General features: G+C 41.1%; 3 protein-coding genes and 1 long non-coding RNA gene across 33 annotated transcripts; 3 read left to right on the plus strand and 1 right to left on the minus strand.

Moving 5' to 3' along the window:
* Positions 1-5,325: 5,325 nt before the first annotated feature.
* FREM1 (FRAS1 related extracellular matrix 1) lies at positions 5,326-107,342 on the plus strand. 20 transcript variants are annotated; one of them, XM_042850512.2, is made up of 38 exons: positions 5,337-5,833; positions 7,601-7,639; positions 22,992-23,498; positions 28,290-28,384; positions 30,327-30,628; positions 31,125-31,321; positions 32,803-33,126; positions 35,251-35,359; positions 36,981-37,112; positions 40,405-40,749; positions 41,377-41,519; positions 43,118-43,314; positions 44,909-45,020; positions 48,397-48,564; positions 48,864-49,072; positions 49,616-49,709; positions 52,767-53,019; positions 54,717-54,914; positions 56,266-56,451; positions 59,138-59,334; positions 60,573-60,798; positions 62,969-63,113; positions 66,023-66,164; positions 67,583-67,778; positions 68,441-68,705; positions 74,641-75,055; positions 76,269-76,470; positions 77,313-77,457; positions 82,817-82,946; positions 84,755-84,827; positions 89,297-89,446; positions 91,416-91,675; positions 92,649-92,696; positions 92,968-93,147; positions 93,745-93,873; positions 97,464-97,579; positions 105,466-105,551; positions 106,643-107,342. In XM_042850512.2, exons 3-38 carry the CDS (start codon positions 23,268-23,270, stop codon positions 106,840-106,842), a joined length of 6,600 nt encoding a protein of 2,199 aa, XP_042706446.2. In that variant the 5' UTR covers positions 5,337-5,833; positions 7,601-7,639; positions 22,992-23,267; the 3' UTR covers positions 106,843-107,342. The 20 variants fall into 20 exon arrangements, 17 of the variants coding, with proteins under 17 accessions (XP_042706454.2, XP_042706455.2, XP_042706450.2 ...); XM_042850511.2 differs by lacking the exon at positions 7,601-7,639; XM_024106159.3 differs by lacking the exon at positions 7,601-7,639 and having other exon boundaries at positions 5,338-5,833; positions 91,416-91,654.
* A 4,427-nt stretch (positions 107,343-111,769) lies between these two features.
* On the plus strand, positions 111,770-121,448 carry CER1 (cerberus 1, DAN family BMP antagonist). Its single transcript, XM_005295167.4, has 2 exons — positions 111,770-117,751; positions 118,935-121,448. Exons 1-2 carry the CDS (start codon positions 117,233-117,235, stop codon positions 119,226-119,228), a joined length of 813 nt encoding a protein of 270 aa, XP_005295224.2. The 5' UTR covers positions 111,770-117,232; the 3' UTR covers positions 119,229-121,448.
* A 7,751-nt stretch (positions 121,449-129,199) lies between these two features.
* ZDHHC21 (zinc finger DHHC-type palmitoyltransferase 21) lies at positions 129,200-204,489 on the plus strand. 11 transcript variants are annotated; one of them, XM_065549545.1, is made up of 9 exons: positions 129,276-129,335; positions 133,386-133,443; positions 134,063-134,264; positions 137,054-137,152; positions 140,534-140,645; positions 143,083-143,221; positions 170,582-170,698; positions 191,815-191,858; positions 192,366-192,634. In XM_065549545.1, the coding sequence occupies exons 3-9, from the start codon at positions 134,111-134,113 to the stop codon at positions 192,496-192,498; spliced, it is 798 nt and encodes a 265-aa protein (XP_065405617.1). In that variant the 5' UTR covers positions 129,276-129,335; positions 133,386-133,443; positions 134,063-134,110; the 3' UTR covers positions 192,499-192,634. The 11 variants fall into 11 exon arrangements, with proteins under 11 accessions (XP_065405618.1, XP_065405617.1, XP_005295228.1 ...); XM_005295170.5 differs by lacking the exon at positions 129,276-129,335 and adding an exon at positions 129,356-129,393; XM_065549547.1 differs by lacking the exon at positions 129,276-129,335 and adding an exon at positions 171,019-171,048 and having other exon boundaries at positions 134,147-134,264; positions 192,366-192,436.
* LOC122173734 (uncharacterized) lies at positions 176,986-206,639 on the minus strand. Its single transcript, XR_006174463.2, has 2 exons — positions 206,497-206,639; positions 176,986-177,638 (listed from the first exon to the last, which is right to left on the minus strand). It is a non-coding gene; the product is annotated as an uncharacterized LOC122173734 (long non-coding RNA).
* Positions 206,640-288,358: the final 81,719 nt, after the last annotated feature.

The raw sequence follows: 288,358 nt of genomic DNA on the forward strand, positions 1-288,358 counted from the left end.
TTTTTTTAGAAAATACCTTGTTTAATGAAAATACCTTTCTTTTGTTTACTGTAAAAGAAGGCAAAAAACATCTTGCTTCAGTTTCCCCACTTTAGTTCAACTTCAGTTCTTTTGCAAAATAACTATTTTAAAGAACAAAGCTTCTTATTCAGTAAACATAACTAAATTTTGTATTTCTCATGGGATTTGGGATTTTGAGATCCAATAACACTTCACTCTCCTGTGGCTGAGGATCTTAAAGCACTTTGCAAATATAGGGCCCCACTTTGGCAATCAAGCACATGAATAGCTTTGAAAACTATTGTATCTGTAAAGTTACCACCTGATTTGGAGAATAGGGACCTTAGTGGGTCAAATTCTGTCCTTAATTATATTGGTGTAAATTCATTGAAGCCAATGAGATTGTAAAAGTGTGATGAGGGTAGAATATTGCTCCAATGAATTAAGTTTTTTAGCACACCTGGGTGGCGGGTAAACATCATTGTCCCTATTTGATAGGGAAACTGAGATGCAGAGAGGTTTCTGACTTATACAAACTTCTGTGCAAGTTTTTTGTGCAAGACCTGGCACTAGTACCCAGAACTCCTGACTCCAATACTGTGCTTAACTTGAAGACCATCCTTCCTCCTTTGCTTTGCTCTGTGTTAGGAGCATCAGGTATTACCTATTAAAAACAAAGTTCCCATTGAAATCAAAGGAGTTATGCCTGCACAGATTTTGGCCCAAATGCTCTACACAGCAATACTTCCTCTGCTGGTTTGAAACTTGCATTGGGGGTTAAAAATCAGTTTGCTAACATTGATAATTAGCTGTTATCAGTAGCTGTATCACAGGTAACTTCCTTCATTCCCTAAAGAATAAACGCATGCCTTTCTATCACTCTAATGGAAATGCACCCTTGTTAAAACTCACTTTAGGTCACAGTTACATGCTTGTCTTGTTTCAGACAACACAGCAAAGTCATGGCTCATGAATTAAGAGGTCAATTGTTTGTCACTGAAGCTGAAAATATCTCCTGAAGGTTAGGCACCTGAGAGATCCTTTAAAATGTTGTCAGATTTCTATGACAGTAGTCCTTTGAAAAGAATGTTTTTTGATACTTATCAAGGAAGAAACTTAGCAGTTGCTTTGATCACCACCGATTGGAACTCATTAGCTTGGAAACCTTTACCACTGTACTTGAATGCAAGTGGCACATACCAGTGATACTTTTTTTGTTGCTTCAGAAGAAGTTAAACTCTTCTATTATGCAGCGTAAAACTCAACAGCTCTAACACACATCGCTCCAGAGGTTCTGTGGTTATGATTCTCCAGGGCACAAGAGTTAGAATTGGGTTAGTTATTAAGTGATTATCCCCATTTTACAACTGGGGAACTGAATCACAGAGAGATTCAGTGATTTGGCCAAGGTGTCACAGGGCATGTCTGCACTGCAAAAAAAAAAAAAAAAAAAAAAAAAAAAAAAAAATCCGCACCTTTGAGCCACATAGTTATACTGAGCTAATACCCCCATCCCAGAGCCTGCACCCAGCACCCAAACTCCATCCCAGAGCCTGCACCTCCACCCCCTGCCCCAGCCCGGAGCCTGCACCCAGCACCCAAACTCCATCCCAGAGCCTGCATCCCAGATCCCTCCCCCACCCAAACTCCCTCACAGAGCCTGCATCCCTCCTGCATCCCAATCCCCTGCTCCAGCCTAGATACCTGCACCCCAGACCTCCTCCCCCCACCCAAACTCCCTCCCAGAGCCTTAGGCAGGTGGGGTGTGGAGTTTGGGTGTGTGGAGTTTGCGGGGGGCGGATTCTGGGCACCACCAAAATTTCTACAAATCTGCCACCCAGGGCCGGTGCTACCATTAAGGCAGACTAGGTGGTTGCCTAGGGTGCCAAGATTTGGGGGCACTAAAAAGCAGTGCCCCCAATTTTTTTTACAGCGTTCCTACGGCCCCTCCCCAAGCGTGCGGTCGCCGCCCCACTTCTCCTGCCTCCCAGGCTTGCAGCGCCAATCAGCTGTTTGGCGCCACAAGCCCGGGAGGGGAGGAGAATTAGAGCGGGGGCAGCATGCTCAGGGAGGAGGCGGAGCACAGGTGAGCTGGGGTGGGGAGCTGCCACACGGCTCCCCGGGCCGGGGGGGTGGGAAGTTGCCACAGGGGTGCCTCAGGGCAGGGGGGAGCTGCCACAGGGCTCCCAATCCCAGCTCATCTTTGCTATGCCCCCTCCCCGAGCACGCCGTCACTGCTCCACTTCTCCCGCCTCCCAGGCTTGTGGCGCCAATCAGCTGTTTGGTGCCGCAAGCCTCGGAGGGGAGGAGAATTAGAGCAGGGGCGGTGTGCTTGAGGAGGAGGCGGAGCAGAGGTGAGCTGGGGTGGGGAGCTGCTGCGGGAGGGGGTGCCTCAGGGCGGGGGGAGCTGCCGCGGGGGGGTGTCTCAGGGTGGGGGGGAGCTGCCGCGGGGGGGTGTCTCAGGGTGGAGGGGGGAGCTGCCGTGGGGGGGGCACCTGGGGGGGGGGCAGGGAGCTGCCGCAGGGCTGGGGGGGGAGGCGCAAGGTTGAAGTTTCGCCTAGGGTGCAAAACTTCCTTGCACCGGCCCTGCTGCCACCCCTGCCCACGTGGGAGACAGGACACAGTGCTTCAGTGAAGCTGCTCCTGTTTCTGGTACTATGATGCAGTAGCACATTCTTGCCTTGTTTCATCATTAAGGGGACCTGTTCTCTTTTACATTAACTCTCATCAAAGTCCTGTCAGGTTTCAGAAATGCCTGGGCCTAATGTTGCAGGGTGCTGTGTGACTTCATGGAAGTCTATCAGAACTGAAGGCACTCAGCAACTTGCTGGATCAGGCACTGTGCCAGCATGCCCACCTTCTTCAGCTCCCTACTTAGTTTGATCCTGCATCTCTGAAGTCCCTAGGAGTTTTGCACTTGGCTTCAATGGGAGCTGGATCAGTCTCTTAGTCTGCATGGTTGAAGTTCATTGCTGAAGGGATGGAGAAAGTGTGGGTTAGGACAGATCTAATTTAGCTGCAGATCATCTAGTCTTCTCCCACTTCCCACTCACCCTGTGGGCAATGCATAGTCTTAACATACACTTGTAGTGATGGCCACAGACCAGCTTTGATGCCACTTTCAGCCAAGGGAGAGGATCTTTTCTTCTCTGCATCTCTGCAGAACTTGCTGCACACAGCCCAGCTTCTCGGGTTGTGTGGATTTTGTCATTAAAGAACAGCATCTCTCCTTTAATAGAATGTGAAAATTAGTGTATTGTTTGACACTTCACCTTACAATTGCTTAGGCTATTGTTTAACACTTGGAATTGAAACTCAGACACAGAACGGTAATTTTTTTTCTTTATTGTGCATCAGGTGCATTTTTTTCTTTTACAAATAAAAGTTGGGGATGAAAACAACTGATCATTATTGTTATCATCCTGCTTAAAGAAAGAGTCTGGAAAACATGCTGACTGTTCACATTCACACCAGCATTCTAAGCCATGTTGTAGCTAATTATTAATGAGAAAGATACATTGTATATAAGTAGCAGAGTAGTTCTTCCTTCATGTAAACTGATACAGCCCATTCCCTTTACGATTTAGGCAAATATTGAAATGAAAATGGTCTGTGTATATACATGTATATCTACAGGATGTGCATTCCCCCCCCCCCCCAATGTTCTGGCATTTGTAAATAAAAGGGATTCAAAACCTTACAGACTACAGTAAGGTGCAAGACCCCAAATTCACATCTGGGTGCACACAGGAAATCTACATTGACTTGAAAGGGATTGCCTCCACTTATGCTAGAAGTGATTTTGGCCAGAGATGATAATGTTACTCCTTAAAACCATACTTGTTAGGAAACTTGCACTTTTGGTCAGCATACCTGTATCGCAGTTCTGCAGATACTAACCAGACCACAGACATGGGCATTGTGCAAAGCAGAGAGACCATCCATCACCATGAATTAGAAGTAAAATATTAGTGAGCAGACATGTTCAACAGCTGAAGCAAATTAACTGAAACCATTTATGTGACTCATAAGAGAAAGATATTCATTCCAAATTTTACTGCAAAGTGATAAAATCTGAAGGTTTTTACCATTCTGAAAACCAGGGCATTTCCCCACTAGGACACAAGAGTGAAGTCTGAAGTTTAAAAACTTGTTGCCTAGTATTTTTCCTAAAACAATTTTTGCTCAAATTGTTTATCATATTACAATCCACTTGGCAGGGCTTTTTTTGGTCCCTTTTAATTTTTAACACTGTTTTCTTCATCTGCCTCTGGGTTGTGCCTCTTGAGCAACAAGAACATCTGCAGAAGCTTTTCTCTCACAATAGTTTTAGGGTTTTTAATGTTTAGAATATGTTGATCACTTTTGTTTGTGTGTATTTAATGTGCTTCTTACATGGGGGCTAAATTAAGCATGAAGTAAATGGGGGGCAAATACATGGTAGTTAGAGGGGTTACAGCAGAGATGAATTTGACCCTCAGCTTGTTTACTGTGAATCCTGGAGCCATAAGTCTTCTGTTTATCCAAAGCCTGGGTGTAGCAGAGGCAATGCAAGCTTCCCATATTGGGCTCTTCTGATGGGTTTCAGTTCTGGTTTAGAGGAACACCCTGCACTGTGAACTGAGAGAGTATTTCAGTCTCCATGCTCTTTTATGGCTGGCCTCTCTGCTGAGGCTGACAACACAGTGTCAGTTAATGCTAACTGTGAGGGTGGTGGCTCTGTAACGTGGACCCTTATCCACTGGAAACAGGAGTTAGACCACTAAACTCATTTGTCGTGGGGCACCAAAAAGCCATCACATGGCAGGAACTTTTAGTCCTTTCTGACTTGGATGGGATTCTAACTGTAAGCCTAGAGACGAAAGGCTAAGGGAACATCGATCCCAGTCCCTTTAGGCACTAAGTGCCTCAACACCTTGCCAGATTTGGCCCAGTGAATCCTCCTTCCATTTCCTGTAGTTTCAGATGCGGGAGGGGGAAGAGAGAATCTGAACTCATTACTGATCTTTATTTTATTGTAATTTGGAAGAATATTTGCAACAAACGTTTTAATTTTAATATTTGGACTAAAATATGAATTTCACTCTCAGCCAGTTGAAATATTTCAACTGGTGGAAAGAATCTATTTTGTCAGTAATCTAAACACATTACAATAATAATGTATTTGATTTTAATTTTACTAGCCATGCTGACATGAGCTCAAGAACTTCCTGGTTATCCTTTTATGGAGGCTATGTTCTAATCTGTATTTGAATAAAGACCTTTTCTTTTTCTTTAGTGGAGAAGGGGTTAGGGTGGAGAGATTTCTACCACAGCCATTTGCGATCAAGCTTTAGCACATAACTGATAGTGGAAAAACAAAATAGTCTAACAGAACCGGAGGTGGGGGGAGGGAAATGAACAGCCAGGAGCTCAGTTTTTCGTTCCAGCAGACTCAACTAGCAGAAGGGAAAGATCTGGGGCTCATTGCCAGAGAAACATTTCTTAGTGTAAACATTCGAAGGCATCTTTAGAATGCCCTTATCATAGGAAGCCCCGGAGCTTTTGTACTCTGGAAGTTTTCAAGTCAGCAGCAGCTTGGCAAGCAACTATGGCAAAGAGACTTTTTAATGTGGATTTTTAGTACAAAGAAAACTAAAACCAAGCTGACCAGAAAGACTGGAATTTCAGCTCTCTCTCTCTCTCTCTCTCTCTCTCTCTCGCCCCCTCATAGGATTTCTCTCTCTCTCTTTCTGCAAGCCCTTTAAATCAGATTACTGGGTCAGTGACTTTCATTATCCCTCTTATACCAGTATCCTCTTGTCTTCAAGCTCCTGACGGAATATTGCTACCTGTAAGTACCGTCTCTGTGTCCTCCCTCTCCTATTGAATATATTGTTGTATGAATTGAATGCTGTAGCGTTTATGCTTGTAGTATTAGTTAGTGCCTTTACTGAACATTGCAACAAGGCATACAGACAATATTTACAGTATTCAGGATGAAAGATTCATTCTAATTTAAGATGGAAAAGAGGCATTAAGTTTACCACTACCTTTAAAGATTAGAAGTGAAAGATTCCAAGTGAATCATATTATCTTAAAATGCATTTTTTTTACTAATTGATATGTATTTCTAAACTGTCTTTATTCCACCACCAGTACACTAATAAAGCTTTATAATTTTATATTTTGTTACTTCCCTCTTAAAACTCAAGGGTTTGAATGTGTTGTTTAGCAAGGCTTCTTTGAATTTTCTTTTAAGTGAAGCACAGTAAAAGAGAGAGATGTGGTACCAAAACCTGAACATGCTTTTAATGTTAATAGAATTCAAAGTAAAGCCCTTCAGATAGATATATTTGCTTTAGCTGGGAGATTCTGGGTTTTTAAAGCGTATTTTAAGGATATACAGTATTTTATTTTGCAGTAGAAATCTGAGTTAAGTTTTTTAACATTTTTTTTGTTTGTATTCATATAGCTGTCTTCTCTTGACCTGAATTCTACAGACATTGATTTGTAATATTTTAAGGAAGTGCTTTGCTCTGCTCTTTCTTTGCATTGATACAGAACTAATCTCCAACATTCAACTTTCTGGTTGTGTCTTGTTCACCTTCATTCCGTGTTGTGTTGAGATGCATTAATAAGCCAAGCTGCTGCTGATAATTACACAGTACATCCTGAAAGGAGTATTCAGAAAACGTTTTGGTATTTATGATCTGGGGAAGTCTATTAACTGAGCCAATTAACTGATTCAGTGCTGCATAATTTGCTAGGTGCAATGAGCAAAATGCATCTCCAGTGCTACCATGGACCTAATATGTCCATATGAAGCACTGGCACTTGACCATGCTCTACTGCTGCTGCAGCTGTGCTTAAGTAGTGAAAGAGCTTATGGTCTGAACTCACTTGTCCTCTTTCTTCTCTCTCTCATTCTAACAGTGTCCACTAACGTCCATTGTAGTTAAGGCTCTGTCAGCATTTCCATTATGATCCTTCCCTAACATTTTTAAGGGTTTATGATGGGGATGTTTTCACCCAGTACTCAAACATAGAATAAAAGCCTCTGCTCTAAAGTCTTCTTGTGATCTTAAGTAAAACCCTGTTTAGAAGTTAATTGAGTGCTCTGGGATTTAATACCAACTATATGAAGAAGTTGGTGGGTGCATGATCGCCACATGAAGACTGTAAAGCGGTTTAATTGCTTCCCTCCCCTGCCTATGTAAAAATAGCAACCCCTCTCTTAAGGATAAAATGTAATGCAAGTAGCCTAGAAACCAATTACTTTCTTGTATGGGGTGAATTTCTGCCAGAATAAGGGAGATATTCTTGATGTTTAGGGAACTTTCCCAGAAAATGAATTCCCCACACTGTTATCCCCATTAGCTGACTATAGTGTATGGAATGACTGTATGCTGATGATATACAGCATTGCGGAGACTTGGTTTGGATTTTAATCCTATATCTGAGGCCTTTCAGCTTTGAGACTTTTTTTCTACTGTGGGGATTTCTGTTCTATGCAAAAATAGGCAAATAATGCAGCAAAAAGTATCCATGGATATTAATTTATTTTTAAATGAATACGCCTCAGTTGTGTTCATTAATATGTTGTATTCACTTTCTGCAGCAATTCAAGCGATCCAGTTTAATAGTCCACATGTTCACGGTAAGTGAATTTCAGCGTTTACACCAGATGTGAGCTCATCCAGTGCCGGGAAAAGAAACATTTGATCTGACCAATCACATCTAAGCAATACATTTAAAATAGTCATTTAAAGTAGTCATGACCAAGTGGTCATTATTAGTTGAATAGTGAATAAACTAGAAGTGGTGCTCTGCTTGTGGATATCCCATGAGCAGAAAGAGAAGTTAAATTGTTCACTCAGAATTATTCACTCAGCTCTATTTACCATGATCAGTGATTCTGCAATAGCCTAATTTGCACAAGGATAACCTTCTCTCCTATATATAGTTGTCTGTGGAACCAGTTATTGTAGGTAGGTGGTCTGTGCAGAACTGGATGGCAGCAGCTCCTTCACAATTTGTAACATGAGATCCTCTGAACGATTCATCTGCCTTTTATGCACCTAGGTGAAAAACCTGACTAGGCATAATGAAATGTTTTATTTTGTCTATAGCTGCCATTATTGTGATGCCTGCAGCAGCGTTTCAAACGGCTCTGAAAGCTGGCTGTGAAAATAAACTGCAGCTGTGTTCCATATGATTTTCATATAAAAGTATTCTCCAGCTGCCTAGAGCCATCTTGTGAATACATGAAGTTGGCATAGTGGAGATGCCCTATGCAAACATCTTGAACAGTGAAGAAATTTATTTATATATATAAAAGATAGATACATTGCTAACGAATGATGCATTACACTTTTTTGTTACCAAATTACCACATTTACCAGCCTGGAATAATTCTGATGGGCCCTTCCAAAAAAGATCAGCTTTAGAACACTTGAGTGTTAACAGTAGTGAGTATCCTGTAAAGGGAGGCAGTGTCGTCTAGTGGTTTGAGCAGGAAGTGAGCAAACCTGGGCTTTATTCCTGACTTTCCTACTGACTTACCGTGTGACCTTCAAGCAAGTAACTGCTCTGTGCTTCATTTTCTCCCACCCATGGAGTAGGAATAACAACACTTTAAGTTTCTTTGCAAGCAATCTGAGGTTCTCAAATGAAAGATGCTGTATACATGCATAGTATTGTTGTTAATAATTGCACATTCTGATTGACCTACAGAGGTGAATGCATTATTTTAAACAATTATTTAGTCTCTTCTACCAGAATTACTTGCTTGAAGATCACACAGTAAGCACATAGCATGATTGTAAAAACCCAGAGTGCCCAATATCCCTCCCTTTTCATAAGAATTGCCAGCTTTACACAAAAGGAAGTGAGGGATCACACATGCTCCAGGATTTCATAGTCCTTTAGCATGTTGAAAGGCAGTTCCAGAGTGTCACTTAGTTCTAAAACAGGGATACCAGCAAGACCAGTGGAGGGGCTACTTGCTTTTGTCACCAAAAGTGAGGCATGGCCCACTCCCTGGTGAGGGGACCCAGAATAAGGCAAAATGAAGTCCCTACCCCATTTTCCCCCAGGTTACTCTTTCACCTCTTAGAAGAGGACCTATAATTACATACACGATATAGCTGGGGAGAGAGTAGTTAGGGGGAGTTTTTAACTGATTTTCAAACTTTCCAAAAAGTTTGGTGGGTGATTGGGAAATGGGCAAAGATTTGGAAAGATTCCTATTTCTCCCAAACTGATTTGCCCATCCCTACAAATAACCTTCCACAATAACATTATGCTCCCATTTGAGGGCAGAGGAATTCAGTCAGTGTATAATTCCACACAGATTAAAAAAGATGAAGGGAGAATAATGTGGAAAGTAATATTTTACCGGTGACACCAATCAAATTATCCCAGAAGCTGGAATATATAGTTTCCTTCAGACAGCTGTCAAGAAGATAAAGCTATATATTTGTATATGGTATTCACATTAAGGGCCCCCCGATTCATAATGAATATATGTACCATGGGGGTATGACTGTTCAGAGAATGTTGCTTTCTATATGTGTAATGATTCTGAAAAACCAGCCAGGGAACCTGAATAAGAAAAGAGACCCAGTAAAATGGATTCATCTTTACATTCCCAGCTTCTTGTGAGTAAGCTGTTTCTCTGGGGTTAAATGAAATGAAGACAGAAACCTCCCAGTTACCTTTTGGTGGAAAATATTTACAGTATCTGTGCAATGCAATCCAGCAGTTAGAAATTAACTGTAGGGAGTCAAATGCATTAAAACACAAGAGCAGATTTTAATTGTTGGTCTCTACAATTATCTTTGGGATAATTCTCTTTTTAACAATGCAACTTCTATGTCTAAGTTTTAAAACTCTCTAACAGTATGAACAAATAAATTTGGCACTTTAAAGAGAAACAATGCACTAAAAGGAGCTGTGTGGAAGACAAAGTTGTTAGTCTCAGTCAGAAACTATGACCTACTTAATCACAATGCCCTTTTAACAATGCACTGTTGACTGTACGGGATGCTGTGTGTTTTTTTTTTTAAGAGGACTGGGTTGTTTAGATAAGTTTAAAGTATCTGTTCCTGATTTAGAGAACATTTGTTTCTTTCTATGTCTATCTTTTACAAAGTTCCAGGAGCTCTATTTGATGATGAAGGAATGGAGCACTGCTCTCTTAGGAAGAGTCCCATCCAGTCCTTGGAATCTCTCATTGTTGAAGTGGTAGAAATAAAAGGACTTTCAGGGCTTGTCTACACAGGGAAAAGCCCAGAATAGCTTATTGCTTAGTGGAATACTTATTGCTAAATAGCTATTCCATGTTAGATCCCTGTCTGGATGCTCTTATTCTGCCCTTGGTGTGCTTTGAGAGGTTTTGGTAAATCCACTTCTGAAGCAGACTAAGCACTTTTAGTGCAGAATGAAAGTGTCCATACACTTGTGGAATAGCTATTGAGCTTTAAATTCACACATTTGCTATTTTGCAAAGCCTTCCCCGTGAATTCCCCATTTAGACCAGTCATTAGGCTTCAACAAGGGACATTGAGGTACCTACTGGAAAATACAGCCTTTCTTTCAATTTCTGTGATCCCTTCCTCTTTCCTTTCACTATTTCCCCCATGTCCTCCTTTTCTATCTCTCTTTCCCCTCCCCTCTCCATGCTGCATTCTGTTCTTCAGTTTTTTATATACTCTCCAGTATTGACAATGCTTCTTTCTTGGTAGAGCTGTCACCCCAGGCCCAGCAGGTTGTGGGTTTGAGTTCAACAATGGGATTTAAGCTCGTGTGCTTATTACTGACATTACAGTGCAATAATACAAGGCTCAGCTATCCTTCAAATATGATATGTCCCCATTGCTATCTGGTGTCTGCCCTGGTAGAACTTTAAAGATCCTATGATGCTATGTATAACTTTAGTGTTCAGGCTAACGTTCCTTCTCTTGAACAGTCTAATGTCTTAGGCTTGTGTGAACTATTGCTGACTACACAACAGTTGTGGTATTATGTTGAGAACAATCAAGTCTGAAAATTAGTGACTTGAGAATTAATGCTGTCTGACGATTTCCCAATAAAAAATAAACTCAGGATACATTTTTAAACACTCCACAGTGGAGACCCTTGAAAAAGTTCCCGTTGCTTTAGAAAAGCAATTATTATTTGTAGTTGGATGTCCTCAGTCACTGCTAGGATTGGGGAATTCCACAAACAATGAAGCAACCATATCTGTGTTTATCCTAGGGGAAATGGCAAGTTTTTAAGGGCAGCCGCTGTACATCTAACTTCTTTAAACACATGAAGAGTGTGAGAGACTTTAATTGAAATGGGTTTGCCTCCCACTAGGACTACACATTATAAAACAAACAAATCCAAGTAAGTACAGTAGAGTATAATTGGCAACATGCCTTGGGAGAGGCCCAGAACCGAGCTATTACGGAAAGCAAATTCAGTTTCATCCTCAAATAGTGTAGCTTTGCCTGGGTGATGCATAATTTTTTTCAGGAGACATTTTCATGGTGGTATGTCAGGGTATGATATTCAGTAAATTGAATAATTCAACAAACATAAAACAAGTAAAGTGTGGATGAAACAGGGAATCATTGGCATTTTTGGTGTTGCCTGTCTGTTGTCATAACTCAGCCTTGTACTGATAAGCTGTAGTGCAAAAAGGGCAGGTCCTTTCCAACTCTAGGTTCTGTGGTCTAAGTCAGAGTGGCAGTGGAGGGATATACAAGGAAGACCTGGATATATTGGATACAGTTTTCTGTCTTAGGGCTGTTTTCCCTGATTGAGAAAGAAGATTGCTGTGAAATAATAATTAAAGCCTCATGCACTGAAATACTTATTGTCCTTTGATTGTTAGCTATGTCAAGTAACATGCAGGAGTTACATACACAGATAAGGGCTATTTGAAAAGGGGGAAAAAAGAGGGGGATTGTTCTCTAGCATCACAAAATGCAGTGAAAAAACTATGCTAAGTATCTGGTTTCTGTATGGCCTCTAATCTGTGTTTTGTGGTGAATGGGACTAGAACATTAAACAACAACTGGCCAGAACAGAGCTTGTGTTAATTGCATGGTCTAAGGTGACAGCTACATAATTTAGAAGCTGAGTCCCTGCCTTTGCCCCTGGCTAAGTTTTAACTAGTGTAATAATCTTTTTCTTTCCTAAAGGAATTTTAGGACTTATTTTGTTTTTTAAATTTCTTTGTTTTTTCCAATATGTTTTTTTCTACTACACATTAATCTTTCTTAATATTGTTCATTACAAATAAACCAAACCTACTTTCACCCTCTACCCACTCTCCCTCTCCCTTTAAAAAATACGATTGCTAAGTGAAAACTCCCAGGCACCCAGAGATTTTGTCACACACACTGCAGATCTTATGGCCTGATCCAACTCCCACTGATTTCAGTCCTCGGCAATTAAAGTTCTTTTGTAGGGTATTTTGTACTGTAATTGGGAGCCATTGGGCCTATTTCTGATGTTATTTATGGTGGGTTTTATACTGGTATAAATCCACGGAAGTCAGTGGAGTTAGTCCTGATTTACATCAGATTAACTGTGATTAGAATCAGACCCATAGAATGCACAAAGTTTTCTGTACCATTCACAAGGCCTAAATAAGTAAGATCATGCAGGAATATTTCCTACAGATTCTTTTAAATTGCATATTGGTTATTTAAAGACTGTCTTAAATCCACAATCAAACAGCAGGATTTAAGGCATTTTTGGGCCAAATTCTTCCCTCAGAACAGGTGCTCAGCTCCTGTAGTCTTCAGTGAGAGTTGCACAGGTGTATCTGAGGGAAAGATTGAGCCTTATTAAGTTTCCATAACATACAAGTTTGGAAGGATACTATGATATTTCAGATATGCTTTTGTAGTGACTAGAATGTATATTTCTAGCAAAGCAACACCTGGTAGCATTTAAGAATGGCACAAATTTTTAGGAGCAGACTGTTTCAAAATAATGTTTGGGCTCCTGTTGATTTGAGACAAGGCATCCAGCTTTTATGATGATTTTATGCACTGATTGCTCAAATGACTTGCAGTAATAATTCCCAGATTTAAAATTGGCCTTATTCTGAACAGAGAACATCAAGCTCAAGGCTCTCACTTTGATATCTTTCATTTTCATGCTTTTGTATAATGAAAAAGGATTCCTTATGTCCTTTCATTTTGCAGCCACGGTGTAAGTGTCTGAAAAACCCAAGGTTACTGCTCTTAAAGACTCAAAGAGACAGCATTGTAATGTACAAAAGGGTGACAAGGAACATCTGGAGTGTATGTGTGCACTGATATAAAAGCAGTGCCTCTGTAACTCACACACCCTTCTGGGTGTGGTGTTGTGTCCCATCTAGTGGCACCGAGACCACTTAGAGAGAGAGAGATAAAATGAGTCTGCTCTACAGCCTTAGCTAACAGCCAGTTTGCTTTTAGTTCATGTGGTAGAGGCTCATGCATTAAGCTTCCCAGGTTCAATCCCACCCACCAACAACTGGGGTCTATCCGTGTTACACCTGCAGGTACAATTGGTTAAAAGAAGCCCATAACAGGCAGTGACAACATCATCCAGCATTTCAAAGAGAAGAAGCCTCCTATCCCATACTCCTCCACACACTCTGCCCCTCACCCTCCCATAAAAAAGCCAAGTTCTTCACTCATATTTTCCAGGGGTAATGGGCTAAAACTGCCTAATTCTGATTAGCCCTCTTCCTACACATGCACACTCCTTACTATTTGACACAGGGCAACTAATTCTGCATGAGAGCACATAAAAATGGTCATACTGGGTCAGACCAAAGGTCCATCTAGCCCAGTATCCTGTCATCTGACAGTGGCCAATGCCTGCTTCAGAGGGAAGGAACAGAACAGATAATCAGCAAGTGATCCATGCCCTGTTGTCCATTCCCAGCTTCTGGCAAATTTACCTGTGCCATTGCCCTGACTTTATGGAACAGTGTCCAGGAGCACAGAAAATAGATCAGCTCACTCTTAGTCAGAGTCAAGAAGTACACGTAAGTATGATGTGGGTGAAAGCAGCATTATGACCCAGACTCTGGAAATGCGTCTTATCTGGAGAGAGAGTTGGGCTTTTCTCTTTTGCAGGCACACAGGCAGCACATAAAGTAAACAATAATGTTTCCAAACAATATCCGTTTTTAAATAATTCTCATAGTGCAATCACACTGCCCAGGCTCTGATTCCATTATCTTGCAAGCTAAATAGTGTTGGGTTCTGTTAATATTTCCGGGGACACATCTATCAGTTCATCCCTGTATCTGATTGTATCTTGTCTGTGGATTAAAAGAAAAGTTTTCAGTGTGAACCAATGACCTGTTTGGTGTTAGGGAGCGCTGAGCTACCGGAGATGCCATCAGTTGGGTCAGATGTAAACCTGAGGGCCTGACCCCTTGCAGTCATTGACAAAGTGCTACAGGATAGTTAATGTTCTAGTCACACCCAAATATCAGTAATCATGTTCTTCCTCCCTAAACCCTCTGTGTCTTAAGAAATTGGCAGCTTATCTGTAACTGGGCAAAGGTTCAGAAGGTGAGAAGCAGTCCCAGTTCTATAGTAGCTGTGCCTCATTCGTTCTGCATTGGCTTGCATAGATGAAACATTCTGTCTTTTGGCAGTCGAGGCACAGCTTTAAATGTTGCAGCGTGGCAGCACTTGCGAATGGACAAAGTGCAGTAGGAAAGGCCATGCTAGAGCTGGCATTATCGCTTCAACTCCCTCTGCAGACTTCTGTCTTCAGCCTAGAAGTTTCTCCTCAAGACTGAAGCCAGGGAATTATCTCATTGCATTCCTTGACCTACCCCTCCCACTGCCAATGTCCTCTAGCAAGGAGAGAATATGGCAATAGGGAAGATTCCTAATAGTCTTCACTATAGGTACGTTTAATTGCTATTTAGAGGCTGGGATGAGGTGTCATTCTAAGGATACCAGGATTACAGCTGATATACTCTAATAATTGGCACGGCAAGATACATGCCAAACTTCAACAACAGGTGTCCAGACTAAATTGTTAGTAATATCCATTACCCATCTGTGTAGGGTAATTTAATGCCTAATCCTGCAGCCCCTTACTCAGGTGAGTTATCCCATTAAGGGTTTGAATGACTGGGCTCCTGGGCTGTAATTTCTTAGCTGTGGAGACTTTGTCACCTTTTATTTTTCCATAAAGCACCATGTACTGTAGAAACCATTCAGATTAGTAAATACATTGAAATCCAAAAAGATGTCCAGATGGATTAAGTAGCTGCTTAAATAAACTGCAAGTAAGTACATTTGGAGGTTTTTTTCCTTCAGAACAAGTTACAAATATACTGTATTTTCTGGCGTATAAGACTACTTTTTAACCCAGGAAAATCTTCTCAAAAGTCGGGGGTCGTCTTATACGCCGGGTGTCGTCTTATAGGGCGGGTGCTGAAACTTCCGAGCCGGACTGGAGAATCTGCGGTCGCCGCATATGGTGGGGGGAGCTCAAAAATGGCCGCGGCCACATCCCCGCCCGATGACGAGGTGAGGGGGCGCCTCACCGGGAAGGTGTAAGTGAAGGGCGGAGCAAGCTGCAGGCGTCCGGGACGCCCGGGGTATGGAAAAAAGAGATAGAGCGGCGCTGTGCCCAGAAAAACACGCCTCTTTCACCCGTCTGGCCCGCCCTTGTATCCTATTACCGTACCTCCTTCTCTGCCTCTCAGATCTCGCTCCTGAGGACTGCAGTGAAGCGGCGCAGGTGCGCATGTGCGAGATCTGAGAGGCAGAGAAGGAGGTAATAGGATACAAGGGCGGGCCAGACGGGTGAAAGAGGCGTGTTTGCGCTACCACTCTGATAGTCTTGGAGACAGGGAGGGCTGGGCAGGCAGGGAGAGCTGACCAATCCAAGCAGGCTTTGTATACAACAACCAGCCAATCGCCGGTAAGGTACATCGCTTGCCGTGATTGGCTGGTTGTTGTATACTGGGTACCACATACAGTACAGCACCAGTATCTGTACCTGTTCATACAGTATAGCACCAGTACATACAGTACAGTATACAAATGTCCAACAGTCAAAACCCCATCATGGCTCCACCAGCAAGAAGAAAGAAATATGAAGCCAGTTTCAAACTTAAAGTTGTAAACTTTGCCATGGAACATAATAACTGCGCTGCTGCAAGACAATATGGAGTAACAGAAAAGATGGTTCGGGACTGGAAAGCAAATGAAAAAGCATTAAAGAGTATGCCAAGGGGTAAGTGTGCATTAAGAAGAGGCACTCCACATTGGCCAGAACTCGAAAAACATGTAGCAGACATGGTGAATGAGCATCGCCAAAACGGTTATGTAGTGACACGAAATAAAATACATTTGTTTGCACTTCAGTGGGCCAAATCTAACCCAGATCACAGCAACAGATTTAAGGCCACTGTATCCTGGTGTACTAGATTCATGGGAAGGCATAATATGGTACTGAGGCAAAAGATGAAAATTGCCCCAAAATTACCTGCAGATCTTGATAGCAAAGTAAATAGTTTCCATCGATACGTAATACAACAGCGCACTAAACATGGCTATGCGTTAAGTAGTATTGGAAATATGGATGAAACTCCAATGAATTTTGATATGGTTGGAAATAAAACTGTCCATCAAAAAGGTGAAAAAACAATTTTAATTAAAACAACAGGACATGAGAAGTCCAGTTTTACAGTGGTACTAGGATGCACAGCTGATGGCGCCAAACTGAGACCAATGATTATTTTTAAAAGAAAAACAATGCCGAAATTCAAGTTCCCTGTTGGTTGTTTTGTACATGTGAATGAAAAAGGCTGGATGGATGAAGAAGGGGTAAAGCTATGGCTTGATAATGTATGGAGCAGGCGACCAGGTGGACTTATTCAAAAATGTAGTCTACTGGTGTGGGATATGTTCAGGGCTCATTTAACTCCCAGCACCAAGCAAATGCTTGCAAGACTAAACACAGATGCGGCAGTTATTCCTGCAGGATTGACATCGTTGGTACAGCCACTGGATGTGTGCCTAAACAAGCCATTTAAAGATCGCATTCAAGAACAGTGGAATGAATGGATGGTTAGCGGCGAAAAGTCATTCACAAAAGGAGGAAACATGCGTGCTCCACAGTTGGATGTTTTGTGCAAGTTTGTCATAAAAGCCTGGAATGATATTGATGCAGAAACAGTAATCAAGTCTTTCAAGAAGTGTGGCATATCAAATTCATTAGATGGTATGGAGGACGACTACTTGTGGCAAGATGAAGAGGAAGCCGAAGCTGAGACCACACCATCTGATATGGAATTCGATCCATACGATGACTGCCTTACAAATGTATCACAGGATGTCATTGATGTACTTATGATATCAGATGACGAACAGGAGGATTTTGAAGGCTTTTAAAGGGAAACTGTCACGCCAGCAAAACCTGTAAAAATACCGTAGCTTGCAGTTATGATGGGCGTTGCTAACTCGCCAGGGACTTGCCCGGCACTTGCTCTCTCTCTCTTGTTTGTTATCTTCCTCCTATCATCATCAGTTCCAGTTTGGTTGACAGCTTAGAAAACAAACAGCATGGCAGCTCCCATGGGTTTATTGTCTTATCCTTCCTTTCAGCTTTAGAGTGAATTAGGAAAAGTTTAATCCACTTGCACTGTTTTATGTTTACATGTTTGATGACAAACAGCCTTATGTTTATAAGTGACAGTTTTCCTGCTAAGTACCTGCATGTCATAAGCATTTGAATTAAAATTACCATATTGAAATCAAATCTGATGTTTTTTTAATTTTTTTTTTGGTGTGCGTTGGAAGAGGGGTAGTCTTATACGGCGAGTATATCCCAAACTCTATATTTTAACTGGAAAAGTTGGGGGTCGTCTTATACGCCCAGTCGTCTTATACGCCGGAAAATACGGTACATAGTTATGAACAGAGAGAATATATTTCTATTCATGTCCTGAATAATTGCACTTATGATGGTGATTTATTTTTGTGCTGGGTTGCCCTTGTTTGTATGTGTTAGGAAATGCTGATTTGGAAACACCAGGTGTAGGAACTCAGGAAGTGAAACACACCATCTACAATGCTAGCTGGCTACCCATGATTAAATAAAATGTTATATGGATTTTTTTCTTGAAGGGAAAAGAAAATTTATTTTACAACATATAAACAGATCAGAACTTGAGTGTGAATCAAAGGACTTTGCCCCACTTTCCATCCTATAATTCAAGACATCCCAGAGCTTTCAAAGGAAATGTTTGTTTCAGCTGCCATCTAGGTGGGTGGTAGGAGGAGTTGCATCTACCTGCCTCTGCTATGGGTGAAACTACAAGGAAGCTAGTAATGTAGACTATTGCATCCATAGTTTTAACAGAGTAACTTGCTCATTCACTATGATCATTCATAAATCTTCACTGCATATATTTCAGGTTGGATTTTACATTCTGTAAATCAGGTGAGCCAGAATACATTACTGCAATGTGCTTTTGGTTTTGGTCTTTCTCAGGGTTAAGTATTAGTTCACATTTGTAAAATCTGTTGTTTCCAAAGTTTTGAAGATATTTTTCATGAAACTGTTAATCCTCTAATGATGTAACATGAGAAGAAAACCCTTCTAAGAAAAGGAAGACACTTGATTGACTTGCACTTATTGGGACATTAGGATAGAAAAAAGGGAGTCATATGCCAAGTAATTTTCAGTGCCAGTATATAAAAGCTTGACCTAGTCACACTTAATATACAGCACAATTGAAATGCAGACAATTTAAAAATTCTTTGCAACAACATAAATCAATTTGTTCTCTAATCAGCTCAGCAAATTACTTGCCTTCTTGGAGTCAAAATCCAGACCAAGTGTGAGTGAGTACAATTCTAGCAAAGCCAGTGGAGCTGTACTTACACTTGGTCTGAATTTGATGTGGTAGTGATTTCTTATAACACCTTTTTTAATCCAAAAAGATGCCAACATACTTTATAAATGAAGGCTGTAACAAATCTTTGCCAACTAAATTTTCACAATTATCATATGTTGGATACCACAGTCTCTTGGAACTTCACATCAATACTGGGCGTAGGATCATAGTAGGATCCTCCTACTATGAAAGCACAGAACTCCACCTCTTGAACTAAAGAAGTAGTTCCATGAATTGCTAGCTATATAGGGCCTATGACACACAGCTGAGCAGTCTGATTCCATCCAATTAAGGATAGTACACATTAACTAATTACTGACAATGTACCTACTGCGCCACTGATTGGACTCGGCAGGCAAATACTGTAGAGCACACTGGATGCAACGTTTGAAGTACAGTAGGAGGAGGAGGCTCATCAGCTCATTAGCTGTTATCATGGTTCTCACTATTATGTGGTGAAATGGCGCTGAACCATATTGTAGTGATGGGACACAGCAGAGAAGAAATATATTTGGAATCTGTTTCTGTCCTCAGGCAGGTCCACAGCCAGTCACATGTTTGTATACAAGCTTACCTTTGTATGGGTTATGGAGGTGGGTAGGGGCATAACCTTGGTGCTTCCTACCCACATTCTTATTCAGACTTGACCAGGTTGGAGAATGTGTGGAGTTGGAATACAAAATGGGGAAGGGGTAGAAGGACCTGATGCTATATTTATCGCGTAGAGCAGAGGTTCCCAAAGTGGGCGATACCGCCCCCTGGGGGGCGCTGGAACGATCCAGGGGGGCAGTAGTAGCCTCGGGTGCAATTGGGGGGCGTTGAATAAAAATAAGGGGGCGGTGGAAGCATAAAGAAGAGAATATACGAAAATTTTGAAAACCGTTCGTACATGTTTCATCTGTTGTGTAACATAGAGTTAAAGTTGTACTGATTACTTTATTTTCCAAATAAATTCACAAATTATAACCGATCAGGTGTCAAGTCCGCCAACAGCTCTTAACAAGCAAGTGTTGGCAGGCGAGCGTGTCACGCATTGTCGGGAAGTCCAGCATGCATCGGCAGGAATATGTGCGTGTAATGACTTGTTTACAATATGATACTATAAATAGGCGACATGTATGAAATCTAATTTAGATTGTTTCTGAGTTGTGTAAAAAGCAGTTAACAATAGTGCAATAAGTATTTTAAATTTTTTATTCATATTCAATACCTTCGATCTTTACGGATTACGGATCACATACAAAGCAAATTGTATTATTGTTGTTTCAATAAAACAGCAATTTACACGTGAGTATTTTTATAAATTTTCTTACATATCTACCGTACGTTTCTGTGTCTCTAGTGCTTACTAATAATGAAATTGTAGCAGGCTTGTGTCGGTACAGTACTATTTGAAGTGTACAGTCAATATATTTGTCATATTTTTTATTACAATATTAACAAAAACGGGAATGAAATCGTAAAAAAACTGTTAACTATTAACATTTATTTATATCTATCGAATCATCTGTGTTAATTGGTAAATAAGGCGTGTGTTAATAAGGAACAATTATTTAAATAAGGGCAAACTAAATTAAAACTATTAACTGATTTTTAATTGCATATTGATTATTTTTTAAATTAATTATTTCTTGATAAATTTAGTTTGATATTTGACAATTTAATATCAAATACATATATCTAATGCTGAGCAAAGAACAAAACCCAGTTTATTAGTTTCATTAGTATTTTAGTTTGGTTGTCTTTTGCCATCTTACGCAAAAACCACTGTATACCTGATGTTGTGGGCGATATTCTAATAACACATCTTTCTTTACTATATTGTAGGACGTAGGTAGAAATATAGATACATAAAAGAATGCAAATTTGTCACTGCATCTTTCTGTTTGTTCGCTTAAAGAAGGTAGATTTCCAGGGGGGCGCTGAGTAATTTTTTTCTGAAAAGGGGGGCGCTGAGTAATTTTTTTTCTGAAAAGGGGGCGGTAGGCCAAATAAGTTTGGGAACCTCTGGCGTAGAGGATTTTAAGGCACTTCAAAAGATAGATGGGAGTTCGTATAAAATCTGTTTCCTATTGTTCATCAGTCTGTTCTCCAAGAGAGTAGAAGTGGCTGCTGGTGATGTGACTGGTATATTTTGTCCAGGGATTTAGTGGGGGGTGACTGTTAATTTATTTGTTAGTTTTCAAGCTGGACAGCTTCCCTAAAAAGCAGATCTCATACCTGACAGAGAGTTTCGAGGAGAGGTGAAGTGAATAAGCAGGTTGTTAGCCAAGAGTGAAAGCTTAAGTTCATGGTTGGCACTTTTAACTTCTTCAGTAAATGAAGATGATCAAAGGGCAATGGGTAGGGACTCAGTGACCAATGCATACAATTATAGGACTAATGAAAAACTTTGACTGTCCCTCTTGCAAGTTTAAAGTTTAAACTCTGTTTAGTTTAAAGTTCTTAGCCAGTTCTGTCATAGTTGGATTTTGCTGAAATAGTCTGACCCATGCATATAATTTAAGACCCAAACTGAAAGCTTCTAGGGTTGCAAATATATATTAAAACAAACAAACAAAACCCCACCACCCTATGTCTTCTCTGAGTTGAGGTTTAGAGGGCCCGATTACTTAATCATGTGTCTGATATTAAGAATGTGAGTAGTTCCATTGAGGTCGCAAATGCTTAAAGCTAGGCACATGCTTAAGTGCCTTGCTGAATTGAGGCCAAAGTGAGCGGTTCAGTCTTGTGGTATTGTAGGAAGTAAATAATGTTTAACAATTTCCTACAACTATTGTTGGCTGCTCAATAAAATATAAAGCCAGACTGATCAGTATTGTGGGGAGCAGTTGGGCCAGTCTACTGGGAAACACTTTAGCAAGGACTTAACTGTTGACATTAAGGAAGGACGTGAGGCAATGAGAGGTCCGCAGTTCTGGATTTTTATCGTTTTGGTGGCAGTACAATTTTCATTACTTTGGACATTCTGTATAAATAAGGGGTGAGAGTATTAGAAAATTTCTTATAGAAACTTAAGGAATCTCTGTCAGAACCTGTAGCTTTACCATCATGGAGATGTTTAAGAGCTTATCTGATTTAATTAAAATACTGTCATTCTCTAAACTTTGTGAAACATCTTTGATTAGTTTGGGAAATTTTAACTTCTGCTTTCAGGTGTTAAGGAGATGAGGGTCAACTAAGCACCTAATTAGATAGATGTACTTTTTTTTCCTAAAAAGAGTACGGCTGCTCTTTAAAAAGGTCTTTCATTTATAAATGTGTCATTCAAAGAACCACAGGCAAAATAAACTTACTGGTACTCAGTTTATCCACCTCAGAAGGATGAAGATTAACTCTAACTAAGACATTTAAGAGACATCAAGTAATTTTTATTTCCTATTGTTTGTTTTCACTGATATATTTGAAAATAATTATTTTTCCCTACAGATATTTCCCTTTTCCATTGATAGTTTGACAGTGTCAACCCCTTCTCAGTTTTGACAGGAGCAGCAACAACAATTTTAATGTTGTAATGCAACATCATGCCCTGTACTTATGTTCATGCTCCAGTTAACCTGCTATGACAGAGCCAGTGGAGGGAGAATAAAGCGTTGGGTCTTGGTAGGGTCTATTAAATTGGAGGCTAGCAATTTTTTTTCAACATATCATTGCAATGCAGTAGTAGATTTAACAAACAGACTGCTGCTCCCCCCTTCATTCAGATGTATTGAATCTGGAGAACTATTTCTATCTCCATTTGGAACTTACTTAGCTATTGTCTTGATACACCAGTCAGACTGGAATCCAGTTCAGTCTCTCATAGCTATGTTGGCGCCGCAGTGCTAACAGTAGTAAAGAGTAGTTGTATATATGATTCTATACATACTTCAGATTTTGTGTGTATGTATGTTCACTTCAAGTCAGCGGGAACAACTCGGAATTCATATAAGGAGCAGATTTGTTGAGTGAATTGGTGCCATTTTTAAATAGTCCATTTTTTTACATGAACTGAAGTTGTGGGACTGATGAAAAATCTCTTTGCCTGTCTTTTCAATAGATGCTCACTGCTTCATGCCATTTTTCCCTCTATCTTTTGCAGGATTAGCAGACATTTAAAGCACTCTGAAAGCACATCCATCATTTTGGTCACGATTGATCAACGAGTTTTATTAAAGTCCAAGAACACTTTGAAAGCCGCCCTTGTCCAAATTTCAATCACAAGGGCACATCTTAATAGAAAACATAGAGTACGTTATTGCCTGCGACTAAAGTTGTTTCCCTTGATTATATGGTGAAACTCTGCTGGAGAACGAAGAGAAGACCTCTTTTGTTTAGGACTTTTACTAGTTGAAGGGAACTGGATTTCCCTAATAATATGAAGCCTTTTGAGAATAGCTGTCTGTTTCCACTGCTCGCTGTTATCCTGAGATGCGTCTGCTCCTCCTTTATCAGTGTCAACCTTGGGGTGAAAGTGATGAAGGGCCAGTCTGTCTTCCTGTCAGAAGATGACCTGCAGTTTTCCATCCCCAGAGAGAAAGATGCTTGCAAAGTGGAAGTTGTGATTAATGAGCCAATAACACAGAGGGTTGGGAAACTAACTCCACAGGTATGTGGGATCAGAATTTTACTGCACTGTTGTCTTTGGTAGTGTATGTATGCATGTGTGTCTTAAAGGACGTGAAATACTTTTATTGTAAGGAACAGTCATCTGAAAGGGTGGGATAGTAATTAACAGGCATAGTAATACACTGCCTTTGTGAGTGAGATTTAATTTTTTATTAAAAATAGCTGGTTGGATGAGAATTATATCCCTAGTGCTGAAAACATTTTGTTCATGAATACAGTAACACCTGCACATGAAGGTGGAGGTGACCAGTATCTGGTTTCCACTGTGATGAACTAAATCAGCAGCTCTTTCAAAACTTTCTGTTAGGAGCCAGTGTATAGTCTACCAGCTGCTTGTTTGTGTTTAGTGAGGGTAACCAGTGTCCTTAGGGCAATGCATAGAAGGCTAAAACTCTTTACATTTTAGTCACGCAGTCACTACATTGGGAGCAATTAAAAGGTAATCATCACATACATTAAGCACATTGCATATAGTGTTATTTGTTCTGCTTCTCAACGACCAGATTACTAACAGATGGGAAATATATAAAAGGATTTTGTTTTCTCTTTAAATATCTAATATGTAGCAACATCAAAGTGTACTTCATGTACACCTTTCATCTAATCTTTCTGGTAAATTCCATCATCTGAGTTTATTAGAAAGAAGCTATTGGTAGTAATAAGCCTGGACAAACTGGCACTGATAAAAGATGAATAGACGCAAAACAAACCATAATCAAACCTTATTTCCCCCCAAGATTTGAAAAGGTAGGGTTAACTTTAATATATGCAGTCTAATATATGTATAATCTTCTCCTTGCTTTCTCGTTTTGCAAGCAGAAGTATCAAACTACCCAGAGTAAATCTCTTTCTTGAAGTATCTGTGGGCTGGATAACAATTTTTTCACACCAGAGTTGCTCATCTAAACTGACTTGAGAGTTACATTTTGCCTCCAAGAGCCTGTGCATGTGCAGACTGTAAGGGCAAAGGAAGAAGGCTGGAGTAGTGGTGCTGGGGTATTACTCCTGTACGTGCTGTTTCCACTACAGCTTCTTTGTGCCACTCGGGTGACTCTAAGGAGTTGTAGAACTGGTTTAACTGCTCAGGGAGGATTCCCCCAGTGCGGGAAAATCCCTGTGTGGTTCAGAGACCCTGAATTAGCTTCTACATGCCCCTCCTTTTGGACCCTCTGATGCTGGGGGCATGTGTAGGAGAAAAGAGGGGAGTGGCCAGGACTTCTCTATGCCCTAGTGAATCCCCCAGGGCTGAAGTGGCTCCTTGAGAAACAGGCAGCTGAGCTGCATTCCTACCCTGAGCTGTGCCAAGCACTAGATTGGAACCGCGTCTCCAGGAGCACTGGGAATGTGGATTCACCACAACCTTACTTCTTGGACACCTGGAAAACAGAGCCAGAAGCTGTCTTCTCACCCTCACCTCTTCCTCTTCCTTCAGTGGCCAGGGCCCTCTCATAAGACCTTCTGTTATAGGGAGGTGGCAGGGGCCCCTGTTCTACCTTGTTGTACTTGGAGGAGGCAACAACCAAAGCAAGGAGCCTTCCTCTCCAATCCCCCAGCATCCAGAGGAGCTGGGAGGGCACCCTCTTGAACTGGTGAAGGTGGCCCTCCTTATCAACAAGCAGCAGGGTGGCACTCTGGGGTAGTAGCAGCACCACCAACAGGGCCTCCTGGGTCTAGTCTAGTGTGAAGGGGCCTGCTCTTCTTTGCTGTTTGGAGCCACATCGCTTAATCCTTGACTCTAGTCTCTGCTGCTCTTCCTTTTGCTGGAGGCTGTCTGAAGACTCAGGCAGATGTCACTGCAACACTTCCACTCAGCTCATGTTTTCAATCTATTATTTGCAACTATTAGGGCTAGAAACTTTTAAAATCTAATCACATGACTTTGGAAGGCAGAGTCCTAGGCACTGGCCTAAAGTGTTAACCTAACCTGAGTAAAGATATTAAGCTAGCCCATGGTTGGCGCTGAGCATCCTCTGTCAACCAGGAAATGCTGCAGTCAGAAACTGTCTCTAGTCTGATATGGTTTATTGTCATTTAAGTGAATAATGTGCTAGGAATGTTTGACAATTTAATTATAAATTGTAATTGAAAAGCAGTTGAAGTGGAAAAAATAAAGCTAGACAGTAATTAGGAAAAGATTTAGCTCTCCTTTGTTTTACTTAGGAAATTTATAGACAATTACAGTTGCCTGTTTGTATAAAAGGAAAACATATTAGGAAACATAAAACAGATGTTTCTTTTAACAAAGCAGATTGTGTCTTTATTTTATAATCACTATCTATCAATGGTAGGAGGCTTGTGTAGAAAGGTCCTTCATTTTTTTTTAAATCTCCCTTGTTATCAGTTAAGAACAAGAACTAATGATGTCTTGTAAAAATGTTTATTCATAAGCTAAACCTTATCCTCTGGTGGATCACACAGCCTAAAACCAAAGATGCATGATGAAAACTGCGTTCTCAGACTCTGAGGCCAGATGCTCAACCTGTGTTGATCAGTGTAATGCCATGGATTTTGAAGGAGCTACATTGATTTACATCAGCTGAGAAGCTGACCCTTAACGTACAACATTGAACTGTGGAGAGCTAGCATGCAGGAAGGGTTTTTTAAAATTATACACTGTGCATATTTGTTGTTTAGGCAAATGGTCCTAACTTCAGCTGAGTATTCTTTCTTAACATCATGATTTGAGAACTTCAATTAACACTTTCTAGTTTACTAATTAAAATAATATTTAAATATCATTCCACTCTATAATAGAGAACATGTATTTCACAACACTTTGATTAATGTTAGTATGTTAACCAAAGTCATCACTAAAAAGGAAAGAGAAAGGCAGGTTAAGGCTGATAAAGTTGTTCACTGTTAGGTTACGTACTGAAAAATCACAAGGCACACTTTTAGGAGTTGCTTAGTTTTTCTTAGACATAGAAGAGAGATTCAAAAGAATAAGAGATTCAAACAGTAGCGTAGCCAGCACATTTCGCACAGGCTGCTTCCACAGAAGTAAAAGATAGAACATTTGTTGCAACAATGAATCTGGTTTGATTATTTCCAGGATACTGTAGCTAGTTAAGTTTATCTTAACCCAGCTGTATCTTCTTGGAGAACAAACTAACCCTAAAATATTATTCTCCGCTGTGCACTTATCTATGAAAATTGAAGTCAGGGGATATATTTGAAGACCCCAGAAACAAATGACAGTTACCATCTGGTTTCAAGTCAATAAGAACAACATGCAACAGAAATTCACATTATATTTTTAAACATTGACAAGCTGTTGCAATGTAAATACTTTCATAATATAAAAGAAATGTAAATTCTAGTTTTGTGGAATTTACTGAAAGAAACAAAAGGCAGTATTTTCATCCAGCATTAGTTAATGACTGTCCTATTACCAAAGGGTTGACCTATTGCTGAATGCTGAAGAGCTGCTGCTTTTGATTATGGAAGGCCCAATACTTTTAGGGGAAAGTTGCCTCCTGTGATAGATACACTGATGACATGCATCTTTGTCTTCACATCAGGCATTAATTCAGCAAAGCATTTGAGTATGTGTGCGAATCCATCATTATTCTGCAAACCACTCAAGCAAGTCCCGTCAATGGAATTTAAGTGCGTGCTGCTCTGACTGAAACTAACATGTAGTTATTCTTTTTAAAATTGTAGAATACCAGTCGCCCCTTGGTGCCCAGTATTTCTCTGCTTCTTTTGCTAACTCTGTACTACAGTTCAGGGCAACTGCACCTGCATTTCCTCTAGTAGTCCAGCCAGGGTACCCGCTCTCAGGCTTCCGGCTCCCCAGCCATTGCCTTTCTGGGTGGAGTCATGTGTCTCTCCTTTCTGACTGGCGTATTTCCAGGCTGCACAGTTCCCTGCCTTCAGTGTGTAGTTCCCAGCACAGACAGGTTGCCCAAGGACACCTGCTTGTTTTTCCTTCAGAAATGGTTAACAGATGTAATTGCTACAGTTATAAAGAACCACACATTACTTCCTATGCAAGCCTACTTCATTCTTAAGCTAATATATACAAAAAACATTCCGATAACATATTTGTTGACATTACTAAAAAATTACAGAGAAAACATATTAAAAATAATAAATGAGCCAAAATGCATGCTAATGAGCTTAGCAGAATTAACCCCAACCCTTACATGGATTCTGGCAGGAGCAGTCCTCCAACCTTCCACCCAAGGGGAGTTCTTGGGATTAGCAGTTCATCATAGTTTCAGCTCAAATGCATTATGCTCACAACATGTTTAACTCACACTTTATATGGTTTGGGGGTCTTTGAGAACAGGTAGCTCCTACACAATGAGTATCTTTGAAAGGTTGGCTATGAAGGGGAGAATTTGCATTCCCCTCACCCAAAGATATTTCCTAGGAAATCCACTTCACACTTATTGTTCCAAAAAAAAGACCCTGGATGTTCCTAATACCTTCCAGAGATTGCATTAATCTTGTCTTCCTGATAAAGTTCCATACATCTCATAATGGTGCATAAACCTTTGCATTTCTAATACAATGACCTGCAAAGATGGTCAACTTAATTCAGTGAAGTTTAATTTTTATTCAGTGAAGTTGGTTCAGGATGTGGATAGTCTGTCACACACTGAACAACAAAAGTCTGACTTCTGTTTTGTAGAAACAAAATATGGATTAAAAAGTGCGCTTTGTTCTAAGAACACTTCTCTGACAATCAGAGAACAGAAGAAGGAAATGCTGGAACCTGACATTCTTGACAGCATTTACTTATCTATTCTTTCCATCCCAATAGGTATTTGACTGTCATTTCCTTCCGAATGAAATCAAGTATACTCATAATGGCTGTCCAATTTTAGATGAAGACATGGTCATGCTTAGGCTGTACAGGTAAGCAGCACTGAAGCATTATGTATTATTATCACCAGTAAAAACAACTGTTTTTCATGAAGAAAAAGCAGTCAATTTTTCAGGCAAATAAAAATTCTTCCATTCATATCTGCAGTAACTACTTATGTACACTGGAAGGCATCATTAACCAATAACCCATGCTGTGATCTATTTATAGTATTATCTGTCAAAATATATATGAGAAACACTCTGATAACATATTTGTTGACATTACTAAACATTGGTTTATTTGTATACTACAGAAACTGACGGATTCTTCCTGTTACTGTTAATACTGACAACAGCACTTACAAAGTGCATCACATTCTCAAAGTGCTGCACAGACATTAAGGGTCAGATTCTGTTACCTTTACTCCCACTGAGCAGTGCTTTCCTCCACAAGTAATCCCTTTGACGTCAATGGGATTTCTTGTGGAGTAAGATACTATTCAACGTAAGCGAGGAAATGACAATCAGGCCATAAATAATTCTCATGATCCCTCTTTAGATATCATTTTCCTGGATGGGAAATAAAAACATATTGTCTTGAAAGTTTATGCCCACTGGATTCTGCTGTATCAGGGCCTGAAATAATCTCTGGTATAAATTAGAGCAGCCCCTTTGTGATATGATGGTAATTGGGGCAACATAAGTTTTTAATATATTTATCCTCACAACATCACTATGAGATAGCACAATACTATTAACCCCATTTGACAAATGGAGAACTGAGGCAGAGAGGCTAAGTGACTTTCCAAAGGTCACACAGGAAGTCTGCAGCACAACAGAACTTTCCAAGACCCTAGTCCCCTAATCATTGGACAATCCTTCTTGTCCATGCACCAAAGGAATGGCATATAGGAGTTGGAGTGGATTAAAGTGCCAAGAATGGGGGGATACAATGTTTCCCTTGATGGAATCTGTAGTATGTTAGGGTTCAATATAGGCATCTTAGAGGAAGACAGATCAATGAGATGATGATACAGGGTTTCTAATTGATCTCATTAGCATGTAGAGAGGAGGTACAGGAAGGCACAGCCAGATGGCAAGAGCTACAAAGAAGATTTGTGGATCAGCAATAGCAAGGATATGTGAAGAAACAGAGCAGAAGCCACTATTGGAAGAGGAGGAAACTGGAATAGTGGTGTAGGAGTGGGGAAGAGAGAGAGAAATCAGGTTCATGAGATAAGTAGAACAAGTTCGTGGGGAATTTTGAACTGGATCCTGAAATGAATAGGGAGTCAGTGGAGTCTCTCAGTGAGGGTAATGTGATCACATTTTTTATACATGTGAAAAAGTAGGCTGCAATATTCTTCACCTTCTGGAGTCTGGAGATCTAAGATTTGGAGATGCCTCAGAGAAGGGAGTCAAAATAATCAAGGTGAGAAGGCACTTATAAGTTTCAGCTGTGGTAAATCTGAAGAAGTGGCATACCCTGGCAATGTCATGGAGATGGCATGTAAGTAGGTAACCTGTGTTTTCTAGCATAGTGCACATACAATGGATAGGGTGCAAACTCACTCATGTATTTCTAACAACACCTTTATAGCTCACCTACATGACAGCAGCCATAAAATTCCCTGAGCTTGGTTGTTCCCACTGTTGTTTCCTGAGACACCTTTGTCCTGGCCCTAAATTCAAGATGCCTTATAAGACAATCAAATCCTTTATTATCCTGGATTCAAACAAATAAGAACAACCTGGTTTGGGATGAGTCCATGGAAATAACTCTGCACCTCCAAGCCAGAGCCCTCAATACCACGGTGAATCAAGAGAAAAGCCCTGCATCTCTATCAGGGTCATAAAACTTGACCACCTAGTTATGTGGTGACAAGGAGATGTGCAGAAATGGGGAATTTCAGAGTTGAGGATAATGCTGAGTTCACAGGCAAAGGAGGGAAGTTGGAATGGCATATTACTAATTATTTTTTATCCTCGACAGATTTACAGAAACTGAAACATTCACAGAAATGTTCATCCTTCAAGTGCAATTACTTGAGCCAGATTGTAATATCATCAAAATGAGCACCAATGTGCTGGAGGTCCCTGAGTTTTATGGCCTGTCTAGGGAGATTGACAAGAATGTGCTCACTTTTGACTATGACAAGAAGACAAACCTGGAGTGCTCCATCAAACTGGCTTCTTTAGAAACTCTTCTACCAGCCCATGGTCAACTTGTCATTGGAGAACCTCAGCAAGAAGAGCCTCGTGGAGATCAACCTCATAGCTTCTTCCCTAGATCCAGTATGATATGCTTTAATTGTTTGTATTAACAACATTTGCAAAGAGAGTGGACAGAATACCTGCCACAATAGTTTCCTTCATATGCATTGCTAAGATCTGTTACTTAAAATGGATGTGGTGATGCAATAAGAATCCGAGAGAGCAGGAGGATATTAGGGATAAAATGGAAGTTAAGGGTGCTCAGTCCTCCAGGATTGGCTATGTCTTTGAAGATCTACCATAAAGCTTCTAGGCTTTGGGCATAGTATTGTTGGATTAATATCTGAGCCAGAATGAAAGACTAATGTGACCAGAAACACAACAAAGAAAGTGAAGTTGGAGCTGGAAAATGTCAGTCAACCCAACACAATTGTTATTTGGGGGGGGGGGGGGAGGGAAGGAGTCCTATGCTATATCACATTGCCCTTTTACGGCACTTTTAGCTGAGCGTTCCTGTACTGTTTATCAAGTTTATTGTTTAAACAAATATTTTACTACAGCTTCTATTGGATTATAGAGCACAGAACAAGCCAAAGGTGCAGGAGTGGGCTCTGTGATCCAGAACTGAAGATGATTCAGAACACCAAAATGAGCTGTGAGGAATTTTTACTGATGGGAATTAGATATCAGCATCTTGACCCTCCTTCACCCAACATTGATTATATTCCTATCAGGCTGGACCTCACAGACAGCAGAAGCAAAACGCTGCACAAGGTAGAGTTTTATACAGCTGTGTAGTTTCTGGTATTCTGTCGTGTTCATGATTTTATTTGTGTGAGTAGACAACAGGCCAAATTAATGGCTGCCATAATTCCACTGAAGTAAATGGAGTTACACTGGGGACAAATGCTGCCCAATAACTTGAGTACTCAGAGAAGCAATTACTAGGTATAAAAAAAGGGGGGGAGGAGTGGGATGGTGAGGAATAGGAAAAATCATTATCAGTAACTGAATTACTTTGCGTAATAACCTCATAGTGAGAGCCTGTATAGTGGTTAAAGTACAGGACTCAAGGTCAGGGCTTCTATTCTTAGGCCTGCTACTAATGTGACCTTCCTGACCAAATCACTTCAGACCAGCTTTTCAAAAGTAGACAGTAATGTTGGAAGCCCAGCTTAAGATACTGGAGAACTGATCTGCAGAGGCACTGAGACCCACAACTTCAGCTGAAGTCAATAGGAGCTGCAGATGCTCAGCACCTGTGAAAATCAGGCCCTTGGAATCTCAGGTTGAGCATCCAAAAACAGAATCACCCCAAATTAGAATTTGTCTTTAACATATTTGTGAGTCAGTTTCCCCATTTGTACACTGCAGATAACACCACTTACCTACATCACAGTAGGGCAGTGAGCATTAATGAATGTCAGCATAACCACTTTGAGATGCTGTCACGAATCTGTCCTGGGCAGAGCACCCCTTTCCGGAGCTAGATGGGGAGCACAGGCAAGTGGCTGTAACTGCCCACACCCCTGCAGGAGTTGTGGGGCATGTCAGTCTAGAGGGGCCAGTGCTCAACCCTCCAGCCAAGGCCTTCTGGCTGGTTCTTTCCCTCTCAGGATCGCAGGTGAAACAAACAAAACCATCCACAGTCAGCAAACAAAGTTAAATAAAAGCAGAAAGGAAAAGCAAGAAACCCATAGGCAGCTTCATTGAGGATATTGACCTCTCTCACTTCAGAGGGCCTTGGAAATATCGCAGTCTGCCCCAGAGTCCACTGAGTCTCCAGTATAAGTCTCAGTCTCTTCCCACTTCTTATCCCAGGGGGTCTGTGTCCTCCTTTCTGCAAGAGCAGAGGCACTATTGGCTGGCAGACCTCTCTCTGGGAACAGGGGAGCTCAACAGCTTGTTACCTTCCCAAGGTTCCCACCATCTGAGTGGAGTTTTCTTCCTTTTAACTCCTCCTCCAATCCTGGCATGATTTGCAGCTTTAGGGAGTGGGGCCAAAGCAGCTCCTTAATAGTTCGTAGGTTCTCCATGTGGGGGTCATGATTATCCTGCCCTTCCCATAAAATGGCAGGGGGAACCCAACAGAAAACAGGTTGAAAACCAGTGGGTTAGTTCTTTAGGACTCAGATCAACAAAGTAAATGAACATGTGCTTAATCTTACGCATACAGTATGCTTAAATACCATTGGAGTACTCATATAAAATCTTACTTGACCTATATTCTGCCCTGACTCTTTTTCCTTTCATAGACAGAGCATGCATGGCTCCCTGTCCAAATCAAAGGTGCCATTCCCAACCAAATCCCCAGAGCTGCCTTCATGGCTATGTTCATCCTGGAGGTGGATCAGTTTATTTTGAGCCCCATGACAACAACAACGGTGGATGCTGAAGACAGTGAAACACCCAAATCCCTGCTAGTGTTCAACATTACCAAGCCACCCCCACAAGGCTACATCACTCATCTGTTAGACCATACCAAGCCTATCACCTCCTTCACCTGGAAAGATCTCAGTGAGATGCTTATCGCATATCAGCCTCCAAACAACAGCCATACAGAGAGGAGGAATTATGAGGTAACAATGGGACATACAGAGCCTCTTCTTTTCCCCCCACTCTAGCATTCAGTAAGTTGTAAATAGATGTGTTCATTTGTAATAGGTATCTATGAGCAAAAGGAATCTTTCTATTGATATGAAACATCTCTCACTAAAATGTGAGGTGTATTTTAATGACATTTTTCTTTGAAGTCTGCTGCTATTACCGCTGGGACTCCCATGAAAGAGAATCCTGTGACCCTGGCGAGCTACCATAGACCCCCTAAAATGTCCCCTCAGTCTACTGGAGAGCTCAACCTTGCCTGACCAAAATGTTTCACTTAAGGGATCTTATCTCTCTACATCCCTGCCCATCATTTGTTGAGCACTGACTTCCTTTCACACATTTTCATACATTCTTACCTCTGGTGCTACAAGAGTCACATTCTCTGTATCTACTGAGGTCACTATTTACTGCAAATCACCTCTGCAACCTAGCGGCAAATTCTTTGTATAATATACAGACAGTAGGCTTGATTCCAATCTCATTGACGTATTTTACATCTGGTAACTCCACTGACTTCATTGGAGTTACTCAAGTTTCTTGCTGGTGTGAGTGAGTTCAGAATCAAGCCCTATGTATATTTTATTATTTCTTTTGAATTTTAAATGGTACTGTCTGCTGAGTATACTACCCAGCTGTACTTCATTATGAGGTCTAGCACTAATTCTGACATATCAGTTTACCACAAATCAGGTGTTCTTTTGCTGTACACTACTTATTTAGGCCAGGTCTACACTACACATTTACATCGGTATAACTACATTGCTCGATGTAAAAAATCCACACCCCTGAGCAACCCAGTTGTACTGACCTAACCCCCAGCGTAGACAGTGCTCTGTCTACGGGAGGGCTTCTGTTGACTCAGCTACCGCCTCTCGCTGTGGTCAATTAACTGTGCCCATGCGAGAAGCTCTTTCGTCGGTGTAGTAGCGTCTTCACTGAAGTGCTACAGAGGTTCAACTGCGCTGCTGCAGCTTTTTAAATGTTGACCTGCCCTCAATCTATTGACATCAGAAACGCCAAGTTGTGAGACTAAGATTACAGAAATATTTTACATCCTAAAGAAATGAATTGCACATCTTTTCCAGCATTGCCCATAACAGTGTTTAGCTGTCAGGTCTGTGCCACTGGGTTTTACTTATTTTTGTATGAAGTCTTCCTTGATATTTTATTCTTGATATAAATATTTTGTGGTGTTAACTGTTACAGCATTTAATAATAGTACACTGTGGGAAGGAGACAGAAGAGGTGAGAAATTATGTATTTTCAAAAGCAGTTTGATGAGAGAAAGAGTCCAGGGAGAGATCCAGGTACATAGTTGCAGGTGGCAGGAGATGCGGAAAGGGGCTCATTTTAACAGTGGCGAGATATATGAAGAGACAGGAAGTCAGAGGCAAGGCAAATGGATGAAGAAGAAATAGACAGGGAAAGAGAGTGACAAGGTCTATGCAGTAAAATATTGTGGTACCTGATCCCAGTAGATTGACAGGGAATGTCTATTTTAGTTCAACGGGGTCATGGGACCCTCACAGGAATTCAAGCAGTAATAGCAGCTGTCTGAGGAAACTGTAAGTAAAAATCTGCCTGATGGGCTCACCTTCAAGAATCCCTGGGAAGTGTTTGTTTTTAAAAACTTATTTTTTGTACAACTTGTACTTAATTTTCCTCACATTTTTATTTACCATATTGCATCTGATAGACTTAAAAAGCAGAAGCTGAGCAAGGAAATGTACCCCAAAGCTTTTTATTGTTGCAAACCCTCTGTGTGAGTATAGTCCGCCCTAGTGCAAATTAAAATGTGTATCTTTCCTGTTCATTTATATAAATTTATAACCATATTTAATCTTATTTTCCCTACATTACCTGTAAAGATCACAACACAGAAAAACAGAGCTATAAGGTGGTACAGAAAACTAGGGGTTCAAATAACATACTGAACTACTTTAGATTTGTTCCTTTGGTTGTCATATTATCCAAATCCCTTGAAGTTTAGAGTGCCTAATATTTCAGTTATCTGCATGCTGCATATACTTTGTCACACATAGACAAAGATATTTCAACCTGTTTTTTCAACAAAGGTATGTCTTTTCATATAACAGGTGGAGTTAGAGGTTCATGACTTCTACTTTGAAAGGAGTTCACCAATCACTGTGCATATCTCCATCAGAACAACAGATACAAATGCTCCTCGGGTTTCATGGAATACAGGTGAGATTGAATTTCACTGAGTGAGTTCTGCTGCAAAATGTATGTTGATGCAGAGATGCGTTGAAGGTACACCTCTACCCCGATATAACACGACCCAATATAACACGAATTCGGATATAATGCGGTAAAGCAGTGCTCCGGGGAGGGCGGGGCTGCGCACTCCAGCGGATCAAAGCAAGTTCGATATAACGTGGTTTCACCTATAACACGGTAAGATTTTTTGGCTCCCGAGGATAGCATTATATCGAGGTAAAGGTGTACAAAGTTCAGGTTTGGATCCACAGTCTGCCCAGCTCAAAGTTCAGGGTGTGTGTGTGTGTGTGTTTCTCCTTCTCTATTTTGGTGTGACCCAGTCATAGAAGCTAGAACAAATGTCAGAATAAAAATGTAGAGTAACAGAAGCAGGAAATGGGGGTATGAGAAAATCAAGATATTCTGAATCTTAATTAAATACAGTGATTACATTTTACTTTCTGCCACTTTTAAAAAAAATACATTCCTTCCTATTTTGTTTCCCATATAATTCCCTTTGTTCCTTGTATATTAATCTGCACAACCTATGCTCTTCTCCTGTTCAGAGGTCAATCCTAAAGAAGTTACAGACTTGTTGTAGGAATCACTTGGGAAAATGCTATGATCTTTGTTATGCAGTAGGTCAAACTAGATGATCATAATGGCTAGGAGATACTTTGATGTTATTTACTGAGAGGCTGTTGTGAGGAACGATCTATGTCTTAAATCAGGTCAATGGATTCTGTTGGAGAGGGAGTTAAAAGTGGTGTCAGAGAGCTGTGTGGCTTTTCTAGCCTTATCTGCTGTTTTGACAATATTAATGTATTATTTTATGTTAATATTTATAAATATTCATTAGTCACAAAAACCTATGGGTACATTTATACTACTATTAAGAACATAATCTGAATACACATCATGGACCAACTTCACGTCAGTGCTATTCCTTTGAAATCAAGCAGTGAGTTTGATCTCTGAGATAGACCCCATCAGTAGCCAACCTATCTCTAACACCTGAAGATGACCATAGAAGCAGTGTTGTCACAATGGAAGGGAATATTGAGAAGAACACTCCTCAGCCTTCCCTTAGAGAAAAGTGCCCACAAATCTAACCCAACCTGAAATGTATGCTTAGGTAACAAGCTGGGCCATGCACTGTGCCTTGAAGGTCAACCAACTTTGGGCTCTAGTGCATTGACAAAGGAAGTGAATACCAGAACCAAAGGCATTCCACTAACTCCAGCCTCCCATCTCCTGGACATTCAAGTCTATGAGCTCTCAATAGGAACACCTTAGCTGATTTACTGTCAGGAAAGTATATAAGCAGGAAGTTGGTCTGTTAGATAGCTGGGAACCAAACTGTTTTATTCCTCTGTAATAGAGATCTGAGGGGCATTGACTAAAGTAAAAGTGCCTGGAATGAAAGCTGATAGTAGGGCTTTAGGTTATTTTTGAAATGCCTATTTGAAGGCAATTATGTTGATGGAATTTAATTTGTTCCTTCTCCTGACCATTTGCACAAAGCACTACAATAGATACACTTGATAGCATTGAATCTCATCCAGTTATAAACACACGCTTTGCTGAACCTATTCTCTGTTCTTTGTAGGCCTTGATCTCCTGGAAGGGCAGTCCCGACCAATCACATGGCAACAGTTTCAAATAGTGGACAATGACAACATCAGGGGTGTTCGCTTGGTCACAATTGATGGCTTACAGCATGGACGGCTCACTGTAAGAGGTAAATTGCCATTTCCTCTTTAGGGATTGGAAACAAATTGTGCATTCCACCTTTAGTGGATCGAATACAATAAAGATAGTTAGGTCCCTGGCTCTCATTGAAATCATTGCGAGTTAGATGCCTAAATACCACTGAAGTCTATGGAGTTACACCAGTGTAAAACCAATATCTCTGGGAGGGCACTAAGGTCCAATATGTCTTTTTCCTCGTCTATGCTGTTTGTAGAGAAGAGCAAAACTGGAGGTGTTTTTATTTTTGCAGAACTCCCTATACATTAGCCATGGTTTTGGTTTTGCTAGTTTGGATCCAAATCCCATATGGTTTGAGCCCCCAGGTGGAAAAGATTGATGGAAAGGTCCAATCTTTACTCTTTTTTTTTTTTTTTTTAAATAAACATTTGTTTAAGTTTATTTCCTTTGCTGACTGTGTGTGTGTGTGTGTGTAGATGGTTAACTGATAGGCACAAAGATCTTAATGACTGATTTAAAATATTTTGAAACTATGTTCTATACAGGATTTCAGTTAACATTAAGATGACCAGCATTTGACCAGAGGGAGCAAAAACTAGAACTGCTCTGCATGGATTTATTCCTTCCTTATTTATCAGAAGCACCCTTGATGATGTCTTTAGTTACATTAATACTATTTTAGGAGCAGTTTTGTTACTTTACTGTTTGTTACCTAATAGTTTTGCTCCCTCTGCTGTCTGGCTACTTCTACTGCTGTTGAATAATAATAATGTAGAGGGAAGTATTAAGACTGGGTATTTTTAAAAAAATCCTCTAAAAAGAGGTGAATTTAAGGAAATAAACTATATCTCAATAAACTATTCACTCAATTTGAGTAAATGTGACCTAGCTCAAATGTAATTATTTTCCTTTGCCACTACTGTGTTAAAGATGTGGCTAAAGAATAGTGGAGCTTGCTAACTGAGGAAAGCTTCTAAGTAAATATAGGTATTATTTAGAATCTGGAGCTTATTCTCCAGCAGATTATAGAAGTTTTTATAAATAGATCAAATTTTGGACCTAAGCGCCTTTACAATATTGCAGTAAATCAAGTCCAAGCTTGACTTTTCGGGGTGATAATCTTTCATGTAGTGAATGTTATTGCATACCATTACAATATTCTTAAGCATCCCTTATATCAGTAAGTGCAGAGGAATAGTTTTATTACTTTGAAAATGTAGGGCTTAATTCTCTATTCCATTAACACCATTTTTACATTAGTGTAGCTCCATAGATGAGTATAATCAGAGCGAGGTTCCAGAGTGTTAATGTAGTTTCTTTGTAGCAAAAAGAAACATTATCAATATAAAAATCATACCCTTAAAAATCCTTTCTTCTTTTATTAATAGCTTTGATTATAAAACTGAAAGAATTTTAAAGATCTAAGTGATTTTTCTCTATTTATGCTACGTTGCTATTTATGATACTTTTTACATTTTACTCGGCTTGACAATGAAATGAGACTGCCCTGTTTCATTTTCATTGTGATCGTCAGTTTTAGTTTCTGGTTTTTATGCACTAGCACAATGCTGTTGTGTTTGCGAAAATGTTTAAGTAAAAGAAATCCATCCTGTGGTTGCAATAAAAGAAAAACCATTCAACTTTTAAAAATGTTATTGAATTTTCAGATATGGAAAAATATAAATGAGATCTAAACACTTATGTGCAAGACAATAAAGTTAATATTAAAAAAGGAAAATAAAAAAAACTATCTGAAAGGATATATGTCCTGTTTTCCAACAAGATGCTGTCTGGAGTCTTCCATCATATGTGTAGTTGTGTATTGTTGTCATTTTACAAATAATTACTTCACACAATTTCCTGTAATATATAAATTCAGGGCTGGGCTGTGGATTTACCATTAGCCATGAGTAAGGCAAGTCAGTTGTACTGCCCCAGCAGTTAAACAGAGAATTGGGACTCAGAATCACAATCTGGTCCATGGTTCCCTCCTCCTTTGGGGGGAGCTGTTCTGATTCAGCCCTTTACCCGGAGCAGATTACATCTCCCTGTATACCGGAGATGCACCAGCTGGCATGTTGGGAGGTAGGGTCAATGCTCTTCCCATACTCCAGTCCTTTCCCTCCCACTCCCCACACACCTGTGCAGCCAGATGTATCTGGCTCACAAAAGTTGCTCTCCCAGCAATGCTAGTAACTCCATTCCATGGGCACACAGGGCAATCCACAATCTTGCCCTCAATAAACTTTTCAACAATATATCTTTTTTTTGTTGTCTTGTACAAGTCGATTAGATATCCAAACCTAGAGTTTAGCATTCCAGTTAAGCATAACTAGTTTGATAGAGATTACTAATAAAGGCAATGCCCACTGAAATCAATGGAAAGACTCCTGTTAACCTCAGTGGGCATTGAATTAGGCTCAACATTTCTACCAACTATTTAGTATGCCATTTTGTATTATTTGGCAATACTAAGTGCCAAATCGTAGGGCCTGTTTATGGACCAAAGAAGGCTTCTGAAGCCTGGGAACTGGTATGGTCCTATGGCATGGCAGCTGGGATAACTGTTGAGAGAGAGGCTCCACAGAGGAACTTTGCTCCTGTTGTGCAGTAAAGCAGTGTTGTATGTAGCTCTCTCTGTGCCACCACACAAGGAGTTTTTTGTGGGGCATTGTGTGTGTGTAACCATTCGATCGACAACTATCGTAGAAACCCTCCTCCAGTAGGGAATTTCAGGGTCTGGAAATACTATTGCAGCTGGGGATGGCTGTGCTGGTGCGCCGTAGCCTTGAAGTGGGAGAGTATTCCGCCCCTGTGCCCCTGAAGAAATCCCCTGCTCTAGAGTCAGAATTTGACCCTCAAGGCATTTTACCTAAATGAACAGTTGTGTGTGAGCATATAGTGCTGAGTACAATGGAAGTTCTATCCCTGTCTGGGACCTCTAGGTACAAATAAATAATAATAATTAATAATGGATGTTACTTCTTGCTTACAATGAAATATTGATCTGTAATCAGAAAGCATATACTCTTTGGGCTTAAAATAAATTGTGACTGATGCTTTAAGAAACAGTGGTAGATAGCAAACACTGATGTCTTCAAATGATCTATATGACAGCATTGATATTCTGGGGAGTTGTGTTTGCTACCACAGTTGTGTAACCGTTAGCAAAGTACATAGCTTAGTAACTATGCTGGACCATGTTAATACTTTCTGTTTTGAATGAGTTTTTCTAACTCAGACATGTATTTCCCCCCTTAATAAAATTCATACTGAGGCTGAATTACACATCTTTGAACTGTCTTCTTTCATTCTTTTGACAGGAGGGAAAGGATTCATGTTCACGGTCTCTGACCTGAGGGCTGGGGTTGTTCGCTACCACCATGATGACAGTGACTCTACAAAAGATTTTGTGGTATTTAGGATCTTTGATGGCCACCACAGTATTCGCCATAAGTTTCCAATCAATATCCTGCCTAAAGATGACAGCCCCCCTTTCCTGATCAGCAATGTTGTAATTGAACTGTATGAAGGGCAGACCGTTCTGATCCAGGGCTCCATGCTTCAAGCGTCTGACATGGACTCCAGTGATGACTACATACTCTTTAATGTTACCAAACCACCACAGGCTGGAGAAATCATGAAGAAACCAGGGCCGAACCTTATAGGTAATCTAAGAAAACCACAGTAAGATGAACGTTCTTTTGCGGGGGCCAAACTGTGCTCGTGGTTACCTTGGTGTAAATCCTTTGAGTTGAATGGAGTTATTCTGGATTTACTTTGGTGTAACCGAGAGCAGAATTTAACCCAGAGTCATCTCAATCGAAGAATATTTTTCTGTTGTACTTTCTTGGCTAGAGGAATTTGGGTGGTCAAGAGACTTCCTTGCTGCAATGATTCCTACCAAGCTGAAAATTAGAGGATGGCACTGATGGTGCTAAATTGAGAGTGGGGGATGGGGGTTCTTTTATTCCATACCTGGACACAGAATCCCTTTGCTAGATTTGTTAGATAGTTTTTATTTGTATAAATTCACCTTTTTTCCTCATCACTGGGCTTCAGAGCCATCACTGGGAATGCTCTTACTTCATATTGAACAATTATGAAGTTTTATCACAGTTTCTGATATAAAGATGGAGTTTTTAATCTCTTTCAGTGGATGCACTGGAGAAAGAAGAGAAACTATATAACAGGTCTCTTCTTCTTTATGAGGATCAAGATGATCAAATTTACCAGTGATTAAAATTATAAACAGTTCTATGAAATGTGCTTTCTTTTATTCTTTGATTCAACAGGGTATCCTGTCACTGGCTTCCTTCAGAGAGATCTGTTTAATGGACTAATTTACTACCGTCACTTAGGAGGAGAAATATTTGAGGATTCCCTTGAGTTTGTCCTGTGTGATAGCCATGACCCTCCCAATCTCTCAGAGCCACAGGTATTATGTTTGAGGATTTCTTGCAATGTGTCAGGGGTGGCTCTAGCTTTCTTGCCGCCCCAAGCACGGCAGTCAGGCAGCTTTCGGTGGCTTGCCTGTGGAAGGGCCGCTGGTCCTGCGGCTTCGGCATACCCGCCACTGAATTGCCGCCGAATCCGTGGGACCGGCAGACCTCCCGCAGGCATGCTGCTGAAGGCTGCCTGACTGCTGCCCTCGCAGGGACCGGCAGGGCGCCCCCCCACGGCTTGCTGCCCAAGGCACGCGCTTGGAGTGCTGGTGCCTGGAGCCGCCGCTGCAGAGTGTGGTGTAAATGTCTGGACACCAGCATACCTTCCTACATTGGATTGTTGAAAATCTTGTGATTTTTCCCTTTCTAACTGCCAGTCCTAAAAGCACAGCCTAGGATGTGAAAACCAAGCTGCGTCCTTTTCTGTGTGCACATTATTGCCAAATTCTCCAGACCAAATTCTCCCCTCGTTTATAACTCAGCAACCCTATTTTCTTTAATTTTTGTCTGACAGGAGAATATTGTCAGATCTCAAAGGCATTAATGGAGATTGTATCAGGTGTTAAAATGAAAGGCCAAATTCATTCTAAGGGCTAGATCCTCAGCTAGTACTAACTGGCAGTAGCCACTTCAAAGTCAATAGATTTGCACCTATTTATACCACCTGAGGATTGAGCTGACTGAATTTAATATTTCCTTGACTTCAGAGGCACACTGCCAAGATTTGTGAATTTAAAATGTGCCCTCCTGTATATTTCTGTTATATATTATACATTAGTCCATCAGTTATTTTTCTGTGTGGATGTTTCAAAAAATAGGTACAGTGCCCTCCTGTCCTTAAGTAATATTTGACCACCTGTGCTTATGCACAACCCTACAGTAACAAAACCGTGAAACTGTAAGTAGAGCTGGTCAGAATTTTTTCTCAAAATGTGCTTTTGATGGAAAATGTTGCTTTTATCTAAATTGAAACATTTTGAAAAATATGACCATTTTGAATTCTTGCAGAGAAGTTATTTGTTTCAAAACAAAAAAATCATTTTGGAATTCCATTTCCGATTTCCAAATTTCATTTCAGAATTTTAAAATGTTAGGATTTTTTAAAAAGTTTTTTATTTCTATATTATTTTAATTATTTTTACATTATTTCATGACAATGTAATAGTTTAAAAGTAAAATAAAAATAACAGAATATATAAAATCATTAAGGGCAGCTGCTACTTACTACTGGTTGAAATATCTTGTCTTCTGTTTCTGGTTTGCAGGAAATTTCAAAAATATTTGTTTTAGTTCCAAATGAGAATGAAAAGAACTTTTGAAATGTCAAACTTTCCCACGAAACAGAGATTCAGAGTTTTAACCAGGTCCTCAAACAAATAATAAGGAAGAATAACCAATATTACAATTGTATGAATGATGGAGGAAAAATTAAATGAAAAAATGTGCTTCCATTTTAAAAGATTTGTTCAAATATTTTAAATATGAACTAAATTAACTCTGGTGGTTTCCTATAAGCATGATTCTAAGAGCATTTAGTGTGTTTCCAACATTCTTCCAACCCTATGATATTTTTCTGTATTCTTTACTCTAGCTGGTGATAGTGCATATTATTCCTGTGGATGATCAGCTTCCAAAAGAAGCTTCTGGGGTTACCCGTCACCTCGCTGTTGAGGAAACTAAGATAGCTCATCTAACTAAGAAACATCTCCATTTCATAGACATGGAAGCACAAGAGAGAGAGCTCATCTACACAGTAACCACCTCCCCATTTTTCTCTTTTACTCATGGGTATGTGAGAGTGAATGTACACTCCTCATCACAAGAGATGGGTAGGCACCAAGTGGCAGGGGAAGTGTTGGTGGCAAAGTAAGGCTGTTGCCTGGGTGCACACACTAGGTTCCCAATCCTGCATGCATGGGCCTACCTATGTGGATCTAGTTGCAGGACCAGGATGTAGTGTGTTAATAATCATGTGGGTCAAAGCCTAAAGCAACAGGACGTGAGGGGCAACATCAAGTGGTTAAAAGAGAGAGGCAGAGAACAGACAGACCCAGATGTTTTTTCCTTTTGTTTGACTTCACCTTGTATTTCACTGTGGCCTATTGGATGGTTGGTGGCCCATTTGGTGAGTTCAGCACCAGTACCCTCTCCAATTTACCAAGAGGAAAGAGTTTTGCTTACTACCACTGTGTAGCTCAGGGGATCAACACTTTTCTGTTTTGGGCCAGACCAGCAAAGAGTCAATCTGTAACTCAGTGGTATGGTTATCTGTCAGGTGGGTACATGGTTAATAGCCTTGAACAAGCCTGTGGGCTAATCAGAAGAACTGCAGCTGAAGCCTATAGTGGGCAGGAGAGAGCTCAGAAGCCAGGTGTTGAGGATAACAGGAGGGAGATGGGCCTTTTAATATGTGTGTATGATATGAAGTTGATATACTCAAGACTGAAAAAAGTGGGTCCAGACTATTCCGTAAGGTGTGAATAAGATCTTTCTAATAACTATAAGAATGTGAAGAGCTTAGGTCATCTTAATAAAACTGTAGCTTTGGAGTGGATCAAGTATTTTTAAAGGCTTTGCAAAGAAAATGGCGGAAATTGTTTACACGAGGTTAAACAGAATAGCCTGTAGGGATCAGGCTGAAGCTCCCAAAGCAAATAAATGGTCTCTTTGGAGGGGCTTTTTTGTGTGTATATAAAAATTAAAATAAGAGATTTGTAATTTTGATGCACTTTGGTTGGCAAAGTCCCAGTATTAGAAAATTCTGTTTCAATGTTTTCAATGTTATCAATTATTTTTGCTGTGTGATTTGTCTTCAATACACGGGACAAGTTATTTTGAAAAAATAAATGGGTTGCCTTTGCCTTTTGTTTTGCCAAAAGATTGGTCCTTAGGAGGTGGAAAAGTTATTGTGTCTCACTTTTAAAAGCTTAGAAAGTTGAGTTGTCAGAAATTGGTTCACACGAGCCTCTTATTTATAAGATTAATGAAAAATTTAAAGAATTTGATGTAATATAGAATTTCTTTTATCTAAAGAAAAATGAAAATATCAAGTGATAGGTATGTGAAGGGCCAGATTCTCAGCCAGTGTAAATCATCAAAGTGCCTGAAATGTGTGGGGACACTTTGGTGTGGAAGTCCAGGACTTTGTTCATAGTAAAGTAGTTGTTACTTTTTGGTGGCCGGTTCATGGCTCATGATTCCTTTGTTCAGTTTTCTGTCACAGTTTGAAATCCATAATAAAGACATTTATGATAATGAAAAAAGAAAAGTAAATAAATTTTATTTCTATGCAGCTAGTGGTTGGTTGGTAGTGTTGAAGCACAAGATTGAATTGTAAGATTTTTTTTCTCCTATATTAGAAGTTTTTCTAATCAGCGCATAGTGTGTGTGTGTCTTTGTACAGCCCCTCCGATGCTGGGAAGTTGTTTATGGTGGACAGCATCCCCAAGCTAGTCAAGGATCCTTCTGTTCCAGCACTGAGATCATTCACTCAGGTTTGTTACTAAGTGATACCATACTGGAACCATACCCTTTTTAAGAACTGGCTCCAGTGGTGCTGTCATTTTTCCTCAAGTCACTTCCTTTCAGGTTTTCATGAGGCTTAGAAGTGGAAACCAACCCTAGCCAGTACTATCACTATCTCAGTTTAACAAACTCAAAATTCAGCTAACTCCATTCATATTTTTAAAGAAGTGTCTACCATGATTGCATTCCTCGCATAAGTAGACATAGCTCCTATTGAGACCAAAAGGAGTTGCACTTGCTCGTGTTGGAGACAAATTCAGCTCTAAGTATTTGACCTGAGTTGGGTATAATGTCAGGATAAGAGATGGGTTCAACCTGGACATGGTTTGGGTTTTGCAAAGCCCCATCAGTCTGATTTCTTATCGCCACTAAGATTCTTTCACATTGGCTGAACTCCGTTGGAGTAGTTCTGTGTATCCACATTTTTGTTTTAATTTTAAATAATTTAATAGAATCATAGGACTGGAAGGGACCTCAAGAGGTCATCTAGTCCAGTCCCCTGAACTCATGGCAGGACTAAGTATTATCTAGACCATCTGTGACAGGTGTTTGTCTAACCTGCTCTTAAAAATCTCCAATGATGGAGATTCCATAACCTCCTTAAGCAATTTATTCCAGTGCTTAACCACCATGACAGTTAGGAAGTTTTTCCTAATGTCCAACCTAAACCTCCCTTGCTGCAATTTAAGCCCATTGCTTCTTGTCCCATCCTTAGAGGTTAAGAAGGATTTTGTCTTGGAAACTTCTGGCCAGAAATCCCTTTTGGGAAAAGAGGAACATATATAGTCAGTTTTAATATTTTTAATGCTTTTCACTTTGTATTTTATAGATTACATAAAGACTTCTTATATTAATATATATTCAAGATTTGGGATATATAGTTTTTCTCATTTACCATATCTTATTTGTCCTTAGACACTTCCATGGTCTTCTGAATTTACAGAATCATAGCAATTGTGCATGCAGATGGAGACCTCTGTTCTTCTTTGAGTGCTTGTTCGTGTCGATTCCATTCTGGGGTGTGTGTGCGCCCATGTGCACAATTGTCGGAGACTTTTGCCTTAGCGGTATCCGTAGGGTCGGCTGCTGCGCCCCCTTGAGTGCTGCGCTCATGCGTCAGCACAACCCACATTGTCTTCTCAGTTCCTTCTTACCGCCCATGACAGTTGGTCGGAATGCCTTGTCTTCCATTGCAAGAGTGTAAGCGATTCTTTCAGACCCATTGTAGGTAGTTGTTAGGGACTTAGTTTGACCAGTAAATTAAGTGTTAGATAATAGTTTTAGTAGTTAAGAGTCCAGGCTGGGACTTTGCTGCAGAACGGGGCATGTCCCGTTCCCCAAGCTTTAAGCCATGTTCATGATGTACCCGGCCAATGCACATTAGTGACCCCCCATGATTAACTGTTTGAAGTGTCTGGTGGAATCACACAGAAAAGACAAGTGAAGGATCTGCAAAAACTTTCACCCTTGAACTCAAAAGGAGTGGGATATCCACTTGAGAACATAAGAACGGCCATACTGGGTCAGACCAAAGGTCCATCTAGCCTAGTATCCTGTCTTCCGACAGTGGCCAATGCCAGGTGACCCAGAAGGAATGAACAGAACAGGTAATCATCAAGTGATCCATCCCCTGTCGCCCATTCCCAGCTTCTGGCAAACAGATGCTAGGGACACCATCCCTGCCCATCCTGACTAATAGCCATTGATGGACCTATCCTCCATGAACTTACCTAGTTCTTTTTTGACCCCGTTATAGTCTGCACCTTCACAACGTCCTCTGGCAAGGAGTTCCACAGGTTGACTGTGTGATGTGTGAAAAAAATACTTCCTTTTGTTTGTTTTCAACCTGTTGCCTATTAATTTCATTTGGTGACCCCTAGTTCTTGTGTCATAGCTCAGTGGTTTGAGCATTGGCCTGCTAAACCCAGGGTTGTTAGTTCAATCCTTGAGGGGGTCATTTAGCGAACTGGGGTAAAAATCTGTCTGGGGATTGGTCCTGCTTTGAGTAGGGGGTTGGACTAGATGACCTCCTGAGGTCCCTTCCAACCCTGATATTCTATGAGAATAATTTTTCTCCCTCCTCCTCTTAACAACCTTTTATGTACTTGAAAACTGTTATCATGTCCCCACTCAATCTTCTCTTTTCCAGACTAAAAAAACCCAATTTTTAAAATCTTCCCTCACAGGTCATGTTTTCTAGACCTTTAATAATTTTTGTTGCTCTTCTCGTGGACAAATTGGAGAAAGTCCAATCTTTCCTGAAAAGTGGTGCCCAGAACTGGACACAATACTCCAATTGAGGCCTAATCAGCGCGGAGAGGAGAGGAAGAGTTATTTCTTGTGCTTTGCTTACAACACTCCTGCTAATATATCCCAGAATGATGTTTGCTTTTTTTGCAACAGTGTTACACTGTTGACTCATATTTAGCTTGTGGTCCACTATGACCCCCAGATTTCTTTCTGCAGTACTCCTTCCAAGGCAGTCATTTCTAGTTTTGTATGTGTGAAACTGATTGTTCCTTCCTAAGTGGAGTACTTTGCATTTGTCCTTATTGAATTTCATCCTATTTACTTCAGACCATTTCTCCAGTTTGTCCAGATCATTTTGAATTATAATCCAATCCTCCAAAGCACTTGCAACCCCTCCCAGCTTGGTCTCAGCCACAATTATCATCCATGTTGCAGTTTTTTATTATGCTGTAGTTCAATAAATCCCATTCTTATTAACATCTGTAAACTGCCTGGCCATTACAATTTACTGTATGGTTAATGTTGCAAAGCAGTTTTCCTTATAGCCTTTTAATTGGAGTCCTGAACCACTCAGTCAGGTTCATAAGATCAGTTTCTGGACGAGAGACTTTGCTGATAGTTTTAGTCTACTTTAGTATCTTGTTGTGATTTGGGTAAACAAAGGATGTGCAAATAATAAATATTGCTAATGACAAATTCAGAGATCTCTGGAATTCAGAGATGTACAGATACTGTAGTGAATGTAGTATTAAAAGCTACGCTTTGATAACTGTGATTATTTAAAAGTCATTATATAAAAAAGGTTTTGGGGATGGCATACCTCATCCAGGCTGAGGCCCCCATCTTCTGTTTCCAGTTGTAAATTGTACCTCCACAAATCTGGGTCTTTGCATTTCTATCTAGCTAATTCATAGTTAGAGGTGCAGATACTCAGATTTGTGCCAGTAGTTGAAATGTGGGTGCAGACATTCAGATGGGAATTTTGTGGGCACAGATCATATCCAAAGCAAAGGTCATCTTTCTGAAAACGTACCTTCAGATTTTAAATGACAGTTTCCCTTTTTTCTTTCTTTCTTTTTTCCTCACATTTTGCAGCATGCTGTGAACTACATGAAAGTTGCCTATATGCCCCCTATCCAGGACATTGGGCCTGAACCTCAGCATGTCCAGTTTATTTTTTCAGTCAGCAATCAGCATGGAGGCACTTTGTATAGGATCTGCTTTAATATTACAGTTCTTCCAGTGGACAATCAAGCTCCAGAGGTACATCTGTGTGTGTGTGGGAGGGAGGGAGGAAGTGAATCTCTGAATATTAATATGGTTTTACTAGACAGATAGAATACTGCTGTAATGATCCATCTGTTATTGATTGGTGGCTGGGGGCAATATTTGCTCTATGTGTTGTGGTAAGTTCCTTACGTCCTCCCAGCATATGACAGATGAGTTATGACTTTGGTGTTTTGATATTTATTGTGTTGCATCTTTTAAACCCAAATGCTCTTTCTAGTTCAAATTTAAAGGTGCAGAGGGAAATGGTAATTCATCTCTCCCCCTCTGTTCAGGTATTTACAAATAACTTGAAAGTGGAAGAAGGGGGACTGTGCACCATTACAGGGAGCCATATTCTGATGTCAGATGTGGACACAAAACAGGAGAACCTCCACATCTACCTTCAGAGGCTGCCGCTGCATGGAATGGTAGAACTGGATGGATTTCCCATGAACAAAGGTGACAGGTTCACCTGCCAGGACTTGCACATGTTAAAAGTCAGGTGAGAAAAGGTCCTGCTTTTAGTTTTGTTACTATTAGTTCTCACCATCAAACTGGTGTTAAATTCCAAGAGCCTCAGTTTGTGTGAGTTGGCAAAGTCTGACCCCAATGGAGCTCAACAAACGTACACTAGCTGAGCCTCTGGCCTATAATGTTCTCTGCAGATTCTTAAGTTTGCATTAAAAATAATATTATAGCCTCACCACATGATGAATGAGCAGCCACATCTGAGCAGGCCGTAAAACTGAGTCAGGAAACCATGTTGTATTGTGGTGCAGGGCCGCCCAGAGGGGGGGAGGGGTAAGTGGGGTAATTTGCCCCGGGTCCCGCAGGGGCCCCCAACAGAATATAGTATTCTATAGTATTGCAACTTTTTTTTTATGGAAGGGGCCCCTGAAATTGCTTTGCCCCAGGCCTCCTGAATCCTCTGGGTGGCCCTGTTGTGGTGGGTAGTTGGGTAGTATTGTCCTGCAGTGCTTGCTGTTCTTCTTGATGCAGAGACACGTTGTCCATGTGAAATTAGTGCAGAACTTAATTCCCACAGGTATCAGCATGATGGCTCTGAGACTCTGCATGATGACATCCTCTTTGCAGCCACAGATGGCATTAATTCTTTAGAGTTTGTCCTACAGGTCAAGGTCAGTGTGTTGCTCCCTGCTTGTACTCATGAGGGCATTCATCCGCATAGAAAATGATAAAGTATCAGTTTTGAAGCCCTCAGAACTCCTCAGAAATTGGAAGGAGTTGGGCTTTTTGCTGTTCGCTTTGGAGCTTATGTGACAATATTGGTTAGAGAGCAAATTTGGCAGGTACAAGTGATGAGGTACAAGTGATGAGACATCTGCACCTGCTCCTGCTTAGCCACTATTGTCAGGAATGAAGCCCCAGAATTAAACATGGAGCGTGTGTCAGATCAGTGAAAGAGAGAGTTTTCTTTCTGAAGATATAAATTCCACACTTAGAGGGACACCGCAAAGTGATATCCTTTATATTTTTAAAAACAAACTTTACTTCCATATCTGTGCTCCTAATAACTCCACAGAATGCTTGGCTTGGCTTGGCTTGGCTTGCAAAAGCTGCAATGAAGTGTTTAAACCAATATGTTTTCATTGGAATTAAAGAAAAATCACAAAATCTTTTGACCATTAGGTTTTGTAAATGTTTGTTTCTACAAAACCTAAATTTGAGGCTGGACTTGATCTGACAGAGTCCCTCTGAGATCTTTGTACTTTGTATTTGTAAAGATAAAGGACGTATCATCACACAACCTCCTCCAGAGCACCCCCTCGTGGCCAGAGATGGCTCTGCAGCGCCCTACTTCAGTTTCCCCCTTCAAAGAGCTTCTTTAAAAAATTCCACACAAGCTTTTTTGTTCAATAATGCCCTTCCTACCAGGGTCCAATTTATTGGCATAAGACACAATTCCAAAACTCTGTCCTGGGGCTTCTTAATTTCCCTGGGTTTGCTCTCTGGAGCTCTTCCCAGCCTTGACAGGCCATTCTCAGCCCTATGTGGCTGGATACTTTTTCTACTTCCATGGAATCCGCTGTCCCTGGCCTTCAGCCTGCTCACTCAAGCTCTTCTGCAGTCTTTGCCACAGCTTCCTCTGAACATTCCCCCCTCTGTCTGCAGCTTCCCGCTGCTTTTATTGGGGAATCACCTGATCCCTGCTCAGGTGTGCCATCTTAGTAAGAAAGGTTGGCTGGCCCCAAGCCTCTAGCCCTTAACGGGGCAAGCCACCCTGTTACAGGGCAAAAATATGCAGAAGTGCCTGGAGTGCTGAAGCCATGTGTATTTACGTGCTAGTTAATATTAAAGCACAGTTGCTAGAGAAGAACTAGAATCAGTCCGAGCAATTCCCTAAAGCCAGAGTTGCCAAACATTTTCATAGGATGGGCCACCTCTTAGTAGAGAGATCATCTAGTAAACCCTCGCCCCTCCAAATCATGCTCCAGTTTGTGATCGCACAGTGTCCCACTAGCAATAGGGAATCGCACGTGTGAGATTTTGCAGTGTTGCTGTCCCAATTGCTCAAAAATCATGAGTCAGGGCCCCCGAGAATCATGAGAATGGCTTTAAAATCATGAGATTTTTAAAAAATACATATAGGGCTCTTTTTATTTACTGTCAATGTTTTTTCTCTGAGGTCACATTTTCAAGCTTTTCTTTACAATCATCAGGGTTAGAAACTCACTTTTTAAATGAAAGCTAACGTGTGATTACATGACTCCAGGAAATGGGACTTTAAGAAAACATCCAATATTGTGAGATGAGAATCCTGAGAATTGGAAACAGACTTGTCCATGTGTCTGTGCACGAGGAATTGCCACATGTAGAAGTTGTCTCCCATTACACACACACACACACACACCCACCCACCCACCCACCCACCCATCTGCATGCACAGTTTCTCTGGCTGGACCTGAATCAAGGCATCTGCACTAAGTGATCATTTCAACAATCCTAACCGGTTATGGAGACTCCATAATTAAATTTAGTGATGATGATAATACTTCTGTATTGCATTTCATCAGAGAATCACAAAGCATTTTCCATTCATTTAATACCACACAATATCCCTTTGAGGTAGATAACTACTATACCAATTTTATGGGTGGGGAAACTGATACACAGAGAAGTGAAGTGGCTTGCCCAGGACATGGATGCAGTGAGTTGTAGCCCAGCCGACAGTGTTCCGGTTGCCAGTATCTGGTGCTAACCATCAGGGCCGGCTCCAGCATTTCTGCCGCCCCAAGCAAAAAAAAAAAAGCCGCGATTGGCAGTGGCAATTGAAAAAAAAAAAAAAAAAGCCGCGATCGGCGGTGGCAGTTCAGCGGCAGATCCTTCGCTCCTAGAGGGAGTGAGGGACCTGACGCCCCCCAATTGCCGCAGGTGCCGCCCCTCTTCCTTGGCCGCCCCAAGCACCTGCTTGTTAAGCTGGTGCCTGGAGCTGGCCCTGCTAACCATTAGACCGTAGTAGGTGTAGTTTGGATTTGTTCTCTTTTTTTCCTCTTTCTTTTTGTGTAATCCATTAAAGAGCATCATCTGAGTTTCATATTGTTTTTGTTATACAACTTGAAGGCTTATAAAACCCCAGAATGTTAGTTGGCAAAGGCATAATTTTCCTTCCCCTGTGGTAAACTCCCAACTATATAAAATTGAAAAGCCAAATTCACCACTGGTGTACACTGATGCATTTCCACTGAAATCAATGGAGTTGCACTGGCTTAGACAAGCAGTGAACTTGGCCCAAAATTCCAGGCCTATACTCCTTGATTTCCACCCCGCCACAAGTTATCAGGATGTGTCTTTTATGTCCAGTGGTCCCTATCCGTGCCCTATCAAAGATGCACTGCCGCATGCATTTGTTTTCTGATGGGTTATGAATGGCACTGCTGCTTCATATAAAAATGTATTCATGGGGCTGACTGAACCCTGCTGCGTTTCCTTAGTCCTTAGTCAGACAAAATTCCCATTGACTTCAGTCTGACTCTTGTGACTTCATTGTGAGATCCTCTTAAATGAGAGACTCAGGATTTAATTTAATTCATTCCATTTTTTGGCCTATTTTCTATATCTGCAAGTCTAATCATTCACTTTGGTTGAGCATGACCCATGTTTCCTCCCAGTGAACTGTGCTTGCAAGGACAAGGGTTGTGTACTTTAGGTGAAACTGTATGTGTTTTTCTGTTTAGGTGCTACCTGTAAATGATGAGCCACCTATCATGAAAGATGGCCTCATTCCCCTAATACAATGTCCAGAGGGTGAGGAAGTGGTCATCACCTCAGAGTACATTTATGCCACCGATGCAGACAGCGATGACATGAAACTGACTTTTATGTTGGCTCGACAGCCCTATTATGGGGTTGTGAGGAAAGCTGGTATCGTTGTGGATCGCTTCTCCCAAGCGGACGTTGTCTCTGGAGTAGTGACCTACAAGCATACTAGTAAGTGAGACTAGAAGAGCACTAGATTGGAGGTGTAGCCAGATAGCTCTGGGATCTTGTGTAAATCCAGATAACTCTGGCAGCTCATCACTAGGAGATGCTGAACGCCTGCATCTACACTACTGCATATAAATAACCACATGCAAACACAGCTGTGAAACGTAGTTGTGGCCCAAATGTGTCGTGTAACACTTTCTAATTGCCTGTTGGGATGGGAAGCTATCTCATAGCCAGTTTACAGAATCATGGTTATACCTGTAGAACCATGATTCTACCTGTAAATACATTTACTATGCTTGATACCTAGACTAAAATATGGTTCCTGAACATGGTAAAAAAAAAAAAAAGTCTTAACATTTTTTTGCAACTGTGAGCATGTTTCACACCTATGTTTGGATAAATTAGATTATTTTTATACTCCAGAGAGTGATATAGAGATTCAGTAGAACAACACCAGTGATTTGGGGGAGTCCTCAACAGACACATGTGTTCTGGAAAGTTTACAGTCCTTTTGCACTAGAAGGTAAATTATGTTGTGGTTTGACAGAAAACCATAATTTTAGCAAGGGGTTCTTTTTGTTTTGTTTTTAAAATTAAATCAGCTTTTCTAGAAACTTCATAGATGGTTTGGATTAATTTGATTACATTTTGTGCTCCAGGCATTTGCATGTCAAAAGAGCACCGGTGATTGCACATGCAAATCAAAGCCAGTTACAGTTCCCTGAGAGTTTGACCATTAGAATACTCTTCAAGGATTTTCCCTGGATAATAAGTGTTTTCCTTCTATATGTGTGTGAACACTATTGTTCCAACTCTTGTTTCAGAATCTCCAGTTCTGCGCATGCTTAGCTCATAATTTTGTTCTAGAATTGAGAATAGACTTGACTTTTTCACTGTGATTTCTATCTGTTGTTAAAGGAGCAGCTGTAATTTGAGCATGTAGGGAAGCAGTTGAATATGGTCATTCTTGATATATTTATTTGTTAACATCATAGAGGAATTAAATGACTCTACACCCCGAGAGGTTATTCAGGCAAAATTGAGGTTACTTTGGAGGTGGCATAATAGCATTTATTATTATAGGATTTAGTTGTCCATTTATCAGTAAACCACCATGTTTGGAAGTGTCAGTTTTTTGGGGGATATGCAGCACATATGGATCTGAATATTTCTAAGTCTATAAAAACATCCTGGCACGATGTTGTTGTATCTTCTTCATACGTCCTTCTGTCAATTCTGTCCAGGACATGGATGTATTTCCATCCTCCATAGGAAGATTGTCAGTGTTTTAGGAATTATGGGCCTGTTCTCCATTGATACATAGGGGATTTGCGACAAGTAACTCCTTTCCTTGACAAAGAGGGTTTTGAGCATTAATCGGTCATGTATGAAATAGACCCCTGGAGGCAAAAGATACAAAGTAGATTATTTATAGTAAATAGCATTGATTAAGATACCATTTCTTCATCTTGCTCTTTCAACAGAGAAGGGCTGTATTTAGACTCAGCTTCTATCTCTGAAAAACAGAGAACCAAGCAGTTTCAGCTCTTTCATTTGAATTTTGTTGTTTTTTAGCCTGTCTTTATGTCACAATTTACCCTCAGAATATTGTGGATGGTCCATAATTGATACAAGTCACTGCTTCATTGAGTTTTGGTTTCTTATTGTAGAACATCATCTGTAGCATGTTTTTCCAGGTGGGGAGATTGGCCTGACTCCTTGTTTTGACACCCTAACCTTGGTTATCTCTGATGGTGAAGCTGGCATGGATGTGAATGACTGCTGTTATGATGGACTTCTTCCTCCTCCAGTACCACTTCATGATTCCTTTCCAGTATATGACCTTAACATCAGTGTATTTCCAGTGGACAACCAGCCACCATCCATTGCAATTGGTGAAAAGCTTCCTCTTTATTTCTAGTCTATTATCTTATATCCTGAATAACCTGGTGTTGGCTAGAGGCTAGATTCTCAATATTTGCTAGCACCAAAAACTGACCAGACAGGAAGATAAACATGCAAAACTTTTAGATCATATCGACCAATTTTTCACACAGGCAGCCTTCTTTTCTGCAGGCACAGTTTGCACCTAGAATTCAATTTCAAGTGCAAATCTGAGTAACTGCCCCTAGCTGTTTGACTCAGTGTGCAGATCAGGTAGTTAAAGATTCAAGTACTCAGATCTGCCCCCACTTTTCATCCTTGCAAGTGCCTGCAGAAAATTAGGCGGAACCTCAGCCCTTTGAAAATGTACTCTATATGCTTCTGTGTAATAAACAGATAGAATAATAGAAATGGTCCTGAACTAAAAACCCAGATCCAAACAGCTCTGAACTTCACAAGAATTCAGAACTGAACTTGGATCCAGATTAGATAACTGTCAGGGTTACACAAAACAAAAATATAGCCATAAATATCTCTCTACTTTATCCTATTACTTCTTAGCATGCATTTTACAAACTGGCCTTTTCCATACGAAGGGAGAGGGGTAATATTTATAGTACTTCCACTTTATGCTGTTAATTAATGAAGACAAAGATAAGTTGCATTGTACACTTAATTCATTTAATACATGTAGAGCCAGATTTTCAATTGTTCTTGCAAGGTTCAAAAAACAAATAGTAAAGAAAATAAGTCATCTTGTAGTTGATAGCCTAAATTTAATCTGTCAACAGATTCCATTGACTTTGATGGGCTTCGGATCAGGCCCATAGTGCCTGTCATAAAGATACACTTTCTATGGATGTATCTTTTCTTTTATAATGTTATTTTATAATGCCATTTACTGTAGGCATTGGGTATATGTTCTGTATTGCAAAAGAACATTTAAACATATGTATGGGTAGCTTTGTAATTTGCAGCCTATCACCCGAGCAATGTTCTGGAAATGAAGTATTGTCCCAGCAGGGAAATTAAACACCGATGCATGAAAAATTGTTCATTATGAGCAATTCGTAACAGCTCTCAGGCAATTAATGCTCTGACAAACAGAGGTAACAACTGATCTTGAGCAGCACATAAACCATACTTAATGGCTTATCAGTAAAATTGTTTTGTGATTTTCTCCCCCTGCCCCCACCCACCTGCTTACGTGATGAGAAAGTGGAGTTGATACCATGATTAGAAAACATTTGTACCAGCCTGTTTGTAGTGCAGTTTCCCATCAGCTATTGTGCCAATTTCTTTAGTAAAATATCCCAGTAAGTTGAGTTAAATAATACTCATCATCATATCATTTGTGTCTAGGTGCCATGTTTGTTGTGGATGAGGGTTTCTCAGCTGTCGTTACCGCTAACAATTTGTTTGCTACTGACCCCGACACCGCAGCAGATGACTTAGAGTTTGTTTTGGTTTCTCCTCCCCAGTTTGGTTACATTGAAAATATACTACCTTCCCCTGGGTTTGAGAAGAGCAACATTGGTATAAGTATAGGTATGTGTAGACACAATGGCAAGAACACCAATACTGTACATGTTACATACATAGCTAATGGACTGCCAGGCAGTGGGCTGATGTGTAGTCACGGCAGGTGCATGCTTTAATTTAGTCTTTATTGGGAAGGTAGGTGTACATAAATAAGGAGCACTGAGGCTGTGTGTAGGGGATTCAAAGAGAGAATGTAACCCTGTGAACATGAAGAATTGGCACTCAGATAAATTAAGCATATTTAAGATTTACACATTTGAGCTGCAGTCTGTGTTAGAAATGACAATATATTAACCTATTTTCTCTACTCTGCCACTTCACATTTCTTCTGAACTCCCTCCTTCCCCACACACACTTCTGTTTTTCATTAGTAAAGTACTATAGGCAAGATTTTTAAAAACGGATGCCCCAAGATACACTCTAAGCCTACATTTTCAAAAATGACTAGTGATTTTGGTTGCCTCGATTTTTTTTTTTTTTTGGGTGTCCATCTTCAGACACTTTAAAGGAGCCTAATTTTCAGAGCACGAGTGTGGTGCATTTTCTGAAAGTCAGGGCTCTTACTGGTGTTTCAGATTGGGCACCCCCAAATTACTAGTCACTCTTGAAAATGTAGATAGGTAGGATTTTCACAAGGATATAAGTGACTGAGTGGCACAAGTCCCAATGACTTCCAGTGGTTTTTGTGCTCCTCAGTCATTTAGGTACTTCAGAAAATCCCACCCAAAGTCCCTATTTAGGCAAACCTTTTCCTATCTACTTACTTGCGTTTACTCATTTAGGGCTAGATTGTGCAAACCACACATCTTCCATAGTGAGGGGTGGTGTAGAGCTGCAGTATCCCAGAAGGAGTACCATGTGAGGCATTTGGTCTCAAGAAGATAGAGTGCTTCTTGGAGCTCCCCAATGTACGGGGGGGCTGGAGGGGTGAAGCCTGTGCCCTGCTACATCATTTCACAGGATGCAATATACTCCCCCCATGGATGTGTCTATACAGCCCGCAACAGCAAACCTCCCAGTTTGGGCCAACAGACTTGGGCCAATGTGGCTCATGCTAGTGCTCTAAAAATAGCTGTGTAGACAGTGCGTTGAAGTTGCAGCTTGGTTGCTGAAGCCTATGGAGGGGGGTGGGCTTCAGAGCCACAACTTCAAAGCGTTGTCTAGATCAATGGTTCTCAACCAGGGGTACGGGTACCCGTGGGGGTACACTGAGATCTTCCAGGGGGTTCATCAACTCATCTAGATGTTTACCTAGTTTTACAACAGGCTACATAAAATACCCTAGCGCAGTCAGTACAAACTAAAATGTCATCCATGACTTGTTTATACTGCTCGATATACTCTACACTGAAATGTAGTACAATATTTATAGTCTAATTGATTTATAATATGGTAAAAAAGAGAAAGTAAGCAATTTTTCAGTAATAGTGTGCGGTGACACTTGTATTTTTATGTGCGATTTTGTAAGCAAGTAATTTTCAAGTGAGGAGAAACTTGGGGGGATGCAAGACAAATCAGACTCCTGAAAGGGGTACAGTAGTCTGGAAAGGTAGAGATCCACTGTTGACCCAAGCTGGGAGGCTCGCTTTCATGGGCTATGTAGACATACCTTGTGTGGCTAGCTAGCAGAGCTGGCTTGTGATTGGCAGGAATGCAGCCATGGCTCTTCCTTTCCCCTTCCCCCTCCCCATATTCCCTTTGGGCACTAATGTATCCCAGACAAATAAAGAAGCAACAGTTCCTGTGCTACCTTGAGCATCAGCTCACCCCTTATACATGCTGCACAAGGAGTGGGAGGAGAGGCTTTTTATTTCTGTCACTCCACTACACTCTCATATAAGGGCCAGGCAGACTTTGGCTCTAAATGAAAAAGAAATCTACACAAGAGTTAAGAAACTGTGATGTAGATCTGTTCCTGCCTTGTCCAATTTACCTAAGCCACTTCCCACATTGGACTGATCATAAGCAGATTTGATTGGTTGGGAGGGCAACTCTTGGCTTACATCTACAACTGCAGTGTAAGAAGCAGCATGACGCTGTTCACAGTGATGTGAGATTACCTCTGTTGGGAAAAGTCTGCATTTCTTTTTACTCTAAATCTCCTGAGCTATGTTGGATTTGAAAGAAATGGAACATGACCGGTCAAATTCATTCCTGGTGTAACTTCACCTTGAGATCGGAGAATTAACATTTCTCCAGGATGGAAGATGTGCTCTTCAGGCTTGGTCTACATTTAAAAGTTAGGTCAACATAGCTACGTCAGTCAAGGGTGTGAAAAAACCCACTCCTGTCTGACATAAATATGTTGACCTAACCCCCCAGTGTAGACACAGCTATGTCAATAGAAGAATGCTTCCATCAACATATACCTAACTTAATTTGGGGAACTGGTGTTCCCATACTGATAAAAAAATCTTTCCTGTGTCTCCACTATGGAATTATGCTGGTGTAGCTACACAAATGTAATTATGCCAGTATAGTCTCCATAGTGTAGACACAAACTTGGTGTGTTTTATTTAGGGCCCATATTCCCTTGCTTCCTCAGTTTAAGAATGCTTAAAGATATGTAAAACCCAAATGATTTGTACCTGGAATGAGCATGGATTTACAAGTGTTTAATGGGTTACAGTGTTTGTTAAAAGGGAATCAGAATAAATGTTCTGTTAATTTGTCATCTTTTTGAATTCTCTAGCTTCATTTCAGCTGAAACACCTGAAAGCCTTGCATATAAATTATGTGCAGTCCAGGCACGTGAGGACAGAACCAACTTCAGACCAGTTTATGATTTATGTCACTGATGGGAAGCATCATTCAGTGGAGACCCCATTTTATGTCCTGATCAACCCAACAAATGATGAAGTCCCAGAATTCATAGCAAGGAACATAACTGTAAGGAAGGATACTACAAAATACTAGATATCTAATGACTTTCTATGCCAGAAAATATATAGCCAATGGCTCCTTTTTAATATACATATTAGTATCTTTCTGGAACCTATTCCCCTTCTTTTGGTCTGCTGTGTGAAATTCAGCCCTGTGCAGGGAAACACAAGGCCTATTCAACACATAAGTCTCATATCAGCCCTTAAAATAAGGTGTTAATGTTGCACGGGCCTTGTGCTGGTGCTCTGCACAAGAGTGAATTTCACCAATTACCAACTTTAGTAGTATTTTAAATACTTACCTGAGCAGACTTGATTTACTGTAATGTCTATGTATATTTATCTCATCTCTTGTATGTACATATTTGTGTATATACACACATAGATGTAGCTCCAATATATTTCATGACCCCAAAACTCAGCATGCCCAGAGCTAAAAGCCACTTCACTGATGATTTGTATGATTCTCAGTTTCCTTTACAATACTCTGGTACAAGAAATTGTCATGGTAAAAAAAGAACTTTCCTGCAGACCAAAAAAAAAAAAAGGGGGGGGGGGCGGGGAGGAGGGAGGGAAAGATAATATTACCTTGGAAACATAGGATGAAATCCCAGCCCCAGTTGCCATTGACTTCAATAGCGTCAGGATTTCACCTGTCATCAGTCCCACAGAATTGATGTGCAATTGGGGTATATGCGATGTTTCGCAATATTAAATTTTTTCAAACTGTGTGGATCTGCCATGTAGCCGCCTCTTGATGTATGTAAGAGTGGTTATGGTCAGAAGCATGACCATGTAAAAATGGCATCTTCTTATTCATTCCTGGCCAGATTCTCAGCTTGGCCCCAGGAGAGAGAGGAGAATCAGGGAGCTGGTTTCTTGTGTTTTGTTGATCTATAAGGGGCAATTCCTGCAAATACTTACTGCTGAGCATAAAAACATTTACTACTGTGAATAGTCCCATTGACTTCAATAAGGCTGCCATAGTAGTAAGCATTGTGCTGGTAAGTAAGTAAGAGCTCAAAGAATCAGACTTTTAAACAATAAAAGAATCTTTGCTAAGGAGGTGGAGGGTTGTTTTTTCCTTTTGGTTTCAGAGGCACCTCTGATGATTTGTGGGAGGGACCTGGCTGCTCTCTGCGAGGGAAGAGGATTCCATTTCTTAAAGAAAGAAAGAAAGAAAGAAACTACTCTTTCTACAGAAAAATCATGGTTATTGTTGCTTTGTTTTGTTTTGCTGCTCAGGTGCAGGAGGGCCAAATGAAAGAACTGGATCCCTCTGTAATCAACGTTATTGATCTGGATGTACCTCAAGATCGTTTGATGTTTACCATTGTCCAGCAACCACAGCATGGATTCCTCATTAATGGAGTTTATGGCAATGATGTTATGAATTACAAAAGATTCATTAACAGTCACCACAATCATGAACGTCCTGTGCATGACTTTTCCATGGAGCTTCTTAAGAATGGTAAATGCAGCATTTCTTTTGCATCAGTCCTTTTGTTCCTTTAAAAATTCATACCAGACTAAGTGACCTTGTAAGAAACATTCATTACTTATTCACCTGGCCTAGCTATAGTTTCATAGGAAAATTTAAGAATAGCAAATTAAATCTGAGTGGCATTTTCTGAGTTCAACATATTTAATCCCTTGGGAATCCCTCAAGAAGTTCATCCTTAGAAGCCTACACCTCAAGTTTCCTGTAAGGACAATAATACAGTTTTCTAACCCTTAGTGGAGATCATCTGCTTTGGAAAATGAGAGATCCAAATATGTGCTAGCTGGTATGTTTTAATTAACACTTTTTAATGCCACTTAGTATCTACGCTAGGTCATTTTTAAGAACGGTATGTAGTCATGGTAGAAAATTGCTCTATATGGTAGAGGTAGGAGATGGGGCTCTATTGTTAACCATGACCAGCTAATTGAAACCTGTTTGTTGACTCTGATATTCTGGAGAACAATGAAGTAATTAACATGATTTCAATACATTTACACTTATGTAACTCAGATCAGAATTTGGGCCTCAGAGCACTGAGGACAAATATATTCTCCCTCTGTTTTTATAAGGTCACCCATCACCACTGTATCTGATCTTCTTCCACAAAAAGTAGACACAAAAATATCAGGTACTCATCCTACATTCCTCAGTCTTTCCTAGTCATTCATATTTACCCCATCTCAGTTGTGTGACCCCTCTTCTTTCTCTTTCTACTACAGACCTTACCACTTCAGTACCCTTCCACTAAAGTTCCACTGCAAAGAACTGCAGTATGACCTCTCTATCCTCCTTTGTCTAGCCACCTGCTGGCCACCCTAGCCTGTGCCGTTCTGGTGGATAACCTGGGAACCAGCTTTGGGACAGTTATTCAGATGTGGACTAGCAAATGTCAAGGTCCTAGGCCTGTTCCCCTTGTACATTCATTCAAACACTTGACTTAAACAACCAGTTCTTGAGTATTAGCCACTGAGGAATGGACAGCTGTGCATGGGTTAAATCATGGACCTACATGTGAAATGGATATGGTATAGGGAAAAACAGCTCATTCAATTAAGTGAAAATAAATCTGGATTTAACAAGTAACTTTATGGAGTCGTGTTTTGTTTGGATTTTTAAATGCACTAGATAAATTTTGCTAATTTAAATCCTTGCAATCCTTTTGACAATGTGTAAATGAGACTGAAATACAAAAAATGACAAAAATTATAGGTCTCCTTTTTCTCTAAGAAAATATGAGGACATTTTATTATTTTTAAAACAATGTTTTTACATCAGTGTAAAAAAAAACGTTATGGAAGTTGGACATATTGCAGTGATAATGACATAAATATGTTTACTCTATCCATTATGCTTATTTCTTCATTGTTCTAATTAGAGAGGAAATAGCCCAAATCATTTACTTTTTTAAATTACTTCTCCAAAGTTTGAGGATTCACATGTGGGGTTTGATTATAATTCATTTGCATTATGGTGGCACCTAGAGGTGCTACTGAGATCAAGTCCCCATTGTGCTAGGCACTGTACAAACATGACAGTCCCTGTCCTATAGAACATACAGTCTAAGTGGACAAGACAGATAAAGAGTAGCAGAAAGGAAGTATATTATTGTGTTTTTTCAGATTGGGAACTGAGGTACAGAGAGATTAAATAAATTGCCCAAGGTCACACAGAAAGTCTGTGTCATAGCCAGGAACTGAAGCCAGATCTCCTGAATCCCCCATCCACTGTCTCTACCAGAACACCAGTCTTTCTCCCTAAAGATCCTTCCTCCCTACGGATCAGTTAAGACAAAGAGGAGTGATATCTGACCATCTTATCCCCCAGTCAAGTAGAAATTTTAAATTGGGGTGGATGGATGGAAAATTTTTACCTTTTCAGAACGAAGATAGTTTGGAAAGGAGTTTCATTCTTTTAACAGGTCATGCTGCTCTTTTCGAGTTGCTGGTGTACTGATGGATTAATGAACAGCTGCTGCTTACATGGCTTGTCCTCTGCTAGCTGAAACAAACTGGCTGTGACCAGAAGACATGGTGGGTTGGGGAGAGGGGGAGGATGATGGAGGCAGAGGGACATGTCGTGAAAGAGATTTTGAAGGAGACAGATTTTATTTTCTCTTTTTTTTTCTCCCTCTCCCCAGGAATGAGGCTAGTGTACATGCATGATGACTCTGAAAACCTCATTGATGGTTTTACACTCCAGCTGTCAGATGGGAAACATAAAGTCCTCAGAACCATTCTGGTAAAGGTCATCCCAGTTAATGACGAGAAGCCAATGCTGAGCAAGTAAGCCACATGTTCCTATTCCAAATTGTGGGATGTGTTCAACAGTGATCAAAACAGCAAAATAGTGATTAATAGGGCTATTCTGCCATAAATAGCCATAGACTAATGCCAACAGAGATGTTCCTGCATATGCCACCATAGGACTGTTTAACAAGAGCATTCCCAATAAAGATCACCGTTGATAACAAAATGCCTAAATCACAAAGTTTCTTTTCATGTTGCTTTTTATTTAATAATAAACGGCTGTTGTGATCTATATTTAGGAACATATTCATTTTGTCTGTTAGAGCTTAGTTAAAATATTATTTAAAAGGAACCCTGATCTTTGTACTCCCTCTGCTGGCCAATACATACAGTGGGATTTACTTTAGCTATCCAGCTATCTCTTTCTCCTGGACATTGGTGACATGTGGCTATAGTATATATCAGCTAACACTGTGAAAATAGCATAGGATTTGGGGATTGAGAAAGAACCCATTCCCCATCATCTGAGATCACCCCATGCCACTAAAAGGCTCTATAGAGTTACGGAGTAAGCTCTGAACATTCATAGTAGATTTTGTTTCTTAAAAATATTCTCTTTCAATCATAATTCATCTTCCAGTCAAGAGATGAGTTAACTTCCTCCCCTTTCATCAAAGCTGTGATTTACAAATTAATTAAACTCAGGATGATGCTATATGGAGGCACACACGACTGATGTTTCACTCTGACTTCTGATCTTTTAGAAGTAACTACTGCAGTTGCATTTAAAGCTAATATGATCTGTTTTTAATTTGACTAGGAGAGTGAGGGAAACTTTCCACTGACATGATTTATTAGGCAGCAGGTTTAAAACAAACAAAAGGAAGTATTTTTTTTCACACAATGCACAGTCAACCTGTGGAACTCGTTGCCAGGGGATGTTGTGAAGGCCAAGACTATAACAGGGTTCAAAAAAAGAACTAGATAAGTTCATGGAGGATAGGTCCATCAATAGCTAGTAGCCAGGATGGGCAGGGATGGTGCCTTTAGCCTCTGTTTGCCAGAAGCTGGGAATGGGCGACAGGGGATGGATCACTTGATGATTACCTGTTCTGTTCATTCCCTCTGGGACACCTGCCATGGGACATTGTCGGAAGACAGGCTACTGGGCTAGATGGACCTTTGGTCTGACCCAGTATGGCCATTCTTATGTTCTTATGATCCCTCTGTGAAAAGTTTCATCCTTTAACTACTGATGGTTATTGGAAACAATATTTCTTAAATTGCTAGAACTCCTTGCTAAACGCAGAGGCATAGATTTTAAGAATGTATATCTTCATCAACCCAGACAAAAATAAGGAATACAAAAGTTAATTTTACAATTACATGATCGCAAAGAGATATATAGTATACATGAGCAAGAGTAGTGATCATAGCTCAGAATGCAGGGTACAGTTTACATATTAATAAAATGAAATGATGTAATCAAAATTATTGATCAAATATACCTTGATATTTTTCTTGTTTGGATAAAGTTCAGTAGATCATTCCCCACTCTTTCTCTTTGGGGTGAGGTATGGAGGTGACTGCAGATAAGTGTATTTCACCTTCTGTGCCCAGAAGAACCCAGAAACTGTGTTGCTGCCTTGACAGGCAGTGATTATATCTTATAATTAGTCATCCCCAGTGGGGAATCTTGCTCACCCTTTGATTTGGGATCACCTTTCCTCCCCACTTTAGCCCCTTCTCCAATAGCCTGCACATGCCATGCAGTTGGAAAAGTAAGCAGACTTGAAAAGAACTGACAGGGTGTTCCTGATCTAGCCGTTGATGTTTCTGAATCACTATGAGTACTGCACATTCACCTTTGCACCTTCTTTCATTTAGCCCTGCTGTGTGGAACACCTTCCCCGAATGTAAAGCCACTACATTTCCCCTTGCCCCCCAAAGCCCCTCTTCAAGACCATCTACTCTGATACCAGAAAGAATTAGCCAACTAATTCTGACTAGGTAGATGAAGAGTTAGTCAGATGACATTTAGTATTTTTTTAATGTACCTATAGTAGCTCTGTTTTTTTTTTTTAACCCATCTTCTAATCCCTTTGTATGTTGCTTGTCTTCTTAGATTGTAGGCTCTTTGGGGCATAGACTTTGTTTTACCTTATCGCTGGTTGGTGCCTAGTACATAGTTAATGTTACTGGTATACAAGTAATAAATAATAACAATAGTAAAAGTATGTGACGAGAGAGCTGCTAAGAGGCAGGTACTAGCTGAAGGGAGGGAAACAGAGAGAGAGAGAGAGAGAGAGAGACTGAGAATTAGGCTGGAGTAAGTCTCTGGAGGAATTTAAAACCATTTTGGGACTTCCATCCTACCTGACTCTGTATTTTCTTGTGCAATGGCAGCCACGGACACCAATGAGCAAAAAGCTGTAAGCAAAACCTTACAGTGATTTGATCCTGGAGGGCTAATGGAAAGTTTGAGGAGGGAAGCATAGGCAACCAGCAGAATGGGCCTCTGTTCCTCGTGAAAGCTCTTTTTCAGGGCTCAGCCAGCCAATGATTGAACAGCCAATGAATTAAGACCCCTAAAGGGCCAATGGTGCACCTATTGGTATGGCCTGTAATAGCATCATGGCCACCTTGTTCATATTGCCCCTCTAAGGCAACCTAATGTCTATGGAGGGGGGCAGAGAGAATTGATTCCTGTTGTGAGATCCAAAGTTGCTTCAGATCTGTTTCGTTGATATTGTTTTTCACTGTTGTTATGAGAAATCAGTCTTCTCTACTTGCTGTTTTGCAGATTTATGTGTCCTCCTTTAGTCATTTTGCAGTTATTATTCCTGTCAGTTTCTGGATAATCCATTTCCTGGCAGTAGTATCACTTGTTGGAAAGGTTACTTTTCTGTTTTCACATCAGTGCATGAGGTTTTTCTTTTTTTCAGGAAGGATGAGATAGAGGTGAACATGGGTGAAACCCGAATAATTTCTAGTGCTGTTCTGTCAGCCGAAGATAAAGACACCTCCAGGGAGAGAATTTACTATTTATTTGAAAGAATTCCAGAAAATGGGCAGCTTCAGCTCAAGGTTAGTCTTTGTACTTTAACAAAAAGCAAGCAAGCAAACAACTCTCTCTTGTTAGAACAAAAAGAAGCAGATTCTCCTTTTATCCTGAATGTCTTTCATGTTTTGGAATACACTGCTCTGGTGAACTGACTTGTGTAGCTGAACCATGCAAAATACTAAATCAGAGGTTTTGATACTAGAGGTGGGAGTCTCGGATGGGGTGAAGGGGAAGTTAAAATCATGGCAGGATCTTCCTGGGATGATGGTGGAGATCCTAGAGGGGAAGAATCCCAATGGGAGGAAGAGGAGAGAGAAGAGCTAGACCAATGGGGGGAAAGATCAACCCCAGGGACAGAGGATGGGGAGATATTTTAGGGACCAGGAAGAGAGTGGAAGGAGACCCCACAGATGAGACACTCCCCAGTGGTGCAGGAAAGAACCTATCAGTGAGAGAGGAAGAAAGTAACGAGGGAGAAAGAGGAAAGGGAAGGTCAGAAAATAAGTGTTAATGAGAGAGAAAGAGAGACTGAAAAAATAGTACTAGAAACAGGAGGGAAGAAAAGTATTGACCGAAGATGAGCAATCAGAACAATAAGCAAGGCAGACATACTAACCTTTTCTTTGTTATTTGTTATGTAGAAAATTGGCTATTGTATTCCAGGTAGCATGATTCTGTGAAACAAGTGGGGCTTGGTTCTGAATGACGGTGTTGGAAATGGGAGCCTAGTGCCCCATATATCAGGGAAGAAAATAAGTTGCTAGGTAGATTCTGGCTTCTCCTAATATTGTATATAGGTTTGTGTGTGTGTGTCTAACAAGAAATAGATGAGTGTTGTCAGAAGCCCATGGGTCTGGTGTGTTGGGCTTATTGGTATTTTAACATTATTTTCTCCAGCAGCAGCATATTACACTGGGACACAGCTCCTGCTCAATACCACATATTCAGATTTTGGTTGATCTAGCATATTTGTTGTTAAAGACCTTGAAATCTTCTGCAAAGCAGGATATTGCACCTGACATTTCAAATTTTTCCAGGGAAGGACCCCTTGGCTCCCTAATTCTCCCTGCCTCCCTCTAACTCCCCATAGGCTCCTCACTTATGCCTGGCTGACTTTGGGCCTGAGCAGAACTAGGAGTAATGGCATGAAATGAAAAATGTAGGCTGAATATGAGGAAACACTTCCTAGCAGTGAGCTCCGTTAGGTTCTTAGCATCTGCTTTTTCCAGCTCTTCTGGCTGCTTGGCTACAAAGCTCCTACCAACTACTGTCCCTGAAACCTCCTATTAGGAAGGAGGTCCAAAGTGTGAAAGGGGAATATAGGTAGGCTATCATCAGCAAGGGTGTAAATAACTGAGCAATATCTACCAATTGAGCAAAATTAACTTGGGAAAACTTATGGAATACTGTCAGGTTGCTGACAGATTTTTATTCTTTCTAGGTAGGTAGGGACTGGGTGATGCTCCAAACTGAAATGAAGTGCACCCAGGAGGAAATAGATATGAACCTTGTGAGATATGTGCATACAGGAGCTATGGGGTCCAGGAACCAAGACAGCTTCACATTTCATCTGTGGGATGGGGACAACAAATCCCCAGCAATGGACTTCTATATAACTATCAAGGATATGGAAAAAGGTAAAGATCTGGGTAATTTTGCATTCTTCCATGACTAATTCTTATACCAGGACAATCTGAAAAAAATTAAATTGCCATTTATGATCCACTCTTTGACCTTAACCCTTTAATGGGCAAGGTCCAATTATCTTCAGTGGGGCTCCAAGCCTGCAGTAGCATCTGCCTGCATGGAACTCATTGTGGGATTGGGTCTTTTAAAATTATTTTTGAAGAAGGCTTCCTAAGATTCCAAAAGGTTGTACACTCAGTTAATACTTTATCCTTCACCTCATAGGACCTCAAAGTGTTTTATAAATGTAGACTATACTGGGCTGACAATATCTTGGTAAAGTGGGTATTATACTCATTTTGTACATGGGTAAACCAAGGCACAGAAAAATGGTAAGCAATTTCTCCAAAGCAAGTAATAAGAACAGCAAAGTTGGGAGGATGGTATGGTTCAGGGCTCCTGACTCCCAATTTAGTGCTATAACCATGAGGCCTTACTTCCATCATTGGATTTGTGTTACCTTTATTGTAGATTTATTCTTGACGAATGTGACACTGCACAATCACTATTTAAAACCATGAATTCATCTACCTACGCTAGGTGGAAACAATAGGTAAGACAGAAATACAAATGTCAATATGACACTTTTAACTGGGTATCATGTATCTTGCAGGGGACATTGCTGTTTTCGTGAGGCCACTTACTGTATCTAAGGGGGACAGAGGTTTCTTGACAACTGATGTTCTCCTTGCAATTGATGGAACTGAGAAACCAGAAGAGCTCCTCTATGTGATAACCTCGCCACCTCAGTATGGACAGATAGAGTATGTCAGCTATCCTGGAGTCCCTATTACAAGTTTCAGCCAAATGGATGTAGCAGGTCAAGCAGTCTGCTATGTTCACAATAGCAAGGCAGCTGCTCCCCGAGATCTGTTCAGGTAAGTTCTGAAGAATTCCTTCTTGCTTGTTACTTTGACTAATAACAAAACTGATGGAAAGGTGGTAGTGATGGTGCTGGTAGTAAATAGCCAATGTTTATATGACAAGAGGTATTACCTCTATCTTGGATTTAGCCTGACTGACACTATGTGATCACTACTCATCCTTTAAAACCATGAAATAAGAGCCTGGGCTATATTCATCTGCCTATAATGGTTCAACTATTGTTATAAGATGCAAATATACATGGCTGATAACAACTAAGTCAGGAGAGTGGGCCTCAGTAACATCCCTTGTGGAATTTCACCTTAAACTATAACGTTTTCCTTGTTAATTGTACCACTGGTGTTAGGAGGAGACAGAGCTGGGATGCACATTTCTTGTAATACCTGAAGTCTTTCAGAACCAGGTGTTTTTTCAACTATACGTTCCTTATATTCCCCCCTGAAAAGATAGATTAATTATTTAATTTCTCTTTCAATTTTCCACACCACACTCCATCTGAAGCAGTACAATCTGTTATCACTCCTAAGGGCAAAGATCCCCAGGACTGCAGGTGATGCAGACTGTATCCCTTTTACATTGAGGTATTGAGATCTTTGCTAATTTCCAAAGTGCTGCAGTGTGGATTGGAAATCCATCCTTACTATACCCAGACCAGATGTTAATGCTAGGCAGCCGCTGAAAGCACATGCATGCTGTTCGGTGTCATACAGTTTGCTAAGACCCATGGAATTCCCAGGTCTTCCTATTTCACTTGGAACAGAAAAGTCTTTTGGCTGTGTTGAGTGGAAGTTTTATTTAAAGGGTAAATCTTTAGCAAAGCACCTACACTAAATGGCTGACTTGATTGCTGGGGAACTGTGTGGGGTAAAAGAATCTCCTCTGATACATCCCACATTGTCTCCCCTGTAGAGGACACATGGTAGTAGGTGTTGTGGAGTGTCAAAGATACAAGAATCTGAATTAAAGTGGAGCCTCCATCTCTGGCAATCCCATCTCCTTTCCCCCTATCGCCCTCACGGGCAAACTGGTAACTGCCAGGAAGAGGTATCCCCCACCCCTCCCACCCAGCCTCTGCAATCCTCTCCCCTCTCTATGTGTAGCAGATTTGCCTCAGAGAAGGCAGGTGCTATAAAAATCCCTAAAATAGAAAGTTTAGAGCATCATATTCCTTACATTCATCTCCCTCAACTAAAGTTTTCTAATGATTCATATTTTCTGAAGGTTGCATGCTGAACCATGTTTTCTATAAGGTTTCCTGTTGGTTCCCCCATTCTTTTGTTTATTCTAGATGGGAACCGTTAGCTCGGGCTATCCATCAGCTGTTTATCTATGGCTTTAAGATAGGTGGTTCAGTCCATAAGAGCTCTCTGCCTGAGTTATTAACATATCTTGATTATCTCTCTGGTTACAAAACCAACTTTAATAAATATACTAATAAGGTAGACAAATTACCTACTCTGGCACAGTTCTCTTTTCTGAGTAGTCATAAACTCATTTAAATACCTTGGTGCCTGCTTAATATATCAATTTGAAGCCTCATGTCAGTGTAATGTCCCTCCTGAATTTTTGCCAAAATTAAGGATGATTTGCTTCCATGGACCAATGTAATAACATCCCAGGTGGGTAGGATCAAACTTATCAAAATGTAAATTTGCCATTGCCAGTCTTCTGTATTCCAACACCTGCCTATTGGTACTTATTGGTACACCACCCCAAAATCTCTCAGGACTTATATCAAACATTTAGCTGATTTACACAGCAACAGCATATATCATTTATTCCTTCCTAGTACTCTTGTCTCCCTAAGAAACAAGGAGGCCTCACTCTGCCTAATGTGCAATTCTGTGCCTCTCTTATAAAATTCCTCAGTTGCCCAGATCTTCAGCTGGTAGCATAACGCCACTGATTTCAGTAGAGCTACAGTTGAGGATCTAGCTCATTACTATATTATTTTTTAGGACGGCAGCTCTAATTGTGTCACTTTTAGCATAAAGTGCTCAATCTCCTGGCACCACACCCAATTTCTTTCATACTAGAGTCAGTGCTCCCACCAAATCCTTGTCCACACTGAGAATTTGGGTTCAGATTTCTTGATCTAGACTTAGATAGTTCTTTCATGCCTCTTGCTACAGCCATTCTTTGGAGCAGATTGAGTGACTGTGTCATGCAGTTTAACCATTTAACTAACTTCTGCCTTAACCTTCTTGTTGTCAACAGTGTTATATGGTGGAAGAGCAGTGTACGTGACCATCAGTAGTATATTCCCTGATACATATAGACTGTGCCCTGCCCTTTTGTGTTGTGTGCTTCTTATTTCAACACAGTAGACTTTTTAAATCTTCAGTAAGTGACATTAATTCTACCACAGGCTTTTTGTATTCTATAGTGATTCTTTCACACACTGATGAGCATTAATCTATTCTAGTTCCACAAGACAAGGAAATAAATAAGTACAACAGAATTTGCACACAAAAGTTTGTCACCTTCAGAGCCAGCTTGGCAGTCTAGTGACAATCAAATGCACTGTCACATGGAGAATCTGGGTTGGTCCTGAACCAGCCTCACAAGCCAGCAGAGATTGGTACTCTCTGAAGGCAAAGTGTCTGGACGAACAGAGTTCTGGGTGGTGGTCATAATTTACCTCAATGGGCCATAGAAAAGAAGGGTGCAACTAGAGGGAGGTTCACTATTGCACACAGCCTTTTGGGGATGGGGGTGTTAGGCTGATTAAAATGCAGATAATGTTCTGCAAGAAATAGTGATAAGCTTTGAGTAGAGCTGGCTGAGAATTGTCCATCAAAATGTTTGGATTTTTTTGTTTTTGTTTTTTACAGAAAATGGGATTTCCGCAATATCCAAATTTTCCACAGGAAATTTTCAATTTTGCCAACATTTGTTGATTTTCCTTTGGGGAAAATCAAATTAAGTATTTCACTTTGGGTTACACAAATCAAAATATTGTAGTTTGTTGAACCAAACAGAAACATTTAGTTTTGGGTCAGTTCTATATTAATTTACCTGAGCTGTCACGATGCCTCATGGGAGTTGTAGTTTAGATGCTTTCATGTCCCCATTCTCCTGTATGGGCTAGTGCTCCCAGGTTGGGCTACATCACCCATGATTCATCATTCCCTTGTATGGCTAAACTGCTATAATGCCTTGTAGGACTTTTATGATTGCAGTATATCCTGGGTGATGTAGTCTAGCCAGGAAGCCTTGCCCAAAGAAGAGAATGAGGCCATGAGGCAACCAAACTACAAGTCCTATGTGGCTCTGTGGCAGACACAATTCAACATTGGACCAAGCTGAAATGAAATGTTTAGACATTTCTGAGTGAAAATTATCTGAACTTTTCATTCTCCAAAAAAAAATTGATGTTTTGACCCTTTGTCCCAATTTGAAACAAAAGCAAACATTGAAATATTTGAATTTCGTATGAGGTGGAAATTCTGATTTTCAATCAGCTCTTGCTGTGAGAGCTGTTTTTATGATTGCCTATTTCCATAACAGAGAATACCAGTTACTGAGAATTTGTTAACTTCCTTGGCTTTGTGAAGCTTTGTGATAGTCATGAAGCGGTATGGTTAAGGTGTAGAACACAAACTTGCACAATTTAAGTTAGACCGGTGCAAACCTCTGTGTGGACCCACTTATTTCAGTTTGAGTGGCTTTTCAGTTTAGCTCAAATCTGTTCTTAATTAACTTGAGCTGAACTGAAATAGATCCAGTTTAAACTAAAACAAGTTTTCTGTCTGGACCAGTGGAGAAGAACCAAATTAGAATGATTGGTTTAATAGAAGTAAGATTGTGGTTTTTTTAATAAATATATGTCAGTTTGAATCACTGTAATTTATGTTCCTTTCTGTTATTCTGGCAAAGAATTTGGTTGTGTATAGGGATATAAATACTGCAGTAGATTTTTTTTTTTAAACAAGGAATGGTAACATTAATTATATGGAGTTGGGGGAGGGTGGGGGGGTTAAATGATCAGATTTTTACCTTCCGCTAAAGTAATTTCTTCAGTAATAAATTTCCCTGTATTGTTTGGTGCTTCTGGCCTGGAAGAAAGATTTGGCAATGCTTGTTTGGACAGATGACTTCAAATGATTAGCAACCTGACATCAGATGCTGGCAGCAGGATGCTAAAAGAACATGCTAATGTCCTCCATTTTGACACGCTGGCTCGATTTTGTAATGAGCTGGCTCTATTTATGATTCCATTTTTATCTTTTAAATGCCATGACAGATGGCAGGTTCTGCAGCCAACTCTATTGCCATGGAACTTCAGAAAGCATAAAACCTTGGTAATGGTGAAATCAAACCATGCGACATGTCCTCCTAACTAAACCTGAGAGTTGTTCCCCAAATTTCATCAGAGTGATGAGAATGTTGGCTGCTTTTCATTCCTAGGGGGAAAACAGAGCAGCAGTAAACCTGAAATAAACAAAAAACTGAAGTGTAGAAATAGGAAAGTGTCGCAATAACTACTTCTTGGACCCAGCCTGCTTCATTATCTGCCAGATCAAGTTCTATCTGCATTGTAATTTTCAGCCTTATTTATATATCTAAGATGGTCACAGAACCTGTCCAGTGTCCTGGACTCAGGATTCTGGACTAATTTTTCATACACATGAACTGTTCTTCCTAAATCTTTTTGATTAAATATTGGTTTCAGAGATTTCCCAGGATACCTTCCAGGGAGACCCCCAAAAGGTGGCTGTGTCAATTTGCACCCCTCAGCTGTACTTTTCCTGTCTCTATAAGGCCAAAAAATGGTCTTGCATGACCATGAAAACTGTTTTGTACTTATCATTTGGTATTATTATTCCAGCGGTATATCAGATCCAGCTAAATTAGCAATAGTACATCCCCTTTACCATTGGCACAGTAACTTCAGGTCAGTACAGACAGCTGCCTCTATGTTCCCTGCTGGGAATTCTGCCCTCAGTAAACATACTTCTAACTCCTATATAGTCTCTGGCCTGCCTATATTCGTTCCCATCTGTCTGATGGCATAGTGCCTGCTTACAAGTTGGTCAGCCCCTAATCGTCGGGCATTGGCATAGGCAGTGAAGGGTTTTAGTTGGACAGCCTGTATAACACTGCAAGCCATTTCCATGACCTATGAAGATCACTTCTAAACAAGGTAAACCACAGCAATCCTAGTTCTGAGCTTTTGGTTCTTTTAATACTTCTCTGAGTTCAGTTTACACGCCTCTCAACCGCCAGATCAAGGCGAAACAAATTATCAAAATGTTGACTATTCCTTATTTGGTTTATGTAAAATGGCAGTCCAGTAATGAGAGGAAAAAGTGGCTAGCTGGGAATGCACCTGTAGTTATGTCTGAAATATCAGTTGTACTTTCCCATGTTAATTTACACTTGTGAGCATGATAATGGATGCACACAATGTGCAGTATATTTTGGGAGGTGCGGTGGGAGTAAGGGAAATATATCACCACAGAGAACAGCTCTTTGCAAATCAAATATTTCCACTTAGGTAGATAGTGTAGTCTTTAGTGCACATTGCCATCCTCTGGGATTTGAACTCTGGGTAAGAGCCATACCACTAGGCTATCTAGCACTCTGAGGGTTAAGCTGTCTAACTGAGGGGAAGGTCTTTGCCAGTAAGGTAATGACAAAAATAACTGAATGAAAACTTTGGCAAGTGAGAACCCTTCATCAGCATTGTGTGTAGTTCATGCACAGAAAAACTGCAGGGTAGACATACCCTAAGTTGTATAACTATCCCCCGTTTGGTCCGGGTTTGAGTCAAAAGAAAAGCAGGATACTGTCAGAGATCTAGTTTTTGATGTGTGTTTCAGAATCACCGTGAGGCAAATCCTTTAGTAAAGGTGTTATCATTTCATTTCAGTAGATGGTGAATCAAGAACACATGCTGAAGGCTGCCTTGCCTCTCTTTGCCAGATTTATCATCAGCAATGGACTGAAGACTAAACACGGAACGTTCGAGATCACGTTGGAGACAGTGGACCAAGCTTTGCCCATAGTGTCTAGGAACAAGGGGCTAAGATTAGTGGAAGGCACTATGGCACTCCTTTCTCCTGATGTCCTGCAGCTTTCAGATGCAGACACTTCCTCAAAGAACCTTACTTTCCTCTTGGCACAGCTCCCTCAATATGGCCATCTGTGCTACCGAGGGACTGTGCTGCTGCAGCACAATTTCACTCAGCAAGATGTGGACAACATGGACATGGCATATAGACATGGAGGAGGGGCTTCCCAGATTGACAGATTTACATTTGTTGCAACAGATAGGACTAATGAAGGCTTCATCGTAGATGGGAAGGTGCAAATGGAGCCTGTGGCATTCACCATTCAGGTAAGTATGGCCAACACCCTGTTTTAAAAAGTTGAATAGAACAATAAGGTTAATTAATAGGTATAAAAATACTGGCTCCAATGGGCATAGTGCTAGTGCTTGCTTGCTGCTCAGTTTCAGGGACTCAGCAATTTAGGATTGATCTGGTAGGGATGGGCTAATAGGATAATTAACCAATGGAGCTTCAGTAATACCCTGTGGCAATAGTTCAAAAATGGATTAGACATAAGAATAAGAAAAAATGCAATCTTTGTTACACTAGTTGAGATGAATGTTGTAAGAGTTTCCAATCTTCAAGTGTTAAGGCCCCAAAGTTAACCCCAGCTGTGGTGAGGATGAAATCCCACATTTCCCCCAAAGGTATATTGCACAGTAAGCTGCACTTGGTGTGGCGGGGTGGTGTTAGGACTACTGAAGCATCTGTCATGGGCCACATCCAGGAGAAAATAGTCAACTTGATACTTGTAACTGTTCTGTGACAAAGGTATGTTTTACAGCTCTTACCAGAATCTATTCAAACTTCAGCCCTGCCCTAGAACGGAACCAGAACCTTTTATTAAATTCTGCTCCATTAGGGAGTCCTCTGTTCTCACCAATCTCAGTGCTTAGCTCCCTTTGCTCGCAAGCTGGATTTCCCTCCTTCCCTGGCCATGAATTCTGAATCCCTATCAGTTGCCTCCCATTAGCCTGACCCAGTTCCTCCTTTCCATAGTGTGATCTTTCCTTTGGTCTCTGATTTCCCCCACCTTTAAAGGTTCTCACAGTGTCAGCATTAGGCCCAGATGCCTCTGCTTTAAGTTCTTATATAATCTGGCATTTTTAGCATCAAGTGACCCAGACTGCATTGTATAGCAAACCATGAGAAATGTCAAAGTACAGATTTAGCAAAGAGGCCTCATAATTCCTATTCACAAGAAAGATAGAAGATGGATGGGGATAAGGAAAATAGTTTCATGGGAAGATCATGGGATGCAGGAGCCACAGGTTTGATGACAGGAATGCAAGTCATATGGTTAGGAATGGAGATGCAAAGGTAGCTCAGGTTGGGGAGGATATATTGACCAGGTCAGTGGGTGACATTACCAAAGCCTTGAGTCAGATTTCCTATGGTACCTATATACTCAACTTTTTTTTTTTTTTTTTTTTTTGAGTGCAGGGAAAGGTCTGATTCTGTGAAACAAATGTACATTTGTTATTTCTAACCTTGATTCAGGTGGACCATTTGGACAAAACTGCACCAAAAATTGTTCACCTCCATTGTTCTTCAGATGTGGAGCTCCTGAAAAATGGCAATTATGGGATTTACATTACTGCCAGGTCCTTGAAGGCATATGACCCCGATACAGAAGAGGACCAAGTCATTTTTAAGATTTTACGAGGTCCTCGTTATGGCTACCTGGAAAATATAACAACAGGTAACGTGTTCTCTAACCTCTTCATACAATGATCTAAAACATCTTGGGACACACTGAGGCAGATTTCAAACCCTGTGACCCTATCAAAATTTAGGCCCGCTCAGCTGTGGTAGAACAAACTGAATTCTGATTCTAGAGTTCTTTGGGAGACTGGAATATGATGAGACAGTTCCAATACCAGTACCCAAATACAAGTCAGTGATGAATTCTTAAACACCTTGGTAGCATATTTTGTAGCTACAATTCAAGAACTTCTTTTTGAAAATGAAGCTTGAAACATCAGTGTAGAAAGGGACAAAGCCCCAATGTATCACAGACGTGTTATAAGCTTAATGGCAGGTAAAACAATGATAAATAGTGAACAAAGGAAGCTAATCTGTACCCAGGTCATTTGATGTGATGTCACCTGGGAACTGGATAATTGCCGGGAGAAGGGGATAGTAAACACTGCAGTGGCACTATGCAGAGGAAAGGGTAGATTTCTGGAAGATCTATGTACTATGTTGCAGAATTATAAGAGTTAACAAAGAAAAAGTTCTTTAATAATCAATTCAAACCATCAGAGGGGTAGCCATCTTACTCTGAATCTGTAAAAAGCAACAGGGGGTTCTGTGGCACCTTTAAGACTAACAGAAGTATTGGAGCATAAGCTTTCGTGGATGAATGCCCACTTCATTGCGTCTGATGAAGTGGGCATTCACCCACGAAAGCTTATGCTCCAATACTTCTGTTAGTCTTAAAGGTGCCATAGGACCCTCTGTTGCTAATTCAAACCATGTGACTTTTGCTAACTCTTGTTTAACTGGATTTTGATTTATCTTAATGTTTCCCCTCTTTCCCAGGTGGATTTATCCAGAAAGGATTCAGCCAAAAGGATTTAAATGGCAAAATCATACTTTATGTCATCAATCCATCCTGGGAGGTGAATTCAGACAGCTTAGAGTTTCAAGTCACAGATCCCACCGGAAACTCTGCTGCCCCGCAAACGTAACTTAAATTTTCTATTCTAAGCGATTCAATACATTGTGCATGACTTTCTGCCTTAAGTCAAATCAGCCATTGGTGGTTTTGATGCTGAGGAAAAAAAATGTGTATACAGTGTCACAGGTTCATATTGCAGCATTTTTTCAGGAAACTCTGAGAAAAAGAGTAAAGAGATATTCCTTATGAATGACTGTAAAAGAACAGGAGTACTTGTGGCATCTTAGAGATTAATTTGATTTGAGCATAAGCTTTCATGGGCTACAGCCCACTTCATCGGATGCATAAAATGGAGCATATAGTATGTTCCATTCTTTTGTGGATACAGACTAACACGGCTGCTACTCTGAAACCTGTAAAAGAATGTGGAAGCTGTTGTCATGGGATAAGAGGGAAGGTTCTTTCATGGATAAGTTGTCATGGGATAAGAGGGAAGGTCCTTTCATGGATCAAGAACTGGTTAAAAGACAAGGAACAAAGGGTAGGAATAAATGGTAAATTCTCAGAATGGAGAGGATTAACAAGTGGTGTCCCCCAAGGGTCAGTCCTAGGACCAATCCTATTCAACTTATTCATAAATGATCTGGAGAAAGGGGTAAAAAGTAAGGTGGCAGAGTTTGCAGATGATACTAAACTGCTCAAGACAGTTAAGACCAAAGCAGACTGTGAAGAACTTCAAAAAGATCTCCCAAAACTAAGTGATTGGGCAACAAAATGGCAAATGAAATTTAATGTGGATAAATGTAAAGTAATGCACATTGGAAGAAATAACCCTGTAGCAGGGTGGACACCTGCTCCTGTCTGGAAGGGCCTGAGATAGCCCAGGGAGCAAGCAGCTACTGGGCTGATTAGGGGAAGTGACTGCAGCTGGGGCCATGCCCCAAACGGACTCAGCTGGCCTGTATAAAGAGGCTGGGAGCCAGGAGCTCAAGAGTCTCTCTCTGTGTTCAGGGAGAGAAGGGCCTGGCTGCAGGGAGCTAGATACAGGGTACCTGTAGTGGAGCAGGGCTGGGGAAAGGCTGAGGAGCTGGGGAGCTCCAGCCTGGAAAGCCCCAGGCTGTGGCCTAGTATTAGGCCAAGGGATACTGGGGGTTGCAGAGGGCAGCCCACGACTAGACTGGGGCAGCAGATCCAAACCCCCCCTTGCCAGTGATGAGTGGCCTATACTGCAGTCTGCCCCAGGGAGCAGAGACTAGTTGGTGACTGGCAGTGGCCTAGTGCTGAGGCAAGGTGGGGATAGTGGGTGGGAGTTCCCCAGGGAGGGGAGACCCAGATCTGTGGGGTACTGCCAGGGGGCAGCATCCCAGTAATAGGGGCACCGGGTCCTGGGAGGGACACGGGGGCCAGAAGAGGACAGGTGGATCACCGGCCTGCAGAGGGCGCTCGAGAGGCTGGTGAGCTAATTCCCTGGACGACCAGCAGTAGGCGCCCCAGGACGACCAGCAGTAGGCGCCCCAGGGGTGAGTCCGGACTTTCTACAAACCCCAACTATACATATAATGCGGTGGGGGCTAATTTAGCGACAACGAATCAGGAAAAAGATCTTGGAGTCATCATGGATAGTTCTCTGAAGACGTCCACGCAGTGTGCAGCGGCGGTCAAAAAAGCAAACAGGATGTTAGGAATCAGTAAAAAGGGGATAGAAAATAAGACGGAGAGTATCTTATTGCCCTTGTATAAATCCATGGTATGCCCACATCTTGAATACTGCGTACAGATGTGGTCTCCTCATCTAAAAAAAGATATACTGGCATTAGAAAAGGTTCAGAGAAGCGCAACTAAAATGATTAGGGGTTTGGAATGGGTCCCATATGAGGAGAGATTAAAGAGGCTAGGACTTTTCAGCTTGGGAAAAGAGGAGACTAAGGGGGGATATGATAGAGGTATCATGAGTGTTGTAGAGAAAGTAAATAAGGAAAAGTTATTTACTTGTTCCCATGATACAAGAACTAGGGGCCACCAAATGAAATTAATGGGCAGCAGGTTTAAAACAAATAAAAGGAAGTTCTTCTTCACACAGCGCACAGTCAACTTGTGGAACTCCTTGCCTGAGGAAGTTGTAAAGGCTAGGACTATAACAGGGTTTAAAAGAGAACTGGATAAATTCATGGAGGTTAAGTCCGTTATTGGATATTAGCCAGGATGGGTAAGGAATGGTTTCCCTAGCCTCTGTTTGTCAGAGGGTGGAGATGGATGGCAGGAGAGATATCACTTGATCATTGCCTGTTGGGTTCACTCCCTCTGGGGTACCTGGCATTGGTCACTGTCAGTAGACAGGATACTGGGCTAGATGGACCTTTGGTCTGACCCAGTATGGCCATTCTTATGTCCTTTTAGATTGAAGAAATACAAAGGAACAGTTTTCAGTTAAATGCCACATTTCTCACAGTACATGACCATGCACGCACACATTCTCATTCTCCCTTTTACATTGTCCTTTCAGAGAGGTATAAAGGGACCTTAATGTAAATGAAAATGAGGCCCATAAACTTAGAGTTCAAATACTGCCTTGGACCAGGTTGTCAGCTTCACATACATGCTCTTGCAGCTGGAGGTCACTCTAAGCCTGTGTGAGAGCAATGGCCTTTCCAAAGCAACAAATAGAAAACATTAAGTAATAAAAACTCTATGGGCTATATTTTTCCTGGGTAGATTGAGGGGAGAAAATGCAGGGACTCTCTTCTTCCCAACATTTTAACAGGCACCCACTGAAGTTTCACCTTAGCCTGTGATAAACCCCATGAATCCGGGGTGTGTGTGTATTAGTTGATATGATACTGGGGAATCAGTTCATTTATTTCCCTCATTTCAACTAAAATGTTCTCTGATAACAATAAGTAATGAAGGAGACAGCATCACTTTGGAAGTAAATTAAGCTAACCCAAATCAAGACCACTTTAATTCTGAATGAGAATGTCCATACAGGGGTTTAATGCAATTTAACTTATTTAGTTTACATTCACACCTCTAGTTAATTCAGCAAATAAGCAAAATTCTATGTGGTTAGAACTGTTTCTATTTTATTTCTGAAAATTCAACTGAGTGTTCAGCCAACTTGTTTAATTTGAAGTGAGCAAGAAAGATGACCAGGGCTATCCTACATGTGCTACAGTTGGTGTCTACAAACCAGATCCCGTGGAATTAAAAAAGAAGGGAAAAGAGAGACGGTTGATTTCACAAGAACTATCTGACCACTGCTTCACCATGGAGTAGTGAGAAAAGGCATCAATAGTTGGGGTTGAAGCTAATGCAGTACCAGACTATGTCAATAGATGTCTCTGTACTCAACCTCATATGAATATGGCTAACCTAGGCACTTTGTTATAGCACTACATTCTCAAAGATGAATAATCATTGTAAACATTTTTTCACTAGGTATATAAAGGCCACTTACCCACCATTTTGATGCAGCCAACTCTAGGGTGGAACCTGGGAATTATTGTACATCAGTACCAATGCAACACATCTTTTTAGGAAGGAAGCTGAAGAATAACAGCTTCTCACATTGAAAATTCGGGGGAGATTTTAGAGAGGTAGAAAGTACAGTAATTAACTGGACTGGAGTTTGGCCAGGATACCAAAGTGTTAGTTTTTTAATGAAAAACTCCAAATTTAACATTGCATTCAAATGGTGGAGTTGGGTTTATTTGAATGTGTAATACAATGATAGCACACTCAAAAAACTGTGGTGACTTGAAAGTGCATATCATTTCAATAAAAGCACAAACATTTATTTGAATGATGCTGAATTACTACAGGATCAGACTTTGAACAGTTCCTGAAATGTGGATAGACTGAGGGTGACTCTTCTTATTTCTAGTGCTATACAGTGTGCTTTACAGTACGTGAAAAATTAAAGGTCCCTGCCATGTGACTCTTAGCATGTAACTTAGACCTTCTCTACATTGAAGGAGTTTCCTGGCATAGCTGCAGAGCAATATCTGTTCTTCTATATCTAGTCTGGTATAATTTAGCTATTCCAAAATAACTCCCCTGTCTAGGCACTGAGTTCTGAAATAAAAGTAATTTTATTCTGGATTAATTAGGTGAATAAAATCATCTTTATTTTGGAACTGAGTGTTCTCCTGGGGGAGTTATTCCAGAATAGCTATATTGGAATAGTATTTATGCTATGGCTATGCCAGTCAGTTTCCTCGTGTAGATAAGCCCTGAGACAAGAACGATACTCGGGAAATCACATCAGATGCAGTAAGGTGTAAAGACATTGCCAAAGAGGAGCTCAGTGCAGGAATGATGGATGATTGACATCGGGGTTTCAAAGCACTCACCTATGCATTCTCGGGGTTCCAGTGCTCCATGGAAATATGCAAAGGCCTCATTGCTCTTATTTAAGGCATACATTTATAATATCAATTTTTATCCGTTAAGCCTCTGATGTGAAACCATTTCCAACAGCCCCCACACTAACATTACTCTTGGTATACAGACAGTCCATACATTACAGACTTTACAAATTAGTTCAGAAGGGGTTTGTTTTCCCATTAGTGCCCAAGGCTCTCTGTGTGTGTGTGTGTGTGTGTGTGTGTGTGTGTAACATCCAATAGCACTAGAGATGGTCATCATACCCCAAAAGTTTGGAAGCTTTCAAGATAATGATTCATAAGTGGCATAGCTGAGGCATTCTCTCATTTCATCTCTGACTCTCCACTTACACCCTTCTTTAAGCTCAACCCTTCGAGAGGGCTCGTCCCATGTTTTTCTCCACAACCATTCCCAGCTTGTGACTTTACAATAAGTCCAGCCCAATTCCCTCCTAAGTGATTCTATGGGGTGTTTTAGACAAGATTTGAATTCAGCAATTTGTGGGGGCTGGTTTGAAAGGCAGCCAGAGTTGCCTGTGGGAGGAGTGGCATGTTGAGGGGGTATGGGGGCTAGATCCAGGCAGAGCTGTAAGAAGGAAGAGGTGATGATACAGGGAGAATACTGGAGAGTCACAGTAAAATAAAATTAAATGGAGGGAAGAAACAATTGCCTTATTTGAAATCAAGCAGGAGAGAGAGTCTGGCTTAGCCAAACAGATCTTAGGATCAGATCTTGGTCCCACTGAAGTTCATGACGAAACTTATACTGACTTCAGTGGCCCTGGTTCAGTGGGTAGGTGAAGACTCAGTTGGAATTCTTAATTTATTTAATTTATTTAACTGTTTTTCCTATCTCTAATTAACACAATCTCACAAACAAACCCATTGATTTGAAAACAGAAACTCTGTGTGTGTATTCACTGAATCAACAATCAAGAGAGAAATGTCACCTGTACCAAAGCCATAGTCAGCAGTCAGCAGGAGGGATCCCTGTGGACTGCAAAAGAGTTTTTTACACAGATTTTCTTTCCTCCCCCCTACAGTCTGGAACTGAGGTGGTCTCAAATTGAAATACAACAGGCTGAGTACGTGGTGTGTGAGAATGTGGGAATGTTGCCTTTGAAAATCACCAGATTGGGGCACTCCATGGACTCTGCCTTTATTGCAGTGAAGGTAAGGTTAAACAATAAAGTTCGGAAGTGGAATAATGATCTGAGGCAGTTGCTTTCCTTCTTATAAAACATGAGCTGTTTGATTGGGTTGGTAAGCAAGTAATCATGCGCTATATCAGCAAAAAGGCCATATGGTTCAAGCTGTGTTTGTCAAGACCCTGTTCTTGCTAGTACAGTGTTAATACAGTTTCTCTGGCTAGCATAGCATGTTTTTGTTCAGCAGCTTATAACACAGCTAGATCAGGAGTTGTAGACTGATGGCAGTAAATAGCTCTAACTGAAAACATAGAGTTTGATCCCATCCTCACTGAGGTCAGTGGAAATTTTGCCATTGATTTCAGTGGGGGCAAGATTGGATCCAAAATGTATCTCAGGCTGTTTTCCCCTTTATCATGCATAGGATTGTTTACACCAGTGGTTCTCAACCTATTTATCATTGTCGGCTGCACATGCAGCCCTCAAAGTGTTACCTGGGCCGCAGGTTGAGAACTAGTGTCCCACACCCACACCCTGTGCTCATCACCGCACACCCCTATGCTCATGGGCTGCAGCTGTGTGCTAATCGGGCCGCATGCGGCCTGCGGATTGAGAACTGCTGGTTTACATTCTAAGGGTCATATTCTGGTTGGTACTGAGCATATGGCAGTTGTAGGCCAGATAAATCAAGCCCAGAAGTAAGAATACGGGATGGAAATTGGCCTCCCAAATTCTGCCTCCTCTGAAAAGTCATGGAGAGCCATTATTCCCCATGCTTCTGCATGTATATGTACATGCCCACCCTGACTAGGCAATGGTGCCCATGGATAGCCCTGCACACAAACTATTTCTACTGTCAGTAGAAATGGGAGCACAAGGCCCCGATGTGAAGGGCTGGATGCTGGCACACAGTAATGCTGATGTTGTAGTGTAACAATGCACTGTTTGGGTATATCCACACCTTAGACTGTGCTCCTCCCCGTATTTTTGCCACACACCCCCTACCTCCACATGAACAACTCTCAAGCTTGTGCATATTTGCACTTTGCAACCCATGCTTGCTTGTAGAGCCGGGGGTGTGGTTTAAAGCCGAAGCAGTGTTTTAGCTTGGGCTGGAACCCACCAACTTTGCAGTAGGATACCAGCCATGGTAAGATCTCTCAACATCTGATAATCCTCAAATGCCCTTCCCACAATTCCCCCAAGGGACAGACAAATTCTCCTGCAATTGACCAGGAAAGAATCCCAGAGCATATCCGTGCACAGAACTATGGGATATGCTCCCAGACACACACAGGTGAGTGCAGAAACAGTGAGGACACAGTAATGCAGGAAGATTGTGAGGATGCTTTTACTCTGGCTAGCCTAACCCCAGTTCCAATCACGCAGGCCAACTGTCCAGTGTACACTTTCAGAGAGCTATTCTATCTGTCTCCAGGTGCCACCTATAGCTATGGCCCCAGATTTTGCTGAATAAAAATGCTAAATGATGCTATTTATGTAGTGATTTGAGAAGTGAAAGGACAAGATGCACAATAAGCTTTTATAATATGACTTTTAACCCAAAGGCGAGGTTGGAATTGGTTTTTTTCCCCTCCTGTTTAAACTGGCAAGATTTATTTTTCTTCCCATTTCTTTTCTCACTCAAGTGTCACAGTGTATTGTACAATACTGTGTGTGCTTTTGAGATCTTATAAATAGAGTATAGTGATGAATATCCACAGAAGGTTGCAGCATTCATTAGAATGCATTGGTCTGGTTAAATAGACTAAAAAGATTTGGAAAGATCGAGCTTCTCCATTGTATGGTATTTTCTGTTTAATTTCTTCTTAGGTTAATGAAGTGACTGCTACATTGGGAAAGGATTTTACTGTGACGCCCTCTAAGCTCATTCAGTTTGATCCAGGTACGTGGTGGCATATCAGTTTTAATTTTACACTGAATTAATTAATTGTGAAAGGTACCATATTGGAGAGCAAAGTCTTTTAACGCAACGGTTCTCAACCTTTTTCTTTCTGAGGCTCCCTCAACAAGCTATCAAAACTCCACAGCCCACCTGTGCCACAACTGTTTTTCTGCATACAAAAGCCTGGGCCAGCCTTAGGAGATAGCAAGCAGGGCAGTTGCCCAGGGCCCCACGCCACAGGGAGCACCATAAAGCTAAGTTTCTCAGGCTTTGGCTTCAGCCCTGAGTGGCGGGCTTCGGGGCCCAGGGCTCAGCCCCAGGCGGTGGGGCTTCAGCTTTCTGCCCTGGGGCTTCAGCTTTCTGCCCTGGGCTCCTGCAAGTCTAATGTCAGCCATTTGGCGGACCCCCTGAAATAGGGTTACCATCTTTTAATTTTTAAAAAGGAGGACACTCCATGGGGCCCCGGTCCCACCCCAACTCTGCCCCTTTCCCGCCCCCAGCCTCGCCCCAACTGTGCCCCCTCCCCTGAACGCTCCGCCCCCTGCTTCTCCCCCTCCCCTGCTTCCCGCGAATCAAATGTTCGCGGGAAGCCTGAAACAGGGAGGCAGCAGGTAAGCTGGGGCTGGGGCGGGGTGCAGCGCGGCCCAGTCCGGCCCCCCTGGCCGAGCGGCTCCCTCCGGCGGCCGGCCGGCCCAGGCCAAGAGGCTCTGGCCCCCGCGTCTCCCGCCCGGCTTGGCTCGGGCCCTGGGGAGCACTGCCGGCCCCGGCCCGGCCCCGCACCGCCAGCCCCAGCGGCCCCGGCGGAGCACCGCCGAGCCCTCCCTCCTTATTTTCCCGGACATGTCCGGTTTTTGGGGATTTCCCCCCGGACGGGGATTTGAAGCCCCAAAAGCCAGACATGTCCGGGAAAATCCAGACGTATGGTAACCCTACCCTGAAACCTGCTCGCAGCCCCCCAGGGGGTCCCGGACCCCTGGTTGAGACCCACTGTTTTAACTTATCAATTGAAAAGGTAAAGCAGGGTCTTTGCCAGTGCAATCTTCCCCACCCTAAATGCAAACCACTCAATGGACTGATCAGTCTCCATCTCCTATCATTTCTCTGCTGAGAGCACCAACAAATGTGGCAATTACTGCCAAGCATAATGGAAGCTTTGTTGAGGGCTTTCATATTTTTATCATTTGTGTCTGAATACTAAATTGTGTGGAGGGACTCCCTACAATTGCTTCTAATGTAGCTCACAGAAGAGAACTTCAAATGGCAGACACAATATTTATTTTCTGAAGTGAGATGATGTAGTTTTCACTGTGCTCTTTTTAAAAGATAGATGCTTATCTGCTATCCTTTGCAGAAGTACAGGATGGTAGTTTAATGAATAACAGAAATGGAAGAAGTGCTGCAGAACAATATGACTACTATCATCTACACATTTTTGACTTGCCATTTGAATTTTGTGATGCACTTCACACAGCTTCCCTACCGCACTTTCCTACCGAGATGATAAATGTCCTGAACTTTTACCACGACTGAAAATTAACTTCTCACCGTAGTTCCAAACACAAAGTGCATCTTCTTGACTGTATCAAGCTGCTCATGTAGCTGGGGAGACTATGTAGATTTGCAAAAAGAACAGGAGTACTTGTGGCACTTTAGAGACTAACAAATTTATTTCAGCATAAGTTTTCGTGGGCTACAGCTCACTTCTTCAGATGTTTCATATGGTACTGCATTACTGCTGAGAAAACACTGTATAAAACTATATGCAGTGATTTATTTCCCATAAAAGTATAGTTAATAACAAATTAAGATTTCAGATAAGGCTAACCCAAAATCCCAGATATGAACATGTCTGAAGTTTGAGTCCAGATCCAGATTTGAATTTTGCAGCTTGAGGCCCATCTCTAGTTAAGCCAGTATCTGAGCTAACAGTACACTAGTAAATGTAATGGAGTCCTACATAGTAGAATGGAAATGTGGCCCACAGAGTTCAGACTGCAGCTTGAAATGCCCATGGAGATTATGCCAGTGGTGCCAGGAGTAAGAATTCAATTACAAAACATCACCATAATTATAAAAGAAATTAGAAATATCATCTGTGGCAATCTCAAACAAACAGCACTTGTTTCATGGGGAAAATAGTCTAAGCACTTATCTGCATCTGGAAAAACAGAAGATAAGGGGGAGGTGATAAGCAAATTCCAACCCAACCATGTGGAGTCTGCAGTGGGGAATCTCTCAGTTGGAATCTCAGCTTTTGTTGTGAAAAAAGGCAATGCAAGCAGTGTTTTGGCTACAGAAATGCCATAGGACTGCAGTCTTTGCCTGGCTATCACATAGGAAAATTTGTGACAGTTAAAAGACTAATCAACAAATTCAAAATAGCTGGAAATGTTTCAGCTTTGGCATAATGGGGAAGCACAAGTAACTTCTGGTCTTTTTTAGAGACAGATTAGGGAGAGTCGATGGCCATAAAGCAATAAACACAATAGATGGGAGAATTAGTTCATTTTCCTAGCACACCTCTGAAATCACTGATTCTTCCCAATGGCTGACGGGAGTATTCAGCACAGAGAGGCAGGAAGAGACAGATGGAATAGTAGAAACAGAGTAGGAGCAGATTAAAAATTGTATTAAGGACACTCCCTCTGTGGCAGTTTTGGCAGAAGAGTGGATGTCTTATACTTTGGATAACAGAGCAGAACCAAAGACCTTGTCGTTAGACTTTTTTATTTTAAATTAAAAGATGCAATACGGAATGTTGAGACTGGTGTAAAACAACAAACAAGCACCCTAAATGCTTTGGGTCCTAACTACCTAGGAGGCCACCTCTCCTTCACCAAATGCCTAAAATAAGCCGATACACTCAAGCTACCATTCTTTAGATTAAAACATCTAGAGGTTGTGGGCAGAGCATTTTCAATGCAGGGCGCTTAACTGGGATATGCTTCCCTCCATTGTCCAGCTACTCTGGAAAGCAGATGCTCTGAACTTGGTGCAGGGAAATGTACATTGATTCACCCTGAGGGAGGGTAGGCCACTTTACTGTTGTTGTCCTTCCCTGGGGTTCCTACCAGAGGTTGAGGCTCCTTTAGATTGAGTGGTATTCCATAAGAGGTCTGCAGGTGGAGGCAGGCTATGGGATATGCTGATTTAGCATATCCCACCCCTCTTTTCCAGCCAGCACCCCTCACGTGTACTGCATGAACTCCCTACACATGCTTTCCATGCTGGCTTATTCCCCTTCCCACTGGTAGATTGTCCCCCTTGAAGGTCCTTTGTCTAGGTTTACACTGGCAGGAGCCCCAAATCTGTTGATGTTCAGGGTATTGTGTACAGTCATTTATTTTCTCAGGTTTCGTCTTGAGAGGATGCTGGTGTTTGGGTTTATTTTTAATTTGTGGGGAGAGGTCTAATTACTTAACACTGGTGAACTAATTTGATGTGTATTTTAAAAACACATGCTCAGAGACCACTGTGATGGACTCATTAAATTAAAGTAATAAATTACAAATGAAAGTTAATGGTGGCATATGAGCCAATCCAAAGTCAATGGGAGTCTTTACATTGATTTCAGTGTGCATTGGATAGATAAAGAGCCCATAATCTCAGATTGGAGATGCAACTGAAAGGTAACTAGGAAATGGAGACGAAAACAAATGGGAGGCCAACAGAGGCAGCATAAAAATCAATATTGTATATATGTATCTTACTCCATGCATACGGAACATCCGTCTTAACTTTGTGAGTCAGTTAATAGTACTAATCCAAGAGGTTTATATAACAATAATGCCCATTCTGGGATCTGGGTCTGACCAATTGAAAGGCAACTTTTCAGAATGGAATTGTTTAAAAGAAGACCTTTGCAGTCACCTCATATATATATATATGACACACTGCCTTTTAACATATGATTATTTATTCGTCTTTCAACTAATAACCAGAATAACCCTTTACGTTAGAACTAGAATCTGTTCTCATTTCCACTGATGTAAATCTGAAATAATTCAATTAAAGCCAGCGAATTAATCTAAATTTGTAACGGAGAACAGAATCTGGCTTTTGAAGTATAGTACTAAAAGTCAGTGTAATTTTTGATTGGTTATGCAAATATTTTAAATAATTGTAGCATCTCTAGAATTAAGATTCTAAGATAAAAAGAATGCATCACATTTCTCTTTAAAATTGCAACTGAACCCCTAAATCTATGTATTGTAGCCATCATTTCCCAAGTCTAAGGCAGCTTTTTATTACAGTGTATGCACATGAACTGAATCATCATTGTCCAGGAACAAATTTGGTCTCTTAGTGTTATTTGGGAGAACAGCAGGAGTCCAGTCAGTTGGTATGAGCACAATAGCATACACAAGCTATTCTATTCTAGCTGTAGACATGTTAATTAATATTTTTTTTGACACCCAGATTGATTGAAATAGCAATTAAAGAGTAATTAAAATGTTTACTTCTGGTAGGAATGTCAACCAAGACGTGGAATATAGCAATTACCTATGACGGATTAGAGGAAGATGATGAGGTCTTTGAAGTAGTTCTGAACTCCCCTGTGAATGCAATTCTTGGCACCAGGACAAAAGCTGTAGTGAAAATTCTGGACTCAAAAGGAGGTATTCTCTTTTGATCATCATCTTTAAAATCTGGAGCAATCTTGGCTGAGTAGCTACTTACTTTCAACAACACTTACCTTCAAATCAAAATGCTTAATTTAAAAAAGAAAAGAAAACAGGATTGACAGTTGCAGATCCGTTTATTCTCTCACATAACTGTATTCTTCCTCTTAGAAAACACAGCATGAAGAAAGCAACAAGTACAAAAGAAAAAAAACCTTTGCTAAGAACAAGCGTGTTAGATTTCAGCATTCATCATTATTTTCAAAGGAATTTACTTAGAAGGTCCATTAAAATATTTTTCTGGTGATTGTATAACAGTTGTTGCACTCCTTTGGGAAAGATGTCAGAAAAAAATCTAACAACTGAACCCAGCTCTTAAAATAAATTCTGTAGTATCCTACTGGTTTGAGCAGTTGTTCTACAATACTGTAGTATTTTTCAGTGATGGAGTGTGGAGTGTTTTAATGTGGAAACAGCTGAGGAAAATACAAATAATGATCTAGACAGCTAAATTCTTTGAAGATTGAAGAATATTCTTCTCTCTAGCTACCTAGCAGAATAGCATTACTGTCAATTATGAAAATGAATTTGGGTTAGTTTTGCAAAGGTCATTTTTAAAGGTTCAGGGTCTGATTTTCTGTTTAGTAACTAGGGTGACCAGACGTCCCGATATTAGGGGCTTTGTCTTGTATAGGCAATTATGCCCTCTCCTTCCCCCGCCCCCCCCCAAAATAAGCACCCCAATTTTTCACACTTGCTATCTGGTCACTCTATTGGTAACATTGATGTAAACCCAAATTACTCAACTGAAGTCAGAAATTTATCAGTGTAAAACTGGTTTGAGAGGAAAATAAGACAATGTCAAAGCATGAAAAAGAAGGCACCTATGACTGACTGCTTGCTACCCAAATGACTGATAAGGAAGGCACCTGGGACCAACTGGCTGCTGCTGATTCATTGATAGGAAAGATACCGGGGCTTTATAAGACAGAGAAGAATGGACATGAGAGGGAGAGATCTTTGTGTGAGAAATAATCAAACAGCTGGGGATTGCAGCTGGAGACAGAGAAGAGTAACTGGGGAGCTGTTTGAGGTGTGCTGAGCTCCTGACAGGACTCCTGAGGGAAGCAGTTGGGGAAGCCTTCTGAAGGTGTGGCCTGAGGATCCACAGAGCACAGGTCCAAGAAGAGGAGCTCAGTAATTCAGAGGACTCCAAAGGGAAAAATAATAATAAGCAGCTAGGGAGGCTGACGAGTGTGTTACCTGGGGAAGTTGAAGAGGAGAGGGATTGTGAAAGGGAATAGATAGGCCTCATAAAGAAGGGGTGGTGCCCAGTGGAACACCTGAGAGACTATATTTGGAGGTTCAAAATAGATAAACATTCAGGAAAGCAGAGTTTGTACCTCTATGTGAGACTGGGCCAAAAGAGACTGAGCATATGGTAGGGGCATTGGTGTGTGTGATGGCCTTGTTGGACTTATTGATTATCTCCTGGGTGAAGGGAAACTGAGGCCAGCTGCTGCAGAACCATGTGAGGGTCAGAAGAGGGTGCTACAGCACATGTGTGCTCATTTACAGGGCAGCAAATTTTTGTTTGGGATGAGAGAAAATCATTAGGGCATAAATATTACCAAAATTGTTCATTATACCTGAAAATCTATGGACCAAATGTGTACCTTCAACAGGTACCTCTTAGTGCATTTGATTTTCAGGGAGTTGATTTTATTTACTTGTGCTAAAGTATTTATACTTTTACGACTCACAGAAAATACTATACATGAATGCTCTTTTCCTCTACGTAAACAAATGGGAGAAATGAGGACTAGTGAATAAATAGCAAATCGGCAACATCAGATGAAAAATCATCCAACTTTTAATGACAAGCTGTTTCAGTGCCCTAGTCAATGTGACCAGCTATCTGCTCATGTAAAATGAACTGACCATCTGCCATCTTGTATGCTTTCAGGTCAATGCAGCTCTTTCCATTCCTCTGCCCAAAACAAGCACAACTTATGGGGGACAGGCGCGTTGCTTCCAGTTTCCTCAGGCTCCTCATCGCCCTCCAATCCTGGCACTGTTCACTTGGAAGAAATCCCGCTGTCCTCTTCCAAAGAGATGATGGTGCAGAGAGGGGATGTGTTACAGGAATTCAACTTGCTGAATCTGTCAAGGATGAGGCTTAGAGCTGTCAGAAATGGCAAAATAGTAAGGCAGAACTATTGTATGGTGATGGGATGATAATATATATGTTTTTAAAGTAGTGATCTTACCTGAATTTACTGTAACTAGAAAAATATCTGTGCATTCAGTGGATCAGACTTAAGAGCTTTTTAAGAATATACTGTATCTTCTGAAAGCCTTGACACTGAGCATCTGTCTATTTGAGAAAGACAGGCGGAGTTGAGGAAGGAAATGTGTATCAAACAACAAACCAAAATAAGATTCTGATGGGGGTAGATTCTCAGCTGGGGCAAATCAGCAGAGCTCTATTGAAATTAATGGAACTAGGTCAATTTATAGGAGTTAAGAGCTGATCCTGAAGGTACTAGAAAATAAACAAGGAAATAAAATTTACCTAAATTGGAAAAAACAGTGGAGACACCTCATTAGGCAGATTTCATGTACACTGATTTGATTGGGACACGACTGTGATCTTTAACTGGTTATGTAAACAGATCTTGAGCACACCTTTGTGTGTCAGGCCTGGTCTACTCGTAAAATTTAGGTCGACACAGCTATGGCACTTGGGGGTGTGAAAAATCCGCACCCCTAAGCACTGTAGCTGTGCCATTGTAGCTCACAGTGTAGACACAGCTTGGTGGATGGAAGAATGTTTCCATTGACCTAGCTAATGTTTCTCAGGGAGATGGAGTTCTACAGTGACAGAAAAACCTTTCCCATTGCTGTAGGCTGCCTACACTATGGGGTTATGCCGGCATAGCTACAGTGCCATAACTATGCTATTGTAGTTCCTGTAATGTAGGACGTGGCCTCAGTTTTAATTGCCTACTTTCAGATGTCGTCCGCCTCCATTGTAGGAGGAAAAAATTAAAACCAAGAATAAAATCTGTAGTGTTTGCTAACCTAGATTATTCACCACCAGCCACCGCAATGAGACTTTCATGAAAAGCTTCAGATAGCTACCTGTTTCTATATTGTGTAGATACACCAAACTCATTTCACTGTCTGGCCTTTTCAGGTTTATCCTTCATCTGTGTTAAGAAATGGAACCAATGTGGCTTTTAAAGTAAGAATAATATGGTGTGGCTTCTTCTATGATTCTTTCCTTATTATGTCTTGTCTTAGCTGCATGTATAACAACTTTAATAATTTGATGTAGTTAATACTGACTGCACTTTCTCATTCTCTTTGTCTTTTTCTTTGGGGGTCTCCTCCCCTTGATTGACAATAACTTGTGTTTCAAAATTCCTTTCCATTTTTGTGAGGAAAATTTTGAAGTTGCTTATGAATGATAATCCTCTTTTTTTCTTTTTCTTTTGGTTACTTTAAAAATCAAGTATCATGGATTGGTCTCTCTCAGAGTAGAGGATGACACCTCATCAGCTAATGCAAACAAGGCTAACAAGTCAATAATTAACCAAGGGCGGACAAAGATAAATGTGATCTCCTCCAGGAAGACGGAAGTCCCACAAGCTGATAAGGCAGAGTTGATGTCTGAATCACACTCTAACCAACAGGTATGAAAACCTTTTGTTCCATATGAGTTTTCACCATCGATTTTTAACTTAAGTTGTTATCTAAGATGATTTAATACCTCTGAGATCTCCAGTCCAACCCCACCCCCACTTCTAATATTTACTCTTCTAGTTCTTTAGACTAATTTAGCCAATACATGGATAAATTAACAACTCAACCCATTTAGTATTTGCATGTCACCATAGGCACCGACTCTATGGGTGCTCTGGGGCTGGAGCACCCACAGAAAAAAAATAGCAGTCCTGTGGATCAGCGCCTCCCGCCCTCCTGCGGCTCTGCTGATCAGCTCCTCCCTCTCCCTCCCAGTGCCTCCTGCCTGCCGTGGATCAGCTGTTCAGCAGCGTGCAGGCGGTGCTGCAGGCAGGAAGAGGTGGGGCAGGAAGAGGCAGGGGTGAGGGTTTGGAGGAAGGGGTGGAGTGGGAGTGGGGTCTGGGGAAGAGCAGGGGTCGAGCACCCCCCCAGAATCTGAGTAAGTCAGCACCTATGCATGTCACAATCTCTTGAAGTAAAAACTGACCATTTATTCTGTTCCATAAAACCATTTTGCTTCAATATGCAAATGTTATTCCCTTTTTCAGGACCTGGTCCTCTCCTTTCCAAAGAGCTGCACACCTGATTTAGAGGGGCTCTTGCATTTTGAAGAAAGTACCCAAAACTTATTTCAGTGTGATGGAATTTCATGGAAGTTATGGACTTCAAAAAGCAAGGTAACTATCGCCTGCCCTTTGTGTGCATTTAATTTTAAGCTTCTCCAATGTTAAATTGTATAGTCCTTTCCACAACGGATTTTAGTTTATTGTAATAGAGATTTTGTGTTTTGGTTGATACATTCAGGCTACATTTTGGATGAGTAAAAGGGAACATTTCTTTGTAATACGTTTTTAAGTAAAAGCACTTCAAGAAGGCTTAACAAAAACCTGTCAAAATACTGTTTCTTGTCATGATGTTCTTAAACATCTTCAGGTGCAGTCTCATCAGTGTTGCTTCATCATTAAGCCTCAGGAACGTGTGACTATCAGATGCATGCAACCCCAACAGACACACTTTTAGACATGCTGGTATGAAATGAATATCTGAGATGAAGCGTAGGGGCCTGATTCACTGGTATGTTAGGGATGCTTTGCTCTGCTCTGGTGGGGCAAAGCAGTCCTACACCTGGCTACCAGGGCTTCCCCTACATAGGAGGATCTTTGAGTGGTGTGTCATTGCAATAGTGGCTTCCCATGCCATCCTCTTCCTGCCTACTAGTGGATGCAGTTTGGCTAGGGATCCATGCACCCAGCTGATCTCCAGCTGACATTGGCAGCCAGCATACAGTAGCCAGGTTGCTCTAAATTATATTGCAGACCAGTCTGGCATTCTGATGCCCTAGGTTCAGTGAAGCATTAACATGGCTTAGGGCTTGTGTAGATGAACAGTTAGCATGCAGCAAGCTGGAATGTAAAACTACAGTGCACTAGGGAGTTGTGCACTAACTGGCTGCATGGCCCCTGCTACCATGCACTAAGATTCCCGTAGTGTGCTTTGACCTACTTCCATTTCAAAGCAGAGTAGGTCGATGTGCACTACAAAACTCCCAGTGCATAGTAGCAGAGTCCACATGGACATTAAGGGCTTGTCTACACTGGCAAGTTTCTGCACAGTAAAGCAGCTTTTTGCGCTCAAACTACAGACGTGTACACACTGCCAAACCACTTTGTGCGCAGAAACTCCTCAGTTGCAGCGCTGCAAAAAACCGACCTCGACGAGAGTCGTAAGGCTATTTGCGCAGAGGCTCCAGCGCTCTATTGCCGGTGTAGACACTTGATTGCTTTCTGCGCTGTAATTGGCCTCTGGGGCTGTCCCATAACGCCTCAAGTGGCTGCTCTACTCATTGTTTTTAACTCGGCTGCCCTGGAGACATGCGCCCCTCCCCTTTCAAAGTTCCCTTTCTGACAGCCATTGCGTGCTGTGCAGATCTGCTCTGGGACACAAAGCTGATCTGCTCTGGAACACATTAATGTGGAATGCTCATGCTATTGAACACAGAGGCAGGGGTGTGTGTGTGTGTGTTTGTGTGTTCCCTCTCCCCCCTCCACTTCAGCTGAAAAGCAGCTGGCAGTGTAGAATGATGCCCATGGAACAATGGGATTGGGAAACCTGCATCATGTGACACTGTGCCTGTCCCATGAGGCATTGCAAACCCTTCCCAAAGCACCCTGCAGCCAGTGGGATAGCTACCACAGTGCACTGCTCTCTTTGCCATTGCAAGCGCTGCTAATGGGGATGCACTCCACCGTCACAAGGAGCACAGTGTGGACACACAACAGCGGTTTAATTCCAGCGTTTTAATAAAAGTGGTATAACTTGTGGCGCAGAAACTTGCCAGTGTGGACACACCCTTAGTGTGCAACATGCTAGTGTGCTGTAGCCGGGGCCGTCCTCCCTAAGGGGGGGGGGTGCGAGGCCCAGGGCAGAAGTGACGAATCCATCACTTCCGTGACTGACCACTTCGGGCAGGGGAGGGGAGGCGGGGCCTCCCCAAACAGCCAAGCATGGCCCCACGCACACTCCACGCCCAGGGCCCCACTTCGGTAGTGCCGCTGGGCTCCAGGGGGCTGGGGCCATGCTGCCCGCCTTCCCGAGACTGGGGAGGCTGAAGCAGCACCACTGTACACTCTCCCTCCCAGCGCTCTGGGACTGGGGAGGCTGTAGCGGCGCCGCCGCATGCTCTCCCTTCTGGCGGTGCGCTCTCCCTCGGGTGGAAGGGGCGGTTCACGCGCTGTCCATGCACACCGGCCAATCGTGCTAGCCCGCGTCGGGGGGCCCCCCAAAGCACGGGGCCCAGAGCGGTAGCCCTGATTTGCCGGACCCTAGGGACGGCTCTGGCTGTAGCATTACACCCTAGTGTGCTACGTACTAACTGTTCATCTAGACAAACCCTTAACGCCATCTTTGTACACATCTCCTTAGATGTACACTGAGCACTTCTCAGACACACCAAAGACTCAGGACCTAAATCTCTGAGGAAACTGGATGGCCCCAATGGTCACTCTTCACTGGCCTGTGTGAAATGGCAACTAATTCTATCTTGTATCGGTCATACAGTCTGAATTAGATTGTAAACTCTTTGGGACAAGGAGTGTTTCTTAATCTCTTTGGGTACGTCTACACTGCAATTAAACACCTGCGTCTGGTCTGTGCCAGCTGAGTCGGGCTCACAGGGCTTGGGCTATGGGGATGTTTAATGACCGTGTAGATGTTCGGGCTCAGGCTGGAGCCTGAGCTCGGTGACCCTGCAACTATAGGACTCATCCAAAATATAGCCTGAATGTATCAAGCAAACACAAAACCTCTATTACAAAAAACTGAAATCCCTTGCGGGAAGGACTGTGTAGTCCTGTGGGCATGGGTCAGCTGCTGGTGCTCAATTGCAGTGTAGGCAGACCCTAATGTACAGTGCCTAGCACAGTGGAGCTCCTGGCTGCTGCTCTAATACATACATAATCAGAGAAGAATAACAAGATTTATTGGCGGCATGGAAAGTATGCCTTACAGTAAGAGACTTAAGGGGCTCGACCTATTCAGCATATTGAAGGGAAGTTTGGGAGCCTACTTGCTCATGGGCTGCAAACACCATACAGGGAATCAATATCAGAGGGCTCTTTAATTTAGCAGACAAAGACATAAAGTCAAGTGGCTGGAAGTTGAAGTTAGACAATTTCAAACTGTGAATAAGGTCTAAATTTTATTAGTGAGGGTAATTAACCACTGGAACAGCTTACCAAGGGCTGTGGTGGATTCTTAGTCGCTTGAAGTCTTTAAATCAACATTGAATGTCTGTCGAAAATATACATGCAAGTTCAACCACAAGTTTTTGGGCTTCATACAGGAATTACTGGGTGAGATACTATGGCCTGTTGTGCAGGAGGTCAGCCCTGATGCACCGCAGACACCCTGAGCCCTGGCACACTGCAGAAGCCTCATGCCCCCCGGGGCTGAAGCTCCAAGCCCTAGCGCATCCCAGAACACTAAATGGGGAGGCCTGGGGAGCTCTGGGAAACATTCTGTGAGAATTTAAGCCCTAAATTTAGTGTAACTGCTTTGATCTTGTGCATGCCTACTCCACTAGATGAATGTTGCACGCAATCTATCTTTTGAAGTTACTGATGTTGAATTTAAAAAATGCCTTCAGTTTTATTAATATAAACAAATGTTTGTGTTTGTTTTGATCCTGAAGAGGCATGTTAAAGCAGTGCTTTAGAAGGCTGATGCTATTAACAAGTCACTCTGAGCATGAGCAAGCTTTTTATTTCAGGATGTTAGCATGAAAAAATGCCCATCTGGATGGAGCCATCATGGAGGCAGCTGCTATTTCCTGATCACAGACCAGAAAGTCACTTGGAATACAGCTGCTCGGGCTTGCCGGGAACAGTAAGTCTTTTTCAGATTAATCATTTTATGTGGTAATTGGGTGTTGCTCCTGCACTGAGCTGCTTCCTGTGCTCAGTTGATTCTGTTAACCCCCATTCCATTGATGCTGCAAAGCTGTGGGTTCTGGCTCAGAATAAAAGCCCAAGAAAGGTTAATCTCAAAATGTTTGTGTTGGATGCTTACCCCCCACCCCTTCTTCATGATTTCCATTCCTGCAATGCCTTGTTTGCAGGGGTGACGCTTCCCCCCACAGCATCACTGAATGGGGAGCTGAAGAGAATGAAGACTCAATTTCTCACATATTTCTCTCTCCAGCTTGTGACCCACCACTTTCCTGCGTACAGCTGTTACAATTTTATTGTGTCTCACAATATTTGGTGTGGGGTTTTTTTTGTTTGTTTGCTTTTTTTTGCTTAAAGCACTCGTTCTTGGAGTCATGTGAAGACATGGAAATTTTGGCTTGCATTTAAACACAACATTTCTAACCCTCCAACTTGCCGAGAAAAGTTTGATCCTATAAAGTTCTCATTCTTCAAGACTAGAAGGCAAATAAAGAGAACCCAATATTAAATGGCTTAAAAGGCATGAAATTTCTAAACAATCTTGTGATTTTTTTTTCTTTTTTGGGGCGTGGGGGGCTGACTCGTGATTTTTGAAAGGTTGGGGTTGGCAATGCTTACAGCAAAGACTCAGCATAACTCTGGAGAGGCGAGTTTGTTCATTCTCTACCATACAGTGGAATCTGGGAGAGCAGTGATGTTCTGATTAACTTTATAGTGCTGGAGCCTAGCAAAGCATATGCATGGTAGGTGCATTTCTTCCTTCTTTTCTATTCTCTTCAGCAACTGTGTCTGCATCTTTCTATCCTGTAAGCATCACAGCATGCTTAGACAGGGTGAAACCACATTTTTCACCCTTACTTGAAGGGGGCCTTAACTCAGTTAAACATCTAAAAATTGTATTTCTGGGCACAGCCAGAGACTTAAGTTACTTATGCATCCAAGGGACATTAATTGGGCTCACAATTTTGTGAGTAAAAAAAACAGAGGTCAACTGAAACAGGAGAGGAGAAGAGGGAGTAAAGGAAGGGGCCAGGGAGTTAGGGAAGTAGACAGGTGTAGGGTCATTCCCCAAGAGCCCAAGTTGGGGGTTCTCCAGGATCCATTTCTGTCCATAGCAGTCCTCTGAGTGCTGATTCCAACTTGGATAAGAAACTTTGGGGCATGGATAATGGTGGCAGAATTGTGCAGTCAGTTGTGGCGAGGTGAAAATACAAGACAGCAGAGCTGACATGGGATGGAGCGGGGCAGAGGGCTACAACTGGCTGACCAGAAGGGGGAGGTATGGAGAATGACTGGAGTGAGGGATGGTTAGGACCAGGCTCACCCCAGGAGAGGTGGCTGGGGAGGAACCAGGTTAGGGGTTGGTTGTGTCCCAGGTGAGGGTACATCCCTGGTGTTGGGACCCCTGTTCCATGGTCCCTGGTCTGGGCTGTCCTCGGAAAGGCAGGGAGCAGGCATAGAGACCTCCCAGCACAAGGTCCAGCACAGCGGGAAGAGTATGGGGACAGAACTTGGGAAGCAGTGCCTGCCTCTAGGGACTTATTTCTCCTGGAGCCCCTGACAGACTCTGCAGCTGAGCAGAACAGAGGCCAGAACTTGTCTCTGTGCCCAACTCCTTCTGCTCCTTTCCCCACACTTGGGTCTGAGGCTGTGCAAGTATTGCTGCTCCTAGGACTGCTGCACTGGGGCGTAATGGCAGCAGCCAGAGGGTTCCAGAAGAACTCTTCTTAGGGCTCTTAAGGAATGACCCACCCCACTCCCGTCTGCTTCTCCAGCTCCGTGGCCCCTTCCTTTACTCCCTCTCTTCTATGCTCTGCTCCCATCCTGCTTCATTCATATTACTGGAGCTACCTCCTTCATGCTCAGGGTCTAACTAATTGGCATATTGGGGGTCGGAAAGGAATTTTCCCATGGGTCAGATTGACAGATAACCTGTGGAGTTTTCGCCTTCTTCTGCAGCATGGGGTATGGGTCACTTGCAGGTTTAAACTCGTGTAAATGGTGGATTCTCTGTAACTTGAAGTCTTTAAATCATGATTTGAGGACTTCAATAACCCAGCCAGAGGTTATGGCTCTATTACAGGACTGGGCGGGTGAGGTTCTGTAGCCTGCAACGTGCAGGAGGTCAGACTAGATGATGATGGTCCCTTCTGAACTTAAAGTCCTATGAGCCTATATCCCTTGATATGGGCAATGGCCTCTGAGCTTGCTTCCCAATTCTGAGATTTTTGGGGGGTGAAGGGGTGGGAAGAGGAGGGTCTATGGCCCTCACTTGAATTTAGCAGGGTGGATATTGCAGCACGGGCAGTGGCTTGGGCTAGCCGCCTGAGACATAGCCCACCTGACCTCCTGGGTCTGCACTTGGGTGGCTAGCCCAAGGCATTGCCCATGCCGCAGCATCCACGCAGCTATTTTAGCATGCTAGCTCAAGCTGAGCTAGCGTAAGTCAGTTTACCTCCACTGCAAATCACACCCTCCAGATGCAATGTAGATCTACCCTGAGGCTTTGAAAATACCTAGGCAGAGCTGCCAGAGCATAGCTTTCTCAAGTGCCAGTGCAAAGCTCCATCCTAGATTTCAGGTGGTAGAGCAATGCTCCAGACCACTCTGGCAGCCCTGCTGGAGAATTACAAATTGTGGAGAGCGGTAGACTGCATAAGAATTGAAAGCGGATTGGGCCTAGCCCATACTCATCTGGGCCCTGCAACTATTCTGTAATATAAAGGTTACAACAGAGAGGAGCCAGAGGTGAGAAGAGGTTAACGGGGACTGGATTGAAACGTGTTTTGAGCAAAGAGGGCAGCAGGAGGAGCATGGAGAATAAAGTACTTCTTAATTGATTCCAGTCCTTCATGACAGTTTGAGTCTGCTCTGGATAATTGGCAAAGGTTAGGTCTTGGTTCTTATACCATCCAGACCAATTCACCTATCCTTACTAAAATGTCACCTAGTGTGGCCAACTTTGGTGATTTTTATCATGAGTCTCGTGGTGTTCTTAAAGTTCCAGCTCCTGGACCCTAGTGATTACATCAGTCTCAGCTTCCATTTTTAAAAAGCAAGTTGCTAGACCCCCTGGCTGTAGAGAAAAGCTGGAAAAGTGCAACCCAAGTGCACCCTAAAGGTTCAGAAACCAGAAGGCAAAGAAAATAAACCTCATTTTTGTTAATTTCATGATTTCAATAGATCTGGTTGGTGACCTTTTGAAAGCTTGAGGTTGATAATGCAGCGTACTTCCTCTCTACCTGCAAGTGAAGGGGGGAGGAAGGGGAGAGGGTGTAGATCCTGTCCAACCCTATTGCTGCCATGCTGGGAAGGCCAGAAAGAGCTTTGCTCCCTCTCCTGAGCTCTGCTGTTTGAGGCAGTTTTCCCCTGGTTGTATTTATATTGGCAACAACATGCTCTCGCATTCATTATGACTTTGTTTTGCCTGGTGAGTAATGTGAGCCATATAATGACCCTTTTCCTGTCCTCCTCCAGACAACATCCCGAACAAAGCTGTCAGGCCAGCAGATCCTGATTATCTTCTCTCTGAAATCCCTTTAACATTCAACTGGCTGGGAGGGAACCCTCCCTAAACTATATTAGTCAGACCTCTGTTCTCTGGGAAGTCCACCTTGTGTGTGTGAGTAGCTGCAGGGACTCCTTTCCTGCTGGAAAGTTGTGTGTAATATGAAAATTTAAGGAGGTTAAGTGATGGTATGGAACACCAAGAGGAAGAGTCCAAGTATATCCGCTAACTATCATGCAAACAAATCTCTCTTGATGAGCCGTGATAATTTAATTAAAGCTGGATACTTCAGTTTGAGGAGGCTTTATCATGTTAAATGAGCGCTCCTCCCCCCTCTACTGCAAATGGCTTACAGATGTGCAGGTCCCAGTCTCAGAAGATGTTTCATTCATTTTGAAGTGCTGATTGGAAGATAAGTTAATAAATGGTTTTATTTTTCTATTCTCTTATTTCTGTTACTGGAACAGATCAGCCGTTTCATTCCCAAAGTAATGCATGCATAGCTCCTCATTATTTTACTGGTGATGTTTGATCTGTAATGTGTTTACAGATGAAACAGCCAGTTTCAGAACACTATAAAACATCATTACACTACCAGGTTTTCATCTGGGAGAACTACTCTGTGGATTATTTACTCCCCCCCCCCCCAATTTTATAAGAAACAGTGTTGATGGATATACAATTTTTTTTTTAAAGTTAAGCTACAATCTTGCTGGCTCAATGGCAGTAAGACTCCAACTAAGGTTAATTCCCTTTAAAGAAAAAAAATGTACCCTGTATATTCTACCCCAGTGGTTTTCAACCTGTGGTCTGCAGACCCCTGGGGTCCACAGACTATGTCTAAGATTTCCAAAGAGGTCTGCACCTCCATTCAAAAATTGTGTGTCTCCAAATGAAAAAAGGTTGAAAACCAAACTTGGATAGATAAATACACCTTGCAGAGTCCCTGGAAGAGCAACACACTCAGGCCTTGTGTAAGCACAGAAGTTGTACAGAAGTTTAACTATACTGATATACACCTCTACCCCGATATAACGCTGTCCTCGGGAGCCAAAAAGTCTTACCGCGTTATAGGTGAAACCGCATTATATCGAACTTGCTTTGATCCGCCGGAGTGTGCAGCCCCGCCACCCTGGAGCACTGCTTTACCGCATTATATCCAAATTCGTGTTATATCAGGTCGCGTTATGTTGTGTCAGAGGTGTAGTTAAAGGGTTAATATGGGTGCAGTTAGACTGGCAAAAATGTGCCAGTATCCACACTAGCAGTTGTACTGGTATAACTATAATGATAAAGAAAATCACACCCCTAACAAATGTAGTTTTTATACTGGTACAAAAACAGTATGTCGATCACACCTCAGGATGGGGAGTTAGTTGCTGAATTAATGACCCTTTCTGAAAACATCCTTGCACCAGATACCATCCATTTGTAACTGGAGACAGTGCAAACAAATTAATAGCAGCAGTCTCAGCTGAAAATACTGGGCCACATTTGGATTCCACTTAGGAGCCATAAATACAGATCCTAAGGCATAATATGGTCCATTAATACTTTTACAGTGCGTAGGATTGTCCATATCTTCATTCTGACAGGACTGACCATTAGGGAGTAATGAACCTGAAGACATTCAGATTTGGGGCTTAGCTACAAAGTGACAGGGTTCATGTTTCAGCATTGGGTTTTGACATAAACATGACACTCGCCCATTAGAATCTGCACTCTGGATGGCATATGAACCTATTTGTTCAGCCCCTCAATAGCGACAAGTCATGAAATTTCATAATAAAATGCTTCCCTTGAAACAGAATCGTTCTGTGTCATGTTGGTGTGATATAAAAACAGCTAATTGCCCCGCCAAACTTGCATCATTTCTGCCACACTAATTGCATGGTATTGTTCTCAGTCAGACAATGTAGACATGACAAGGCATGGGTTACTGAAGAATGTTTAACACACAACAAAGAGGGTTGCTCAGTGGAAAGGAAACCTTCCATTTGAGTAACAGAAGGTTTTCAACACTTGTCAAAGAACTGTTTATGAATCTGATTCTCTCGGCTCAATTCTCCCCTGCCTCCAAGCTCCTGTTGGCATGAGGGGAGGAGAGCTCCTTTACAGTACTCTGATTCTGCACTCGCCCAGACCCAACAGTAGTTAGAGCAGCCTAGGATGCTGTTCCAGTTTATGCCCTGGGGGACACTGCATCAGTTGAGGAGCAGTGTAGCAGAGCTCTGCTTGCATGGGAGCCCCCTCCTTCCTCCCTCCACTAGGGAGCTCTGCTCCATAAGGGGAATTTTATGGGGGCCATGCAGTTTGCACTGCCTGAGTGACACAAAGGGTCTGGATTATACAGGAAAATCAGGGCCTCTCTTCCATTGACCTGAAATCTATTTGCACCCTCCATGCATTAGCGTTTAAATAAAACTTACTAACAGCCAGAGCTCATAACTCAGATTGTAGCTCTTCAGGGCAGGGACCATCTTTTTGCTGTGTTTGTATAGCACCTAACACATTTGGGTCCTGGTCTGTGACTGGGGTTCCTATGTGCTACCATAATACAAAAAATTAAAAACAGATCTAAGGCTATGTCTGGGAGCTGCTCAATGGCTTTGACACTCCTTTGATCTTGGGCCAGCTGTGTGTCTGGCTGTGTGAACTAGTATTGGTGCTAATGGCCCCAAATGAGATATGACAGCCTGGGCTAGCCAGCAGTATGGAGTTGCCCCAACCATTACTCCTCTGCTGGCCATAGGGTAGGTGATGCAGAGTCTGTTGCAGCTGCTCTGCGCCACTCAAGGATCCCCCTATGCTATAGGGATCCTTCCTGTACCTGGTTAAACTGGCTATTGGGCAGTTTTAGTTTGGTACAGAGCTGCCCTAATGCACGAGAGAAAGGATCTAAACTCTCTCCTTTATGCTGAATGCCTTGCATATTGCCGTGACCACCCTCGGAAGGCACCATTTAGCTGAAATGTTTGCTTAGTTGGGATTGATTGCGCTGAGGTGATGGATGCTTTTGAATGCATGGAATAGATTTTAAAGCACACAGAAAAAAATGTAAATGGAAATATTTGGCACCACAATGAGTGTTGTGTGTATTTTAAATAAAGTAGTATGTCCTCTTCAGTAGAGACTTTTTAATTAGGGTTTAGTTAGATTTACATTTAGCTCCATAAATACTATTACATTGTCATTTCCTGCCTGTCTGGAGCCCAGCCTAGGTTAATGCTATTATCATACATGCACTTTCAGAACTGTTCTCATTTTCTTACAGTGTGTCTAGAGTCCTGACTACATGTAATGATTAGAAATGTCATTTCATACAAGCATGATTTTTAAATCAATATTTGCAAGGGACCTCTCTTGAGATTAGATTTTATTATAGCCACACCAGTGCTTTCTTCTGGCTGCAATCAGGTGTTTCTATTATTTGGATTGAAATCAGAGGTTGATCTCATTGCTATGATCACTAGGGTGTATATCACAGGTTTGTAGCACTTGGTGAAGCAACTTTCTAGTGCCAGTGATTTAGTTTTACTGAATTTTCATGAACCAATCAAAGGATTATACTGCTGTTAAATTAAATGATTTGATTCCAAGGTTTAGAACATATGTAAGCAGAGACCCAGCTCAACTGCTGATTGAATTAAGTGGAAGACACTGTAAATCAAACAAGTCTTAAAAATTTCTGCTAGGACTTTATTAAAGACATTTAAGCCTCATCTACACGACAGTTTCAACTGTGTCAGGAATCTATCTGTTTATACTCCAGTTGTCCCCTGATCCAGTTATAACACAGTTCCATTTTGAAGTGTAAATGAGGTTTTTGCCTTTATTTATCCAAGGCTTTAGCATAGTTCCAGGGGCATGGTTAAAAGAGAGTTTGCACTACAAAATGGATAATGTGACCAGATTCCTCAACCTGGTTGTGTTTGTAGGGTAGATGGACCTTAGCTTACTGTTACAAAACTCTTGTTTGCAAAACAATCCACCTACCAAAAAAACTGCATGTACTTTTAAGTCCATGTTAAAAAATTTCTTGTGAAAGTATTAACATTGGGTTTAAAATATCACATATGAGTATATAATATCTATTACCTTTAAGTAATTGATTAGTGACTACACAGTCTGTCCAGATGGACATGAGTTTTAAAAATAAACCCGTGTAAAGGGTATTCTTTGAGCCAAACATCAGTTTTCATGTGAAATTGTAATATGTGTCTTTATGGTAGAATAAACACTCATAGAAAAGTCAATTGGAAAGATGTCTCACCATGGATAATTCTGATTATTCCATCCTCTCTTTTTGAACCTAGATACCTTGGAAGTCTAGCAAGTGTGGTCACGAAACAACATATGCAGTGGCTGTGGGACTTCAGTGGAAGGAAACCCTTTTGGATAGGCAAGTATACAAAATGTTAAATATGATTGTCTCCCAGAGACACTAGTGTCTATGAGCTTTACTTTGGAACATAGGAACACAGACCAACTGTCCATCTGGTCCATTGTCCTTTTTCCTTAAATTGCTTTTATTGAATACTTAGAGAAATGTATAAAAGGAAAGTTCCAGTTCTGCAAATCTGTAACATAGAGAGGTATTTCATCTTAATTTCTCACCCGGCCCCTCACCCCCGCCGGATGATCAGTTTTACACTAGTACAACTCCATTGACCTCAGTGGTATAAAACTGTTGTAATGGAGCGGAGAATCAGGCTCAACAAATTTAGTGAGTTCATATATTTCCATCTGGGGCCTTGTCTAGACTAGGAAAATAGGATATGTCTGAATATCTTAGATAATACTATTTTAAACACTATTTATGTGTTTGGGGTGAACCAACTAACGCTTTAAAGGTGGTAAGCTGTGCCTGCACTAGGTGAAAAGACATGTTTAAAATTGTTAGCCAACATGTTTTCAGACATGAACTATTTTCTTAGTCTAGACAAGGCCTGTATGAATGTTAAAAGGCTGACAGGAATTTGTTTTCACAAGAGGGCTGGGATAAAGTTTGAAGCTGCATTCTTGACTAGAATATGCTTATTAGGGAAATTAAGATAAATATCACAAGAAAAACTTGGACATAAAGTCTAGAGAAATGGAGAGATTTTGGGGTGGGTGACAGTAAGGGAAAGGATGCTGTCTCCTTGTTCACATGATGCTAGTTGCCTTACCAGAAGTCACACTGTATTTTACTTGCAGTCCTGGTGTGCTCTCTTCAGGGCTGTCCCTAGGGGGGGTGCAGGTCCTGGTGTGGAACTGATGGATTTGTCTCTTCTGGGACCGACCGCGCTGGCCAATCGCACTGGCCCGCGGGGCCCCCCAAAGCTCCCGATTTGCCCTACCCAAGGGATGGCTCTGGCTCTCTTCCTTCAAAACAGTCTTCTGTGTACTTCTCACTAGAGAAATAGAAGAATAGGCTTTCTTTTGTAGCAGAAGGCTTCAGACAGCAGGTGAACTGCATATCACTGACTTGATCTTTTTGATTCATATTAGGCTTTAATGACCAAGTTAATCCTGGCCATTGGGAGTGGCATGGAGGAGAACCTGTCACCTTCACAAACTGGAGAAGAAGTCCATCTCGCCTTTCAAAGCAAGGAAAGAATTGTGTTTTGGTGCAGAGGCGAGGGAAATGGCAAGCAAAAGACTGTAGGAAGGGTAATAGGCACAACTATATCTGCTCAAGAAAGCTGTAAACAAAACTGACACTCATACCCATCTGGCCTTTCTTGTGCACAGAATATTTAACTTATATTTGCAGTATTCTGAGGGTATAAGTGTAGAAAAGAAACTTTATTATCATCAGGGTTTATTTTTATACTCCTGCGTTGGTATATTAGAGTCAAATCGAGTGAATGTGGTAGCACAGTGCTAAGCATAGCAAGGAAGGGGTGGGCAAATAGGTTCTCATTAGAGAAAGACTCAGTATAGATCCAGAATTCAAGCACCACCAAGTTTCAGAATGTTTGGTTCTTGGTTTAGGATCTGTCATTTGTTCTAATGAGATGCCCAAATTTTGTTACACCGAAGACTAAAGCCTTAGGTCTTACACCTAATTGCCATGTAAATTTATTCATTTATTTTTAAACAAAAATAAACGAACACAACAGTCAACTTGCAAGTTCCATGACTGGTGAATGTAAATTGTCTGTTGTTTGAATTCAGCAGCAATAAATCCTACAGATTTACAGTTCTATTAGCTTTGTTTTCACTTGCAGTTATAGGGAGAGAAGTGGTGGGGGGAGGGGTAATGGGCTCATCTGCAGAGTGAGCTCTGTTGCTGATATTGGGTTGCTGTTAGGGATGTGAGTGCTTCTATCATTGCTGTCCTAGCATGGTACCTGATCCAGAACTCACTGGAGTCCATGGGAAGAATCTCAGTGGGAGTTGGATCAGGCCCACAGTGCAGGAGCACCATGGGGAAGGAAGTCTGCTTTTGTCTTCTCCTCACCTTGCCCACCTGCACAATAATAAATAAATAAATAAATAAATGGTACATTTTCAGAATGGAGAGGGGTAACTAGCGGTGTTCCCAAGGGTCAGTCCTAGGACCAATCTTATTCAACTTACTCATAAATGATCTGGCGAAAGGGGTAAACAGTGAGGTGGCAAAGTTTGCAGATGATACTAAACTGCTCAAGACAGTTAAGACTAAAGCAGACTGTGAAGAACTTCAAAAAGATCTCCCAAAACTAAGTGATTGGGCAACAAAATGGCAAATGAAATTTAATGTGGATAAATGTAAAGTAATGCACATTGGAAAAAATAACCCCAACTATACATACAATATGATGGGGACTAATTTAGCTACAACTGATCAGGAAAGAAATCTTGGAGCCATTGTGGATAGTTCTCTGAAGATGTCCACGCAGTGTGCAGCAGCGGTCAAAAAAGCAAACAGGATGTTAGGAATCATTCAAAAAGGGATAGAGAATAAGACGGAGAATATCTGATTGCCCTTATATAAATCCATGGTATGCCCACATCTTGAATACTGCATACAAATGTGGTCTCCTCATCTCAAAAAAGATATACTGGCAACAGAAAAGGTTCAGAGAAGGGCAACTAAATTGATTAGGAGTTTAGAACTGGTCCCATATGAGGAGAGTTTAAAGAGGCTAGGGCTTTTCAGCTTGGAAAAGAGGAGACTAAGGGGGGGGATATGATAGAGGTATATAAAATAATGAGTGGTGTGGAGAAAGTGAGTAAGGAAAAGTTATTTACTTGTTGCCATAATATAAGAACTAGGGGCCACCAAATGAAATTAATGGGCAGCAGGTTTAAAACAAATAAAAGGAAGTTCTTCTTCACACAGCGCACAGTCAACCTGTGGAACTCCTTGCCTGAGGAAGTTGTGAAGGCTAGGACTATAACAGGGTTTAAAAAAGAACTAGATAAATTCATGGAGGTTAAGTCTATTAATGGCTATTAGCCAGGATGGGTAAGGAATGGTGTCCCTAGCCTCTGTTTGTCAGAGGGTGGAGATGGATGGCAGGAGAGAGATCACTTGATCATTACCTGTTAGGTTCACTCCCTCTGGGGCACCTGGCATTGGTCACTGTTGGTAGACAGGATACTGGGCTGGATGGACCTTTGGTCTGACCCAGTATGGCCGTTCTTATGTCAGCCACAATCCAACCCCAAAGACTTTAGATCCTAATTGGATCTGCCCACTAGGACCCAATTGCAAGTACAATCCTTAGGGATTTGACGCGTTTTTTAAAATTTAAGTTTATTTCTGAGAGAGTTTTTAAAAACTCAGAATTTAATTGGAACAAAAACTAGAAAAATAACTTCTTAATGTAGTGTACTGGATACACTACAGAGTTGCTGTGTCTAATGAGTCTCTCAGGGTAACCTTTTTGCCTCGATACCTAACCAAATGACATCAGAGGTGAGCAATACTGCAGTACAATGAGGGTGTAAGTCACTCAACTGTGAAAGGCCTACACAACCTTCTGCATCATTTAAGCTCCCCAGTGTGACTGTGTGGAGGGAAGGGGAATGGATGGAGTGACCTCACAGAGGGCATCAGCACCCCCAGAACTCTGCAGAGGGGTCTCTGTGCCAGTTTGGAATAGGCCAACATGGATGGGGCTGTTGGGGCCAGGCCAAAGCAGGCCATGCATGACCAAATCTAATCACCTATTGCCACCTTGGGAGAACAGAGGGATAGCAATACAGATGGCAGTAACTGTGCAGAAGACTGTGCAGCAGCCTTGCTTCCTTTTCTGTGGTTTTGTACGTGTTCTTATCTGTAAATTCCATCACCCACCCCACTTAGTTCCCTCTGCTAATCTTGAGGCTTTGTGTTGGGAGAGTTGGATTTCAGCATAACTGTACAGGCAAAATCCCCAGTGATCTCAAAGGGAGTTGTGCTTGAGTATGAGCAGGGAAGGATTTAGCCCTATGTGTGTGTCACTCTCATTTAAACCAGCCTTAAAGTAATTGAAGAGGATTTAAGATAGTTCCATCAACAAAAATGCAAACTGCATATGCTTAATAGCCTCGCTAGATTCTTTTTTCTATACAATAATACAGCTAAAAATCTTATTTCCAAGGTATTGTGAATGTTTAGATATAAGAACCATTTAAATCAGGGGTTGGCAGCCTTTGGCAAGCGAGCCGATTTTTGATGGCACATGACGGCGGGCTGAGCCCGCCCCCGCTCTGGGGTTCCCACTGCTGGCCCTTTGCCAGCTGAGGTCCCGCCGCCGGTCCCACTCAGGGCCCGCTGCTGGCCTGGGTGAAGGAACCCCAGGCTGACAGCGAGCTGAGACCCCAGCTAGCAGGAGCCAGCGGCCGAAACCCCAGAGCAGGGGCGGGCTGAGCCGCTCAGCCTGCCGCCGCTCTGGGGTTTCCTGCTGCTGGCCCCTTGCCAGCCGGGGTCCCACTGCCGGCCCCACTCAGCGCCCGCTGCTGGCCTGGGTGAAGGAACCCCAGGCTGGCAGCGGGCTGAGACCCTGGCTGGCAGGAGCCGGCGGCCGGAACCCCAGAGCAGCGGCGGGCTGAGCTGCTCAGTCGCTGCTCTGGGGTTCTGGCTGCTGGCCCCTTGCCAGCCTGGGTCCCCTCCGCAGCCCCACTCACCTTGCTTCCAGTTAGAGTTCCAGCACAGGCCCCCTACCAGACAGGGTCCAGGCCTCTGGCCCTGCTCAGCCCTACCAGCAGCCAGCTCCACTCACCTCAGCTGCCAATCTGGGGTTCCAGCCACTGACCTGCTGCCAGCCGGTTAACAACTGATCACTCAGAAGCCTGTGTGCAGCTTAAAGTATCCAAATACGTGCCAGACATTGGAAAACTCAGCAAGGAAAAGCAAGGGCAAGGATCTCACTAAACTGATAAGATCTGCATTTTAATTTAATTTTAAATAAAGCTTCTGAAACATTTTGAAAACCTTGTTTACTTTATATATAACAGTAGTTTGGTTATATAATATATAGACTTATAGAGAGACCTTCTAAAAAATGTTAAAATGTATTACTGGCACGCAATAAATGAAGACTCAGCACTCCACTTCTGAAAGGTTGCCGACCCCTGATTTAAATAATTTCATAATATCTGAATTCTCTTTGATCTTTCCTTAAATTCAAGGATAGAATTTGAACAGCTTTTGTATTTCTGGCAAGGATACTGAGGTTCAAAGAATGTAATGAATCCAAACCAGGTCAATGAGAGCACTGGATGGCTCAAGGGATTGTTAGTTAGAGGGATATAATATGCTTCCATGTAAGTCATTGGTTTGAATACATTTCCATGTCAGTAGTGACAGAAAGTCGCCATCTCAGGGATGTTCAATGAACTATGGGCCTGATCCAAAGCCCACTGAAGTCACCGAAATTGTTTTCATTGACCTCAGTGCCTTGTGGATTTGACTCTGTTAAAGATTATGGTGGGTGGGGTTGTTCAGGTATCAGAGGACAAACTTTGCTATCAGAAGTTCTGAGAGTCCAACAGAAAGCTCAAAAACTGAATGGGCATGGAGAATGAACTTATACATTCACTTACTGATGTAGTCCCTCCAGGCTGCACTTATTCTGTGAATAAAAAGAGGACTTAATTCACCAGGACTATCCACCCAGCACCTTTCACAAATATAAAAAATGTGCAAAAAAGTTCAGTGAAAAAAAATATAATGTATTCCTCAAGCAAGAGCCTATTTTTTTTGAATTTGTGTTAATAAATGTATAATTAACATTATACAGATCAAATTTGCCTTTTTTTAAACTAATTTGGAAACAGAAATCCAGAAGAGAATGTTCCAGTTCCCTCTAGTGGGCACTACAACTGAGGAGTTTATTTACATTTTGATTTGCATTCATTCTTTCTAAATACTAGAGAGAATTATGTGTATAGTCCTATCAACACTGTGGTTCTACCTTATTTAAATCACTAGACTGGTGCTAATCTAATATTTGTACCAAAAATAGCATGTTACATGCATTATATTTACTGTTATACCTAAATATGTGCTGTATACTAATAAAAATAAATCCTATGTGATAGCTGTGGACTTGTCTCTTAAATACCCAAGTATTTAAAAGCTTTCTTCCTGTGACAGAGACTGTGGTGATGAGCATATTAAAAACGTGTTTATAAGTAGTAAGCACAATACATCTGTTGTATACTGTATACAGCTACTGAAATCTGTTTTCCTTTAATGTTTCTACCTCTTTTGGGTGCATACATTGGGTTGTTATTGTAGAATCACTCATGAATATTTGGCTGCGTCTGTTTTTTAAGCAGACGAGCACTAGAATATTCTATTTTAGGAAATAAATCCAAAGAAGGACACAGGCGTTGCCAACAGATATAAGAAAGAGAAAAGTGAGATAAAGGCATGCTTTCAGTTTTAAAAATCACAATTAAAAACTGATTTATAGATTCATAGATGTTTAAGGCCAGAAGGGCCCAGTGATCATCTAGTCTAGCTGCCTGCATAATGCAGGCCACAGAAACTCACCCAGGCATTCCTACATCAAGCCCAGAACTGAGCTATTAGCATATCTTTAAAAAGCAAAACATTGTCTTGACTTGAAGATTGCAAGTGATGGCGAATCCACCACGTCCCTCGGTAAGTTGTTCCAATGATTAATTATTATTAATGCTGTTACCAATAACACAATATACCTTTTGCTATAAATAAACCTATAGATATAAGAAGTCTTACCATCATCTTCTTACAGAGGCTTAGATTGTGCTGGAAATATCTTCCAGGTGTCTTTTCAGACTGTTTAGAGAATTTCCACTGCTCTCTCTCATCTTTCATGTATTTCAGGAAGAAGGGGGATTCTTTCAAGATTCTAATGTCTCTCAGATATTCCAGATATCTTGATTTTCCCTCTTCATTTCCACCTCACAGCAAGCCAGAGCAATCAACCAACCATGTAGTGTGGTTTCCAGCTCCATACTGGGTTTGGGATGAGTTAGATTCTCAGTTAAATGATACATGGATTCTGCCTCCATGTATTACTCAGGAGATGCTATCATATGTATGTGGAAATCCCCTAGAGTCTAACAAGCTGGGATGCTTAGAACTAGCCATGCATCTCATTGATCCTTATTGCATCAGCAATCCCAAGATGTCCATGTTGATCTTCACTCTGCTCCCTTTATTAATATCAAGCAGAAAATATAAGTAATACTTCTGTTGCTAAAAACATCGGGTGAATTCTGTACAACCCAAGCTTACTGAGGCGTTCAGAGCAATTACCTCTTTCTACCACACCAGTTGCTTCTCAAAAGCAACTTGTTCCAACAAGTCATGTATATTTGCATGCTGCACAGGACTAAAATAGGTGCAATACCAAGGTTATGCTACTTTTTACTATTTTCATTCTTTACCTCAGAAATGTTTAATCACAAAATTGACCTAATACGTTTTATTTGATAAAAATATTGATTCCAAACATCTTCAAACTTCTTTCCTAATTATTTTTGTTGTCCCTGCCCCCTTCTCTCCCTCTTTCATTTTTTAGGATTCTCTACTTAAAAATTGTGTTCTGTATTTGGGCTTCTTATTTCATTCTCAAATGAATATTTCTGTGTAGATTTTCCCATGTTATTGGGGTTTTTTACTGTATGGTAAGGCTAAAGGACCAACACATTTAACACTGCAATTTTATTGTACGTAGAGGGCAACCTTTTCAAACTTAGGCATCTAAATTTTGGCATCAGCTTGGAATGCTGGTTTTATTCCTGTTGGGATGAGCATACAGAGAAAAACATTATAAAGATGTGGATGAAATTCTGCTATACAAATTAGCAAAAAAAATTTAAGAACCTCACTGCAATGGAAATAGGTGATGTATATACATTTTAAGATGTAAAAGCCATCATATTTTTTGTCTTGTTATATCACTCACAAGCCTATTAGGTTAGTTATTGTAACTGTGCTATGAAAGGAATGTATGTGACTCTTTCTGCCTTTTTAAAAACTCAATAAACTTAAGAAAAAGAGTTTTCTTTGGAATGTATAATAATTGGGGAATGTACTGTAAAGTAGTAATTAATTAATTCTGAGGTCTTTAAATGGGTTCTTTAAAAGTTTTCTCTGGATAGAAGTTTAAAGGGTTGTTCATAATTTATACTATAATGACCCTATTTAGCTCAACAGAAGGAAAATAATTCCACCATTGCCTAAGAACTATATTTAGGTATCAATTGACAATTAAACTAATTACTCAGTTTATGTCCATGATGACTGAACAATCTAAAGCAAATGAATAATGATACTTAGCATTTACATTCACTTGTCATCTGTAGATCTCTGTGCTTTAAAAGATTAGAAAGCATTAATGGTGACTAGTTCAAGTGAAAGCGGTGTACTCAAAAATAAAATGCTACTATGGGGTGAAAGTCTGTTCGAATTTGAGCACGGTATTGAGCCCACAAAATTTAACATCTAAAATGGAGCAAAAATACTCCTTACCCAAATACTGAAGCAGAACAAATATAGTTGTGTATATATATTGCTACACTGCATTTTGTAGGAATGTGACAGTTGCTTTACTGGGTTATGATGACAGTCTCCCTAGTCCAGTATCCATTGCAGATAGTTATTTTTTGTCTCAAGAAGTGGATTTGTAAATATTTTGTATTATTACCAAAGATTCTATTCAGAGTTTGCTGGGGAAAGTTATCTTGCCTTATGCAGGGAGGATCTGGAGGAAATAAGGGCTGAGTATAGACCCCTGCATTGTATTTGCAGAGAGGCAGCATGATCCAATGGCTGGGGCACTGGCCTGGAACTCAGGTAACCTGGGTGTTTTCCCCAGCTTTGCCCCTAACCTCTAGGTGCTACTGAACTATAAATAATTGTAATAATAAAACGGCATAATGCACAGCATGTATGCAATACTTTGCTTTTGCTCATGTGTATGTTCTTTGCTGACAGTCTTTCTGTTGACTTCAAGGGGAGCTGGATCAGGGCACACACAAGCAAGCGCGCTCTCTCTCTCTCTCTTTCTCTCTCTCTCTCTCTCACTCTCCTACAAACTTGCATGTGAGTGTCTTTAGGCAATGGGACTATGCATTTGCATAGAATTGTGTTTTCAAGATCATGGCGAAAGTTTGAAATTTTAAATCTGTTTTAGGGCTATTCCAGCTTAAACAAAGCAAGTGGAAAATAGCTTTGCTGGTGAAAACTCCTTTTTGTCTCCTGTTTCAATACCTGGTGTGTTGGCCAAGATACAAATAAATCTGTCTAGTTATCAGTCCAGTCCTGTAGCTAAATGAATAATCTTAAAATATAATTGACTTTTTTAATGTCAGAAAATGTGTTAAATAATTTATAATGGTTATTATTTAACTTGCACTAGATAAGAGAAATTTTAGTACATTATATTGGTTAAAGTTATTAGACACTAAAAATAGGAAATTAGATTTAAGACCTTGCGTTTAGGGTATTCCTTTACTGAACAGTTAACTTAAGTTTTCTACACTTGAGTTACCCGTCTTGAGTTAGCCCAGCTCAAGTGAGAGTGGCTGCACTGTGATTTAGCACGTGAACTGCCATGGCCACACTGGCACGTCACTCATTCGTGTGTGGCACTAAGACTTCTGGAGGCATATCTTATGGTGGTCTGTGGTTTAAGCTGAAGCCTAAATACCCTGATGGACTGGCCAACTCAAGTTGGAATCACCACCATGCTTGAGTTACAGGTTTTTGTGTGTGATGGGACGCAAGTTTAGGGCAACACTTGAATTATAATTCAGGTTAACCTTATGGTGAAGATAAGGTCTAAATCTCAAATATCTTTGCACTAGTGGTGTTGTAATGCACATGCATAGCAACAATAAATGCTGCAAGTCGGTGTCTCACAAGAACTTTGCAGGGCAATAGGTTTAGTCCAATTAGAGGGCAATAAACTAAGCCCTCTGAGGTGAAAGACAAATAATGACATTCATTTATCATAGATCAACTAGGTCTTTAACACTAATCTTCAGATTGGCAGCACCTTGATTTAAGCCAGTCTAACAGCTTATTGATATTCAAGTGGAATCAAGGATGTGTAGTCACTAAATACTAGTACTAAAATGGCAAGTATTGGTATTCATCTTCAAAAAATAATAGGTGTTATAGTTTGAGGAGAGTTTTCTGTTATATTGATCTAACCTGGGATCTATAGGTGCACAATTTAAACTAAAACCTGCATGGTTCTAATCTCTCTCATGCCTTTTGGCAACTCTTTTATGCAAGCTTCAAAAGTGAGAAAAAAATTGTCCTTGACAGATATTTCCAACATACCTATAGATTGGCAACATCTTGATTAAGAAAGCTGTTAGCACAATTTATTATTTATGTAACACCATGAAGCTAACAGCAGTGGTTTCTTAAACTGGGGCTATCTGAATATTGTTTATAATCCAATCTAATGTATAAATTGTTAGAGGCAAAACAGTTTTCAGATGGAACAGTTAAAAGGCATATATGACATAAGCCTAGAACAGCATTCTTGGGAGTTGGTGGTACCACACTTTCTGCTTTATTAATCAAACATTATCCAGATTTATATGGCTTAATTGTCAATGGGAGTTTTGCCAGATTTTGGACTATGTGCTGAAGGACTAGGCTCTACGGGAATTGCATGTCACATCTTTGAACAGCTATTCTGAATGTGGAGGTGTGAATGTGTATGAACAGATATATTGTATCATATTGCTATTTAATGAATTAATTGTTAATACAGTTTTGTTAAAAGTGTGTCCATTTTATTCATGTACAAACACGTTATTTTTCCCTTACACAAGAGAGACAGGGTGATATGGTGGAAAATTCACAAGATGTAGTTCTCACCCAAGCCAGTGATTCACTATTTGAGCTTCAACAAGTCTCTGAGGGCCAAATTTTCAGAAGTGTGCACTAAATTCAGGTGCCTCCATTTTTGGTTGCCCAGCTTGAGATACGTGGGGCCTGATTTTCCATAGATTCTGAGAAGCTAAAATCTAATTCAAGTCAAAAAATTAAGTCCTAGATAGGGTACCTTAATATCAAAGGCACCCAAAATTAATTGATAGATCTGAAAACGTGAAGCATGTAAATTAGGGATCTCTTTTGAAAATGTGGGCCGGTATCTCTATGTAAGTCTACAAATCTATCTTCATGTTTTGAAATTGTTTTATTGCCCTTGCTTTCTCTGATGTTTCATCACAATAGGACATCCCTTTTTGATTCTGCTGTGATGGTGGGTGGGGGTATGTGAAAAAATATAAAGGACATGTTGAATGAGCTAATAAACATTCAGGAACTTTTCCACATTTCCAGACTACAGCTAAACAACTTATCCAAACATTTTTTCCCAACTAATCACCCCCCCCGGGGAACTAGGTTTAGATAGGAACTTCTAATACACGCATCCAGGAGTAAAAGATGGGTTGAATTAACAGAAATTCCCTTATCATAATTATAATCTACAGTAAATGAGTTTAACTGGTTACCCTGGGTCCTCCCCTTTGTAGCCCCTGCCCCCACAGCATCCACAGAATGACTTCAGTTCCTTTATAAAGCTAGCAGACTACATGCCGCTTCCTTCTCTCACCTGAAACTGCAGGACATTTAAATTAAAAGTCCACACAAGTAAGATTAGTATGTTTCTGCTGCTGCTTCATCTGCTCGTGATCTCAGGTCTTGGAGCAACAGGACAAGGTGGAAAGCTGCAAAGGAACAAGAGGAGAATTCAGCACCTTTCCTATCAAGATAAAGATTTGCTTGAAAGAGAGGGCCCTACTAAGTTGCTGGTGCAAGATCCCATGGACTATGAAGAAATCCTAGAAGAACCGAGTTTATTTGTAGCAGCCACAGAGAGCCGGAAGCAGGGAGAAAAAAAATCATCCAGATTTATCCTTCCATATGTAGAGCTTGATGTGCACCGAGATCTGGGAAGCTGGACTGCACCTAAAGAGACCTCCCATTCTGAAAGCATGAGACGCTTCCTACCTTCACACTCAGTCAACAAGAAGGAAGCTGAGCCCCCCTACAGGAAAGATGCTAAAAAATTCTGGGACCATTTCATGTTTAAAAAAAATTCAGCTTCTGAGGAGGTTGTTCTGCCAATCAAGACCAACGATATGTACCAGGAGACCTGCAGGACGCTGCCTTTTTCTCAGGTAAGAACAGGTCTCAGGCAAGAGACCCAATAGCAGTATTTGCTCCCATCATTCTGACTTCACAAACTTCACTCTCTTGTGTCATCTGTAATCCCTGACTAAGGAAATACAGGTCAATTCCACTTGCTAGCAGCAAGACCACTTCATAGACATCCAATAGTACTGAAAAAAACTTTTGCTTAGTTCAACGAGTCACATTGTTGAGCACAGGTCTGGGAACCAATGTAATCAATATACAATGAGCAGGAGGGGTTATTTTTTATCTGTAATCAAACACAAACCATATGTCCTGATTTAGCTTGAATAGCAGGAAGAAGTGAGGTTTTTACTCACGAAAGCTTATGCCCAAATAAATCTGTTAGTCTTTAAGGTGCCACCAGACTCCTTGTTGTTTTTGTAGATACAGACTAACACGGCTACCCCCTGATACTAGGAAGAATAGTAAGTTTATTTATACAATCAGTCTCAGTGCAGTTATTCAGGGGTTTGTTTGTGGTTTTATGGCTAAACTCAAATTCTTGACCTGCTCTACAAAAATGAGGAGTAAAGCCTTGTCTATACTAGAAGATTGTACCACTTTAACTATACTGTTATTGTTAAAGCATTAACCTCTCTCTTCTGTGGACAAAGTTACGCCAGTATAAAAGTGCTTATATCAGGTTAGTTGATTCAAGTCTGGGATGCGGAATAGCTATCCTGGTATAAGGCATCTTTATATTGATATAATTGCATCCACACTAGGGCTTATAACTATGTTGGTTAAAAAAAATCTCTAGTCAAAGAAGTTATAACTTCCAGCATAGACCAGTGCTTAATATTACAGACGTGATTCAAACTTGGTCGTGATTTTTCAAACATAAAGGCCCTTTGAACCAAATATGATACACATAAATGTCAAGTTATATATTATAGTAACACTGTCCAAGTAAGTGGGAAACTCACTAGGTAACTAATTCTTTTGCTACTTAAAATAATTTGTAAATGGTGTGACTACTACAGTAACTAACAGTAAGAGAAGAAACTTATATATTAGTTGTATAAGCCCAATCTTCCATTATTTTTGTGTCTACATCTTCCAGCAAAGTCCATGGGAGTTTTGAATGTGCAAAGAAAGGAGGATAGGGCCAACAAGTGTTTACAATGCCAATGCTATGTAGTAACTGCAACCTGTTCGCTGTTTCAGAGTATTGTGCATGAGAACTGTGAAAAGGTGGTGGTGCAGAACAACTTGTGCTTTGGGAAGTGTAGTTCCTTTCACGTCCCTGGCCCAGAAGATCGTCTTTACACCTTTTGTTCCCACTGCTTGCCTACCAAGTTCACCATGAAACGCTTGGAGCTGAACTGCACCAGGTCTGTCACCGTCGTTAAGGTGGTCATGATTGTGGAGGATTGCAAGTGTGAGATTCAGAAGATTAAAGATTCTGATATAGGACCCCTACATTCAGACTTGCATTCAAATGTATATGAGCACAATTAACCTGCTCAAAAGTACCTTTAAGCCCCATAATCATTAGCATCCGTGTGAAGATGTAGATTATCTCTTTACATCATGTATAACGTTACCTGAAATGTATAAGATGTTTCTCTGTGTGAAAGAGAGGGAGGGGGGAGCATGGTGTGGAAGTCTAATCTCTTCAAAATGTCTCCTCCTTGCTACACTGGGTCAGTTCCATTGGTGTCAGCGAAGTTGAGATCCCGAGCATATACGAGCCAAAAGCTGTCACCACTGTTTTAAACACCATGTTGATTAGACCTGCTCAGAGCCAGACTTTTCTCTGCAAAAAGAGGTGTGTTTTTTACATTGAGATAGCTAACTCAATGTAATAGTGGAGTAACAGCATAGGTAGTTATTACTGTTGTGTAGCTAGTCAAGGTCAACCCTCACATGGCTGCATTGCGGTAAAACTACAGTGCCTTGTCTCCACTAGCATTTTACACTGACATGGTGATCTTGAGTTAGCTATCTCAATGTAAAACCACATATTTTCTTTTTTTGCACTGAAGACAAAGCCGAAGTCTAAGCAACAATGCAACTTAAAGTTAGAGCTAGTCTAATTATTTTAATTGATGCGTTTTTGTTTTTGTTTTTTCATTGAAGAGGGACTTTTCAACCTAAACAAAAAATATTGCTCAAGAATTTCATTTTGGTCAAAATTGTCTGGTTTTTTGATGAACAAAAGTTTCCCTTAAAGAACAACTGGCATTTTCTGAGCAACTTTATTTAAAATGCTCGCAGCAATTGGTGACCTCATCTATAACATGTATTCCCAGTATTGCTAACACTGGTGGAGGTGAGCCACCATTAGCAATGGTGGGAAATCTTTGAGAAATATCCATAGCATAAACAGGGTTGAAGGTGACATGTAATTCCATTGACTTCTAAGGAGTCAATCCTGATTTACACCAGTGTAAGAAGAGAATCAGGTCCTATATATTATTACTATTACATGAGAAGAAAGAATCTTTGTGTAACAAATACTACCAACAATAGAGTATTTTAAAATATTAAAAAGTATAAAGCAGTTGCCTAGCTGCCGACATGTTTGCACTGGAGGACTTTCTGGTGATGCTGAAGACAGCTCAATAACTGGGTGGGAGTGAGATAGATTAAATACTCATTTAGAGATTGGTTTTGCTGCCCTCATTCATGTTCAGTAGTACCTTGAAATGGGACAGTCAACAGAGTAAGGTATGATTCAGGTGAATAAGGCTACCAGAATCAACTTTAAATGATCAAAGATGTTTCTTAAAATTGAGTTACAGTACTGTGCAAAATAGACGCTAATGTGACAAGGAGGAATGGAATGTTGCTGTGTGTACTTTATAGTCATCTCTATGGGGGTAATTTACAGGATCTTTCCCTGCAATGTGATTATTTGAATATGTTCACTTGCTATATGAATAAGTGGAAGGGATACCCCACTCAATGAAAGGTGACTTACAAAATGTTATGAATTTGCAGGAGCAAAATACAATATTTATGAAAGTTGGGATTAATTGTTCTGCTATTTTTGCAAAGTAAATGAATCTGACATTTATAACCAACTTTTTTGTAAAATAACTTGAATAAAATAACTGTGACTCATTCTGTAAAGCATTTAGGGTCTGATTCTGATCTCACACTGATATCAATCAGAAGTAATGCTATTGAAGTCAGTGGAATGACGCCAATGTAAAACTGTAGTGAGCCAAAATCAGGCCCTTAATAAAAACCTTGTAAGTAGGAGGCATACGCCTGAATAATTTTTATTCCCTATGTGTCTCTGTGTTAGCCATCCTTGCTGTTACTGCTGGGAATGTTCCTTACATTTCTAGAGCTAACTGACCAACAAGAGAGGTGGCTAGTTTGGGCTTTGTGGATAGTCAGTTATCCTGCAGTGATGGAAAGCTGTTATTCCACCAGGATGGGAGAATTGGTACCTTGGACTACTGGACTTGATAGCTCTGGGGAAAATCATCTGCAACAGACGTAATGAACTCCAGTAATTTGAAAATACTTTGACTATATCTTCTGAGTATTATGTTCAATAAAAGGACATTGCCACAGGACCCAATAATCTTTACATGTGATATGGATATTGACTAATTGTGTTTGATAACTTTCTCCTACTCTTACTGAAATGTTTTGCACTCCAGCTGTGTATTCTTGTTTTGCTGAAAATCAATGAAATGGTCAATCATTAAAGAAGCAAACAAATAATGAGGTGGTAGCTGTCTTGGGATAGGCACCAGTGCTGTTCTGTAGGAACCACGAGATTGAAGCCTTGTCTATAAGGGAGAAGGTTTTTTGGTATAACCTAAGGTGTCAATTTAAACTGATAGTTACACAGGTATAACCCCCTATGGACACAGTTACTCTGATATGAATTACTTTTTAAATTTTCATTTATGTTGCTTGTGAAGGGGTTCAAGCAAAACCAAAAAGCCACTCTTACACCACTGTCTGTCCCAGGGACTATAGCAGTATACTATGCCTGTAAAACTAGTAAAACTATCCCATGTAGACCAGACCTGATTCTAGTCCTGGCTCACTCAGCACCCATGGCTCTTAGCCCAACTTCTGGCTTCTCTTCTCCTTCCTGCTGCTTCTTGCAACCCTGGCTCACCAGCCAGCCAGCCGTTCCTCTAGCTGCTTTCCAGAACCCTAGATTTCATCCAATTTCCAACCCTTCCTGACTCCCTTGGGAGCACCAGGCAGTCTGTTCCTGTATTATTCCTAGACCCTCTGATCAGACCCCCTGCTGCTGCCTTGCCAACAGCTCACTTTTGGATGATGGGAGCTGGAAATCAGAAGTAATTCAGCCAATCACCACTCTGTACTAGTGAGTTTATTTGCACACATACTGCACTGCCATTGTAAATCTTATCTTTAAAAAAAATAAATAACATATCCTTGGACTACAGCTCTTATGAATACATGTTTACTAAAAATTGTGTTTGAATGACCTCTCAATTGCTGATCCTGGATCTGAATAGTAGCAATAGTTTGTGCATAATACATTCAGCCATATAATTAGTGTGTCATTATCCTCCTGTATATATGAATCTGCTTTTAAAGAGGCAGCTTACCTAGATCATAATTTAAAAAAAAGTGTCTACCAGATGCAAATCTTTCCTCCCTCTCCTTTTGCACCAGTGACTCTAATGTATAAATGGTGTCAGGCCAACCATGAATGGACCAATTATATGGTATAGTTCTAACTAGCAATATATAGAGTGATCAAGGTTCATGATCTCTGTTTAAAAAGCATTGTTCCTAATAACATTTTATTTTACACTTTACATCTGAGTTTTATACTGGTGACCAACTTTGTCAAGGCGTAAGCTGGGAGAGTGAGCCAGCAATCTGCCATTAAGTCTCTCACCACAAGTGTTTTCTCCAGTGCTTCATTTGGCACAGGTTATAACAAAAGGAAGAAATGTTTTTTCGATAACATGAAATAGTACTGGGTATATAGGCTTTGTCTCCTCAGAAGACTCCCCTCTGCTTCCCAGGTAGCTGTATTTTATGGTTTCCCATGTTCTCTCTGAGTGCCCGACTATGCCTTCTATCCCCAGCCCTGTTTTTTCATTACTCCACACACTGTATACATGTGGGAGACCTAAGCAAAGAGTAAATTCCCAGTTTTTTGGTGATCAGGGAACACTTCTGCACCCCTTTAACTTGCCTTGCAACATTGTAGCTGTGCAACTCTCATTAGTGTTCATTTTAAAAGTTCAGGGGAAAAAGTTATTCCCTCAAAATAAACAAAACATCAGTGTTCCCAACCTTCTCCCCCACTGTCAGGCAAAATTATGAGAAAACAGAGAATGTCATCAAGCCATTGTTACAGTGTCGTTAACTCTCACAATGTTATTGTGAATCTGACAGTAATTAGTATTTTCTCTTAAAGCCCCAGCTCCTGGAGTCTTGTGGATATATGAGAATCTCAGCTTTCATTTTTTTTTAAAAAGTGTCTAGCCCTCCTGGATAAAGAAAAATCAAGAAGATGTGACTCCAGTGTACCTTAAAGGCTCAAAAACAAGAAGGAAAATAAAAAGAACCCCAATTTTTTTCTCCAACTTATGATTTTGTGTGGCCCGACTCATGATATTTTAATGTAACTTTTGGGTTAGCAATACTGAGGATGTGCACTGTACTTGTTGGGCCATAGAGTGAAGTGCCTACATCCCAATCTTGCAAGTCCTCTGTGTGCAAAAGTACCATTGAAGTCAAAGGGAGTTCAGCATGTGGAGAGTTTTCAGGATTGGGTCCTTGGTGTGAATTTGCACCACTTAAAAGTAGGTGCAAAGAGATAATGACAGCTGTAGTAACTGCTAATTAGATTAGTGCTATAGTTTTTTGGGTGAATGTTTAATTAACCCAGCAGAGGTCAGTTGCATGTAATTAGCACTATATTCTGCAATATCAAGAATGTGTTAATTGGATCAGATTTCAGAGTCTTTAAAAATTCTATATTAAGAGCAAGTTATGCCCAGATGCTAACGGGACTTTGCTCTATGAAAGAGGACAAGTGTACATGGTCATAAAGAGCCCTTAGCAACTTCCATTGAGTCATATTTGAAATTTGTAAATATTTCAGAAGTTCTCCATTCTATTTTAATTTGTGACCATTTGAACTGTGGACAACATACCTAAAAATAAATAAATGAGTGGAGGGTCTGGTTATTTTAATTGCCTTTAGGAAAACACTATCTTATATAGAGACTATTTTCTTAGTTGAGAATTTAATAATCAAATGCATTAACAACAGTGTTATGTCAAACACTAGCCCATAATCCTCTTTTCTCACAAAATTATATTGATACCTAAATTCTGCCTTGCCTACTACAAAGCTAATGAAATCCGATGTTGCATGCAGTATTTTGTGCTGGCTTTGTATTTGCTCTTATTTAGGTTCTTTTAACAATGCATTGTCATGATAACAAACCATCTACTGATGCAGAACCATTGTAACATCAGCTAACACCAATACCTTTCCAACCTGGCTGCTCGGAGGAAGAGCGGCAGCTGCAGGATGAGAGGCAGCATAATGAAAGAGAAAGGATAGCAGACGGTCACATTTGAATACAAGATCATTTTCTCCAGGGTGGTGGTTACTGTATGTGTTCTGGTTGGACCAAAATTGACTTCAATTTAACAAAAGTCTCCAGCAGCATTCCTTGCAATAACAGCTCAGGGCACCACCTGAGTTTGAAGCTCAATTGTGCTAGGTGCTATACATACATAGAAAGAGAGAAACCCTGCTGCAAAGTTCTTACATTTTGTCATTAGCTTGGATTGTAACAGGTAAAGACAAAATATGAACTAGCACACTGTTCAAACTTACCCCATTCTCCTAGGTGAAAGTGTTTGGGTTTAATAGGCTCATCTGTACTTAGTTAGAGCCCAACTAGCAATATCTCCCTGAATTGCCTTTGAACCCTGCTGGAAATTAACCACCCAAACTCCAGGCTTTCCACTGGCCTGGCATAGCCCTCCTTCTCCAGATTCCAAAGGTCAGCAGGCTTTCATATTTTCTCCATCAGGCAGCCAAAGTTCTGTACATTCCATCCCAGGGGTATTTCCTCTCGTCTTCCCCATAACCCCTAGCTCCTGGGTCAGAGAGAGGGAGAATTCTACGGGCTCCTTTCTTTTCTTCACCTTCAACGTCTCCACTGTTAAAATAAAATCATCATCCATATCTCAATGTATGACATCGTGACATCACATGCCATGGTGACCAACAGGTCTTCATGCCCATGAAAATGTCAAGCCCCATTTCTAGCATCTGATGTCACAAATGAAAGCCTCCTTGGTGCATCAAGAATGTGAATTCAGAACATGGCACTTTGTGTCATGAGGAATTTGGCTACCAGTCTAATCATAGACCATCAGGGTTGGAAGGGTCCTCAGGAGATCATCTAGTCCAACCCCCTGCTCAAAGCAGGACCAATCCCCAGACAGATTTTTGCCCCAGATCCCTAAATGGCCCCCTCAAGGATTGAACTCACAACCCTGGGTTTAGCAGGCCAATCCTCAAACCACTGAGCTATATGTTAACAAAGTTTGCAAAGCAACCAGGAAAGGGGCTGGTAACACAGAATTTCAATCAGAATTTAGCAGAATCCAGGAAGAGGAGGATGGTGCTTAAATGCAGCAGATTTCCCTGTCCTTGCGAAGGGAGTGATTTCGGTGCACAGAGTCCATTCTGCACAAGGATCATTGGGGTATGACTGGGCCTAGATTTAATATTGGAATCTATCCTCATGAAGCAGAGGACTTGTAGGCAGTAAGAATCATGGGAGTCATAATGCAATCCTCTCTCTTGCATATGACCTCCATAAGAGAGCATCAGCTGCCACTGCACATGGCATAATTTTAGCATGCTGATTTAATATTTACAGAGTGCCAATAAAAATTTTATGATGACAGCTGGTGGCTCCTGTGGTAATTTATAAATAACAACAGCAACACCACAACACAGACATTAGGGAACTCCAAGAAGGGTTCTGCACTACTGTGCAATATTCTGAAACTACAGAAATGAGCTGTTTCTGCTTTGCAGGTTTTTCCATAATCATTGCAAAATACATTACTGATGAACTAATCCATGCTGGTCTGCTGCACAGTTCCAAACGGGCAGGGAAAGATGTGTGCAACAAAGCCAATATTACTTTAAGGTACAGCTCCACTTTAGAGACTATGTAAAAAGGGGGTTCCATATCTATTTATTGTTTCTCAATGACATACACAGCATATCTGTTTAGTTTTCAGGTAAAAACATCGGGAGTGGGATAGAGGGTGTGTTTCTAACTCTGATCCCTGAAAATTCAATTCGGAAATGGAAAATTAGGCTGGGTTCTTTCTGGTTCATGCATCGCCAGCCAAAGATTCTGCAACTAGAATTTAGTTACAGTTCTGCTGATGAGCAAGCCAGAATACACTACAGCTCACTCTCCCAAAGAGCTGTGTTTGTTCTGCAGGACTAAAATGAACAAATCTTAGTAAAAACTTATTTTAGTAAATAAAATTAGCAGAGCTGATGGAAGAGAAAGCAGAACTATTGAGTAAGAAGGGGGCATTTTACATAGTCATTTTCAGACTAGAACAATACTCCAGTGTTTGCTCAGGAAAAGGGAAAATCTTTTTGCCATTATCTCGTATGTATTTTCCCTAACTTCAGCCAGCCTTTTTTTCCCCAGCAGAGAGAATGTCTCCATTTGTCTTGCATTTTTATTCCCCAAATCCTCTTTCTCCTTTTCTGTCCTTGGGTCGTTATGCAGCTGTCATGAACTCTCCGCCATGTCTGTTGTACATGGAAGTGCCTTACATATTGGCCTTTTGCCATGAGGCTATTTTTCATAGCCAGCTTTGTAGGCTCTTTCACACATGTGCCCATCCTCTATTCACCCCCGTGTTGTACCGTAAATCAGATCCTTTTCAGTATTGCCTGGTTTTACAGAAATGTACAGGCTGCTGGTTAATGTTTCCACTGTCATTGAAATAGGCTGCATTGGGTCACCATATAACCCCTAATCCCAGCTAAGAACATACATGCTTACATCAGAGCAACATTGACTTGGTACATTAGAAAATATCCTGAACAATATGACCGACAATCTTGAGCAAATTAGGATGAGTGGTCACCTTATCTTGCAATAAAGTCTTGATGAAAGCTTGAAATCCTTCTGAATTCTAATTCATCTTTACTTCTCAGATATTCTCTTTTTGGCATATACATGACAACAACTATGATCAGGTTTAAAGAGGTATGTGTCCTCAATGTTTAGTGTTGTTAAAGAAGAGCTTCCTGTAAAAGAGATGGTCATTCTATTATTCTTCAGGCTGCCCATTCATCTATTTTTATGTGGGATCTGTGCTTTAGGGCAAGAATAAGACCAATTTAGATTGGGAATCCTGCCACTCAAACAGATGGGGATGACTCTAGATAGCCAAAAGATCATGCATGTGCATCAGCTATGGGTGTTCAAGGCATGATTCCCAGATGGGAATGCTGAAACTGCTGTCCATTACGAGCTGCCTGTGGCAATTAGCCATCACTAATCCATCTCTGGACAGAATTAACTTTTAAAAATAAAAATTTCCTCTCCCAGTCTCATAAGGGAATCCTTTGTTCAATTCATTAAGCCCAATATGCTGGCCAGAGATATAGATTGAGGCACTGAGTTTATCCATGGTGGCGCCATCTCACTGTAAAATCACAGAGAGTGACTTTGTGGAGGCAAAGGGAGAGATACAGACTTAGCTTATTTTTTAATTTGGGAATGTATACACATTTCAAGGTACTACTGACGTTTAATGTGGGGGGAGGATCAATTTAAGATTTAAATCAGTATTAGGGAAATAGCATTTCAGCAAAATCTGGACAAAAGAGGTCTCTTCAGGTTCTTCTATTTCCCTCTTTGCCCCATTTTTTGTGAGTAAAGCCCATTCTAAAGTCATCAGAAAAGTGACAATATAAAAATGTCTTACTTTGCTTGTCTTATTAAAAAAATCATGTTTGTGTGCCTGTTTGCACTCCAGAACCAAGATAACTGTTGAAGAGCAAGTTAAGTTCTATTCTTTCTTATGCACCATAAAGGAAATTGTCAGCTATTGGAATCACAGAATCATTATTCCAGGTTTCATAGTAGCAGCCGTGTTAGTCTGTATCCGCAAAAAGAACAGGAGTACTTGTGGCACCTTAGAGACTAAGGATGCTATAAGCATCGGAAGAAGTGGGCTGTAGCCCACGAAAGCTTATGCTCTAATAAATTTGTTAGTCTCTAAGGTGCCACAAGTACTCCTGTTCTTTTTGCAGAATCATTATTACTGCTGCTGATGTAAGACGCCAATACAACACACAGCACATATCTTGCACGCTGCATTTGAATGAGTTAGACCCTGTTCCTCCACTGATTGCCCTGTGGACCCCTGTGCCAGCCCAGACCAGAGGCTTGCTGTCTTCAACTGGGGTCTGCACTAGAGTCAACTGTAAGCTCAGGGTCTTAAACTGTATGTTTTTGGGGAAAGAACCATGTCTCGCTATTTGTTTGCAACATGAATGTATGCTTAGTGTATTACATCATCAACAACAAGCTTATTTTCCACATCAAGAATGCTGGTAGTTGGAATATTAATCTTTAAACCTGTAACCTGAGCAAACTTAATATGGAAGCCAGAGAGAAGATGAATATAGAATCACCAGTGTGAATTGGTATGTGTTATTAATTCAAATGTTGGTTAAAACTTTTTTCTGTTCTACCTTAAGTAGCAGATCTTATTTATCAATCATATCTGTAATGTGTCTATCATGACAATTAAAAAAGATATTCTTTGTTGTCCATGAATAAACACATTTCTCCACTCCTCCCACAAGAGGAATGCGATGAATACAAGCAGAGGTATTCAAGAGAGAAAGAGGACATTTCTTTCATGTGGGAGTGCATGTACAGCAAGCCTGAAGTAAGACTATTCCTGCTCCTCATGATTTTAAAGGTCTCACATTCTTAAAGCCTCAACTCCTGGAGTCAAGTGATTACATGAAAACCTCAGCTTTCATTTCAAATGGGTTAGTTTATAGTCCTCACATTTGCAGAGAAAAGATTTAAACTGCCACCTGAACATACCCAAGTGGCTCAAAAGACAGAAAGCAAATTAAAAAGAAACCCAACTTTATTATTTGTCTGAATCTTGTGATTTTTTTTAAGCCAGTCTCATTATTTTGGGGAGGCCTTTGGAATGCTCGGGGTTGGCAACGCTGGGAGTGGAAAGTCTGACTCTGATATTTATCACAGGGGTTTGCCGCAAATATCACGCCACTCTTGTGCCCTGCTCCAGCTGCCACGCCCGGGTCTGCTGCAGCTGAGGCCAGCGAAGGGCGGGCGGCCGAAGGGAACGCGCGCGGGGCGGGGCGGGGCGGGGCGGGAGTAGAACGCACTCAGCAGAGAGCACGGTACGCGCCCGCCCTCGGTGCGGTTGGCCACTGCGCTGAGCGTGTCCCTACTCCGCCAACCGCCATCCGTGCGCGCATGCGTAGAACCCTGCGGAAGCGGAAGGTGGTGGAAGCCGGCGGAGAGATAGTCTGCGGCCGGCGGTTAGGTGAGCGCGAGAGCGGTCGGAGTGTCTTCTGCTGGGGCGGATCAGCGCCCCCGTATCGGTCAGTTCTGCCTCGGGCGAGGAGGGGGCGCTGTGGGGATCCCTGGAGGATTCTGCGAGTGGGGGGGCAAAGTGGGGCTGGTGGGGGGAGCGTGTGAGTGGGGGAAGTAAAATGGATCCCCCCCCCAAACCAAGATTACCATCAAATTACTAAACAGTTAGAGGTTATTGGACTCATGGGCAATAAGTAACATGGCTTTCTAAAACATAAACGTTGCCAGACACTCTTGACTGGTTTCTTTAAAATAAAATTGCAAATAAGGCATCTTTTAAAAAGTGGAAGTCAGAGCTTAGTGAGGTAGATAGAAAGGAGCATAAACACTGCCAAAGTAAGTGTAAAAATGTAATAAGAAAAGCCAAAATGGAGTTTGAAGAACAGCTAGCCAAAAACTCAAAAGGTAATAACAAAAAAGTACATCAGACGCAGGAAGCCTGCGAAACAACCAGTGGGGCCCCTGGACGATCGAGTTACAAAAGGAGCACTTAAAGTCATTGCGGAGAAACTAAATTAATTCTTTGCTTCAGTCTTCACGGCTGAGGATGTTGGGGAGATTCCCAAACCTGAGCCGTCCATTGTAGGTGACAAATCTGAGGAATTGTCACACATTGAACTGTCACTAGAGGAGGTTTTGGAATTAATTGATAAACTTAACAGTAACAGGTCACCGGGACCAGATGGCATTTACCCAAGAGTTTTGAAAGAACTTAAATGTGAAACTGCGGAACTATTAACTATGGTTTGTAACCTGTCCTTCAAATCAGCTTCTGGAAGATATCTAATGTAATGCCAATATTTAAAAAGGACTCTAGAGGTGATCCTGGCAATTACAGACCAGTAAGTCTAACGTCAGTACTGGGCAAATTAGTTGAAACAATAGTAAAGAATAAAATTGTCAGACGCATAGAAGAACATAAATTGTTGGGCAAAAGTCAACATAGGATTTCCCTTTACAGATACCATCTTACTAATCTATTAGAGTTCTTTGAAGGGGTCAACAAACCTGTGGACAAGGGGGATCCAGTGAACATGGTGTACTTAGATTTCCAGAAAGCCATTGACAAGATCCCAGAAAGCCATTGACAAGGCTCTTATGTAAATTAAGTTGTCATGGGATAAGAGGGAAGATCCTTTCATGAACTGAGAACTGGTTAAAAGTCAGGGAACAAAGGGTCGGAATAAATGGTAAATTTTCAGAATGGAGAGGGGTAACTAGTGATGTTCCCCAAGGGTGAGTCCTAGGACCAATCTTATTCCACTTATTCATAAATGATTTGGAGAAAGGGGTAAACAGTGAGGTGGCAAAGTTTGCAGATGTTACTAAACTGCTCAAGATAGTTAAGACCAAAGCAGACTGTGAAGAACTTCAAAAAGATCTCACAAAACTAAATGATTGGGCAACAAAATGGCAAATGAAATTTAATGTGGATAAATGTAAAGAAAAGCACATTGGAAAAAATAACCCTAACTATACATACAATAATGATGGGGGCTAATTTAGCTACAACTAATCAGGAAATATATCTTGAAGTCATGGTGGATAGTGAAGATGTTCGCGCAGTATGCAGCGGCAGTCAAAAAAGCAAACAGGATGTTAGGAATCATTCAAAAAGGGATAGCGAATAAGACTGAGAATATCTTATTGCCCTTCTATAAATCCGTGGTATGCCCACATCTTGAATACTGCATACAAATGTGGTCTCCTCATCTCAAAAAAAGATATACTGGCATTAGAAATGGTTCAGAGAAGGGCAACTAAAATGATTAGGGGTTTGGAACGGGTCCCATATGAGGAGAGATTAAAGAGGCTAGGACTCTTCAGCTTGGAAAAGGTGGGATATGATAGAGGTATATAAAATCATGAGTGGTGTGGAGAAAGTGAATAAGGAAAAGTTATTTACTTGTTGCCATAATATAAGTACTAGGGGCTACCAAATGAAATTAATGGGCAGCAGGTTTAAAACAAATAAAAGGAAGTTCTTCTTCACACAGCACAGTCAACCTGTGGAACTCCTTGCTTGAGGAGGTTGTGAAGGCTAGGACTATAACAGGGTTTAAAAGAGAACTAGATAAATTCATGGAGGTTAAGTCCATTAATGGCTACTAGCCAGGATGGGAAAGGAATGGTGTCCCTAGCCTCTGTTTGTCAGAGGGTGGAAATGGATGGTAGGAGAAAGATCACTTGATCATTACCTGTTAGGTTCACTCCCTCTGGGACACCTGGCATTGGTCACTGTTGGTAGATAGGGTACTGGTCTGGATGGACCTTTGGTCTGACCCAGTATGGCCATTCTTATGTTCCATCTTATTTAAAAATTTAATTCCAAGTGCCTTGAATGGGAATACTGTTGTGGATTGAAAACTGCTAGAAACAATAAACAAACGGTTATGATGAATGGCAGCACGTAGAATAGGGATGGGAATATGTCAAGTGGCTTTTTTCAGTCTGGCCTTGATTAATGATCTGGAAAAAGAAGAAAAGACGTTAATGAAATTTATGAATAATGCTAAATTGAGGAGTTGTGAATGCCAGCAAGGACAAGACAAACAATGGAAAAGAACCTAGATGTAGAGGTATTGAAGACATGGGTGGAAAACAACAAAATGAGACTGAAGATGGAAAAAATGCAAATCAGTAGATATGGAGGGTAATCTGAAACACACTTGCTTGGAGCTGGAAAACCTATTTTATATAAATAAAAATAATAAATAATAAATCTGAAGAACTAATGATGATGGACAGCAAATTGGACATGAGTGTAGTGTAATGTGACAGCAATGAAGTCTGTTGCAATATTAAGCTGTTTATGCAATGGCATCCTCTCAGTGAATATAGCGGTAGTAAACTTTCTCTATATAGTTCTGATGCAACCACATATATGTTTTCAGTACTGGATCGTATTCAAGGAAAAGAAAAAAGAATGAACATGAGTTTATAAAAGATTAACATTTTAAATATGTGTAGCTTGTCTGAGAGACCTAAAAGGGTAAAAATACTGAAATACCTTGCTAGACACTGAGGGGGGATAGAAATTGAGGAAATCTGTGAAAAACATCATGACAGTGAAATGAATTGGGCTCTGGAGTGCTTGAAGCCCCGTCACTTGGGACGTTAAAATTAGATTACAAAAAAACACTCAAAAACAGGTGTTAGGTAAACATTTCTGCTTTAGTAATGAGATGGAAAAAGAGATCATCCAATCCACTTTGGATTTCTACAGTTCTGATATGTATAAAATAACTGGCTTACAAATGTCATTGAAACTCTTATCTCCCATCTCCCCATAAACTACAATATAACCTCATCTCTTCACCCTGCCAAAAAGAGAAGCTTGAATAAAAGGATGGCTTTTAGGGCATTATGTAAATCAGAAGATTGGGATTTTGCCCAACTGACATGGGGAGTGAGTTCTAGGATGAGGGAGTCTCTCTCTCTTAGGTCTGGTCTACACTACCGGGGTGTGTGTGTGTGTGTGAATTGATCTAAGTTACGCAACTTCAGTTACGTACTTAGATATACTTACCATGCGCTTCTCGTTGAGGTGAAGTACCGGAGTTGACACTAGAGCGATCGGTGGTTGATTTATTCGTCTATATTAGACACAATAAATTGACCCCTGCTAGATCGATTGCTGCCCATCGATCCGGCTGGTAGTGTAGACAAACCCTTAGATTTCAGGAGCTTTGCAGCAGAGGGAGGGAGGAAGTGAGAGGAAGGGAAGGCACTCTTGTCCTCCTCTCAATAGCTCCTTCACCTCCAAAAAAAATAAAAACCTGCAATCACTGTTCTGGCAAGTGACCTGCGGGATGATTTCACAAGGGTTGTGATTGTGTTGTAAATCATTAATATGATGGGAATTAGGGTGAGCAAAGGGGCTAGGAGATCACATTGTGACTGACCTATTTGCCTTATAAATAAATAATTTTTGGCATGATGCTGTGACCCCTTTTAGCGGGAAAAATATTTATGAAAGTGCAATTTCTTCCACTTTCAGCATTTGAAAAAGAGGATACATGATCAGTGAAGAGCTTCAACAGCAGATTGCTACAGAAGTATGTGAGGATTTAATTTTCAAATAGATTGAATATAAATAATCTTTCAAAAATTTGGGTGGCATAGTAGGATGGAATGAGACATAAGTAGGTAAAGAGAACCTTGTGTGCTATTTGTGATAGCCCCACATCCATCTAGTTGGCTTAGTTTTAAAAGAGAGAGAGAAAAAAATCAACGTTCTTTTTTTATGTTAACCAACCCCTATGCTGTCTCTGCTGAGTTTTCCTAAAATCATTGGTTGGCTGATTATCTTTGTAAATGCATCTATTTTCACTTGCATTTGAAGTCCTCTTCAGGTTTTATATCTTTTGTCTCTTCACTCATCTTTATGGTAAAAGTTAAGTAATAGACAATGAGATGTTTACAGTGAAAAAGAAACCATAAGTGTATATCCCGTGGTAGTGCATGAACTCTGTGCATGAGGCTTCGAAACATTTAGAAACTTGCACCTGGTTTCCAAATCTGTGCACATGAACCAAATAACAGTTACGCTACTGGAAGTACAGGGAACATTTTACCAGTATTTATTAACTTTCTAATAACCAGCGATGAAGCTTTCATGTTACTACTTCAACTTACTGGGCGGGGGGGTTGTTTTTGTTTTTCTTTTTTTTTTAGGATCATTGTTTTTTCCCTACGTGGCAAGCTGCCTTCAGATAATGTACAATGGGACTACAAATTCATTTTGTGATTGACCCGCAGGGGTGGTGCTGCATGGGCATGATTATCTTCGTCTGGCTTTACAACACACTCTTTATTCCCCAAATTATCCTCTTTCCTCACTATGAAGAGGGACATACTTCAGCTGCAGCGATATTGTGTAAGTTGCATTGAGCCCAATCTCTCTCTCCTAGCTAGTTTAAAAACAAAACAAAAAAAAGGTACCTGTGGGCAATAGAACCTACTCTGACCTATGTAGTATCAAGTTCCAGAATTCCAGGGAAGAAGGAGAACAAGCCAAAAAAAAATTGGTCTTAATGCTGATTCTAAAAAATCCAACTTCCTCCTTATTTTTGAAATACAATAAATCTGAAATAGCTTATTTTGGTATTACTTTAGATTAAAGCCCTAACTACAGACAGGGACATGCTAACTGTAATTGGGCTTTGACACACGCATTTGACACAGTTCAGTATGTCCATATATCTGCATTTTTTCCCAACACAGCATGTCTGAATCCTGTGGCCAGTCTGTACCTACTAATCTGCATGAGTGTATATCAGTATCAGGAAAAGCTGAGCAGGTATACAATATATCCCATATTCGCATCAGCAGCTGATGCTGGGACAGGGGATTGTGGGTGTATTTGGGTATATTTTCACTGCAGTTAAGATTTCTACACTTGAGCTACTCCTCTCAAGTTAGCCTTGCGCTGGTGAGAGCAGCTACACTTTGAAATAACATTCAAGCTGCTGCATACACAGTGGTACAGCACTCACTCCTGTGTGGTACTTAAGACTTCAGGGGCACATCTAGGGTTGCCAACCCTCCAGGATTGATCTGGAGTCTCCCAGAATCGGCATTGATCTCCCGGTGACTATTGAAAGCAGTCCAAGAGATTTTAATAGGATATTTTAAGAAAATGACATTGTCGTGTGTGTGTGGGGTGGGGGGTGGGGGGAGAGTCTGGAATAGCTTCAGTCAGAGTTGGCAACCCTAGGCACATCCCATAGTTCTTTGCAGTGCAGTAAGCTGAGCTATTCTATGAATTATTTCCCAGTGAATTGTAGGAGAATTTCCCTGTCCCATCTGGGGACATGGTGGAATTGTGGGAAGACATTGGAGGACTAGCAGCAGTCAGGTGGAGCTAGCCTGTGTCAACACTGCAGAGTGGTCATATTAGCAGTTAATGAGTTGTGCTAACTCAGGCTGGCTATATGAGGAGAATGGCACTGGGAGGAGGAGCCAGGGATGGGGAAGAGATGGGACTTGGACAGTGACAGGTTAGAGGGGAGGGGGCAGAAGAGGTCAAGCTTTGAGGGGAGAGGGGTATAGGAAGAAAAGTCTGTGTCCACTAAAGCACACTCCCCTCAAAAGACTGGAATGAAACCCGGGATTCCAGAATTTCACCGTTCCTCTGAAATCAGTACATATCTGTGGAAACCCACTGGCAAAGTGATTCATCCCCCTCTAATGCAGGCCCACGGAGAGAATGACAACCTACTTCTGCTCTCAGTTGCTCCAGTGCCAGACCTCTGCAAGGTGGAGATAAAGGCTCAAACCCTGCCGATGAGCCATATGATGTCAATATGATGGCACACGAGGAGATTTTTTTTTTTCAATTGTTTTAAAAACCTAGGAAATCACACACAACTATTTTAAAAGCATTAAGGTTGCAAAGCCAAGTACTGAAAAGCAACTCAGAATTAAGGTTGTCTATGCAACCTTGATTCAGTCCCCTGTGTGTATGAATTATAATATAACTTTTTAAGTATATGATCATATATGATTGTTTCCACTCCTGCCTCATTGAATGCCCATGATGGGTTGTGTAAGGAGGCTGTGGGCTGTAGGAACCTGGCTTCATTTGATGCAGAAATTGGAAGGTGTGTAGTGAATGAAGCAGGGGACTGCAGGAAGTGAAAAGATGGTCTCGTGGTTTAAGGCAGTAGAATGCTGCCCTGGATAACTGGATTATATCCCTCTTTCTGTCACAGAATTCCTGTGTGATGCTAGGTGAGTCACTAAATGTGTGTTCCTTTTTTTTTTTTGGTGCCTGGCTTGAGGCCCTGGAATCTGATTTGCAGAAGTGCTGAACACTCACAGCTGCAACTGAAGTAATGGAAGTTGTGCTTTATAATGCTATATAATGCTAAGTACTGTACTCTGAAAAATCAGGTCCTAGGTGTCTCAGTTTGGACACCCAAAATTAGTGGATACTTTTGACTTTAATTTCTCTCTATCTCAGTCCCCCATCTGCAAAATGGGTATAATACCACTTTATCTCACCAGTGTCGTGAAAATAAATTAATGTTTGTGATGCACTTCTATGCCATAATGATGAGCACCATTAGAAAAACTGATGAGGAAGCTAATAATTCTGGCTTTGGAGCAGTGTTTGAATAGCGTGCAGTAAATGAGACATGCGCCCGCATATTGAACAAGAAGGAGAAAACAAAATATTGCTACTCATTCAGTGAGCACTGTTCATTTTGTGTGTTGAATGAGGCAGCAGTCCTGTGGAAAAAATTGTATGCAATCATGTAATTAAAGGCTATCATAATGCATATGTACAAAGAGCCCAATTAGATGTGCATAGGCAACCTTAATTGTGGTATTTCCTAACTTTTGTGTGTTTGACTTTACAATCTTAATATGTTCTTTTAAGGTTATTTTTTATGTGTAATATATGTATGAAATATTTATATGCATAAATGGAATGCTGGTTTACATGTGTTAATTAAGCTAGTTTAAATCAGATTTACTTTTCAAATATGCCAATTATTGCAGCTTCTTTTTTTCTGCAATTTTCTGTTGTCTTGCCTCATTCCTATAAGTAATCTTTTGCTGTGCTGAAACTGATTAAAATGTGACACATTAAGGCATGCAGTCTTTGGCCAAAGATACACTTGATGTAATATTCTGAATACTTATATATTTATTTTTCAGGCTACTACTTAGTCTCATTGTTTTGTATAGTTTCGTTATTGAGAGCCTCCATAGCTGATCCAGGAAAACTACCTGAAAGGCCAAAGATACCACTCACAGGTACTATATTGCAAGATGTTTCTAAATAATACAATGTTGGTTGCTTAGCATAATCTCTAATATTAGTTTTAATAGCTGTTGGAAGCTTACTACCCTTGTTTGCAACCACTCCCTTGAAAACCAAACCGGGTTTGGTAAATCTAGTGTAGGTGCTGTTGTGATAGAGGTGAGCAAGGTCCTACGCTGTGTTGCAAGGGCATGTGATCGAGATGGCCAGTGTGCTGGATATCATTGACTGCTCTGAATAGTTAAGATTCCTGAACAGTACCAAAGTAGCTGTCTGTGCTACTCCATCAATCTGCATAGCCCATTTGCAGGAAGGGATACTACTCCTTGGTGATGTAGGCCTTAGTGGATCACTACGGGAGATTTTTGGACATCAATATCAACTAGTTTGGAAAAATGCATGTGACGATTTAAAAAAAAACGTAACTCTTTTTTTCCCCCCAGAGGCCAAAGTGGAGCTCTTCTCTCTAGTAATATGACACTAACGGTGTTGTGGCATTAATGTTGGTGGAATATATGGCCCCACAGAGCTAAAGGTGTTAACTTGACCCTGAAACTGTCCAACATTAAGCAGGTTTAACCCCGGTTTGGTATACAGAGACCTTTGTCTGTTTAGTACTATGGCAAACTCACCATTAAAAATGCTTTAAAAATTTTTATTAAAGAAAAAGAAGGACAAACAGTTAAAGCATTTGAAATGTGAAGTATTAAGTAAGGCTGTCATTTTAACAAAATTTCTGATTCCATTTGACTTTGGCTGTGGAGAGATTTTAGAAGGAAAAACCCCTTTTTTTGTCAATCTCTTAAATGGTACTAAAGACGTTAATAAGGTCCTTTTGGGAGAAAAGAAAAGAAGTTAGTTGAGATGGGCTAGAGCTGCTGTTGCTGAAGTCTGATCCCGTTTCCTAGAAAACAAAACAAGACAAATACACAAAAGGGGAGAGATAAAAAGAGCAAAGAGGGAGCTTCAGTCTCTGGTGTTGACTCTCACTTGCAACCTCACTGCTGAAGAAACACAGGCATGGCACATGGTTTTATCAGCAACTCTGAGATCTAGCAAACTTGTTCTACCATTGGTCTGTTTAGGGCATTGCTTTCAGCTCCCTCTTTCTGGTCACAGGCTTGCAAAATATACAGTCTTGGCTGGCTAAGCCAGACTCTTATTAGACAGAAATTAAAATAAGAGAGATAGGAAAGAGAAGAAACAAAATGGGGAAGGAAAAGGACACATTGGGGGAGGCAGGGTGGCAAAGTCTCACATCCCAGGTGGTATTCCAGATTTAATTGGAGGTGGTGATGTCATCTGGATCCCTCTCTAAAGACCTAGTCAGATTAGGACATATTTTAGGATTAGGTAGAAATTTCTGGGGTCCCAGAAGATGATGGAGACGGCAGGCAATGATGGTGAAGCTTGCTCGTTCCCTTTCTCTGCCTCAGGGTACTGTTGCTCATGCTCCTGGATCTGCTGTTCCTGACTGGTAGGGGCTGCCACTTCTTCTCCGGGTTTGGGTTCTCCTGGTTGTCAGAGGTCTTGTCATTGTCTTGTCTCCAAGAGCTCTGCTGCTGTCTAGTTCCATGTTTAGCTTGTTGGTGGGATCTTTGCTAAATATCACATCCAGTTTCTCGTGGAATGGATAAGTAGTCTATCTGGCACTGGACTTGCAGGTTCCTATCTTTGGTGTCCTGGTATGTTCGCTTTGAGTCTTAGCATTTCTGCTGGCATTGGGCTTCCAACCTCTAAATGCCATGCTTCCCAATTGAGCCTGTACCATCATCACCACCCCTTTCCTTAGTGAGAGGAAGGCATAGTTGTTCTTAGCCCAGGCAGCATGCTGAGACATTGCAGTCATTTCCATCAACTGAGAGGCTGGTTCATTCTCCATGCCTCATTCATTTAGTGAGCTCTGCGGATACTGCTGACAAGTGGGCAATTAGAGACAATTGTGATCATGTTTTTGCATCTAGTCCCATTAGTGACAGGACTGACACCAAAAAATCATATTTAAGCTTCACTTCAGCACTGTGGTATTGTGCAGGTTGATATGGTGAGATACATTTTTTGCTTAGTGTAACTTATATTTGAAAACTAGCTTCGGGTGTTTCTGAGCCTCCTGTTAACAGTAGCTGTCTTATTAAAGAGTGACACCTTGGTGACACTGGCTTTATGGGAACAGATTGTAAATCAGTTTCCATCTGGCATTATTACTAGTTTAGTGATCTTGGGTATTGGGCTTCTGTACTACCAGTGTGCAAATGTCATTTTTCTGCAAAATGGGAAAGCTGGGAGCTGCCAGCAGGAGGCTCAAGAAGTGTCAAATTGAATTTTAAAATTTGTTCCATACATCATTTATTATAGTGAAAAGCATTTCCTCATGTAAACTTTCAGAATGCATTGCAATGAAAACTGGTGTTGCTTTCCTTTTATAAGTTTTGATTTTTCTCAGATTAAAAATAAAAAAGATGATGGCACTTGTTACAAATAGGAATCCTAGCACCTTTACTGCACTCCTTTAAAAAAAAAAAAAAGTAAAATACATTTTAAATGATTGATAGCACTAAGGTCTCAGTGTGTTTTCATCCTAGAAACAATGTGATCTTCACCAGCTTTCTGAGGCCTAAATTTTCAGAAGTGTCCACTGGTTTTAGATACCCAACTTGAGGCAAATGATATCTGTATTTTCAGAAATGCCTAGCAATGTTAGCTCATGTTAACTTCAGCTGGAGTTGTGGGAGCTCAGTACCTCTGAAAAGCAGTCCCTAGGTATCTCAAGTTTAGCTCCCAAACTTAGTGGACACCGTCTCTGTCCTCCGGGTCCCCCATCTATAAAATTCCTCCTTGTTGGATGTTATGATGTTTGTTTAATGTTGAAAGCACTTTGAGATCCTGAGGTGGAAGTCCTTTCAGAAATCTATTTTGTATTTTATTATTTTACTGGTCAATTCTTTTGGATTGAGCTGGGGATGGCAGTGGGATTTGATACCCTGGCTGAGCTTTAGAGCTAACACTGTTGGTGACGTGTGCTAGAAAAAAAGCAATCCAAGTGGAACAGAATAGTTTTAGAAACACAAAAATTCTTTATTTCCCAGTTCCTACCTTGTTCCTAGCCAAGAGTTTCATGTTGTATTGGTGACTCTTAAAAATAGTAGGGAGAGATGGGGATTAGGAGTAAAAATCAGCCCACAGTGGTAGAGGTATGCCAACCATCCTAGAGCAGTTGAGAGAAGAGTCGGGGAGAGGTTCTTACATGCTGATTTCTGTAGGAAGAATATCTTTTTTCAAGAAGCTCAAGCATGTGTAACTGGTGAGATCTGAAAACTAGTGGCACTTCAGCAGACATTCATTTTTATTTAACCTGGTTTCAATTTTCTCTCTAGAACGAGAATTTTGGGAACTATGTAATAAATGTAATATGATGAGACCAAAGCGATCCCATCACTGCAGTCGCTGTGGACACTGTGTTAGAAGGATGGATCACCACTGTCCGTGGTAAGACTGGATCCATTGATTGAATAAGTTCTTGCTGCACAGAAAATTTCCTTATTTACTGTTTGTTTAAATTGCAGTTTTTGATTGTTCAGGGTACTTTTACTACAGTACAATTTTACTACAGTACAATTTTATTGAAGCATTCTCTTTCTGACGGTAATACTTCATCATTAAAGGTATCTAGTGCAGGAGGGTAGATAGGATTTTCATTGTGATGTACTTGTGCCTGCAATCAAACATTGATAGTGAGAATTGTTTGCTATGTAACATGTAATCGTGATTGTTCTGTCATGCTGCTGTTTGCCAATGTGAGATGCTCCTGGAACTTTCACAAATTTTGATGAAAGAAATGTTTAATGTTGGGAAATGCAACTTTAAAAAACAAAATTGCTAGAGCTGAGCAGCTTCTCAATATAAAAATCAGATATTCACAATTTAGTTTTCTCAGATGGTGAGATAATTTGCTTTCAACTGAACTGAAATATAAAAGCTTGTTTTGCATTTTCTCATGTTTGTGCTACAAATTAAAAGTTTAAAGCGTCAGGGGATGACTTAAAAAAAAAAAAAAGACATAACCAAAACAGTTTGAATATTTTGTGGTGGTAGTTAATTTGTTAGCTATCTATGGGCTTGCTCCAATTCTCATTAGAGTCAATGTATGGATTAGGCTGTGTCTTCACTAGAAACACTGCAGCACATCAATGTGGACACTCCTTATCCTATATTAACTGTAATGAGTCTCCTGTCACTGTAGTTAATCCACCTCTCCGAGAGGCAGTATTCTTCTGTCAAACTGACGCTGTCTGCGCTGGGAGTTAGGTGAGCTTGACTACATTGCTTAATGTGTGGATTTTTCACACCCCTTTGCAACATAGCTGGGTCAACCTAACTTTTTGGTGTAGACCTGGCCTTAGAAGCTTGTCTACACTAGAAAGTTTCTCTAACTGTATCGGTATAGTTAAAGCAACAACCCCTCCTCCCACCCTCTATTGTTGATGCAGTTATACCAATAGAAAAGTACTTCTACCCAGGGGTGTAGCCATGGCCTACCCACTTACCATCCAGGCCCACCCAAATGGTGCCTGGATCCCGCTGGCAGGCGGAGTGGGGCAAGCCCCCGCGCACAGACCCCGCTCCCCAGCGGGCAGACAGAGCGGGGCAAGCCCCTGTGCCTCGACCCCATTTCCCTGGCAGGAGCGCACAGGGACTGCAGGAAGAAGGGGTGGGGAGGACCCCCACTTGTCCTGGCCCAGTTGGCCCCCCATTATTGCTCGCCTACCCAAAAGCGGGGTCCATCCAGTTTTCCTAGCCTACCTACACCACTGCTTCTACCACTATAACTTCTATCTGGTTCGGGAAGTAAGATAAGCTATATCGGTATACCGCACCTTTTATACCAGTATAACTGTATCTATACTAGGCTTTATACCAGTATAATTAAAAAGCAAATCACACTCCTAACTGATGTATTTATACGAGTAAAACTTTTGTAGCATAGACTAGGCCTAGATTGCTGAAAGGGTTAATTAGGAAAGTTGAAATATCTGAACTGTCAGGATTATTTGAAACCGTTTTGATAAGGAAGTTGGGAAATATTCTTGTTTTGTTGGGTATCATGCCTTCTCGTTCCTCCAACCTTTCTCTTGCATATTTGAGATTTTTTTTTGCCAGCATTTATCAATATGTATAGTATTTGCATTCCCAATTTTCCACTTTCTGAATTGAATTTATGTAAATTTATATAGAACAAAAGTCAATTTTGTATCACTTTAGAGGTAATCTGTGTTAGTAAGTGGTAGAAAAATATGAATTGCTGTGACATTTTTGCAGGCTGTTTTATAATTTTGAAATGTTTTTAAAATCGCAACGCCTTTGGTGTTCAAGGCAAAAAGAGTTTTTTTCATTCTGAGTCTCTTCAGAAGAAGCATATACCATTCTATGTGATCAGTATATGTGGAAACTTGAAATATGAACATAATCAACTAATACAATTCTGTACTTTGAGAAACAACCAAGACTTGTTTGTGGTTTTTTGTTGTTTTTTTTAAAATATTGTTTTAATGCTCTCAGATCAGGATCAGGGCCCCCTTGTGCTAGGTTCTGTACAAACAGAAAGATAAACATGTTTCCTGCCCTTAAGAGCTTACCATTAAATTTGTATTTTAACAAAGAGAAATTCCAGTCTTGCACACTATGCACCAAATTAAAATGCAGGCAAATTTTAAACTACAAGCAGGGTTGCCATTGCCTTAATAGAGAAGCCACATCATTCTGTAGAATGGATGCTGTGGGTATTCACTTGTAGTTGCATATGACCTCTACATTACCAAATCTAGCAGTGCATTTATAAATAAGTTAAGTTGTTTTGTCTTTGGTACTCATCATGCCTAACTATAACATTTAAAAAGCCTTGTATGTTTGCTTTGTTTTGCTGCAGGATTAACAATTGTGTTGGTGAAGACAATCATTGGCTGTTTCTGCAGCTATGTTTCTACACTCAGCTTCTTAGTTCCTATACATTGATACTTGATTTCTGCCACTACTATTATTTTCTACCTCTGAAAAAAGTTAACTGGGTAAGAATCTTATCCTTACATAAAATATGGTTAATATTTACTATTGCAATTGTAATGCAATTTATTCTGAAATCTAAAAGCCCAAAAATTTCTGTTTTCTATACACATGATAATAAATACTAATGTAGGAAGAATCAAGGCTGATATTTACACATGAGCAAATACTCTCCTGGTAAGTAAAGGAATAACCATTGTGAAGAGGAGCAGATTGTCTCCTAGATACAAACAAGATTTTAGTTGTTATGGAAGCTTTGTAAAACAGGGACAAAAACAATTAGACTTCTTTAAAAGTGATCTGCAAATGTTAGTTTTTTTTTCCTAAGTGACTTCTGAGTTTGTTGAAGTGCCTCTCCTACACTTGCTATGTGGGGGAGTCCATGCATAAGATAATTTACTTAATATGTACCTTTTCCGTCCAAAGTACCTGTCATGAAAACTTAAAATTTTCTTATTTTGTATCATAAATGGTAAAACATAAGAATATTAAACTTTCTGAAAGAGGCACAGTACCAGAAAAGAATGGGACTTACCTTTATAAGCATCTTGTATACTTCCATGTTGATCTATGGTGATGTGATGTCCTTAGTGAAATACATGCAGAGGTGAAGCATCAGATAGCAGCTGGCAAATATGGGGAGCGGTACTCTTTGGACATGCAAGAAGGGGTAAAATGTGCTAAGCGTAAGTTATTAACATGTTGAAATGCCCCTCTTACTGCTGGGGACATTCAGTACTTTCTACTGAAATGTGTTGGTTTTTGCAGATCACTTTGAAAATATTTTGCCTTATTTATAATATAATTGTGGGTGTTCTCTCAAAATAGATTTTCAGTCTTAAACTAATTAATCAAATTGGATTTTCTGTCACAGACATGAATACACTTGTTTAAGTTCAAATGCTTTAAAATTCTTAAGGTTTCAGTGATTATATGGAGCTAGTTATTTGTCTCCTCTGCTCATATAGCCTTGTTTCTGGATAGTAGATGCCTTTCTAAATGAATAAAATGAATAAAACACATTCCCTAAACTGTAGAATGCTTAGAGAATATCTTCAGTTTTACTGGGTCACTTCGTTATCTGTAAAATGGGTTTAATGTTTAGCTATCTGACACAGGTGTTGTGGTGGCCTCAGCTGGAGTAAATTGCTGTAGTTCCATTGAAGTTGAAAGAGCTCTGACAACCAGCTGTGGGTCTGCCCCTATATTTAAGAATGTTGTTAATAAATTATTGAAGGGTGCTTTAACATAACACTTATTTTATATTACAAAAGCAAATGCAGTTATAATCAGTTCACCAGTCTGCTATACCAATTAAATGCATACTCACTTAACACCTCATACATACAGAATTCCCATTGACTTCAGAGAGAGTGCTGTATAATCATATGAACTGCAGAATTGGCCCTTACACTGTAGTAAAGTGAATTTCTTTTCCTAGGGTAAAATCTTTGAATGGTGCAGACAATTTACTCTTGACATGTATCTGACAATGTATTTTAATTGTTTTGAGTATATCCTCCATATATATATATATAGGACCCCTTTAAATGCTGTCAACAAAATATTTTAATTTAATTATTTAATTTCCATTAAGTAATTGCAGTCTACTTAGTTGATGTACTCAGATCTTGGATTTGCTTTTTAAAGGAAAACTATTTGCTTTTTTGGGGTGAGGCAGGGTAATGGGAAATTATGTAAATTTTGCCATGTTCAGGCCTCCCAACAATGCCAGTATAACTTTTAAGAATTATCTGTCTTAAAATGAGCAGATCTCTCTTTTTATTTTAGTTTTCTAAGAATTGTATTATCAAATGCATGTGTACTTCAGTATATTAAATGTATTAATAAATTCCAATCTGTTTTTTCTGCACATGAATGGAAAGGTGTTTATCCTTAATATTTATGCATCTATATACAGTCAATGTGGCAGACTAGAAGGCAGACATATATAGTCAGACTATACAATAATCATAGTCTAGTTTCATGTGATTGCCTAAATAACACATCCAGATCCCACGTTTAGGGTCTTAAATCATCACAGAGCCTCGAAAAAGCGTGTTTTTACTCACCTATGTGATGAATAAAGTGCCCAGATGTGGAATCAGCATATTTATCAGGCACATACTTTTTTTAAAATTGAGTCCTTGGTACCCTATGTTGTGTCATATGGTACAAAGAAGTAAACAAATTGACATTTTTCTATACATTTGTTTAATAGAGACTGCAGGTGTCGCCTGTTACTAATTGTTTCAGATTTGCTTTCAAAAGGCTAGTATTGAGCTGATAGTCTTTAGCTCTTTTTTGTTTTTCATCTGCAGGATTGGTGGCTGAAATTAAAGAAAGTTAAAATAAATATAATTTGTTTAGGAATCCAGTCAATATTTCAGCTTGGAAGATTACGTCAGAGTCTCATTTGGTTGATTTCTGATTGTTGGGGCCCTACCAAATTCATGGTCCATTTTGGTCAATTTCATGGTGAATGGATTTTAAAATTTATAAATTTCATGATTTCAGATATTAAAATCTGAAATTTCATAGTGCTGTAGCTATAGTTGTCCTGACCCAACTCTGAAGGCAGCAGCGCAGAAGAAAGGGTGGCATGGTATGGTATTGTCACCCTTACTTCTGCGCTGCTGCAGGTGGGGCGCTGCCTTCAGAGCTGGGCAGCTGGCCTGCAGCCACCGCTCTCTGGCTACCCAGCTCTGAAGGCAGCGCAGAAGTAAGGGTGACAATACTGAGACCCCCCACCACACACACACACACACACACACACACACACACACACACACAATAACCTTGAGACACCCTCCCCAACCTTCTTTTGGGTAGGGAGCCCCATTTTGAGAAATGCTGGTCTCCCCATTAAATCTGTAGAGCATAGGGTGGTTAAAAGTACACAAAAGACCAGATTTCACAGTCCGTGACGCATTTTTCATGGCTGTGAATTTGGTAGGGCCCTACTGATAGTGTTGCTGAGGACTTCAGGTCACATAAGTGTGCCACATAATCATACATCCATCCCTTTGGGCCCCAGAAGAACAGGAACATCAAGAGGACTTGGTCACAATTAGTTAGGAATTTAAGCAAACCTCTTGCAAAATTATTTTAATCTTCCCACACAATTAACCTTGAAACGCCATAGCAATCCAGAGACCTGAGTGCATTCTACCTTTCTCATGAGTGCCACTCTTTGTGGAAATTCTGGCTTTAATCAAGAGGTTTCATTTCCTTAATCTGTAAGGGCATGTATTTACCATGAAATCCAAACACTGGATACGTTTTTAAAAATTGGCCATATGGAATTAGAGTTTTCTCCTGGCTCATTAAGAATACTTGTGAAATTTTTGGCTGCATGCCTTCACTTTGTTTTATTTTTATTCTTTGGTATACTTGGTAGAAAAACATAAGATTGGGATGAAAATAAAGCTGTTTTAATAGTATAGAAGAACACAATACTATGTAGTATTTTGTTAGTATAATATGAAAATACGTTCAGTGTGTACCGGAGCACTTCGTATATGTTGTATCAGCCTCACTATATTTTTAAATTTTGTGTCCAGTGCATAACTTTTGTTTTTATTTTTATGATTTTAGAAACCAAACCAAAAACAGATTTCACTTAAGTTTATTAAACTGGGCAATAGTTGGAAAATAGTTCAAGAAGCCACCTACTTGAATAGAAATATGAAATTACAGTATGACACCACCAAATTCACCTCTAAGTACACAGTCAGTTTATTACGTAGCGTGTTGGCTCTTTGTAGCCTGAGTGGTGTCTGAACGATAGATTGCAATTATTGCTTCTGTTTGTCCAGTAGGAGGAGTACTATTACTGCTGAAACTAAAGAAGAACTGAATGTAGGAAAGAAATGAAAACAGTGTTGACTTGTATGCAAGACCCTTGCAGGAAGCATCATGTAATTCAAATAAGACAGTGATCAAATTCCTCAGCTAGCTCTGATGATTTGCAAAAGATACAAGGCTCTGATCTTCCTAGTTTTGTATTTTCTTTAAATTATCTAATTTAATAAATCCATGATCTCTGGGAAAGATTTCAACCCCCAAAGTAGCAAGAAGAGAGGAATGAAAACCATCCTTCTTAGTAAACGCTTTCCAGGTTGACTTGTACTGGAGAAAAATATTTTTGTCTTAAAAGCCTCTCCTGCTGTTACTTCTTGTCTCCTCCACTCCACTTCCTGCAGTGTTTAGTGGTTCTAGAGTAGAGTATAGTAGTGGTATAGTAGGATTTGCCTGACATTTCAGCTTTCCAAGGTATAGCCTCCAAAGGGGAAAAACTGGAAGACATCGTTTACATAAAAGACAAATATTTTTTAGAAGTAAAAGACAAGATTCATGAGTCACACGTATGAGAAGGAGCATTGTTTTGTGGTTAGAAAGAAGTAATGGGCATTTGGAGACCTGGATTCTGTTCCCAGGTCTGCAACTGACTTCCTGTGTGATCTTAAGCAACTCTGTGGAGAATTATTATGTGGCAAGCTGCAGTGTAAATCTACAGCAGGGGTCAGCAACCTTTCAGAAGTGGTGTGCCGAGTCTTCATTTATTCACTCTAATTTAAGGTTTTGCGTGCCAGTAATACATTTTAACGTTTAAGGTCTCGTTCTCTAAGTCTATAATATATAAACTATTGTTGTATGTAAAGTAAATAAGGTTTTTAAAATGTTAAGAAGCTTCATTTAAAATTAAATTGAAATGCAGAGCCACCCGGACTGGTGGCCAGGACCCAGGCAGTGTGAGTGCCACTGAAAATCAGCTCGCGTGCTGCAGGTTGCCTACCCCTGATCTACACCATGCTAGGATGCCACACACTAACAGACCATGTGGATCTTGCAGCCATGCACTGAAAGTTCTCTAGGGCACTTTTATCTACTCCACTTTGAAATTAGAGTACGATCAGTGTGCACTATGGAATTTTTAGTGCATGGTAAGCAGGGTCTATATGGCCAGTTAGTGTGTGATACATTAGTGAGCTGTAGATTACACCCCATCTTGCTGTGCACTAACTCTCCATCAGACAAGCCCTCAGTGTGACTTAGTGAATAGAGCAGTGGACTGGGACTCAGGAGACTTGGGTTCCTTTCCTGACTGCCACTGGCCTGCTGGGCAACTTGGGCAAGTCACTGCACATCTTTGTGCCTCAGTTTCTCCATCTGTAAAATGTGGATAATGATACTGTAAAGTGCCTTGGGATCCGCTGATGGGAAAAGCACAACTTAAGAGGCAGGTGTTTATTATCTGACCTGCCTAGGCCTCAGTTTTCCCCATCCATAAAAAGGACATGACATTACTTCACAGGGGATTTGAAAAGGAAAGGGTTGTGAGGCAGTTCATTAATGTTGGTAAGAGCAAAGTATAAAAATACATTAAAACTGAAGCCAGTAAGTTTAAATCATGTTTAAGCTTCCAAACAGATGGGATGTCCAATAATTGTTTCAATAAAAATCCCTTTAATAGGATAACTAACATATCTACTTTCGTTAATTGTTTATTCTAAGACTATGCCACGCTATTTTGGAAAATTAGATGTGAAATTCTGCCCTGAGTGTTCTAGGAAAGTGATTGTTTTAGGGTCATAATAAGAATTTACAGGATGTAAGAGTTCTGAACCCTCCCCCCAGTATAATTGTAAGCACTATATAGAAATCCTGAATAACCTAGGAAAGAAGATAAAATATGCTATAACAGAAAATAGTGTTTTGGGGAAAGGATACATTGAAAGGCTGCTGTCTGGTTAAAAGTAAAACAGGTATATTTACCGGTATATCATTTGTGTTTTCATTTTTATGCTAAGCGACAAATTATATTACTCTTTGGTAAACTTTTTTTTTAATTCAAGATATCCGGTTTGTTTATCTGACTGTCTGTGGTTTTGTTCTCTATTCTATCCTATCTTCTTCTATCCAGGTTATTATATTGAGCTCATCACCATGATATCTGAGAGACTTCCAGAATTGAAAATAAACAAGCAGACTAGCAGTGTCATGTGAGGTTTCCTCTTCATCCCTCCCCCAGGGGGAAAAGTCATGTGTATGTGTTTTACTTTCTTTTGTTGGCATATTAATTTTTATATATATTATGTGTTAACAGGAAAGTGAGATCAAAGAAGTGAGATTCCAGTTTGACTGTAAATTTGTCAGGCTTGTTCTCATTCTAAATACCTGTGTGAGTAAATCTCAGAGCCTGAGGCCAGTTCTTCTGAAAGCTCTGTCTCCCACAGATGATACTGAAAGTACGAGTGGAGTAGTTGAGGGTAGTCATGATCCCCAAAGGTCAAAGTTGTCTTTTTAGGAATCCTCAACCCACAGCATGTAAAGCCTTAAAGATAAGGACCTAAACTTGTGAAGGGCAGTGGCCAAATAAGTGTGCAGACAAGACAAGAATTAAAATTTTTTTGGCTAAGTGGCTGCAACTTTATTGAACCTTTAACTTTGAAAATATATCTTCTACAGGCAGCTTGTCTTGGCAACAGCTGCTTTGAACTGTCTGTCACCAGCTTTCCCTCCATTGCTCAAAGTCATGAGCATCATACCCTTGCCTACGTCTATCAAACCTGCATTTTTCTAAGACGTGATCTATGGCTATGCAGTCAACTCACTGCATGTAGCAACCACCAGGCCTTGTTCTAAATCCAAAGCTGATGCAGAATTTGCACAAAAAAGGCATTATCCCAACCCCTGATCTCTGTAGGGTTAGGAGCACTATCTACCTGATCCAATCCCCATTCATTTTTATCTCTATAAAGGGGAATCTGATCCATGCTGATAGGGCCAACTTACAAGTTGTAAGCATAAAAATCATCAACAAATTAAGTGTACTGTGCAACTGAAAGGAATTGCCAATAGCAGGTTCTCCTACAATTGCTTTCAAGTTGCGAGGTACTGCATCCCCAGGAGCTGTGACTGTAGCACCCTGCCTTATCACAGTTAACAAGATGGAGTAATGAGAAATAGATATCCATGGAAACAATAATTCTCATAGAAATAGAGGGTAGGGTTGTGCGAAAGGCAGAGTGAAAAGAGTCCGGCTTCTCACCCATGCTGAGCTTTCATTGGGTGACCTTTGGTTGCTTGCCATTTAACCCCAGTGCCAAAACCACCCTGACCCTGTAAGCTTGTCTGGACATTAAGAGGCCATCCTGTTTGTAATCTTAGTGTGGTGATCTGCAGGAAGCTAATGAAGTAAACAGCCTTGCTAACCAGTGTTGTTGTGGAGGCGTGTTCCGGTGTTCTGCACCTCTTGAGTTATTTTTAGAGTTGATATTTTGAAGTTGGAATAAATTGCACTGCAGTAATCTGGTTGGGAGATAATGAATATGTGCATGATTGAAGCCAAGTCATCATCTACAAGGATGGGACACTGTCTCCTAGCCAATCAAAGATGTTAGAATTCATTTGCTGCAGATGCAGCTGAGACTCCAATTCTAAACCATAGAGTCAAAACAGCACCCCCAAACTGCAAAATGTTTTCACAATATACAGATGTCAGTATTTGACTAGTGTAGACAACATTGTGGTAGCCAGCCTTGTGTGTGTGTCTACCAGCATAATCTCCGTCTTGCTACTGTTTAACTTCATCCAGTTTTTCCTCATCCATGTGCTGATCTTGCCCAGATGCTGGGATAATTGGGAGACTATGAAGATATGGTAGGCTGTGAATGACAGAATTGTGTTCAGTGGATATTGTTGCCAGTTGAAATCTTACAAATCTTACAATCTCCAAATACCTGCATGTAAATATCGATTAGATCAAAGGAGAGATTATAGCTCTGTGCTTCTTCAGGGCAAGGGTTTGATAGCAAAAGCACAGTTGTCAATCATTAACTCTGAGTACAGCCCTTGAGGAAGGATTGTGTGTGCGCGTTTTCCTGGACCCCGCTGCCACTTTAAGGTTGGATAAAAGTGTTCTATGGTAGATTGTACTTAATGCCACATAGAGGTCCAAGAGTATGAGTGATTCCATAGGTAAAGCAGAAACATAGTTTCTGTTTTTGTTTCTGTCCTAATCCCAGTTTGAAATCTGAATGAGAAAGATCTAGTTATTGCCTGTAGACAGATGTTTGGAGTCAGCTTTTAGCTAGCTTTGACACAAACTTTTACTCAGGGAAGAGCTATTTGATACTAGGTGGTGGTTGGCCAGATCCAGTGCATCAGGGAACATTTCTTTTTAAGGATTGACAGACTAAAGTATGTTTGATTATTTGTTGTTGCTGCTGCTGGCAGCCTTGGTCAAAGGGGGTTCTGTTGCTCATGACTCCCCATCTAAGAGGGGCGGGGCAAGACAAGGGTCTAATTTGCAGGTCTCTCTCAGGCCTGGTCCACACTAACCCCCCACTTCGGACTAAGGTACGCAAATTCAGCTACGTTAATAACGTAGCTGAATTCGAAGTACCTTAGTCCGAACTTACCGCGGGTCCAGACGCGGCAGGCAGGCTCCCCCGTCGATGCCGCGTACTCCTCTCGCTGAGCTGGAGTACCGGCGTCGACGGCGAGCACTTCCGGGATCGATTTATCGCGTCTAGACAAGACGCGATAAATTGATCCCAGAAGATCGATTGCCTGCCGCCAAACCAGGAAGTAAGTGTAGACGTACCCTTAGTATACCTGGGACTTCCTTTCCCCAATTCAGCCCAGGCTCACTACAGGAACTGGCCATATCCTTGAAATTGTCTGTCAGGTCTGGCTAGCCTCCTTCCCCAGGCTCAAGGAGCCTTTCCAGATGTGGATGATCTTGGAAAAGAAGGATGAAAACTGTTTTGCAGTGAATGAGGCTGGATTCTGCTGTGGATTTCAAGCATCCTTGTTTGAAGCTGTTCACCACCCTGAATGGTTCTTTTCAGAATGTCTTTGGCAACTGTTATTAAGATAGAGAAGGAAGATCTCTTGGCATGTAATACACTTCAGCATAAGCCTGCAGAAATTTGATCCGTCAGTCTTTCAGCCCGAGTTTCTTGCCACTGCTTCTCAAGTTTGTCCATATTTTTGCACAAGGAATCCAAGAATTATAGGAGTCTGTGTGGGTGATGGGGAGTAACAGGCTTTTGGGGAGCCACTGTGTTAATGATGTGATCATGATTTACAAGCTATGCAACTCCATGATCTATTTGTGAAGCATTGTCCTTGAGCATGCTATGGAATGTGATGTGATAAGTGAGCCTTTTGGGCCAAATTGTGGTTGCATGGCACTCATGTTGCATGGAGGCAGGGAGAGTCCTGACCACTGCTTGCATGAGGTGAAGATCTGTCCAAAATGGATTACTTTATTGTAACCGGTATTGATTGATTTAATTTTTGAGTAGTTTTTGACTGGTAACTTTGTAATCTTGGCTAGTTTTGTTTGGGAAAATTGCTGATTCATGCTTACTGCAAAGGAATAATAAAATAAATTGGGGGAACCTATGTATCTAAAATCCTAACTACATTATTAATACTTTAGGTTATTTAAACTGAATTTTAAAGTGTAGACTTTCTTTTTTCCCTTTATGTTGTTAATTTTCTGTTTCCGGTAGGGCAGAGAAAATAAATTGTTATTTTTCCTGTTAAAGCCAGATTTGCAAAGGGTTCCATGTTGGCAAACACAAGTGGGGTTCTGTGCAGGAATATGGGTCTGCCCAGGTGGATCCCTTTGCAAATTCAAGGCCCTAAATCAGTTTCTATCAGTTGTACAGTACCTAGAACGATGAATCTTGGTTGGATCTCCTGATGGCTAGTAAAAAGAAGCTAGTGGTGCTAATCCCCTCTACTTTGTGGCAGATACCTTCTTCCTCGAGTGCTTGCTCATATTGATTCCAATTAGGTGTGCGCGCGCCGCGTGCACGATCGTCGGAGAAATTTTCTACCCTAGCAACATCTGGTGGGTCGGCTGTGGAGCCCCCTGGAGTGGCGCCTTCATGGTGCTGGATATATACCCCAGCCGACCCAGCGCCCCCTCAGTTCCTTCTTACCGCCCCTGACGGTCGTTGGAACTGTGGAGCGCGGCATAGCTATTCTCCACTCTCCCTAGCTTATCTTGTCAATTCTTGTAGATAGTTGTAGTTATAGTTGTTGTATAATCTTTAGATAGTTATTCCTGTTCATTGTTAAATAGTTGTAAATAGTTAGCGGGGGTCAAGGGGGCTTCTTCTCCCCCCTTTCCTCCCGGCGCATAGCCGGGCTCATGCCCAAGGCTCCTGGCTTTAAGCCGTGCGCGTCCTGTGCTAAGCCTATGCCAATGGGAGATCCGCACGACTCGTGTCTGAAGTGTCTAGGAGAGTCCCACCAGACAGATAAGTGCAAGATCTGTAAGGCTTTCAGACAGAGGACCAAAAAGGAGTGGGACTTTAGGCTTAGGCAGCTCCTCATGGAGGCGGCACTTAGCCCAGATCCTCCCTCGGCGTGCCAAGTTCCGGCACCGAGCGCCTCGGTGCTCAGCGCCCCTGCAGCACCGACCGGTACTACACTGCGAGCAGATGCGGATAAGGCCTCACGGCACCAGCCTCCTTCGGCACCGGGCCACCATAAGGGCCCCGGTGCCGTTCCCTGTCTCCGGGGCATAAGAAATCCCACAAGACGCAGGGGACTGCTGTCCTGCAGACGCCAGCTCCCCCGGTACCAGTGGTAGAGCCACGTCCGACTTTAGAGCGCCAGAAGTCGCAGATATCGGCTACACCGTTGACTCCGGCACCGGGGCCGTTGAGTCCGGTGCGGACTGGCTCACCACATCAATCAGTGGTGGAGCCCTGTCTCCCGTCGACTCCGGAGACCTTTGCGACGGCAAAAGACCTTATCGCGCTCACGGAGCCGGCGCCATCTCAACGCGCGGCACCGCCCGCTCCTCGCACAGTGCAATCCAGGGGCAAGCCTGCCCTGGTACGCCCGCCGTCTCCGAGCGTGGACTCGCGGCACTGCTCCAGGTCTCGGAGCAGGTCCCGACGCCGCTCGCAGTCCCGGCGCCGACTTTCACCCCGGCACCGGTCGTACTCGCGGCCTAGGTCCTCTTCATGGCACCAATCTACGTCTCGGCACCGTCAGGATCATCGGTACCGATCAGAGTCGCGACGTAGTTCTCGGCACTGGTATGAGCGCCGCTCCAGTTCGAGGGGCCGCTCCCGGTACCATGTCTACAGGCGGTCGTCCTCGTCTCGGTCCAGATCCGGGTCTCGGCACCGCCATGGCCAGCGGTACCGATCCCGATCACGGTACCGCTCACCGGCACCGCGCAGGGACTGCTCGCCTACGGACCGCCACCGATCGGCACTGTATCACACCGAGCCCATTCAGCCGCGTTCGGCACCGCCTTGGCCTTTGAGATCAGCGTCTTGCTCCTCCGACGGGGCTTCACGATCAGCATACCCTCCTCAGGATCAGGCTGCCACTGACTTGGGTCACTGGCAGGAGGGGACAGAGGACCCTGCGCAGGACCGTACGCATTGGTCTTTCTGAACCCCGTGGGCGTATCACCAGGCGCAAGGGGCTCCACCATCAGCCTCTCGCTCGGCACGCTCTGAACCCAGAGTCCCAGAGGCCACCATCTCCCTCCCCCCCCCCCCCCCGCAGGGGGCATGGAGGCTCCCGTGCCTACACCACCTCAGGCCATGGACCCCGGGGCAGGGGATCCTCCGCTTCAGGGACCCTTAGAACAGGACCCCCCTTTAGACCCCTTGCCCCCGGAGGCATCCTCCTCATCTTCCCTGGATGAGGCGGTGGCGGGCACAACAGCCTTGGGCCCGCCCCCAATAGATCTTCGTGCCCACCAGGACCTATTACGTAGGGTGGCGCGTAATACGGACCTCCAGGCGGAGGAGATAGTAGAGGTGCAGGACCCGGTGATGAGCATCCTGTCGGCTGATGCCCCATCCCGGGTGGCATTACCACTGATTCGGACGATTCAGGCTAATGCCACTACCATATGGCAAACCCCTGCCTCCATTCCACCCACAGCAAGAGGGGTAGAGAGGAAGTACTTCGTGCCCTCCAAAGACTATGAGTACTTATATATTCATCCTCCACCGTGCTCACTGGTTGTGTCTTTGGTGAATGCAAGAGAGCGTCATGGCCAGCAGGCGGCAGCGCCCAAATCGAAGGACACTAAGCGTTTCGATTTGTTCGGGCGTAAGGTGTACTCGGCGGGGGGTCTGCAGCTCAAAGCCGCGAACCAACTGGCGCTCTTGAGCCGCTACAGTTACAACTCATGGAACTCCATGGGTAAATTCAAAGAGTTGGTTCCCCAGGACTCAAGGGAGGAGTTCGGGGCCTTAGGGGAGGAGGGTAAGAAGGTGGCTAGGACCTCCTTACAAGCCTCCTTGGACATAGCGGACTCGGCCGCCAGGACGCTAGCATCGGGCATCGCCATGCGACGCGTCTCCTGGCTCCAGGTTTCGGGCTTGCCGCCAGAACTGCAGCAGACCCTGCAGGATTTACCTTTCGAGGGCCAGGGGTTGTTCTCGGAGAAGACGGACTCTCGATTACAGAGCCGCAAGGACTCGAGAACCATTATGCGCTCCCTGGGGATGCATGTCCCAGGGCCCCAGCACAGACCCTTTAGGCCCCAGCCTCAAAGGTTCTACCCTCCCCCGCCTCGTCCAAGACAGGACTTCGCCAGAAGGTGGGGACGAGGTGGTAGGCGAAGGTCGACCGCCCCTCAACCCAGTCAGAACCAGGGCCTGCCTAGGCCACCTTCAGGTCCTAGACAAAACTTTTGAAGGTGCGCTCGAGGACGGCGCCCCAGCCACTACCCAGGATCCATCTCCTTCCTTTCGGGATCGCCTCTCCCGTTTCCACCGTGCTTGGTCCCTCATAACATCAGACCGTTGGGTCCTTAGCACGGTGGAGAGGGGATACACTCTACAGTTCTCTTCGTCCCCCCCCCCCCCCCACTCCTTCTCCCGTCCCTCTTCAGGGACCCTTCTCACGAGCATCTCCTTATACAGGAGGTTTTTGGCCTCCTCTCTATGGGAGCCATAGAGGAGGTGCCGCCAGAGTTAAGGGGCAGGGGGTTTTATTCCCGCTACTTCCTGATCCCCAAGTCAAAATGGGGTCTGCGACCCATTTTAGACTTATGCGGACTCAACAAATTCATAGTAAAGTTGAAGTTCCGCATGGTCTCCTTGGGGACCATCATCCCTTCCCTGGATCCTGGTTCGCCGCCCTCGACATGAAGGACGCATATTTTCACATAGCAGTCTACCCCCCACACAGGCGCTTCCTTTGATTTGTAGTAAATAAGGTGCACTACCAATTTGCCGTCCTTCCCTTCGGCTTGTCCGCCTCTCCGAGAGTGTTCACAAAATGTATGGCTGTCGTTGCAGCATACCTTCGTCGGCAAAGGATACAGATGTTCCCGTATCTAGACGATTGGCTGGTGCACGGCCGCACCAGGGAGCAAGTTCAAGCCTACGTCCAGATAATACTACAAACATTCCACGAGTTAGGCATCCTACTCAACAAAGAGAAGTCCACTCTGGAGCCAACCCAGAGAATAGAGTTTATCGGGGCAGTCCTAGACTCCAGACTCGCCCAAGCTCTTCTACCAGACAATCGGTTTCACACCATCACAAGCATCATTCGAGGGCTCCAGGCCTTCCTGATTACCACAATAAGGACGTGCCTCAGCCTGTTGGGTCACATGGCCTCTTGTACTTACGTAACCAGGCATGCCAGACTTCAGCTTCGCCCACTTCAGGCCTGGGTATCATCGGTGTACCGTCCTTACCGGGACAACCTGAACATGGTGGTCACAGTTCCAAACTCGGTCTTGACCTCTCTCACCTGGTGGTTGGATCACAAGGCGGTTTGCGCAGGAGTGCCGTTTCACGCCCCACAACCCTCCCTGCACCTGGTCACCGACGCTTCATCTCTAGGTTGGGGCGCTCACCTCGGGGAGCACCATACCCAGGGCCTGTGGACCGCATCCCAAAAGCTCTCTCGGTCTCCTACATGGCCGTTGCGTGTCTGTCCTCACCGACAACACCACGGCCATGTTCTACATCAACAAGCAAGGAGGAGCCCGATCGTCTCTCCTATGCCTAGAGGCTATCCGCCTGTGGGAGCTCTGCATTGTCCACTCGATACATCTCACGGCATCGTTCCTCCCTGGAGTCCAGAACACGCTAGCGGACTGTCTCAGCAGGTCCTTCCAGACGCACGAGTGGTCGATTCGTCCAGACATCATCTATTCCGTCTTCCAGAGGTGGGGATTTCCCCAGGTCGACCTGTTCGCATCTCGAGCCAACAGGAAGTGCCACGCGTTCTGCTCCCTACAAGGGTGATCTCCGGGCTCCCTGTCGGACGCTTTCCTTCTAACGTGGAAGGACCAGCTGTTCTACGCTTTTCCTCCATTCCCACTGGTCCACAGGGTACTGCTCAAGCTACTCAGAGACTGGGCACGTGTGATTCTAGTCGCTCCAGCTTGGCCAAGACAGCACTGGTACACCATGCTTCTGGAGCTATCGGTTCAAACACCGATCACGCTTCCCCTGTGCCCAGATCTGATCTCTCAGGACCACGGCTGACTCTGTCACCCCGACCTGCAGTCGCTCCACCTCACGGCGTGGATGCTCCATGGCTGAATCGGACAGAGTTGCAATGCTCGCATCCCGTGCAACAGATTCTACTGGGAAGTAGAAAGCCCTCTACACTGACCACCTACTTAGCCAAATGGAAGCGTTTCTCCTGTTGGTGCGAGCAGCGAGCCACGCCGCCCTTGCAGGCATCTATCCCCCTTGTGCTCGAATATCTCCTATCCCTGAAACAGCAGGGCTTGGCGATATCTTCAATCAGGGTTCACCTGGCCACTATATCGGCGTTCCACCCAGGAGGACCCGCTTCCTCGGCAGGGCCGGCCTTAGCAAGAGCGGGGCCCACCCCCAGGAATCGGGCCCCGCTCGGGCTGGGGTCGCGGGGTTTGGGGCCGGGCCGGAGCCGCCGGGGCCGGGCTGGAGTCGCTCGGCCCAGGGCCGAGCCGGGGCCTGAGCCAGAGCGCCCCAGGGCCCGAGCCGGGCCGGGGGTGCTCGTCCGGGGCCGGAGCCGGGGGGCCAGAGCCGGGTCGGGGTGCTCGGCCAGCACCGCTCAGCTGGGGCCAGGGCCGGTGCCCCGGGGCCTGAGCCAGAGCCGCTTGGCCGGGGTCGGGGGTGCTCGGCCGGCGCCAGGGCCGGGCCGGAGCCGCCCGAGCCAGAGCCGCCAGGGGCCGGGGCCGCTCGGCCGGGACCGGAGTCGTGGGGCCCGAGCCGGGCCGGGGGTGCTCAGCTGGCTCCGCTCGGCTGGGGCCGGGGCCGGTGCCCCGGGGCCTGAGCCAGAGCTGCCGGGGTCGGGGCCTGAGGTGTTCGGGCCGTGGGGCTGTGCTGGGGGTGCTCGGCCGGAACTGGGGCCGCTGCCCCGGGGCCCGAGCCAGGCCGGAGCCAGAGCCGCTCGGCCGGGGCCGGGCTGGCGCCCCGGGGTCCGAGCCGGGCTGGAGCCAGAGCCAGAGCCGCTCGGCCGGGGCTGGGCTGGCGCCCCGGAGCCCGAGCAGGGCCAGAGCCAGAGCCACTTGGCCGGGGCTGGAGCCGCCGGGGCCGGGGGTGTTCGGCCGGCGCCGGGGCCGGGCTGGCGCGCTCGGCCGGGGCCGGTGTCCTGGGGCCCATGCCGGGCTGGAGCCAGAGCCGCTGGGGCCGAGGCTGGGGCCGCTCGGCCAGGGCCGGACTGGGCCGCGCCGCGCCTCCCAGGAGCCCTCCTTGCGCCTCCCCCCCAGCTTACCTGTTGCTGCCGCCGCCTGCCCCTGCTTCTTTTCAGACTTCCCGTGAACATCTGATTCGCCGGAAGCAGGGGACGGGGAGGAACAGGTGGCGGAGCATTCAGGGGAGGAGAGTAGGGGGAAGTGAGCTGGGGGCGGAGTGGACAGCTGCGGGGCCCTCTTAGGCGTGGGGCCCAATTCAGCTGAATCGGCCTAAAGCCGGCCCTGTTCCTCGGTCTTCTCTAACCCAATGGTCGTCAGATTCCTTAAGGGCTTAGAGCGACTGTACCCACAGCAACGCCAACCCGTTCTGGCGTGGGATCTTAACCTGGTTCTCCAAGCTCACAGGGCCCCTGTTCGAGCCATTGGCTACCTGCTCACTCATGTACCTATCTTGGAAGACAGTCTTCCTTGTAGCCATCACTTCAGCACGGCGTGTTTCTGAAATCAGGGCCCTTACGTCTGAGCCTTCATATACAGTTTTCCATAAAGACAAGGTGCAGCTTCGCCCCCACCCTGCCTTTCTTCCCAAGGTAGTTTCACCTTTTCATGTGAACCAGGATATATTTCTCCCGGTCTTCCATCCTAAGCCACACGCTACCCGTCAAGACCAGCGTATGCACTCCTTGGACGTACGCAGAGCCCTGGCTTTCTATATTGAGCGTACAAAGCCGTTCAGGAAGTCGACACAACTCTTCGTTGCAGTGGCCGACTGGATGAAAGGCTTACCCATCTCCTCACAACGTCTCTCCTCTTGGATTACGTCCTGCATTCGTGCCTGCTACGACCTGGTCGGTGTCCCGACGCCGCGCCTCACCGCCCACTCCACGAGGGCCCAAGTCTCTTCGACTGCCTTCCTGGCTCATGTCCTGATCCAGGATATTTTTAGAGCGGCGGTTTGGTCATCGGTACACACCTTCGCCGCTCACTATGCGCTAGTACAGCAGTCCAGAGACGACGCTGCATTCGGATCAGCGGTTTTACACACAGCGATGTCTCTCTCCGACCCCACCGCCTAGGTAAGGCTTGGTAGTCAGCTAATTGGAATCGATATGAGCAAGCACTCGAGGAAGAAAAAACGGTTACTCACCTTTGTAACTGTTGTTCTTCGGGATGTGTTGCTTATATCCATTCCAAACCCGCCCCCCTTCCCCTCTGTCGGAGTAGCTGGCAAGAAGGAACTGAGGGGGCGCTGGGTCAGGCTGGGGTATATATCCAGCGACATGAAGGCGCCACTCCAGGGGGCTCCACAGCCGACCCACCGGGTGTTGCTAGAGTAGAAAATTTCTCCGACGATCGTGCACACGGCGCGCGCACACCTAATTGGAATGGATATGAGCAACACATCTCGAAGAACAACAGTTACAAAGGTGAATAACCGTTTTTTCCTTCTGTCTCTTCAGTAGAAAGAGTAGCAAGGGGAGGAAAACTGGGAAGATTCTAGCCTTTTCAGTGGCGTATCATAAGTCTTGTCTTCAATAGAGAAAAAAGTGTGTTCTTGCCATATTTTAGCTAACACAGGGTGATTAACATGAGTTAAGAACCAGGCATTTTGTAGTTTTAACACTTCAGCCATTCGAGGCACTACCATATGTAAACTGCAGACTGTCTTGTCTTCACTAGGATTTTAATCACGTTAGCTAACCATGTCACAAGAACATGCGTTTTTCCTACTGATTACAAGGCCTAAGGCAGGGCCGGTGCAACCATTTAGGCAACCTAGGCGCTAGGATTTGGGGGGTGCCATTTTCTTTGGCAGCGACTGCGGCAGCCGGATCTTCGGCCGCCCCGGTCGCCGCTGGCATTTAGACGGAGGGAGTTGGGGGCAGTGGAGCGCGGGGAGGGCTGCCTGTAGCAAGGGGGTGGGAGGGGCGGCACGCAGGAGAACTCCCCGCCTCAGCTCACCCCTGCCCCGCCTCCTCCCTGAGCGCGCTGTGGCTGCTTCACTTCTCCCACCTCCCAGGCTTGCGGTGCCAATCAGCTTAGGCGCCGCAAGCCTGGGAGGTGGGAGAAGTGAAGCAGCCACGGTGTGCTCGGGGAGGAGGCTGGGCAGGGGTGAGCTGGGGCGGGGGGAGTGCCTCAGGGTGGCGGGTGGGGAGCTGCCGCGGGGGGGGGTTCGCCTCGGCGGGGGCTCAGGGACGGGGGGGCGCGCAAGGTGGAAGTTTCGCCTAGGGCGCGAAACATCCTTCCACCGGCCCTGGCCTAAGGGTACGTCTACACAGGGACCCTGGAGGAGTGGGAGAGTCCCAGACCTTGGGTTCTAACCCGAGTCTGGAAGTCTACACAGCAAGACATATGATACGCCACTGAACCTACAGCCCAAGCCTCAGAAGCCTGAGCTGCCTGGCATGAGCCAGCTGCGGGTTTTTCTTTGCTGTGTAGACATACCCTGAGGCAGAGTGATTGAGGAATTGGCAGCCTGTGATTTGGAGGCAGTGGGTAGAGGCTTGTGAATTACAAGAAAGGAGGGAGTAAGAAGCCTCTGACCTGGTAAGGGGGTGGGCGGTGGGGTGTAAAAGGGAGAGTGGGGGACATATGGTGCTTTTGTGATGAGCAGTATGTGAAGTGGGGGGCTTGTCACTAAACCAAAGAGATAGGAGGGTAAGAAACAGAGTGAAAGAAGTTGCCTGTTTATTTTCAGTAGTAGTGGAGCTATGGTTGGAGTTACAGCAGAGAGGTGATCTTGGGGGAGGGAATTTCCAGTTCATTTAGTTGGTTAATCTTATTTGGGATGAGAAATGATTTTGTGTATGTGGGATCAGAAATATTTTTTGGGGGCATGTAACTTCCAGCCTCAGTCCCACCGTTTAGTTTGTGCTCTTGTCACCACTGTTGGGTACTAATGTAACACAAATAATAAAAAGTTCTTTCTAGTTCTTACTCTCACAAACAGTACTTGAATTCTTGAGTTATAAACCCTAGAAGAACAAGTCTGTCTTAAGTGTCAGCATTAAGAAATAAACTTGACATTATGTTTAGCTTGATTTAAATCAATTTTAATCATGATTTAAATTAGCAATCAGGAAATCTTGATTTAAATAATTAAGTTTTTGTATTTGTACTTTTTAGTTATTTTCCTAAAGAAAGATTGATTCTCAGTGGTGGTATAACCATTAAAACATGTAGTTTGCAATTAAAGATGAACTTTATACTAAATTTGGTGCTATTTTTTTCTAAACAGGAGGATATACTGTATCTATATGGATTTATTTAAGCAATTATATAGCTTATACTTTTATTCAGTTTTGCTAATATTTACATTTACATTTTTATTAGAAAATAGTGAATGACACATTTCTAATTTACTAGATTAATTTTTTACTATTCATTTGTGTCAAGGTGCATTTGGATGGAAATTGGAATTCAGTGAAAAATGTACAAAAACAGCATTTTAAAATCGTTAGTTAAACAAAACAACCTTAAATGTGCTAGATACGTAAGGTAAAAAGTGAGTTTATCATTATTTCTGGTCACCATGTCCTTCAAGATTGTAGAATTAATAGAACTCATACTTTTGATTTTATTCATAGATTGGAAGAGGAAAACAAGCCTTTCTGCTTTTTGAACTCCCAGACAGTTTCTCAGCTTTGAATGAATTAGTGCTTGTCTACATTTATAGAGGCACAGCTTCACTGCTGTAGTGCATCTGTGTAGACACTGCCTATGTTGATACAGAGGAGTTCTCCCATCAGCATAGGTAATCCACCTCCCTGTGATGGAGTAGCTAGGTTGATGGAAGAATTCTTCCATCGATGTAGCACTGTCTACACTGGAGTTAGTAGGTTTAACTATACCACTTGGGGGTAGGTGGGTGGATTTTTCACACCGTTGAGCTATGCAGCTGGGTCAACCTAACTTTTTAGTGTAGACCAGGCTTTAGTCATTGAACTGAACTAGTTGAATAAACTGAAAGAAAATGTTCTCTCTCTACCTGCAGCTACTGCTGTAAAAAGCTGGTTTAACGCTTCAATAAACTTTGGTTCCAGGCACATAGCCAGTTTAAAGAGTCCTGTGGCACCAGACTAACAGACGTATTTGAGCATAAGCTTTCGTGGGTTAATACCCACTTCGTCAGACGCATGCGCACAGGAGTCTGAAGAAGTGGGTATTCACCCACGAAAGCTTATGTTCCAATACATGTTAGTCTATAAGGTGCCCCAGGACTCTGTCGCTTTTTACAGATCCAGACTAACTACCCCTCTGATACTTGATAGCCAGTTTAGTGGTTGAACTTGCTTTAGAACTTTTAGTAGAAAACATATATTTCTTGAATATTTTTTATTTAATTTACATTATTTTTAAAGATTATAGCTTTTTTAAAGTATTTATATCAAAAATCCAATTTAAATTTTTTAAAATTGCTTTAAATTTTTTTTTTTTATTATTTTTAATTTATTCACCCTATTTACCTTAGTGCAGCCCTTAGAAAAAGTTAAACTTTTGGGCAAGCCACAACATAAAAGTTTTGAAGTAAATGGTTAAAGTTCAACAGCAGTAGATACTGTGACATCAGCGTTCATTTTTTGTTTCATCATGACAATTTAAAATATTCTAATTACTGTATATGTTGGTGGTAGTTTCATGTTGTGATCCGTCTTTCCTGAGTAGAAAACTGTTGGATTAATTTACCGATTCATATAGTCTAAGATTAGGCTACAGTGGATGGTAGGCAGTATTTCATTAACATAAAACAAGTACTGTATATAGAGCTGTCGATTAATCGCAGTTAACTCACGCGATTAATTCAAAAAAATTAATCATGATTAAAAAATTAATTGCAATTAATCGCACTGTTAAACAATAGAATACCAATTGAAATGTATTCAATATTTTTGGATGTTTTTCTATATTTTCAAATATATTGATTTCAATTACAACACAGAATACAAAGTGTACAGTGCTCACTTTCTATTTATTTTTATTTCAAATATTTGCACTGTAAAAAACAAGAGAAATAGTATTTTTCAGTTCACCTTATACAAGTACTGTAGTACAATCTCTGTATTGTGAAAGTGTAACTTACAAATGTAGATTTTTTTTTTTTGTTACATAACTGCACTCAAAAACAAAACAGTGTAAAACTTTAGAGACTATAAGTCCACTCGGTCCTACTTCTTGTTCAGCCAATCGCTAAGACAAACAGGTTTGTTTACATTTACTGGAGATACTGCTGTCTGCTTCTCATTTATAATGTGAGAAAGTGAGAACAGGCGTTCACGTGGCATTTTTATAGCCGGTGTTGCAAGGTATTTAGGTGCAGTATATGCTAAACATTCGTATGATCCTTCATGCTTCGGCCAACATTCTAGAGGACATGCTTCCATGCAAATGAAGCTTGTTAAAAAATTATTAATTAATTAAATTTGTGACTGAACTCCTTGGGGAATAATTGTATATCCGCTGCTCTGTTTTACCCGCATTTTGCCATATATTTCATGTTATAGCAGGCTCGGATGATGACCCAGCAGGTTCTTCATTTAAGAACACTTTCACTGCAAATTTGACAAAATGCCTAAGAAGATACCAATGTGAAATTTCTAAAGATAGCTACAGCACTTGACCCAAGATTTAAGAATCTGAAATGCCTTCCAAAATCTGAGAGGGATGAGGTGTGGCGCATGCTTTCAGAAGTCTTAAAAGAACAACACTCCAATGTGGAAACTACAGAACCTGAACCACCAAAAAAGAAAATCAACCTTCTACTGGTGACATCTGACTCAGATGATGAAAATGAACATGCGTCAGTCCGCTCTGCTTTGGATCATTATCGAGCAGAACCCGTCATCAGCATGCATGCATGTCCTCTGGAATGGTGATTGAAGCATGAAGGGACATATGAATCTTTAGCGCATCTGGCACGTAAATATCTTGCAATGCTGGCTACAACAGTGCCATGCCAACACCTGTTCTCACTTTCAGGTGACATTGTAAACAAGATGTGGGCAGCATTATCTCCTGCAAATTGTAACCAAACTTGTTTTGTCTGAGCGATTGGCTGAAGTAGGACTGACGGGACTTGTAGGCTCTAAAGTTTTACATTGTTTTATTTTTGAATGCAGTTATCTTTTTGTACATAATTCTACATTTGTAAGTTCAACTTTCATGATAAAGAGATTGCACTACAGTACTTGTATTAGGTGAATTTAAAAATACTATTTCTTTTGTTTTTTACAGTGCAAATATTTGAAATAAAAATAAATATAAAGTGAGCACTGTACACTTTATATTCTGTGTTGTAATTGAAATCAATATATTTGAAAATATAGAAAACATCCAAAAATATTTAAATAAATCAGGGTGAATTTGATTTAAATCACTAGTCAGGAAGACTCAATTTAATCATGGATTTCTACATAAAAGTGCGTTATTGTTGGTTGTTATTCCTTAATACATATTCTTCACAACTCAGAGATAGATGTAGGCTTCATTTTTAGAAGGTACACACTATACATTTATTAAGTGATTTATTCCGAAAACTTTTCAGATTAGTTTTACAGCTATATCAGAAAATGAATGATTGTTTGGTTATTTCATTTACCAAAGGTAATTGAAGCAAATATTTATGAAGTCATTGGTAGGTGAACTATCTCCAATTCAACAGCTTAATCATTAATATTTGCAGGATTTTCTTGCCATGCTGTACTAGGAAGAGAGCATCACCTGACACACACATAAATTGTTTTATTTAACTAAAACAACAACGTTATGTATTCTGGATTTTTTTTCTTCAACAGCAAACATATAATATTTTAACAAAACAAACAAATGAATTTTTGAATTTAATTAAACAGTCAAGTTTTTTAAAATCAGGTTTGTTTTTGTTAAAATTGTTTTTAACTAAAATAGATAAATGAAATATTTTGTTAAAAAAACAAAAATTAAATCAACATGAGAAACTTAAAATATTGGCTTCTGCAGCTAACTCAGTCGTCTTCACCTTCATTTTCCTATTTGTTCATAATCTGGCAAAGAAAAACAAGCTTTCCTGCTTTTTCAGGTCCCAAACGATTTCTCAATTTGGAATGAATTAGTCCAAAGGAAGAAAATATTCTTTCTACACCGGCAGTAGCTGCTTCTGCCGGTGAAGTGAGATTATCACTTCAACAGTCTCTGAATCCAAGTGCTTAAGTGACTTCCTCCAGTTCACTGGTGTAACTTTCTTTAAAACATCATAAGCAAACATATATTTCTTGAATGGTTCACCCTTAGTTTTGAAGTTGATTATAGTTGGCTTTATGGAGGGATGATTGCTGGATGTCCATGTCATAGCCAACTCCTCTTCTTTGGCAGTTAAAGTTTGACCCTGGTACTGAGTATTTAGAATATTTGCAAGAAAATGAACTGCAGATAGTGCTTGTCCCATTGTAATGCTTGTAATTTAACTCTGTCATTGCATATTCCTCTTTTTAAGATCTCACTCAATTCCTTCCACATTTCAACAGCATCATCAATAAAACAGTTATTTCCCTGCATTTTGTTCAAGGCTACAGAAATAGGCTTCAGGGTACTTAGCATGTGTTCAACATTTCTCTTAAGCTCAATTTTGAGAACTTTGGCTGTGACAGTGCCATCTATTTTTTTTTTACGATTTTGTTCACAAACTGTCATGAGATTAGGCCAATTCTTGATATAGTGTTCAAAACAGTCCACTACTGAGTTCCATCACATGTCTTGTGGGAGAGTTAGCTTGGTTCCTCCCACTTTTTTCAGAGAAGCTGCTGCAAAGTGGTTGTTACGGAAGTATTTTCCAATTTCAGCCACGTTAGCCTTTATTTCTGGAACACTGAAGTCTTTGACTAGGAGGTGCATCAAATGAGCACTGCAACCGCATGTTATTAGCTTGGGACTCTCTTCTAAATAATTTCTTCTCCTCTTGGATACATTTGCAGCATTGTCTGTGACCAAGCTGCATACTAGACATTTGGATTTTTTTTCACAGTTTGTTATAGCTTTTACTGCTGCTACTTGTAAGTATTCTGCTGTGTGTGCATTTCCTGATGTATCAATTGTTTCTGTAAGGAAGACATTCCCTTCTTCTATTGTCACACAAGCACATACAACAGGATCGTTGTGGACATTGCTCCATCTATCAAGACTCGGGTTAACAGTTTCACCCTCTAGACCTTTTGCACACTGCTCAATTTCTCTTCCATACATTTTATCCAGCAATTTGCCTGCGACATCTGCTCTGTTGGGTGGACTATATCCTGGTCTTAATGACTGAACCATGTTAATGAAGTGTGGGTTCTCAATCATACGGAAAGGAGAGTTTGTTGCATAAACAAGCCGGGCAATTTTTTCATCAATTATCTCTTTTTGTAATCTGCTAGTTCTTATCACAGACTTATCTATGGTTGTTTCTGGATGATGGAGATTTTTTTTTCTTTTTGCCACAGGTGATATAATGTAGCTATGTGACATGCATGATGTGACTGAAACACTATCATTGGCAGATAACTCTGAAACTATAGAAAATGATGCTGATCTTGAAGGTGGATAGTCTTCAGAATTCTGTATGTTGAGTACAGATTCTTCTAAGCAAAATAAGTCAATGCAGTTATTTAATTATTATTACCATACTGCTCATTTAGTATTACTCGTTGCATTCACGGACACTCAGTAGTACTTTAAAGGTGAAATTGTAAAAGGAAGGTCTGCCTATTTCAGCTATTTATTTTTAATCACAACTGCATCTAAAATGATAGTACCATAGAGTAATAACTCCTTTTTGTGTTCAAACATGAGAATTCAAGAATAGTCCAGAAGGAAGACAGGGAGTCCTTAAGAAAGAAGTATGAAATAAAAAAGTTTAACAACCTGAAGGTCCTGCATCTTCAGACCTGTTCCTTTCATCATCTTCAATGCAGCTTCCTCCTGAGAAGGAACACTTCTCATGATGTTGTTTTGTTCGGGCGACCAGGCCTTGCATTTCTTCGTTACACTGTTTGCATTTTGCACACATGTCTGTCTTACCCATAGGTAGAGGAACTTCATTAAAATATTCCCAACTGGATCTCTTTTACAGCCTGCTGCCATTATAGGTTTTCCCTTCTAGTGAGAGAATGGTATGGTAGATCTCAAATCAATGAAGGCCCCACTCGGAAAGATCTCAAGACTTCTAGAATATGCTGCTCAAACAGTTTCACTTTTATTTCTACTGTCCCTCCCTTCTCACATTTATCTCTAGACTTCTTCTCCTTGTCCGGATCTGTTCCACCACCAACAATCTTCTGTTCATTAAACTTTTTGAAACTTTGCACTCTTAGAGAGAGAGAGAGAGAGAGGTAAGGGATTGACTCTGTGTACATAAATTTGCAGAGGGACAATATGAGGTCTGTTATTTCTCACCTCTATATTTTATTTATTTAAAAACATTTTTGCTGTTAACAAACATGCTATCTCTGGAGACACAAATCCACAGTTTGAGAACTGCAAAACTAAGCATCTCTGATGGTATCTTCTAGACCAGTGGTTCCCAAACTGGGGTTCGCAGAATGTTACAGGGGGTTCGCCAGAAAAATTTCACTAATGGCGGACAGAGGACCCTGGGTATTGGAGACAGCAGGTGGGACCCAGTTGCAGGGCAGACACCCCGAGCCCCAGGGAGAGCGGGGCTGGGCAGTTGGGGCCAGCAACCCAAGCCCTGCCCCCATCAGCAGGGGAGCCGGCAGTCCGAACCCCAGCGTTCCGAGCGGGGCTGGCAGCCTGAGCCCCAGGGAGAGTGGGGCCGGGCAGTTGGGGCTGGTAGCCCGAGCCCTGCCACTGTCAGCGGGGGAGCCGGCGGCCTGAACCCCAGCCCGAGCCTCAGGGAGAGCAGGGCCAGGCAGTTGGGGCTGGCAGCCCGCGCCCCAGGGAGAGCAGGGCCAGGCAGTTGGGGCTGGCAGCCCGAGCCCTGCCACCGTCAGCGGGGGAGCCGGCAGCCCGAGCCCCAGGAATTTGCCAGAACCACGGCCCTTCTTGTTACCACCAGCCACAACCTCACTGGAAACTTTCACAGAAAGTTTTGAATTTTTTTCACATTTTTCAAAATTCCCCAAGAAAAATTTACAAAAAACTGAAACGGAAAAATGGTCCATTTTCAAAAACTGTTTTCATGGAACATTTTCTGATTTTTGAAAACCAAAAATGAATTTATTTTTATTAGAAACCATTTTTTAAAAAACAAAAGCCAAAAAAACATTTTACAGAAACATTTTTGGTTTCTGGTTTTTCTGTTTGTCAAAAAAAGTTTCAATTAAAAATATTTTTCAGAGGTTCATAGATTCCGGGGTCCGGCAGTTGGGGCATCCATCACTGAGGAAATTTAAACTTAAATCCCTGAAAATATTCATTTTTAGGAGGGGGTTCACGAGATTTCACAATTTAGTGAAAGGGGTTCGCGGGCTGTTAAAGTTTGGGAACCACTGTTCTAGACTGACCACTGAGTCCCATTGGATAGATAGAAAGGTTAACCTAAATAATCTGTACAGAAGCCCCTGGAACCCCATAAAATTGGGTCCCTAATCCATGAACTATTGAAACTCATTTACAAAATTTTTCTTAAACATTACATGAATATATTGTCTCATACTATAGAATTAGAATTTATAATCCCTATTCCACGATGAGAGATCTTTGAGCTATAATGTATCTTAATTAAAACTATCTTTAGATAGTTTTTTCCTTAAAAAGCATTTTATCAACAAAATTTGATTTAAATTAAAAAAATCCAAATTTTAAAAAATTTAAAAAATAATTGATTTTTATCCACCCTGAAGTAAATGGTATTCTGTTTTGTTTAACAGCGCGATTAATCGTGATTAATTTTTTAATCGCTTCACAGCCCTAACTATATATTTTTATTTTATTACAGTGCCATCTTTGAGTCAAGTTCTAAGTGTTATTTTTTTTAAAAGAAGTGTTATTAAAATAATGTAATAGTCTATGGCTAGAGCCACGATCTGGAAGTCTTATAGCAGAGAAAGTTCCTTTTGTTTCCTTGTGAAGACAAGTATGTACAGAATAGCACGTGGCATGCTTTGCTGAGGAAAAGCCAGGAATAAACTGGCAGGGTTTGCTATACTACTGAACCTTAAATAGTGGATTGAGTTCTTTGGCAATCTAGCACACCTTTTTGTATGTCTGAATGTATAAATAGAAAACATATATTTTATAGGCTTTGAGTTTTTAGTATTTATGCATTGAAAAAATACCACCTAGCACAGTGGTCCCCAACCTTTTTCGTCTGGCGGGTGCCAGACGACGAGCCTTGGAGAACCGTGGTGGCAGACGAGCATCCGCCGAAATGCTGCTGACAAGTAGCAACGTCAATAGACGTCGCCGCCGAAATGCTGCTGACAAGCAGTGTCATCCAGAGGCGTCACCGCCGAAAATCGGTGGCATTTCAGCGGCATTGACTCTGGATGACGCTGCTGGTCATCAACATTTCGGCAGATGCTTGTCTGCTGGCCAGCACGCGGGCGCACTTAGACGCCCCGAAGAGTGCCATGGCACCCCCGGGCACCACATTGGGGACCCCTGACCTAGCTCATATAAATGCATTGCTTTAGTCATAAATGTTATGAATCAGTTCTTATCTAATGTTATTGCTTTGTTCAGGGATCATTTTCTTCATGTAATTTTTGAAAACTAAACAGCCTTTTCTTTTTCCCTTTGTTCATAGGATCTCTTTGTATTTAGACATGAACTTGCCTTGCTAAGGATATCGACCTTCATGGGCATAATAATGTTAGGTGGAATAAGTGGACTCTTTTACACTCAGCTAATGGGTATTTTCACTGTAAGTATTTCATTGTTTGATTTTTCAGATAGTTTATCGGTGTATTGTAACTCAACTATATATTTGCATACTGTCAGGCAGTATGGACCATATATAAAATAAATAAAAATATATGAACAGAGGAACTGCTGTATTAGTAATCCATCTTTGTCTGGCAGTACTCTGTAGGAGGGGAAGGTGTAAGAAACCCTTGTGTTTCCCATAGCGGAACAGTTATGGAATAACCAACCCATAGGGGAAATATTTTCCTAATGTGCATCAGTTAGTGAATGGCTTTTGTCCTGATAAGGGTTTATATCATTATTTTTTTTCCTATTTAGTGTAACTCTGGATCTATAATGCAATAAAAGGTATGCAAATGTGTTACCCTTTTTTAAATTTTACAATCTTTTTGGCCTCAGTTACACTTTGTGGCAGTGAGGCCATGAGTTAATTATACATGCTGGGTAGAAGAGACTTTTATTAAATGTTTAATAAAAGCATATATTTTGAAGTTTTCTATTGTTAAGTTTGTAGAATTACAACAATTTCAAGATAAATTAGTTTGATATTTAAAGATCTGGAAAACCAGTAAAAAACCTCTGGAAGGAAACTTTCCAACTAGAATGAACATGAACACATAATATCTGCTTATAATAAGAAACCAAGCTTTGGTTGCTATGACATGGTTCTCTTTATATTAGAAATGAATAGTTGAAGAGGAAATCTTTTAATCTTGAGTATTTATAACTTTTTGAAGTGTTCCAGTGCTCAGATAAAGAGAAAGTGTTAGTAAATTTGTGCTTGTGTACTTGAGTGCATCATTTGGCTTGCAGAATTTGATACTGGTAATGATGTGCAAGATGGAAAAAATGTAGCCAGACATTTAGATCCCAGAATAAGTTTGCAGAGGTTGTACTCAGAAAAACATATTTTTACTTCTCTTTCAAATCCCTCTTATTTCTTTTGGGAAATTAGTATGTCAACAAATATATATAAATTAAAAAACCCTATTTCACCATACTGCATTTGACTTCACTGAGTAACCAGGTAATCTTTTTACTGTATCTTGTTCTTTCACACCCAAGTCCACATTGTTGTTTAGTTTGCCCCCTTTATTCCACTGACTGAAATCAGATTGGAAGGTCTTTCGAGTAAAGAGTTGGTGTGTTCTAATCTGTACTGTGGAGTGCCTAGCATGCTGTTGGGCACTGTTGTAGAATAATAAATACTTGTAAACTGAGCAAATTTGATATGGAATCAGTAAAACACAAACTTATTTTTAAAAAGCTATTTTAATAAATTAAGGGTAAAAATCCTGATAAGAGTTGTAGTTAGCAAGAGGCAATCATTAAGCCCGGAAATTCAGAGCTGAGGCTAAATTTAAAAGAAACCCGAACATCTGAACGTACAGGAAGTCACAGTTTAAGGTATTTATGCTATATTAGCATCTGCCCCTTGGAGAGCTCTCTTGTGATTTACAGAGATGCACAGGAGTGGGTGTAAGTGGGATTGGCTAGAGCCAGAGGCCTTTGGAGAGTGGTGCAGCAGAACAGGCAGCATTCCTGCTCTTTTTCCAATGCTCTGTGCTGGATCCTCTGTGCAAATTGTGACTAGATGAGTTTAGCAAACTAAAGTGTCACTCTTCTTTCCCTTTTTTGAAAGGGATGCTGAAATCAGGTTTACAAAGAAAACTGAGTAACAAACTTAAATAATTCTGACCTGCTCCATAATCCAAACAAACTACCACCTCTGCATAATACAATCTGCTAAAAAAAGCTCAATCTTCATTATATAACTTTATAGAAACCAAAGCCAATAGTCCATGTTGGTTGTTGAGAAGGATAATGTAAGTGTGCTGAAATGATTAATTTTAACTTCATCTAAATAAGATTCAATATACAGATTTTTGAAAAAGCATCAGGAGGTTCTCAGTTGCTTTCATTGATTTTTATATTGAATATGATCAGATTATAAATTAATTTTTACTTCCAACCCTGCAAATTTATCATGGGCTCTATAGTGTAGCGAGATTCTTACCTTCTTGTTGATCATCGCCAGAAATAAAGAATCAGGCCCTCAAACTAAACCCCTGCAACTTCATTGTCTTTATAGATTATGCTTACAATGATTCGGTGCAATTGCATTCTCTTTAATGGGTTTGCCTAGGTGTAACTGATTGGAACTTAATAAACAGTCCTGTTTAATGAGGCACAAATGGAATATAATTCAGAGCTCTCTAAGCTATGCCAGTTCTACAAGGCTAACAGGAGTAAAAACAACTAAAAATGTATTTTTGTCAATACACTGAGAAGAGAAACTCTGAATGAATACCATGGGCAGATGAATGAGGTGGCACCTCATTATACTGCTCTTCATTATGGATTGAGCCTAATGTTATCTTAACTAGAACTTGTTGAAAAAGCAGTAAATATTTCACAATTAAGAAAATTGGTTTTGCAAAATTAGATGGATTTGTGCAAAAATTTTAAAAAATGACTAGTTCTAGTCATAAGAGAAACTTACAAGCCATTACAATGTATTGTATTTGATCTTCAGGTGCACCTGAGTGTCATTACTGAGTACCTGAAGGAGGGAGATGGATGGGGAAAGAAAGAGGTGGCTTTCTGCCTCCTCCCTGTTATCCCTTCTCAAAATCCTGGAGTTAGCCAGGAGCTGATTTTTCTGCTCCTAATGCAAGTTAGAACAGTGTTAGTCCAAGATTGCCTGAGCACAACTCTGACCATGCTCCCTCTTCAATGCATAATTGAAGTACCTGAGATGTTTACAGTTAAAGGAATTTTGTCTGAGCTTTCTTGCCCTTCCTGGAGATTTCCATGATCCTGCTGGCTTTTTGGTTAGCTTAGGTATAGATTCATAGACTCTAGGACTGGAAGGGACCTCAAGAGGCCATCGAGTCCAGTCCCCTGCCCTAATAGCAGGATCAAATACTGTCTAGACCATCCCTGATAGACATTTATCTAACCTACTCTTAAATATCTCCAGAGATGGAGATTCCACAACCTCCGTAGGCAGTTTATTCCAATGTTTAACCATCCTGACAGTTAGGAACTTTTTCCTAATGTCCAACCTTAAACCTCCCTTGCTGCAGTTTAAGCCCATTGCTTCTTGTTCTATCCTTAGAGGCTAAGATGAACACGTTTTCTCCTACCTCCTTATGACACCCTTTTAGATACCTGAAAACTGCTATCATGTCCCCTCTCAGTCTTCTTTTTTCCAAACTAAACAAACCCAATTCTTTCAGCCTTCCTTTATAGGTCATGTTCTCTAGAGCTTTAATCATTTTTGTTGCTCTTCTCTGGACTCTCTCCAATTTCTCCACATCTTTCTTGAAATGCGGTGCCCAGAACTGGACACAATACTCTAGCTGAGGCCTAACCAGCGCAGAGTAGAGTGGAAGAATGACTTCTCGTGTCTTGCTCACAACATTGTTAATGCTAATGTTAATGCATCCCAGAATCCCAGCATGAGGCATATCATTCTGTATTCCTACTACTCCCATCTAAAATTTTTAATAGCTCCCATGTATTGCTTCCACTTATGTCATGGGATTTTCTTTCTTGTTTTTTTATATACTTTCAACATTTCTTGAAATTTGTCTAGATTGCCAGTGTGCTATAATGTCCCTTTTTTATAGCATGCGAGTGGTATGTAGGAGCTTCTGAGTTGTAATCCCAGGTCTTGAACAAGTCACTTAGGCACACATTTCAAAAGTGTTCACTGATTTTCTTTCTCCGTTTTTGATGCCCAACTTGAGAAAGCCAGATCCTGATATTCAGAGGGGTGAGCACCTGCAGTTCCCACTGAAGTTCTTGGGAGTTGTGGGTACCTAGCACCTCTGAGAATCAGGCTCCAGTTCTCTAAACTTTGTCTCAGTTTCTTTGGCATAATAGCTGCTTACCCAGCTCATAGGGGAGTCAAGGCTTGATTAGATAATCATTGTTAGGGCCCTACCAAATTCCCGGCCATGAAATTCACGGACCGTGAAATCTGGTCTTTTGTGTGCTTTTACCCTATACTATACAGATTTCATGGGGGAGACCAGCATTTCTCAAGTTGCAGGTTCTGACCCAAAAGGTAGTTGCAGGGAGGTCAAAAGGTTATTGTAGGGGCAGGGGCATGGTATTGCTACCCTTACTTCTGTGCTCCCTTCAGAGCTGGGTGGCCAGAGAGTGGCGGCAGGTGGCCAGAGAGCAGCAGCGGTTGGCCGGGCACCCACCAGCAGAAGCGCAGAAGTAAGGGTGGCAATACCATACCATGTCATCCTTAATTCTGTGTTGTTGCTGCTGGTGGCTCTGCCTTCAGAGCTGGGCTCCCGGCCAGCAGCCACCGCTCTCCAGCTGCCCTGCTCTGAAGGCAGCACCATTGCCAGCAGCAGCACAGAAGTAAGGGTAGCAGTACCGCAATCCCCTGCTACAATAACCTTGTGACACCCCCCCCCCCCAGCTCCTTTTTGGATCAGGACCTCTACAGTTACAACACCATGAAATTTCAGATTTAAATAGCTGAAACTATGAAATTTACTATTTTTAAAATTCTGTGCCTGTGAAATGGCCTGTGAATTTGGTAGGGCTCTAATCATTGTGTAATGCTTGGAAAGTGCTATGTAAGTGTTAAATTACACAACTATTGCTTCTGACTTAGCCTGTGTTAGTATAGATTATATATAAGTATAGAAAACCTATTTTAAAGCTTCAAGTTACATATTTCGTGTATAATTTCTATTGGCTCCCAAAAATAACCATCCCGTTTAGCTCTGCCTAAGGTCTGGCACGCTGAAAAACATTGTAATTTTTCTTTTTCATACTTGCTGTACTCTTAGTTATCTGGTTTCCAAAGTAGTTTTTTTTTCATTCAACACTCAAAACTCTGATATTTAATAGTTTCTTAGAGCAAACAACAAGCATATCTACTTAGCTTATCTTTCCAATCACCTTCTCCCCCCCTCATCTCAAAATGTACATTTTCATTCTTGTTCCACTCTCAAGTCTTAGGCCTACAAACAATTTTTGTACTGACTGAACTGTTTTGGTTAGGGGGTGGATTTTTGACCAAAATAGTTACATCGATACAACTCCTAGTGTGGATGTGTAAATATCAGTATCAATTATAGAAATTATAGAATATCAGGGTTGGAAGGGACCTCAGGAGGTCATCTAGTCCAACCCCCTGCTCAGAGCAGGACCAATCCCCAGATAGATTTTTGCCCCAGATCCCTAAATGGCCCCTTCAAGGATTGAACTCATAACCCTGAGTTTAGCAGGCCAATGCTCAAACCACTGAGCTATCCCTCCCCCCAATCCTCTTTTTTTTTTTTTGGTGTGATTTATTCCCCTTCCCTTACAGGAATAAGCTACATTGGTATAAGCACTTTTATACACTGTAAATGCACCCACACTCGGGGGTTGTACTGCTTTTAACTATAGTGGTATAGTTAAAGTGGTACAATTTTTCTTTGTAGACAAGCCCTGAGTCCATCTGCTCATATTGCTAGAATCTTTTAGACCATATTTAAAGAAACAGCTGGTATGCCTGTACACTTCAAGTCTGTAAACTGCTTTAATAATATCTGTCTCTTCAGTTTAATTGTTTGTAGTATGAGCAGATTTCTTAAAAGACCATGCTGTGCATTCTTTTAGTTTCTTAACTTTACACCTTGGTAGAAGGTGAGAGGAGTTTGAGAGCTGGACACTAAAAATGGCATAGTATTCTGGGGGCGGGGGGGGGGGGACACTGGGTACATCTACCTGGGGATAAAAGCCCACGGCAAGGTCATAGTCAACTGACTCAGGATTACAGGGCTTGGGCTGCTGGGCTAAAAAAAGTCTGTGTAGATGTTTGGGCTTGGGCTGCAAAGGTAGAGGGTCTCAGAATTTAGACTCCAACCTGAGCCCAAACATCTGCACCGCAGTTTTTCAGCCCTGAGAGCCTGAGTCAGCTGACCCATGCCAGCTGCTGGTTTTTTATCCCTGTGTAGACATACTCACTGAGGGCAATGGAGACCCCAAAGGGAGCATTTTCGGTAGTGTACATTTCCTTGGATAACTGTGCAATGATAAAATGAAGAGTTGCTAAACCCCAGCCAGCTGTCTCAACATTTTCCTATCACCAGCCATACAAACAAAAAGAAAAAGAAACATAGCTCAGAGCTGACACTTGTAGTGTGGAGCTGAAAGTAAGAGCAATGAGACTTGTGTGTGTGAGTGAATACCAGAAAAGACCTAGTTTTAAGGTGGTACAAGGGGAGTGACAAGAAGTAAATAAATATAATTGAAAGAGAAAATGTAGTATGAATGTCAGAGCTTTTTATTTACTTCATGTACATTACTATAGGACTCATTATTATTGAACCTGAAGCGAGGAAGCAGATACAGTACTGTACAAAGTAAAAAATTAAGAAGTACTTTAAAAAAGCTGCATTGCATTCTATGTGTATTTTTTAAACTGCACTTATTTTGAATTCCAGTTTTTGCACTACCATCACTTCTCATTACACATCCATCTTTACTTGTGACTTTGCACCTTTTATGTAAGACTTCTAAAAATAAAATAAGAAAATAAATACAAATACCAAATATGGTATGCTATTTTAAATCATGATTTAGATGATTATTTTTAATGTATCATGAACCTCTCTTTTTCATTGTTTTTAAATTGCTTCAGAACTATAAGGTGTTCGATCTGCTAATTTTTGTTAAGGCTGTTACTTTTTGGATGTGTGGGGTTTCTTCTTATCAGGCTTTGTGGTGATCTTTATTTTGTTGGCAGCCGTCTGCTTGAAGTGATCGGCTACTTCTCTCTTTCATTCATTTTGAGATATATAAACAAACACACACACAAGGAAAATCCCATCTTCCCGTGGTTGGTGGAAGGTAACAGGATAATCGCTTCAGCAGTGATCCTCTGATGTCATAGTGGGAGGCCAGTAAAAGCGGATTATCTGTGACCCAGATAAAATAATTAGAAATTACTTGGACACTTACACATAACGAATCTACTAATCTCATTTCCAAAGTTAAAAAAGATCTGTCTCGCAACATAACACTACCAGATGTTTCAATTGAACTGCATCCTTTGCGGAGACTAATCTGAACCCTAATTTTAAAGGATTACCTTTGATTGTTTTTATTTAAAATACTAAACGGGATGTGTTTTCATTTTTCCGTATGTTCTTATAAATGATTAATATAGAATTAAAGGATTTTTGTTCAATTTTTTCAGCACAGCCCAGCAATCTCATGTCTTTCTATATTACATAATATATCTGTATTACACAGATGATATGTTGTTTTCCATGTTAGCTATTTATGATTTCATTAATATTTCTGTAGTCTTTGAGCTACATACTGGATAGATTACCATAGTTCTGATAAATATAGTGTGGTCTCTGCTAAATGTTGATGCTTATATTATTCTAAATTGAGGGGACAGTGACTTTAGTAATTTGATTAATGCTGCCAGGGTTTCCTGTTAATTAATTCTTTAAACAGTGTACAGTGATATGCCAATATCATTGAACATCAATACAGTGTGGATGGGGTAGAGATGTTTTCTCTTTATTTACTCTGGAAAGGGCTGGAAGAGAAAATATTTTAGCACCTGTGTTGAATAGCCTGGTCTGTTGTTCTTTGTGATGCCTTGACCATCCATCTAACCTCTTGTCCTTTATAAGCATTTTAATGTGATCATTTAAGTTAACTACTGTATTGTGTGTTGTTACAGTACGTCTCCTTTTCATCACCAAGTGGCAAATGGCTTTCAGCACCTGCTTTTTGTTGTTAGTTGTAAACAGTGAACTTCTGAAAATAACTTGTAAATTCTTATATATCAGTATTTGACCTGTTTTGATTAATACTTGCCTTGACAAGTTAAGAGGGACATTGTTCATTTAGTCAGATTTGTTTTTCTTTTAAAAAGAAAACTTGTTTTTATGTTCCTTCTTTTCTCTGTGTTTTTGTTTGTTTTAATTCCCATTACTTAGAGAAATGAAGAAAAAGTTGAATTTATCCAAATGAATTTTGTGTAGTATTGTTGTCCCCTTTGGGGATTTTACTTGTCCCCTTGGGGATCTTAGTTTTTATTTAGGAGACTAATATTTTGTTTAACAATGCATGGTAATTGAAACATTTTAACTGAAAAATATACAAAAAAAAAAAAAAATTAGATCATCAGATAAAATCCCTGTGGTTTTGTTGTATAAACAGTGACTCTGATCATCATTCTCATGATGAAGTATATAAAGAATACTACATTTACATAATTAAAACTATTCTGTAAATGAGGAATAAATACATTCAAAATACTTAATTGCAGTTTTGCTATTCTTTCCCCTCTTTGCAATTTTGATCCACTACTTTAATGTACATCACACTTTTTTATGCTATCCTCAATAGACAAATGATATCACTCTGACCTAACATTCTTTTTGTCTCAAAAATTAAGTATCTTATAATTACAAATATTTGCAATCATATGTTTAATCAGATAATCTATTAAATACTGTTTTGATTAGTCAAATAATGAGGGCTTTACCTATTTTTCAAACACACCAGAAATATAATCAAAGGACTATAAATCCTTGTAATTAAGTTTACCAAAGCAACAATCGGGGCCGGAGTTGGAAATCAGGCAATTGCCTTAAAATACTGTACCTGGATAGAATAAAATAGAAAATGATCATGGTATTGTGTGTGTGTATGTATGTATGTATGTATGTACTGGAAAAATAGAAAATTATTAGAAAATGTATTCAGGCAACATTCTGTCCATCTGTCTCTCCCTTAGTCTTATTCCCTCCTCCCCCCACTTTTCTGCCTTCTCTACCCCCATCCAAATATAGGTAAATCTACCCTTAGAAAGCTGCATAAAGCTCTGGAAATTAAACTGTAGAAAGCAATCATGCATAGTCCTTGAATGGAGGTTAGTAGACTAGATCATCTAAGAGGTCTTTTCCATTTCTAAATTATTATTCTCTTACCTGCTAAACCCTTTATTGTATTTTTTTCTACAAATATGGTCTATATTTATTTCAAATATTTATCATCCTACTCTATCTTTGAAGCATTTTGTCTTCCAAGTAATATAAAAAACATAACTTTATTTAAAAATTATGATTGAAATCATCCAGTCCCTTTTATGACGTGGTCTAAAACATAAGGAGTAAATTTGTTTTACACTCTACATCTTCACAAATTTACGTATGAAAAATAATCAGAGCCCCACCTATCTCACCAGGTATCATTTTTGTTTAGCCCAACCTAAACTGCAAAATGAGTAATAAATATTTTTATTTAAATAAGTAACATACAGTATTGCTAATGGGAATTGATGGCATTATTTTTGAAAGTATAATTTGCAGTTGTAACAAATTCTGCAAATTAGAATATTGTAGAAAATGTCTTATTCTCTTCATGGAAATAAACACAGAAGTTAAAATAATCCTGTTAGGCAATTGCAGTAAGAAATCATTTTTGTATCTAAGATACTTAAATGCTTTTCTGAATGGAAGAGTAAATAAAACGGAGACACTAAAATAAGCAACCATAATAATAAGGCAAAGTGTGACCTCTTACAAAGCTCAGGATTTTTATTAGAATATTTAATTTTCTGTCAAATTATACATCAGATCATTTAGATAGCAGCTTCTTTGGGAGAAAGGAGAGTAGTCAGATTTGCTTTGCTAAACCTTGCTCTCTGAACGTTGCTTGTGGTGGTAATGATGAGGATTAAAGGAAATGGTAAATTTCATAGTGTCATATAATTATGCACATATCTGCCTCTAAAACACCACAAACTTGGAAATAGATTGGACAATCGCTCTTGATCTTTTCATATTATCCTCTCCAGTTATCATGAGTTCCCAAAATTGTTGTCAGATGCTTTCTTTTCATCACATCACTTTTTTAGGTATCTGACAAATTGGGCAGGAAATACATAATCTGCCAAAAAATCTGTTTAGCCAAATTCATCAAGGCACTGAGGAGAATTGGGTTATTTCCCCAGAGGTAGCATAATGCAACTTTCTTTTTCATCTCTCACACAGAGAAATCTTTAATCAAAGAAAGATGGGGGAGGGGAATAGAACAACTAAACTGGACCCCGATTATTCAGATAATTTCCAGGCTAGGTTTACAAACAAACTAAAAACGAAACAAAACCCTAATCGCATACATTTAATTACATCAAAATTCTAGATTAAAAATAATTTTAAAATATGTTGGCCAAAAGTAAAAATCATAATCAGTCTGATAACCTAAATACAATATGGCCATCCTTGTTGTCTGAGCAAACAGTAAATAGAAACATTAATTTAAAAATATTTAGCATTCCTTATGAAATGTTGGTATTTGATACTTCACAAGGGCTCACCTGTCATTTCCATATGCACAGTGAAAGGATGGTAGACAGATGAAAGAAATAAGATTGATGTTTTGTTCAAGTACTAAGGTACAGCAGTATGCTTTCTTGTATTCTGAGATAACAGCTATGGCTGCAAGTTCAGAAGGGCCACTAAGGCTTTTTTCGTCTTTCTTCTTAATTGCTCTCTCCTTCTACATTGCAATGCACTGAAGAGTTGGAAACGATGTACTGTGCAGATATGACAGTATGCTTGCGTTCATTATAATTCAGGTATTAAGTAGAGCTCTATTGATTAGACATCACTTCTGCTAACCACATGAAAGTAATTGAACAAGAGATTTCTGCTCCATGCTTCAGAGTTAGTCCTGAGAATTACAAATTGGTGTTTGTCGATTGGAAGACTCAAATCTACGGTGTAAGTAAAGGGAAAATATTCTTTCAGTATGCTTGTTCCATCATAAGTTAGTTCACGATGATTCCATTTTATTGCACCATTTGTTGCCCGGTGCACATTATCTTTTCTTTTAATGCTTTTCTTCAAGTAGTCAGTTATATTAATTAAAAAATATCTTTCTGAAAGATGTATTCCTCTTAGCAGGCATTCACCCAGGTGGGTTCATTTTTCAAGTGATTCTTTAAATTGGTCTGCAGGATTCACTCAGCTCTCATTGATATCTCTTCATCCCTCTCATAACAGCCTTAGTCATTGCAGCATCTTATTTTCCTTGGAGATAGCAGGCAAGCTGCTCTTTCAGACTTGTTGCCAAAATAAGAAGACACTCAGCACCTCACCACCAGAGACTGAATGCAACACCTGTGCTTTGTCCCTTGCTTCAGCTCTTAAAATTATAAACTAACTGTAGCTTTTCTACTTATTTCCTTGAGATTTCTTTGCATTTCACACTAATCTAATCTTGAATTCTTTTGCTTGATTTAGTGATCCTTATAACTGTTCTGTTTTTAAATAACCACATGCACATTAATTCTAATGACAATAGGTGGTTTTGGAGTGCGGAGGACCAGATTGTTGAGTTGGTCAGATGCTGATTAATCATGTTTTTCTGTGTGCAGTTGTAACTTTTTATTTATTCTTCGAGGAGTGTCCCTGTAGGTGCTCCACTTTAGGTGTTTTAGCACCCTGCGCTTGTAATCTGAGATTTGTAGTAGCAGTGTCCTGGCTGGTCACAAACGTGTGGCAGCCATCTCGCATCACTTGGAGCAGTTACCTAGCGTGCGCAGCCAACCCGTCCCCCAGTTCCTTCCCTACCTTTGGCTTGAGTCGGAGTGACAGCAGTGCCTCTTAACCTTGGATAGCTCAGTAGTTTTCTACTGAGCCTTATTAGCCTTTTCATTTCATTATTTACCCTCTATTTTATAGTTTACTTAAAACCTTAAAAAAAATATATGTTAGTTGTCCTGTCACAAATCCCCTCCTCCCCCTTCCCCATCTCCCAGGTGGGTCTCCGGCTTCGAAAGACAATAAGAAGAGGGAAATGAATATGGGCGTATCCTCCTTCTTTCTCAAAACAAGTATCCTCTGAGGCAGGGATATACACCCATCACCACTCCTCCCCTAAGCCAGGGCCCTCTCAGCATCACACATCCGCTGATATGTGAGGCTGGCAGGCTCAAGCATGGGTACCACCTCCTAGGACTTTTCCACCCAACTGGCATACTGGGATCCGGATAGGGCCCGAGCCTCAGGCCCTCCAATCTACCAAGGTCTAGAACAACGCAATCCCCTTCAACGCTTGCCCCAGCTCCCTCAGAGATGCAGGAGGAGGAGATAGAGGAGCCCGAGGACACACCTGAGGGTGATACCCTCCCACCTACCCACATTTCATCTTCATTGCTGGACGAAACAATAATGCCAAACCCCTCCCCCTCCCCCCCCCCAACTTCAGGGGATGATTTCAAAACCTTCCAGGATCTATTCACAAGGGTAGCTGAATTCCTGGACATTTCCTTAGCAGAGCTACCAGAGACTCAATACAAGCTTCCAGACATCCTCCAGGCATCTCCTTCAGCAAAAATTGCACTGCCTATTAATGCTGCCATAATGGACCCTGCAAAATTAATCTGGCAGACACCTGCCAGTCCCACCTTCGTGTAAGAGATCTGACAAGAAGTATTATGTGCCAGCAAAAGAGGCTGAGTTTTTGTTCCCTCACCCTGCACCGAACTCACTGGTGGTAGTCTAGAACCACCCCTTATGATAAGGACTGGCAAAGGCTAAACCTTTTTGGGTGGAAAGCCTACTCCTCAGCTACGCTCCAATTTCGCATAGCTAATTATTCAACTGTAATATCCAAATACATGCACAACCTGTTCACTAAAATGTCAACTTTTATGGAACATTTACCAGATGACAAAAAAAAACAATGTAAGACTAACATCTCCGAAGGGGGTCTCATCGCCAGGATGGCCCTACAGGTCTCTCTCAACTCTGCAGACAAGGCAGCACGCTCCATTGCTACGTCTATGGTCATACATTGGGCATCCTGGCTCCACCTTTCTGTGCTCCCTAGGGAGGTCCAGGCCACAGTCAAGGACTTTACCCTTCAAGGGTCAGAAATTGGTTGTGGAAAATGCAGATGCGTCTTTACATACCCTGAAGGATTCCAGGGTCACCTTAAAAACCCTGGGTAACTATGTTCCTGCGAACAAAAAGAAACAGGGCTGATTTTACAGCCAGCAATTCCGAACTGCCCCGTACACCCAGCCTCAAAGACAGTATCACCAACGCCGTAAACAGAGATGCACTGCTTTCAGGCTAGGATAAGTTACATTTGTGTAAATCCTAGCCTACATTATTGGCAGTATATCTATAATAGGGTTTTATAGATATACTGCCAAGCAGATGCCAGCAGAGCCAAGACCAGCCTTCCACATCTCAACCATCTACTTCCAGGCAATCATTTTGAAGCTTTGGTCGAGGGCATGAGACCTCTACATTCTTTGATCCCGGAACTAAACCCGATCTCCAGCCCATTTGGAGATCATCTGTCACCATACTACCAGTCTGGAACACCATCACTACAGACAAATGGGTTCTGGAAATTATCAAGAAGAGTTACTCAACCCCTTCATCTCTATTTCAGCTACTACCCCCCTTCTCCATCCCTCTTCAGGGACCCCTTTCATGAGCCCCTTTTACAACAGGAAATTAACCACCTTCCACTGGTGCCGTGGAACCAGTACCAGCTCAACATGGGGGAGAGGGTTTTATTCCCATTATTTTCTCACTCAGAAAAAGACCAGCGGCTGGAGACTCATCCTGGATTTACAAAAACTCAACAAATTTGTGAGAAAGCAACATTTCAAAATGGTGACTCTATCCACAATAATTCTGGCGTTAGAGAAAGGAGACTGGCTCTCAGCTCTCGACCTTCAAGACGCTTACTTTCATGTTATCATTCTTGCAGTTCGCCCTGGGGCACCAACATTTCCAATACAGAGTGCTCCCCTTCAGCCTGTCAACTGCTCCAAGGGTCTTTTCCAAGGTTCTCGCCATTGTTGCAGCTCACCTCCGCAGACAAGGGATGATGATTTTTCCATACCTAGACGACTGTTTTTAAGGGCACCAACACAATGGGCAGCACTAAACACCACACAAACCATGATAACCCTCTTTACATATTTCGGACTACAGATAAATGCGCAGAAGTCCACCAGGTTCCTATCTCGATTGCCTCACCGCAACAGCAAGGTTACCCCAACAGCACTTCCTCACCCTAATCAGTTTGATTACAACGATCATGGACAGTCCACAAACGTCCACCAGAATGTGCTTACAACTTCTGGCGCACATGGCTGCGTTAACGTTCATCGTAAAGTATTCCAGACTACACATGAGATAGCGTCTGGCTTTGCACAGTCTACATACCACACAAACATTCTCTCAGCAGACGTCCCACTGTGCCCCGCAGGGTAAAGGACTCGCTCACATGGTGGACACAATCACAAAACGCCTGCTCAGGTGTCCCCTTTCAACAGAAAGCTCTTACTACAACTATCACTATGGACGCCTCCCTTGTGGGATGGGGAGCTCATTTACGTGACAACACGATCCAGGGTCGCTGGTCTCCATTGGACTGCAACCTGCACATAAACATACTGGAATTAAGGGCTGTCAGAAATGCATGCGAGCACTTCTTTCCTTTAATCCAAAACATGACCATCAAGATCCTTACGGACAATATCGCATACATGTCCTATATCAGCCACCAAGGGAGAGTGCAATCATACCCTCCGTGCACAGAGGCAATACGTCTCTGGAATTGGTGCATCCCCAACAACATAGATATTTCAGCATCTCACCTGCCAGGATGTCAGAACATGACAGCAGACCAACTGAGCAGAGACTTCTCACAAATTCACGAGTGGAAGGTGGATCATGCAACTCTGAGTCATATTCAACCTATAGGGGTTCCCCATTATAGATCTATTCGCAACAGCTCAGAATGCAAAGGGCCCACAATACTGCTCCGGAGCTGGACTGGGATGCCACTCCTTGGGCGACGCTCTCCTCATAAAATAGGAAGCACCAGTAATGTATGCATTCCCTCCAATTCCACTTCTGAGTCAGCTCATGCGGGACAAATACAAGGTCATGCTTATCGCACCCACATAGCCCCGACAAACTTGGTTCCCATACTTGAGACAGATGGCAGTGAAACCACCTCAAACCCTTGTAATGATACCTCACTTTCTGACGCAGGACTCAGGATGCATCCATCACTCCAACCTAGCCCTTCTCTGTCTCAAAGCCTGGTTACTCCATGGATAACGGGGGTTAACAAAGACTATTCTGAGGAGGAGAAAGACATACTGTTGAACAGTTGCAGACTAAGCACACACAGAACATACACACAGAAGTGGACACGATTCTGCATTTGGTGCCACAATGAACATTTCTTTACAGCCGGACCCATTACCCAGCATCCTAGATTATATACTGGGCCTTAAAAAATCAGGGTTATCCAACAGCTCCATCAGAGTACACCATCACCTCATTCCACGACAAGGTGTACAGAGTCACTTTCTTTGCTCACCCAACCCCTAAACGCTTTCTAAAAGGCATAGAAAACACTTATCCCACACTAAAAAACCCAACTCCTATGTAGGATCTTAACCTTGTTCTGCACAGTCTCATGGGGAAACAGTTTGAACCCCTAGCAACCTGTTCTCTGTTCCACTTATTCATGAAGCTGGCCTTCCTCATTGCTATCACTTTGGCAAGAAGGGTGGGACAATTAGATGCCTGAATGACACACCCACCTTATACCACATTTTTCAAATATAAAGTGATCTTATGGCCACATTCCAAATTCATACCCCAGGTAGCCTCTCCTTTTCATCTAAATCAGCCCATATATTTACTCATATTTTTCCTGAAACTGCATGTAGACCGCAGGAAGGCCTTATTTCACACTCTATACATTCGCATAGCACTAGCTTTCTACCTAGAAAGGACAAAATCTTTCAGAAAGTAATCTTGACTATTTCTCTCTATCACAGAACATTCCAAGGGTCAATTCATTTTTAAATGGATATCGGGCTGTATCCATTCATGTTACCAAAACAGCCATCTACCAGCTCCTATTGAGCGTTATCAACATTGCCATGTGGCATTTCTCCATAATGTACACATCATGGACATTTGCAAAGCATCTGCCCATACCTTTACGAAACACTGTGCGTTAGAATAACAATCTGCTATAGACGCTCAATTTGGACTCATGATGCTATCTACCATCAATGAACCAACTCCGAAGCCCCTCCCCTCCACTGAGGTGCACTGCTCAACAGTCATCTAATGTGGAGCACCCACAGGGACACTCCTCGAAGAAGAAGAGAAGGTTACTCACCTTGTGCAGTAACTGAGGTTCTTCTAGATAGTTGTCCCTGTGGGTGCTCCACTACCCCCCTCCTCCCCTATACTTCGGAGTTTCATGCCGATCCTCTGGGGAAGAGAAGAAACTGGGGGCCGGTTGGCTGCACATGCTAGGTAACCGCTCCGAGCAGCGCGAGATGCCTGCTGTGTGTGCGTGGCCAACCGGGGCACTGCTACTACAAATCTCCAATTACAAGCACAAGGCACTAAAGCACTTAAAGTGGAGCACCCACGGACAACCATCTCAAAGAACCTCAGTTACTGCACAAGGTGAATAACATCTCATTTTTCTTAAAGGCAGATGTTAAGAGCACTGTAGTAATTATGCCACACTTGTGCTACTTTTAGAGTTATTCGAATTAGTTGGAAATCAGTTCCAAAAGTAGCTCTTAAGAATATTATTAGTATTTCCAGTACTCAAAGCTGGTCATCATACAGATAACCAAAGCGTCTTAGGTTGAACAGAATACTAACTTTGAACAAACCAATGCTTTGCATTAGAAGCATAATAAACAGAGTGACAGTATTCTGAGCCATAGTCCTTTGGTGAGGTGATTCAGTAGAATGTTGGTTATTCTGTTCATTTGGCACCTGAACTAAGTTGACGTTGGTGGAAGCTATTGGGTGGTCAGTCCTTGAAAAGCAATTCACTTATTTAGGCTCCTAAATAAAGACTTGGGGTGTGTATACAGTGCAGTTAGACACCCATGGCTGGCCCGTGCCAGCTGACTCGGGCTTGCGAGGCTCGGGCTGCGGGGTGGTTTAATTGTGGTGTAGACATTCTGGCTCAGGCTGAAGCCCGAGCTGTTGGAACCTCTAATCTCACAGGTTCCTAGAGCACTCCAGCCAAAATCCAGATGTCTACACTGCAATTAAATAGCCCTGCAGCCTGAGCCCAAGTCAGCTGGCATGAAGCAGCTGCAGGTTTTTAATTGCAGTATAGGCAAACCGTTAGGGGCCTAAGTTTGAAAATACAATTTAATTCATTTTCATTGTTTTGTTTGAAAAGCTGATTTGTTGTTTGAGGGGTGGAGGTTGGGGAAAGCAGATAAAAAGAGCAGTAGAAATAGTGCTTCTGCTCTGAATCAAAGAAGTAATAGTAAGTGCCTGATGAATGTGTCAAAGAATCTTCTTACCAAGTGTTTTGTCAAACCTACGGTTTCTTTCTTCATTTGATATCATGGAGCCTGATAACTATATCCATGGTAAATAAAGAAATAAAAAAATCACTAGTTCAATACGATTTTAGACTTCTTTTTCTAACATCAAAGTTTATACTGGTGAAAACTTTAAAACAGATAGATGCCTTCTGTCCTGTTTCCATTCCTCTCCCTCAAAAAAGAAAACAAAACAAAAACCAGTCAGGTTTAAATCAGTCAGACATTCGTCATCTTTCATTGGTTCATTACTTTTCCAACTATATTTTTTGCTTATTTAAGAGCTATGGCCTGTAGCCATATCACTCCAAGCTGTGATCTCAGATACAAATTGCTAAGCACAGTCAGCCGGAATCCGCAATTGGATAGGAGACTACTAGGGAAAGCTTAGATACAGCAGGAAGTGATATTGGTGATTCAGTGGATGGAACTCTTTCCTCTGAGCTATACAGAATTAATGGATGTGATATTAAAGGCCTTTATGCTGCTGAAGGTGCATTATTTAAGATGAGACTTAGCCATAGTAAGTCCTGCCCATATGTGGTAATTACAGTTTCCCCCCGACCCTTTTTGGTGGAGTAAAGCACTCTAGACACCTGGGCATATTGTAACTTGGGGAAATTTCATTCTGCCTTCCTATGTTTCCATACTGCATTTTCCTTTGAAATATTATTCTCTTCTTTCTGCCCTAAACTAGTATGCTCTGTTGCTGTTTGTTGTTAAACCATTGCCACATTTCACCTCCAAGAGATGGGTAAAATGATTACTTTGAAGCATTTGTACAATCAGTACGCCTTGTAAAGTGCTTTGGTTTCTATCTAGATGAAAGATGCTATGTAAATGTGAGATCATTCATATTGTTGTCTAAATAAGGTCTTCCTTCTTCCTTGTCTGATTCTGTACTGAAGTCATAGTAGTGAAATTTGTGCTATCCCATTCATTTCCACAGCAAAAAATTGTGTCCAAAACATTTTTTGACCTGATTGAAGCATGAAGCAGAATAGGAAACTGGAATGTGAACAAGAACCAGTTTATTCCATAACACATCAAAATTAATTTCAAAGCGATTACAGAAAATTATGGGCAAAAAGACATTATTTTGGTTCATTCCAGTGTGCAGGTCTGTCTTTAAAGGGTTTTTACTGTGGCAGCTTTGCCTTTCCTCACAGCAGGACTGAATTTGTACTTTGGAAAATACCATATTTCAGGAAGGAATGCTATGTCTTCCTGATGTTCCAGGATATTATTAACAGGATTTGCATCCTTTCACCCTCGAATCATTGGTTCGAATTGGAACTGTCAGCTGTGAGGAGGAAGGAGGATATTTGTGTTTCAGCTGCCTAAGAAGCAAACTGAAAAAATGCCCATTGTGTCCTTCCTCCCCAAGCATGGCTGCTGAGTTTCTTAGGTTGCTGTGAAGTTTCGCTTTCATGTGAAAAGGTAAATTGGTTCACTTTCAAGTGAAAGTAATTTTCAAATTGACCCAGCTGCTTGGAAGCCATGCTGGGGGAGGGAAGCAGCAGAGGGGACTTGGTTTCTTAAGTTCAGCCGCCAGTGCTTCTCAAGCAGCTGAACTTCAAAGGGGAACTCTCCTTTCCTCCCATTCCCTTCAGCCTAGCTCACAGCTCTTCAGAAGTGGTTGAGCTGCTTTAAATTCTGAAAAGGTATCCCACAAAGCATTCTGTGCTTCCAATTCAGTTGATGTAAATTGAAAACATTAGCAGGTGGACTTCAGAATTTTTAATTCTGGGGAGAGAGATGGCCACCTGCTTTCACTGCTTTTCCAGCTAAAATCTTAGTATTTTTAAATGAGTGGAAGGAGGTCTATAATCTTTCCCCCTCTTTCTATTTGACCTTCACTTATGTAAAGGATGTAATGGGTTATGAGAGAGACAGTTTATATTATCATTCCATAGGTATTGATGCTTTAACAATGAAAAAGCCCTGCCAGACTGTAGACTCAGTCAAAAAGCACAACCGCTCAATCAGAATTTTGCTTTCAGCAGTAAGTGTCCAAAGTGATAAATATGATTTTCAGATCAATACAAAAAATGTTAATGGGTCGACAATTTAAAAGAACATACTACAAAGCTAGATTATACTAATACACATTTGGAATGTTATTTTTGGAAACAAAAGTGCTAGTATGATGCCTCAAAGCTTCAATAAATAGGTATTGATTGGAGAAAGGGAGGGAGAGGTTTGAGCTACCAGCTTGTCCCACAGCAGCACCATCCATTCTGAAATTGTCTAATTAGTCACTGGTTTTAAAAGTGGCTTTATTTTTGGTACTATCAAGAGGATGATTTCTAGAACTGAAACGTCTTTGCAACTATAAAGAGAGCTTTAATTTAAAATGAAAACATTGATGTGAACTTACTGGAGCATCATGTGGTAGCAATGTGTACTTGGTGCCTCTCAGTTGAAAGCTCTCAAACTGCTTGCCAAACTAAAATTCAAGCATCTGTAGAGTTCACAATAATAGAAGATGGAATTTTGGCTAAAGACAGAGATGGACAAAACCACTATTCAAGAAAATGGAATCTTCACTGGCTACCCAGGTAGAAGGGACACACCCTTTGTTTCATCCAAAACCTAGTATATAATCTGACAGACACATTATGTACCTGCCTAAATTAATCATTAACAGAGAAACATATCAAACTGCCTTCAAAAAAATTAATTTTTGAGTTATTACATTTTGGATCAAATGGTCTAAATTATTCTGGGATATAATGAACCATGTTTATCCCTTCAAAAGTACTATAATGTTGCTTGAGTTTAAAACTGAAGTACCACTGACTTCTAAAATAATGGTTTTCATTTATGACATACACCTTGGGAATATGAACACATAAAAGTACAACCATTGGAAGCATTTAAAGATGTATTTGGAAATGCTGTGAGCTAAAACAAATTGCTTATCAATTAAAGCACTTTGTCAAATGAAGCAAACAATATTGGTTTTGAAAGTTAATCATGAATTTTATTATAAGTTATAGAAGGGGTTCATCTTCACTTTAGAAACAGTTAAGATGTTCTTTAATTTTATTCTCTTTAATTTTAGCGAAATCACGTTTATCTACAGCAGTTACCTAGAGATCACTGAAACTGTATTAATACAGTTGGTGGCACTGTTCACATTACAATATTTGTGAGAGTAAATATTTTAAAACTACTTAATCTGCTTTTGGAAGTACTTCTGCTGGTGGTGACATTTTAATAAATTGTGGTGGAAATTTATTTTGTCCGTGTGATAATCTTTTGTGTGACAACTCCACATTCGTTATACAGGTGACTGTATAAAGTATGACAAAAGTATGCTTTTTCAGAAAGGTATTGTTCTTTGTGCATATTATTTTAAAATGTCCTATGGATAAATAACATTTTGATTAATTTAGCTATAGTAAGATTCTAATCTGTTTGTTAGCATTCGATACTGTGCCCCATTTTAAAAATCTACACAGAAAACAGTTTTTCTGCATGATAATTTATCAGGCTGAATAAAACTGCTCTGCATGAAATTTTACAATGGCTTGATATTAGTATGGGGTATAGCTCTATGTAATTCTACTAGATTTTCTCCAAAAGAATCTACATTAAGGGTCAGTTCCTTCTTTCTTTATATACTTTTAATGATAACATTTTTGCAATTTAGGTATGTGAGGAAATATTTTCTAATAATGTTTTCTTTCTCACAATAGGATACAACAAGTATAGAAAAAATGTCAAACTGTTGTGAAGAAATGTAAGTACAACATAAAGAACTAGTAAAGTTTAAAAACTGTATGTGTATGAAAGAAAACTGAAGGCACTGGTAATAGTTTTTGCATGCTACCATGCTCTTGTTTCTTTTCTGTAGCAGTAGTTCACTATTTTTATACTTGTTTTTATATAAAATAGCTAAGATTATTCTTCTTCCCTGCCTATCTAAAGCAAGCAAAACTATATTTTGTCTCTAAAGCACAGATCAAAAGACACTTGCTACTGTGTTGTTGACATGTATTTAATTGCTCCCGAGAAATTTCCTCCCCTTCAGAAGTTGCCTGTAGTTGATTGATGACACTGATTCAGTTTCTCCTATCCAAAGTTAAATCTCAGCTGCATGTCATAATGAAAGAAAAGCTGTATTTGTGATGCTGGGACACAATTCATCAGAGTCCAGTAATGGATCCCCAGCCAATCTATATTGTTCTAGCTGACTGAAGTGCACCATGGGAGTGCTGTCTTTCACTAATAATGCTGTCTTCTGTAGATCGAGGCCCCGAAAGCCATGGCAGCAGACCTTCTCAGAAGTTTTTGGCACTCGCTGGAAGATCCTGTGGTTTATTCCTTTCAGGCAGAGGCAACCACTGCGAATTCCCTACCACTTTGCCAATCATGTCTAAACAGATGGATGGTGGGCACAGATGGGTCCTCCATGCTGGAAGTGTGTAACAGGTTTTATGATAATAGAACTATGACAGTCTTCAAGTCAATTAAAATCCACCCACCAATCTTAGATATCATAATGTGCCCCAGGCTTTATTTTAATAGTGATCTTGATTCTGTTGTGGGATTAGTACTAGTGCTAAGTTTAAGGCATATTTACTTTCAAATTAGTTTTCCAGAGGGAATTCTTGTGTGTTTGAGGTTAATAACAAAAACATAAATGATTGAGATACGTTACCCAATTTTGTTTTGATACTGGATATTTTGATTTTTTTTTTTAAAGGAAACACTGAAGTTTACATAGATTAATAGATTTCAAACAAAGTGTCTCATTTTGCATTTAATTTTTTAGTATTTTTTATCAGTAGATTTATCTAGATTATGTAAAGGTCTTTTTCTGCTAATTGTGTTTAAAATTCTCTAATGTCTTCTTTTATTTATGATGCATGATATTAATCATGCAGTACAGCACTGGAAAAAGGTGGTATTTTAACAGAAGCAGACTTTTTCCTAAACTTTTTCCAGAAGTTTTTTTAATATATAAAGGGAAATCTTATATCTTATATTCTCACTTTTGTAAAAATGTAGTCTTAATACAGTAAGTTATTGTCCCTGTGTCAGTAAAAGCTATGAGAGCAAACACCCTAGGGCAAACTATGCAGATATAAAGCATGTTTTTCCCTTTTCTCCACATAGATTTCCTTGTAACTTGCAATAATTCCACATATAATCGATATGGTACGAATATTAGAGTACATACATTTTAAAAATGCAGGTTTAATCAGTCAATATAAGGTATCATGTATGAATATACAAAGTAGTGTGTGGTCACTAAAGTTATACTTAACATTTTGTTTTGGTTAGTCACAACTAGAATTAGGATTACTTTTCAGGTGTTTATGTATAATGGGCAATGTGTATGGAATATACTTTTTTAGTATTTTATTTATATGTAAATATTGATGTTATCGACAAGCATTAATTTCTATGTAAACAGGGTAATTGAACTGCACTAACTTCCTCTTGTGTATTGTGTGGACAGGAGACTATTTTGCTCTTTTTCTGGGATAGGAGGGTTGCTTCTTATTAGAAGTAGTTAACAAGAAATGTTAACTTTAAGATTAGAGCTGGTCAAATAGTAAACTGATTCACAAATAGAAGCATTGCCTTTGTTTTGCTATGATTTAGAGCATTGTATTATTTGTTATTCATGTATGTCTCAGCAATTGTCAGGTATTTGGGAATCTTGAAAGTTTCATGAATTTTCACAAGGATAAAATTCATAGTTTGTATTTGCTCACTATTCTGCCTAAAAAGTTTATCATCCAGACTAAGAGCAGAAACAGCATGCATATTAGGTGACTACCATTCAAATTGGATAACAAATAGTGAATAGTCAAAGCAAACAAGACATAAGCTGAAAATTATTTATCTCAGGCTATTTAGGATTTCTAGCATTCTGAGAGAAAGTTCCTTTCACTCTCTCTTTCACTGTTTCTTTCTTTATGGGACAGTCTTATGGCTGATGTTTAAACCAAAGTTCAAAATGACCAAGAGGTGATGAAAATGATGATGTGACCTTTGAAATTTACAAATGGGCACTGTATAAAATAACTGCTGCATCTCCTTTAAGAAAAAGGAAGTCACCCGTTGTATCCTCTGTGACACTCTGGATGGAAATTAAGTCGTTTTCATTCTGCTTAAACGTGTTTTGCAAAACACATGTATATAAATATAGCATTGGGATTTTTTTTTTACTTGATACTGAATTAGTGTAGTTTGCAGGTTGTATCATTTAAATCACTTTTTCTCATCTACCAGTCTGTAAAATGGCACCAGTCCCTGAGATCTGCCTGATATAGTTTAGGAAGGCAGCAAGCTGGTCCCTGGTATCAAAAAGCTTGAGAAACCCTGATTTAAAGCACTGAAGCCTTTGACTAAAGAGAAGAGCAACGAGTTTAAATGTCCTTGACTCACTCATTGTGGGATGTACATTTATTCTTTCTGTGTTTCTTACATCTTCCTTTCAGTTACTTAACTTTGGGGAAAACACATTTGCAATACATAAATTGTTGCAGTATTGGACCATGAATTGTAAACAGTGCATTTAAATTTGGTAAACTGTACCTATACAAGAAAGGATGGGAGCATGAAATCTTTGCTATTTTTTATCTCTGTAATTAGTCTAAATCTAATATTCTATAAATATATCCCAAATAAGAGGAAATAAGTAGATTGTGACCTTATCCTAAAATGACACGGATCTTGAGTTAAACATAAACAAAGTCTGAATGTATATATGTAAATTGTACATATGTATACACACATGCATATCTGCAGTTTACAAGATGTCCAATTTGGTTGATTAGCAGGTGTTTTTACCTAGTATGATTTAGGACTCTGGCCTGTTGGGCTTGTGGTGAAGTTGACACATACTCAAGTCTTAGGGAGAGCCTTTCATCTCTTGTTCCCCAAGTGCCCTCTTTTGGCCAAGTCATGCAATGACATCATCTCTTCTCCAATACAAGAGCTAATGTCCCTGCGGTTATGATTCATAGATTGCTGAGGCCTCATACTCAGACAATGGTGATTTGGAGCCATAACTGTTGGGGAGAATGGAAAAAATACACCCAAAGTACATGGTTTGCAGGAATCTATATTCTTGCGACTCTAGCATATATCCCAGATACAAAAGCACTGTTATTGTCTTGCCTCAGATAAAAGTGAAACATGTCAGACCTCTTGCAAATCCTCAGAATAGGTCTGTGGTTTATATAATTCTACTCTTTTTGTCAAGTGAGGCAAAATATAGATTGCATAACCCAATACTGACTTTCCTTTTGAGCAATGTGTTGTACATTAAAGTTCAAAAATAAAGCATCAGAGTTACTGTTGCTGAAATACCAGATACTCATTCTCATGTTTCGTGATACACTCTTAAATTTTGTCTGTTTGACTGTTATGTGAGAATGGTACCGGTAATACCAAAGTGCAGAGGTTCTCCAATTTTTTCACAGTGATGGACTTTCTTTTAGACCTCTCCCTTTTCAGCCTCTGAATTGCATTCCCACACCTTGCCCACAGCAACTATAATGTTCAGTTATACAGAATGATATTAGAACAGTAATGAGTGATCTGCTTCATTTTATACCCCATTTTGCATTTCTGCTGTTTATTTCTATAAAATCTTCAAATTTTGGGGGTCCCAATTTGAGACCTCTTTAAGGGGCTTGATTTTCAGAAAGTGCTGAGTAGCCATCCTTTGAAAATCAGGCCTCTTTAATGTGTCTGAAGTTAGGCACCCAAAATCACTTGTGATTTTTGAAAAATTAGGGCAAGAGCATTCTCATATTATTCACTTATTAAAGCAGTTGTTCTAAAATTGTGATCTCCAGAGCTGCTTCTGTCACAGGTGTAAAGGATCTTCTAGCACTCGTGTTACTAACATTTCTCCCTCTAGCTGTAGCCCTGTGTTTGGGGCTCCTGTGGCCACTGTTCAGAGGATATATTTGACCACCTAATCTTAAAAACCCCAAACAAAAAAACCCTATTCATATTATACCCCATGTAGCTAGCTTTATTCACTTCTATCAACTGCCTGTTTCTTTGGTGTCAATTCAATCCTGATTAAATTTGTGGATGATATCAAAATTGGAAGAGGGACAGAACCACATTTCAAAGTAGCCTGAAGAGATTAGAATGGTACTGGATATTAGCTGCTATTTATTTTCTTGCATTTGTTCCCTTTTTGTTGTATTGCAACTTTGGTCAGGTTTTAATATTAATCTACTCTTACTCTTTTGTAAGGCTTGTCTACATAGGGAAGTTAATTCAGATTAAAGTAGGATTTTATTAATTTTATGCAGAGTAGTTATTTGTTTCACTCCCTGTGTGAATTATTAATCTATAATGAGTGTCCACACAGGAGGTTAATCAGGAATAGCGACTCCAGAATAACTGCTCATATAGACAAGCTATAAAGTTCATAAACCTTGTGAATACGAACAGTACTAAGGGGTTGCCTACTAATAACTAATAAGTACTTATTTCATTGACTGTTGTAGATATATTAACTATGAGACAATAATAGCTATATTTACTGCAGCATACAAATGGAAATCCAAGCTCTGAGAGTGCTCTGGAAACGTTTTGTTTCCTTTTCAGCAATGGGATGTTGTGATGTAGTAGAAGTATGGCATCAGAAGGGTTAGTCGGAGTCTGAACAGTAACGCGTTTGGAACATTAACATCTTTTGCCGTGAGCTAGTGGTTTCAAATTACACTTAAAACATCTCAACTACTAGCATGGGCATTTTGAAACTAAATGGAAGAAAGATTCCTAGTTAAATGTTGGTCAACAGCATATCTTTGGTGCTGGGCATTTAAATGAGTGTGCCACATCAGAATAATTTCTCTGTAAATGTTATTAAAAACAGTTCTGGCTGGCAGTGAAGTTAAGAAATATTCTCTTTTCACACTTGGGTATGACATTACTAATCAGGTTTGCATTTCACTGAAGAAACAGGCAGCTGATAGACATGAATAAGAATAGCTACAAAGGATTTAAAACGATGGGCGCCAATATAAGAACATGGATGGACGGACAGACTTTGCAGTAGGAAAACTCCTGTGCATCTTGGATCTTATAAGAGGATGAATGGGGGAGAAAGATTCATATCCAACAAAAAGAGAGTTAGGATGGCTCCAAAAGAGTTGTTTGTTTCAGCTTTACTAAATTGTGAACAAGATGCAAACAGCAGGAACTATACAATTTATATGTACACTGTATCCCTCTTTTCCATTTATCACCTTATAATTCTTGACACAGGACTCTTTAAAAGCACATCTTGTTGCCCAGTTTTATTCAGTAAATATACAAATGATGTTTTTCTTCAGTAATGAGCAAAGAGTTGTTGCAGTTTGTATTGTAGCAAACCTCTAGTTATCTATGTAAGGAGCCTTGATCATGAAGATGGTACCTGAGCATCATTGCTACGGAGAATTTGTTGTAATAAGTCAGTGAAACATTAGTTACGTAAATGGCTTCACTAGTTCACAGCAAAACATTATGCTTGTTTTATAAATTGTACATAATCTGCCAACCTTTCTGGCATCAATACAACAATAGCAGACTTTTCTGTCATGTTGAAGATACAACATATCATTTAACGTGTCTATGATTTCTATACCCTTCATTTTCCCCAAACTTGATTTTACTGCCAACCACAAATAATAAGAGACCACTTTTAGCTTTAACTAACCAACTGTATTACAAGACAGAGCTAACTAACAGCGTTTATAATTAGTCCTCAGCCCAGTTTTCCAACTGGATATAACATCCCTTTACTAAAAAGACTAAATGTTCTGTTCCAAATATGGTGGAGTCTTGACCTCCTGAGAAATAATAATCACTTCTTCCACATATATGTGGCATAAGGGCTATGTCTCGTGTCCCACTGAGGATAAATAATATTAATCTGTGTTAAAATAGCTACAGTTTAAACTATTGTGAAATAAACACCTAAGTGTACCTCAATGATATCCAATACTGAAAGATACAAGAATAGCTTGAAGCAGTGTGGTCATTAATTGATCCCACCTCTTGCTAATATAGCCTTGTTATGTACAGTGGAATAATCAACTAATTAATTGCTTTACCAAGGCTTATAACAACTTCCTGTTTCACCCATACTTCTGCCATTGAGAGAATAGAAATTTTTATTTAATTTTCTGAGAACAAAAATTACTGTTCTGCATTTGTCCTTCAAACCAGTTAGTACCAGTCTTTTTCTATCACCAGGCCATCACACCTTATACTACAATGGCTCCCAAACTTTTGTAGTAGTGACCCCTTTCACACAACAAGCCTCTGAGTGCGACCCCCCTTATAAATTAAAAACACTTTTTTTTATATTTAACACTATTATAAATGCTGGAGGTGAAGCGGGGTTTGGGGTGGAGGCTGACAGCTCGCTACCCTTCAGGTGGTAACCTCACAACCCCCAGTTTGAGAACCCCTGTTATACTACATTCTGTAGCCAAGAGTTTGCTACTAAAAAGCAACATGACCAAACACTCCATCTATCCACAAGCTCTCAGTGAAAGGTGTCTTCGTGGGTCAGACCTACAAATATCTCAGGGGTTGTCTCTTCAGCTCAGTCAACCATCTCTGGTCTGAATTTTTCTTTTCCAAATCACTGTCAATCACAACAGGCAGCTATTGTGCCATCCTCTTTAGCTTTTTCAGTGCTTCTCTTGTTGCTGCATTCTGCTAGGCCTCAGGTCACTATCCCCATGTGCATCAGGTTAGTAGTCAGGAGCCAGGATGATTTGAGAAGAGCACAAAAACTTACTTCACCACATTGCCCCAATCCTCCTGTCCCTCTGCTGCCTTCAGATTCCACATGTGCCAAGCTGAGAGCAACAAAGTATAGGCAGCCCCATGGTGTCTAGTGCTCATCAAAAGACAATTTGGAGGTCTCCTGAAACTGTAGGGCCCAGATCCTTGTGCGTTAGTCCACTCCTGATTTTGGGCAGCTTTGTATTGCTGAGTAAATTTGCCTAATTGAATTGTCTGTCAGTTTTAATGACACATGTAAACTTTTTATTTGGGAAGGAGGCAGCTGTGTCTAAATACAACTCCCATACAACACTTGAGTTTTCGAAAGTGCAAAGCACCCACATTTCCAGTTGAAGCCAATGGAATCTGCAGGTGTTTGACTTCTCTGAAAATCAAGACACCATTGCCTTGCAGTCCTGCTCTGCATCTATTATCTTTTTTAGTCACTTTTACATTTAAACAGCATATTGCAGCACATTGTTAAGTGTGCATCATAAGGATGAGTGTGGTGTGAAAATGAAAACCTTTGCACAGAGTTCACTTAAGTTTGTTTAAGTTCACTAGGTTTGAAGTTTCCTTGTGAGCGACTAACTCATAATCTGACAACAAGGGATCTGAACCTTGAGGGCTCACCTGATTATAATGTAGTTTGGTCCCATCTATGCAGACAAAATCATACTGTGTTTTTTATAACATTATTCTACAACATAGGAATTTTGCTGGTATAGATAGGCCCAGCTCAGACCTTCTGCTCCCAAGCACCCTGGGGCTGAGAGCACCTTGATTACAGTCCCCCAGTCATGTGAACACTACCACTGACTAGCTCTAGCTGCAGGCATGCGAGGCTCTCTTTGGCAACAGGAAAAGTCACTGGTTTGACAGCCTGAGAAGGTGTAGGGTATATTTTTATTTTTAGATCTCAATCTCTCCAGTTATATTTCTTTTATTCTGTTGTGGTGCAGCTGTAAATACATATTGTGTCTTTTAGGGGTTTAATTACTTAAAATCCTGAGATATGTAATTCCCTGTTGGTTCTGCATAAGCAGACATGCAGAAAAGCTGTCATACTCTTTAGTGGATTCTGAGCTATTGCTGCTTTTTTCATGATGTAGTAGAACACAGCAGGAACTCTGTTCATCTTCAGCATTGTTTTTGACACACACGTAATACTCAAGTTATTTTTAAACTGTGGGTGCCTGAAGTCAGTATTTCCTGACTAAATGTACTATAAGCAGTGTCCTGGTATACTACAGTAGCATTTAGAGATCCTGACTGTTGCACCAACAGTGGTTTTGTCCACTTGGGAGACTTATGTTCTCACATACATATGCTTTGTAAAATTAGATTTAATCTCAGTCAGACTAGTTTCTGTTTAACAAAACTCAGTATCCAGACGTTCTTGGCATGGTTGATTTTAAATGTTCATTATGGATGGCTTTGTAATTATGCCAGATAGTAAAGTATGTGTTTGCCATTTAATTGAATTATTGTGACACAATTCAGTTAATTCACAGGGTAATTCAACAAACTAGGGTTTTGAGAGCAAATTATGTGGCACTGATCTCAGTCACTTAAGTTCTTCCTTATGCACAATGTAATATATTTCTCTCATCCATGTTACACTGACACACTTTATTCTGTCATTTAAAAAATCATAGGACTGGAAGGGACTTCGAGAGGTCATCTAGTCCAGTCTCCTGCACTCATGTTTGTTGGCATCCTTTCATCTGCGAGAGATGGGAATTGCAGCCTATGATGTAGATGGTTTGCAATGTCTCACGTGACTGAATAGTCCAATCCGAGATTTGCATGATCTTTGGCAGTTATTGCAAATGTATGTATCTTGGTTGGGAGCTGCTTGTTTCCTATAGGCTCTTTTCTCTTCAGCTGTAGGAACCAGCTTCTGTCATGGACCCTGATACCCTGATGGAGACGATGGTGCCACTTGTTACGATCACTTGCCAAGATTTCCCATTGGTCAGGATCAACTCCAAATTCCTTCATATCTCTCTTGCATGTGCCCTTATAGCAAAGCTTGGGATGTCCTGTTGTTGTTGTTCCCTCTGATAGCTCCCCGTATAGCATGTCTTTGAGTATGCGCCCGTCTTCCAACCTACTCAGATGGCCCAGCCAGCACAGTTGTCTTTGCTTGAGCAGGGCTGTCACACTTGGTAAATTTGCCCTTCGAAGAACCTCCGTGTTGGTGACTTTATCCTGCCATTTGTTGTTGAGTATGCGGCGTAAACAACGTAGGTGGAAACTGTTTAACCTTTTCTCTTGATGAGCATAAATTGTCCATGATTCCCTACCATACATGAGAGTGGTGAGGACGCAAGCTTGGTACACTAGCATTTTGGTCTTGATGGTAAGCTTTGAGTTGTTCCATGCTCTTTTAGTTAGTCTGCTAAAGGTGGTGGAAGCCTTTCCAATGCGAACATTTAGTACTTCATCCGGTGAAAGGTTGGTGTCACTGTAGAACCTAAATAGCTGAACTCTTGGACTACTTCTAGATGGTTTGTATTTAAAGTAATTGAAGGGTCTTGTGGAACTCCCTGTCCTAATACATCTGTTTTATTGATGCTGATGGTAAAAGCAAATGCCTCACAGGGACTTGAAAGGCAGTCCATGAGTTCTTGTAGTAGATCTTCATTGTGGCCTATGAGGGCAGCATCATCAGTGAATAGAAGTTCCCTGATTAGCACCTTTTTGACTTTGGTCTTTGACTTAAGTTGGGACAGGTTGAAGAGTTTCCCATCTGATCTTGTGTGGAGATACTCTCCATCTTTCATGTCCTTAAACACAAAGTTCAATAGAACAGAGAAGAAGATTCCAAAGAGCGTAGGGGCAAGAACACATCCTTGCTTCACTCCACTTTTCATCTCAAAGCTGTCCAAAGTGGACCCATCAAACTGGACAGTTGCTCTCATGTTGTTGTGGAATGAACATATAAGACTTAACAGGTTGGTGGGCATCCTATCTTTTCTAGCATTGCAAATGAGTATTGGCATTCATGGCAGGACTAAGTATTCTCTAGACCATCCCTGACAGGTGTTTGTCTAACCTGCTCTTAAAAATCTCCAGTGATGGAGATTCCACAACCTCCTTAGGCAATTTATTTCAGTGCTTAACCACCCTGACAGGAAGTTTTTCCTAATGTCCAACCTAAACCTCCCTTGCTGCAATTTAAGCCCATTGCTTTTTGTCCTGTCCTCAAAGGTTAAGGAGAACAACTTTTCTCCCTCCTCCTTGTAACAACCCTTGAAAACTGTTATCCTGTCCACTCTGTCTTCTCTTTTCCAGACTAAATAAACCCAATTTTTTTCAATCTTCCTTCATAGATCATGTTTTTATACCTTTTAATCATTTTTGTTGTTGTTCTCTGAACTTTCTATAATTTAATCCACATCTTTCCTGAAATGTGGCGCCCAGAACTGGACACAGTACTCCAGTTGAGGTCTAATCAGTGCAGAGTAGAGTGGAAGAACTACTTCTCGTATCTTGCTTACAACACTCCTGCTAATACATCCCGGAATGATGTTCACTTTTTTTGCAACAGCGTTACACTGTTGACTCATATTTAGCTTGTGGTCCACTATGACGACCAGATCTCTTTCCACAGTACTCCTTCCTAGGCAGTCATTTCCCATTTTGTATGTGTGCAACTAATTGTTCCTTTCTAAGTGGAGTAATTTGCATTTGTCCTTATTCAGTTTCATCCTATTTACTGCAGACCATTTCTCCAGTTTGTTCAGATCATTTTGAATTATAATCCTATCATCCAAAGCACTTGCAACCCCTCCCAGCTTGGTATCATTCACTAACTTTATAAGTGTACTCTCTATGCCACTATCTAAATAATTGATGAATATATTGAACGGAACCAGACCCAGAACTGATCCCTGCGGGACCCCACTAATTATGCCCTTCCAGCATGACTGAACCACTGATAACTACTCCGTGGGAATGGTTTTCCAACCAGTTATGCACCCATCTTATAGTAGCTCCATTAAGGTTGCATTTCCCTAGTTTGTTTATGGGAACGTCGTGCGAGACAGTATCAAAAGCTTTACTAAAGTCAAGATATACCACGTCTACTGCTTCCCCCCATCCACAAGGCTTGTAACCCTGTCAAAGAAAGCTATCAGGTTGGTTTGACATGATTTGTTCTTGTCAATTCCATGCTGACTGTAACTTATCACCTTACAATCTTCTAGATGTTTAAAAATTGACTGCTTAATTATTTCCTCCATTATCTTTCTGGGTACAGAAGTTAAGCTGACTAGTCTGTAATTCCCCAGGTTGTTCTTATTTCCCTTTTTATAGATTGGCACTATATTTGCCCTTTTCCAGTCCTCTGGAACCTCTCCTGTCTTCCATGACTTTTCAAAGATAATTGCTAATGGCTCAGATATCTCAGTCAGCTCCTTTAGTATTCTAGGATGCATTTAATCAGACCCTGGTGACTTGAAGACATCTAACTTGTCTAAGCAATTTTTAACTTGTTTTTTCCCTATTTTAGCCTCTGATCTTACCTCATTTTCACTGGCATTCACTATGTTAGACGTTCAATCACCACCAACCTTCTTGGTGAAAACTGAAACAAAGACGTCATTAAGCACCTCTGCCATTGCCACATTTTGTTACTGTTTCCCACCCCCCATTGAGTCTTCCTCTTGCTTCTAATGTATTTGTAGAATGTTTTCTTGTTACCCTTTATGTCTCTGACTAATTTGATCTCGTTTTGTGCCTTGGCCTTTCTAATTTTGTCCCTACGTACTTGTGTTGTTTGTTTATATTTATCCTTTGTAATTTGCCTTGGTTTCCACTTTTTGTAGGACTCTTTTTTTTTTATTTTTAGTTCATTTAATATCTTCTGGTTAAGCCAGGGTGGTCTCTTGCCATACTTCCTATCTTTCCTATGAAGTAGGAAATGTATCCATCTCATCTCAGCATGCATTACAGTTTCAGGAGTGGATTGGGATAGAAGCAGAAGAGGAACTGGTTGCTAAAGGGCTATAATTTTGTAAAGCGTGCAGACTGCTTATATTGTTCTCTGCAAAATCTTTGAAAGCTTAACAAAAAATTCCAGATATGTAGAAGAAATTGCCATCTGTATAGTTTTAGCCAATGATATTGTTACTGGCCACTATTTTCTCTCTCTTCGCCAATAAAACACAGATCTGATCTCTTTAGAAATCCATCTAAAAATGATGGAAAGCCATACATAATGTTAAATCAGACAGTTCATTAATTAATAAGGAATATTTACTTCAGTTACCAGGAGGTAACAAATGCATGTTCAGAACGGCACCAGGCAGACAATCAAAGCAAAACATATTTAAATTTGTTCAAAATCAAACCACTAAAAGTAATCCATTTCACTGTTGATCATAGATACAATATTAGGCTTTGAAATTATTATAAAAACATTTTGTAACTGAAAAAATAAACATTGAAACTACTTCTGTCTTCACAGATTGAATTAATCAAATTATCAAAGTAATCTGTCTGAAAATACACCGATTACAAGAGGTAATTTCAGTACTGTTCAAAGATATTTGAAAACCAAATGAAATGCAATAGATGCCTGATCTGTATGTTGTTTAAATCAAAATAGTATTGTCATTGTAAACAATATACTGTAAATTAAGCACTGTAAATGTTTAATTTTTGTGTGTGTAGTTCAGGTTGAAGATAGTTAAGAGTGCAGAATACATACTGGCAGTTGTTCCCTGCCTTTATAAAAGGAAAAATAGTCATTTCTCTTGGATTAAGGCTAATTATGATCTGGACTGGTCAAAATGGCAAGATTTCAAAACCTTTTGGGGTCAGGGGATGGTGCTGTTTATATTTTAAAAAAAAAATTGTGTGTGTGTGCGGACAGTGCTGTTGGACAGAGTTAGTAGAGCTGCCTTCAAATCCCAAATCAGCCATTTTGTTCTGTTATGCCTTTATCCCGTACTGGATATTTTAAAAAGCATCCTCTTTCAAAACACTAAAAACTAACAGGAGTACTTGTGGCACCTTAGAGACTAACAAATTTGTGCCACAAGTACTCCTGTTCTTTTTGCGGATACAAATATCCCGTACTGGATATTTTAAAAAGCATCCTCTTTCAAAACACTAAAAACTAACAGGAGTACTTGTGGCACCTTAGAGACTAACAAATTTGTTAGTCTCTAAGGTGCCACAAGTACTCCTGTTCTTTTTGCGGATACAAACTAACATGGCTGCTACTCTGAATCCTAAAACTAGTACAATGTAGCTGAGCATTTCAGACAATAAGAGCCTGATTCAGCAGATACTTAAGCATATGGCTAGCTTGAAGCACATGAGTAGTCCCTTGCTGAACTAGAACCTAAGGTTCAAAATCTGCTCTGTTGCTCCCATTAACTTCAGTAGAGTTCTACCTGTATACCTCTTAAGTATAATTTGGACCTAAAGTAGAATATACACGTCTCAAGTTATACAGGAAATCTGAGGCAAACTTCATGATATGTGCACATTTGAGGGAAAAATCAATATTTTTCTGAATATACGTAAACTAATTTTCCCAGGTCTACAATACAGAAGATTATATAGATACTCTGTCTCCTTAATGGTTTTCAACCTAAGTGCCATAAAAAAATATATTCTGTAGCCATCGATATCAAATTTTGTAATTTATGCTTTCTGAATTTTGTAATTCACTTAATCTGCGTGTTGTTGTTTTTTATTGTTTTGTTCTCTTTTTACCTTGACTGTTTCCAGTTACTTTAATACTGTTTACATTAGATATGTTGAGAGTGACTAGTGCTGAAGTTTAGCAAAAGAAGTGCATAAATAATCAATGCATGATGTTTGAGGTGAATGGGAGAAGGGTACCAAAACAGGAACACTTGCTCGGGTATTCTTTTTTATTAAATCAAAACGTGAAATGTGTATCCGTGTTATAAACAATGATTTGTATTTATTTTGATGATTGTTTTATTTGTGTAATATTTCTATTTTTCTTTCCAGAATGATTTAAGTTACATTGTGGATATTTTTATTTTATTGACATGTATTATGTACTGTATTTTTAGAAATTTTATTTTTAAATAAAAATAAAAAATTCTGTTTTTCCTTCTCTGACCATCATTTAAAAATCAGATTACAGTTTAAATTGCTGCATTATTTATTTATTTGCTGTAAACACCTTGCTAATATTTTCTCAGTCTGTTTCAGATTTGCATCATATTTATTTGCTTTAATAATTCTGCATCTAAAATATATTTCTATGTTGATATGATCCAAAAATGAACAGGAGTAGAGAAAGTATTATGTATTCTAGAGTCTTATTGCCTCCATTATGGCTAAATTTGCTTTTATTTATTCTGCAGTGAATCTAACCTCATTCCCTCTTTCATAACCCTCTTTCCTGCAGGTCTTGGAAAGGAGAACTACTCTTAGAATATTGCTTTTTTTTTTCTTTTGTACCGCTTAAATGGGCCTGATTTTGCAGCCACACTCTGTGCATAATTTTCATTGATGTCAGAGTTCCAGATACAGAGCAGTTGCATATTTTGTTCTATTATAAAATAAATATTGGCTGTGGAAGCATTGTGAGGCAAAAAGTCCATAAATATTAGACTTACCACGTCTAAAGAACTGCGGGCCTGTACAATCCAGCATCGTTCATGAAGCCTGGTTTTACAAAAGAACACCATCTTGATTAATGTACCTTCTAGTTGATGGCAGCAGTTCTGCCTTCCAGGTGAGAGGTGAGATATGGTGATGGCTACACAAGGATATGGGGAGGAGAGAAAAAAAAACAGAAAGAAAGAAAGCTGTTAAGTAAAATGTGGGTGGGAAGAAATTGAACCCTGAAACAAACTAGATTTAGCAGTAGACAGAGCCATAGCAGTGATGGGAGAAGGGAAATTGTTCATTCCAACTCCGAGTATGGTTCCACCGCAAGAATCATGAGTAAAAGAAAAAGGGTGATTGTCAGGCATTCAAGGAAATTATTAAAATGGCAGAGTTGTGGTACTTCACGAGTAATGGCTTACTACTTGATGATGTTTCATGACACACGACTTGCTTGTTCTATTTCAAACCAAAAACCTGATTGTTTAATACTAATGATAATAATAATATCACTTTTATAATGATCCTTCCTCAAAAACATAAAACTACCCTGTAAAATTCTATATTGTTTGTATATTCCAGAGAAAACAATTCCTACTTATTGCCAGTAATGTCAGTTTTTCTTGTCTGGAATTTTACTGGGCTCTTTCCCCATGTAATAATTTCAAATCTGGTTGATCTCTGCTACTTTATTTTATAAATTAGAAACAAATGAATCATGTTTGTCTCCTTTCTGATGTGTGGAACAGACCTTTTGGCACTTATTTAAAAAAAAAGTATATATGCTGCAATATTTGAAATGCTTAAAGCTTTTTGAAAGATTTCTAGATATGTCTAGTCCTTTTATGAATGGAATGAATCAAAGTATTCAATAATACTTTGAGGCTGTAAATTGTGAGAGTGCCTGCCAGGTAGTACAGATGAACAAATGCATGCAAACCCTGCTGTAGTCTGACCAATTACCCATACGAGCAGCGATTATATTAGTATACAAGGGCAATTGGAGGGAAAATTGGACCCGGTGGACATCCAGCTGAGTAAACAGGCTTGAGGAAGGATGGAGGATGTGTTAGTTTGAGTAAAATACAGCTCAGCTAATTAAAAAAAAAAAACAGACCAGAACTTCTCAGTCACAGCACATTCTTTGTATGTCCTCTAGTTTAACAATATTTTTCTTACTAGACTTCCCTTATCAAAAACACTCCTTTTACCAAAGGATTAGCTTGAGATCAGACACATTCTGAAATAGACTTTATGCAGTCGACCAAAATTTTGTGTTTCAGAAATACAGACCTGTACATAATTGAAATGGACGGGTGCTGTTGAGAAATAATGGTTATTTCAAGCCCCAGTAATATAATTTATCCCCAAATACAACATTCAACCAGGTCTTGATGATTATATGGATAGGATATGCTGCACAGATTCTATTTTTAATAACCTGAAGCTAACATTTGCGTGTATCCTTGGCCCAAATCCCTCCCTGCCCAGTATTGGATTCCAATTGTCTTTTCATTGCATCCAAGTGGTGTAAGTATATGGTTTGTGATCTATATAAATGCAAAGTATGATTATTCCTTCTTGATAACAGCAACAGGTATTGAATAGAAGGATGGTCCTGTAGTGTCCAGGTGCTACTTGACTTGAGATTGATACTTGAGAGACCTGGGTTCAATTCCCTCCTCTGCCACAGAATTCTCATATGACCTTGGGTAAGTCCCTTAGGCCTAGATTTACAAATGTATTTAGACACCTAACTCAATTGATTTCAAAGGGAATTAGGTGCCTAAGTAGCTCTGTGAATCTGGGCCTTAGTCTCTGAGCTTCAGTTCCCCATTTGTTAAATTGGGGATAATAGCACTTCTCTCCTTCACAGGGGTCTTATAAGGGTAAGATTGTGAGGTGCTCAGATACTACAGTAATGAGAGCTAGATAAGAACCTAAATTAGGTGTAATTTAGTTCTACAGATTACTGTGAAGATTTTAATTGATATTAGGATGGGGCTTGAGATTAGGAGATTTGTGTGCGCCGTGAGCTGGCAATCTTTGACACCTGACATCAATTACAATATTGTGATAAATACCAAAAAGATAGGGACAAATCGTTACTGTGACGTAGGAGAAAGGGCTGTCTGTGTCATAGTGCTCTCACAAGTTTAGCGTGAATGAAGCTGCATAATTAAAATGTCACTGACTGTTCCATACTGTGTGTCTGGGGAGGTGGACAGACCCCAAGCTGGTGTAAATTGTCATAGCTCCATTGGCATCAATATCATGATACAAAGTTTCTTGGGTAGGAGAGAGGGGAAACAGTGGAGACTTTAAAGAAAGCTTGCTCCTTAATACTTGACCACTCTTTTGACTTCATGTTTACAGTGGAGTAGGTCACAAAATGTCTACCAATATCCGCTTTCTACTGCTGCTTTCTTACAGAGCTGTTGGTCATTTTGGAGGGAGTGGTGTTAGACCACATCTGTACACTACCTCACCCTGTTCCTCCTCATATTTTAAATTTTTAAATTGTGTTGAGGGGATATGTTGGTTTTGTGCGCATTTTAACAGGAAACCATAGAAACTGGGATACACATCTCATTTTACTTAAGTGTATAATGTCTGGAAACTGTGTCATTTATCTGTGCACTGGGGGAGCCAGGCTCAGGGCCACATCTAATGGTCCAAAGAGCAAAAGGATACATAGATAACTTTTCAAAGCATTTTCATATACATATGATTTGGTTGTACGTTTAGTTATGGCTTATTAATTGATTTTCTGATCACTTTGTGCTCTATTTAATGTATTGCCATATTTAAATCAGTATCAAGGAGAGTTTATAGGTAGAGGGCTCACACATTAATTCTTGGCTGGATGACAACATTTTGTAGTCTCGTCCCATGGAAGCAAAACGGCTTAACTCTTCACTGGTTGAAGAGACTTGCACTAGAAAAAGAATGGCAAGATCAATTATTTTCCATTCCTTTAGCTGGCTGCTACATTTAAGGAGGCATGCTTGTCATGGCTGTCATTTCCATGACAAAACTGGCTTTTAGAGATTTGTCATAAATTATGGTCTTTTTCACCCTGGTCTGCCTGTTACCAAGAAAAACTCCTTCATGAAGTTTTATACATTTTTCTCGCTTTGGATGATTTACTATCTTTATATGTTATTAGGCCACTAATAGCAGCTATTTAGCATTATTTAACATTTTTCTTGCTTATGGGAACTTGCCCAGGTGATTATGGCTAGTTGGATTGTCAGTGGGGATTGCTAATACCTATGTTATTTACTTCAGGAGAGATTTTTCCAAAGAGCTCAGTGTTGGCCTAATTGTGCTTCCGTTGAAGTAATCGTTAGGAAAACAGTAAACGTTTTGAAAATACTACCCTTGTATTTTTTTAAACAATTTTAAATTATTTGAAACCACCAAATTATGCACATAACTAGCTTGTGGGAACATGTGTTGTGTCCTTGTTACCCATGTCTTTCTTCTTTCCCTCCTTCAACGTATTGTTATATCCACTTGTCTTTTGTAAATCAGGATTGGGACGTTGTGTTTAGGAGATGGGTGAACACACATCTCTGCCACAAAGAGCTTCCAGTCTAATTTATGACAAGATCTAGCTAGTCTTTGTAACAAATAAACGAAGGTAGTTGGGTAGGGAGGACAACAAACTACTTGGAGGCACAATTAACAGGCTTGGAGGTTTTCTTTTTTAAAAACTTATGTTTTAAAATATGAACAGGAAATGTTAATATCAGAAATTCGTACTGCCATGTACATTATAATTATTGGCAATTGACTGTGGAATTAACTGATCACTTTGGTAAATTAGACCACTTATTTTGGCACAAAAATATAGACTTAGGAGTCTAGCTTTAGGCAACTGTTTTTGAAAATCTTGGGCAATATAATTTGTCATCTATATAGAAGCCTAAAAATCCCTAGGGGACTGAGAAATACTCTCTGGAACATAGTTCTGATGTATAGATTCTGTATACTCTGTCTGGGGAGGCACGGGGGAAGAAGCTGCATCCTGGAATCACATATCTTTGTTATCCTCCTCAGAAATCATAATGGTGATGGAGGCATTAGATGGGATGAGTACCTACATTTTTTTTAATGTGCAAACATTGGCAACTCTTGTTCTCCAGACTATCATCATTGATATCAGTCTTATCTTATACTCCCCTTTAAATTCCGTTTAGGTTTGACAGATGTCTTACTAATTGCACAGTAAAGTTTATTCATTACTTAATCATGTCTTACTATTTAAAAACAAGACTAGAAAATCTCTGGCAATAAATTGCAACATATAATAATTTTGGATTCAATAATTATTGCATTTTAGTTTAGTTAATGATGTATGTATATTTTCCCCACATCGTGAAATATACATTGAGACATTATAGGAGTGATTTAAAAAAACACAAGAAATGTATTTGCTTAGTATTTAGTATTTATTGATTGATGGCTGTATTGATTGCAAAGGAAAGAAAGAAAAAAGTGATTGGAGGGAAGATAAACGTTGCTTTGATGAGGAAAAAGACAAGGCTTTTATCTAAAGCAGCCACATTGTGCTCCTCAAAACATAGAAACAATGGGAGCCTTATATACCACACTCCACTGGCAACACTAAAACCAAAGCCTGAGTAAAAAAAGAGTGCAAGGGGTATGTCTTTTGCAAGAGAAAATAAAGAACAATTCATAAGCATCGTGAGCAGAAAGATTTTCTCTTAAGTCTGAGCCAGACCTGGCTGATAGGTATTCACATTCCACTGAAGGAAAGGCAACCTGTTGGAAAGGAGGACCTCAGGGAGGCTAAGGTTTTGCATTCATGTGTAGTAACCTATGACATTATGGAGGACTAAGCATATCACTTGAAAGCACTAACCAAGTGTGTCCCCAGCCAATAGGAGCAGGTGGAGAGGGGATGAGAGAATGTGGGAGAAGAGAGGCCGGCTTTTGGTAACAAATATCATAGAGTCTCATTTTTGCCTATGTATGCACAAAAGAACACATTCAAGCAGGTTCTGAAGCGTGCTGCTTCACATGCAAGCTTTATAACAATGATTTCTCAAAGATTAACTGAGGAAACTTTTTGCTTACTGGTTTGCCTTATGCATTTGCTGGTGAGAGGCAGCCTTTCTACAGAATATTCGGGATACGTTGCTTTTCTAACATCAATGTCCTTATTCCTCCTGCTTGCTGAAGCATGGAGAAGTCTTTTAGGTGATTCCACAGGGCACTGTGAGTGCTTGCCATTCTCAGGGGAACAGTATAGTCAAGAGGGAGAAGAGCAGGGCCAGCCTCAGGGAAAATAGCACCCTGGACACACTTGTATTTTGGTGCCCATAGCCCCAGCTGCCTTCCCAGGCTCCCCTCTCCACCCCCGCCGCCTCAGCTGCCTCTCACCCCCACCCCTCATTGCCCCAAACTCCCTTCCATGACCTCACACTTCAGCCCTACCCTGCTTCTTGCCTCTTAGCCACGGCACCCTCCTGAGCATCAGCCACCTGTAGGGCTAGTCTTGCCCTGCAGTGACTCACATCTGGATGCCCTGGTGATAGGCATCATAGGAAACCCTTCAGCAGTCACTGACTCCCCTAGCCAGTGCTACAGGGATCCCTTCAGCCGGTCATTGAGCAGGACAGCCAAGACAATGTAGCAGGAAGTCTTCTGTACTCGGACAGGGTGAGCAGGCTCTGGGGCAGAGTCATATCTCTCCTGCACCTCCCAAACTCACCCATTCAGCATGGAATCACATTGGTGTTAGGATACGGGGTGGGGCAGTGACATGGGGGCTCCAGAAGGGCAGATCTCTTCCCACCCCAATACTGAGCATCCCCAATATTCAGGTGCCCCTCCCATGTCCCAGAGAAGGTGGGTTATTAGGGGAGAGGGAGGTTAAAATGCTCTAGTACACTGAAGGTAGCTAGGGTGGGTGGTGATGGTGGAAGGTTGGCTCCCAAAATAGCCCCAACCCCCTGCACTAACACCTCCCTTTGGGATGAGAAAGAAAAAGGGGGAGCCTCTGAGACCTGGGGATATTGGGGAACTGTGGGGTCAGTATAGTATGCAGGAGTGGGACCTTGAAAACATGAAGGACACTCTGAGAACTGGGGGGGAATGGAGAGGCCTTGAGAACTGGGAGGCTGGGACCCGTGTGGCAGAGGGAGGGGCCTCCTGGGAGCTGTGTGGGCATGGAGGGGGGCTGGGAGCTGGAGGCATAGGTAGGGGCCCCCTGGGAGCTGGGTGGACTGGGACCTAGAGGCACATTGAGGGCTGCTGGGGGCATGGGGGAGGGGTCGCCTAGGAGCAGGGGGCACAGGGAGGGGTACCCTGGGAGCTGGGGGCACAGAGAGGGAGTTTCCTGGGGGGGGGGGCTGGGAGCTGGGGGCACAGGAGGGGGTTTCCTGGGGGAGGGGGCTGGGAGCTGGGGCACTGGTCTCTGTCCTGCGGTTTTAGTTCCCAGTCCCTTCCCTTCCCCTCCCAACCTGGAAGAGGCTGGCAACTTCCAGCTCCCATTGGCTGGCCGAAACGCCACACACCATCCATTGGGCAGCATGGCTTTCATTTAGGCCGCCCATGGAAAGAGGACCGGCGGGGCTGGGACAGTCTGGGGGGAGGAAGTGGGGAAGAGCCGGGCTCCCAGTCGCAGAGTGCGGAGGCAGGACTTGGAGCACTCATGGGGCAGCGAGAGGGGCCTCTGCTCAGGAGCTGGGAAGCAGAGGCTCCTGCCACGCTAGGCTGCACCCTGCAGGCAGCGAGGAGAAGCCTGAGCCCCTGGCCTTTGCACCGCGGCGACCCCTGGGTGGGCACTCACATTGCCCTGCCCGAAGGCAGTCCCTTACTGAAGCAATATGTGACTCAGACAATGGTAATTGCAAAATTCTCCACTACCTTGACCATCATTTGTTTTTACCTACAGATGGTCCCTAAATCTCAAGCTATTTTGGCTAAGTTGATGGGGCAAAGGAATGCAACATGTCTCCATAAGCTACTCAAGCAAAGGGTTAGTTTACCCAGTAAAGGTTCTTTAAGTTCTTGCCCACCCTTTCACCCTGGGCAATATTTTCTATAATCCCTGTTTATTCCATCACAACAGATGGCTAGAATGTTAGATTTTAAATCCAGAAAAGACCATTAAATCATCTAGGCTGCCTTCTTTATAACACAGGTCATAGAATTTCAGCCAGATACCCCTGCATTGAGCCCAATAACTTGCGTTTGACTAAACCACATCTTCCAGAAAGACATTCAGCCTTGATTTCTAGACATCAAGAGATGGAGAATCCACTACTTCCCTGGGAAACTTATTCCAATGGCTAATCAAACTCACTATTAAAATATTGTATCTTATTCTAAATTGAATTTGTCTGACTTTAACTTGCAGCCATTGGTTCTTTTTCCTGCTAGATTACAGAGCCCTTTTGTACCTGGTATTTTCTCCATGTGAAGTTACTTATATACTGAAATGAAGTCGCCCATTGATCTTCTTTTTGAAAAACTAAACAGGTTGAGTTTTTTTAAGTATCTCTCTGTAAGGCATTTTCTCCAGCCCTCAAATCATTTTTGTGGCTCTTTTCTACACCTTCTCCAGTTTTTTCACTGTCCTTTTTAAACTGTGGACACCAGAACTGGATACAGTATTGTACTATCGGTCTCACCAATACCATATTCAGAGGCAAAATAACCTCAGTGCTTGTATTTACTACTCCCCTCCTTAGATCTCCAAGAATCACATGACTCTTTTTGATACACCATCATACTGGGAGCTCATGTTGAGCTGCTTGTCCGTTATGACCCCTAAATCCTTTTTAGTCACTACTGTTCAGGATACGGTCTCCTGTTCTGTAGGTATGACCTCCAGTCTTCGTTCCTAAATGTATGACCTTGCATTTGGCTATATTAAAGCACATTTTATTCAAATAGGTCCAACACACCAAGTGATACAGTACTTTTTGTATGTCAGCTCTGATCGTGATTTATCACTATGCCAGTCTTTGTGTCATCTGCAAATTTTATTAGCTGTGATTTTATATGTACTTCAAGATAATTGATACAAATATTGAATAATGTTGGGCCTAGTTCTGATCCCTGCAGAACCCCACTAAAAATGCTCCCTTTTGATGATCGTTCCTCACTAACAACAACTTTGTGAGATCTGTCATTTAGCCAGTTCTTAATCCATTTAATGTGTGTTTTAGTGATATTGTGTAGGGCTAATGTTTTAGGCTGCTGTTCAGTACAAAAATGGAAGAATATTACAACTCCACAGTAACCTTTATCAAACAAAATCATAAAGAATTAAATCAGGTTTGTTTATTAAGGCCTGCTTTCCATAAACCCATATTGATTGATATTAATTGTATTCCCATCCTTTAATTCTTTCACGATTGAATCCTATATCAGCTTTTCCATTATCTTCCTTGGGACTGATTTCAGGCTAACTGGCTTATAATTACCCAAGTCATCCGGCTTGTCTTTTTTTAATATTGGCATGACATTAGCACTTTTTAGGCTTCTGGCATTTCCCTGGTACTCCATAATTTTATTTAAAATTAATATCAGCAGGACAGAGGTCTCTTCAGACTGTTTTAGGACTCTTGGTTGCAAATTAACCAGGCCTGCCTATTTTAAAATGTTTATCCCTAGTAGTTGGTGTTTAATATCATCCGTTGTTACAAATGGACTGGTAAGTAGCATTGCCACACTTTGTCTCTAGGGCAGGAAAGATACACTTCAGTGGACTTATAAAACCACTTTCAAGTTGCCACGGGGCAGTGAAACATAATGTCCACTATACCATTCCCTTTTCCACAGTCGGACAGTATTGCCATTGTGATGTATCCAACCCCTGCCCACCTCAGGAACAGTTACTTGTTCTGTCGCCAGTGCCCCTGCAGGGCAATGTGTAGATCATCGCGCTAGACTGCTTATGAGAATCTTGACGAAAATATATAGGAAAAGACTAATTCAGGTTTGGTGATAGATACCATAAAACATGATAATGCTAGGTATCACCATTAACTATAGCACCAGCTGAAAATTAAAATCTATTTGGTTGTTCTTTGCACTGCCTAGATACTGTGAAACAAAGATGTTTCTTTAAATTAAGAAAATGAGTTGATTGTATCTCTGGTCACAGATACATAACTGCAAAATAACAGATTCAACTCAGAGCAGTGTGGTTTGATTTAAATCAGAGTGTCTAAATCACCTATTTTAATCATTATTTAACTTAGCAAGCAGAAAACTTCGTTAAATCATTGATTTTAATCATGTTTTGCATTTGTGCTGTCCAGTTATTTCCTAAAGAAAGGTTGTCTCTCCTTGGTTGGTAAGCATTAAAAGATGTTGATTTGCAACCAAATATAGCCTTTACATTAAATTTGGTGCTTCTATTTGCTGACTAGGAGAGTAACATTGTATCTATACACGTTTAAGCAATTATAGAGCTTAACTATTTACTAGATTAATTTTTTATTTGAAATTTGTGTAAAGCTCTATCTGGATGGAAATTTAAATTCAATTAAAAATGCACAAAAACAGCATTTGATTTTTTTATTAAATACCACATTAAATATGCTGGATGCATAAAAAAAGTTCATCAAAATGTTTTGAATTTAAAACTAGTTGATTATTAAGCCAAGGAAGTATTACTTATAGTTCGCAAATTGTTTCTGGTCACCATATTCAAGATTTTAGAACTAGAAGATCTCCTTTCACAATGTTTTTGTTTTTGTTCATAGATTGAAAGCGGAAAACAAGCGTTCCTGTTTTTTAACTCCCAATTATTTTCTTAACTTTGAATTAACTAGTCATTGTTCAGAATTAGTTGAATAAACTGAAATGAAGAAAATATTCTCTCTGCACCTGCAGAAGAGGCTACTCCTATCAAAAGTTGGTTTAGCACGTCAGGAAACTCTAGTTCCAGGTGCTTAGCCAGTGACTTCCACCAGTCACTAGTAGTTTGGTTTTCTTTAAAACTTCACAGCTACTATGTATTGCTTAATATTATATTTTGCATTTAATTTATGATTTTAATAGATCGTGTAAAATATAGGCCTTGGCATAGGTTCAGTTTCAAATTTAATTTTAAATTACAGGTTTATTTTTAAAAAATATTATCTTATCTGACTGCCAGGACTTAAATCAAAGGGGAAGCTGTCAAAGGAGAAAACAGGAAAAGGAACAATTGCAAAGATGAGACACCTGAGGCAAACAACTTCAGGTAAACTGCAAGGGTCATTGCTTAGGAAGAAGCTATCTACCTGGCTCCATCCAGGCGTGGTGTACGCTTCCCAAGGCTGACAGCCTAGGATCCTAAACCTTAAAATGCTGGCCTCAGGAAGGAGGAAGGGTGAATGGGTTGGCAGCAGACTGAGGCTGACCCTCACTGACTGAGAGACACAGAAAGACACAGGGACTGCAACAAGCAGGCTGGTTCTCATAACTCGGAGATAGGAATATGCTGAACCTACCTGAGCTAAGGATAGAGAGCTTCAGCTTAGATCCACTTATCAGGGCCGGCTCTAGGCACCAGCAAAACAAGCTGGTGCTTGGGGCGGCACATTTCTAGGGGCGGCATTCTGGCGCCGGCCATGCCGCCCCTAAAAATGTGCCCCGGCCACCCTAGCTCACCTCTGTTGCTGCCGCTCGTGCGCCACGCTGCGCGAAACAGCTGATTCGCGCGCCGCTGCTCACCCTCCCTCCCAGGTTTGAGAGCCTGGGAGGGAGGGGGAGACCCCAAGTGGCCGTGGCGCGCGCATTGCTTCTCCCTCTCCCTCCCTCCCTCCTAGGCTTGAGAGCCTGGGGGGAGGAGGCAGGGCTGGGGATTTGGGGGAAGGGGCGGAGTTGAGGTGGGGTCTGGGGTGGGATAAGAAAAAAATGGGGGGGCGGCCAAAATTGTTTTTGCTTAGGGCGGCAAAAATCCTAGAGCTGGCCCTGCCACTTATATGCATATCGGACTTTTTGTTGTGTTAACCTATTATCCTAAATATTGTGTTCTCTTTGGCTCTTTAATTACTACCTTGTTTTAAAGATACTGTTTTTGAGTCACTTATATCAGCAGCTGTCACAGGTCCCTGGAGAAAAGTAACTTACAGGTTTCTGACACAGTTGGGCCTGTTGAGTTAACACATTGGCAAACAAAGGGCTGCAGCCCAGAAAGGCAAAGAATGTTTAGCCTGCATGGCTCTACCCAGAGTGAGGTGCAGAAAGCCAGGCCTGGCCCCTGAGGGGTGCACTCAAGAGGAACTAAAAGGGATCTAAGGCACGGAACGCCCTGTAGATGTGACAGTAGGTTTTTATCATTAAAAAACGTAGTGGGATCCCAGCTCACTGGATAGTTCCCAGCACTAAGAAACTGACTTATAGCAACTGCAGTGGTGTTGGACAGAATGTGCTTGGTGGACAGAGAATGGGATGAGACCTATGTCCAGAATTATGAGGCTAAGGCCTTCTCAGGACCCTGTATCCTGGCTGGTTTATGACTGGGGACAAGTGCATTGAGACAGAACCAGTGCACGGGTGATTACATAAGAGGTTGCAATGCCACATCAAAACACTCAGACTAACTCAAAGAGGGGCCCAAAACCAAACCTGGTATTTGAACAATCCCAAATGTGGAAGTGAAATGCCAAGGAGGTCCAGACTTTATTGTGCCTCAGGTCCACATCCAACATTTTCAGTATATTTACGGAAATGATGTTTCAGTAAATAAAACGGTTTGTTGCCCTCCCCCCCCCCACACACACACACATTACAATGGCCCATGTTGCCGAGTTGGAGTAATCTGAGGAGGAGGAAGAGGGCTGGAATGTAGCACAGTAGCTGCACCAGAGAAAAGGCCCTTCTGTTTCACTTGCCAGATATTAAAAAAAAAAATCCTAAAGAATTGTTCTGTTGTCTTCAAAACACTTAAAACAAAATGCAACAAAGCAGCATTGAATATTTTCTCTCCCTCATTCTTACTTGGGGAAAATAGGCCCATTCTGAAAAATAGAAATGATCAGTGAATGGGTATCTTTGCCTCCAGGATCAAGAAGTAAGACCCTAATGACTGGACTTCTGTAACATCTTGATTTGTAAACAACATGCTGCAACTTTAAAAGGATTTTTTTTTATAGTGCTCAAATAAATTACCCACAAGCTGCAACTCTCACATCTAACATCTGGACTCTGTTTTTTCCCATTACCATTCATGTTTTTCAGTGTACGTAGAGTAATGTCTGAGCTGGCTTATATGCAGCCTTTCTATGCTTTGTAGACTTCTCATGGCTAACAGTGACCTAGGCCATTTAAAAATATACATGCAGATTACTCCTGTGATGAATGAGAAGTTGATGTGCTTTGTCTTCCCCCCACAACTTTTTCTTGTTGGAGAATTGAAATTTGGAAGACTACCCACAATCAAATTTACATGTTTGTTTTTTTTAATTTCTCAGAAAAATTATTTGGAGCAAGGGAGGGGAGAAAAGGAGGAAAAAAGATTGTGTATTTTCCTAGAACCTTACTTCAATTCTTTCTCTAGCATATTTTTAAAAAGATAAGTTAGGTGAAAATGTATTCTCCCCCTTTCTGTGTACCCTGCTCACTTTCTCATGAAGAATCATGGACTAACTCACATAATTCTAGCTCAGAGCTGAAAGCAGATAAACTATGAAGTCTGACATATATTGCTTGCCACACCCACACACACAAAAAGGAGATCCATATCCTTGCATGTTGGACTAAAATAATGAGTCTATTCTGTTACATTAAATGCTCAGTCATCCTTCTTAGGGCTGGTAAAAGTTTTGGCAGCTGTTTCAAAAATGAACTTTTTCATTATAGTTATAAAGATATAAATGCAGGCTTCCATACCTCCTTACAGTGACAGGTGAGTAGAAAACCAGGGCTGTGTAATCTGAGGACTGTTAATTATCAGATCAAATAATAGATTACAAAAAGTGCTTGAAAATAGTTTGTAAGAAGGAATGTAGCTTCCAGGTTGCAAATCTTGCGGATCCCTTGAAGTCTGTTCAGACGCTACCGACTGTGTTAAGTGTGGGATAGTTCTTCATAAAATGGTCAGTGGTCATTTGGGGGTTAGCATTTGGATCACTACATAAGATAGAGTTTGTGTGTCTATTGATTATTGTTAAAGGAGGGGGGTGACAAAGGCATTGAAACGTCTCATTTAAACTACCTAGAAACCCTAGAAGTCCAAGTTTGAATCCTGACAGAATTGACTCAGTCCCTCATGAACTCCATGCAATTCACTGTGTGAGGGTCTTTTGGAAGAGACCTTAAAACAGCTACAAATGTGAATAAAAGACCCCAGCAAAGTTTTCATAAGGCTAATCATTTGCTCATGTACAGTTGGAAATATCCAGCCCTCTTTCCATTTTTGTATAGTTTGCTGCTTTCAGCCTAGCACAGACCAGTGCCACCTTCACAATGCATCTGAGCCTGGTGAACAAGAGAGCAAAGGTTATCCGTTTCTAACTGGTGTGTCACTGAGCTAGTTCTGGAGCTTACATGCATGATGCGTGCTGAGTGCTGTAAGGAGTCGCCATGCTGCGCTGCTAAACGTCCCAGGTACATTCTAACATTTGTTCATTCAATAGTGTGTTAATGACCATAAGCATCTCCCCAGATGGCAGCAGATGAAATTGTTAATGTTTATATTGCTCTCCTGTACCTAAATGTATTAACTGTATAGAGTTTTGCATAATTTTATCGTAGCATATCAGACCATCTGATGCCCTTCCTAGGGCAGTGATCAATACCTGATGCTTTTTATTAAAATGCAGTGCTGAAAAGCAACTGTGTAAACATTGCTTCATATTGCTCAACATATCTGATCACTGTGGATTCTGTTTGCTGTAAGGCGAAAAGGTTTTCTTTACTACTGCTAGCTCTACAAAGCCAACACAGCTCAGAGGGAACTGGATTCTAACCTTTCTCAATTACACCTGTACAAATCCATCTGAGGGCAATGAGGGCCTAATTTGGCTTGCAGAATCTTTATTACTGGTGATGCCCAAGAAAGTAAGAAACCAGCTTTGCACTTAGATCCCTTGTTGATTTTGTAGGGCTGCTAGTTAAACAGTGTTAACTGTTGTAGACATATAACTGGGGTTTCTTGCATCTTACTCTGAAGCATGTGGGGCTGACCACTGTAAGAAACAGGAGTCTGGAGTAGATGGATCATGGGTCTGATCCTGTATGGAAATTCCTGCATCCCTAATCAGACAAAGTTCATAAATTATGCAACATTAAATATATAGGGCCTAATTTTATACTGGTAACGATGCACAAATCATGCTTGTGCTCCAGGTTGAGTATACAGGGCTAGCAGTTAAACTATTTTTTTAACATGAATTCAGCAGATCATACGAAAATTATTGGGATAAAATAAATATGGGATCCCCAATGTCACTTGTAGAGTTATTTCTCATTGTAGAACTGCACTTTAAAGCATTTCTGCAAATCATGATTTGTAATTGTTCTGCTTTATCCCTTTCCTAATTTTGCTCTTTATTTATTAGCTTTCAGCTTTCTGTCTCCTGAATTTTTGTTCTTTAATCAATTGTATCCTCTTTAAAGCTAAGAGTGGGGTCCTGATTGTCCTTTGCTCTGCACCTTGCATAGTCATTTACACCAGGGCGAAGTAGATGTAAAATATCACCATTCTGATCAGGTAGCATTTTACTTTCATTTTGCACTTACCTTGAACCAGGTGGAAATGACTGCACAGGCTGCAGTGCACTAGAGAATCAGGCTCCGGATCTAAGATGTGCTGCAACTAAAGTCTTCACTCCACATCCCCTCCAGAAATACAGTATGTTTGATCCTCTTGGTACATCCGTCATTTCAATATGAAACTGACATATTTCTACGGAGTTTTAGAATGAGAACCGTAATGATTTTCTTTTTTTTACAGGGAGTCTTGGAGCTGAACCTCAGGGAATACATTCAGATTTAGATGACTTTACCACTATTGTTAGGAATGAAACATGATCCAGGAATGTGATGTGTGTAGACTGTTATCACTGGAATAAACACTAACCTAATTAAAGTAGGTATTTATATCTACTGTATTCCTTGCAAGAAAACAATAAGATACATAAATCTTAAACATTTTTCTAGGAAAGTGAATGGTGCAAATTCACCTAAACCTTTGTCTGGTGGATTTTCTCTAGAAATGGTAATAAAAATCATTAAGAAACTAACAAATTATAAAGTTCATTCATGTTAGCAATTTTTTTACTAAATACATTAATTTGTACATCTTTATTCAGAATATATTCAAAGAAACATGAACTTGACATTTATCTCAAGTGTCAAGAGCATATACATGATGAACACCAGATAGTTGTTAAGGTCTCAGAATGCACTGCCAAATCTTCAGTGCAAAATATCTTAGGTTTTGGGTGCACCCCCCTTCCCACAGACAGGTTTAATGCTAATGTTCTAGTGCCTCGTGGTATAAAGAAATGCTAGCTGATTTATGATGCCTGAGAGCTTGGTGGTGATATTTGAACATTTTGATCAGTTGTCTTGGTTTGTTAAATTCAATCAATATATTGGATTCAAAGGTTTTGGTTTTGATTGATTTGTAATTTTAAAACATAATGGCTCCCATTTAACTATTTGATCGTGCTAATTGCTTTACTAATTTGTATTTAATTATTTTTGTCTGGTGGTGGGTTACAGATATCATTAGCTATCCGTGACACTGCTTTATTATTCTTTACATGAAGCTTTTGTAGAAGTGTAATGCTTTCTTACGTAGTGGTTTTGCTTGGCTCTAAGGAAGAAACTTCTGTGTTGAAACATTAGCCATTTTTGTTACCTATCATTAAGTATTCATTAAATTAAAACATAATTCATACATTTTTTTCTTTTTGGTCTGCTAGAGCCCTTTCTTTTGTAAGGGGGACAGCTCTGGGCCCAGCCTTCCAGAGGAAGATCTCTTAAATAAGAGGCCAACCTACTGCTGCTTCCAGAGGTTCTAGTCCTGAAACTACCAGGAATTCTTTCAAGAGACAATGTGGTGAAGTAATATCTTTATTCAACCTATGTCTGTTGGTGAGAGAGACAGGCTTTTGAGCTTACCCAGAGCTCTTCCTCAGGTCACTTCAGGAGTTCCTTCAGCAAATGCTCCATCTTTTTATGTGCACATTAACTCCGGAAATCTGTCAGGCTCTTGTGGTGACAGTAAAGAGGAGTTTGAAAAAGATACCATAAGACAATCTCCTTGTCAATTTTCCTGATTACCTAAAGATTTGGCGGTGTCATCATCATTTATACCTTCTGTTGAGGATTTCAAAAGGTTTCAGGCTGTGCTTGCCAGACTATCTAGTGCATTTGATCTGGAGTGTTCTACAGTACTGGAGAGATCACACCAGATCTTTGATATTTTGAAGCCCCAGCAACAAGCAAGAGTGCCAGTCCCCAGAAATAGGGGTAAATCGAGTCTGACAGATACTTGTGAATAATGCCAATTTTCATCACTCTGACCTCAAAATAAGGCTGATATTTCTCTCTTAAATTCCATCCTGTTCCACAATGATTTGGTTATTTTTTCCAGTGTATCCCACCTCTACTGCTGTGAGCTGTGAAGATGGAGAGTCTAGGAAAAGGCTGCATAATGAAGAAGCCAGAAAGTTTAGACCTTCTGGGGAAGAAATCATCATCCTCAGTAACAACTCAGATGCAAGAGATACATTCACAGGCTTTTTAAGCTAAATATGCTTTACTTAGGGCTTGTCTTCACTATTGGGGTAAGCTGACCTAAGTTACGCTACGCCAGCTACGTGAATAACGTAGCTGGAGTCAACGTAGCCTAGGTCGACTTACCGTGGTATCTTCACTGCACTGCGTTGACAGGAGATGCTCTCCAGTCGACTCGCCTTACTCTTCTCAGGCTATGTCTACACTACTGTGGTAAGTCGACCTATTCTACACAACTCCAGCTACGTGAATAATGTAGCTGGAGTTGACGTACCTTAGGTCGAGTTACTGTGGTGTCTACACCGCAGGGAGTCGACGGGAGAGACTTACCTTACTCTTCTCATTGGGGGTAGAGGCACTAGACCCGCTAAATCGACACCTGCTGCATCAATTGCTACAGAGGGACCTAGACAAATTAGAGGATTGGGCCAAAAGAAATCTGATGAGGTTCAACAAGGACAAGTGCAGAGTCCTGCCCTTAGGATGGAAGAATCCCATGCGCTGCTACAGACTAGGGACCGAATGGCTAGGCAACAGTTCTGCAGAAAAGGACCTAGGGGTTACAGTGGACGAGAAGCTGGGTATGAGTCAACAGTGTGCCCTTGTTGCCAAGAAGGCTAATGGCATTTTGGGCTGTATAAGTAGGGGCATTGCCAGCAGATCGAGGGATGTGATCATTCCCTTCTATTCAACATTGGTGAGGCCTCATCTGGAGTACTGTGTCCAGTTTTGGGCTTGTAGCAGGGTGGTTACCCACTCCTGCCCTGAGGGGTTTAAAACAGCCCTGAAGGAGGGCTGTGGAAGGGTAAGATGCCTGGGCTGATTGGGAGGAAGCAGGCTCAGCTGGGGCCATGCCCCAATCAGGGCCCAGCAGGCCCTATAAAGACTGCCAGGAGCTCAAGCAGGCAGTCTCTCTCTGTGTTCAGAGGGAGATGGGCCTGGCTGCAGGGAGCTAGAGACAGAGTACCTGAGCGGAACAGGAAAGGCAGAGGAGCTGGGGTGCTCCAGCCTGGAAAGCCCCAGGCTGTGGCCTAGCATTGGGCTAATAAGTACTGGGGGTTGCAGAGGGCATCCCAGAGGTAGGCAAAGGCAGCAGGTCCAAACCCAACCTTGCCGATGATGAGTGGCTTACACTGCAGTCTGCCCCAGGGAATGGGAGCTAGTTGGTGACTGGCAGTAGCCTTACACTGAGGCAAGGTGGGGATAGTGGGTGAGAGGTTCCCCTCGGAGGGGGAGACCCAGAGCTGTGAGGTGTTACTGCCAGGGGCAGCACCTCAAACAACAGGGCACCGGGTCTGGGAGGGACACAGGGGCTAGAAGTGGCAAGGCAGATGTCCGGCCTGCAGAGGGCGCTCCAAGGCTGAGAGAGCTAATTCCCGAGACGACTAGCAGGCGGCGCCACAGCAGTGAGTCCAACCTTGTTACAGGGCCCCACACTACAAGAAGGATGTGGAAAAATTGGAAAGAATCCAGCAGAGGGCTGGAGCACATGACTTAGGAGGAGAGGCTGAGGGAACTGGGATTGTTTAGTCTGCAGAAGAGAAGAATGAGGCGGGATTTGATAGCTACTTTCAACTACCTGAAAGGGGGTTCCAAAGAGGATGGATTTAGATTGTTCTCAGTGGTACCAGATGACAGAACAAGAAGTAATGGTCTCAAGTTGCAGTAGGGGAGGTTTAGGTTGGATATTAGGGAAAACTTTTTCACTAGGAGAGTGGTGAAGCACTGGAATGGGTTACCTAGGAAGGTGGTGGAATCTCCTTCCTTAGAGGTTTTTAAGGTCAGGCTTGACACAGCCCTGGCTGGGATGATTTAGTTGGTGTTGGTCCTGCTTTGAGCAGGGGGTTGGACTAGATGACCTCCTGAGGTTCCTTCCAACCCTGATATTCTATGATTCTATGATTGCAGCAGCATCGATCTCCCCGGTAGTGAAGAGAAGTCTTTAGTCTTTGTGGGTAAATCTACACAGCAGTTAAACACATGCAGATTGTCCAGCTCAGCTGGCTAGAGATAAGGGGCTATAAAATTGCTGTGCAGCTGTTTGGGCTTGGGCAGGAGCCCAAACTCTGGGACCTGCAAGGGGGGAGGATCCCAGAGCCCGGGCTCCAGCCTGAACCCGAACGTCTGTACCTCCATTAAATAGCTCTGTAGCCCAAGTCCTGCGAGCCTGAGCCAGCTGACACAGGCCAGCCACATGTGTTTAATTGCAGTGTAGATGTACTCTGAGAGGTTTTCCTTGTCCTGTTTGTTTTCATAGGTACAGAGCCAGACCTCAGAGGCAAAAAAAAAAAAAAAAAAAACCTCTCCAGCTGGAACCTCTTTGGTTTCCTCAGCACAGCAGCAGGTTTTGGCATATGCCTGTAAGCCTTCATCTGACCACTTACTCCCTTTCCCTTCTTGAAAGCATGGAGAGGAATTGCCTCTGACAAATGGGTGATGGACTTTATGCAGTAGATTTCATCCTTTTCTGGTCCATGACACTCCAACCCACCTTTCCCATCCCTATTCTCAAAAGTGGTGTGAAGTGAAGTAAACATCTGCTCTCAATTAATAATAGAAAAAGTTTCTTAATACTGTTGGGAAAGGGATCAAATTCCTGAACTTTCTTTGTTCCCAAGAACACAGAGGACTTTTCCCCATTCTGTATTCCACACATCCAAATGGTGATTTCAGCCTCTGTAATTTCCTTTCTAAATCTATGGGTTTAGTTTGGGTCTCTGAGTTTCAAGGGTGTATATTTCCAGATGTCCATCATGCCAACACGAAAGTTCTTTGGTTGACCCACCTTGTTACCAGGTGTCAGAACCTTGCTGGGAGATATGAATTGATTCCTGCAGACTCTCTGTGGCAGGTGCAGCTCATTAACTCCACTGTGGGTAAGAGGGAGGTGGGAATGACCCTTTGGAAATTAGAGTCTTGGGTTTAGAAATCCTGACGGAAAAAGCCTAGAAAGTTACTTAGATTGTGAACTCTTTGACACGAGAGCCATTTTTTTGTTCTGTGTTTGTACAGCACCTAGCAAAATGGGGTCCTGGTTTATGACTGGGACTCAGAGGTTTGATGTTAATACAACTAATAATAAATAATGCAAAACTGAGCAGAAGGCTTGGTCTGGCGTTTATTTTATTCATAGAGACAAACACCCAAAAGAGGGTGAGTTGGTTTGGTTTGGTTTTTTACTAGGGCTGCACAGAAAGCAGAATTTCCTTGCCACCAAAAAAAAAAAAAAAAAAAAAAAAAAGAAAGAAAGAAAGAAAGAAAGAAAAAAGAAAAGAATAAAGATTTCAAAATTTATTTTATTCAGAATCAGTGTGAAAACAATTTTTAAAAATGTATGTGGGATGTGGTATTGAGAGACATGGCACTTTTTGATCTGAAAAAGAGGAAAATGGGCGATCTCTTAAAATAGATGCAAGAATAGCAGCAACAACCTCAGGAAGCTTAGGCTGCACCCCAGCAGAAAGCATTCTGGGAACAGGTGCTGGAGAGACCCTTCTTACCTGGACGCACTGATCTGGCTGCCAGTAAGTCCCAAGCTATCCCTACCCAAGAATGGGACAAGATGATAATCTAAAGAGGTGCCCTGGCCACTTCTGAGTAGGTGAGAGTAGTTCTAAACTATCCATTTGTCTCCTTCCTAGTGGGAAAGGCACAGTCTGCGTATCAAGCCCTTGATCAGGAAGCTCTTACAGACTACCAGAGTATCGCAGCTGCCATTCTGGACCAGTTGAAGATTTCAGAAGAGAGGTACAGACAGCAGTTCCAGAGTGTGCCCTTTTCCTTATGGATTTTTTGGTGCATACCTTTGCCCACTACTAAAAGGACAGGCTGACTTATTGGTTCAAGCCTGACTATTGTCAATAGAAGGAATTTATGGACAAAACAGCATTTGAGCAGTACTGAGTTTGGCTGTGGATGTGTGGGCTAAGGTGTGCTACTAGCAGTCATCTACAGTAGTAAAGGTTGTACAACAGATGGTATAACACGTAGAAGGTAAGCCACCAGAGGGACCACCATGGCCTGGTTGCAATTTAGACCTGGAAGACCATTGTGGAGAGCAACAAAGAGGTTTAGGGAGTCCAGGAGAAAGCCAAAAGGGAGAAGGGTACTTGACCACATCAGAATAGTGAGCCATTAGTCCCTCCTCCAGTGGCCTCTTTTTCCTGTGACCAACATAAGCACAAAAAAAGTTCTGTCCCTATGTAGAATTGTGACTAAGGCAGATACAATAGGGAGTCCAGTGGCATCTTAAAGACTAACATTTATTTGGGCATAAGCTTTCGTGGGTAAAAAACCCCATCTGAAGAAGTGGTTTTTTTTTTTACCCATGAAAGCTTATGCCCAAATAAATCTGTTAGTCTTTAAGGTGCCACTGGACTCCTTGTTGTTTTTGTGGATACACACTAACATGGCAACCCCTCTGATACTTGACTAATGCAGATGTCTTTCTGAGGTCCCGGGGTCCAGAACCCCATAGGAAGGCACAATGCCCATGCAGTTAGAGTAGTGACTTGCCTGATGAACTCAAGGTGAACCTAAATGTTGGTGGAAGAGGAATTAGTAAGTTCTGAGTTGCTGCAGACTAGACACTGTGTCCATGGGCATTTGAGGACATATCCTTCAGCTGTAATCCACGTTAGAGGATCAGGAAGGCCAACTCTGGGTTACAGGGTCCTTATCGTTACCCTGGACAGCTGTCAAGGGGCAAAACTAGACACACCTTTATTCTCCCCTGGGCACTGGAGGTAATAGGACAAGCTTTTTATTGCAGATGGTGTGGAGTTCACACTCCACAGGACAGCAGCAATACTATGAAGATTGATCCTGCCCTTACAGCTCTGATTGGCAGACTGGAGAAGATGTTTTCTCCACCCATGTTTCCTGTTTCCGCCCTCTGATTGGAGGATGGGATGAGCGCACGGGCTGCAAGAAAAGGCACATGATGCCCTGGTTCTACAGGGACACAGCATGCTGACAGTCTGAGTACAGAGCTGGGAGACTAGCCCAGGGAGCAGTCTGAATGCATGGTTCCTATGAGCCTGCATCACACCTAAGGGTACATCTACACTACAGGGGGGAGTCGATTTAAGATACGCAAATTCAGCTACATGAATAGCGTAGCTGAATTCAGCGTATCGCAGCCAACTTACCCCGTTGTGAGGACGGCGGCAAAATCGACTTCTGCCGCTCTCTGTCGGCGGCGCTTACTACCACCTCCGCTGGTGGAGTAAGAGCGCCGATTGGGGGATCGATTGTCGCGTCCCGATGGGACGCGATAAATCGATCCCCGAGAGGTCGATTTCTACCCGCCGATTCAGGCGGGTAGTATAGACTTAGGCTAAGTATTAGCCACAGCCCAAAGGGAAGGAGGTTACTTACTTTGAGACTTAGAAGCTGTGGCTGGAATTGAGCCTGTTTGTGATTGATAGAGGTAAAGTTCCTTTTAGGCATCAGAGATTTGTTATACTCCCGTTTGTTTCATTTGCCAAGAGTGAAGCTGAATGCAGCTTAAATTGAAAAAGTGGAACTTTATTAAACCCTGTGAACTGTTCTGTCCATGTGACTGAGTTGCTTCTAGCCTAACTCCCCTTGTTCCCTGTTTTTTCTGGTGTCTCTTCAATAATATTCCCTCCATGGAACATGGGCCATCTAACTTCAGCCTCACTGATCATGTTACCTCTTCCCCATTTTAAAAACATGTTAATATAAACATTAAACACAAACAATTAAACACACGAGTCCCTTTGGCCAGATGTTGCTAGCACATAACCAATTTGGAATCTTGTCTTTAACACAGACTCAGCTGGTTACATGGTCTCTGAGATAGTTTGGCTTCCTCAACAAACAACCACCTCAGGAGTGACCTATCTCTTTCTTCCTGTCACCTGTCTCCAAGTTGCAGCAAACATCTCTCTGAGGAGTCTTCTCCCTTCCTATGGAGTTGGCCTCTGGATGGTTTTCTGTGTCTCCATTCTATGATTATCTCTGTACTCTCTCTCTCTGGGCGTTGTATTTCCTGTTCCTTTGGATCACTTGTCCCACTTGTGTAGTCACCTTGTATAAGCTGGGTGCCACTGCACCACTTACAACTCCATTAATCCTCTCCTTTTGGTGTGTCTCTAATGGCTGGATCCTCACAGGAATGCTTGTCTCCAGGGCCAGTAGGTCTTTGACTAACCTGGTATACTCTAGAGCCTGCACTCTCTGATTGTTGGCCATCTTCTTTTGGTGGTGTCCACATCCTTCTGGCTGCAACAGGTCCCCCCCCTTATGGAAACTCCTCACGATGGTATATTGCAAAGCAGAAAACTGGTGGTGTGAATTGACCTCAGGTATATACAGCAGAAAACATTGCGAAGATGGAATAATTGTAACATTTTGATGAACTTGGCTTTGGGACAATTTTTTTCATGATGTGGTAATTCTAGTTCAGATCAGAAATCAATTTGAACCATTGCCATTTTAAGACCGGTGACTGTTTCAAAACCAATGCATAGTAAAACCAACAGCTATGTTGTGTCCCCACTGGTTCTTGTAGACTGCAGTGTGCTGAAGGTGATAAGTTTGTGCCAGATGCGTCTACTGGGTCACTAGACAATCAAAGGTGTTATGTGCAGCTTCTGCACACATGGGTACCTCCTGTTTATCAACCAAAGAACTATGTGAGCATTAAACTGCAGTGGCAGCTGTTCCCTTGCTCTCCCAGTGGAGAGACAGCTTATCCATGGTAGCAACTTTTATAGAAGAATAAGCAAAAAGAGAGAGGAAATAAAAGCAAACATGTCCCATGAAAAAGATGAGTTTCAGTTATGAAAACCTCCAATGTGTATGCTGTTTTCATACAACCAGGGTATCTCCTGTACTCCCACAGCCTAGTGTTGTTACTCATAGTGCATGGTAAATATAAATAATGCCCTCAGGAGTTCGTCAGCTGCAGCAGCTTTTCAACTGTAAAATTTACGGACCAAAATGTTCTGCATGTGCAACATTGAAATGCGCAATATCAACTGAAAACACAACCTATGTATATGTTGATGTTATCTTAAGAATGATTTGGGTTTTATTTTTATTTTATTCTATACTGTATTTTAAAAATTATTCCTGAAATGTGGCTTTTATCTAAAGAAGGATCTGCAGTTAAACTGAGACCATTTTTAGGGTTCTAGAATCATAGGACTGGAAAGGACCTCAGGAGGTCTTCTAGTCCAGTCCCCTGTACTCAAGGCAGGGACTAAGTATTATCTAGACCAGGGGTGGGCAAACTACAGCCCGGGGTCCACATCTGGCCCTTCAGATGTTTTAAGCCAGCCCTCGTGTTCTCACCGGGGACCAGGATCCAGGGCTTGCCCTGCTCCGCGCATGCTGTGGCTCTGCGCAGCTCCTGGAAGCAGTGGCATGTCCCCCCTCTGGCTCCTACACATAGGGGCATCCGCCCCAAGCACCGCCTCCTCAGCTCACATTGGCCTGGAACTGCGGCCAATGGGAGCTGCCTGGCCGCGCCTCCACGTAGGAGCCAGAGGTGGGACATGCCGCTGCTTCCAGGAGCTGCTTGAGGTAAGTGCCAACCAGAACCTGACCCCCTCCTGCACCCCAACCCCCTGCCCCCGCCCTGATTCCCCTCCCACCCTCTGAACTCCTCAGTCCCAGCCCGGAGCACCCTCCTGCACCCCCCAATCCCTTATCCCCAGCCCTACCCCAGAGCCCGCACCCCCAGCTGGAGCCGCACCCCAACCCCCTGCCCCAGCCCGGAGCCCCCTCCCGCACCCTGAATTCCTCATTTATGGCTCTACTCCAGAGCCCGCACCTCCAGCGAGAGCCCTCACCCACTCCCACACGCCAACCCCCAATTTTGTGAGCATTCATGGCCTGCCATACAATTTTCATACCCAGATGTGGCCCTCGGGCCAAAAAGTTTGCCTACCCCTGATCTAGACCATCCCTGACAGGTGTTTGTCTAATCTGCACTTAAAAATCTCCAATGATGGAGATTCCACAATCTCCCATGGCAATTTATTCCAGTTGACAATATAGGTGCAAAACCAACTTTGATTCATAAAGACAGGGACGTGGCAAAAACCCATTTGCTTTGTGTATCCCCTGTAATGTAAGTTTTTCGCATAGGTGAGTTTGGTTTCATGTCTGTCTTTTTGTACATATGTGCTTTTGTATTTCAACAATGTGAAGTAATTTCAGAATTGGTAGCTCTTTTATATCCCCTTTCATCGAAGAACCTCTTGGTGCTTTAAATAGGCAGAGAGAAGTCGTAGCATCTCTAGAGAAGAAATCTTGCTTGAAAAATGTCAGTCTCTTTCTGCAAGTGACAGGTACAATAGACAGATCATCAGAAGCTGTGGTGTGGGAGGGAAGAGGGAACAAAACCCTTCTCCTCCCCAGGGCCGGCTCCAGGCACCAGCTTAACAAGCAGGTGCTTGGGGCGGCCAAGGGAGAGGGGCGGCATCTGCGGCAATTCGGGGGCGGCAGGTCCCTCACTCCCTCTAGAAGCGAAGGACCTGCTGCTGAACTGCTGCCGCCGATCGCGGCTTTTTTTTTTTTTTTTTCCCAATTGTCGCCGCCGATCGCGATCGTGGCTTTTTTTTTTTTTTTTGCTTGGGGCAGCAGAAATGCTGGAGCCGGCCCTGCTCCTCCCCATATCTGTCCTGGCTAACTCATGCAGAATCAAGGGGGAGGGCAGCGAGCTTTTCCCACCTTATCACCTTCTATCTCTAGCACTGAAATCCAGGCCACACCCCCGTTCTTCCTGCTGACTTACCCTCCCAGTCTGCTGATTTCTTGTTAAACTCTGATTGCAAAGAGTTAAACTGTTTCCATATGTCCAGTATGAGAATAGAGTGTGTAGCCCTTGGCAACCACAGCTGAATCCAGCTGCAGCTGCTACCTGTGTGTTCCTCTCTGTGAGTGTGTGTGTGCGCGCGAGCGCAGTGACATCTGAACCATGCCCTGATTGTGTCAATGAAACTGTTACGTCTTTGTTGGGGAGATATTAATTCTGAACAATTATACCCACCCCCATCTGCTCAGAGCTGACCACGGACCATGTCAAACAATATACAACACAGAAGAATGCAAATAAACTTTAGTCTGCCTAGCCCAGCAAAGCAGTTAGCCGCCCACTTGCAAGATACTAAACTCTTGTACACATGATACACAAAGAATGCTAGCTAGTTTCACCAATCCCTTCAGACAAAAAAAAAAAAAAACTGAAACCAACCTGATCCTTGTCTTTATATCTGTGAGGTTGGAGTTCTTGCTAATAAAGGAGCTTTTCCCATGATGCAGTGTGATAAGGATTGGCCTACATGTAGCCCAGCAAGGCACTGCTGATGTTTTCTTGATTAGGTGTCTTATCTTCCATTGAGCTGCATCTGATGAAGGTTGCTGACAGCGTAATGGCAGGGAAAGCGTCGGACAGCTCCATAAAATGGCAGCTATGTTATGACATGTCAGCCAGGACCTGGTGGATGGTAAGTTGGCGTGAAAACGTTTTTTTCTCCCCGAAAGATTTTTTTTTTCCCTTTTCTGAACTCCTCCTTCATTGTTGCAATGCACGTGTTATAAAGTTCAGAGTCTGTGCAAAAGTTTCAAACACAAGTTCAGTGACTCTGTGGAATCCCTAAACTTCACAGTGCATTAGATAGGATTTCTTTTCTATTGTGGCGGGGGTATGGGCCTTCTTTTTAAAAAGGCAGCAAGGGCAGCATGAGATTTTCCTTTTTTTTTTTTTTTTTTTTTTTTTTAAAGAAGAAAAATGCAAATTTTACAGTGTGCACCAAGCTGGTTGGTGTGAGAATGTGGAGGTAGAAGCAATCACAGAAAAAGAAAGCAGCTATGTCATCATGTTCTTGGCTAATTGTTCTTGAGTTGATCTTAAAACAGAAAAATCTGCCTCTTTATTCTGTTTCCTCTGAATAATTATTTAGAAAGTGTATTGTATCACATTGTGAGCAGCTTCCTAATCAGTATGCATTTGTCCCCCACGCTTCCCCTTAATTTGGAGTCCTCCTCCCTTACAATGAATACAGTAACTGGAGCAACTACTGATTAATATGCCGCTTGGCATAATTAAATTTAGTTAATGAGGCTATGCATATTCAGTCCATTTTTTTCTTTGTGTGGGCAAGCGTGGCTTTTTTGTTCATATTTATACAGCTGCAAATGAAGGGTAAAAAAAGAGAGAGAGAGAGAGAGAAAGCACCCAGGGAGGAGTGGACCCTGACAGACAACTTTTTATTGCGACCGGGTAAAGGAGTCAAATTTTACTTAGGTCAAAATACTATGGCCAGGAGCAAGTATTTTGGAAAGAAAAGCTTTTCTTCTCACCAGTGCTACATGAAGTTTTCTTCATATACTGATTTTTGTAGACAAAAGGTCTCTTGTATGAAAAGCTATGCCATGAATGGGGACCTTCTGCTGGCTAACATTCCATTATGAATATTAATTTCATTCTTGGGTTGCTTTGTCTGGTCATGTATTTTTACCCTTTTCATTCTTTCCTTGATTGCCTTTGCTTGTTTGTCTGGATAATTATTATGCTTACTGCATGGGCTGTTTTTTTCACAATTAGTACAGTGCTGAGACAATAGGCACTTTATTCTTGGCCGGTGGGTATGGGGAGCACCAGTGGATAGCACATCCCAGTGCCTGGACAGAAGGAAGCTGTCTGATTATTACTGCCTTCTACACTACTTTGCAAGGACTTTATTATTTTTTCTAATGCTGGAGGTTTTCTATGAGCCATCAATAAGGGTGTCATATATTAAGGGAGTATTTAATTTAAATTGTGTTTGCTGCTTGTGATCATTTCTGTTAATTTTCAATGCAGAGGAGAGTTTTTCTGGCTTTGCTACTTGTTGAGCTACTGCAGTTTGAGCTATCATGTTAATTTAAAAAGAGTAGTTACTCAGGAAAAGAGAGCGAGTGATCAGCTATTTTGTGAATCAGCTTTTTGTCAATGGGACTAATACTTTATGGTAGTATATTTAGATTCATATTTAAAACTTTAATCAGACTTTAGTACTGTATGTACGTATATTATTGAAATGAGCCATTAAAGTGGCTGACATGTTCAGAGGAAGATACTCTAAAATGTTTGTAGAGAAGATTTAATTAATCTTGCTTGTTCAAAGGTTTGGGGGGTTTTGAGCACTGTTCCTTATTTTAATAAAAGTTTCTCTATGGATAGTTTTCAGTAAGCTGGCATTGCTTCCGGGGAGGGGGGGGTGTCAATACTTTCACTAGGTGCATATTTTATCAGGAACTATAATCTGTAAAATACAGATAATTAACGTAAATGCTATGCCATTAGTGTGTCTTGCATGTGTATTTTTAAAAGGGAGCTAAAAATTTATCACTACTTAATATTGTAGAGAATCAAGTGATTGTTAGATGCTTTTTATTTCAGTTCATGTTTTTGATTTATATGTTTATAATTGTAGGACCTGAGGCAAATTCGTGCATACAAACATAGATTATTTTCTCTTGTAGTAGGTCATTATTTCTCATGTTTGAACTTCATAATGTACAAATTACTAATGCCAGAGTTTGTTTATATGTCCATTATTTACACAAAGTTTATGTCAGGAAAATGCAGCATAAATAAATCATGAAGTTTTGAGTAAAAAAAAAATGCATGAGTTTGTTTTCTTTCCGGTATGATTGGGAATGTTGAACTGCAAATGCTTCATGCAGAACAGGAAATATTATACTACGATCCTTGCTTATAGTTGTAAAAAAGTTAATTAACAAACACTATTATTACAAACATCATTACAAACATGTTCTTTCATTATGGATAAACTATGTATTTTAAAATCATAATGCAGCCTGGATGTTCAAAATCAATTTTTGTGAGAATGTGCCTAAAAATAACACCTTTTAAAAGAAGTTTAAATTTCTTTCTTTCTTTTTTTTTTTTTTAAATTATCAAGGAAACAATGTTCTCTTTCCCTCTCTCTGTCATTGTTGTTGTTAAATGAGCTTTTAATAAGTGAAGTCTGTGTCCTCAGCTTTAGTATTCTAGTATTGTTCAAGTGTTTCCTATCTTACTATTTAATTCAGACTCTTCTATTTTGTAGTAATAATAACAAATTTCATCAAGCAAACAGTTATACACTTTCTCTATCTGTGGGTTCTTCAATATGGGCGTGTTTTACTAAAACACAAGGGAGAGAAACTTTTATTGAGGCAGCAATAAACAAGTGTAAGGGAAAGTAAACGTTAATATATATTTTTCAAAAACATAAACTGTCAACTAGATGCATGTGAGGTTTGTGTATATCTTAGTTCTATAGTGTGTTTATTTTTTCATATAACTTTATGATGGGGAAATCATATATAAATCTCTTAAGAATATAGTACATAGAGTTATATGTACTGTATGTACAGAAAGACAGACTTTCTGATGTTTTAGTAAAATTTTTCTATTTATGAAGTAATGAGGTAGACTTCATGAATGTTATGATACTTATGAACACAAAACACTTTTTCTTACATTTAATTTTTGCATTTAATTTAATAGGGTATTGCCAACAGCTTACCATATACAGTTTTGTGTATTGCTGGTAATTTGTTGTCTATTCTAATAGGCAGTGAATAAACCCAACAAAATCTTTACCCTAATCTCAAGATATTAAAATTGTATGTGTGCATATCAGAGAGAGAGAGAGAGAGAGAGAATTAAAAAAAATGATGGTTTTTAATAGCTTAAAAGGTACTGAATTCATAGATCAGTAATAAATGAAATAATACAGTGGTTATTGGAACACCCGGATTTATTGCAAATACTGCACATTTCCTTTTAATGTAATGCCTTGATCATAACAGAACTAAAAAACATTTATCAAGAATTCATTTTATTTTACACCTTGAAAACACTATACTTTAAATTTAAAAAAGAAAATATCTTGTAAGAGAGCCATCATCCCAATATTAATATTTCAGACTTTATTAATAGCATATATATATCCTTGAACAAGGTAGTATGCTTTAAAAAGACATAATATATCTTAACATTAATAATGGGCAAGGGTGATTCCAATCTTAGGTTTAATAATAAGGCCAAGTTTTAATGTACTTTTTGGTTTTACAAAACTGTTAATCACATTCCGAGGGAGTTGCAGTCTGTCAATATTTTGCAGCAATAGATCTGTGCAGTTTTCTAATTTGGATTAAACTGATATTCACAACACATCTCCATCAATTGTTCAGATGTGAAGCTTGTTAATGAATCCTTTGTTCTCAATAATGACTTTTAATTAAATGATTTTGAAACAAATGTCAATGCAACAGCGGACATATTGAACATGCTGTGCTTATTCATGGATCTAAGCACAATATCTTTATTCTATAAATTTCAGGCGAAGAAGGGCTAAGTGGATAGGGTAGCTCAAGGTTACGTTCATAAGCTATTGTTCAATTTACCTTACATTCTTAAAAATCCAAATCCCAACAGTGTGCATGCTTAACTACAAAATCATATATGAACCATGCAATGGAACTGTTTTTTTCTGTTGGACTAACTACAAGGTTTACAAATATTAGCATCTCATGAACTTGTTTGGATCTTGTTTTATAACTCTCTCCCAGGCTGTGAATAGATCCTTTTATTTGTCAATCAAATCAGGTATATAGCAGTCTATAATATAAACGTACATAGGAGTTTGTGTACTATATTAATTATATGTGCTACTAAATTAGATGTTTTGAATCAGAGACGTTTGCCCACAGATCTATAGAAGCTGAAATTTGAATACATATTCCTTTTTAATTTCTAATGTTCTTTATGGAAAAGAAGAATTCTGTTTAAGCTCCTGGAGAAAATACTAATATTACAAATAACAGCACTGCTCAGGTAGTGACATTTCTGCTTTCACTAAAGAAATGAAAACCTAAAAGTAACTGGGAATTTAACTTGCTGTCAGAATACACTTGTCTAGGGGACAGGTGTTGCTCACGGCGGTTTCAATATTAATATTTAATATTAGTTCTGTGTTGTGATTTAAAAATTGGGTATTCTTCCCCAAGAAAAATGTGAGTGTGCTTGTCTTCACAAGCATGGTTTTCAAATTCCTCCACTCTTTTTTTGGACACTAACAGAATTGTAAATTGCATATTTAAAGCAGATACATCTTTTATTTCCTCTGATTGGCTGCTGTCATCAGTATGGTCAAATAGCTCCAGCAAGATCTGAGTGAAACCCTAAATTTTTCAGTTCTTATTACGTATTGTGTCCACTAAGCCAGCAAACTTACAATTACTCTATTCCTATTATTTTTGACCATTTTAGTAGAGCTAGCTCATAAACAAATTCCTTATATCCCAATAGCTTTGTAAAAGTTATTTGATTACATGTATGTGTTAATAAAATCACCTCTGACTAAAACTGCTTCTTCTTGCTGTTTTGAAGTTATTGATAAATTAGTTCCACCTTCGTTTAGTTTTCAGCCATAACTGTTGTTTGGACATACAGGCATAGATTTCAGTGTGGGTGGGAATATTTTTGTGATAAATTATCAAACAATCAATTATCAACTTTTTTCAACTATAATTCACAAGCCCCTAATATTACTTTATGCTCACTGATCCAGAATTTCTGCATGTAATGAAACTTATTTTCATGTATACTGAAATCTGTATCATAAAAAGGCTGATCTGAATTGGAATAAAGCACCCTGTTTAGGTAGGCAGCAGGCTTAAAATGATAAGACTATGTATAGCTTTCTGTTATGTCATTTCATAATTTAACTGGTATGGTGTTAGTAACAGAAGGAAACAGAAGAGATCTGTGTGGGACGCAGCAAACTACAGATCCAGCAAGGTGCTGTTCTCCACTCCATACTCTACCACAGGGCAAGCAATTTAAGGGAGAGTGTAGACCTCATCATTAGGGATGTTCATAAAGAGTATTGCAGGAGTATTTTGCTCTCTGTGGTGTATTGTTATAGTATGTAGGTTTGCTTTGGTTAATGGAATAAGGCATGATCAAATAGACTAAATGATCTGGGCCTTGCACTTTGTCTTGGGACAAGTTTCTAAGTAGCCCATTTTATTTCTATCATATACATCCTCACATACAATCCCAGAGTTCTTTTCTTAAAAAATTGCCCCTAATTCTGCCTTAACCCCATTTCCCCCTCCCCTCTCTGCACCCCAATTTTCAGAGTCTGATTTTGGTGAATTTTTGCCACGTTTGACCCATCACACCTTGTGAAATTGCTAATCTGATGCATTCCAGCACACTGGAATTTCATGTGTATGTAGTACAGTGGCACAGATTCAAAAAAATGTTGCTTTAAAAGTACTTGCTAGAAGTAGTAGGTGATTGAGTATTGACTACACTTGATATTGCATGTATTAAATTAGAACATACTGGTAGAGAGGATATAGTTATACAGATTGCATTTAGTACAAATAGTGTGTTACTCCAGATCTCTACAAACAAAATAATTTGGATATAATTTTTCTCTTACACCTATTACCAACAACTCTACCTGTCTGTGCAGTTATATAGCTACACCCTAAGCAATCTTTCAAGTTTCACTAGGGCAATTTTTGAATTTTAAATAAAAATACATAATTACATATTTTTAAATGGGCATGGTCAAGTTAGTAGGTCCAAAATGTGACCATCCTTATTTTTTCTCTGCTTGTAAAAATCTTTTGAATTTTTGATTTTTTTTAAAAGTATGTGCTCTTTTAAACAAAGCAATATTGTCTGTTACCCCACCATCACCGCCACCTCCAAGTGTACACAAAATCAGTTCCAGGATCCCCAGCAGCCATGAACAATCCTATAGTGACAAAACCGTGTATGTGCAATGGCATAATTATTTGAATAAGCAGATTTCAGTGTCAAGTTTCCAAGGGGTATTAAGTAATAAGAGGGAAAATATTTTCGTATCCTTTTAAACTACAATTCAATTCCCATGGAATCCCAATTAATATTACATTTTACATGGAAGGAATATAAATACTGTATAAGACATAGAGATAGACTGTAGCCACAAAGCCCAGATCTAGACCAGGATTTTCCCTAAGGTCAGAGACATTTGAATCTGGACTTTTGATTAGGGTTCATCTCAAACCAATGTAAGTAAATTGAACAAATGAAGGGGTTTCCCTGTGGAAGAACTATAATGTAAAACTACTCTTAATCTGCTAGTGTGAGAATTGTACACACAACACAGTGCATGTCTTACCCTTATACACACACACACAAGCATTTTAAAAGTACACAAATCTTGGATCAAACCCAGGGCATTTTTGTTAATATGTGACTCTTCAACCAACCCAATTCAGCATTTGGAATGCTTCTCTGGGCTTGTCTACACTTACCGGCAGGATTGAGGAGCAGCCATCAATGCATCAGTGCTTGATTTAGTGGGTCTAGTGAAGACCTGCTAAATCAACCACAGATTGCGTTCCCGTCGACTCCGGTACTCCAGCTAGGATGAGCAGATGTCCCGATTTTATAGGGACAGTCCTGATTTTGGGGGCTTTTTATTATATAGGCACCTATTACCCCCCACCCCCATCCCGATTTTTCACACTTGCCCTCTGGTCATCCTGACTCCACCGGATCAAGAAGAGTAGGGGGAATCGATGGGAGAGCGTCATCCATTGATATCGCGTAGTATGGACCCCTTGGTAAGTAGATCTAAGCTATGTTGATTTGAGTTATGCTATTCATGTAATTCAAATTGCATAGCTTTGATCGAATTTCCCCTGTAATGTAGACAAGACCTAAGTTACACTAACCTGGTGCTGAAAGATAGAACTACTTCTTTGTGATGTGATTTTTATATATATATAAAAGTTACACCCATTTCCATTTGTTCTGAGTTAGTAAATAATACATTTGGTACTAAATGTATCCTTCTGGGATAAAACTGCCACTTCTTTATTATAATAAGTTTAAAATTTCCCATTAGCTAACCACAACAGGAAATACTATTTGAACCTTTTATTAAAAATAAAATTGATCCCCAGGCTACGTGGGAAGCAGCACTCTGCTACCTCAAAGCAAAGTTAAACATTGTTGCAAAATCCATTGAAGGGCTATCACACCATACTTGAAGATTGGTTGGATTTTGCTTTCCAGAACATCCTTGCTGCCAGGGTTGCTTGAGCAACACTTAACACCTTCCATTCCCAGTGTGAGAGAACTCTGTGTGTGACTCCTGCAGGTACCTCTGAAGGTCAAAGTTGGAGTATGGAAGCATATGCATGACCATATCAGGATGAGGGTGGCTGTTGGAAACTACTGCAATAATACTCTGTGACACAATCTCCCTCTCTGCCCTGAGTGAGGCAGTGAGCAAAGAAGAACTCATGCTAAAGTTCTCATTTTGTCTATTTCTGCCCCCTCCCCCATTTTCCTGTCTATTCCATTTTCTCCCTTTCCTGGTAACATCTGTAGTTCACAATATAATGGGGAAATTCTTTCTGTTCATAAGTTAAGAAATTGTGGCATGCCTCTTGGGAAAAGCTTTAAAATTAACAGTAAATTGTCCATCAGCCCAACTTAACACCAATTACTTCTATTGTTCAAAAAGAGCGTTCTATGTGCCTTTTTCCTTAGGGGAGATTCCATGTCCCCATTGGGCCTTTGAAGAGCCTCTTCTTTTTTCTTCTTCTTCTCTCTCTCTCTATCACCTTCTACAAATGCCATCAAGGACTGTCATTGAGCGACCATCATTCTGACTGAAAAGTCTTCTCCCAGGAGTTTGAAGGCCTTCACAGCACAACTGGACCTTGTCAATCCAAGAAGTGAGAACATGATTGCAGAGCACTGTTGCTAGGCCAGCCCAATGGCTATGCTTTTGTGTGTTTTCTTGGGTGTATTTAGTGGTTGCTAGAGATACTGGATGGATCTGTCCTGGAGACTGAAGTAATCCATCCACAGAACATCTATAGTGCAGGCAATGGCAGTACAAGCTTCCCTTGCGCAGCCATGTCAATAAGCTTCAACGATGCGCTGTAGTGACCCACCATGATGATTCACCACCATGATGAATTTTCAGTCCTTGGTTCTGACCCTGCCAGTGGCTGCTGGTTATGATGATGTTTTGGGGATGTGGACATTTGTCCACTAGAACCTGGACTTAGACCAGAAATTTGTTTCACCTGGAGTGTTATTAAGCCATCAAGTGGAAATGACTTGGTTATTATTTACCAGCACTGTATTGCCGATACGAATCCCCTGTGCCATCAGTCTTACTCTGATTTTATGTGTAGCTTGGCTTACAATAATTGTGTGGGGAAAATAACTAATACAAAGTTTGCAACCAGAAGTTATGGTGAATAATGCTACCTAAATAAGCTATAGAGAAAACTGCACTGTAACAGTATTTATTATTATTAGAATGAATAAAGTTGCTTTTTTCCTATTTATTGTAATAGTACCCAAGGACATTTAAAAGGGTTATATAATACAAACCACAGTTATATACTAACTGTATTAAAACAACTAGCTTACACATACTCAAGTGGCTGTGTTAATGTTGATGACGTGTTAGCTTTTTGTGAACAATGCGGTTAATTTAGTACAGTGAGCATTTCATACAGATGTGAACTTTCCACTATATCATAAGGTGTTTGGCTGACAAACAGTATGGTAGTGTGTCTTCACAAATGAATTAGTAAATCTATCAATCTGCCTTGAATCAGCAGAACAGCTACATTCACCAGCATAGTGCCATTTACTTAGATTTTCCTTCCTTGTGCTTACCTAATCAATATGTATCTTACTAAGCAGACATTTTAATTTTTTCACTGTCTCATATTCTTAAATAAAGTTTAGACTTTTCTTGCCTTATAATGTGATTTTTCTTTTATGTTTTGTGGTTCCTGAGATTTTCTATCTCCTATTTACAGTTCCAGATATCTCAAGTGATAGTGTAGCAAAAGGCTATTGGAAATTCCAGGTTGTTTCTTAGTATCTTGTGTGAAGAGTGGCTCATCTGTTAACATTTTAATTAAGTTTTCACAATCCCTGCACACTTTCAGAAAGCAATACTGTCCAGACCTGACAAGTCTCGCTCACTCGGAGGGAGACATCCTCATCTAAATTAGTTTTAAGGCAACATTCAAAGTAGAAGGACCATTTAGATCTCAATCTATCTCCCCTTGTAAGTATTCTCACACTTCTTATCAAACTGTCTGTACTGGGCTAGCTTTATTATCACTTCAAAAAAAATTTTTTCTCTTACTTAATTGGCCTCTCAGAGTTGGTAAGACAACTCCCACCTGTTCATGCTCTCTGTATGTGTGTATATATGTCCCCTCAATATATGTTCCACTCTATATGCATCCGAAGAAGTGGGCAGTAGGCCACGAAAGCTTATGCTCTAATAAATTTGTTAGTCTCTAAGGTGCCACAAGTACTCCTGTTCTATTTGCACCAATATAATTCAGGAGTACCACCAACAAAGATAATAGGGGTTTACACTGTTGTAAACTCAGTATCAGTGAGAGGAGAATCAGGCCCACAGTGTTGAAGAAATATTTAAAAACTCACTTGTACGTTTTTTGCAATCGTTCACAAATTCTCATAACATAATAGCCTAGATAATGTGCTACTGAAACAGAAATGGAGTTTTAAAATGACATTTGACAGAGGCTGCAAATGAGAAGCACTTTTTGCTTCAGATTTAATTGCAATTTGTCATCATGTAAAGAGTAGTATTTAGGGGACTGTTTTCCTATGGCAATGGGCACCTGAAGAGAAAAGTGATACGGTCAGGAATGTGCATTATTGGTTGTAAAATAAAAATGTACGAGTTAGTTTATAGTGTCAGCTGACATTCCATAACCTGCTATTAAAAATATCTATAACTATTTAGTTTAATCTTTTAGGGAATTATATTTAACTTTGTCAGGCCTCTTAAATTCCACAACAGGTAGTGTCAGTGTGCCTTAATAGCACTTGTGATGTGTTTGACACTTCTGTTTAAGCAAAATGTGATCATAATTCCAATATAGGGATTGACACACAAAAGCAAGTTGTCCAAAACTTCCCTGTTGCTACTTGGTGCTGTCATTCAACATGTGTTGCCTGATTTATCAGTCCTTTACCATTCTGCACTCCACAGATTGATTTGCAATTAACTCGTTACTTGTATCTTGAAATCAGAATGTCTCTATATACAATGGCAAATGTATCAGAGCCTTTCTTTTCCTATCAGCGTCCTACATTTTTTACCAACAGTAATGAGCTGTCACAGTGTGAGTTCTGGAGACGAGATTAGGGCATTGAAGAATGAGTAAACCTGTACACAAGGAGAATAATTAAATCAAGCAGAAAAGAATAACAAGCATGTCACAGCAGTTTGACATGAAGCAGGGACAAACTTGAAGCCATTGGGCTGCTGAATCTCACACACATCCATGAAATGGTGTTCATTTGTTACACTTTAAAGATTAGCAGTCATTGTGATACAAGGATTTCATTATAGCCCCCAATTTCATATGGCTCAAGTAACATGGAACAGAAGCCAAAGTCTGGATGGCTACTTTTTTCTGCAAGTTCACTGTTAACATAGACTATTAGGTCTCAGTCAGAAATACCATGTTAGTATATAATCCTTACTGGTGGCATTCCAACTGTGCCAAACAAGCAGTAGGATTTGCAAGAGCACAGGTTTGGAAACTGGCCTAAAGTGTAACTGCAAACAGGTACGGTTCTAAGGTACGTAATTTGCTTTTACGCGATGAGAGGAGAAGCACAGTGTTTGTTACCTATTCTAAAATATTCTCCTGCATTCCAGAAAGTGGCTGAAGAGAGAAATTTAAGGGTTAGCAGTGGGCCTCAGAGTGATGATTGCTTCGTAATGGAACAAATTCAATTACATGAAATATTAGACTCTTCTCTCACTGCCTTAGCTCTCAATCTATTTAGGGGTCGTCAGGAAAAAAGGAAGCCTCTCAACAGATGCCTGGCTGCCTGGGTACAGAGAGGAAAACCATAATTTGTCTGTAATCCCTAATGCAAACAGTTGTTCATTAAGAAACAAAACTAATGTAATCTTGATTATTTGCTCGGATTTCTACTCTATTATGTTGTTTTGTACAGCTGGCAGGCTAATGTAATTTTACTTAGAAACCTAAAGCAATCTGGTACTCAGACAACACCATGCAGATTTAGGTAAATTTGGGGCTCAGATTAGCATAATACTAACTAATCACGAATATCATTTGCATTAATTAGAGTATTGGGGAAAGATTGTTTTTAAATGGAAGAAAATTGAAAGAAAGATTAAGGGCAAGAGCTTATGAACCTAGTTTTGCTGCATGCAAGAATATAACAGATGATTTCTGCTATAATGCCTAATATTTTAATGTGTAAGTATTAATTAGAGTATTGGGGAAAGATTGTTTTTAATTGGAAGAAAACTGAGAGATTAAGGGCAGAGCTTACGAATCTGCTTTTGCTTAATGCAAGTGTGTAGCAGATGATTTCTCCTATAATGCCAAAGAGCTTAAAGTGTAAAAGATAGGGTGAATAATACACTAAATAACAGAGATAGTATAAAGGGTTGTGTTTTTTTTTTAAATAAAAAAGTTTAGGTTTCTCTCATAAAAGGAAACTAGATGCTTAAGTAGATAATATTGAAAATAGATAAAATTAAATTACTTGGTAAAAGTTATAACCTTTCAAGAGACATTGGTAATGATATTAGGACTAAAATTTGATTGACCTTAAATATTTTAGTAACTTGTTGCAAGTGTCTTTCAAATGATTATATCTTCGGTGGTGTTTGGGTGCTCTCTTTAAATAAAAATAATAAAAAAAAAAATGAAGGTTGCACAGATTTGTTTTAGGCTGTATAATGTTCTCTATAAGGAATAAAACACTGAAGTTTTATTTTGAGATTGTGACTACAGATATGTGTATATACAACAGTTTATTTCAATGTGCCTGCTTGCGGTGTCTTCATATGCAGGCAGTATGTAGAAATGTGCAAGCAAGCACCTTACTTGGGACTTCAGAAGCCAGTTTTATATGCATTTCAATTATGAGTATAGGGAAGAATATCCCATGTCACTCTGGATATAATTATATCCTACAAACAAGGCTTTTCTGTATAGTTATAATGCACTGTTAGATATCTACTATGCTATACATACAACCAATTGCATGTATAGGACCAAATTCTGTTCCGTTTTACAGTGTAATTTCAGAGTAACTCTATTGAAGTCACCGAATTAAAGGTAGAATTTGTCCCATTGTATGTAATGGCATGCCTGACTTGGAAGATTATGGGGCTACTGTATGCTTAAAGGCATTATATTGATTGGCCCCTGTGTATATACAGCCCTGATTACAAGTACACTCCCTGCTCATACTAATAGAGCAGATAGATAAAAGTACTGTATCTATTCATGAGCTACATAATCCAGATTATAACCAGTAAATCAAACTTCTGACCTTGATCGTGTCCCCATAACTTCATCTTTTCTAAGTGTGAAGAACTTTTTGCTCGTCCTCTGCTACCATGAGCAGAGGGCAGCCAAACCTAATGGAAATTGGCAGGGAGAGAGAGGGATGTGGAAAAGGAGAGCAGCTGCTCCATGACATTTTCCTTCCCCACTCCCTACTCCTGCAGAGGCTCTTCGGCACCTGCCTCATGGAATAGAAGGGATAATATCTCATCAGTATGATTGCCTCTCCGCATAGTAAGACTGCACTCAGTGGTGCAGCATTCATCGGGAGTTCATGGCTCCAGAGAGTCTCATGCTCTCATAGAGTAACAGGGGCCCAGGGCGAAGTGGGCAATGGAATAGACTTCTGCACGTGACCTGAAATCTGTAAGATTCTCCTAGTAGATCTCAAGACATCGTGCATTTGAGGGGGTATCACCCTTTGCCTACTACAAAGGAAAGGGTTGGGGTAGGCAACCCCTCCCACCAACCCACCCATGGAACAGTCTGGAGGATTGTGTGAGGTGAACCTTGCAGAAATTCCTGTCCTCCAGGCAGGCATTTTCTGTGTATGGAGCATGACTTCATCCTTAACATTTAAGTCACACGTTTGGGGGTAGGGGGAAAGGTTGTGGGTACCACATGTTCAGCTGCTGCCAGTTTTCCCCATTACAAATCAAATGCAGGTGCAGCCCTTCTAATATATTTTTGGGAGTTTTAAAAATATAAAGAGAATTTGATCACTGCTCCTTTCTCCCTACCTAGTCTTTGTCCTCTGCCTATGTATGCGTACCATGTGCCAGCAGTCTGGAGCTGTGTGTCGCCTCCTCCCATTTTCATTCTTATACAATCTCTTTCTCACTGTAATGGGGTGCATATCCACACTGGGTCTGAAAGAGTTAAATAGAGCTGAAGAGCTCAATTAGGTCACCTGGAGGTGGGCCAGGCCCAATTAAAGAGGAAGTCCCGAGTAGAAGGGGATAGCATGGAGAGAACTCTGCAGTTCCTCTTTTGGCAGAAGAGAGAGTGGCAGGATTGAAGAGAGAGCCCAGAGTGGAGAGTTGGCCTTGGGATCCTCTCCAGAGTAGAGAACGCTGGCAAGATGCCAGGAGAGATGGTGTGAAGCAAGCTCCAGCAATGAGCCCTGACAAGAAGGCAGGATTTGGATCCCCAGGCAGGAAGTGAAGTGAAGTGTTCGAGTGAGGAATGGAGCCAAGGGAAAACTTAAGAGGGATGAAAATTTGAGCCCAAGGAAGGAAAAAACAGTTTGTTTGTATTTTCATTTGGGATTTTTTGGAGGTGCTGCGAGCTCCTGCCCTGAAAGAAGGATGAATCTGGAGAGGTGGTGGAGCCTGCGAAGATAGAGAGATTATGAAGTGCTGAAGCCAGAGGGTAAGGTAAGGATCATTATAGCCAGAGTCTGAGGCTAGAGGCCTGACACAAGGTCTTGAAATTATTTGTTGGATTTTTCTTTGTGGGACTTTCTGTTACACGGGAAGAGGAGAAACTCAAAGTGATCTGACCAGCTTGCTCTGTCATGACAAAAGGCATACCTCTGTAGGGCTGGAACAGCTGTCCGGAGGGTGCGGTAGATAAGCTAGTCTGCTATGCCACACCTGGCCATGAGGGGGCATGCCAGCAATAGGTCCACTCTTCTACACTCAAACAAATTCATTTTATTTCAATTTAATTAAAAAAAAACCCCAACAAACCTTCATGAAGTTTATTCATCAAGCTAGAGTATGTATTGCAAGAGACTGTATTTCAAGAGAGGGGAATAGAAAAGGGTAGCCATTCTACCATCTTCATTTAGGAAAGTGGGAGAAATGGAGTTTCTGTTGTAAAGTATAAAGGGATTATCCATTTGTCTATGAAGAAGCCTTCCAGGAGGATGAAATGGGAATGTCAATTTTATTCCTGTTTCTTTAGAGGAGATGGGAAGGAAAAGGAGATATGGAGCCCACTTTTTCCCCCAGACCATCCTTTGGTAGAAACCAGCTCCTTTGTCATGGAAACATCTTCCAAAAATAGTCCATTAATCTATGGAAATCTAAACATGTTACAGTAAATAAGATGCACTGGAATAATTTTCAGATGCTCTGGACTATTAAAAGTATGTATAGACTTTAGTGGGTGCAACACTCTATTCATAGTAAAATGCTGTAGATCAATAAAGCTAAGGAAGTAAGCAGGCTTTTTCCATGTGCTTTGCTATTTGGGCTGCTAAAACCTAGAGGCTCTACCCTGCACCATTGAAGTCAGTGAGAGGAGGATCAGGCCTTTAGGTTGACATATTCAAAAATATAGGACTGTGGGAGATTATGCATAGGGGTTTTAGACTCAGAAGGCATGAAAGCATGTGAGAAAGATGAGCCACAAGTGGAATAGTTAATGACTTAGAGGGACAACACAGGAGAAAGAGTGACATAAGAGAAGGTATAGTTGTCTGGCAATCGGTGGCCAGATATTGGCACAGACTTATCCAAAGAGTGGAGTGTCTCGTCTGCCAACTGAACTCACCATATATCCTGCGTATCACCTAGCTGAGAACAGAATTTGTGATCTGACAGCAGCAGATCCTACTAAGTGACCCAAAAGGAACCTTCCTCTTGGCTAAGATAGGGGTAGTGTTGAAATTTTGGTTCTAGTCCGGTACTTGTTCTAAGCACCTTCCAGTAGTGCCTTAAACAATGTGACTAGTATCTGTCAGATGGTTGCTTCCCTAATCCTCTCTTTAGGGGGATAATTTGTGTGTGTGTGTGTGTGTTGTGTTTTTATTTGTGAAGGTCAGTTCAAAGAAGTGTTCTGCGTGTTTAGAATGGAAAGTGAGGTTTGAAGTGATTCTTGAAGATTCCTGCAAAAGTGAGTTTCACAGGTCTAGACCAGCTCCCGAGAAGGCTCTGTCCCCTGCACAGATGAGCTGCACCTCTGCATAGACATTTCCATTGTGACAGAGATGCAGAGTTGATGATGCTGGTTTGGCCACATACTGTTTCTGGTTCTTTTAGATATTCTGGGCTTAAACCACTAAGCACCTTGAAAATAAATACATGATGTGGTATTCAGTGGGAAGCCAGTGAAATGAGCTTAGTAGAGATATAATGTGCTTGTAGTGATCTGTGTTGCTAAGGAAGTCTGAAGCTATATTCTGTGCCAGTTTTAGTTTTCTTAGGACTGGTGTCTTCTAGTGCAGATAGATTGCACTGCAGTAATCCAGGCATGTATTATCAAGGGCAGGTCCTAAAACTCTCACTTGTCATGGACGCTGCTATGTGAACACTCCTAAACCATAGACTGACTTGACACATTGTGGGTCAGTGCCTTTGACTAGTAGAAACTATTGGAGACACCATGGCTTCAGACTCTTTGAAGTCTTTCACTCTGCTAACAAGCATAATCTAGGTCTTGCAACCATTTCACTTCAGCTTGCTCTTCTTTCATATGTTGATCTCAGCCAACCGCTGGGTTAGCTGGATGACAGTTTTCAGTGAAGCTCATCCTGTGCACATCCTACAGAGCAACAGGAAAGATGACAGAAGACAGGCTATGTAGTAGGGTATGTGAGGTAACAGCATATGACAGGTCGAGCAACACTATTCAACTTCCCAAAGAAGGCGCCTGGTGGCACTACTGCTGTTTATTTAAGTACCTTGATGGCAAGAGCAAAAAGCCAAGGAGATAGAGTTTTATCCCTGTTGGGAAGGATTAAGTATTATCTTTTATACAAATAATGACATATGAAGTAGGTTGCCCTAAATAGTCCTTTTAACCAAAGAGTCTTTATTTTATTTATTATAGTGAATCCATCTAGCATGCTTTCTAGGCATAGTTCCAGACATTGGGAATTATTTTTAGATCTACATCCAAACCCAAATCCTGTCCTGCGTGCAGGTTGGGTAGGAAGAAAAGCCATACAAAGTCTTTCCCTCCACCCCCAATATACACACACACACAGCTCAGCAATTGTTCCGTTACTAGTTCTGCAATTTCACATTTGAGTTCCTTCAGAATTCTTGGGTGAATACCATACAATTATTATAAAAAATTAATAATAATTAATCTGGTCCTGGTGACTTATTACTGTTTAATTTATCAATTTGTTCCAAAATCTCCCCTAATGATACCTCAATCTGGGATAGTTCCTCAGATCTGTCACCTAAGAGGTATAGCTCAGGTTTGGGAATCTCCCTCACATCCTCAGCCGTGAAGACTGATGCAAAGAATTCATTTAGTTTCTCTGCAATGGCCTTATCGTCCTTGAGTGCTCCTTTAGCACCTCGATCATCGAGTGGCCCCACTGGTTGTTTAGCAGGCTTCCTGCTTCTGATGTACTTAAAAAAAAAATTCTATTACTTTTTGAGTCTTTGGCTAACTGTTCCTCAAATTCTTTTTTGGCCTTCCTCATTGTACTTTTACACTTCATTTGCCAGTGTTTATGCTCCTTTCTATTTTCCTCACTAGGATTTAACTTCCACTTTTTAAAGAATGCCTTTTTGCCTCTCAGCTTCTTTTACTTTGTTGTTTAGCCACAGTGGCTCTTTTTTGGTTCTTTTACTATGTTTTTAATTTGGGGTATACATTTAAGTAGAACCTCTATTATAGTGTTTTTAAAAAGTTTCCATGCAGCTTGCAGAGATTTCACTTTTGGCACTGTACCCTTTAATTCTGTTTAACTAACCTCCACATTTTTGTGTAGTTCCCCTTTCTGAAATTAAATGCTACAGTATTGGGCCGCTGTGGTGTTTTTCCTGCCACAGGAATATTAAATTTAATTATATTATGGTCACTATTACCAAGCGGTCCAGCTATATTCACCTCTTGGACCAGATCCTATGCTATACTTAGGATTAAATCAGGAATTGCCTCTCCTCTGGTGGGTTCCAGGACCAGCTGCTCCAAGAAGCAGTCATTTAAGGTTTCAAGAAACTATCTCTGCATCCCTGTGTCCTGAGGTGACATGTACCCAGTCAATATGAGGATAATTGAAATCCCCCATTATTATTATTGATTTTTTTTATTTTAATAGCCTCTCTAATCTCCCTGAGCATTTCACAGTCACTATCACCAGCCTGGGCAGGTGGTTGGTAATATATTCCTACTGCTATATTCTTATTATTAGAGTATGGAATTTCTATCCATAGAGATTCTGTGGTACAGTTTGATTCATTTATGATTTTTACTTCATTTGATTCTATGCTCTCTTTCACATATAATGCCACTCCCCCACCAGCACGACCTGTTCTGTCCTTCCGATATATTTTGTACCCTGGTATTACTGTATCCCATTGATTATCCTCATTCCGCCAAGTTTCTGTGATGCCTATTATATCAATATCCTCATTTAATACGAGGTACTCTAGTTCACTTTAATAAACTTGTCTCCTTTTAGCTGTCTGCCATTACATGATGTAATTGAATGGGACTCTTTTTTTATTTGACTGTTTCTGATCAGACTTCACCTGTATTTTATCATTTTCCATCCTCTCATCCTCACTAAGACATAGAGATTCTCTATTAATAGATCCTCCCCTAAGGGATGTCCAAACCATGTGCTCCTCACCTGTCGGCTTTCCCCCAGCCCTTAGTTTAAAAACTGCTCTACAACCTTTTTAATGTTGAATGCCAGCAATCTGGTCCCATTTTGGTTTAGGTGGAGCCCATCCTTCTTGTATAGGCTCCCTGTAAAGGTGCGGGACTCACCTGTGCGGCATCTCCTGCTGGTTCCTTCTGGGAATTAGCTCTCCCGCCATCGGACCGTCCTCTGTATGCCGGTGTCCCACTTTTCTCCAGGCCCCGGTGTCCTCCCAGACCCAGTGCCCTTTTATCTGGGGTGCTGCCCCCTGGCAATACCCCCACACTCTGCCTCTGGGTCACCCCTCTCTGGAGAACCCCCAACCCTCTAATCCCCACCTGGCCTTAGGCTGGGCTACTGCCAGTCATCACTAAGCCCCCGCTCCCTGGGGCAGACTGCAGTCTAAAAGCCACTCATCATAGGCAAGGGGGTTCAGACCTGCTGCCTTTGCCTGCCTCCCAGTACCCTGCAGCCTGGGGAGTTGCCAGCCTGGAGCTCCCCTGCTCCTCTGGCCTTTCCCCAGCCCTGCTTCACTCCCAGTACCCTTTCTCCAGGCAGCCAGGCCCTGCTCTCTCCTGGCCTGGAGAGAGAGTCTTCTGGGCCTCTGGCTCACAGCCTTTTATACAGGCCAGCTGTGGCCTGATTGGGGCGTGGCTCAGCTGCGGATGCTTCCCCAGTGAGCCCAGCTTAGCAGCTCTCAGCCCCAACCTTCTCCCAGAGCTGACTTTAACCTCTTTTCCACTGGAGTTGGGGAGCTGCCCCACTACACTCCACCTTTCCCAAAAGTTTCCCCAGTTCCTAATAAATCTAAACCCTTCTTCCCTATACCATCATCTCATCCATGCATTGAGACTCTGCAGTTCTGCCTGTCTAACTGGCCCTGTGTGTGGAACTGGGAGCATCTCAGAGAATGCTACCATGGAGGTCCTGGACTTCAATCTCTTACCTAGCAGTCTAAATTTGCCCTGCAGGACCTTTCGCCTATCCTTCCCTATGTCATTAGTACCTACATTTACCATGACCACCGGCTCCTCCCCAGTACTACACATAAGTCCCTATCTAGATGTCTCAAGAGATCTGCAACCCTCACACCAGGCAGGCAAGTCACCATGCTTTCTCTCGGTCATCGCAAACCCAGCTATCAATGTTTCTAATGATCGAATCGCCCATTACTAATACCTGTATCTTTCTAATAGCTGGAGTTCCCTCCCCTGGAGAGGTATCCTCAGTGTGAGAGGATACCCCAACATCATCTGAAAGGAGGGTCCCAACTATGGGATTGTTTCCCTCTGCTCCAGTTAGATGCTCTCCTTCCCTGGGACTTTTATCCTCCTCAACAGCACAGAGGCTGTCAGACCGGGGGTGGGACCATTCTACTGTGTCCCAGAAAGTCTCTTTGATGTACCTTTCTGTCTCCCTTAGCTCCTCCCATTCAGCCACTCTGGACTCCAAAGCCCGTATATTGTCTCTGAGGGCCAGGAGCTCCTTGCACTGAATGCACACATATTTCACCTGCCCATAGGACAGGTAATCATACACTCAACCCAAGATTTAAGAATCTGAAGTGCCTTCCAAAATCTGAGAGGGGTGAGGTGTGGCGCATGCTTTTCAGAAGTCTTAGAAGAGCAGCACTCTGATGCGGAAACTACAGAACCCAAACCACCAAAAAAGAAAATCAACTGTCTGCTGGTGGCATCTGACTCAGATGATGAAAATGAATATGCGTTGTTACGTACTGCTTTGGATCATTATCGGGCAGAACCCATCATCAGCAGGGATGCATGTCCTCTGGAATGGTGGTTGAAGCATCAAGGGACATATGAATCTTTAGCGCATCTGGCATGTAAATATCTTGCAACACCGACTACAACAGTGCCATGCAAATGCTTGTTCTCACTTCCAGGTGACGCTGTAAACCAGAAGGAGGCAGCATTATCTTCTACAAATGCAAACAAACGTGTTTGTCTGAGCGATTGGCTGAACAAGAAGAAGGACTGATAGGACTTGTAGGCTCTAAAGTTGTACATTGTTTTATTTTTGAATGCAGGGTTTTTTTTGTACATAATTCTATATTTATAAATTCAACTTTCATGATAAAGAGATTGCACTACAGTACTTGTATTAGGTGAATTGAAAAATACTATTTCTTTTCTTTTTTTACAGTTCAAATATTTGTAATAAAAATAAATATAAAGTGAGCACTGTACACTTTATTCTGTGTTGTAATCGAAATCAGTATATTTGAAAATGTAGAAAACATCCAAAATATTTAAATAAATGGTATTCTATTATTGTTTAACAAAGTGATTAATCGCAATTAATTTTTTTAATCATTAGACAGCCCTGGTTTTAACTAACATTTTTAAACAATCGTGCAGGGGGGGTTCAATACCATTAAAATGTATTAGTTGGTCATAGTCCACCATAAGGACCTAGAGTTGTCCATGATCAGCTAACACATTTTAAAGGTGCTGAATCCTTTCTACGCTAGTGTCTACAAACATATTAGTTATAAAGTGCTAGCCACAATGTTTTGAAAGATTACACCTTTTCCTTGCCTAAACGTGGCCCATAAATGAGGTCCTCTTTTGAACACTAAGTTGGCTTAATATAATAGCCACTTGAAACAAACAAATAATGAATAAACCAATTAAAGTAAAAGGACATAAAGAGAAAGGAATAATGTTTCTCTCTTTCTGATCTGAGCACACTCAAAGATGCCACTCTTAGTCCTAAAATATAACTGAAAAAAACTGAGTGTAAACCAGCAACTCATGTGAGCCACTTTGTGATATTCTTATAACATCAGTCAACAAAGGCTTGAAAGCACTGTCCTGACAAAACTGTGTGCGAGACAGGTCAGACAAATAGCTTAGCTAGGGGAGTGAGCCAGTCAGACTGAAGGAAAGTGGAAGCTATATATTTGTAGCTTGCTCCATAATACTGAAGGACAGTGGCTCACACAGGTTGATTATTTTTTTTAATATTAAATATTAAAAGATAGCCTTCTTTAGGTCTTTTTTGTGTGTTCATTACTCCAGCAGTGCAGAGGCCAAAAGTCCTCGTGGGAGACTGTAGGCCAGTGGTCCCCAAACTCTGAGGCGCACGCCCCCCCTTGTGGGGCAAGAAGGAACATTCAGAGGGGTGCACAGTGGGGCACAAGATGCTCTGCTCTGCCCCCAGCCCAGCTTCGGCCCCAGCCACAGCTCCACTCCACCCCCAGGCCAGCTCCACCGCTACCCCCAGCTCCTTCCCCATCCCCAGTTCTGCCCCCAGCTCCTTCTTCAGCCCAAGCTCCTCTGCTGAGCCAACTGTGCTGTAATAGAAGTGTGGTGCGGACAGATTCCATTACTGGTTATGGGGGATGTGACCGGTAAAGTTTGGGCATCAGTGTTGTAGTCAGACAGGTATTTCAGACTGAGCTAAGGCCAGACGCAGAATTGGAGATGCCAAGGGTACAAGGTGGGTTTACTAGGGACTTTGAAGCCAAAGTCATGGAGAGGGACCATGACGCAGCGTGTTTGGATGTCCACCCTGAATTCTTGAATAAATAAAACCTGCAATGTCTGAGTACTGACAGCACCTGCCCACATCTATCTTTTTGTTTTTCTTTCAGTTTTTTTTTTAACCTACATTGAGGTTTCTGTCCTTATTGTGCCTGAATTGGCTCTACTGGTGCTGTCGAGACACCAAGGTTGTTTCCTGTGGCATAGGTTTCTCTTTCTGGCTCTCCACTTCGGTTTTCTTCTCTCTTGTTTTCCTCTGTGTATTTTGTTGTTCTGTTTCTTTCTTTTCTCCTCTCCTCTCTATGCCACTGTCTCTCCTTTCTTTCCCCTTTCTTCTTATCTCTGCCTGTTGTGTGTCTCCTCCTTGAGCTCTTCCACGCTCTCTGCCTCTTGGCAAAGTGACCATGTAATACACAAAAGTGGTTCTGTGGGGTGAAACTTCTCCTATCAATTAGGTAAAGTGCATGCATTCAGCTAAACACTTCTTGTTGACAGGTGATGTTGAGGCCCACTACAATTGTTTCAATTTTAGCTCCTCTGCAGGATGAAAACTATGGAATAGTGATTTGAGCTGGAGCCCGTCTTTCCCATGGGCCATTATACAAACCATTCTTGGAGGGATGATTGAATTCAAGTTGGTTTCTCTTCCAGTTTGACCAGTTTTAGAGTCATCATTTTCCTGTGCCACATTACCATCATTTTAACTGTCATGTTGTGTTATTTTTGGTGACTCTCTTGGCAACAAGGTTACTGTGACGTTCGTGTAGCTTCCCAAGGAGTCTCTAAATTGCCTTCAGGACAATGTCAGTTTCCTGCAAGCTGTTGATATATATTTCTCAGAGATTCACTGAACAATGTAGGGGGTCACTTTTATGGACACTATAATGTGAAGCATTTTATTCCACAGAGCTACTAACGTTAGGTTTAAGAATAAGGACATAGAGCCTTTGTGCTGTTTGATTATCTTTATTATGTATTATTTTTATATTTTTAGGCCTGCGTGATGGGGTGTCTACCCTACTCGGGTAGTGAAAGGATTAATGTGGTCCTGAGAGGCCCATTAACATACCTGGTTGCGCCTGGAGGGCGGACCAGATGTCATTAAAGATGATGCCCAGCTGGGGAGGAGCTGGATGGTTAGTATAAAAAGAGAAATCACAGAGTGGAATGGGGACTTCAGAGAGAGAGAATGCAGCAATCCCTTTCTGAGTAGTAGAGACTGGAACCCAGAGAGATGTGGAGCGGCCAGTAGGGTGGTGCATAGTCCAGAGGTGAAACATGACAAAAGGGCAGGACCTGGACCTCCTGCGAAAAAACCCAGGAAGGCGTTGAACTGAAAAGGGAGCTTCAGGAGAGAGTTTACTCCCTGGGACAGACCCTGATAGGAGAAGGCAGCAGAAGCAAAGGAGATTCCTGGGATGGGCCTGACAAAAAGCCAACAGACAGTTAGCTTTGGGCGTGGACAGGAGGGGAGTATCCAGAGAAAAGGCAAGACTTCAAGGAGGTACTCTTAAACATCACTGTTCTGCAAAAGAATGGAAAGCTGGGGGGAGAACCCAGGTTGAATTAACAGTTTATGCCCTAGAGAGAGAACAGAAATTGCTTTTGTTGTAGATTGCTTTTAAGATTGATTAAAAGACTCCAGGGAGAAGCCCTGAGGTCACTACTCTTCTAGAAGGGTGGAACGGAAGAGGAATCATGGAGGGGCAGAAGATGTAATATCAATCGACAGTGTCCATCTGTGACATTATCATCCTGGAAGAGGAGACTTTAAAGTGAGCTGGCTGGAGGATCGAGTCACAAGAAGAGAAACTATTTCTGGGCCAGAACAGCTGTCAGAAAAGGCCTTTAGATGAGGAAAGGGCTGCTATGCCACACTCAGCCATGATGGCATGCCTCAGCGGTGAATCCACTCTTCCAGAGACTGTCAATCTGTGCTTCATAGTCTAATAAGACAATGTCCCTGAACCAAGGAATTTACAGGTTTTTTTTTAAGATGTATGAAGGATGCAGACAAACTCTGAGGGAATGGAAGGTAATGGGAAAAGCAGGACAAGGGGTAAAACAATAATAATGCTGTTATTAACATTAACAAAAGGTAATGTTGTTGCTCTGGTGGTTGATTTATGCATACTGAGGGCTATCTTGATTTGGTTGGGGGGTTTTGTGTGTTTGACTTTGGTTTGTTTATTATCATACTTCCTTCTCTATGCTCTCTATCTTCCTTCATGGGTTGGGAAAGGGCTCCAGGAGCAAGGGATTTTGTGGGAGACGTCTGAAAGTGGAAGGAAATGAAAGGAAGTTTGAAGATTGTGTAGATCATAGAGAGTGAGGAGGGGCCTTGTGTGGGGCCTTGGGGCTAGTGTGAAGAGATTAAGTTTGATGCAGAAGTGGAACAGCATTCTAGTGAAAGGATCTGAGGAGTGGCCAGATTTGGTCAGATGATTGGGAGAGAGAGAGGAGTTTTGCATTCTAGATAGATTGCTATGAGAGGAGCAGGTTGCAATAGGTGAGGTATGAAATGAAGAAGGCTTGGTCAAGAGTTTTGGTGGGGAGAATGGAAGGGAATGGTAGATTTTGGAGATGTTGTAGAGGAAGAACTAACAGGAGTAGATGATAGTTCCAAGCTGTGGAAGGTTGAAGAGAAGAGAGAAATAACTCGAGGTTGTGAGCCTTAGGGACAGGCAGGATGGTAGAATGTCCAGTGTGGGGGTGGAAGAGAGCGTTTCAGAGGAGAGATTATTTCAGTTGTGAATATACTGACCAGTGCAGAAGCAGATGTCAGAGTTATGAAACTGCATAGAGGTGGAGAGGTCAGAGGATGGACAGAAGATGGGCGTCATCATTGTAGTGGTAATAGCTTACAACTGGTCTCTCAAGGAACAATTTTGGAGGGCAATGACAAAGCCCTGAGGGACACTTACAGACAGTAGGAGTGGAATAGGAGTGTGGTGTACTGAAAATTGTGTTAAAATTATCTGTTGCTTTATATCTCAGGGGTTTTCCTGGTCCTGCTTGTAGGGGGCTTTGTAGGGAAGTGTGCGATATGGGTCTACCAACATTTAGGCCTTGGCTACACTTGCGGATTCACAGCGCTCTCCGAGGTGAATAGCTTGCAGTGCTGCGAGCGAGCATGCAGCGCTGCAGGCGCTGATTACACTGGCGCTTTACAGCGCTGCACTCGCTGCACTCGGGGGGGTGTTTTTTCACACCCCTGAGCGCAGCAAGTGCAGCGCTGTGAATTGCCAGTGTAGCCAAGGCCCTAGTCTACAAGAGCCAGCCTAGAGTAAGATGGGATGAGTTCTGCCTCTCCCTTGGGGAGCAGCCTGCTTTGTCTCTCTCTATTTTTGGTTGTGTGTGTTAAGGTTATGGATTTTTAAGAAATAAAGTAATGTTATGACGCAACCTTTCATAAAGAGTAATTTATATTTTGTTTTGTTTTTTATTTAACTTCTCTGTATGCTGTGAACATAACAGAGTCACCACAGGAATCAGTGGAATTACTTGCATGTTTAAAGTTATACACGTAGTTAAGTACTTTGTTGGATAGGAGCCTGGATGTCTATGAATGAGTCCCAAATTCAGTAAAATTTCTCTCCTTTTGAATGTATCTTTGTCCAGTGGCAATATAGGTTACATGTTCTTACAATAGCTAGTTTAAACATTTATCTTTATGCTGAGTCAAGTGCATATTGAGCATGGTGCATATGAGAAAAGTATTTTTAAATAATGTTTGTGTAATAAATGATAGACCTCTAGGAATTAAGCTCTGCAAATAATTTGAAACCCCAAAATGGCATATCACACTGCATTGCATAGAAGCTAGTTTGCCCCTGACCAAGTAGTGGGTAAACATCTTGCAGTGTAGAAAAGCGCTTTTCTGCGGGTGAGCTCAGAGAACTTACTTCTCTAATTAATATGAAACTTGAACTGGCATCAGGTGAGCAGTGTGATAAGCTTCAAAGACAATGCTACTCCTTCTCCAATTCCAACTCATGTACAGGTCACTAGTATTAATGAAAAATAAGAGATTGTGTTTTACTCTGGAGAATTTCTTTAATGCGCTGAAATTACTTTTAAGCAATTAAGAAAATATGGGAAAACGTTGTGTTGTAATCAATTTTTCTTTTCAAAATTGTATATTTAATTTTACAGAGGTTCTAGGTTCTTTGTCTCTGTACCCCATTTTATCCAGCAGCGCTATAGTTAATTGAAAATAGAGTTTTACATTTTACATTTAAATGAAATCCTTGATGCAACCAGAGGGCAAATCATGGTAACAAGGTATCCGGACTGAAAACTACCTCCCAGAAGATTTTGCACTATTCAGAATTCAGAGAGTCATTTACAGGGAGTAAAGATTTAGAAAATAAAGATAAACAAATAAGGTAGGGATTTTGTTTGCGTGTGTGTGTGTGTGTTTGGTTTGTAATGATAGCATTGGTTGCAGAGGAGCTGGAGAATCTTACATAGTTTCCAAAATATATCCGCCCTGTCTATTAAAGCACTTTTTAAAAGCCCTGTCAGGAGAGTCCATTAAATACTTTCAAAACTCTCCCATCTTCATGTGCTTGTTTTTACCTACAGTGAATGGCTATTTCTGGAAATGGTAACTTCTGTCTCTGGCCCTGATCCTGCAAGCTTCTCCTCATGAATAGATCTCTGTGTCTGCATGGAGCCCCATAGACTTCAATAGGTGTAAAGATCTGCTGATGCAGAGCAGTTTGCGAGATCAGGATAAAATGTCTATACTTTGAGCTGGGGGTGTGATTCCCAGCTCCAGGGGACATACTGGTGCTACCTCTAGGTAGCTAGCTAGCATGCTAAAAATAGAGTGCATCCATGGCAGCATGAGTGTTGAAAGGGGCTAGATGCCCTGGGGTACATGTTCTCCCACTTGTGCTGCTACAAATAAACTCTATTTTAGCATGCTATCTTGATCAGAGCTAGCACAAGCATGTCTCCTTGAGCTGGGATTTACACCTCGAGGTCAAAGTATGGACATAAGAGATGAACCAAACCTTCTCATAGGAACACCCTCAAACTCTGGGGGAAGCTCTGATCCAGATTTGAACTCTGCAGTTCTCTCTATATGAGTCCAGTCCTGATTTAAGGAATGTAGATTCAGGGTCAGATTGTGCCTGGCCAGTTGTCACAAGCAACCTTCCTCCTGCTGCTCAGGGGCCAGCCAGAGTTTGTCTCTCTGCTTTCCTGAGTGTAGAGATTTTTGAATGTTAGTGTTTCCTGGGGTGCAAGGCACCTCCGAAGGGGCAGCAATGAGGTGAGACCATGGACAGATCTGCTGTCCACAACAGCCAACAGAGAGGAGGACACATGCACCTAAGGGAATGTGCAGCAGGTGTGCTGCCCCTGCAAACCAATGAGCTCAGCAGGGCCCAGAGCTGGAGAACGGAGCAGCAGGTTTGTGCCCGGAGCTGGAGTGAAGCAATTGAAAAATTTGATTGCTGCAAATCCCTGGAGCTCAGGGAGGTATTGTTCCGTAGTGCAATGCATCCAGGTATTCCTAGTAGGGCAAGTGAGGAACCACATGATCCCCAACATGTGTTAGTGCCTACAAGGCACAATCCAGACCTCAGTACACCCAGCTGCTTCCTACAGAATCTGAGGTTTCATTTAAGAATTGAATAAAACCCTCCAGATCTTTGGACCCTAGAGATACCCTTCAAAATGTAATCTGTGGCAGTATGATTTATTAATTATAAAACAACTGTGGCACAACATTGTAGGGGGCTTTACCCTATTTTGTAATGCTGTTTTACAATATGTATGGCATCAGCTCTGTGTGTGGGGTATGGTGGGGGGCAAGATTTTATAAAAACGGGTGCCTAAAATTGGGCTGCTTAATCCTTATAAGGATCCAGCCCTGCAGATACTTATACAAATTAATAACTTTACTCATATGAGAAGTCCAGTTGAAGTCAATGGAACTATTCGCATAAAGTTACTCACATGCATAACTGCTTGCAGGATTGGACTGTACAAGACTTTCAGTAGAAGCTGCTCTTTGCTCGGGACTTTTGATCATCAGGTCTTTTATATAGGAACCTAAATGTGAATTTCGGAGCCTAAATTTAGGCTTTTACTTTTTAAAGATGTTATTTTAAACAGGAGTCAGGTGCCCAAACTACCACTGATTTTCCTTTTACCTTCAAAAATCCTAGTTTAAGATAGTGTATGTGTGTGTGTTTCACATAGAATTTACTTTACTATTTAATTCTTGAAGAGATAGCAAAGTATCAGTCAAACTTTTAAAAAATGCATATGTTATTTTGTGCATTTAGGTGAAGAGTTCTACACATTCCTTTGAATTTTGCACATTTTGGGCACTTTCTATTTATTACTTTTTGCATGTTTTTAATATTTATCACATGAAAGGTGGGGAGGTCTAAGTATGATTCCTTCATGGTTCTTTATTCTTGGAGACAAGGAAACATCTTAAACAAAAGGAACAGCAGTATGCACACTAATTACTAAATCTTACAGTGCAAGTTGTTGAGTCAAAATATTGTGTGCAATACTCAAGTCAGTAATTCTATTGAAGTAAATTAGACTGCTTGTGTGAGTAAGGTCAGAAAATGAATTTCCATGAAATGAGGTAATGGCAGCAAGAAATATTGACCACCCCAATATACACATTCCAAGTTTTGTCTTCCTACATCAAGCTTGGGTTTTGCCAAATCTTTTTCAGTCTAACCATGGGCCCTCTGAGTATATTAGATATTGGATAAATGGCAAAGGAATTTGCACTGGAAATGAGGCACTGAACAAACAATGCACCGTGTGGTGGAAGGCTGCATGAAATCTAGGTTTGCTGGTGGCACTGCTTGCCTATGTGAGGTTATTTGTGAAATGTTCTGATGAGCTTATTTCCTACTGTACATGTGACATAACAGCCACCGCTCTCCAGCTGCCCAGCTCTGAAGGCAGAGCCGTCTCCAGCAGAAGCGCAGAAGTAAGGGTAGCAGTACCGCAACCCCTCCTACAATAACCTTGCGACCACCCCACAACTCCTTTTTGGGTCAGGATCCCTACAATTACAACACTGTGGAATTTCAAATTTAAATAGCTGAAATCATGACATTTATGATTTTTTAAATCCTATGACCATGAAATTGGTAGGGCCCTACTCATATCTCATTGACATCAATCAACAGCAATTCCACTGAGGTCAGTGGAATTAAACTGGTGTAAACCTGGTCTTACGTGAAATCAGAACCAGGCCCTAGTATTACATCATACATATAATACTGATCTATTTATTAAATGTTCACAATTATCAATATAATTCATATATATTATAGTTGGTTGTATTTTAAGTAACATACTATAACCATTAAAATTGATAAAAGATGATGCATAATACAATGACAATTTGATGTATAAATGGAACATTTTATTTAAAATAAACTATAGGCACCATTTTCTATTCTGTGGTCAAGGTACTCATCACTCAGGATGCAGGCAACGCTCCCTTTGGCACATACCCACCACTTTCCAATATAACCATTAGATACTTTGATACTCTGCTTAGTGCAGTGGAGCAACTTCTCTAGGAGCTAACTGCATCAGCCTTGTAATGCTCCCAGACACTGGGGTGAAGAGCAGAGCTGAGTCTCAGACTTTGACTCTCTACATTGTAATATGTACCACTGGCTCTAGAATGGTAGATTCCCCCCACCTGCCCCAAACAAAATCAGTAGAATTTGATGTTGAAAGTGCCATGTGTTCATTCAGGCAAGCGTGCTAATTTTTCCTGTCAGAAGTTTGTCATTGGCGTCATTTATAGGATCCTCACTCATCTGACTTCTTTCAGCTCAGAAGTTATTCCCTCAGAAGTTGTGCTCTTCGAGGTTCTCACAGAGAGTTTGCATAGCACTAGGTTTGGGGTTATGATGTGTCATGGCATGATTCAGAGCAGGCCCTTTTGCCTTGCTCTTGAGAAATGAAGAGCAGTTTGTCACAAACTCTGCTGCTTCCCTTTATTTCACTGCACACGAGCTATGTGGCTCATTGTCTATTTTTTAGGTACTGGTCTTGCCCCCATTATTGTAAATCTGAGCACCTCAAACATTAATGAATTTTTCATCACAGAACCCCTCTGAAGTAGGGAACTGTTGTTATCCCCAGTTTACAGAAGAGGCCTGGTACTCAAATGATAAATTGAAATTTCTCTATTGTATCTTTACTCAAGAGTCAAAATCACAAAGAAATCCTTTAGTATTAAAGAAAAAGAAGCAATTTCAGGGAATTCTACCACCCCTACCCCCATCTCTCTAGAGAAAAGGTTGCTATTCATACAGGTAATACAAAGAAAGCTCAGGGCAACAAAGGCATTATTGACTCTTGTGGCCATATCATATGCCCTTAGTTCAGGTATCCAATGGTTTAGCAGGGAAGCTATTCTGATTTAATCACAGAAGTTTTCTTATTATTTGGACTAATGCTTTTTTATCAGCATGCTGGACAGGATGTAATTATCTTGTCCTTTATTCACAGCAAAACAGCACAAGTGAATGGTCATTGTGTGCATACATGTGCATGAAGTGCATTTTGTTTTCTGAAGCATGGGAGCTAACTGTTCATGTGTCTTTTTATTGAAAAAGAAATACCAGAAAAGGGATAACCCAAAGCATTTATAGATTAATAAAAATCATGCCACATTTCAGATGCTAATTTTAATGTCTCACATGGAGGACATACTAGAATTTTTGGTACAGAACTGTCCGTATAAGAAAGCAAAGCTCCCTTGTTTTTAAAAAATATATATTTTTAGTGACTAGAGTGCAGATGTAAGGTGTCATCTTCTTAGCAATGGAGAACAAAGTCCTTTCTTTATGTTTCACATGACTAATAGGAGTGGGAGCTTCCTCAGTTCAATTTGCCAATATTCCTCAACTCTAATCTGCAAGGGCTGCCATTATCTGTGAGAGAATAATCTGCCATGCCCATTTATTCTTACACTTTTTTGCTGAGGCTGCCCACCAGGGACAGTTTTGTGATGCAGACACTCGTATGCTAAAGAACTGAGCCCACCAAATCTTTCAACACAGACAACCAAACAGTCCTCAGTGGTAGCAGCTTGCAACCACTTCCAACCTGGGGCTGGATGTGAACTGATAACCAGAAAGTGAATGGAAAGCAACTTGATTTCACTGGAAATATGGCAATAATCCACTTTGCCCTGGGGAAAGTTTTTTTCTTTTAATTTCCACAAAATATCAAGTTTATCTAATTCCACTTACCAAATTTCCTTTGAGTAGGCAATAAGAGTGACCTTATTTTGTTACTATGAATTAATTCTTCTGGAGCTTCCAGAAGTTGCAGTGAATTCCTACGTATTTATCTTATGATTTATTTCACAGTTTTGTTTTGTTTTAAAAAACCCACAGCTTTTAAAAAACAAGTGCCTGCTGCCCCTTTTCATGTAAGCCCTGTCCCTCCAGTGCTTTCCCCTCCAAATTTTTCCTAGCTTTTGAATATTTCTCTAGCTTTCAGTGATATATAAATGTCCCATAATTGAAACACACTCAGACTAACGGTATATTTTTGATATTAAAATACTCTCTGGGAGCCCTTTTCATAAGCCCCCATCAGAATTAATGTATTTTCAAAAATGAAAACATTTACCATTGGTTTTTGAGTTGAAATGCTGATGTAGCCTTTGGTTCAGTGTTGTCTTTTCTTCGGGATCTTAAATATCACATCAATATAGTGAAAGTGAATAGGAAAAATACTAGCTGCTAAACAAGCTATAAAGCTTGGCTAATTAGTTTTGTAAAATCACTGTGTTAGGATCTCTACAGAAAATTCCAAACATTTTAATCTTCTTTTTCATCAGATTCATGGCACATTCAGGATGGGACCTTTGAGACTTTTATTTTTGGGAGGCTCACCTCGTAATCCTTCTTAAATCCTGCTTCTTCTCCCTCTTTTGGCAACTAGGATAGCAGTGTATGTGAGATGGTAGGACCTGAACAGCTGATTCAGTCTGAGGGCAGGTCTACACTACAGGGCTAAGTCGACTTAAGTTACGCAACTCGTACCTTAGGTCGACTTATTGCGGTGTCTACACCGCGCTGGGTCAACAGAAGAAACTCTCCCATTGACTTACCTCATGCTTCTCATTCTGGTGGAGTACCAGAATTGACAGGAGAGCGATCGGCAATCAATTTAGCAGGTCTTCACTACACCTGCTAAATCGACCCCCAGTGGATCGATCACTGCATGTCGATCCCCCAGTAAGTGGAGACAAGCCCTGAGAGAGAATTCAATGCTGTTTCATAAATTAACTGAAAAGATTTGTCATTACACATGCACCCAAGAATCTGTATAGCCTAGCCTCCTTTCTAATTTCACTGGGTGACCCCTGGTTCTTGTTTTATATGAAGGGGTAAATAGCATTTCCCTATTTACATTCTTCATACCATTCGTGATTTTATAGTTCTCTATCAGAACCCCTCCCCTCTTACGCATTTCTTTTCTAAAATGTATAGTCTCGGTCTTTTTAATCTTTTCTCCTATGGAAGTTGTTCCATACCCCTAATCAATTCTGTTGTCCTTCTTTGTACCTTTTCCAATTTTAATATATCTTTTTTGAAATGGGGGGATAAGAACTGCATGCAGTATTCATGGTGTGGGCATACCATGAATTTATGCAGTGGCATTATGATATTTTCTGTCTTATTATCTATCCCTTTCCTAATGGTTCCTAACATTCTGTTTGCTTTTTTGACTGCTGCTGCACACTGAGCAGATGTTTTCAGGGAACTATCCACAATGACTCCAAGATCTTTCTTCAGTGGTAGCAACTGATTTAGACTGATGTATGTTTACTGGGGATTATGTTTTCCATTCTGCATTACTTTGCACTTATCAACATTAAATTTCATCTGTCATTTTATTGCTCAGTCACCCAGATTTGTGAGATCCCTTTGTAATTCTTTGCAGTCATTTTGTGTCATCTCCAAATTTTGCCACCTTTCTGTTTACTCCCTTTTCCTAACCATTTATGAATGTTGAACAGCATAAAGGGACTCTCGTCATTTACCTCTTAATTTTGAAAACTGACTTCCTACCCTTTGTTTCCTATCTTTTAACCAGTTACTGATCCATGAGAGGACCCTCCCTCTTATCCCAGGACTGCTTACTTTCTTTAAGAGCCTTTGGTGTGGGACCTTGTCAAAGGCTTTCTATATCAGTTGGATCTCCCTTGTCCACATGACACCCTCAAAGTATTCTAATAAATTGCGGAGGCACGATTTCCCTTTACAAAAGTCATGTTGACTTTTCCCCAACATATTATGTGATTGATGTGTCTGATAACTCTGTTCTTTACTATAGTTTCACCCAATTTGCCTACTACTGAAGTTAGGCTTCCTGACGTGTAACTGCCAGCGTCGCCGCTGAAAATTTTCAAAAAAACATTAGCTATCCACCAGTCATCTGGTACAGAGGCTGATTTGATCAATAGTTTAAATATCACAATCAGTAGTTCTGCAAATTCATGAGAGTTCCTTCAGAACTCTTGGGTGAATACCATCTGGTCCTGGTGACTTATTAGTGTTTGTTTAATCAATTTGTTCCAAAACCTCCTCTAGTGACGCCTCAATCTGTGATAGTTCCTCAGATTTGTCATGTGAAAAGAGTGGCTTACATGTGGGGATCTCCCTCCCATCCTCTGAAGTGAAGACTGATGCAAAGAATTCATTTAGCTTCTCTTTAATGGCCTTGTCTTGCGTGAGTGCTCCTTTGGACCTTCATTGTCCAGTGTCCCCACTGATTGCTTGGCAGGCTTCCTGCTTCTGATGAACTTGCAATTTTTTTTGCTGTTAGTTTTGTGTCTTTTGCTGGTTGCTTTTCAAATTCTTTTTTGGCCTCCCTAATTATATTTTTACACTTGTTAGAGTTTATGCTTCTTTCTGTTTTCCTCAGTAGATTTGACTTCCAATTTTTAAAGGATGCCTTTTTTATTCTGTTGTTTGGCCATTGTGTGAGTTTGTGTGTGTGGGGTGGTGGGGGTTCCAGCAGCCTAAATTTGGCCTCCAGGACCACTTTCCTACTTTTTCCTATGTCACTAGTAACTACATGTACCACAGCCACTGGTTCCTCCCATGCACTGCACATAAGTCAATAGATGTCTTGAGAAGTCCACAACCTTCTCTCCCAGAAGGCAATTCACCATGAGGTTCCCCTAGTCATGACAGATCCAACTATCTATATTTCTAATAATCAACCCCCCATACTATTACCTGTCACTTCCTAATAATAGGGATCCCCTCCCACAGAGGATCCTTAGTGCGAGAATTACCATGACATCATCTGGAAGGCAGGTCCCAACTATGGGATCATTTCCCTCTGCTTCAGTGTGATGTTCTTTCCTTAAGACTTTCATCCTCCTTAACAGCACAGAGGCTGTCAGACTGGCAGTGGGATCGCTCTACTGTGTCCCTTAAACTCTCCTCTAAGTACCTCTCTGCCTCCCTTAGCTCCTCCAGTTCAGCCACTCTGGTATCAAGAGCTGTATTCAGTCTCTGAGGGCCAGGAGTTGCTTGCACTGACTGCATACCTATACCATCTGCCCACAAGGCAAGTGTACAACTGTACATCACACCCACTGGTCTCATCAGAAGAGAGAGTCTGGAAAAGCTCTTAATCCTTGGTCTTCTTTGAGGATAAGGCCCTCAAAACATGCTCTGAAGTGGATAGAGGCTCTGACCGGTGCAAAATGTCCTGTCTATAACATTGTGTTAGGGCACTATGATATAGTCTAATTTCCCACAGCTGCTCGATAAGAACTAAGACCAGCCTCAACATCTATACAATACTAAACAATCATCAATAACATTTTTTTTTATAATCAAGTCTGGTCTAAAGATAGAAAAGCAGTAGACAGAAAGGTACATGCAAAACTCTGCAAGGTGTGGTCTCAGTTATACCCCTACAATCCTGTGGCATGGCACAGCACACCCAAGAGCAGAACTTGGCACAGTGTCTGAGACTAATCAAGAGTAAAATCTTGTATAATTTCAATCTTAATGTTGTATGAAGTATATTCTGAATATTCTAGCTGCAAGCTATCACATTTTTCATCTAAAAATTCTTGCCCAGAGTTTCAAAGGCACAGCCATGGATTCCATTCTGATTTTCTTGTTTGATTCTTCAGCTGATGGAATTAAACTCCATAATCAACTACAATCAATGGAGGCAATAGAATATAGTCTGTTTAACATTAAGCTTGCTACTTGCAGATGAAACATCAGTATCACCAACTGATGCTAATAACTAATAAGGACATACCATTTCTCTTCTGTGGACATCCAAAATAAGCAGCATTGTATTATCAAGCCCCTTAAAATATAAACTAATCCATATGCCTCTCTAAGCAGTGATATGCTGGAAGCAGTGGGAGGTGAGGATGACTTAATAAAATTCTGCCATCAGAGTGAAAGTTGAATTGACATGATTTCTCTGTCTGTGATTAAATTCACCCCCACTATGGATAATGCTCAATCATGAAATTTAGCAGACATAACTCAATCCTGATGCTGATAAAAATACCTCTGAAGGTGAAGCACAAATGCTTTGTCAGTTTGCACTGTCAGGTATTTTCAAAAATTTTCCTGGAGAAGGTTATTGCCTCACTCCCAATCTAAAAGTCATCACCCCCAGATTTCCCAGTTCAAATTATACTAGCTAGGACTTGAGTTGATTCAAATAACTACAATATTACCATCCCCAAGAGTTCAAAAATCATGAAAAGATTATGAGATTGGCTTAAAAATGAGATTTAAAATAAATAAATTTGGGTTTCTTTTAATTTGCCTTCTGGTTTTTGAGCCTTCAGGATTCATGTTTTCAAACTTTCCTCTGCAACCATGAGAGTTAGGAATGTACATTTTAAAAAATGAATACCGAGCTTCTCTCCTGGAGCTGGAGCATTAAGAAAACACTAAAGATTGTGAGACTTGTGATAAAAATCACAGGCACTGGTAACTGTTTATACAAACATTTTTGGACCATTTTCAGACCATTCAAACCAAAGCCATGTGTGAGAACCTGGAGTGGACAAAGATCAGTGTTTTTCACTGGGTGCAAAGCACAGAAGAATAAGACATGTGATACAGGAGGGCCAAGGAGCAGTGGTAGAGGGGAAATATATAAACCCTAGGCTAATTAAGGCATGGTTCCCTGTAGACTAGGGAGGGTGGCTACAGGTTAATTGGAGCATCTGCAGTCAATTAAGGCCCTGTCAGGAACCTAATAAAACCCCCTGCTTCAGGGAGGAGGAGAAAAGATTGGAGCTTGGAGGTGTATTGTGAGATTTGAAAGACCAGAGAACTGAAGTAAGGGAGACCCTGCCCCAGCAGGGGAGGGAGACTCCCTCCCGCAGTGTCTAAGGACTGAACGTACTCCATCTAAGGGGGAAGAAGGTAAGAACCTGCAGGGGTTGAGAGGGGCTGGGGCTCAGAGTGAGGAGCAAACCCAGACCCCTTCCCTGTTTCCCTCCTCTACCACCTTCCTGGGCCACTAATGGGGCCCTTGGGGCCCCAAGAGCAGGGGCAAGGGGTGGCATCTTAGGGCCCCTCCTCCCCCCAGAGCACCATCACCTGTAATGCTGTGATATAATTGCAGTGGAAAAGCATTCTGGGTATTGACATTCAGACATGTCTGAATGCCTCTATTTGATTTAGAATTTTTACACCCCAGATGGTTTTCTCTTTTCTTGCATTCTTTGTAACCCAGATTTGTGGATGGCGTTCTGCACTTTTAATCTACACACTGTTCTTGTGAAATTAAGCTCAATCCTGGAAACACTTTTGTGAGTAACATTAAATTGAGTGGGTCTCATGCACGTGTTTACACGTTTGGCTCCTTGTCCCCTAAGTTATATGAACTGAATGGGATGTAGCTGCACAGCCATTCTTTATTAACCATTTTTTTTTTTCTTCAACGGGGTGGTAACAAATGGCATACAGAAACTTCAGGTGAAGCACATCTGTCTTGCCCATAGAACCAGGTGTCTTGTGTTGTGACTCTGTCTCTCTTCAGGGCCTCATTCTAATCTAATTGCTTCAGACTCCTCTTCCTGTGCCCATCCCCCAGTTTTATGGCTTGCTTTCCTTGAAGACTTAGCTCAGGCTCACCTGTGGGTTTTCCCCTTAAGATGCTCTGCATTCACATATCCACATGACTCTACCAGTGCCACATGCCAACGTAGCCACCACTCCCTGAGCTATAGGGCAGATCCCAAGGAAGATGTAAATGAGAACTACTACCCTGAAGTAGCAGTGAAAACTAGCAGCAGGGGCAATCAGAACATGATGGTCCTCCCATCCCTTCCTATAAACCCCCTGGGTATCCATTCCTGTTTACTAACTTGCCATCTACCTGTGCTCTGACCTCTGACTGGAACTGGACCATCAATCTGCCTTTGCTCAGTATTCAGCTTTGAGTTTTCAGTTTGCCTGTTTGCAGTTTCTCCCGCTTCACCCATTTTCAGTGTTTGACACAGCGGAACAAAGCCAACTACAGCAAACCTGTGTAAATTCAAGCTTAGAATGACCCAGTGAGTTGTGGGGCTGTGAATATTGGCATACGTGCTCAGAAAATTGTATGGCTTGTCATGGCTAGATACAGCACTAGTGTGGATATTGGGTGCGATCAGCACAGTACCTGTGGTCGTGCTTCTGCAAATGTAGATGATGATAGGTTGACTGACCCTGCAGTTGCTTGCCCTGTTATTAGCATGTAGTGAAGACCTAGCATTACACTTGGGAAACCACTAGCCAAGGTTGCTACCAAGGCCTAAGAAGAAGAACCTACATGTTTTCCCTGCTTTTGTGCAGCTTCTCTGTAACCTGGAGAAACCACTGAGCTTCAACTCCCAGACAATCCTGAGGTAAAAACACAGAAGAGAAGTTAAAGCTAACTTTAGTGATGCAATAAACTAGGCTAGGCCAGGTCAGCAGTATGCCCCCTAGTGTGGTTGACCTCACCCTAGTTTACCTGACAGTAACACTAAAGTGCCTTATCTTAACGTAGGGTTGCCATCCCTCCCAGTTTCACCAGGAGTCTCCCGGAATCAGGCTCTATCTCCTGGAGGCTCTTGCAGCCAAACCAGGAGATTTTAGCTGCTAAAAGTCTAGCGGCACAGCAGGGCAAAGGCAGGCTCCCTACCTGCCCTGGCTCCACACCACTCCTGGAAGTGGCCAGCACTTCCATGCGGCCCCTGGCAGGGGGTCTGCATCTGCTGCTGCCGACCTGAGCGCCGACTCTGCAGTTCCCATTGGCCGGGAACTGCAGCCAATGAGAGCTGTGGGACTGGAGTCTGCAGGCAGGGGCTGTGTGTGGAGACCCACTGATTTCCCCCCACCTAGGAGCTGCTGCCAGAGGGATGTGATGGGTCGCTTTTGGGAGCCACCTGAGGTAAGTGCTCCCCTCACTCCCTCCTGTCCCCCAGCCCTGAGCCCACACCCAAATTCCCTCCCAGAGCCTGCACCCCAATCACCTGCCCCAGGCTCAGCCCAGAGCCCTCTCCCACACTCCGAATCCCTCTGCCCCACCTCCCAGCCTGCACCTCCTCCCGCACTCTAACCCCATACCCCAGCCTGGTGACAGTGAGTGAGGATGGGGGGAAGAGTGAGTGACGGAGGGAAGGGGGGTGGGGCCTTGAGGAAGGGGTGGGGCAGGGGCATGGACTTGGGGAAGGGGTAGGGCAATGGTGTTTGGGTTTGTGCGATTAGACAGTTGGCCACCCTATCTTCACTGTGTTTTTACCTTGCGATTGGGGTGACCAGATAGCAAATGTGAAAAATCTGGAAAAGGGTGGGGGGCTATAGGTGCCTATTTAAGAAAAATCCCCAATATTGGGACTGTCCCTATAAAATAGGACACCTAGTCACCCTACTTTGGGATAACTTACATGTGTTAGTTACCCTGAGGTAAAAACACACTTTTTCTTACTAGTGAAGACCGGGCCTTAATGTAAAATCCTAATGGGGTTAAGACACTGTCATTTTTTTTACCTTGGTGTAGCTAGTCAAGGTCAATGCTATATCACCTGCCCTGGGGTTGACTTTGACTAGCTGTATCCAGGAATAAAACTACCGTGCCTTCCTCCCCTAGGATTTTACACCGAGGTATCTCTATTGTTGGGAAAACACACCTCTCTCTAAGTGAAGACTTAGCCTTTGGCTCTTTCTATGGCTTTGTCTACACTGGACTTTCGTTGGTAAAATTTTTGCCCTTCAGGGGTGTGAAAAAACACCCTCCCCCCTCCCAACCCCCCCGAACAACAAAAGTTTTACTGTCAAAAAGCGCCTGTGTGAACAGCGCTTTGTCGGCAGGAGAGCTCTCCTGCTGACGTAGCTACCACCTCTCATTGGGGGGTGGAATTTTTTTCTCTTCTGCCAACAAAGAGCGGTTACACTGCGCACCTTTTAGCAGCACAGCTGTGTCGCTAAATGGTTTGTAGTGTAGTCATAGCCTATGGAGCACTTCACTCTGAGTGCTTCTATCAATTACCCCTAATGTGCAAGCCATTAGCACCTTTAGCCCCAACAGCATACTGGATTCCAGTAAATCTTTGTGTTTAACCTTCTTTTTCTCTCTGAGAACTGGATAATGATGTCTGCCAAACCATTATGGAACCTCTCCTTTTTGGAGTCACTCTTTTTGGACAATACCATTTTACTACCCCATTGGTAGAGTCTTGGTGTTTGTCTAGATTAATTATTTTTTTAAAACCCCATCTCGTATACTAGTTGTGGCATATTGTTATATGAGAAATATTGCCAAGACCCACTCATTTCTGCTTTTTAATTGTAACAGATTGTAGTTCCGAGAGTTGGTGCACAGCTGAAGTCTCTGCAGGGTATGGGCATGTTGTCAGAATGAAGAGAGATGCACATGCCTGTAGATACAACAGGCACTTCTTTTCTTAGCAAGGCACTACTCACCAGTCTGTAACCCCAGCAGCTTATAGGGTTAGCACATTATTTACTCATTTCTAAATACATGAAAGATTGTTCTACAGTGTCCAAAGAAATATGCATTCCCTTATATACTCACATCTGCATACATACACACATGTATGTGTGTCAATATATTATAGATGTAGTGTGGGCTCTGGATGATGGAAAGAAGGTTAAAAAGTAGAGACTGGAAATGGAAAACGGAGACTGAGAAGGAACACTAGTTAGTGGAGTGCAGATGAGGTGTTGAATGATTTAGGGAATTATCTCCTTGCTTTTATGTCTTGTGTTGGTGGGATATGCAGTCTAGCAACCTTAAATCAAAAACATTTTAAAGAGGAAAATAGGTGTGTGTCTGTTTGTGTAATATAATTATATTAGAAGGTGAGGGGGTCCCTTTGCATGTTTCTTGCTGGGACTTCTGTGCATCAAGCACAAGGCTACAGACCTCCACGCTACATCATAACCACATTAATACACGCTGAGGCTTAGCATATCTTTATTGGTGTCTACCTGTGTATTACTGTAATATCCAGATTGGTGCATTAACTAACTCCAAGTGCTCTCTTATAAAGTTTCTATAGCACTTTAATGCTCAAATCTTGAGCTATACAGTAAGTGGCTGGCCCTAAAATAGGAGACATGTAAAGGCGGTATTAAGTTATCTTTGCCCTTCCAAAGCTGGGCTGCCACTTAGTGCAGTCCAGAACCCGGCCTGTATATTTAAAGACTTAACAGTTGGGAAATCTGCTCAGAGAGAGCCTGGGGAAAATAGGCTTTGCGGCATGACCTGGAGGTCAACTAATTCAGGCTATTTTGGAACAAGCAATGGACTTTTTTATACACTTTGACTATGGCAAGTCCAGTAAGCTAAATGACCTCCATGTTCTTCACAAGAAACTATTTTAGGAGATTAAAATACAAAGACAAAAGCTTGTCAGTTTGAGGTAGTCAAAACTCATTTCCTGATGATGAAGTTTCTAAGCACCTGGATCACCCAAAGCCATAAAAAGATCATCTTTATTTAAAAAAAAAAAAATAGGAAAGCTTAAATTTCCAAAATCCTGTTCTGAGGCCTAAAGTCATTTCCATAAAGGTGCAAAACTTAACATGAATAAGGAAACAGAGCTTGGCATTGTGTATTATCTCCTCTCAGGAGAACCAACACTGTGTCTATTGCTTATACAGAACATGGCTCAGGGATTTTCACATGCCACAGAATGGAGACTTCTGATCCCCATCACACAACTTGTGAAAGCGTTGTTTACTAAATGAAATCTGTGAGAGGTTAACAATCAAATTTCTTCACGTGTGCGTCTGTCTGATTTAAATTACCACACATTCAATTAAATGAGTCCAGGTGGCTTTGTTTCTTGCCATCCACAGATCTTATTATGTAACAGCTTGCAAAGAAGAACGAATTTAAACCTTGGGGGGGCTTTTTCAACTCCACCAGCTTTGTTTTCAGACCTTATGTTCGAGGAAGAAAACTGGGAAAAATCCAGGTGAAGTCACCTTTATTTTTCAGTTGTCAATCTGTTGTAAACTAGACTTTTTCCTCAGACAATTTAATTCCTCCCATATGCTTTAAAGTTGAATACACAAAATAAATCTATATATATATATTTCTTTATTTTTCGCTTCAGACTTTTAGTTAGCATTAGATGCTCCCCAATATCTTGTACAAACGATCAGTGATTGTGAAACTTGGCTTCATATGTAGTCCTCAAGCAGGCAAAATTCTCACTGACATCAAGTGGAGTTTCAGATCTGTTAAAGCTATAGTCCACAAATCTGGATGGTGCAGTGCTCTAATCTGGTGAATATACATTATCTCATTTGCATTCATCTCTCTCTCTCTCTCTCTCTCTCTCTTCCCCCCCCCCCCATTGCCCCCCTTTCACTCTGCCTCAACCCCATTGTCCTTCACTCCCTCTCTTCTTCCCCCTACATGAGTTTCCTCGGTCTCTGGTTCTCACTTTTCTTGTTCCTCCATCCCTTCCCACCCTCCTCAAGCTTTCTCCTGTCACTCGACAGTGGGCATTCCTGAACACAGCAACCCTACCTAGAAGGTGATTCCTAAATAGCCCGTGGCCAAAGAAATATTGCTAGAGTACCCTATATAGCACCCAGTGCTCAAGCCATATATCTATCTCCTGTTTCGGACCGTACTCTAGACAGGATCTCTCTGGTCAGGGAAACACATTATTGAGGGACAGAAGGAAGCTGGAAGAAGGTGGGGAGGCAGAAGCTGAGAGTAGGTGGTGGGGGGGGAAGACTTGAGAAGGGGATTTGGGTACCTCCAGCCCTATTCAGATCAGATGTTTGGTCTTACATCAGCAAGAATTCTAGTGAGGTTTTTTTCTCCTTAAGGATAAAATTCTACTTTCTGATCCATGATACAGAAGGTGTGGAGGGAGAGACTGAGAGGAAGTGTGTGTGTGTGTGGGGGGGGGGGGAGACTTGAGACAGGCGAAGAGGAGTGTCCCAGAGAGAGGGAATGGGAGAGAACAGAAGGGGGAAATTCAAGGGGTCTGTATGGTTTTAGTCATCTCAGGGTTTAACCATAGAGAGACAACCTAGAGCATCTCCCATTCACAGCTAAATGGGAGATACAAGCAGGTACTTGGGCATTGGGAGAGGGGCCGCCCAGACTCAGGAACCACCGGGCTGAACTGGGAGACTGAACAGCTCTGGAGTTTTGTCTTTGTGAGTAGAGCAGGTGCATCCCCAGACATGCTGGTATGCTTCCTGACACTTGCCTTACAAAACATTTTCTCTAATAGGTGGACAGGGACCTGAGCCTCAGATTCCAGCTCCAGTACATAGATGGATGAGCTACATTAGCCTATCCAACAGTTTTTGGGGACGATTTTTCATAATGTCTTGTTGTATACATTTTATGCCCAGATTCCATGTGCATGTGCTTTGAATAAAACCACAGATATAGCCACCAACCAACTCGAGGGAAGTTTGGATTCTGGTATAAATCAGAGAAGAATTTGGCCCTATATGTTTTAACTAGACTACCACTAACTGGCATTTTCCACAGTTACAAGATAGGGGAAGTTGGGTATTGTCATTGTAGAAATAAATATAACAGGACAGGTTATGAGTTCAAGTACATTACCCTAAGAACAGAAAATAGGTTTGAATAGATCCTTTAACAGTAACAGGGCCAAAAATAATCTCCTGAGCCTCTTTGGCTGTGTGAACAAAAGCCTAGCAATAACACAAAATATGGGAGGCTCAGTCTTTCCAATATCAGAAAAAGGTCACGTGGTTGAAGTAGATTTCTTCTGTTATGTTTCTTTCCTGGCAGATAATTCAATAAAGGATGGGATTTATTTTCAGACAGTCTGCTTGCATTTGTGGAAGCCTACTTTGCAAGCACATTGCTGATATAGATATTGTTTAGTCACTATTATTACATAGGAACCTATCTAGTCAGATGAGTTTAAATAGCCCAAATGTGAGTGTGTGCATGCTGTAATACAAACAATTGGGGCTGCAGAAATGTGTGGGAACTATCTAAAAACCAGACCCAATGTTTTTAATGCATTGGGCATTTAGGGCTTTAATCTAGAGTTCTGAGCACTCACAGCTCAAATGGAAGTCAATGGGTATTGTGCCTACACAATACCTCATAGGATCCAGCCCTGGATTTGGTAAAGGCACCTTTACCAAGGGCTGAGAGAGGTGCTCATCTAGAAATTATGTCTTAGAAACTGAGAGGCAATCTGGAATGATTTTGAAGGGTCACCGTAAAGGCAAGTAGGCTTAAAGTTTAATCTACCAGATTTATTCTGATTCATGAGAACAAACAAACCTATGATCCTTTGCATGCTGGGTGGATGGCCTAGCAGAAAAATTGGAGCTTTTAAGTTCTAGCCCTCAAATGAGAAGATTAGCACAATTTTCAGGATCACAGGAACCTTTAAAAATATTTATGTAAGAGCAAGTTAAACTCTGGATCTATTGACATTTTCCTTTTAAGTGTCAAATATTGCTGGAGAGACTATTCATGGGATGGGAGATTTTGTAAACTGGAAAGCTTTGTTGTGAGAAGGCTCTGAATGAGACCAGAAAAATGTTGCTGGTCTCTGTAAAGAAATAAAAGAACTAGAGGGATTCTCCAACAGAAACAGAATTGTTTTTGTTTGGTTGACACCACAATATTTTTCTATGGATACTATCCATGATCTGTTAAGAGAAATATTTGACCCAGAGTGAAGGGATTTCTCTATTCTAGAAAGCATATGAAAAAGGATCATGTGACTTGTTTCCAATCCAGCAGAGGAGACCATAAGATACAGTACATTGAGATCTACCACAGAGAGAAAGTGTTGCAATCTGAAAAAATCCTTCCTTCCTACACCAATGAATTGCAAAACGAGGCCAAACCTGCAAGATGCTGAGAGTTGAAAGCTCTCAACAGCTTTTTGCAGGTGCACAGCACTTCATAGGATTGGGCCAGGGCCGGCTCTAGGATTTTTGCCGCCCCAAGCAAAAATAATTTTGGCAGCCCCCCCATTTTTTCTTACTCCACCCCCCGGCCCCGCCTCAACTCTGCCCCTTCCCCAAATCCCCAGCCCTGCCTCCTCCCCCCAGGCTCTCAAGCCTGGGAGGGAGAGGGAGAAGCAGCGCGTGTGCCGCGGCCACTCGGGGTCTCCCCCTCCCTCCCAGGCTCTCAAACCTGGGAGGGAGGGGGAGCAGTGGTGCGCAAGCGGCAGCAGCGGAGGTGAGCTAGGGTGACTGGGGCACATTTTTAGGGGTGGCATGGCCAGTGCCAGAATGCTGCCCCTAGAAATGTGCCGCCCCAAGCACCAGCTTGTTTTGCTGGTGCCTAGATCCGGCCCTGGATTGGGCCCCAAAATGATCAGCAAAAGCAATGGTAGAAGGACATGACAATGAGTGAGTTGGTCAGATGACAAAACTAAAGATGGTGTAAATGAGTACTAAGGGCTGCAGGTAACACAAAGATGGTGCAGTCTAACTGCCAAATTTTTACTGGCTGAACAAAGAAACGCAGATGGAACAAAACAAGTAAACTATTAAAAACTAATGTCATGAACACATCTGAATTTGCAGCTTCCATATTTTAACATTTTGTTGCAACAAAGGGTCTGCCAGCACTTGAAGGTGCATCTGTATCCAGCATGCAGTAGCTTATTGGTAACACTGATTAGATGTTTACCTGTGATAGTCATGCTAGGATTGTGTCTGACAAATCTTTCTAGTCACTGCAGTTCCTAGTAATTTCCCTTACCTTATTAAGGAAAAAAAATGCTCCACAGTTATTACCCTTCAGTTTCACACTAGATGACTACCAGATTTATTTAAACAAATTTGGACTGACAGATCCTCAATTATCCTAGAGGCTTGCTAATTATTATTTTATGTAATAAAGACCAGACAGTGATATATTCCATTTTGGACTTGCAAGTGTCAGTGAGTACAAAACAAAGCTGATCACAGCAGGATAGACAAACCAATTGGTGAATATCATATAAGCCTTCCTGGAAAGTGCATCTTTTCCCACTATATTTTAGATTATTGGCATGACCGATATAAACATCATTTTAAAAATCTCAGTTTTGTCATGCCCTACATAGGCAATGTTCCTTCGGTCTGTTCTAGAAACATTTTATGTAGACCGTGACAAAACCTGTTTTAAAATACATTGTATTATTAGTTAGTAATTGTATTATGTTAGGGCCCAACCATGAATGAGCCTCACTGTTCTAGGCACTGTACAAACAGAGTAATAGGCAGTCTCTGTCCTGAGGAGATTACAATCTAAATAGACAAGACAGACAAAGGATAGGGGAAAGGGATATAACATACAAGCAGAGTGAACTGTGGGCAGGTTTACACTTAAAATGCTGCATTGGTGCTGCTGCAGCGCTTAAGTGAAGATGCTCCTACGCAGATGGGAGAGAACTCTGCCATCGGCATAATTAATATACCTCCCCAAGAGGTGGTAGCTATGTCCATGGGAGAAGCTCACACTCCTGAGCAATGTAGTTATAGCCCCATAGGTCTCTAGGGTAGACCAAACCTGAACAATAGTTTGTGTCATTTTGTTTCTGTGATGCTTAGGGTGTGGTTTAATTAGGAGGGGATTAGCTAAAGAAAGACAAAAGAGAGGAGACAGGAAAAGGAGGGGGAGGGGTAAAGAATAGAGCCCAGTAGAAGAGGGAGAGGAGCATGTAGGCCAGATGGAGAGAGGCTGAGGAAAAGGGACTATGAGAGAGTGGGGGGGGGGGGGGGGTTGAAGCAAATTAATAATCATCACAGAGTAGAGAATGTCTGGAGTCAAAACCGCACAAAGCAGTCTGATGACCTCATCATTGTCTGATGGTCCCTGCTGCAATACCTGCAGAGGCTGCACTTTGTGTTTGTTCTTTCTTGCTTGAGTATCTCTAGCCCCAGGGCCCAGCTCCTCCCTGGAACTTCTTTCTTCACTAAGCCCACGTGGTTTGGGGGAGGAGAGCTACATGGCATCGCATTTATACAATAGGGAACAATCTTGCATTGGCAGGGGAAGGGAATAGAAAGCCTTAAATGTTTTTCCTTATTTAATTTGAACATATTTATGACTCACATGCTGAGTACGTAACTAAGCAAATTCCCATTCATGACCCAATATGAATTTCTCTTTTATGGGTTACTGATCATAAAATCAGAAGGATTTTCCCCGTACTTTCTCATATAAGTATAAGCTGCATCTACACTAGCAGGGTTGGCTGGTACAGCTATACTAGTACAGCTATATTGATAAACCTTTTCTAGCATAGATTAGGCTTCAGTTGCCAACTCTTGCTTTAATGTACCATAACTTTAAAATCGTATGTGCAGTATATGCCATCAATCTTTTCCATGAGAAGGGTTGATGATCATGTCACAAGCACAGATTTCTAATGTCATATTTTGATCAAAGAGAAGACTAGACATTGCATGTCAGTCTTACTTTAATACCTTAATACAAATAATATAGGAAGAAAATATTTGCAATTATTAACTATGCTTTATATTTGGAACTGAATTTGTGCTTTCTGTTCATTAGCGTTGTACTGGTGTCTTAAAATTTAATCATTTTTATGGCAGGGAATTGTTTGATTATACCACTGAGATTTAATATGCATGTTTCAAAGTAAGAAATGTCAGGAAGAGGATCTGTATATTACATCCACCTTACACTTGAGTGGACTTGACAGTCAAGAGGAAAACAGCCACATATCTACCAGTGGGCTCAAGCAACAGAGTTTGGATCTGGATTAAAATTTTCCTAAAGTTCAGCATGTATTGACATTGATTATGTTGGTTTGGTTCATTTTCAGAGGTAGATGCCAGCTACAATGTAGGGATCAACATTTTGAACTTTACCAAAGCTCTGTGGTATTCAGATCTCAGGGAGGATGTTTAGTTTGGGTACCTCCCAGCCCTATTCAGATGAAATGTCCGGTCTTGCATCAGCAAGAATTTTAGTGAGTTTTATCTCTATGGATAAAATTCTATTTTTCTGACCCACAATACAGATTTTGGAAATTATTTCTATTGATGTTAATTGGGATTCTGCACACAGAACAAGTGGAATAGATGCTTCAGAGAACTACACTACATATAAGAAATTTGTAGTGTGAATCAAAGTGGAGAATTTTCTCTGCTAATTCATGCCAGGAAAATGCTGATTTTTACCATCATGAATATTTGTATCTAAATTCATTTCCTCTTTCATAATTTATTCCTCATAATGTTGCCATCTTCTAGCTGAGACTTTTTGCTACAGTAAATGGATAGGTTTGGTTTCATGTTGTGGGATCTTCCAGAAATTGTGTGCATTCCTCTCTGTTAGACAGACCTTTTGTTGGGATGTTTTGTTTTACCATTTGTGATGCATATTTAGTGTTCATGTCTGAATAGCACAAGGCAAAAGAGTCTTAGGTTCCCTCAAGTGGTGGCTCATTAAAATTACAGCAAAATGTGAAATGCTGATTGGAATTCAAGGATGGATATGAGCCCGTTTGAGAGAGGTATTTGCATTTGAAAAACAAGAAATCTGGCAAAGTAGGGGGTGTGTTAACATCATGTTTACTAGTCACAACATGGCTCTTCTCTTTTTAATCATTCATTATCATTTTTCTAATTAGCTCTCTGCATAAAGTTCTCCATTATTGAAAGTGATGAACTACTCAAAGGCCTCAGAAATGACAGTAGGTTTTTTTATTTCGGCAGGAATATATCTTACAGGAATAGCAACACATCTATGTCTAGATACATGCATGTCTGTGTGTATACATATATAACAAATAAAGGTCCTAATAGCAACCCAATAGTAAGGTTTCTGTTCTCAAATGTGCTGGAAAATGGGGCATATTTTTCTGTTTTGCTTTAAAAGTAGGTGGCCAATCAGCATGCATTGTTCATTTGTATGTCAAGTGAATTTTGAATGTTGATTTTCTTTGGCTTCTGTTAATTCATTTTTAATAGGTAGTCTTCAAAATTGAGCTGTGGCTGAAACTTTTCCTTGTCAGTCCTGCTTTTCATTGTTAACCAATAGATTTAAAAAAAAAAGATATCTACACAACACTGTATAGAGAGGTGAATTCTGAGTAGGTCTGGTGCAACAGGTAGTTTTTGTTTTCTTTGAGTGGTGGATTTAGGGTCGTTTGTAGACATTATTCATCATGGTAAACCTGAAAGTTTACACTATATGTACACAAACATCCTTGGTTGATGGGGCTTGGCGCACACAAACCAGACTGATTGATGGGGGGCCAGGTGCACCTGAAACTTTCTTTATCAGAAGCTTCTCTTTTCTATCAGATTTTATCCTCTAGCAGAGAAGGACTGATGCATGGCAGCTGACATGTAAGGGCTCATGCACAACTGCTACTATCTTCACAAGTCTGCTCCCTCCCCTTAGCCAACCCTAAGCCAAATTGAGCATAAACTAACATCTAGAAAACTAGTTCATAAAAACGTTATTGTGAAGCAGTTAGAGTTTCTGTGCAAACAACATTCCTGTCACAAGCCCACAAAAGCAACGAAATGTAAAGCCACCTACTTGCCCTGTGCTCCATCACTCACAAACACGTACCTCACCATTACCAGACCTACTGTATACCAGAGACCATGCACTGCAACCTTAACGCTGCCCTGCTTAGGATGCCAGCTTTCCATCATCCCCTTTAATCACCCTGCTCCATTCAGCCCTTTACCAAACGACCCTCCTCCAGTACAAACAACTGCTACAGCAAACATCCCCTGCTAGTGTGCAGAAGGGTGGTAGAGGCCTGTCAGAGATGCTGGATTCCACCTGCCCAGATCTGCTTTCAGGATCCAGGCCTCAATTTTCTCTTTAAAGGAAGTATCTGAAAAACATGTTTCTCCTATCTTCTTACAATCTTCACTGCCTTTCTTTCATTCTCCCCACCTTATTTCAGTCCCTTTGAAGCCTCCACGTGCATGCATAAATTTAGTGCCAAAAGTCAAATGGCTCATGATTTAAGTAAGAGAGAGAGCTCAAGTGCATGGGTCACATTAAGATGATACAGAATTTAAACTTTCATCCCTTTTTTTAAATTTATTTGTTATTTTTTTTATTTTTTTAAAGTCCAGTCTTTATGGGTATGAAGAAGAACTTCCAAATTAACTGATGCAGTACTGTATGCAGACAAGGAGTCTGGAACAATAGCTCTGAGAGGTGTGAGCAGCCTTCATTCCTATTAATGTGTGAATGCACGAACACTGAAGCTTAATAATGACAATTCAAATGCCAGACTAAATAATCATTTCAGTCCTGCATTTTAGCAGAAGGCTTTGGCTACTTTGAGATTGGGAGAACGTTGGGTGGAGCTTGAGTATAATTCTAACATTCCCCACCCACCCACCCACATTCTCACCTGGTTACATTGTTACTTCACATGCATTCTTCAGATATGCCCAGATACTATGTACTTAAGCACCTTCGTTTTCAGTTTAAACCGATTTTTACCAAAAAAAAATCCCAGGTTTTTTACAAAGAGTATTATTCGGTTTTTTTCCCAATTTTCACCCTACTTTTGTATCATTCCAATATAGAAAATATAACATGTTTTATTTGGAAAATACAATACATTGCATGAGCTATATGTATTATGATAATGCATTAGTCTGTGTGTATATGCAAAACTGCCTGTTGAAGTAAGGCTATGTATTAAGTCTAGAAGATGCAAGCTCTGAAGTGTGTGCACAACTGAACATACTGATGAATCTCATGCCCACCACGTATACATTTCAAGCTGTTACCAGATAACAGTTTAAAGATCTGACACACTAAAATGGGAAGAAAAGGAAAATCTGTATCAGAATAAGTTTCAGAACACGAAGAAGTATTCAAAAGTTTAAATAAAACAAAGAGAGGAGAAAAGGATGAAGTTCTCAGCCTATTTACCACTGTGGGCCGCATCCAATACTACCTGTATGGCCCTGAGGTTGTCACATGGGCCACAGCTGTGTCCCGGCACGCTGCAAATGGTGTGGCCCAATTATTAAATGTAAATATTTATAGGCTAATAGCTCTAAGTCTACAACAATGAACCATTTGTTAAGGCTGTTGATTAATCAGTTAACTCAAGTGATTAACTCAAAACAAATTAACTTGATTAAAAAAATTATTCATGACTAATCTGTTTTAATTGTACTATTAATAAGACCAATTTAAATTTATTATAAATATTTTGATGGTTTTCTACATTTTCAAATGTATTGAATTCAATTACAACACAGAATACAAAGTATTCTTACAAATGTAGAATTATTTTTTGAACATAACTGCACTCAAACAAAACAATGTAAAACTTTAAAGCCTACAAGTCCTACTTCTTGTTCAACCAATCACACAAGTGTGTTTACATTTATGGAAGATAATGCTGCCCACTACTTATTTACAATGTCACCTGAATTTGAGAACAGGCATTCATATGGAACTGTTTTAGCTGGTGTTGCAAGGTATTTACATGCCAGATAGGCTAAACATTCATATGCCCCTTTATGCTTCGACTTGTAGATTGCACTTTTCTTTTTTACAGTATTTTTTTTTTTTTACAAATATTTGCAAAGTGAGCTCTCTACACTTTGTATTCTGTGTTGTAATGGAAATCAATATATTTAAAAATGTAAAGTGTCCAGAAATATTTATAATTAATTTAAATTGGAATGCTATTATTGTTTAACAGTGTGATTAAAATTGTGATTAATCATGATTGTTTTAATTGTTTGACAGCCCTACTGTTTATTCAAAAGAAAAGTTTTATTTGGGGATTAGTGTATATTGTTTCCTTAAACTCAGAGGTGACGTGTTTTGAGTTCTGTTTTAGTTCTGCAGCAAACGACATTGAATGCCATTAACCAAAGCATTAATCTACTGTATACTTTTGTCCTTTGTCCTTCTGTCCACCAAAATGAACCCCAATATATACCCAGAAAAATTATTAATATTTTTTCCACTGATTTTCACCTGGTTTTGTTGTTGTAGTAATAAACACTGGTATATTTCTGAGAAAAATTAAATAAAATAAAACCAAAAATGAAGGGATATATTCATATTCACAGCAGTACACACTGCATTGTGGAGGCAAAAATTGTCAGAGGTGTCTGTCCTGAAATCTATTATTGACCTTGGAAAATCATCAAAGGTCAGCACAATAGATCTGTGGTGTGGTGACCCAAAAAGCCCTAGAAGTTGACAGATGTGGGTTAGGTTGCAAGCTACCTATCTAAAGGAAAGATCAGTTCTCTGAGGAACCACTAAAACAAAGAATATAGCTCCTCAGTGGTGAATTGCATAAAAAGCCTCCCAAGTTCTTCATGGAAGACGAATACGTGAAAATTAGCTCCCCATATCATATGCTGTGTTATGCCTCATTTTAGGCCAATCCATCTTGTCCCTCATGCAGAAGTCTATTCTTCTCTAGAAACATGCGAAATGCCAAATTCCAGCCCAGGATGTTTGTGTGCGCAATTTGCCTTGAAACAATATGAGGCATTTAGACACCCAACTCCCACAGATTTTCAGTGGGAATTAAACAACAAACAGCCTTAAGGATCCAGCCTAAGGTATGTCTATATTACAGCAGCTGCGATGGCACAGCTATGGTGCTGCAGATGAGCTGCTGTAAAGTAGATGCTCCCTACGTAGATGGAAGGAGTTTTTCTGTCGATGTAGGTAATCCAGCTCTCTGAGAGGTGGTAGCTAGATTGATATTTTCCAGTTCCTCGTATGTTCATAATGTAGATTCTAACATTAAAAAGACTGTTACTGCTATTTAGAATGGAGACACTATAACCTTTTTTTGTGTGTGTGTGTTACTTTTTTGCAATATTTACTCTAAGGATGGCCAAAATCTTCTCTCTAGCATAAAGCCCATGTAAATGAGTTTTGCATAGAAGTTCTATAGTAGTTGGTAGGGGAGGGAGGCCTCCCTTCAAAGTTGCAGAGCACCAGCTGAGCTGCTCAATGGATATTCAATCTTAACTTTAAATTCCCTGGGTTTTGTCAATTCGTGGCATTGGCATTAACACCATCTTAAAGGAAGAGGTTTTATATAGCCTCAATTATTTGAGAGCAATGGAGATCATTGAATAATTTTGGATAATCAATGAACTTTTTAGTGTAAATAATAGATGTTAGAGGCCATGACCTTATTTCTGATACCTTAGAGTTTTGAATAAGTGAGATTCAGGTAATCGAAGTAGCACTGCATTTTTTTTAATGTTTCTGTTTACAAAAAGTTGTATTTACGGAGCAGCATAGGGCCTGGTCTACACTGGAGGGGAGATGGATCTAAGTTCCGCAACTTCAGCTACGTGAATGATATAGCTGAAGTCGATGTACTTAGATCGACTTACCGTGATGTCTTCACTGCAGTGAGTCGACTGCTGCTGCTCTCTTGTCAACTCTGCCTGCGCCTTGAGGCAGTGGAGTACAGGAGTTGACGGGAGAGCGCTCAGAGAGCGATTTATCGCATCTAGACTAGATGCGATAAATTGCCTCCCCCTCACCCCTTCTCTCCCCCCCCCCCCCCGCTGGATTGATCACTGCCCGCCGATCCGGGGGGTAGTGTAGACATACCTTAGGAGGAATAAAATATGGAAGGGGAGATTTAATCCAATGCATACGGGAATGTACTATACCACCAGATTGTAATTATTAGACCATTTCCACTTTCTGAAGAAGATCTTACTCTCAATTATTTGCTAGCAAATAAATGAGTAAACTAATAATAATGCTGGAGTCTTAGTCTTGCTTCCGTAATAGATGGCTCAGAAGAGATCCTTTGTAATTCAGTCTCAATACCATATGTCTCTGTTGACATTAAAGTGCTTAGTTCCAAATGAGTTGGCTTCATTCAAGCATCTTAATTCAAGAGTGGATGATTAGATCTTAAGCTAAAAACCTATTAGGATGTAAGCACTTATGTTACTGAAAGGTATTAAAGGCACATCATAGTGTGGTTGCAGATAAAGCCTCTGTATCTAGTATGGCTGGTTAAACCTCGTTTGATCTTCAAACAACATTAAAAACTAGCTTCAATGTTCAAAGTTGAACACAGCACAAGAAAACCTTTAGGATATGTTATGTGGAAATATATTTGGATGATTTTTTGGTGGGGATACTTTTGAAATGAGAAGTTTGGGACTCAGATCTCTGAGCAGAAATACAATAAAAGGTTTTAAAGTGTATGCAGAGAGACACAATGCAATTAAAGATTGGATAATATATTTCATACCTTAAATCAATGAAGCCTGGCCAGTACCACAAGGTACTACTTAGAAACATTCTTAGGGCATTCTCTGATGGGTGAACTGATGTTTTTAATAATCTTGCCAATTCTGCATTTTATTTTATTTATGATGGAAAGTATATTTTGAACAAAACAAAAAAGACATGATATTAAGTCGATAAAATCAAATACACTTTGCCTTCCCTGAGGAAAACTCAGATATTGAAACTTTACAAGATCAACCATTAAAAAGAAAAATATTCCTGGTTTTACTGTTTCTGTTTAACTTTATATGTCTTAGGCTACTGTAAGATTATTTTCCTGAGAATAATTTATTTTGCTAGAAATCCTTAAACTATAATACAAAAAGAAGGAAAACATTAAGGGTCAACCTTGGAGTCTTATTTTCAAATCCAAATCCTCTTTAGGTCTCTCATTTGGGGGGGGGGGGAAATTGGAGGCTTTCTCTTAGTCCCATTGTTGCCAATTCTCATTATTTTGTCACGAACCTGGCACTATTTGGTGTTTCTCTTGAAGGCCCCCTTATTGAACATATGCTTACGTAAGAATCTCATTTTTCATTTTTAAAAAAGTAAGTTTCTTTCTAGCCCTCATAGTTGCAGAGAAATGCTTCAAAACATGACTTGAAAGCTCCCTAAAGGCTTAGAAAACAGGAGACAAAATGAACCCAGCATTTTATTTTTTTTAATCTCATGATTTTAAAAAACGGTCTTGTGTGGGTGGTTTGTTTGTTTGTTTTTGTTGTTTGTTTGTTTAAGGACTGGCTGATGATTTTTGAACACTTGGGGTTGGCAATACTGTAATCTCTTTATTCACATTCCAAAACAACAGTGTAGTTTGGTACCAATCAGCATCGTAGGCAGTCTCAGGAACAGAAAACAGAAGAGATTTTTCAGAACAGGATTGCAGTGTATTGGTCAAGCTGTGTGGATCTAGTTTGCTCCCACACTGCTGTCTGCAGTACTCCATCAATGGCTCTATCTGTTGCTTTTAGTCCTGCATGTGCACTAAAATAATCCAATACATTTTAAAAGGAAATAATTGAATTCTTATAACTGACATTTGCTTAATGTCTGCTATGACAATTTAAAATGTATGAAAGATTAAAGCCTTTTATGATTAATCATCTTCTCATGTATCAGAGGGGTAGCCGTGTCAGTCTCGATCTGTAAAAAGCAACAGAGTCCTGTGGCACCTTAAAGACTAACAGACGTACTGGAGCATAAGCTTTCGTGGGTGAATACCCACTTTGTCAGATGCATCTTCCCATGATTATTGAATCTTTACAAGGGCAAATATATAATAAAAGGACAAACATGAAAAATTAAATCTGATTACAGATTTTTGTTAAAACTATTATGACCTACATGTAACACTGGGGCTCTCAGGCCCATGGAGCACTTGCTGGGTCTTTGGAGGCCTGACAAATCATATGATGCTAGCTTCTCCTCCTAATTTCTGGCTTCAAAGCATCTGGAAATGAGGAGGAGAAGCCGTTAAGTCACCTCCATTAGGGACTACTGCTACATAGGTGGAGAGTGATATGGGCCACTTTTGTTAATAGCAGGAAAGGAATTTAGGACTTGCCTACAGAAGAAAATTGTAATGATTTTACTAAATCAGTTTAGCAATGCCCTTGTGTGGATGCTCTTATTTTGGCTTAAAAGTGCCTTTTTGATTTAACTTTAGTCAATAAGGAAACAGAGTAACATCAGTAACATTTTTTTCATTAAAACAAGGCATAAGAGTGGGAGAGGATTCTCAAGGGAATAAGGGAGCCAGGAAGCATATGAAGGCCCAAGCAGGGAAGAGAGGAACAGAAGAGATGAGAGGAGAAAACAAGGGAA

The sequence above is a fragment of the Chrysemys picta genome, chromosome 6 (assembly GCF_011386835.1).
Source record: "Chrysemys picta bellii isolate R12L10 chromosome 6, ASM1138683v2, whole genome shotgun sequence".
NCBI classification, from domain to species: Eukaryota; Metazoa; Chordata; order Testudines; family Emydidae; genus Chrysemys; species Chrysemys picta.

Excerpts from the sequence above, each read along its gene's own strand:
- FREM1 (XM_042850512.2), top strand. The coding sequence starts at position 23,268 with ATGAAGCCTTTTGAGAATAGCTGTCTGTTTCCACTGCTCGCTGTTATC. Across the intron at positions 31,322-32,802 it reads GAAGCAAAACGCTGCACAAG|ACAGAGCATGCATGGCTCCC; the intron begins GTAGAGTTTTAT and ends TTCCTTTCATAG. Across the intron at positions 54,915-56,265 it reads GCCACCATCCATTGCAATTG|GTGCCATGTTTGTTGTGGAT; the intron begins GTGAAAAGCTTC and ends ATTTGTGTCTAG.
- CER1 (XM_005295167.4), top strand. The coding sequence starts at position 117,233 with ATGTTTCTGCTGCTGCTTCATCTGCTCGTGATCTCAGGTCTTGGAGCA. Across the intron at positions 117,752-118,934 it reads GGACGCTGCCTTTTTCTCAG|AGTATTGTGCATGAGAACTG; the intron begins GTAAGAACAGGT and ends TCGCTGTTTCAG.
- ZDHHC21 (XM_065549544.1), top strand. The coding sequence starts at position 133,405 with ATGATCAGTGAAGAGCTTCAACAGCAGATTGCTACAGAA. Across the intron at positions 137,153-140,533 it reads GCCAAAGATACCACTCACAG|AACGAGAATTTTGGGAACTA; the intron begins GTACTATATTGC and ends TTTTCTCTCTAG. Across the intron at positions 140,646-143,082 it reads ATGGATCACCACTGTCCGTG|GATTAACAATTGTGTTGGTG; the intron begins GTAAGACTGGAT and ends GTTTTGCTGCAG.